The sequence below is a fragment of the Rousettus aegyptiacus genome, unplaced genomic scaffold, assembly GCF_014176215.1.
Source record: "Rousettus aegyptiacus isolate mRouAeg1 unplaced genomic scaffold, mRouAeg1.p scaffold_m13_p_13, whole genome shotgun sequence".
Classification (NCBI taxonomy): Eukaryota; Metazoa; Chordata; class Mammalia; order Chiroptera; family Pteropodidae; genus Rousettus; species Rousettus aegyptiacus.
In genome coordinates this window covers 55,451,662-55,740,019 of record NW_023416288.1, presented here as the reverse complement: position 1 = coordinate 55,740,019, position 288,358 = coordinate 55,451,662, and the positions used below count along the sequence as shown (strand labels likewise).

The 288,358-nt window shown below is 46.1% G+C and overlaps 5 protein-coding genes and 4 pseudogenes across 20 annotated transcripts in view; 5 read left to right on the top strand and 4 right to left on the bottom strand.

Moving 5' to 3' along the window:
- FMC1 (formation of mitochondrial complex V assembly factor 1 homolog) overlaps positions 1–3,598 on the top strand; it is a 3,716-nt gene extending 118 nt beyond the window's left edge. The window contains exons 1-2 of the mRNA XM_016161893.2: positions 1–80; positions 3,303–3,598. The exon at positions 1–80 is cut by the window's left edge and continues 118 nt beyond it. Coding sequence (XP_016017379.1) covers positions 1–80; positions 3,303–3,506 — 284 coding nt within the window. The 3' untranslated portion in view covers positions 3,507–3,598. The remainder of the gene's footprint in view (positions 81–3,302) is intronic.
- Positions 3,599–10,450: 6,852 nt separating this feature from the next.
- Positions 10,451–67,335, top strand: LOC107519339 (putative RNA-binding protein Luc7-like 2). Of its 10 annotated transcripts, none has more exons than XM_016161890.2 (11): positions 10,451–10,891; positions 23,437–23,507; positions 25,070–25,164; positions 38,509–38,607; positions 40,708–40,818; positions 44,401–44,544; positions 49,040–49,216; positions 50,338–50,429; positions 52,470–52,499; positions 62,932–63,123; positions 66,035–67,335. In XM_016161890.2, the coding sequence occupies exons 2-11, from the start codon at positions 23,450–23,452 to the stop codon at positions 66,210–66,212; spliced, it is 1,176 nt and encodes a 391-aa protein (XP_016017376.1). In that variant the 5' UTR covers positions 10,451–10,891; positions 23,437–23,449; the 3' UTR covers positions 66,213–67,335. The 10 variants fall into 10 exon arrangements, with proteins under 10 accessions (XP_016017376.1, XP_016017374.1, XP_036086726.1 ...); XM_036230833.1 differs by lacking the exon at positions 23,437–23,507 and adding an exon at positions 28,543–28,703 and having other exon boundaries at positions 10,772–10,891; XM_036230832.1 differs by lacking the exons at positions 10,451–10,891; positions 23,437–23,507 and adding exons at positions 13,837–13,854; positions 28,543–28,703.
- LOC118611194 lies at positions 19,693–19,810 on the top strand (annotated as a pseudogene).
- LOC118610961 lies at positions 42,178–42,296 on the bottom strand (annotated as a pseudogene).
- Positions 60,659–61,038, bottom strand: LOC107519340 (annotated as a pseudogene).
- A 4,456-nt stretch (positions 67,336–71,791) lies between the features above and the next one.
- Positions 71,792–81,331, bottom strand: KLRG2 (killer cell lectin like receptor G2). The gene is made up of 5 exons (XM_016161857.2): positions 80,501–81,331; positions 75,326–75,427; positions 74,782–74,927; positions 73,358–73,461; positions 71,792–72,828 (listed from the first exon to the last, which is right to left on the bottom strand). Exons 1-5 carry the CDS (start codon positions 81,300–81,302, stop codon positions 72,711–72,713), a joined length of 1,272 nt encoding a protein of 423 aa, XP_016017343.2. The 5' UTR covers positions 81,303–81,331; the 3' UTR covers positions 71,792–72,710.
- A 14,400-nt stretch (positions 81,332–95,731) lies between these two features.
- CLEC2L (C-type lectin domain family 2 member L) lies at positions 95,732–113,361 on the top strand. Of its 2 annotated transcripts, XR_004954034.1 has the most exons (7): positions 95,732–96,062; positions 103,257–103,331; positions 104,504–104,670; positions 105,509–105,609; positions 107,406–107,518; positions 112,053–112,297; positions 112,765–113,361. XR_004954034.1 is itself a non-coding variant. In XM_016161911.2 (6 exons), the coding sequence occupies exons 1-5, from the start codon at positions 95,861–95,863 to the stop codon at positions 107,515–107,517; spliced, it is 657 nt and encodes a 218-aa protein (XP_016017397.2). In that variant the 5' UTR covers positions 95,732–95,860; the 3' UTR covers position 107,518; positions 112,053–113,361. The 2 variants fall into 2 exon arrangements, 1 of the variants encoding a protein (XP_016017397.2); XM_016161911.2 differs by having other exon boundaries at positions 112,053–113,361.
- Positions 113,362–113,864: 503 nt separating this feature from the next.
- Positions 113,865–113,983, top strand: LOC118611085 (annotated as a pseudogene).
- A 14,310-nt stretch (positions 113,984–128,293) lies between these two features.
- Positions 128,294–288,031, bottom strand: HIPK2 (homeodomain interacting protein kinase 2). 6 transcript variants are annotated; one of them, XM_016161859.2, is made up of 16 exons: positions 287,782–288,030; positions 285,183–286,380; positions 235,074–236,157; positions 172,703–172,826; positions 172,293–172,412; positions 170,454–170,540; positions 168,460–168,644; positions 163,232–163,394; positions 159,734–159,941; positions 158,698–158,819; positions 150,877–151,019; positions 147,960–148,139; positions 144,970–145,251; positions 133,178–133,422; positions 130,019–130,179; positions 128,294–128,854 (listed from the first exon to the last, which is right to left on the bottom strand). In XM_016161859.2, the coding sequence occupies exons 2-16, from the start codon at positions 285,187–285,189 to the stop codon at positions 128,384–128,386; spliced, it is 3,582 nt and encodes a 1,193-aa protein (XP_016017345.2). In that variant the 5' UTR covers positions 285,190–286,380; positions 287,782–288,030; the 3' UTR covers positions 128,294–128,383. The 6 variants fall into 6 exon arrangements, with proteins under 6 accessions (XP_016017345.2, XP_016017346.2, XP_016017350.2 ...); XM_016161860.2 differs by having other exon boundaries at positions 285,183–285,301; XM_016161864.2 differs by lacking the exon at positions 285,183–286,380 and having other exon boundaries at positions 159,734–159,860; positions 287,782–288,031.
- Positions 288,032–288,358: the final 327 nt, after the last annotated feature.

Sequence of the window (288,358 nt, the reverse complement as noted above, 5' to 3'; positions counted from 1 at the left end):
ACATGAACGCAGCCACTGGCCGACCGTATCGCGACACCGCGGCCTATCGATACCTCGTGAAGGCCTTCCGTGCACATCGGGTACGGAAGCCCGTGTCCGGGCGCTCCAGCGTCCCTTTCCCGGGATGGGAGGGAGACAGGGTACGGGTAGGGGTAGGGAGCGCCGGGCCTCAGCGCCTGCGTTTCTGAGGCCGACTCTCCCTCCCAGCCCGGATTCCGGCCATGGAAACCCAAGCCCTCCGCCCTGCTCCGTGGCCTAAGCGGGGGGACTATCCAAGGGCGGCAGGGGCCCAAACTCGTTCGGGGTGGAGCCGTCCTCGAGGATTTCATTGGCTGTCTTTCGCATGTGCCAAGAGAAAAGTCAGAGGAAAGTGAAATGGAGGAGGTAGAAGTGGGTAAAAGTAAAAAGATGTACGTGGTAGAGGGTGTAGAGTCACTGGCCACAGCGTCTATCCAACAGTCTCCCCGCCCTGCCCCCCAGTAGAGCTATTCTGAGAAGCAGTTTTTGAGGCAGAAAACTGTAATGAGATACGGAATATTGGGAGCTTCCCGAAGAGCAGGAACTGTGTTCCACTTACGTTGTAGTCCCCACACTACTTTAAAAAATGGTAGGGCGGAACTAGAAATTTGTAATGAGGTTGTACTGTCAGTTACATTAATGTGATATATGTCCAGATAGGTTTTTCTCTTCTGTAGCAGATAAATGTGAGCATATGGGAAGCCATCCTTGAGAAATTTCTTTGTGATAACCACACTCCATATGCCCTTTAGGCAAGAGCGGATGGTAGTTTCATTTTTCAAATGGAACAACTGAGGTTCAGGGACAGTGCCCCATACAAAACACTAGAAAGACAACTAGAATCTAGGTTATTTGGGTCCTAACTAGGAGTCTTAATTGCTGCCTTTGGAGTTACGGACCTGGCTTGGAGGGAAGTTGCAACCTCTCTCAGAAATAATAAATTGGAGAGTCAGCTCGGACTTTAGGGAAGGAAACTTAACGTCCTTTAATCAGTGTAGGAACAAGGAAATGTTGAATTTCTGAGCCGTGGCAGTTAGAATGCAAGATGTTAGAACCGAAATTCAGCTAGTTAATTGTTAAAAGGCTATAATGTTAGGGACTTTTAAGAGCTTAGCTAAAACGACGCAAGGTGCACGTAGGTCCTGCCTTATAAGAAGCTTTGCAGTCCACCTGAGGATCCATATGACCAAGCACTTAGAATAAATAAGTGCTCAGGGAGTGGAAAAGGGAGGTCCTGATATAAAGGGTAGGCTTTCAGGAGGAAAATAATTTGGCAAGGACTTGAAGGATAAATTTGACTTAGGACTGGGGAAGATGAGGTCCAGGGAAAGAAGCTTCCCAAGCTCAGAGGTGAGAGGAACTAACAGTTGAGAAAGTTTAAAGCTTAGGGTGTGCTGGATGAAGTGGAGGAAGATGAGGTGAGGTAGGTGGTAGACAGGAATTTGTAATGAGGTTGTACTGTCAGTTACATTAATGTGATATATTGTAAATGGGGTCATTCTAAGATTTTTTAAGAAGGTGACATCTTTATAGTTCTCTTTATGGAGGCAACATTATTGTCCTTAAGAGAGGCCTGGTAATGGCTATACAATTCCTTGGAAATAAATCTGAAATTCATCCTAAAAAAAATTCCAGAAACACCACTGTGTGGTATGCATATAAGGGTGGTATGCATATAAGGGTATGGGGAATTATTTTTGTTCCCTGTTTTCTACTCCCTGGCTCAGAGCTAACTCAGTAGTCATCTGTGCCCATTTTCTCCTTTCCCTAGGCCAAAGGGGCTCAATTGGGGCGGAACCTCCTCTTTCTCCTTAAGGAAATTACAATGTTCTATTTCATTTGATCTCTTTTGGTCTCTTGTGATTCATTTACTGTGTTATATATATTCTTGACTCTTCTCTGTACTCAGGCCTAGCTGAATCAGGATCAGTATTCTCTTGTCCTACACTAACAGAATTCCTGTTTCAAATGTTATCAATTTAGGCGTATATAATAGAAATGGATATTACCCTTTGTTGATGTTTGACATTGGTGTTGAGCTCTCATAAATTTTTAATTATACAGATGAATTCTATTTTTGAGCAGCTTATGGGTGGCATTTTCACATATGTGATCTGCAGATCTTGAAGCACATTCTAGTTTCCAGATTCCAACCCTAGATATTTAAATAAAGAAAGGTCAAAGAAGGGGATTCTGTAGGCATTGGTGCCAGTGATTAATCCACACTTGGACAGGGCTCCTTATGTCATTTGAGGCTATGCACACATTGCCATCTCACTTTTCCTGCCCCTTTCTCACCTCAACACAAAACTAGTCAAATAAGGGACAGTGGACTAACTTCTTTCATTTGGAAATTAATTATAATGAAGAAAAAACAGGGTTTGGCGTCACTGAGAACTTCAGAATGGCTATGAAGTTTCCAGCTTCTTAAGGTCATCAGAATCCAAGTTTTTCAGATGGATAAGTGAATTGTGAGAGCGAGTATAATTAATATGAATATTTGAATATACTACTATAGGTAAAACCTACAAATTGTTACTACTGAGTACACAGCTATTATTTTTCAGGCAAAGTAAGTTTTAAATTTTCATCGACAGAAAAGCATATGGCACATTAACCAAAGTCCACAGTGATATAAGAAGCAGCCCTTCATTTGTTTGAAGGGGAGAAACTTCTACATTATATTCTTTAGGTCAGGGATCCCAGCCCTGGGCTGTGGACTGGTACCAGTCTGTGGCCTGTTAGGAACTGGGCTGCACAGCAGGAGGTGAGTGGCCGGCCATCAAGCAGTTTCATCTGTATGTGCAGCTGCTCCTCAGTGCTAACATCACTATCTCAGCTCCAACTCAGATCATTAGGCATTAGATTCTCATAGGTGCCAAAAAGGTTGGGGACCGCTGCCTTAGGTGACATTAATGATCAGCAATCTGATTATAGTTCTCTACCTCTGCCATTAACCAACATTCAAGCCTCTCTCAGCTTTAGTTTTCTCATTTGTAAAATGAGGTGAAACTAGGTGACTTTCTTCCAGTATTAATGTGAGGTCACTCAATGAAATACCTCAGTGAAACTTTTTAAAACTCCTTTTCAATTAACTGGAGGTCAGCTTTTCCAATCAATAAGTACAGAGTTCCTCTATATATGTATTAAGTATACACAAATATGTGTTTGTATTTCCTCTGTGGAATTTACTCTCATTCTAGAGCATACTTATTTATTAAATCTTTCTGTGGGGCCCTATAGCTGGGTTGTTAATAGAATATCTGACCTTGCTACTTCTCTAGGTCACCAGTGAGAAGCTGTGCAGAGCCCAGCATGAGCTTCATTTCCAAGCTGCCACCTATCTCTGCCTCCTCCGCAGTGTCCGTGAACATGTGGCTCTTCATCAGGAATTTCACAGCAAGGGTGAGCGCTCAGTAGAGGAGTCAGCTGGCTTGGTGGGTCTCAAGTTGCCACATCAGCCCGGAGGGAAGGGCTGGGAACCATGAAAATGGAGAGGTTTCTTGGATGCTGCCTTCATTCATGAATTGAATTATTTCTATCAATATGTATTTATCATTAAACATTTTTTTTTTATGTTTAGGGTTTTTCTCTCATTTTTTTGGCTGAGTGTTTCTTAGGGGGGAGGTTCATCTTTACTCTCAATGAATTTACTGCACTTTTTACACTAAGCTAATTAATGTTCTTGATTTACTTTTAAAACTTTTTTAAAAATTATTTTATAAGAAATATTAAGGCTATCATTAAGGAATTCAAATGGTATAGACATATAATAGTCATCTTTTTCTTTTCCTTTCTCCCTCCCTTGCCCATTCTCATTACCAGGTGATAACTATTACTAAAAGTTTGGTGTGCATCTTTCCAGACGTTTCCTGTGCATATACAAACATACCTTATTATACATATATACTTTAAAAATACACAAATATGTGTTGAATTTCTGGTAAGAAAGAGATGGCACACTCAAATAGGGTTACTGAGGAGAGTTAATGAAGCGATATATAAAGATGTGGCCTGAATTAGGGTCAACAAGATGGGCTAGTAACAGTGGGGTACTATTATTACCTCCTTAGTCCTGAGAGAGGTGACCCCTAGGTGTAAGAAGAACATGGCCACTCAACCACGAGCCTCAGGGAGGAAGCCCGGGAGAGGAGGAAGGAATGGGCACACTGACTTCTCTCTCCTTTGCCTTCTAATTTCCATGTCAAATTGCTCTTCTATCAGGGGAAAGGGTTCCATCATGCACTTGGCTGATCAGGTACAAACCTTGGGTGTCATTCTGTATTCCTCTTTCCACAGTGTCCACCTCCAATCAGTCAGCAATTTCTGCTTCTGTAGTGACTCTAACATCTTTTCCCCTCCTTGATCTTCACTACCTCTATCATAGTTCAAGAACTGATCATCTTTTAGCTGAACTATTAAACTAGTCCGTTATATCACCCCTTTGCTTCTAATGTCCTGAAGTCCTAAATAAAAATTATTTTCTTTCTGTAAACTACCAACAGTTCTTATCTGTGCCCCCTTTGTGATTTATGTTAGTTTCTTCTGGTTTTACAATTATAGACATGTCTTAGAACCTCTTCCCTTGGACTGTAAGCTCCTTCAGGGTAAGGACCATGTCTAATTCATCCAAAGCACCTTCCACAGTGACCAACACATGGCATTACTGAGTCAGTGTTTGGAATGTCTGGCTCAGCTTCTCGCCAGGAGGAGTACAGTCTGAACAGAAGTATTTGTAAAGCATTTCAAAACCCTATCTCTTCTAAGATACTAACATTAAAATAATAGAATTGAGGTCAAACAAGCATTCAGTTGAACAGATCGAAAGCTAGAAGAAATGTTTAACATACCCCCCCCTCCTCCCCGCCCGACACTGCTTTATTGCATGGACATTAGTATATTATTATCTGAAGATGTTTTGCTAAAAAGAAGGAAGTGAAAGGATTAGGATAGGTTGATGTTTTAATTTCTTTTGTAACAATACTATATATACAATAAATAACATTTTTAAAGAAAGGTATGTATTTGAGCCAGAATTGCCTAACAAGGTAAATATTTATTATGCATTTAAATTCACCTAGGCCTAGGTTTTAATTCCATCTTTATAATTTACCAGGTAGGTAATTTCTGGCAGGTTACTTGACTTGACTTGAGCTTGTTCCCTCTTGTGTAAAATGGAAATGCCAACAAGGTGGTTGTAATAAATGAGAATAACGTTTACATAAAACATTGGCACAGCGCATAAGGAGTGACTGACAAAAAGATCTTATTGTTACTACACTCTCATTCTTTTATCATGAGCCTTTCTCTTTAAGCCCTATTGCTACCAGTCTTCTGAAGTACAGATAAGTTATTTCTTATGGTTTAGGTGATTTGTTCAGGCCATTTCTGTTTGTATACAATCAACCTATTATCTCTTATTAATGCTACCATCAAGAATTAGCTGAACTCAAAGTTAGAAATAGAAGGAATTGCTTCTGGAACATGAATTGTATTAATGATAATCTTTCTATACTGAGAAGTTACCAAAAAGGGAATTCTGAGGTTTCGGCACTATGTTTAATTTACTACCCGAGTTTTTGATGTAATACCTGCTTTATCACATTCCTTCACTTTGCAGTCTCTTACCTGCTCTCCTTTATTTTCAACTGCTTTTTCTTATTGTGTTAGCATTTAGCATACATTAAGCATAACTCAAGGCTCTTCCTTCTAAAGAAACTACTTGGCCTCTAACTCAAATGCTTTTTCAGCTACTATGTTCTTTTGTTCCTCTTCTCAAACTAATTGAATGAATGTATTCAATGACTTGAATTATTTTCATTTTCTACATTCTTTTAAACATAAGTTACTTGAAATATTTATATATATAATGAATATACCCCTTTTTAAGTATACAGGTCAATGAATAATGACAAAGGAATGCACCTGTGTGATAACCACCTCAATAAATCCATAGAACATTTCCACTGCCCCAAAAAGTTCTCTTGTGCCCCTCTGCAGTCAATCCCCCTTCCCCACACCTGGTCCCAGACAAACACTGACCTGCTTGCTGTCACCACAGATTAGTTTGGTCTGATCAAATATTTCATCCAAATGCAGTCATATAGTACGTATTCTTTCAGTTGATTTCTTTTGATTTTGAGGTTCAGTCCATGTTGTTGCATATATCCATTTTCTGCTTCTTTCACTGCCCATTTATCCTCAATCCACTGAAATCTGGTTTTTGCCCCTCTGCTCTACCAGAACTGTCTTGCAAGGTTACAGATGATCTTCAGGCCATTAAACCCAGTGGATCATTCCTTATTTTACTTGATCTCTAAAGGTCATTTGACACTAGTGACCATCCCTTCCTTTCCCTTGGCTTTCATGACACCATATTCCAGTTTTCTTCTCTCAGTCTGACCATTTGTCCTGTTTCCTCTTCCATGTATCCCTTATATGTTGGTCTGAACCTAGGTCCTTACCTTACACTCTACATGCTTTCTCTGGGCAATCACCTTTATCATCAACAGGCTAACTCCAGTCCAGTCCCCCCTGCCAAGCTGTAGACCTGCATGTCTAGCTTCCTAGCAGACAACACCACTTAGATGCCTCAAAAGCATCTCAAATTCAGTGCATCCAAAATGGAACTTCATCATCGTCCCCTCTAAATCTCTCCGGTATTCTTTCAGTTACTCGAGTCAGAAATCTGAGTTCTTCTAGGCTGCTGCCTTTCCTTCTAACCTCCCATTAAGTAAGTGCTAAATTGGATTCTGCTTCCTAAGAGTCTCTTAAATCTATTCCTGCTACCCTAGTCCGGACCTCTTATTTCCTGCATCCCAGCTCAGTTCTAGGAGCCATGGTCTTTCGATGTTTTGCTGTTCTTTTTGCATGGAGAGCTCTTTCCCCTAATTGTACCCCACTTCCCTAGCTACTTTCTATTCCTTCCTCAGACCTCAGGCTAAATTTCACTTTCTCTTCAACAAACATTTTCAAATGCCTACTTTGTGTTCTACGCTGGCTTAGGTATCCTTATATTTTCACTCTTAAAGAAGTAAAATGTATGCTCATTGCTTTTAATTCCTCTGTCTTTAATATACCAGTCCACTAATTCTCAGTTCAGGTTTGGCTCTTGCTATTTTTCCTCTCTGTGTAGTTCAGATATTCACGCATTTTGATTAAAACTGTCTCAGGGTATCAGATATTGAATTATCAGTACTTTGCTTGTCCCTTGTTGGGTAAGTGTTAGGGATACAAATAAAAATATGTTAAGAGTACAGTGTTCACATACTAGGATTATGTGTGGGGTGGGAGAGAGATGTAATTCTGAACTAAAGGCAAGCTAATCCAAGGCACATTCCATTTGTAAGGTAAGGTTATATTTCACTCAATTAAAAGATACATCATTTACACAGAATTTGATTTTTCAAGTCTACATTTAACAGGAACCATATTTATAAAGTTGATAATAGGTATGTACTGATGCCCAAGAAGAACTACAGTATTAAATTTTACTATGTAGCTTTTAATTATTTACAATATTTAGTTAACAAATTACTATTAAATGAAGACTTGGCAAAATGTATGTTACTTGTATCTATTCTTATTTTAAATTACCTAGTTTCTAGCATGTGTAAATTTTTTAGATACATATGTATAATTCCTACATATTTTTTTTCAAATACGCGTTCAGCACACAAAGATAACCAGACACAACAAAACCCCATAAGTGAAAAGTGGTGGAAACAAGACAACAGAAACCACCAGGAAAAAAAAAAAAAAAATTAGATATTACTATTAACAACTTTGATTACAAAACACTTATGTTCACTAGGGCCAAAGAATAGCCAAATGTGGGACTTTCCTAAAGGAACCAGACACTATAAAAAATGACATAATAGATTTGAAAAAGAATCCAATAAAAATGCTAGAACTGAAAAAATAAAGGATTCAATTGACAGATTTAACAGCAGACTAAACAAAGCTGAAGAGAGGTTAGTGAACTATAAAATTTGTTAGAAAAAAATATCAAGAAGGCAGCTTGGCAAGACAAGGTAGAAAATGCAAAGAGTAAAGAGATATAGAGGATACAGTGAAAACTTGATCAGTGAGAGACAATATCTGAGAATAAACTTTTCTGAATTAAGAGACATTAGTTCACAGTTCTAATAGCTCAGTGAGTCCCCAGCCACAATAAAGAAAAGTAATCCACACCAAATACATCATGGTAAACTGAAGAAAATCAATGGTAAAAAGAACAAACTTTGAAAGCAGCCACCTATCCTCAAAGAAGTGACAGAACTGACTTCTCAGGAGCAATGGAAAGTTAAAGGAAGCAAGAAGGATAGAATCTATGTGCTGAAAGCAAAGAACTTCCAACCGCAATTTCTATACCCAATAAAAATATTCATCTAGAATTAAGAAAGGCAAAATAAAAATCATTTAAGATCAACAAAAATGGGAGAGTGCCACACTAATAGACAAGCACAAACGTAAACAGAAGCAGGGTAGGCAAACTGTACAGAGCCAGACAGTAAGTATTTGTGTTGCAGGCCATACGGTGTGGTATCTGATAGGACCACTCTGTTGTCGTAGCACAAAAGAAACCATAGACAATAGCAAATGTACGAACCAGGCAGCAGCCCAATGAAACTATTCGCAAAAATAGACAGTAGGCTGGATTTCGCCTGTGGACTGTAGATTGCTGACTCCCGTCCTAAAGTTTAAACTTCAGACAAAAGGGAAATGATCCCAGATGGAAAGGCAGAGGTTCCAGAAGGAATGAAGAGCAAAGAAAGTGGTAAATAAGCTAATTACAAAACTATAAATGATTAAATGCTTCGATTAAGACAGTGACTATGGGACTTTAGGGTTTTTTTACACCTACAGCACCTGGTCTTCCTAGGTGGTCTCCCATCCAAGTACTAGGCCCAACCCTGCTTAGCTTCCAAGATCAGATGGATAGGGCTTGCTCAGGGTGGCATGGCTATAGACCAGACTTTTTAAAAAACTAAATGCTATTTATGAGATGGAAGCAACCAGAAAAATAGAAAGGTAAGAACTAAAATCTCACTAATATAATTATTCAACATTTTAGTGTATTTCCCTCCTAAGGATATTATATAATAGCCCATCCTTCTATGACATAATTAATTTTTATTGTAAATAGGATCCTTTCCCTAGTATTTGGAGTTGTTTGAATTTTGAGTTATGTGAATAACTGGAGAGAAACTATTTTCAGTTACTAAAAATGTGATTCTAAAATTTTTATTGACCCAATATGCATTTAAAAGGACCCAGGAACAATGACTGCTGTTTCATGGTAATTTTTTATTGGTTTTGCTAATAGATTATAAGTTCCAAGACAATGCATATAAAATGTTAATAACAAAATTTTACCATTATTTCCTTTCAAAGTATCTAGGAAGTACATATGATCATCTTAAGGAATTAATATTTTATATATAAAAACGGTAAAACACCAGGGCAAGCTTGGGGCTAGGCATTTTCTGTTGGCTTATTTAGTCGTCACAATGCTATAAGGTCTATATTTCCATTAAACATGAGATTAAGAAGTAAATTGCTGAAGCTCCCAGTTAGTAGTCGACCAAGGTTTTGAATCCAGGGTGATGCAAGCTGTGACAACACAGGCTTTCTTTCTCATTGCTGCTGATACAGGCTGAAAAGGCTTTATCCTTCAAATTTATCTCACACTGAAAAAAGAAATTCTCTACAAGATCACCTGTCCTTACCTTTCTCAAAGACTGTTTAATCTTAATAGTCCTTAATTTAGACTAACAGCTTCCTGCTTTTGATTGCGAATAATGATGATTATTAATCCAAATGGGTTAGATCGCCTGTTTCCTAGTGTATTGATTTAAGGTATTATTTTCTGAATTTGACTTACCCCAATTCGAGGGGCTTAAAGCCTCTATGTAGATGAAGGAAAATAACCCAAATGTCAGATTTTCAGGGCTCCTTTTGTAGAGGATTGGGCAACAATGAGAAAAATGGTTGAGTCTGCACGATTCTGGGTGGGCCCCGAAAAGGGAGTTGATCGGTGAGTGTTCGTCAGGAACACGTCCATGTTAGCTACCAAGTCTGCTAGCTTTAGTCAGGCCGACCAGCAAGGTCTCTACTTACTTTTGATTCAGGGTAACCCTCAGGCACATTTGCTAATTTGGATCTGGTTCGCTAGCACTGTGCGTCGCCCTGCCCTATACCACCAGCAGCCGAGATCGCGAGGTTGAGAGCCTCGGGCAGATAGGGCTTGAGGGTCGGTTCAGGCCCCTGAGTCTCGCGAGATCTGGGGGGAAGGGGCGGAAGAACCCGCGTGCACGCGCCCAAGAGCCGTTAGGGTGGAAACCATCCCGAGCGGGGCGGGCGGAGCAAATACAGTTGGACGCCAGTTGGTGGAGCCCCCGCGGGAAACGACTAAGCGCGAGGAGCGTGCGCGCTCACGTCGCGGCGACGGCGGTGGCGAGCGGCGTCAGAGCTTAGAGGGGGGGGCCTGGCGGCTTCTGGCGGGTGGCGGTGTTGGAGGCGAGAGCTTGCTTAGCCCCTATCGCCTCTGTCCCAGGAGCTGGACAGAGTGAGGGGACCAGGGTCGTTTTCGGCGGCTGCTGCCGTCCACGTACGCGTCGTTGTCAGGAGCGCAGCCCGGACTCTCCTGCAACCCCTCCGGCTCCTTTTCCGCACGCTTCGAGGCGGCAGCGGCAACCGAGACAGCGTCTCACCTAACCCCCAGCCCTTCCCCTTGTCCCCCACCCCCGCCCGAAAGGGCCCGGTCTGCGCCCCACCCCCGCCTGTCCGCCCGCCCGCTACACCGCCGCCATGTCGGCGCAGGCCCAGATGCGCGCGATGCTGGACCAGTTGATGGGCACCTCCCGGGATGGTAAGTCTCTGCCAGCGCCCTGGGGGTGGGGGAGGGGATGGGGAAGGCGTGGAGAAGGGGCTTCGCGGGCGCACCTGGGCTTGTGTGTGTGTGGTTGAGTAAGGGGCTCCCAGATTGGTAACACGAGGTCCCGGCTCCCGGCCGGTCCAATTGGAGCCGGGCAGGCAGACTAGGGGAGGCGGTGACCAAGCGGATTGGCGGGAACTGCTGCCAATGGGGTCAGGCGGGGCCTGGAGGCTGAAAGGAGAGTTTGAGCCTTCAATGTTGACTTGGCTGGGACCGGAGAGCCCACGTCTCTTGCGTAGTCGGGCGGCGGGTTTTGTGGCCGAATAGGTATCAGCGGACCGCTAGAGCTTCCTCCCCCTCAGCTAATCCCTAACCCGGAGTTTTGGGATTATCCCTCGTCGCCGCCCTCCAGAGTATCTTCAGAGAACAGCCCACCCCCATCCCACCCCCTTATATGGGTCCGGAGGAAACCTTTGCTGTGAACCCAGTCCCAGAAATGCACTCGCGATCCTCACAGAAACAGCCATACTTAAGGAAAAATCTGACCCAAACCATGGTTTCTTGAAGTGGGTGTGTTTGGCCCCATTTTGTGAATAGAAAAATGTTAATGGCCTGTTCTGTTTTTTTTTTTTTCTTCCGAGAGACCTCCATTTTGTTAGACAATTTAATAGAGGCTTTGTTCTGTAAATATTGACAAATCTTGCATGTGCCCCAAATAGAACCATTTTGAATATGTGGTGCCCAGTGAGTTGAATATAGGGAAACGATTCCTTTAGGCACTTAAGGTTAGAATTTGTGTAGAAAAACACTAATTGCTCGATATCTTTTTGTCATAAAGAGAATTTCTAAAAAATGAACTGTTGCTTTTTTGTTGATAATTATACTGTACTCTTAAATTCAGCTTAAATCCATGCTAATATGGAGAAAATACTTTCTTTAAAACAAAACACTTGTCTACTTTTATATGTTGCTTCTTCAGGCAAGTAGTTTTTAGCCATTCTAGAAATGCTTTTTTCTCAATTAAAATTGCTTGACATAAGAGAAAAGGCACACTCTTAAATTTTTAAGTCCTTAGAATTTTGAGTGCCTCGCAGCAAAATACGTGAGTAGATTTTTTAAAATTGAATTCAGATATTTTGGCAGTGAATATTTGGGATGGCTTTTCAGTGTTCACAGTTATTTTAATAAAAACCCGTATTAGGAACTTCGTAGAACACATAGACAAAGGATGTAGATGGCAAACCGACTTGTGGTTGTGTAGAGAAGAGGGGAAGATAGGGAAAGAAATGAATTTTATTTGTGTAGTAAACCCTGGAAAGTAACATTAGTTAAAAATTCTAGTGGAGAAAACTACCCATCATCATTTTTCACTTTTAGATAAGGGTGGTCATTTTGTATCTGCAGCGTGTCTTAACATTGTTCCTTTTACTTTACAAAGAGTGTTGGGAAGGAGCTTAATGCAGGAGTTTAGCTGACAGAATAACTGACATTTGTAATAAAATGGTAGAAATCATTTAAGATTTACTTATATGATCCTTTTAATCCTACATGGATACCATATTTGGAACATTCTACATGGATTGAATTTCCTAATTTTACTGGGAGGATAGTAGAATCAAAGTACACTACTTTCACCTGATCAATTTCCGAACTAGGCAGCTAATCTGATATTGCAAAGCTACAACTAAAAAAAATATGTTCCTGTGTGTGTAGTCAGCAGAAACATGAATTTCTGAAAATCCATTCTGTTTTATATTCAAATTTTATATTTTTTTGTGTCTTACTGGATTTTTTTTTTGCCTCAAGACTAAGAGGATTTACCAATTAATTCATTTTTATGAGTCCACAATATTATTTAGCTAAAATGACTGGATTTTCACTGCCGTGTTGGGCCAGAAGTAAGAAACATGCTACTTTCAAGGAAAAGAATAGAATGGGTTTTTTTTAGATATTCAAGTTCTTTCATGTGTTGAAGATAATAATCAGAACATTCTTTTTTTTCTTACCATATAGTTAATGAGTTTACATATTTCATTTTATGATTCAGGACCTTTAAATAATTAGGATTGTTCTTTTTTAGCATACAGTCAACTTCAAGTTATCCAGGGATGGGGAACATGGATACGTTCCTCAATAACACCATGTAATTTGAAACCATATAATGGGAAGCTTTGTACTGGACACAGAAACAGCTTACAGGGAATGCTGTTGGGTGATTTTGGCTCTAAGAGGTGGATTTGGGGATCCAAGAGGTAGGAGAGAGATGGAAAAGGTAGGTAGGAGGTATTTAAAGCAGCTCTGTCCAAGTTTTTAAAAATTTTAATCTCAAGGACTAACTATAAAGCAACCACTGTCTTCCAGGATGGTGGGACTCAAGGTGGCAAGAAGCCCCACAGTCCTTAGTGTCCTGACTGTAAAGGAATCTGAAGTGGCACAGGAGGCCCAGGGCACTGGGAAAACCTTGCTTCTCTTTCACTTCCCCTTTTCCCCAGTAAAAGGTTTATTCCTTCTCCCCTGCCCCCAATTCAGAGTTTTTAATTTGTTCCTTTTTAAACTCCTTAGAGATTTGTCTGTTAAATGTACATTATTTCGAATTACTTAAATCAGTCATTTAGATTATCTAAACTTCACTGAAATCCTCAGAAATAGGAATTTTAGTGGCAGGGAAATGGAGAGGTAATTTTGGATCACTGGGCACTTCCAGAAAAGGCAGTCCTGGGTGAGTGGTGGAAGTGGGTGGTTTTGGACAACCAGAGGGCAGCATGATGGTGCTGGGAGGCTGGGCAGGGGGATGACCAAGAGGTGGGAGAGGAATGCACAAGGGAGATGGGAGGGCCAAAGACAAACTTTGCCTTCTTTGCAATTTTGCCTAGGGCCCTGGTGGTGGCAACCGCCTGTGTGCCACTGAAAATCGTGCCGATGCCTGGCATACTGCATAAATGGAAGCAGGGTACCGCGTGAGTTGAAACATTGGTCACACTATATAAAGTTTGTATATGTGAATCAGTGTAACTCATACCCATGTAACTGGGGGTCTGACTGTATTTGGATTTTTCTGATAAGGCATCATGGGCTAAGGAAAAGAGCACTGGGCTGAGACTCAGGAGACCTGGTTTCTAGCCCCAGCTGTACCTCTAATTGTAACCTTGGGTAAGTTGCTTAACCTTTTTTGCCTCAAGTTAAATCTATAATTTGTTAAATGGGAAAACAAATAATTTCCTATGTTATACTGATGTTGGAAAAATAAGTATATTTTAAGTTTTTTAGAAGGAGGAACCATAAGTAGATATAAATTAGTATCTGTTTTATTTGAAGTTTAAGATATGTTAAATTTTATAAATACTTTTCTGTTTTAGTTGTTAGCATTAAAAGAAAGGAGGGATAATTTGTTTCCGCTGAATATATTCCACTTGAAAGCAGGGATTAGTAGCACAGGAAAATTCAAGCAGTGGTTTGAGGTTTGTCTGTGACACTTGGAGGAACCCAGTGTCCTCTCACAGACTATAGTCATTTGTGCTGAGTTGGATTAATTGCAGAGATGTCCTTTAGCTAAAGCTTTACCTTTTGCCAGCAAATATACAGTTTGGTTATGATTAAGTCTCTGGTTCTTACCCTAGACAGGCCTGGCAGGGTGCAAAGGATAGGTATTAAAACAAAATCGAGAGTGTGAATTTAGATTACATCTTAAGGTTAGAAACTAGAGAAGTTACAGAAGGTAGTTTTGAGGATTCCATACCTCTTAATAGCTATAACCTTTAAATGGGATCAGAAACCATCTCTGAAAGGTTAAAACAGGCCAAAAATGGCAATCTAACCCCCAAAACAACTGGTAAACTAATAGAATATAAAATATAGAATAGGATTTTATAGCATCTTTAGTTGTCCATTATGGTTAAGGAATGATTAGGGCAAGTTAAAGCTTTCAGATAATTTTAGCTATTTTTGATGGTGATCTTCTTAAACATCTGATGATGTACTTCCTCGGGTAATAGAGTACATGAATCAGAATTTAATATTTTTGCTGATCATATATTGTACAGTGGTTGTAGTTCATGATACGTAAAAGGGGTACTCATCCTAGGAGATACCCAGAAAAATATAGTTCAGAAAAGCATTTACTTGTTCCTAATAAATTAGGGATACCTGACTGTTGAACCTATAAGATGGTATGCCATTGCTACCTTTCTGCAAATTAAGTTATTGAATCAAAGGTTGAAGTAGTGTTTTCTTTAGTGGATTTTCTTCATAAAATCATCTTTACTGTAATTCGTGTCCCTTGGCTTGTCATCAACATTGAGAGCATTTTCTTTTAACATAGTGAACCATACTTATTTCTTGGTCAGTTGTAAGCCATTCTTCTGTTCCACTTGGATTGTTCATTTTAAGTGAAGGAGGCATAGCCTTTAACACACAAGTGCACATTTGTAAATTCTTTAACAGTATAAGAAATTTTAGCAAACAGAAGGTTGCTAAAATTTAGTTAAACATAAGGTAAAACAGGTTTAGTAAATATTTGACTAATCAGAGGTCCAGGAATTTAAAAACACTGAAAGCTTTGTTAACACCCATATAATGAATCCATTTTAAAGAAAAAACTCTAACTTATTTTGGATTTTGAACTCCAATATTTCTATCTGCAGAATAGCCTAGAAAACAATAATAGTATCACCTCATATTTCTATCTGCAGAATAGCCTAGAAAACAATAATAGTATCACCTCAGATTTTTAGTTCTCAAGAAAGCCATATTCTGAGACATTATTTACTTTGGTTAAAAAAACTGAAACGAAAGAAAAATTATTTTGTCTATCACTGCATAAGCTCTATAAGCAGCATAAAAATGCTTTGGCGTGTGTAAAATGTCATATTAACATAATTAGTTGTGAGCTGCATGGGCAAGATGGGTAGCAGGAAGTCAAGAGCAAGTAGGTATCACGGATCAGGGTCAGGTTTAGTGAGTTAGATAGAATTCAGTACCAAGTAGTTCATACAGACATTAAAGCTCGAAGTTGTTTATGGTTCAGGCAAGCAGTGGGTTTGCAGATAGGCCAATGCTCCTTAAGAATGGAATTCCAGAAAGGTGTTTGAAATGAGCCGAATCCTAAAAGCTCACGGCTGTTAATAAAGTGCTTAAGAAAACAAGGGGTTCTGCTACCCAACATGATCAGTCTACTAAGAAATTGTAGGCTGAGAAGATGAAAAAAAGTTGGAACATTTTGCTAGAGAAAGAATGAGAGAGTGAGAGAGTAAGTTTCTGACAGGAATATTGTGGATATACTACTTGCAGAAAAGTCATTCTGTTCCTTTTTGGTTTAAATTCTCAGGCCCTAGTAGCCACTAGGGTAGAAATTGGAAGGCAGGGCCAAAATAAATGAGTTCATCAATTTTGTAAAATTATTGAGGCTATAGATAAAAGTAGTTTGTAAAAACTCCGTAACTGGCTGCAGCTTCGTGTTTTTGTTTTAACTGAATAACTTAAGACTTAGAAAAGTCAAAACCATTAGAAAGTAACACGTAGCTCTCAACTGAATAAATGTCATAGTTTGCTGTTTAACATGGGCTAGAGAAAAGGTCTGTAAAACTTTTTTTCTAAAAAAACAACAACACTAGATATTGATCCATGCATTCTAATTTAGTTGTGAACCATCTGCAGTGATGTTTGACCTGTGTGATTCAACATGAAAGGAATTTAACCAGCTGCCCTTGCCGAGTCTTTTGTCATGTTTCCTGAATGCATGGTAAATTGTTTTGTTTTTACCTTTTTGAGACATCAGTTTTCTCTTTTCAGAGTTATACTTTCCAAAGCTTTGTCTTTCAGTAAAATCGGTTGGATAGCTATTGGATAATATCTACCATGTACCTAGCTGTTCAGCTGCTTCTGTATTTTGTCCAAATATTAGGTTACACAATATACTTCACTTTCAGTTACTTAAGGGTATGTTTTAGTTTAAGTCTAGCACTGTGGCCCACTTGCTTTTTGTAAATAGTATTGGAATGCAGTCATGCCCATTTGCATACATATTGTCTATGGCTGCTTTGCCTTACAGTGTTGTGTAGTTGCAACAGACACATATGGCTGGCAAGCTTAAAATATTTGCTGTCTGGCTCTTTAAGAAAAAGCTTGTTGACCACTGTTCTTAAATTAGTGATTCTCAAAGTGAGTCCCCAACCTTAGCATCACCTGGGAACTTGTTAGAAATGTAAGTTCTTGGGCCCTCCCCAGGCCTACAGAAATGCTAGAGATAGGGTCAGCAATCTGTGTTTTAAGCAGCCTTCCACATGTCTTTGATAAACATTAAAAGTCACCCCATTCTTAATAAAATTAAAAAGGGAAAAAAGTTTGAGAAGCCTTGTTCTAGGTAACTGTTTCCCAGTGTTAGTCACACATATCACCTTTACTACTTTTTACCGTATTTTCTATTTTTTCAATATTTTCCTTTGTCAACTTTCTAAAAGTATAAGTTAATTTTAAAATAATTTATTGTTCCCCAGAAAAATTAATGCAATGAAAACAACATGGTGTTAAAAGATGTCTAGACTCTGTTGTCATTTATCCTATACTAAAAAATTAGAACTTGATAGATATATTAAATGCATACTAAGGGCCAAATGGAAACTTCCCTTGACTTATAAATAATCACTGCTAAGTGATTGAGTGATGTTTTAAATGTCTTGTTGGTAAAATCACCTAAAATCATTCTTCATACAAATCTCATACTTGAAAAATACTGTTCTCTTATTTATGTGAAAGGAAAGTTGCTTGAATTGTTATATACCAAAGCCCCCACTTAGGAATGACTGGCCAGAAATGCATACCTGTGAGATGAAGCGGTCTAGGAGTCCCTAGAGAGTTCCATCTAGAATTATAGGGTGAAATGACCTCTTAGCTTGATTTCTCACCTCTCCACTAGTGTTTTGGTCTGTAGCAGTCAGCAGTTGTGGAGGTTTTCACCAACCTGTTCTGTGGTAGGACTGTGAAAGATACTTGGTTGTGGGAAAAGCTGCTTATCAAAGATAACCCCTAGACTAGAAATGTGGAGGAAGTGGTTGTGGTTCTACATTAAGGATGGGGAACACCAGGGTATGCTTACTAGGAATAGTTGATCCCCCTCAGATTTTAGAAATCATGTATTTGTATTTCCAAAAGTTCCTGTGTTATGATATAATCTGCCTCATAATACTAGACAGAATACTTCTCAGGTAAGGTCTTCTATATATTTATTGGCTGGTGTGCTTTTAGGGTATTGTAATTGCTGATAGGAATAGAATCCTCTACACAGTCTCAGTCCTTTCCCCAGGAGCATTCCTTGTGAACTTAATGTATATTCCATGTGACACAGTGTTTCTGCTGTGCCTTTTCAGTAGTCGTAAGGCTCAGTCTCCTTCATGGTAATCTGTTTTTTCATTTTAACTTCTTTTATCATTGAGTTGTCTGTCGCCTCTGTCCTTTGATATTCTCATTTCTTTTCCCTTTTTATTTCTTCATTGGTTTTAGATTTGGGGAGGCTCTACTTAGCTTTTATAGCTATCACCAGTCAATGAGAACTTGTATTTTTAATAGTCAGCCAATCATTTTTTCTTTGATTTCAGCTGTGTCTTCATAGCCAGAGATAGCTTTCATCAATTCTAATTTTGTGTTTAGAAAGTTCTGGATGATAGAAGGCACCAGATATCCAGAAAACTAGTGTTACTGTATCAGAATTGGCAGCTCTGCAAGTAAGTATTAAAATATAAAATTTAGCAGGCTGCAGCTTTTTAATGACTGACTTTGCTTTATGACAGCTATAAAAGAAATTCTGTATAATCTCCTTTAGAACTTAATTTTTAGGTAACTATTCAGGCTTTTCTAATGTACCTTAAATATAAGAAGGGAGATATTCATAGATTTCCTAAAGCATGTATCCCCCCAGAAATATGATGGCATCGACCCAGGGGCCAGGTTTCTGTGCTTGTGCAGTGAGAGAAGATAGGGCTTGGCAAGGAGTGGAATAGATTCCTTGGAACGTATCCACTTTAATATCCGTCCTCACATTTCCATTACCATTCTGTTGCTCTTAAAGACTCTATGTAAACTTTTTCTCCTACCAAGGCTGTTTTCCAGTCTCGTTCCTTATAACATTACTTGGATTTTCATGGACAAGTTGATTGGTGGATTTAAAAAATTATTTTAGTAATATTTATCTTTGGTCATAGCAAAAATAATTTGGAATTTTCTTTTACATTGGGCATTGCATTTTTAAAATGTTGGGCTTGTCATGGAGATTGTGTTATTAATACTTATTTGTAATTATAAACCTGTAGAACCATACAAAAATATTAAGAGGGATAGCCTTTTTGAACTGTATAACATCCTTCTTTTTGCATTTTCTGGGAGAAGTAAAAGTTGCTACTACAACTCAGTATGATTGTACAAGTTCTGTTAAAAGAAGCGATTGCTATTACATTTGGAAGGGAGATTGCCATGACTGGTTTTTCCCACTGCTATGTTTGGATGAGTATACTTTCTCTTTTTCTCTTATGTAATAAATAAATTTCTGAAAAGTTTGACTTATATCAAGTTATATTAAGTATCTTCAGAGCATCTGAATCATATTAACACATGGTAGTGAGTTTTTTATAAACAAATCCTATACTTTGAACAATATAAATATGCAATGAATTAAACTGAGTGTATTAACAAGGGAACATGGAGTAATGAGGTTTTGTTTTTTTATTTTTATTTTTTAAAGTTAATTACAAAAGGGTTCCTATAGGTGAGTTTTAGGCTGATTTCTAAAGTAACAATAAAAGTAGGTGGAGTATGGCCATTTCACCCTGAACAAGCCCGACCTGTCTGATCTCGGAAGCTAATCAGGGTCGGGCCTGGTTAGTACTTGGATGGGAGACCACCTAGGAAGACCAGGTGCTGTAGGTGTTAAAAAAAAAAAAAAAAAAAGGTATTGTAAGCTAACAATGTCCTTGCAATCTGTGAAGTCAACCAAGGATTGCCCTCCCTAAAAAAAAATTAAAATAAAAAACATATAAAAGTAGGTGGGAGAAGTTAGTAGAGTTGGTCAGGAAATTCGAGGAGGGTGTAAAAGTGATTATCACATCGGTTCTTAAGAATAATAGTCACTGTACAGTGATAGTCACCTGCTTTTACCTTGGTTCCACATGGAGACATGAGGGTTTACTATTACAGGACAGGTCTCCTTCAGCCTTGTACTAGACTAGAAATTGGCCATGGGTCTTTATACAGTTCCCACCTTATTATATGGACTCAGTAGCTTGTATTGTAGAAATGGTAATAAGAGGATGGGACATTTTTCTGCATTTGAAGATTCAAGGGCACAGGCACATGAGAAGCTTTAAGCTTTCGGTTATGCACTTTTTCTAGCTCTGACTTTCCTTTCACTGAAATGGTATTGATTTTATTTTAGAGGGAATATGCCTACCCTGTCCCAAGCCAACAGTGACATGTGAACACCTAACAACTGTACCTGTGGGGAGAGCTTTAGTTGTCACATTGGAGATTATGGGAGGGCTTTCCCTTGCCTGTCCCCATTTATAAACTAGAAGGTGCTTCCATTGCTTTGTGTGCTGTTGAGTTTTTTCCTGTTTTCCCTAAACTAAGCTTTAAGTTAATTCTAGACAAAAGAAATACTAATTAGTTGTTTTCATAAATTGCTTGCCGTTGATTCCTGATAATATGCAGTAAGATAAGGATTCTACATACCATTATATATGTCAAATATTACAAACTTTAAGGTTCTTTGAAATTATAATACTAAACTCAGTTCACTTTTGCTTAGCCTTCACAGTTGTTGATCACATAGCATGGTCATCCATTCACAGCTTAAAAATATACAGGGAGCATCGGAGAGAATGGGTAAAGTAAAATTTTGATGTTTTTAAAATAGCACCTAAATCTGTGAAAGTTGATTTGAATTATTGTTTGTATGGGAGGGAGAGGGTGGGTGACACTGGAGGGATGGGGGTGGACATTGGGAAAATAGCATGCAGCATGTAAAATGATACTGGACACCATCCAGGCTTGGGTTTTAAGGGTTACTACAATTTAAGATTAAGGCAGTTTCAGAAAAGGCAGGACCATATAATGGCAGTGTTAGGATTTAAAGCGGGTTTGTTTTTGCCTCCCGACAGATTAAAGGGAATTTTGAGACTAGCAGTAGCTGAGGACAGTTTGGACAGGAACCTTCTTTTTAGAGTAGCCTGTTCATATTCCCTAAGTGAACCTGTCTTAGTACCACCTTAGGCTCTGTTACATTGCTTAAAGACCAGGAGAGGAATAATATAATATGTAATAATACTTCTGTATACTTGTGACTCAGGTGTTCATAATTCATGAAACTCATGAAAGGGTTGAACAAAAGACAGGTTAAGCGAGTTGTTACTCTGAAGTTAGTTGTCTGGTAGGAAGTATTAATAGAAAGTTCAATACTTCCATTCATATGAAGAGCACTGCTTGCCAAAGTTCTAAATCAAGTTTCTAATTCTAACAACTTGGCATTGTGATTATGTACAAAATCTAATGACATTATTGAGTTTATAGGGCAGAGAGACCTACATGTTTTTATGGGTAGGACATTTTGTTGTGGTTAACTCAAATTATCTCTGCCCCATTATATTAAACATTCTTTTTATACTTTGTCTTCACACTAAAAATCTGGGTTGAAGAAAAAAAATGAAAATGTTGTTTAAGAATCAGATTTGTACCCCAAAAATATTTTGTCCCAACTTTACTGTTCTCCTATATGAAGCCATTTGCCAAAGCCTTCCTTGTTTCTAAGTTTTGTCAAAGATATTCCAGTTGGGAATACTCTTTTTTCCTTTGGTCTAGGTTCTATATCTTTCCTTCATATTTTGGCTTCTACTTAGTTCATGAAGCCTTTTCTGACCTCTCCTGTCTTTGAATTCTGGTCTTAGAATTCCTGGAGCACTACTCTTTGAAACATCCATTTGGTACCTGGATCATGCTACCTTGCATTATTACTCATTACTTAATTTGAATATCCTATTTCTTCAGCAAAATCATGGGCTCCTTGAAGGTAGAGAACTTGTCTTCTATGTTTCTTTGTAACCCCATTCTCTAGCACAGAGGATGTGTTCACCAATAGTTTTGATTCTATGATTCGGAGCCAATGTTATTGTATATTGTAACAGGGCAATTGTTTTTTATTAATTTAGGTTATTTTTACATGATTATATGCCCAGAAAACTTCAAGATAGAGTACATTGAATTCATAAAGTAATTCCTTGTACTGTAAAGAGATTTGGTTCATATTTGTTCCCTATTATAGCCCCCACCCACCCACCTCTTTTTTAAAAATGGGTGCTATTTTACCTCGTTTCTTTTGAAAAACATGGTTTGGGCCAGATATCTTGACAGAAATCAAAATTACCAGTATTTTCATTTTAAAATTCTTTGTTGGTTTAGCCAAACTATACTTTCATGGCATACGCCCAGATTTATTAAATACTACATGGACATGGTAATGTAGCCAAATTATTTTAAAATGTTAAAGTCTCTTAAGTAAAACTTTTAAAATATTTATAAACACTCAGTTGCTAATCCCTCAGGGTATTTCTGTATCTCAAATTACCAGGGGTTTTATTATTTCATTGTTTTAAAAGTTTCTATAATGTATAGGTGATATTTGATAGCTGTGTGTATTGTGTTTACTGCAGTTATCAAATGTGTATAGAGCAACCACTTAAGTGCAGTGAAACGTTTTTTAAAAATGTTTTTTGGCATTTGTAGAAGCTGATTTTTTTTTCAAGCTCATCAGGGATAATATTTGCTAAATTTGTGTTTGGAACTGTTCATATTTTATCTGACAGCTGTGTCTTCAGGGCACGTGTATCTTAACTCTAGATTTAATGTTGTGATTTCTGAAGCAAAAACAGTTACCCTACTTGATGAAATGTTTGATTAGTAAACTATGAATCTTGATTTTATTCTAAGGCCTGGCTTATAATCTTGAGCCATTAGTTTGACAAAACACTGAAATGATACTGCTGTTGCGTTACTGAAAAGCTTAGATACTTGTAGCAGGGAGACTCCTAGATATTGAAGAAATTTTTTTTCTTAAAAAAAATTTGAATCTTTAAATTTCTTAGCATTATTTGGGTACAGATTTAAAACAAAACTTTTTTCCTTATGTGCTAGGAAGCAAAAAGCTTATAATAGAGCATTGCCATTCTGGTGTGAGATTATCATAGTACCATTCTAACATGAGTAAGGCCCTCACCAAAAGTCTCAATGATACACATTTTTAAAAAACATTTTTTAAAACTCCATTTGGCCCAAGGACAACTTTCTAGAGCTTCAGCCTCGGACTTGTACCTCTGGTCAGTCATAGTCTTAATACTCGTTAAGTTAGTATTTAAAACAATAAAACACCCTGATTTTGTTCACTTTTGTTTTCATATACAAGAATCTTTACAATCAACATGTACTTCTAGATGCTGTATTGAAATTGCTGGCAGAGTCTATTCTATACAAACTGAACAATCTGGCCCCTTGTTTTATTTGTAAAGGTTCAATGTATCTATGCCTGCCTACTTCAATCTGCAAGGGAGTGTCAGAAAGGCCCCGCATTCGCCGAGCCGTGAGTTATTGCTAACTTTTCAGATGTGTTAATGAATGTGGAACAAAAGCAGTTGTGTTTAAAAGGAAAAAAGGATCATCAAAATAACCTTTATAGTAGCAGGCATGAACACTAAATGAATTATTCCAAATTGTGGTGTCAAAAATAACCTACTTTTTAATTAGAAAACCTATTGTTGAACTGCTCTGAAGCTAGCATTTTAACTCTAAATCACTGTTTTTAAAATTTTATATACCCCTGTTGCAAAACAATTTCCTTTAAGCCTTTTTAACTAAGTTAAAACAATTTGAACAAAATCTTACCCCACCTAAAAATGGCAGTATTTAGTTAACTTTGAGTTAAGGTCTTCAAAATGAGACCAATGCAAAAGGGGTAAAGTTTTAACCTTTCTGTATTTCACATGTGAAAAACAAATTAATTCAAATAATTGAATCATTTTCTAGATGAAACTTTTTGAAGTGCTCCAGGCATCATGTGAAGTACAGCAGTATTTATAATCTGTTTTGGTACCAACCATTCTCGCTTCAGTAATTCACCAGTAGGTTTTCGTTCATCAATGATACCAATTTAAGGCTAAAATAAAACACCTACATTTCTTAGGGCTTACCACTCTACATCCTTAAGAGTTTTTTCTTTTTTTTCCAAAGAGATTCTAAGCAAAAAATTGTAACTAACATCAATATTTTGTTATTAGAGCTAGTTACCTTTCTTTTTCTTGAATTCTTTAAAGTTTAAGTAGATAGGCATATTTGTTTAGCAGGTTGGATGCTCCTATTGCTTAGGAGATGGTGTATTGTGTTATATGAAGACAGAATGAATTTAAATGTATCTAGTTTGGCCACATATAGCACAGGCCACATAAAACTTGGAGATGTGGGACCTTTGGAAGCATTACAGTTAACTTTCATTTAGGCTGTGTTTGGTGTGTAAGTCCTTCTTCCAGGTTTGTACGCTCTTAAACACATTATTCTACCCTCTCTTAACTCCTCCCAGCAGCAAAAGGGAGACACTTCAGCTGGAACAAAATAGTGGAAGAAATGGCGTCTGGGGTTCAGTGGGGATTCGCAGTGTGTATGCAATGTTTGCAAGATTATTTTTTATGTTTTTCAATTAATGTAAATAATTACAAAATAAATCAATGCTTAGTGTCAAGTAGGGAACATTATATACCAGTAGAAACTCTCCTAGTGGGTCTGCTGCAAGTTCCTAAACCTTTCAGGCCTCAGTTTCCTCATCTGCCATCTGAAGGAGTTGGACTCAATAATCTTTAAGGTCCATTCCTGCTCTAAATCCTATGCTTTTCTGAATTATTCTTTTTAACAGAATGCATTGCTTTCCCATTTTGACTATTCGAATTACATGTGCAGTACATATACTGCCACTGCATGTTGTCTAAAATAGTTTTTCTATAAGATACTATATAAAAAACTAATCCCTCTTGAGCTGATTTATAAATGTGTGTATAGCCACACATAAAAAGCTAGTGATGTAGTAGGGCTCTCAGAAAATAAACATTTCCCAGTTGTCTAACCTTGAATGTTATTAACTTTCCTATATTACAGGAGATACTACTCGTCAACGAATCAAATTCAGTGATGACAGAGTATGCAAGAGTCACCTTCTCAACTGTTGCCCTCATGATGTCCTCTCTGGGACTGTACGTATTTGTTAAATCTATTATTTGATTATTGGCATACTATAAAAATTAGCTGCTTGAATAAAGTCTTAGTTCCTTGTCAAGTTATACAATGAATTTTTTTAAACACTGCTGTTACAGGAGGGATTTGCAGCTCTTACATTGTTTGTCTATTTACGTTAATGATTTAAGTCTGCAGTAATGGGATTCCTCACAAAAGTAATTGCTATGCTTTGCTTTATAATTTTTTTCCATTCTTCAGAGCAATTCTTTAACATTTCTTATTTAGAATATGGACACATTATATAGCAGTTGCACTTTTAGTTCAGAAATAACGTAAAGGATTTTTAAAAGTTTACTGTTGAGCAGAGTCAACTTTTATCCAAAACACCATACATTTTTGTTAAGATCTGTGCATGAAGAAAAGATTTTTGACTTCCATTTTCAGAAGCGATAAATTCCCTTAGAGATATCTTAATGAGCGGTTTCTTCTTGGCAGGAAGAAAAATGCCCCAGACAGATAGGTATCAAGGCATGTACAATAGGAACCACCTGCCTTTTTCTATTTGGAAAGACGGTTGAAACTATATCATGTTAAAAAAAAAAAGGGGGGGGCTACTTAAAAATATAATACCGAATTCGTTTTAAGTATAATACTGCAAGGGAAGAAATCCTGTTTCTGAGCATTCGAATTAGGACTATGACACATAATTAACCTTCATATGTACTCTTTAAAGTATTTTCTTCTGTGCTATAATACAGTTGAAATCTACAAAATCTATCTGTAGTATACTTCGATTCTCCACATTTCCTCTTGTATTAACTCTTTAACAGTTCATTTTATCGAATGGCTAAATTGTCACTTCAAATAAATTTTGAGAACAAAATTAACAAGATGACAGAATTTAGTTTTTGATTTTTAATGCTTAAAATCCAGCCATCGCAAGACTGACATTATATTCTTCAAGTATGGCATTAATAGTGAAAATGTGACATCACACTTGTGCTTTACATTGTATGATACACATAATTCCACTTAGGCTCATGTATTTCTAAAATAGTTTTGTGAGTTGTATGAGTCATGGTCAGCTTTAATGATAGTAACTTATTTAAAAACATTAAATTCTATTGATGTAAAGTAAAACTGGGACCAAACCGAAATTTTCTGAGGTGTAGTCTTATTCAACATGTTTTCTGTTCTGCAAGGAATACTTCATCATGTTAAAAGGGTAAGTGATTGGTATTGTACTTCCTTGTAAATTATTGCTGGTGGTCTTAGAAGATGCACATTTTTTCAAATTTTAACATCTCTGAAATTTTCATCTCAAAAATTGTTAATTGAAAAGTACTATCTTAATTAGTAACATTTTTCTCATGTTACAGAATTGAATGATGAGGATTAAAGTTCACGATATCTTGGATTACACATACACACACACAAAAAAAAACAGTTAAGGAAAGCCCTTGCACAGGCACTTGTTAGGGAAACTCTGGACAAGAAATATCTCCCCTTTTTTGTCAGTCTAATGGAGAAGAGATTGCCATATGTAAGGATGGGGTTAAGTAGTTGTGACCCTCTTTCAGAATTTAAGCAGAGTTTTAAGGACTGACTGGCTGTAGGATTTTGTGTGACTCCAGAGTTGTCATTAAGTGGTGTTCTTGAGAATTTAAAGTCATCCATAGTGTGAATTGCTCATGACTCATATTACTAAAAATGCCTAAAACAGTCCATCCTGTGTACAAATGGTTTGTAATTACAGAGCAGTGACTTCTTTAACAACCAGTCTGTGTAGAACAAATGCTTTTCTGGCACAGTCTAACAGTTCATACCCCTTTATGTTGAAGATGCCCGTTTATATATATATTAGGTAAAGGATGAAAATAATTTAATAGTAACTGTTGATCTTGTAATGCTTTTTGTTTGTTGTATAACTAAAGGTTGCCCTTTAGTTTTCATGACCTTGTTCCTCTGATTTTTCACTTCTAGCAGAATGATTCACCAGTATCCTATATTATTTAGCAGAAGAATACACAGAAATATATTTTCTCATTTTATTCATTATAAAGTAGTTGAACTTTATACCAAGCACTTGAAGATGGAGAGTGTGATTTCTAAAAATGTACACATAACTGACATTTAGTATGGAATGCTTTTGGCATTCAGTTTGATGAAAATGTCCCTCTATATTTTACCTTTCATTAATTTGGTACTCTGGTATAACTAATTCTTTAGCAAATAAATTATTCAGAGGAGGAAAAATGTAGAGCAAAAATTAAAATAATTTTGCGTATATATATGTATCATTGGATAATGATTTTTATAAGGAGTGTGAATATTTCTTATAATTTAGGAAGTTTCTGTTTTTCAAAGGCTTGAGTTGTTTCCCTGTTCATCTAGAAAATTTTCTTGTTTTAGTCCCACTCTTTTCCTCCTCTTGGCACCCTTAGTTTCTCCCTGTTCTATTCATCATGCAGATAGACAGCATCCGCTTTCAGATTTAAGCAAAACAAAACTAAAGCAGAGTTGTCATTTTTTTCTTTCCCAACACATTATTTTTGGTACATATCTTCTCTGAGGAAAGATAAGTGTATCGAAGTGCTTAAAAAAGTCTTTCCGTGTAGTTCTAGTCATCTGGGGAAAAGATATATAATAGTAGTAATTTATAAAAGGTATTAAGTCTAACGCAGAGATGGTAACAGAAGCTTGAAATTAAGATATGCAGAGATGCAAATATATATTCTCATATATATTCTCATTTCTGTCCTGAGTTCAGAAATGGCCACTGTTAATTTTATTATAGCCTTCATCATAGTATCATTTTAGCATTGACAAGTGGTCATATCATTTTGTATATGGTCATCATTTTATAGATGGGAAAAATTAAAGCTCAGAAGTTGTGCCAGTTAGATGTCTCATAATTTACGATCACAATGTATTATGTCATATAGGAATCTCAGAGTAATTTAAATCTAAATACTTCATTAAATGTTTTTGTTGTTGTTGTTAGCTTTTTAGATAACACAATTACCTACGGTAGTGACTTTTCAGGTGTTTCTGAAATGTTCTTGGAGGCATGGGGATAGGCTGGTCTTCCTATTTTAGCTAGAATTTTGCACATTTTAAATATAGAAATTTCCCATGAAATTCTGTTAAAAAAAAAAATTCTACTGCTCAGAAATAGAATTTACATTTAAAGAACCGATACTGAGAAATATTTAGGAATAGGAATAAAGTAAAATTTTATCTATCTTTTTGAAGCGATTGGATGGAAGTTATTGGTTGTCAAAAATTCTGACTGAGTTGATTTTATGGTGCCCCAGTAGGTTCTGGGTTTTATACGAAGTGCAACTTTTACTAATTAAAACTCCTTTATTGCTTCTCTAACTCTTTCTTTTAAGGCCTGGTCTAAAATCAATTACTTGGGTGCATACAAACCTGAACTTTAAAACTGCTGAAGTCTTTGATAGTACATATGTAAAAGAGCCATGAAAGTATGGAGAAGCAGAATAAGTGATAAGAAGTAAACCTGCACAAAATTTTCTCAACCAGCCACTAGAATGTAAGTTTCACTATAAGGGCAGGGACATTGTTTTGTTCAGTGCTATATCCCCATCATCTAGAACAGTGTCCTTCCATTGTGTTGAATGAATAATTGATCCACCCAAAAGTAGAATGCTACACAAACAAACAAACAAATAAATCTGTTTCAGAAAATAACTTTGAGTTTCAAAAATTGATGATTGTTAGTATGAAATATGTTGCAATTTAATAGATAAGGAGCTGGAGAGTATTTTGGTGGTGTCACTTATTAAAATATGACAAGTGGTTTCCTATGCAGATGTGAAAATTTAGTCTAGGTGTTTTAAACTGAATAATCTCTTACAAATGGTTTGCTTTGGGTTACTTTGGTATTTTTTAACAAGTGTTTTTAGCATTAGCTCAGATTACCGCCAAGATTTTTTTAAAATTTCTCACAGGCAGTTTCTAGAGCTTCCCAGTTTGCAAAATGTCATTTAACCCAGGTTTTTCCCAAGATTTTACTTTTGAAGTGTTATAATCTTACGTTAAGCAGATGTGCTGTTTGTAGTTTACAAAAATAAGTAATCCTTTGATAAGCATTTCTAGAGACTGCCTAAATTAAAAATACATTTGGTATGTAGGAAATCAGAAGCACGTTAAAAGCTTCCCAGTGAATAATTAAAACTTCACTGTTAAACTTGAAGAACTAAGTCCTAAATATAGTTTGCAGCATTGTTGGCATATTGGCACATTAATATTCTGAACTTTTTAGGTCTGCAGGATCAAAAAGCATACACATATATACTGACGTACTCAGATAATGTAATTTGTAAAGTTTCCAAATTTAGTTAGATTTTTGTTTTTTTTTCTTCATGATATTTAGTAGAGTCGTACTTTGGAGTAATGAAATTTAAGTAACACTGGAATTAAGCAGAGGAAGAAATAGGAAAGGATGAGCAAGAGGTGTCAGTTTAATGCGTGCTGAATGGAGAAAGTCGAGAATTCACAGTAAAAGTTAACCAAATTTTGCCCTTTAAGAAGTGATTTGTTTATTCGCCTCTGGGAGCGGTGCTGATTGCCATGATCAGCACTCATTCATTCATTTATTCACTCACTTAACAGGTACTTCTTGAGGACCTACTATGTGTATAGGCTATGTCAGGGTATAGAAATGGACACAGGTTTCTGCTTCAGTGGTGGAAGCTTCCATTCTAATGTAAGAGACACATAACCAAGTATGAAAATAATAAAGTGATTTCAGGTAGTAATTGAAGTGCTATGCTAGAAAAAAAGCATGGCTAGGTAATTTAGATTGGGACAGTGAGCAAGCAGCTACTCAGAGTGGTTGGAGAAAACCTTTCTAACGAAATGATATTTGAAGAGATCTGAAGGTTAAGAAGCCAGTCATTCCTGAGTAGGAATGAACTTAACCCTTACCTTCCTTACACATAAAATTTTTGGTGATTTTTTTTAAATTGTATATTTGATCAAAAATCTAAAACCCTAGGCCCAGTCTACGTCTACCTTGAACAGATCAGCTTGGTCCTCTCTTTTGACTAGACTGATTTATTCATTGTTGTCTCACTGCTTTCCTTCCCTAGCATGCTTCTCATTTTTGCCTACCCTTTTTATTCTGCCTGGAATACCCTTTTTCCCCTACAGACCTAAACCTTGCCTGGTGTAATTACTGCACATGCTTGACTGAGCCTATTGCATTTCGTCTCTGGACCCCAGCATAGAACCTGTCCTTCATGCTGCTGATAGGCACTTGTTATTTTATCTTGTTTTTGTCTGTATTCTCTCTGCCTTCCCAGGTAGATAGTATAATCTTTGTGGGGCAAGGCCTTTTGTTTAAATTTTTATTTAGATTTTTTTTTATATCTAGGATTAGAAATAAAGTATTTTCTGCTATATTCTTCAAAAAAACATTAAAGTCAGAACCAGAGCTTTATTTTTCTTTATCCACTCAGGGAAAAATGGACTTGAGGTTGCAACATATGAGTGGGAACGGGCAGTTAAAAATTTGGGAAATAGTAAGAAAGCAGGAACTACATTCTGCATCCACAGCGTGCCCCATTTTTCTTCACCCCATACTCATGTGTGACTCATTTTGCGTGCCAGGAGTGGAATTAGGAAAGAAAAACCTTAATTTTTATTTTAAGACAGTAGTGGTATAACTGAAACTCATATGCAGGTTTTGTTGTTTCAAGGTTTTTCTTATGTTATACTAGGCTTTCTCTTGTTTTTGGGCTGGGTCTTAAAGCAAACATTGAACTAGAGTGGAAGAGAGATTTTACAAATGTGAGGAAGAAAGTGAAGGTGTTAGAGTGAAGATCGCAGTGTAGAGATGATTCGCGCTTCAGCAAATGGCATTGCTGCTGTATGTGGAAAGGGCTCAAATGCCAGGCCAGGGAGTTGAGTTTGCAGCGCTGCGTCATGCCGTCGCGGTTTTCTTCACTCTTTCTCCAGCTGGTAGGTACTTTACAAATAATACTGTGTATTTTTATGTTTCTTGCTGTCTTTCTACTTATCTAAACTATCATTTGTCACATTTTGATGCCTTTCCCTTTTCTGTGTAACTTGACTCTTAAAAAATGGTGTAAGAAAATGTAATACAACAAAAGGAAGCATTATATTAAAGGAGTACAAATTAATGGGAGAATTAAAACCAGGTTAGATGAAAAGAAAACAATTGGCTCTAATGAAGGTGGTCTTTTAAAATAAAAAAGGTTAGTCTGTGGGCCATGCTACCCTGAACAAGCCTGATCCTGGCTGATCTCGGAAGCTAAACAGGTTTGGGCCTGGTTAGTATTTGCATGGGAGACTACCTAGGAAGGCCAAGTGCTGTAGGCATAAAAAAATAAAAGAAATAAGGGATCGTAAGCTGACAACGTCCTTGTAATCAGTGAGGTCAACTAAGGGTTGCCTTGGCTTAAAAAAAAAAAAAAAAGTCAAAATTGTCAGGGAATTGGGTTTGTTTTAAAATCCTAAGTATGATAATTTATTTACATTTTTAAGACACATTTTATAGAAATTTATACTGTTATTTCCAAGCATTCTTCCTCACCTCCCCCATTAAATTTTCCTGTGGTGGTGTACTATGATCTTAGAAATACTTTTCAGTATCTCAGTTGTTGATAATTTGACCCAAAGAAGTCAGGCTTGGGGCTCTTATATAATTTGTTAATGAGGATCTTCTAGAATAATACTTGAGCTGTAACTCCAAGGAGGACTATATTACATCACATTCAACGTGTCCAAAACAAAACATTTTGCTTCACAGATCAACTCTCCCATTTGATTTTGTCAGTTCTCTTGGTGGCATCGTTGTTTGCTCATGTTTGAACTACTCGAAACTTTGACAAGACTCCTTTTTCTCCACACTTCATTTCCGTTTAGTTAAAACCTGTTGACTGAGAGTCATTGTATTATTTAAAGATTATGGAGCTATATTAAAGACTGGATTCAAATTTTTTACTGTGGTCCCACTAGCTTATGATCTTGTGACTTTTCTGAGCCTTGTTTTTGAAATTTGTGAGAAGGTGGTGATGAAATTGATTTCAGAGATCCTTCCCATCTTTAAAAAGCTTTTAGTTTTCTTAGCAATCTGTTTTATTTTACCTACATCACCTCCTTTCTCTTTCCTCTTCTAATTTGACCCTTATGGATTTATTTCTGGTTTGTTATAATAGCCTCATGTGCCCTTGGTCTCTTTCTTCTTGTTAGTCCAAGTGTAGTATTAATGCTTCTAAAACATAGATTTTATGTCCTTTTTGTCCAGGAAGGCAAAGATCCTTTTTTGCCTCCAGAGTAAATTCTGTACATGTTGACTCATGTCTACATGTGATCCATAACAGCAGCCCTGAAGTACTTGAGAAAATAGACATTGATAGAGGTTAAGTGAATTTCTCAGAGTTAAATGGATAATAAGAGGTAGAGATTCTTGTCTTTTTCTGTCTGACTTATTTCACTTAGTATAATAACCTGAAGATCCATCCATGATGTCACAAATGGCAGTAGTTCATCCTTTTTTATGGCTGAGTAGTATTTCATTGTATATATGAATCACATCTTTGTTAAGTCTTCCACTGAAGGACACTTGGGTTATTTCCATGTCTTGGCTATTGTGAATAATGCAGTAAGCATAGGGGCACATATTTGTTTATGAGTAAGTGTCTTCAGAATTTTCAGGTGGATTCTCAGAAGGAGGAATTGCTGGGTAATATGGTAGCTCTACTTTTAATTTTTGGGGGACTGTCCATACTGTTTTCCATAGTGGCTGCACTGATTCACCTTCCTACCAACATTGTGCGAAGGTTCCCTTTTCTTCACATCTTCTTCAACACTTGCTACTTCTTGTCTTACTGATAATAATAGCCAGCCATTCTAACAAGTGTGAGGTGGTGTCTCATTCTGGTTTTGGTTTGTATTTCCCTTAGTTATGTTGAGCATCTTTTCATATATCTGTTGGCTCTCTCTGTGTCCTCTTTGGAAAATTATCTATTTAGGTCCTCTGCCTACTTTTTAATTAGATTGTTTATTTTTTTTGTTGTTGAGTTGTATGAGTTCTTTACATATTTGGATCTTACCCCCCTCTCAGAGGTATCATTTGCAAGTGTCTTTTCTCATTCAGTTTTTTGCCTTTTTTGTTGATGTTTTCCTTTGTTGTGTAGAAACTCTTTAGTTCGATATAGTTCTATTGATTATTTTATTTTTTAAATGAAATAAGTCAGATGGAAAAAGAACTATATGATTTCATTCATGTGGGATATAAAGCAAAAACTAACAAATGAACAAATAAAAAAACTGATGGGTACAGACAACAGACAGAATAGTGGTTAGCAGAGGGGAAGGAAGTTGGTGGGAGGATGAAGAGGGCAAAGGGGGTTAAATACAAGGTGACTGGATGGAAGGATACTAGACCTCAGGTGGTGAGCGCACACAGAGTGTACAGATGTAAAGTCCGTACACCTGAAATTTATATGTTATTAACCAGTGTTACCCTAATAAATTTAATTTTTAAAAAGGTCAAAGGTGAAAGGTCGTCTGAGTTGGTCAGGGCTGTCTTATTTTGTTTATTAGGCAACATGAGTATTTCCCATTATATCATCCTCCTTCCCGGACCTAAATCCTGCCAACAATTTAATGTACCTCTTGCACTTTCTTTTGTGCACATTTACAATTGTACGTGTGTGTGTTTTAACAAATGGGATTCTGTTGTTTGAATTTTTATCCCTTGCCTTAGAGAAGTTGAATATAGTTGGGTCTACTTTTTTTTTTTAAATGTGCCTACATAATACTTCATAATATGGCTGTTTCCTAAATTATTTATCCAATGACTATATGTCAGTAGTGTTTGTTTCTGTTTTTGGTGTACACTGAGCAATGAAATCCTTGTGCGTACATTTTTGTGTACATTTGCAACTGCTAAGTAAGATTAGTGTTTTTTGTAATTGAGAATATAAATTGATAGCAGGATATTCTCATACTGCTATATAATTCCCCTTAGGATCTAGCTTATAGAACTGAGCAAATTTACTGATATATACAAAGCAAGAATATTAGAAAATAGTTGGAGCTGTTACTGTGCCTAGTTTCTATACCTGGTATATTCATTGACATATTACTGCCATTAATTTACACTTTTCAGTATACTCAAATATATAAGTCAGCCCTTTGATTTGCTCTACTGAAATATTTTTTTTATATATATATAATTTCCACATATCTCTGTTCCTGTTACTTAAATATTTTTCTCCAGAATTAAAATGGCTTTGTTTTTTTCTGATTTGTAAGAATACCATATGCTCATTGAATTTAATTCAACCAATATCAAAAAGTTCAAACAGAACACCCAACCCCACAGTGATGTCTGTATCTGAATTTATAAAAATGGCATTTTATGTCTGTCTTAGCCACCGTCACTCAGTTTTAAGAACATCATTTCTAATGGCCATATAATGTGTTGTAAGTCAGTTTTTCAAACCCATGTCGCTAAGCTCTTAGCACTTTTCTAATTTTTTAGATCAAAAGCACTGTTGTTAAATTTTATTGTCCATTTATCTGTGTGTACTTATGTCATTGTTTCCTCAAGTTCTTAGACATACAACTCCTGAGTTATATCGTCAATTTTATTTAGTAGTCATGGGTTGTACAAAACCTGTCTTTTATGTAGAATGGAAAAATAAGAGAAATAAACCATTTTCCTCATGAAGCTTAAAGGTGATACATTTACTTTTGGAATTTCGAAAGAATAATTAAAAAGCACATAATAGAATCAAATTTGTTAAACAGTAAGACAGTATAAAATGCTGTGAGGTTGTAAGAGAAGTTATTAAGGTCAGGACTTCATGTCGAAAATAGATTTAAGATGGAGAAGACAAAATGCAGAACTGAATTTATCCAATTAAAAAAAGCATTTTTTCCATATACAGTCTTAAGTATTTGAATTTGTAGTAAAATACCAAGAATAAATAATTTAATTATGAAATAAATTACTTGTTAAATTTAAAAATTCAAAACTATTCTGTGGCTTTCATCACAAATAGAGACATTATAAGTTAAAATAAATAACCACACATTCTATTCAGTTTGAAGCTAACTCATTTCAGAAGAGAAGCAGCAGCAATAGCAAATATCCTTGCGCTTTGTGTGTTTAGAGCACTATTGTGCCATCCGCGATGAAGTCAGGATTGATTCAGCTTTCGAGAACTGGTCCATAGTTAGTTGTGGTGTGTGATTCTATCATGGCTCCTTCTCTGGTGACTTTTTAATTAGATGACTAGGGTCGCAGAGAGCATTAATGTAGGCATACTTTCTCTTTATTTACTGTTACAGTGACTGGTAATTACTAGGTTTATTTTGGCTTGCTTGTTTTTTATTTTAAATATTCTTCATGTGCACTGCACAGAGCCAGAGTAGATTCTTAGTCATGATGGTATGGACAGAGGAAAATAGATGACCACTATCTAGAATTCTGAAAATCTGCCTTGCTGCACCTATTGCCCTGCTAGGTGTCTGAAGCACTGGGGCTTTTCCAGGCCAGAAAATGGGGCAGGGGGAACTTTAATATTGTTAGGCCCTTCCTTCTAGGGCTTTGGCCCTAATATCTCCTATGATGAGCCAGAGTAGACTGTAAAGCTTTCAGGCACTCATGGTCTGGGATAGTGACAAGCCCAAGAAGTCTACCTCCTGGAGGAGACAACCACGTAGGCAAAAATAAAGGAATAGCTTCAAGGAGAGGCTAAGAAGACCCTCCAGTGTTCAAACCAGTTTTTTCTTGAGGTGCACCTTGACCACCCGAGCTCGTTGAGCCCAGGTCCCCTGTGCCAAATGTTTTTATCTGCCCTCTTTCCCCAGTTTGGTTCATTCAGCAGATATTTATTAAGCATTACTGTGTATGAGGAACAGATATGTAGTGGATAAAACAGAAGAAAACCCTTTTCCTTGTGGAGCTCACATTCTAGTGACTGAATCTTTTCTCCTCTTATGAACTCCCCCCTGCCACAGGGCAGACATTGGCTTCAACTCTACTCCTCACCAAGACTCCACTCCTACAACAGTGTCCACATAGTTGCTTTTCTTCCTTTAGTTGGTTGTGCGATATAAATTTAAGAATAGAGTGACGGGAAAGCCTAGCATTCTTGCCAAAGCATAGTATTGGTGGGCAACAGAGATGTTTAGGTTAAACACACAATGAGACAAGATTTATATGCTACTTTTAATTTTTTGTTGAGAACAGATTGAAAGAACATTTAGAGGATAAAGGCGATAAATGGAGGAAAGACAGTAGACAGCTGCTGTGAATATCTGCTGTGTGCAGAGCTTTTTTAGATGTTATGGGGGATGATTGTTATCTAAAAATATTAAAAGATAATACCTGAATAATTGGAATTAACATGATAAAGAGGAAGGCATATCTGACTAGAAATCAATCTAAGCACATTTTCTAGTCGTACTCCGAATAAGTCAGTCACGTCTGGGCTTCAGTTTCTTTGTCTGTAGAATGGGCATAAAACTAGATCAGTGCGTGGTTCTCAACACTATGCATTAAAACTCCCAGGAGCTTTTGCAGTTCAGTCTTTGGAAGGTGGGGCTTGGTCCTCTTTTCAAAAGCTTCTGTCAGTGTTATTTAAAAGTTCCCCAGGTCCAGGTTGAGAACCAAAGGCTTTTCCAACTGTGACATCTTAACATTTTATGAAATCAGCATAGACTCCCATGAACAGCTATAGTTGTGGAAATACATACAAATGCAAAGAGAGTTGTTGGAGTGATTAATGTTAAGATATTATTAATTAAGAAACCAAATTGGCTGGTGTAACAAAGACATAACATTCTTTTGCCATTAACTTTTTTCATTTATGTTTTATTTTTCCTGCATGTTTTTTAGGAGTATTAGATTTTTTTCAACAGCATTATTTCTTTTTTATTTTTTCTTTTTCACTTTTGTCTTCAAGCGACACTCATATACAGCTTTTCTTAATAAATGTTGCTTAATAAGCAGCTTGGAATTTCCACACATCTGTATAAAGTTTCAGTTGTTTATTGTCACTGGAAAACTCCTTGTTTTGTTAACCCATAGACTAATGAATGAGAGTGAGCAGTAGCTCCTGGGAAATTGCATGCTCAGCAACACAATGGTACTTTCATCAGTGTAGTTAGGACTTTCATAATAGTGACGAATATTTCTTACTGTTTCCCAAAGGATAACTTTGAATACATTTGTTTCTTTACGTAATTAAGAACTGAGGTAATATAGGTTGAGACTTTTTTTTATTTTATTTATTTATTTTTTTAGTTATAAAATCTCAGAGTTGGAAGAATAGAAGCTACCTGATGGTTAGATTCTTTTTCCTCAATACTAGAGAAATGATTGTCCAAACTGTATTTGACTCTCTCTTACATTATTTTGTAATTCAACAATTCTCGAGGAAGCTTATTCCATCTTTGGAAAGCTCTGGCCATTGGAAAATGTTTTCTTTCATTGAAAGAGTTAAACTCTGACTCTCTCGAGTCCATCGGGGCCATAATAAAATCTATTTCTATTTCAGACTGAAAAATTCTGCAGTTGATAAATGACTGAGGTCACATCTTGATTCTTCTCTAGCTCATTACTTCTGTTCTCTGGCTTTTTTGTTTAGCTACGCTTTGAGACATTTTGTCTAGTTTATTTATATCCCATTTGAAATGTGTTAGTACAAAGAATCTATCTTTGGAGGAGAAGGGGTTTGCTTTTAAAACCAACCTTCAGGAATAAGATTTTTCAACTTTGCTCATAAAATTTTCTTTAAGTTACTGTTATCTCACATAAATTTCTCTGTCATGCCACGCTAACCTTTACTCTTGACCAGTAAGGTTTTCAATTTGTCTAATTTTCTTCTCATACCTTGTTCATAAACTCGTCTTCTTAGACATGATTTCATATTTCTTTTAAATTTTATCTGGTATGTCAAACTTTTTTAATCTTACTCCAGTAATTTTACCATTTTTAGTGTGGGATAGTATACAGAGTTGATAATCATATCTTTTGTTATACACATATCCAGGTTGTTAAGAGCTTTTTTCCATCTCTTTTCAGATTATGACAGGCTTTTCCTTGTCTGTTTGTTCTTAAGTACAAAAATGATCACTGTTCCCATCCGTTGGTAGAAAGAATTGATGCAGTTTTTTTCTGGTACCAGGTTTTGTACTTGTCTATGAAATTTTGTAATTTGAAAGTCCATAAATAAAGAAGTATCTATATGATTTAATGTGTATTCTGAAGAGTACTGTGGTTGTCACTGAATTTTTTTTTTTGATGTAGTTTCTGTTTTAATAACATGTGTCTCTCTTTTCCCCCCTCTTAGAGAATGGATCTTGGCGAATGTCTGAAAGTCCATGACCTGGCTTTAAGAGCAGATTATGAAATTGCATCTAAAGAACAAGATTTTTTCTTTGAACTTGATGTATGTGATTTTGCTTTAATTGGTTACAGTATCTTTTGTTGTAAAACATTTCGAATATGTATTAATTTATCTTAATAAGAAAAGGCTCTTAGCAAATTACCTTCTTTGTGGTTATATGAAGGGTAGCACTAAATTAAGAGCCTGTACTTTCCTAACATTTTTTTTTAAATATAAGGTGAAACTGAGTATTTAAGAAAATACGAAAAAAATACATAAAAGTCATGCAGTTCATATATTCTTTTGCAAATTAAACATTTCTTTCCAATAAAGCAGATATGATTAAAGAAATGCTAATTTAAGCAAATATAAACAATTGATTTCTAGTGTATTAGAAAGCCCTTTAATAATCTACTGAATTTTTATATTTTGTATTTGTAAATCATAGAGGGGAGATATTAAGGACAATTTTTTTAATATAAAAGTAACAAGAAATATTAGGAAATAGATACCACTTAGATAATATAAGTGTAGTTTTAATTTGCATCTCTTATGAGTGAATTTGAACATACTGCAGATATTTAAGATCTGTTTATATGTCCTTTTCAGTGAACTATCAGTGTGCAGTTATTTTTTTGATTATTGGTTAATTTGGGATGTTAGCATTTTTCTGGTTGATTGTACTCTTTACACATTTTGAAAATTAATCCCTTCCCTAGGGTAATACTCTGTATTTTTTTTCTACTTTTCTTTTGGTGGTTATGGGCCTTGCAGAATATTTTTATTGTCTGATTTATCAAGCTTTTAAAATCTCTTTTGGATTAATTTGAAAGGCCATTCCCATTCTGAGGTGATGAGTTCTCTCCCATGGTTTCTTGTGATATTTTTATGGCTTCATTTTATACACTTAAATCTTTGCTCTAACTTAAATTTATTCTGGCCTGAGGAATTGAGGTATAGATCCTGTTTGCTTTTTCCAGATGGCTGCTTAGTTAACCCAATACTATTTATTGATTAGTCCATCTTTTCTTTCTCTTAATGCTTTGAGATGCCACTTTTATCTTCACATAGGAGATTTTAATAGACTTCTGTTGTGATTTTAAAGATAAAGTTTAAATTAAAAGAGTTAAAAGCTATTTCTTCGTCATCACAGAAAAAAATCTTTAAGATCTTTACTGCTTTTCACTTTTAAAAATCTTTTGAGTTAATGAATCACTTTTAGAATTCTACATGTGCTGAATAAATTTATATTTTTAATTAAAACGTTTAAATTTGCCATGTATCTGTACAGTAAGATAAAAGTCCAAATTGCTTAATTTGGGAATAAATCTTAAAAGTTTACTTTCAAGTGAACAATTATTTAATTTTAGACATATTAATATATGCCTGACAAATGTCTTTTATATAAATATTGGACTGGATTTTTGCAGTGCAGACACTGGTAAAATTCTCAATGGTTTAGTCTTTGAAAAAAGGGCAAGTTTTCCTGGTTGTAACATTTCATTGCGGAGAATTTGAAAAACAAATTATTAAAAAATATCTTTTAAAATAATTATTGTTAACATTTTATGTGTGGCTTTTTTATTTATTTTACAAAATTGGGATCTTATTGTATGTAAAATTGTAACTTTTTATGTATAAATGAATCATGAACATTTTTTGTGTCCTAAAGTATTCTATTAAAACCTTTTTTTGAAGCCGAAGATCAAAATATTTACATGTTATCTGGATATGTACGGTGTTTACAGCTATCATTAAAAATAACACTGTGAAGGACACTTTTGAATATTAATCTTTTTCTATATCTCTGATTAATTTCTTCTAATAAATTACTGGAAGTAAAATTATTAAGTTAGGAGACATTTTTAAGTATTTGATAGCAGTTACTGCATTGTCTTTTTATAAAGGTTGCACTGATTTGGGCTTCCTTTGGTGAAGGGTGAGAATGGCAGTTTCCTTACTTTCCCTGGGAATTAGTTGTTTCCTCTTTACCAGTTTGATAGATGAATAGTATTTTTGATTAGTAATCGAGCCTGCTTTTGTTGTTGTTGTTTTTTTACCTCCATAGTAGCATTTTAAAAAACAAAGTGTAATTTTTGAGTAGAGACGTTTCTGAATAAAGTTGATTTTTCTGGCAGTAATTGTCTTAATTAAACTTTGCAGGCTATGGATCATCTGCAGTCATTCATCGCAGATTGTGATCGAAGAACAGAAGTGGCTAAGAAAAGATTAGCAGAAACTCAAGAGGAAATTAGTGCTGAAGTGGCAGCAAAGGTAAGAATTTTAATCATTTCAGTAATACAAAATACAGTTTCAATGTATTGCTTTTAATGTTTTATTTTGAAAAATTGTATTCACAGGCAATTGTAAAGACATACAGAGGGAATTCGTGTACTCTTCCTCTCGCCTTCCCTTATGTTAACATCTTGCACAACTATTTAATACAGTATCAAAGCCAAGAAATTAATGTCGATCCAGTCCTCACATTTTATTCAGTTATCCATACACTCATGTATATGTGTAGCTCTATGCAGTTTTATCACATACGTGACTTGGGTAACTACCACCATAATTAACTGTAGTATCACCAGAAGACTCCTTCATGTTACCCCTTTATAGTCACACCCACCCACCCCTTTTCCCACTAATCTATTCTCCATCTTTATGTGTATAGGCACCTAATAGTACATAAATAGAATCATGCAGTATATATCCTTTTGAGGGTGGCTTTTTTCACTCATCACAACTTCTTGAGATCCATAGAAGTTGTGTATATTAGTAGTTAATACCTTTTTCTGGATAGCATTTCACAGTAAGGATATACAATAGTTTAATCATTCATACACATAAGGGCACATTTAGGTTGTTTCCAGTTTATTGGCTAATACCAATAAAGCTTCAATAAGCATTTGTGTACAGATTTTTGTGTGGACATAAGTTTTCATTTCTCTGGGATAAATGCCCAAGAGTGCAATTGCTGGGTCATCCAGTAAGGCCATTTTTAGTTTTGAGTACAAGTGCCAAACTTTTTCTAGAATGGTTCTACTATTTTACTTTACCAACAATGTGTTAGTGATCCACTTTTTCCACATCTTTGCCAGCATTTGATGGTGTCACAGTTTCATTTTGTCCATCCTGAAGTGTTTAGTGATATATCATTAGTGATTTCAATTTGAATTCCCCAATGACTAAGGCCTTTGAACATTTTTTTCACTTCCTCATTTGCCATCTATAAATCCTCTTCAGTGAAATGTCTATGTAGGTCTTAATGCCCATTTTCCAAATGGATTGCTCATTTTTTAATGTTGAGTTTTGAGTGTTCTTCAGGTGTTCTACTTTACTACTTTTTAAAAATATTTTGTTGTGAACTTATATACAAAAAGTAGAGAAAAAGTACAGTGAATCCCAGTAGATTCAGAACTGTGAGCTTTCTGCTATTGTTTCTTTATTTTAAAAGGAAATTCTAGACTTCATAGCATTTCGCCTCTAGAACATAACCACAAATTCATATCCATAAAATTAACAATTTTTTAATATTACCTAATATCCACAGTGTGTTTATTTTCCTATATAGAGTTGGTTCTAATCAAAATCCAGAAGATGTCCATATATTACTGGTTTGTTTTTTTTAAACGCCTACAGCACCTGGTATTCCTAGGTGGTCTCCCATCAAAGTACTAACCAGGCCCAACTCTGCTTAGCTTCTGCGATCAGATGAGATTGGGCACATTCTGGGTGGCATGGCTGTAGACACATTTTGTTGATTTGATGATTTATTTACTACTTTTACTACTTTATAACATTCTAATACCATTCAGTGTAGTCTGATACATTCTGTGAAAATGCTGAATGGAGACAAAGGGTTACCCAGAGAGAGTTCAAATCACAGCATTCAATATAGTGTTCAGGTATATATGTACAGAAGGGAAACAGATTCCCTTATTTGAGGAAAGGGTTACTTTCAACCAACTTCTTCTGAAAAGTTCTCTGAAGATAATGACTATAAAGTACAAGGAATCTTAATATTTCATATTTAAAGAGATCCATGAGTGCTGGCTAGACTAGACCCCAAGCTGCATTCATTTTTCATCACTACAGAAGTGCTGTTTAACAAACTGCATCAAAACTTCGTGACTTTAAAACAGTATTTAGCCTATGAGTCTGTAATAAGTGATTTAGGCTGAACTTAATAGGCAGTTGTTCCTGTCTCAGTTGGGCTCAACTTAGATGTCTTCCATTTAGCTGGAGGCTACTGAACTACATTTTCATAATGAGAGTAGAGGTGCAGAAGCATCAAGCCCAGTCATATAAGTGCTTTTCAATCCCTGTATCATGTTTGCTATCTAGTTCACTAAAGCCAGTTGATAAGTCCAAGTTCATATTCAGAATATGGTGATACCTGGTTACATAGCAAAGGGCATGGATACAGTGAAATTATTCTATGACAGATACATAAATAAAAATACCACTTGGTTAAAGAGATGGAGTATAATAATAGAGCTGGGAATTTCTTTAAGAGGCAGATACCTTGGATTGAAGGAAATTTGAGAAGTAAAGATTATTGGCACATTGGTTTGTTTGGACTGGATGTCCATATTGAATTAGAACCTTAATATGATAAGATATGATAAAATTAACATAATATAAATAACATAATATAATGGTACATGTTTATTCTGTAGCCGAAATAAAGACACTGTGTGTATGTATCACATGCTATTAAAAGAATAGGAAAGAACTAGATTCCCAGGATGATGTGGATGGTGGTGCTGAGGAGGAGGAGGCATATCAAATCCCAGTGCAAGAACAAATCCCAGTCATGAACTAAGGGAGAAGGGGGGGTGCCATGTTTGTATACTAAAAATCGATAATGTGCCACGCAATATATGTACAAGGCACATATTCTTATTTCTCAGAGCTTTGTGAGATAGGTGTCAATCCCTACTTCTTAGACAAAGAAGTAGATTCATGTTAAGTAACATGACTAAAATTATACACCCAGTAACTAGTTGGGCCATAAGTCAGATTTGTTGGACTCTAAAAGCCATATTTTTGCTTGAAAGAGTGCCCACCAGTTCATCCCTTTAACTCATATTTGAACATATGCTATTAGTTGGGCATTGGAAATACAAAGATGGGAAATATAGATAGTTATGACATATGTAAATGTAATTGTCATAGAAATACAAAAGTCGCACAAAGTGATGAATCTCTACTTATATAAGTGGGAGTTATATGTGGTGATTGATTGTTCAAGAACACTTCACAGAATAAACTCCTGAGTTGGATCTTGTTGAATAAATAGACATTCACTAGGCAAGCAAGGGAGATAAGGGGCAACATCCCAGGAAGAGGGAACAATATGTACAAAGTCACAGAAGCAGAAAACAACAGGAAACAAAATATAACTAGATTTTTTTGTGAAATGAGGGCAAGCAAGAGATGGTTCGGAAAGATGCAGAGGGCCCAATCGTGGAAGAAAAGGTATTTTATACTTGAATACAAGCTGAAATTGGAAAGTGACAGTGAATATTGAGATCAGTTGTATCCTGAAGTGAAGGCAAGCAGGCTCAAAACATCCTGATGTCCCACAAATTCATTTATGATATGCTCAGAAAGCATGATTTATACTCATATTGCTTTGGATAACTTTTCTAAGCACTTCTGAAAATTTATTTTTTTTAAAGCCTACAGCACGCGATATTCCTATGTAGTCTTCAGGCCTGACCCTGCTTAGCTTCTGAGATCAGACAAGATTGGGCATGTTCAGGATGGCATAGTCATAGACCTGAAATATTTTGAACTTTGATACTTATCTGCTTTTTATTCATGATCTTTATTTCTGCTTTTTTCTAGGCTGAACGTGTTCATGAGTTAAATGAGGAAATTGGTAAATTGTTGGCTAAGGTGGAACAGCTAGGGGCCGAAGGGAATGTGGAAGAATCCCAAAAAGTAATGGATGAAGTAGAGAAAGCACGGGCAAAGAAAAGAGAAGCGGAGGTAACAAAATTCTTAATGGTGGTATATAGAGCTTTAGTATCTGTCCTTCTTAAAGAACATACATTTGACTGGAAATTACTACTAGTAAAGAGTATTTAAACCAGTGTAAAAATATTTAATCTGTCATACTAATGGGTTCTGTATTAAAACTAGTGGTTTTGAAATTTAGTGCCATCGATATGTTGAAATTTAAAACTGGTAAATTAACTAAACTAGCTAGTCATACACAACAGTCACACACATGATAGGTATGCACACACACTGCATATACCTGGTTACTACGATACTGTATCCCCCACTCCATTTTACCCCCATGCAACTTTAGTGGTCTCCCTTCTCTTTCTACCTCAGTATAATCTGCTAGCATTTTGGGAGCCTCCTCTCATTCTCCCTCCACAGCACAAGTTAAAATCTAATATCCTGCAAATAAAGTTCTATTTCGTTTGGCCTGCTTGGTATATTTTAGAAAATTGAATGCCTTCAGATGTGATCTTACTCTTCATCTTTGCAATAGTCTCCATTAGTCTCCTAACTGTCATACATCTGGGTTTAATTAGTCCTTACGGCCTCTTAAGGCGGAAGCTTCGATTACCGATTTTAGACCATTTAATTCTGTAAGTTTTCTTCTAAGCATGACTATAGGTATATCCCACAGATTTTCATATGTCGTGTTTTCATTTACATTCAGTTCAAAATACTTGCTAATATAAAGGTTATCCCCCTCTTCCTGGTACACCCTTGGAAATGTAAATAAATGTCTTTTACAGAGGCTAATTTTACTTGGTTTTCAGAGCTTCTCCCTTTTATGTTGTTTCTTAAAATTAACCAGCTTAAAATAATCCTTATGCCATATAGACTTTATCTAGGGTGACAAATTCTGTTCCCATATTAATTAGCTCCTGGGCTACAAACCTATACTGAATACTGTAGGAAATTGTAAGGTGGTATTTGTGTAATGCATTAGGATGGCTATAATATCACTAGGCAATAGGAATTTTTTAGCTCCATTATAAGCTTATCGTATATATAGTCCATCACTGACTAAAACAACATGCAATGCATGACTATTGCAGTTTTCGTGACATTTCATATATATGTACTTGAAGATTTACAGTTGACATTTGAATAGTACAGGGGTTATGGGTACCAACAACCTCCTGTGCAATCAAAAATCTGCATATAACTTCTGACTCCCCCAAAACTTAACTAGTAATACACTGTTGACTGGAATCCTTACTGATAACATAAACAGTTGATTAACACATATTTTATATATTGTATGTATTATATACTGTATTCTTACAATAAAGAAATCTAGAGAAATGAAAATACTTTTATAGTACTGTACTGTATCGATTTGATACCATAAATTTGTCCTCTGTTTGCAAGGTGACTTGTCTGTCAGTACTTACATCAATATTGCCTTACTATGATACAAAACTCTAGATATTGCATATATTACTAACGCTAGACATCAAAAATGAAAAGATAATGTGAACAAGAAGTTGATATTTATGTACAGGTGTAATGATTCACACATTCATAACAAGCAGCAACATGATTGCTTTATGGTAGTCTAGTATAATCAGTACAATTGCTTCATGGTACTACTCTAGCCAATACACTATTGAATTATAAAATTTTTGTGGTATACAGTATTCTAGTCATATTCATAAAACAGTATTGGAACCTTGTTACATTTTTCAAACAGCTACTTACCTGTGATTATATGCTAATACATAGTTTCTCCAATTATAAGAGAAGGAGGCGTGATGTACGTAATGTAGTTCCGTGAAAACAAAGTTATAAAAGAAAACACATTATTACTTTTATATTACATATCATTTACCTTATGCCTATGCCTATGTAAGGATGGGCTGTTCACTTCCATTCAAGTCTTGTACATGATGTTCTACACGATAACTACTTAGGCATTGATGATGATGATCATGACACAAAAATGTCTCATACCAGTTATTAGATTTTCACACAAAGGCACACATACACAAGATAAGTTTATTAACTCTATGGCATGAAGATTACTATTCATTGACAATGGAACCAGATGTCCATAAAGGTCTTCATCTTCACATTGAATAGGCTGAAGAGGAAGAGGAAGGACTGGTCTTCCTGTAATAGGGGTGGCAGAAGGAAGTGGAAGGGAAGGCAGAAAAAGCGAGCAAACTTGGTGTAACTTTGTAGAAATACATCACAATTTCTGTCTGCTTTTTTGCTCTTTCATTCCTTTAAAAGTTTCTGTACAGTACCAATCCTTCTGTCACTGTTTGCTTTGGTTTCAGTGCTCGTGTCATAGAAGGATTCATGTTATAAAAGAAGTCTTGAATAACCAGAACCCTTCTGCCAGATTGTCTAATGTCAGTTTTCTGGAACTGCTGCTACTCCTTCATCTGGCATTGGTTCAAAAGCCAGATGACTTATCTCCATCAAATTGTCTTCTTATTAATTTCCCTGATGTGATGTCTGTTAGCTCTTGAATTTCTCCAAGATCCCTCTCTCGAAACTCTTTATCCTTCCTATCCCTCCCTCCCATCTTTTTTTGCCATATCCACAATCTCTTTAATGATGTCCTATTTCAGCTCTGTGGTAAATCCTGTGAAGTCACGCACAACACCTGGACAGTTTGGTCCAGTAAGAATTTCTTGTTTCGGGCTTGATGGCTTTCACAGCTTTTTCTATAACAATGCATCTTTAGTGATGTCATCCTTCCATTCTTTTTATGATGTTCTCTCTGTCAGGGTTCTCTAGCATTGATAGTCTTTACCATAGACTACGGTGGTTGAAGAGCCTTAAAGGTCCTTGTGACCCCCTCATCTAAAGGCTGAATTGAAAGACATGTGGCAAGTCAACCACCTTGACCTCTTCAGTGTTGCACCTGTGGGTTCTGGGTAGCCCAGGTCACTGTCCAATATCAAAAGAACTTTAAAAGACAGTCCCTTACAGGCAAGGTATTTCCTGACTTCAAGGACAAAGCATCGATGGAACCAATCCAGAAAAAGGGTTCTCATCCTGGCCTTCTCCTTGTACAACCAAAAGACTAGCAGGTGGTGTTGATACTTTTCCTTTGAGCCTAAGGGATAGCAGCTTTATAAGTAAGGCAGTCTTGATCATAACCCCAACTACATTTGCACAAATCTCAAAAAATTTTTCCAATATATTTAAAATCCAGTAAGTAGACTGTTCAAGGGTTAGCTATACATAGCAGCTTAACATCTTTAGCCTGTTCTGTATTATGAGTCACTTTCCACTAAGAACTGTACATTTAAAAATTTACTTGCTCATTATAGATTGTGTTCAGCTGTACATAATAGAAAACAACTTATGATGGCTTAAGCGGAGAAAAGTTTTGTTTTTTTCATTTAATATTCACAATTAGGGAAGTTGAGTTGGTATAGCGCTCCATGATATCTAGCATACAACTTACTTCTAGTTTTATATTCAGCCATCCTTAACCATGTAGATTTATCTTTATGCTCATCAATTTGTGGTACCAACATGGCCACTAAGCCTAAAACCTTTTCGTCTATGTGTAAGTAGAAAGAGGAGGAATAACCAGGCACAAAAATTGAGTTGATTTGCCTTTGTGTGTCATGCATTTGTGTTTTTCTTTTTTTTAAATTTTTTATTTCAAAATATTTTTCGAAAAGTATAAAGATTCCCCTCTATCTTTCATCCAGACTTCCCGAACATTAACATTTTGCATTTATCATTCTCCTCCTGTGTGTATTTATGTGTATTTAAACTATTTGACAGTTACAGATAAGATGCTTATTTATTTCTAAATACTTCAGCATGTATTTCCTAAAAACAAATATTTTATTACATGAACACAGAACAATTATTTGAGTCAAGAGGGGTACGATGGGTATACAAACCCACTAATATTAATTACTCCATCAATTTATATAAATAGCGTGGATGAGTATAAGACATCTAAATCTCAGCAAGGCACCTTTCATCCCTTGTCTTACAGAAGTACTCCTTTTAGTGGGAAGTTTATTTTGTATGCCCCGTCCACATTTCCAAGTGGGGGAAGTGATCTGTGCAAAAGAAGGTGACGGAAGCTGTGACAGTATGCAAAATGCACACTCCTTCCCCGCGAGCACAGATGCCTTCTGCTTCCTTGATCCTTCTTTGATGTATAGTTTTGGGGTGCCGCATCTCATTTTTAAAAAAAATTAGGGAAAAGAGAACATCATAGAATATTGAGAAAACCTTTTCAGAAAGTCGTACTCTGTATCATGGTAGAATTGTGATAGTTCTTGGCAAAAGCTGTTTGAGGCTCTCATCTTTTATCTCCAGTGGAAAGGTAATGAGGACAGAGGATGGGGGTAAAGAGGAATCTAGAACTTATGACAAAATAGCCAGGCTTTTGTGTATTCATTAGAAAACAGTTTTTGGTACAAACATAGTATATTTTGTTTGATTGACTTTTGATGAGTTTTATATGAACCTTGTTTATCTCATTTTTGTTTAGGAAGTTTATCGGAATTCTATGCCTGCTTCCAGTTTCCAACAGCAGAAACTTCGAGTCTGCGAAGTCTGCTCTGCCTATTTAGGTCTTCATGATAACGACAGGCGACTTGCTGATCATTTTGGGGGTAAACTGCACCTGGGATTTATTGAAATAAGAGAGAAGCTTGAAGAATTAAAGGTACATTTGGTAAAATAATATCCTTCGCGTTATCCAGTTTAGCCTCTCATTATTTTGATCTGTATTAGTTGTCTTTTTGTGTAGTCTTCTTGACTGATTCTCTTAACAGTTCATACTGAATACTAGCCCCTTATTCTGGGAGGTAGTATTTTGTGTTGGATGTGATATTCAATTAGGAATCTTACAAACTGGGTTCTAAACTAATTCTTTGATACAGAGTCTCCTAAACTTTTCATGTTTTTTTTTAATTAATATGTTTAAAGGAAGATTGAGAAAATGAGTTCAATATTTATTTAAAATATTTTGCAATTCTTCACTAAATAGCAAGCTTGTAGGACCTCTAGTTTTATTTTACTCTCCTGCCCCCATTTCGGAAAGGATTTAGAATTAAATACATCACTTAAATATACAGGTTCTTGTCCCAAAGGCAACATAGTTCTTATTCTTCTGCTGAGTTCTTTTGAGAAGATGAGCAAAAAAAGATATTTCTGAGGAGGTTAAAACAAGCAGTCAGTGGATATTATAGTTAACAGTGAGTTCTCAGTATTCTGAGCAGGTAGGATGATCTAGGTAAGTTTTTTTAAATGACAGAATGTTTGACTATAGTAAATAGTTATTGGACTCTTAAGTTAAAACTCAGAAATTTGCAGATATAGACCTTGCAACAGAACTGTTTAGCGTTTTACTGGTGTTTTTAAAAGTAGCATTAGGATGGTAATTCAAAGTGACAGAAGACATCTCTATATTGGAAATCATACAGCCCAGAAACTTGTAGTGATTTATAATGGTCGATTTCATTTAAAAAATACAAAATAATACTAGAAAACATTCAGAGGAGAAAAATCTTGCAGAAGTGATTTTGAAATACCATTAATATGTCATGGAGAACCCCGAAATTTTATAGATGTTCCCAAAAAGGGGAAAGATTTTGAAAATCAGACTGTAAGCCTTATGATCATACCTGTCAAAACTACAAAGTGAATTGTTATTAAACAGATTTTTGATGTTACTTGTACCATATTGGAAACCAGATGTGGTAAATTTAGGATAATGCTCATTAAGAGTAAACCTAGTAAATAATGCTTCTTATTTGTAATTATTTAAACTCTTTGTTTTTTAAGAGAGTGGTAGCTGAGAAGCAAGAGAAAAGAAACCAAGAACGCCTGAAGCGAAGAGAGGAAAGGGAGAGAGAAGAAAGGGAGAAGCTGAGGAGGTATGGACTAATGAATTGACTAGTCTTAATTCTAAAAAGAGATGTAATTCGCATAAGACTTTAGATGTTAAAAAGTCTGGACATGGGATATTTTTTAGTCTTTAAAATGTTATCATGCAAAACAATGTTTATGCAGGTGTTAACTTATGGCCATTTAAGTCAAGGTGATTTCCTTCCAAATAGATGGAAGAGGTAATAAAGAGTGCTTCTCACATCTTTATGTTTTGTAAGATATATAACAAAGCTCTTTTCTAGCCCTCTGATTTTTTTAATAGGCTACATTTGTACCAGGTTGGCAAAGAACTATTTTAATATTATAGTTCATACTTGTTGATAAAAGTTTTGGGTTTTTTTTATTCGTTTTATTATTTCACATTGTACTTTTTTCTATATTCAATTCCAGGTGCTTCAAACTATTAAAATTTTTATTAATTTGATAATAGATAAAAGTACATCATTTTTATGTTAGTATTCATTAGTTGACAAAATTATATAAATCTTCATATTTGGAATATTTAAATGTTCTCAGTCACTCTTACTTATTGGCAACAAGGTGGATGGCGTCAGGGTGACAATGTTCTTTATATCTTACGTTCATAATTTTTAGGATGGACAGATATGCCACAGAAGATTTATCTATAGTCCTACTTTATACAGTTCCCTTAATTGGACGACACATCTCTGAAATTTAAATACCTTTTCTTCAGCACATGTTGTGCCTAAGTTAATTAAAACCGTTTATAACATGTGATAGACGTCATGCCGACTTCCTCCAAGCTTTGAGCATTATATACTAAGTCTGTTTCAAGACATTAAAGTGACTTTTTGTGTTTTATAACTTATAGCAGGTAATCTTTTTGTATTGAAATGACAAAACGAAACAACGCTATATGTAGACATCTTCCTTTTTAGGGGAAGTGCTGTTATTCCTTTATCGATATGTGTTTCTCATTACCATAAATTGTACCTCAGAGCTTTACCTCCATTTCTTTTGGGTTTACACTGAGATTCTGTGGTAACATTGCCCAGTATTATAATAATTAAGACAATATAAATGGAATTGTTAATCTCAGTTTAAGTTAAAATTCAACTGAAGTGAGTCGAATGAGGAAAAAAAATTTTTGCAGGACTACATTTTCAAACTAATTATGAAACTTGAGGAAATTACAAGTGAGTTCAAAATTATACAAGATGGGATTCCAGCTATGGTAGTGAAAAGGGTCATGATAAAAACGACTGTCACCAAGTGCATATTATGTGCCACTTTGCTAAGAATTTAGTTCATCTAATCCTTACCATCCTCTTGTGAAATTTATATTACTGTCCCTCTTCTGCAAATGAAAAACTAAGCTGAGGGAAGATGTATGATCTCCCCAGGTCAAACAGATGGTGAGTGTTTGGAACCAGAGTTAAAATTTAACCAGAGTTAAAACTTATATCAGGCTGAGTTCAAAGCCATGCTATATATTCTACACACACACACACACCATTCCCGCATTCACCCACTCGTGGCCTCCTAATAACCATAATATTATTACTGTTTATTGAGTGTTAATTGTGTGTTAGGAAATGTGAAGAATATTTTATATGAGTATCATGTTAAGAAACAGATACAAGATTGAATTAAGTGTTCTAGGGATTATAGTATGAAGTATAGATCCAACATGCATGCATCTCAGATTATAGAAATTTTACTGTTTTCAGGGAAAGAAGAAATGACAGAGATATAAATAACACAGAAGTTTTTCCAAGTTGGAAAGTGGTTTCTGGAGAATTAATGAGTTATGCTGTACTGAGTTTTAGTCTCCTAGGAGAATATTTTTTTTTTAAGAGCCAGGTATCCTAGTTAAGGGAGTTCATTTGCCAAGGTGGGGAGGTCTGTTTGGTGCATTTTGGAAAAATTTGTGTGCATAAATACATGCTTTATATCTATAAGATTAATAAAAATATTAGAAATCAAAAGAATGTAATTTTTAAAGCACATTGGACTTACTCTCACTTATTTATAGTTCCTTTTCTAAAAATAGATTTTTTTTTTAGGTCTCGATCACATAGCAAGAATCCCAAAAGGTATGTATTACACAAGATAAGTAGTGAAGCTGTGTTTTTCAAAGGTAGTTTTTATAGATTAAATATCTTTTCAAAATGAATGAGAATAGATTAATGCTCCTAATTCTTTGGTAGTTCAAGAGTTTGAGCAGTGTCATTTGAAATGTGAAGTCAAAAGATACTCATGAACTACAGTTTAGTTTTGTCAAAGTTAAATTTTATATAGTGCCCTGGAGTGAGAAGGAAAGCTAAAAGAATTTCAGACTATTTCTTTAAAATCCTTGGAAGCTCAGAGTAAATATACAATAGGATTTATTTTTTAAAAATCAGTGTGGGTGGTACATAATATTTGGGGGATTTTGAAACCTTTCTTTTTATAGTTTTTACTAGTTACTGGTAATTTTTTCCTATCTGACAAAGGTCGGAAGACATGGTGTACATCATTCTTAATTCTTGACTTGCCATTCTGCTTCTTACCCTTCAGCCTTTCTCATGAATTCATTCCCACCAAAAATGCCCTTTCTCATTCTTTTTCAAACCTACCCTTTCCTTTTGGTTAGATCACATCTTTTTGAAACCTTCTAAGTACTTTTAACTCTAAAGAGTAACTATTTCTCAAGAACTTTTCCTTATAAACCGAAGTATTTTTCACTATGAAAAAGAAACTTTACATTTCTATTAGATGTTTCTTAGTGCTTTTTAGAATCTATCAATGCCTTTTCTGCTTAAAACATTAAAAAACTAACACATTAATAAATGGGACCAATTATGTTAATTTATACTGTTGTGAATTTCTCAAATTCAGAATGAGAAGTAGAAATATTAAATAATTTTACTGTTCTTGTTTACTAATGCAAGCTTGTTGATTAATGCAAGCTGGTCCTCTTGGCGTGAGGTGGGGGGACTACCTTGTACATAGAACATCTTTAGATATTCAGACCAGAAATTCAATTTCTACCACTCTAGTCCAAGCCACTTCTTACCTTGGAGTTATGATAGCTTCTTAAGTGGTCTCTTAATTTCTGTACTTGTCCATTGCCCTTCTCCACCTCAGTCCGATTTTCATGTGTCAACCAGAATGAGATTTTTAAAAACAATTAAATTATGTCAACCCTCTTTTTAAACCCTACAAAGGTATTCATTCCATTTAGTCATAGAAGTTGAAATCCTTACCATAACTTTATAAAAAATTATTTTATTTTATTTTTCAATTTCAGTTGACATACAATATTATATTAGTTTCAGGTGTACAACATAGTGATTAGACATTTATATACCTTACGAAGTGATCACCCCGGTAAGTCTAGTACCCATCTGGCACCGTATAGTTATTACAATATTATTGACTATGTTCCCTATGCTGTGCTTTACATCCCTGTGACTGTTCTTATAACTGGCAATTTGTACTTTAATCCCTTCACCTTTTTCACCATCCCCCAACCCCTCTCCCATCTCTAGTGACCATCAATTTGTTTACTGTATCTGTGAGTGAGTTTTGTTTGTTCGTTTATTTTTTTAGATTCCACATATAAGTGAAATCGTATGGTATTTGTCTTTCTCTAACTTCACTTAGCATAATACCCTCTAGGTCCATCCATGTTGTCACAAATGGTAAGATTTATTCTTTTCTATGGCCAAGTAATATTTCATTACATGTATACCACGTCTCCTTTATTAGTCTGTTGATGGACACTTAGGTTGCTGCCATATCTTAGCTATTGTAAATAATGCCGCAGTGAATATAAGGATGCATATACCTTTTCAAAATAGTGTTTTGCATTTCTTCAGAGAAATATCCAGAGGTAGGATTGCTGGATCATAGGATAATTCCATTTTTAATTTTTTGAGGAACCTGCACCAGTTTACAGTCCCACCAACAGTGCACGAGAGTTCACTTTTCTCCTCATCTTCACCAACACTTGTTGTTTGTTGATTTATTGACGATAGCCATTTTCATAGGTGTGAGATGATAATCTCACTGTGGTTTTAATTTGCATTTTTCTCATGATAAGTGATGTCAATCATCTTTACTTTATGTCCTCTTTGGAGAAATGTTAATTCAGGTCCTCTGCCCAGTTTTTATATGGATTGTTTTGATGTTAAATTGTATGAATTTGTTATAGTTTTTGAATATTAACCCCTTATCAGATGTATCATTGGCAAATATTTTCTCACATTCGATAGGTTGTCTTTTCATTTGTTGATTTCCTTTGTTGTACAAAAACTTTTTAGTCTTTTATGTTTTGAGTTTCTTTTTGTATATGATGTAAAGAAGTAGTCCAATTTTATTTTTTGCACGTATTTGTCCAGTTTTCCCATCACCATTTATTAAAGAGACTGTCTTTACTCCATTATATATTTTTGTTTCCTTTGTCATAAGTTAACTTCATAAGTATGAGTTTATTTCTGAGTTCTCTCTTCTGTTCCATTGATCTATGTGTGTTGTTTTTATACTTTTACTGTCTTTTAAATACTATGGCCTTGCAGTATAGTTTAATATCAGGTAGAGTGATACCTCCAACTTTGTTCTTATTTTTCAGTATTGCTTTGGCTATTCAGGGTCTTCTTTGGTTCTATATAAATTCTAGGAATATTTGTACTAGTTCTGTGAAAAATGCTATTGGGATTTTGATAGGGACTTATTTGAATCTATAGATTGCTATGGTAGTGTGGACATTTTAATGGTACGAATTCTTCCTATCCAAGAGCATGGTATATGCTTCCATTTATTTGTATCTTCAGTGCCTCACAGTTTTCCGAGTATAGGCCTTTTACCTCCTTGGTTAAATTTATTCTTAGATATTTTAATCTTTTTGATGCAATTGTAAATGAGATTGTTTTCTTAATTTCTGTTTCCGATCATTTGTTTTGGTGTATAAAAATGCAGCTGATTTCTGAATATTTTGTATCCTGCTACTTTACCGAATTCATTTATTCTAAATGTTTTTGGTGGGATCTTTAGGGTGTTCTATATGTAGTATCATGTCATCTGTCAACAATGACAGTTTTACTTCCTTCCAATTCAGATGCCTTTTATTCTTGTCTGATTGTTCTGGCTAGGGCTTCCAATACTGTGTTGAATAAAAGTGGTGAAAGTGAACATCCTTGTCTTGTCCCTGATTTTTTTTTTTTTTTTAAGAAAAAGGTTTTAGGTTTTTTACTATTGAGTATGAAGTTTTCTATGAGTTTGTCATAGATAGTGTTTATTATGTCGAGGTATTATGTTCCCATTAACCATATTTTGTTGTGAGTTTTTATTATAAATGGGCGTTGGGTCTTGTCAGATGCTTTTTCTGCATTTATTAATAGATAAAGTCATATGATTTTTACCCTTCATTTTGTTCATGAGGTGGATCACATTAATTGATTTGTGGATATTGAACCAGCCTTGCATCCCAGGAATAAATCCTAGTCATTTATGGTTTACCATCTTTTTAATATATTGCTGAATTCAGTTTGCAAATATTTTGTTGAGGATATTTGTACCTGTGTCCATTGGGGATATTGGTGTATAATTTTCTTTTTTTGCAGTGTCTTTATCTGGATTCATATCAGGGTAATACTGGCCTCATAAAATGAGTTTGAGAGACTTCTTCCCTCTTCAACTGTTTGTAATTGTTTGAGGATAGGTGTTAATTCTTCTCTGAATGTTGCTAAAATTCACCTGTGAAACCATCTAGTCCAGGGCTTTTGTTTGTTGGGAGCTTTTTGATTACTGGTTTGATTTCATTAGTAGTTATTGGTCTGTTCAGATTTTTTTTTTTTTCCTGATTTAGTCTTGGAAGATTTGTATGTTTCTAGGAATTCATTTTGTCCAGGTTGTCCAATTTGTTGGCATATGACTGTTCATAGTATTTTTTCATAGTCTTTTGTATTTCTGTGGTGTCAGGTGCACTTTCATTTGTGATTTTATTTCTTTGCTCCCCCTTTATTTTTTTGATGAGTCTCGCTAATCAAGTTTTCTGGTTTATCAATTTTGTTTATTTTTTCAGAGAACCAGTTTTTTGTTTCATTGATTTTTTCTATTGTTTCTTTAGACTATTTTGTTTAATTCATCTATACTCTTTATTATTTCCTTCCTTATACTTGGGCTTCATTCTTTTTTTCCTAGTTCCTTTAAGTATAAGTTTAAATTGTTTATGTGACATACTAAAATGCTAGAGGTAGGTAGTCCTGTACTGTAAATTACCCTTGTAACACTACTTTGGCTGTGTCCCATAGATTTTGGATTGTTAAATTTTCATTTTTATTGTTTCAAGGTATCTTTTGATTTTTTTCCTTGAGCTCATTGTTAACCCATTTATTGTTTAGTAGCATGTCATTTAACCTCTGTGTGTTTTTCAGTGTCTTGTAATTGATTCCTACTTGTATGTATTGTGATGATTAAAAATGCTTGATATCGTTTCAGCGTTTAATTTATTGAGACTTGTTTCGCAGCCTAACATCGTCTATTCTGGAAAATATTTTACGTGCACTTGAAAAGAATGTATATTTTGCCCTGGGGTGAAATATTATGAAGATACATGTATTACGAAGTCCATCTGGTCTGGTGTGTCATTTAAGGCCACTGTTTCTTTGTTGATTTTCTGTCTGGAGGATCTATCCATTGATGTCAGTGTGGTATCAAAATCCTCTATTAATGTTTTGCTATTAATCTCTTTATATCCAACAATATTTGCTTTATATACTCAGGTCCTCCTACATTTAATACATAGATATTTATAAGAGGTCTATCCTCTTGGCATTTGATCCTCTTACTGTGAAATATTCTTTGTTTCATTACAACCTTTGTTTTAAAGTCTGTTTTGCCTAAGTATTGCTACACCAGTTTTTATTTTTTGCCTCCATTTGCATGTGGGTCCCTTTTAGGCAACATATGTACAGTTCTTGATATATATATATTTTTAATGTTTTAGCCACCCTATGTGTTTTGATTGGAGCCTTTAGACCTTTAAAGAATTATTGATAGGTATATAGTTATTACCATTTTATTCATTGTTTTCTGATTTTTTTTTTTTAGTTCTTCTTTTCCATAATCTCTTGTTCTGTTCTCTTACATGTTGATGATGTTTTATAGTGATGTTTTTGGATTACTCTCTTTTAATTTGTGTATCTCATAGATTTTTGATTTGTGGTGACCATGTGTTTATATCTACCAAACTCATTCACACTCTCTGTCTCTGTCTCTGTCTCTCTCTGTCTCTCTCTCTCTCTCTCTCTCTCTCTCTCTCTACATATATATATATATATATGTAGAGAGAGAGAGAGCAGTCAATTTTAAGGTGGTGGTCATTTAAGTTTTTACACATTCTAAGATCACTATAATTTTTACTCACCCCCCCCATGTTTATGTTTTTGTCATTTTTTTTTTCATGTGTGTCCCTTAATTTAGTGTCGTAATTGCCCATGATCTTCCTACTCATATTTTCTATCTTTTTTCCTGCTTAAAGTCTCTTTAATATGTCTAGTAACATGAGTTTAGTGGTGACGAACTCCTTTAGCTTTCTTGTCTGGGAAATTTTATGCTTCGATTCTAAATGATAGCCTTGCTGGGTAGGGTAGTCTTCGTTATAGGTTTTTTCTTTTCATCACTTTGAATGTTTTGTGCTGTTCTCTTCTAGCCTTTGAAGTTTCTGTTAAAAAATCAGCTGAGAGTCTTGTTGGAGCTCCCTTGTATGTAACTGCTTTTCTCTTGGTAGTTTAAAGATTTTTTCTTTTTTCATCTGAAACAAATAATGATGTATGTCAACTATAATTGGAAAATTAAGAAAAAAAATTTAAGGATTATGTCTTTGTCTTTAACCTTTGCGTTGTAAACATGGTATGTCTTGACATGGGCCTCTTTGAGGTCATCTTGTTGAGGACTCTCTCTGTGCTTCTTGGACTTTGCCTGGTTAGGGGAGTTTTCAGTCATTATTTCTCTAAATATAAGTCCTTAATTCCTTTCTCTCTCTTTCTCTTCTTCTGGTACCACTGTGATATGAATGTTGGTACTCTCAATATTATCCCAGAAATTCCTTAAACTATCCTCATTTAAAAAAAATTTTTTTTTCTTTCTTTTTTTTTTTTTTTATTGCTTGTTTTCCGCTACCTTGTCTTCCAGATTGCAGATTCAGTTCTCTGCTTCATCTAATCTGCTCTCGATTCCATCCATTGTATTTTTTATTTCATTTATAGTAGTCTTTATTTCTGACTATATTTTTTGTTTTCTCTTGCTTGTTTTATGTGTTCTGTCTCTTGAAGTTCTAATTAACTGCGTTCATCTATTCTTCCCCCAAGTTCTTGGAGCATCCTTATAAACCAGTGTTTTGAATTCTGTATCTGGTAGGTTACTTGTCTCCATTTCATTTAGTTCTTCTTGTGGAGCTTTGTTTTGTTCTTTCATTTGGGACATTTGTTTCCTCATTTTGACTGACTCCCCATGTTTGTTTCTATGTATTAGGTAGATATGCTAGAGCGGGCTTATTTCTGGTCACCTGATTTAGGTGCTCCCAGCATGTCCCCTTTGTGGATTATTGTGTGCCCTCTTGTAGCCGGGCCTCGATTATTGCTGGCACATCAGTGGGTGGGGTTGACTGGCTGGCTGACTGGCTGTGACTACAGTGGACAAGCCGATGTGCAGGGGCTGACCCCACAGTGCAGGAGTTGCCTTAGCGAGGCTTTGGTGCCTGCCAAAGCTGCCCTTCGGGAGTGTCTTTTTTGGTGCTGGTTGGGTGGAGCTCTGGTGTGGTCCGAAGCTGGTCACTGAGTGTGTTGGATCTAGAGCCTCTTGGGAGGGACTCTGGTTCAGGCCAGGGTCAGATGCTGCTTCTGCCAGGTTTGGGGCTACTTGCTAGGTGCCACAAGGTGAACTGTTGTTGGTTGTTGCTTGTTGTGGGCTCAGAGGTGCTTGGGAGAGGTCGCACAGTGAACTGAGGCCATTGGCCACCTATGTCAATTTTGGACTTTTTGTTGGGCACTACAGTGCTAGCTGAGACCAGCCACCACTTGTACCAGACTTGAGGTAATTTAGTTGGAACTACATTACAGGCCAAGCCTGGCTGATACTTACGTCAGGTTTGGGGCCACCTGATGGGAGTTATAGTACAAGTTGTGCTGGGCTTGGGGCCACTTGTGTGGGATTTGTGGACCTTTGAGAAAGTCTGCAGTGCAAGCTTAGGGCACCTACCACTCTTGTGGAGTCTGTGGTCATTTGAAAGAGTCTGCAGCATGAGCTTAGGCAGGTCACTCCTGCTGAGGAACCACTGGAAGAGGCCTGGGCTGGCGAGTGAGTTAGGTGGGTCAGGGTCTACAGGAACCACCAAGATGGGACTGAACAGTGCTCTCCGGGTTAATGGAGAGCACAGATTTGGTGCCAGACTACACTCAGCCAGCCAGTTGGGTAGAGAGTTTCCCCAGCCCCTGCCCCACCAGCCCTCACCCTGGAGTTAGTTTAGTTCCCCCTGTATGTCCCTGGCGCTGTCCCAGCTGCTGCACCGGTGCTGCAGCTCGGTGAGTTTGTGAGCAAGTGTCTGTGCGTAGGCCCTTTAAGAGCAGCACCTCTGTCTCTGGTAGCCCTGTGTCTGTCTTGGATATAATGCCTGCTGGTTTTCACAACTGGATGCTATAGGGCAGGGGTCCCCAACCCCTGGGTCATGGATAGGTGCTGGTCTGTGACCTGTTAGGGACCAGGCCACACAGTGGGTGAGCAGCAGGGCAAGCACGCGAAGTTTCACCTGTGTTTGTAGCCACTCCCCCGTGCTTGCATCACTGCTTCAGCTCTACTTCGGATCATCAGGCATTAGATTCTCATAGGAATACCAGTCTCTGGTGCCAAAAAAGTTGGGAACTGCTGTTGTAGGGACACCTCGCTGCTTGGGGTGGGGGGAACCTCTGCTACCGAGACATCTCCTGTTTCTTAATTGCCACACCATGGGTCTGGGACCTGCCTGCTCCGTATCTCCACTCCTCCTGCCAATCTTGATGAGGCGTCTTTATACCCTTGGTTATAGGACTGTTAAGCTTGTCTGTAGGTGGTCCTCAATGGTATGTGTTCTATAATTTAGTTGTAATTTTGATGTGATCATATGAGAGCAGACTAGCCCAGAGTTTACCTACTCCACTATCTAGACCAGAAGACTTCTCACCATAGCTTTTCTTTTCTTTTTGGTGGTTTTATAATTTTATTTGACAATTAGTGGTTAGTTCTCACCCACATTAACTGTTTGTACATTTTTTAAAGTGATGACAGGTACATAAGTAACCAATGTATAGAGCTTATTTAGTGATTCTTCATTCTCATTACATTTTCTGGACACCTGCTTCACCCCTGCCAGGTACAATAGGAGACAGACAGTCTATTCCTTTGGCCCAGACAGCTTTGTTGAGCCTGGTGTTAAAATGCGCATCTGGAGTTCACATCTCCTTGGCAAATTTCTGCATATCTCTTGAGTTCCCAAGGGACTTGCTTCTCCAAACCTACTTCATGGATGCACTTGTGCGTGTTGGTGGTGTATTCTCTGGTCACTACCTTGTCAATGGCAGAGCGACTCTTCTCACTACCCTTATTTGAGGGAGCCATTCTGCTGGCCTGAGCTCCATCGCTTTTAAGCCCACCACAGCTTTCATTCGTTAAGGAAATCAATTATCCTTGAGGTAGTTACAGTTTATGTCTTGTCTCAGAATATTTATCAGTAGCTCCCCCTTTCCTTCCATGTAATTTATTATTGAGTGCATCCTCGTTTGAATGATAAAATACTTGGTCATCCTGCCTATAAGACCCCTGGCATTACTTCCCCTCTCTCATTTCATTCTTGCCACACAGGTCTCTCCCTTCAGTATGCCGAGCTTTCTCCCACTTGCAGGAGCCTGTGCGCCCTCCACCAGAAGCACTCCTCTGAGATGGCGGAGTAGCTGATTTTCTTCATTCCTTACTATTCTGCTTAAGTGCTGTCCCATCAGAAAAGCCTACCATGCTTATTCTGTATAAAAGATTACCACCTTATTTCTCTAATTTTATCCTTAATATATCATTTCTTTACTCCCTGACCTGTCTTTATTTACTGCCTACATATCTGTATAGACATCCTTCCGTAGTTTATTTGCTGCCCAATCTCTCTAGTGCCTAGAAAAGTGTAATAGGCACCCAGTAAACATTTTTGAACAAATTAATAACAAGCCTAGAAACTTTTTAATGATGGATGAAATTATACATTGCAAGAAATAGATTTATTATAATAGGTCAAAATGAGAGATTAAGCAAAATATCATTTGGTAAAACTTGTATTGAATGAATTTTTTGTTCTTTCCCCCCTGCTGCTTTTCAGAATATTGTATTCAGTTGTAGAAATATTCTGTTCAGCTCTGATTGATGTTAGGTTTACAGCACGTGCCTTTCTTCATACTCTGAATGCTTTCAAACTTCACTTAACAAAATAATCATTTGAAAATAAACTCAGTTGTAAATTGTATCTCCTGAATCGTGTGCGTTTGAACTTTATTGGATTAAGTAGCTCTTTTAAGGAAGGTCCACACCTTTCTTCCCCATCGTTTTCCCTCAGATGTTCTCTGTCCTCTGAATATACCATCCCTGCCCTCACCACACATGCAGTATACAAGGTAGTTTTGCGACCCAGTGGAGGCTGCCAAAGTGTTTTTTCTCCTCCTTCAAAATATTTTTCCTTCTCTAATACTCATACTCATTGCGGATACATTTTTTGCAATTTGTCTAAAATGATTTATGCATGTTTTTGTGTTTTGATTACACTATGACTAGGCATATTGTGGACATTCAGACTTATTTCAGTGGTTATAACCTCTAATTCAGAGGTAGTAACTTATTCTCAACAGTGTTCTTTCTCATGCTCTCCTCCCTTCTATCCATGTCCCTCAGGTACATACTTTGTCTTAAGTATACTAAAAATCTTAGAGGTTTAAAAGTTAAATTTATAAAGCATCTCAGCCAGTCCCCAATCTTCTTAGCACCAGGGACCAGTGCTCCTTTGAGAATCAAATGCCTAATGATCTGGAGTGGAGCTGAGGCGGTGATGCTGGTGCTGGAGAGTGGCTGCATATACAGATTATGCTTCACTCGATCACTTCCTGCCGTGGAGCCTGGACTGGTATTGGTCCACGACCCCGGTTTGGGGACCCCTGATCTAGATAATATAATCCCTGGCATGTAGTAGTGGTATAGCTTATTTCCTTCTTTTCATATATATATATATTCATGATGTAAATTCATATTATACTGATTAAGAGCTAACGTTTAATTTTTATTTTGCCATTCTAGTACATAGTTATTTAGTATACCAGCAGTTTATTTTAGTGTAGATTTACCTGACTTGAAATAGAACCAGTGTTAAGTAAAGCTACTGAGAGATAGTTTCTTTTTAAATAAGAGGCTGTAGTAAATGAGAAGTGGAGTGCTAATGAAGCTAAGAACTCAATTTTTTTTTTTTTTTTTTTTTTGTAGATCCAGGTCCAGAGAGCATCGCAGACATCGGTCTCGCTCCATGTCACGGGAACGGAAGAGGAGAACTCGATCCAAATCTCGGGAGAAACGCCATCGTCACAGATCTCGCTCTAGTAGTCGAAGCCGAAGCCGCAGCCACCAGAGAAGTGGGCACAGTTCTAGAGACAGGAGCAGAGAGCGATCCAGGAGGAGGTACTGAGGTGTCCGTAAGAGGATATGGAACTACCTTTATTGTTTAGAATTGGAATACTGTTGGTTTGAAACTTGCATTGGGTAGTATGTACACATTCGTGTGGGTATATAACATTTTCACCCTGATTATATGGGTAGTTCACAAAGAATATACTTAAGAGCCAGAGTAAGAAATTGGAACAAATATGTGCAGGGGTTATTGCTTTTCTCTGCTTAGTGCGTCTTGGGCAAAAAAAGTACTTTATGAGCAAATATTTTTAAGTACCAGTAGGCTTAGAGTTTTTTCCATATGTACTGATGAATTACAGGATCTGAGAAGTTCTTTCATTAAAAGAATTATTCAGCTTTGTTTGACTCACTGTTTTCCAAACTTCTTTGAGCTGGTGCACTTTTTCAGAGCAGACACATTCTAGTATATTCTTGTTTAATATGCACTGTCGGTATGCATCATATACAATAAGCTTGACAGGGCAGATGCAGAATCTTAAGCAGGAAGTGTTAGGCTTCCTTGGCATGAAAATTCAGAACGTACAAGGAGGGTAGACCCAGGGTGAATTCATTATGTTTAAGGATATTTAATCAGGCAGAGGATTCAAATGTGGTGGCACCTTAGCACTCAGTCTACATAGGTCAGACTCCCAAAACTTCTCAGGTCACATGATGGTCCTTAAGCCAGTTCATTTCTATGGAACACAAATCATGCTTAAAATTGCTTTTCTTTTTCTTTTTTCTTTTTCTTTTCTTTTTTTTTTTGTCAACTATTTTAAAGCACATATATGATAAATATTTTTGAGTGCCTAGTACCTACTAGTCTTAAATTTTTCTGTGGATTACTCTGTATAAAACCCATGATAGAATCCACAGAAAGGCGTTTAAACTTTCTATTTGTTTTTGACCCTCAACTAGCCATTCCCTGAAACCACTTACAAGCTAAGTTGGTTAATAGGCTTTTAATCAATATTTTGTTTATTTCTTATATTCTTACCTTGTTCCAAGTAGGTCTCCCCCTCCCTAGCTTTTTGAGGTAAATTGACAAATATAATTCTGTGATATTTAAAGTATACATTGTGGTGATTTGATATAAGACCTAGCATTTTATAAAAGAGCTAAACTGTATCATTGGGTAAATAACACAGGCATTTAGATGAGGGAGATGCTAGGGTAATAAAAAATGACTTTGGGTAGTAGATAAAACTTGATAAAGTATCATTTGAATAGGTAAAAACTGTCGGTCTCTGATATTAGTAAATTTTGTTTGTGACTTTTCCCTGGGAACAGTTACCCTTGGTAAATGAGGGCCATTTGCATTTTTCTGCTTCCTGCTCTGTTCAAACATACATAGTACAGACTCCGGAGTCAGACTATTTGGGTTCAGTGGCCTTGGCTAAGTAATCTGATTTACCTATCTTTCCCCATCTACTAAGCAGAGTTGGTAAGAGTACCTGCTCTTCTATTAGGATTATTGGTAGTTTGAGTATAATAGTGAATGGAAACTGCTTATGTATAGGGCATTGTAATCTCTCACAAAACATTAGTTGATGCTTATCTGATAGTTGTTTTTTAGTTATTACCAACCTCTGGAACTTACCAGCAAATCATGTCCTTATTCTTCATCATCATCTCTATTCTCTCTCTTCATATCCCATTCTTACAAAGACTATGGATAGTATTAGAGTATCCAGATGTGCGCTGTGTGATTTTTCTTTTTCGCATATAATTTTTAAATTTGGCTTACTAAAGCCTTAGAATGCTCAAAGTTAACATTAATCTTTCAATTTTTTTGGTTTAATCCTCCTAAACTGTATTTCTACAACAGTAGTTTTTTTCTGCCTTAGAAGTTGAAAGTATTAGTTAATCAAGCTTCAAATCCAAATTCTGAACATTAGTTAATGAAATAATTATGTAAAAGTACCATGTCACCTGTAAAGAATGAAATAAATGTAATATGTTACTGATTTATTCTAGATATTGAAAGTATAGAAGGTTCCATATTAATTCTGATCCCATAATGTCCTTTGGATTTTCTTCTGATTGAATTTCTGATATGAGCTTTTGATTGTTTTGTTGTTATTTACCTTACTGAAGTTGGGTGTGGTAATGGAGAGATGGTATTAAGAACCAGTGATGGTTAAATAAGATTTATTATAGTGTGATCATCTTCTGTCTTCCATTCTGATTTTTTTCTGTTGGTTGAATGAGTTAACTCAGGAAGAGTAAAGCAGAGTTTTAAAATAATAAATGGTTATTTAAAACCATGTCATTAATCGAGTAGTTCTCTTATCAAAGCTAAGTGTTGGCAGACTCTTCCCTGCAGGCCAGATATGGCCCTCTGGCCTGTTTTGTATGAGCAGCAAGCTGTGGATGGTTTTTACATTGTTGAAGCATTGATAAAAAGAAAAAAGAAGAATATACCACAGAGATTGTATGTAACCTCAACACCTAAAATATTTACTCTCTGGCCAGACAGCAAAGGAAAAGGTTTGCTGACCTCTGTTTAAGGCATTGGTTTCCATCCAATTTGAGAGCTATATATATTCTTTTATGTTTTTTTAATTGGATAATACTTTTGTTTTTTTAAGGTATTATCTATATATTATTTTTATATTAAATACATTTGCTATGAATTGGAGAAGCTTTATGATTGCCTCTGAGATGATGAAAATATCCTATATACGTCATTATTTCAGCATATGGTTTTTGACCCTTATTAGCTGTTTGTTTTCACCCGTCTCCTGGTGTTAGTATGCTTATCAAATACGATAGTGCTCTTTTCTGCCGGAAAACTGACTCCTGTTTTTCTTGGATGTATTCAGTGTATCTTCTGCTATCAGTACCTTAATATTTATCCGATTCTTTCATTTGGATTTTGGGTTTCCCAACACATTTTGCTCCTCAAATTAATATTTTTCAGATCCTCAAAAGAGAGATTCAGAGACCAAGACTTAGCGTCACGGGACAGAGACAGGAATTCAAGAGACAGATCACCTCGTGACAGAGATCGAAAAGATAAGAAGCGGTCCTATGAGAGCGCTAATGGCAGATCAGAAGACAGGCGGAGCTCTGAAGAGCGCGAAGCAGGGGAGATATAATTAGCTGTGTACATGTCCTCAACCCTTAAGCTTCCAATGGAGTTACATACTATTGTTTAGTTTACAGCTGTTCAGGGTGGCACAGTAAGCAGTTCCAGACACCGATCCAGTTAGGCTAGGTGTACAGTATCTTACTTGATCTGAACTGAACTTGTTCTCCTTAATGAAGCCTAAAACTACATCCATAGTTTCTGGTGAACCTGTAATGCAATTCTGAACGTACCGTTTTATGTAAAATGCCGATGTCTTTATTCTTTCTAGTAGGAGTGATAGTGAACGAATTGTGTTAACTTGCCTTGGGATTTTTTGAACATTTGTAAAATGCTGTCTTTCTTTCTAGTCCAAATAGCAGCAGCTTTGGGAATTTTTCTTTTTAATTCTTCTTCCTCTGACTTTTATATCCGTCATACCTCTCCCTTCTAATGGTAAGAAGGAGGGGGTAGGGAAGCAATATAACTTCTGTTCTAAAGTCCTATTCCAATTATTAATTACTAGCTGATTACAGTTCAGAACATTTATACTGGAGTGTGTGCTGGAGAAGTTTAAATACTGGGAGTTTTTTGTTTGTTTAACGGTGCCTCTTTAGAGTTGGAAGTTGAACAGCTGTTGCATTACATACTTTGCTTTTTTATTGAAAATTTGAAATCAAACAAGTCTTGATTTTTCTGTTCTATTGAATTGCTACGTTCAGGGTGTTTTGAAAAGGGGGGTGGGGGCCGGGACTTTTTCATAAGCACTTCTTGTTTTATTTTGTGTGTGTGGAGTATAAAGGCTACACCCTTATTGTAAAAAGAATAATAAAATGAAAAACAATCACCACCACCATTATTAAACTGTAACGTCTAGTAAATTGTCACTAGAACTATTTGCTGTGGGCATTTCTTCTATTCTGTTATATCAGTAATAGTGCCTTACTGTGCAAGGCACCAAAGGAAATAAATATATACTTGCAAAGATTCAAGATGAACTGTTGTTCCCCCCGAGTCCCTCGCTGACTGTACTCTGGCTACTTCAGGGCTAGAGAGGAGGACTGGACCTGCAGAAGAAACTGGGTTTTTCCTTTGTTTTTGTTTTGTATTTCTTCTCATTCAGCAAACTGAAATAAAAACATGGTATAACCAGTGCAATAATAACAATTTCTGCATTGAAGAACTCTGTGGCCACTTGGATTTAAATAGTAGTTGGCAGGTATCACTTGTGATTCTAGAAAATCCGAGGAACAAAAATACATTAAGTAATGAAATTAATGTGTGAGTATAGTGAACTGATAACACCTTTCAGTAACTGTTTTTGTCTTTGTTTCCCCTAAGTGTGACATTTTGGTGTTGCAGAGGAATGTGGGCTTCAGAGAGAAAAGGAAACTAATACTCTAAATGACATCAGGTCTGTATTTAAAAGAGACACTTGTCAAGTTACCAGTTTACCAAGCCGCCTCATTATTTGGAGGTTTTTTGCCATTTTTGGATCCACACATTGAGTTGATAGAGTTTAATCTGAGACTCTTCTGCATCAGCGGCCCATTCCCTTTTATTTGTGGTTGCTGAGAAATTGTTTTGTGTCTGCTTTGTCCCTAGTGGTCTGTGCTGTTTCCTTAACCCATTTCCTGTTTGCCCCAAGAATACTCGCTGGCAGTTGCCCCAAGATCACTCCCGGTTTACAGTTTTAACCTCACTCACAAAGTTTGCCACAAAATAGCCTCCTTTTTAAATTATTTTAACATCGCTCTGGTGTACAATAGTCTTTGGAAACAAGTGACGTGATTCTATTTATAGCATTCTGTTTTTAGTGCGGTTTCCATTTACAAAATATAATAATTCTCGATCACTGAAAATGTCAGATCCTAGAAAACGTAACATTCCGACACCTGATGTTCATCACATTGTTCTCGAATAGTTGTTAGCCGAAGATCCATTTGATGAATCTGATTTATGTATACATTTCTGTTACATTAGGATTAGAGACAAGTTCTGTTTAGAAATAACTCCAAGAATAGTTTTTATATTTCATTTTCACAGTGAGAACCAGTCAGATTTGCTTCAGCCTCAAAGAGCGTGTTTATGTAAATTTAACGGTGGCAGCGAGCTGTAATCTTTCATCTGATCGGGAAATGGGAGAGATCTTCACAGCACTTTGGATTTAGTACCTTGGCAGGTAGAGTAAGATCAAAAAGGATAAGCTGCTGCGGACAAGGAAGGCTCTCTGGGACCTGACTTGTTACAGTTAGTGATAATTGGAGTTAGAGGCCAAACTTGAACGCGATTGAAAAATTAAGTTTTAGCATTATGTTTGTAACATTGCAGTTTAATGCTTATTCTCTGCCTAATCCTATAAATAGCCGGTACAGGCCAGTATCAGACATCGTCTTCCTGGGCCGGGCACTTAGCTGCATGTTCTTTAAGTGAATAATTCCATTAAAAAAAAAAAAAAAAACCCTTTTAAAACAAATTCTTTTGCTTAGATACCTCTAGTTTAGACTTTGGGGTAAACATTCTAAATTTTTAATAATCCTCAAGCCAGGGGAGCCACTCAGAATAGCCCTAAAATTTCAATCTTAATCATGTTTCTCATACACAATTTTTGGTACGTTCGTGTTATCTGGTGACTGCAGTAAAAGTGTAAGATTAGTCACGTGTTTGTAAAACCTGATCCTCTGGGGTGTCCTACTTGGAGTTGGCCTTCACTTTGCTTTGCTGCCACCAGGCATCTCCCCCAAAGCCGCCTTGCTTAGTTGCTTCAAGAGCATCAGCCGAAACTGAAGAAAAAACCCTCCATTTCTAAGGATGCTTGTTTTTTCAAGACTGACTGACCGCTCTGATAACCTTAAAATTGTTTGACTTTTCCAAGTTCTTGGTTTTTTTCCTCCAAGTTTCATTTTAAGTCTGTTTTCATAAACCATTTGATAATAGCTTTCAACATTAGCCCTTTGAACCAGAACCAAGCGTGCATTAACAATTTAAACACTTTTGTCATTCAGTGTGGTAATTTCTCATTTGATGTGGTACCTTTCAAAATGATAGTTTATATTAAAGTTTTTATAAGTGTTAACAGTTTAAAAATCAGTAATGCTTATAGGTTTTTCAACATTAAGAATCCAAGTAACTATTGCATAATTTTTAAAATATGAACATATCCAAGGTGGATATTCATCTGGTATGTACAGGTATGGCTCTCTCTAAATTGTTAAACCACTGAAACATGCTCCTTTGATCAGTAATTAGCTTCTTCCCTGAGCTATGTTAGTGCCTTCCCCTTACCCAAGACCATCCTCACTTGGCTAGGTTGGTGTCTGACACAGCCAAGAATCTTCAGAACCTTGGGCCACTGCAATATACTGACTTAAATATTTTGAAAAACATTCTTGTCTGATTTTCCTATGGAAAAAAGTAAAGCTGTTTACATCATGAGTTTAATATACCCTATTGCTATTCAGATTTTCCCAGGGTGTGAGTAAGGTAATAAAATATTGACCTCTATTTTTCTTTCTATCATCTCTTGCAATTTAAAAAAGTAATTCCAGTTTCAGGAGAATTAGGAAAGGCTGGGCAGGGCTGAGAGAACAGGGTTTTGATGGCAGAGGCTGGCTGCTAAGAACCAGGCAGGGGTGTACCGGCGGAGTGGTGCTGGGGCCAACCACAGGTGAGCAGGGCCTTGTGGGGTATTGGGGCCAGCAAGTGTGTCTGCATGTTTTCCAGGCACCAGCAGAAACCAGGATGTCATCGGTTCTGGGTCTACAAGCACATATGGCAATCAAACCAAACTAATGGCCAGCGTGGTAGAGTTTAGGCTGAAAGCAAGGCATTCAGACTCAGAACTGGGGTCTCAGTGAAGGATCCAGCAAGGAGATGAGGCCATAGGCTGATGCCAGCACCAGAATCTGCTCCAATACTGCTTTGAAAGAGTGGCTCTCAAGGTCCCCGCTGCAGTATACCACTATGTCTGAATACTGTTGGCTGCCTGAAACAGGCTCCGACTCAAATGGGCTTAAACATGGTTGAGTTCCATGTGACAGCTCCCTCCTGGGTCTTATGGACATGTAGAAAAACGATTCCATTTCCTGTTAGATCCAAGTAGAGAGCATGTGTGTGTTCATGTCCCTTTTTTTTTTTTTAACTCTTGAAAAGTGTCATAAGGTTGGGGATATCATAGATTTTCCATTTAAGTCAGCACTTTAAAAGTACTTTGTCCTGTAGGCATACAGGTGTTTTAGGTAGGGATTTTCTAAATACGGTCTCTGGATCATCTGCATCAGAATCACCCAGAAGGCTGATAGAAACCGAACTTGGGGGCCTGACTTGGGGACCTACTGCATTAGAATCTCAGGACTTGGAGTATGATGAGTTGCATGTGCTTAACAGGTGACTGTTGAACAGACTGGATGTTGAGAGCTGCCCCTCAGAGGCTGCTGTGAGCTGCTTGCTGGGCCCGCCTGTGTCAGAGGCAGGGCTCCAGAGCGCCAGGGAACAAGCCAGTGCTGGTGGCAGCATTACTAGATGTTGGTTCCAAAGAGTGGCAGTTGGCAGTGCCTGGTGGGAAAAGAGACTAGAGAAATTACTCAGAGGGATTCCATGCAGACCAACCTGCTGTGTAACTTTTCCAGCTTCTGTTTTGTAGAAAGAGAAAGACATGCTCTGAAGGCGAGGCCGAAACTTAACGTGAATGTACCTCAGTGAAACAAACAATTACACTCTGGAAGAAAATGCAGGCGAAGGAATAATTTGTGAAGCTGCTAGTTCTCAAGCCAGGCTGCACATCAGAATCCTGTGGACCCTTTAAAAAAAGTGTTTTGTTTTTTTTTTAATTAAAGCAGTACATGAATATGGGTTTATATATATATATGAATGTGGTTTTAAGTCAGTAGTAAAGGATGTAATGTTTTAAAAATTCAGTCTCCTGCCCCCCCTTGCTCCCTTTAACCTCATTCCTGTTCTTTGGGGACAGGCATTTTAGTTTTTAATCTTAAGTGTAACAGCTTGGTGAATTTTTGCATATCTATGCCTAGCTCTACCCAAATCAAATTCTAGGCCATTTCCAGCACCTAGAATGTTCCCTGGTGTGTCCGTTTCCAGTCATTACTCTTTCACTAAGATAGCCACTATTCTGACTTCTGTCACCACCAATTAGCTTTAAGGCAAACGTTTTATATTTGCTGTTTCCTCTAGTATTTGTCTCCATATTTCTAAACAATAACCTTACCCAGCTACTACTTGGTTTGCCAACTCTGGGTAGTAACTAGCTGTAGTGTCCTAGTGTGGTAGATAGAAGTTCACTTTCTTATTCCCCTACCTCACCAAGTGAAGCTAAATAACTTTCAGATTTCCAGGCCACGGCACCACACCCTGGGCACCGCCACAGGTGATTTTCAGTGTCATCTGGGTCCAGGGAGCCCCAGGCCTGTGGTACTTGGCCTCGAAGCCGGGAGGAGCTAAAGGGCTTCTGCTCTGAAACCAGCCTGATGGCACTGAGCACAGGACGTCTGCTGAGGAGGGCTTTGAAGTGGGTTAAAGCACCATGTTATCAAGCTCAGGGGTTAATTTGGAGCTGCAGTAAGAAGGAAGCCACAAGAAAGACCAAAGTGTTTCCACGATTTTTATTGCTTGTCAAGCGCATCCTTCTCCCAGGCGCCCGTACATTCTGTACGAGGTAACTGGTTTTAAATGGACTGATAGAGATTTCTCTAAGATTGGGATACGTGGTCTGACTTCGAAGAGGAAAGTGTCCTGTTGAATGCTTGGCACCAAGACACAGGTACAGTCCCCTGTTGTAGGTCTGTACAGGCTGGGGAGACTAAACAAACCCTTCCAGGGCCTCTAGCCCCTCACTGTGGGTGGACGAGCTGTCTCGGGCACCCCCACATTTCTTCAGGTTCCTCTCTCTCCTGGACCCCATGCTTTGCAGCAGCTCGTACCTACCAAGTGCAGGGAGGGCGGGTATGCTTCCTTGGCTCCTCCTTCCTAGGCGGCCCTACCCTCTGCATTGTCCCAGCCTTGGCCATCAATGCAGAACCTCCCTCCTCCTCTTCCTCACTCGCTGTGACACTGGTAGTCAGCCATGTTGGCCATGTGTCCAGCTGCCCAGAAATGGCATGCACAGCGGTGGTGTCCCTGCTACCAGACTCCACTGGCACACAACAATGGGAGACTCATTTCATGGGCTCAGTGAGAACCAGGCTGGGCTCAGTGGAGATCGCTAATCCTTTCTGTTCTTCTAGGACCAGAAGTGTGTGCGTGTGAGGGACCAGGAAATGCCCATTTTAATGGGGGAGAGACCAAGGCTCAGAAATGCTAAAAAAAAAAAAAAAAAAAAAAAAACCTCCCAAGGTCACAAAACAAATCTGCTTTAGCAGCTGGAGACTAGAGACTGTAATGGGCACTTGGCCCCAGGCCACAGAAAGCCTCCCAGCTGCCAGGCTGGCTCAGGCAGGGGGACATGAAGCGTCCAGGGTTGGACCTCCCTAGGGGCTGCAGGCCTCCAACAGGCTCGAGGTGGGTGCAACCCAAGTCAGTCTTTCCCCTTGGCGCAGACCCAGGGTCTTGAGGAGGCGCAGTCCAAAGCCACAAGCTTGCCTCCCTCCAGACCCCCGCACTGGAGAGCCGGCTGGTCCTTTTCCTCTGGGAGTCTGGCGAAGGGTGAGAGGAAAGGGGGTGTGGGGTGAAGGGGCTTCCTGGTGTCATGGCCCTCCAGCCCGCTGGCCTGGGTACCGTTTGAATCACCGCACGGGGTGCTGGTCTAGTAAGCACCCCGGGGCGGGGGTGGGGGTGTCGTGAGACTGCTCCCGGCTCATCGGCTGTGAGGTGCTGAGTGAGCCACCAAGCCTGAGTGGCGCAGCCCTTATCTGTAGAACAAGGTGACAGCCCTGCTTGGGCGAATGTGCTGGAGGTCCCAAACAAGGGGTGGGGTGATGGGGACTAAACAAAACCAGGCCCTGAGCGTGGGTTTGGGGTCAGCCTCCCAAGGGGCACCTCAGGCCAGGGGTGGAGCATGGGGACTGAATTTGGGGAGGGTCTAGAATAGCCACGGGGAGCGGAGGGGAAGGACTTTAGCCCCTCTTTGGTGCCTGCTGTGATGTCGCTTTGGTCACCCTGGGGAGCCCATGCTAGTGCGTTGGGGACAGAGGGCGCCCTCCACCCAGGCCCACAGTCACTCACAGTTGGGGCTGCAGGGGGGTCCCATCAATCCATTGCCAGCCATGGGGGCCTCGCCGGGCCCCCACCCAGGAGGACTTGGTGACTGGGTATCTTCTGAGGAAGTTCTGAGAGAGAAAAGCAGCTGGTTACTCCTCTGGACGTTGGCATGGCTCACCTCGGGCTTCTGCCAAGTTCCCAGCCTGCCAGGCTGAAGAAGCAACCCAGCTCGACTCGACTCCCCCAAAACGCCAGGAATCAGAGTCGTATTGGATGTTTGCCGGTTACCAGGCATTGCACTCAGGACTGGGGACCTGAAATGGGGGTGATCCCACCTCGGCCCTCCAGAGGAGAGGACATGAATGCCAGTCCCCACCAAGCAATGCATATTCATACTGAGTGGACAGAGAAACAGGTGCTGAGAGGTGCTGGGAAAGGCATGAGCAGAGCTGGGAAGCTACAGAAGGACATTGAGGTCACAGCAAACAGCCTAACTGGGCAGGAGGCGAGTGGATTAGGCTGCACTGGCATCTAATCCACAGTCAAAGGCAAGAACATAAATTACGTTGTATCAGCTTAGCAGAGTACTATTAAGGTCATTAAAAGAATAAAAGTATGAAGATCATGGAGCAACAAGAAAGGCTGTATGTAGTACGTGAGGGGTGACAGTTAAGTGAAAAAGCTGAATCAGAGTTGTGGCTTGATTATAATAATGAAAAAATGTGGACGCAGACACAAGGAACAGGAACCAAAACAAGTATGTTAGAGAGCTGTTAGGATCATTCCTTTTAACTACTGGTCTTTGAGGCTGTGTTATTCTGAATAATGAAGTAAAGCAAAATGCTGTATTTAAAGATTTTCAACTTGTTTTTGAATTGCATTTCAATTGTATTTAAAAGATCTCTCAACAGTGTCACTCCTGGTGCAGAACTTGGCGGGTGGGGACAGGGAGGCTGACCTTGACCCACCCACACCCGTCCAGACTCATGGGGCACATACTCGATGCTGCATACAGAACGGGAGTGGTACCTCTGTTCCTCTCGCTCCAATGCGTGATTCCACTTTGGGGAGTAAAATCCAAGAACATAAAGGGTTTGAGAAGACGATTTTACCCAGAGGTAATACAGTGCCGTGTGTAAAGAGAGACTGGAGACCACCCAAGTAAACGGTCAGCAATTGGGAAATAACTAGGCAAATGATGGGATATAGACGGAAAATTCCAGTGCTGTTAAAGGGGGCAGCCTTGCTCCAGCTGCCCCAGCTCCACATCGGCTCCCTAGAATGAGTAAACTGAAGACCTGGGCAACCTGCAGTCCGGTCCCCCTGCATGTCACTTTATTTCTCCAGGCCTTGGTGACTTTTTCTGTAATGTAGAGTTGGACTAGATCTTTGCCAATTCCTTCCAGGGCTAGCCGTCCGCACCCCTCCCTAGCCCAACCCCTCCTCACCTGGGTGTGGCTCAGCAGGGGGAGGGTAGCGTGGTGGGCCAAGCAGAAAGCCTGGCTGGCCTCCCAGGCCTGGGCCTCAGCGGAGAGGTAATAGCAGTGCTCCCCGGACCACAGCCAGCCCTGCGGGCATGGCCGGCACGTGGCTCCTGCAAGGGGACACAGACCACAGTAAGTCGGGGGTGGACCGTCAACAGTACATACGTTAAAAAGTCAGAACTTGGCCATTGCCTTGACTGAGGGGCAAATCTGGAGGTATGGAACTGGTGAGCCTTTGGGTGGCAAGCAGGGTGGGCAGGGCCCCTGGAAGGCTGTCCAATCCGTGCTGCAGACAAAGCCCCCAGGGGGCTGACACCCAATTGCTCATCAGGGCGCAGGCTGTATCCAACAGGAGGAAGAAGCCTTTTCCTTATCTTTGCTCAGCAGGCCGCATGTCTTCATGCCCAGTGGGGATGTCTCCTAATTCTCACACATGTCCTGTGAGGTCTAGACACCCTGGTGGTGGGGTCTGGCAGGGAGGGGATGGGATGGGGAGGAGGCACCATACCTGTTCTAGAGGCCAAGGCAACAATGGCGACCGTAGACACCGCCAGGAGCGCGGCCATGACTACCAGCGCCCAGCGCAGGGACTTCATGTACATAGGCAGCCCTGGGGGGGAGGAGGAACCAGAAGACATGTTAGAAGGAGACCGTGCCAACCACACTCACCGACTTACACAACTGCATCATGCTGAGAAGCTACCCACTCGGCCCAGACACCAGGAAAAATATGGGTGAGAACCTCCTATTTGGGAGAAAAAATGCCAGAAGATGTTCCGTTTCTTGAATAACTGAAAGACTTAAGGTTCTATTCAAGAAAGAATAAATAATTGGCTAACAAGCATTTATTGAGCACCTAGCGGGCCCTCGACTTAGGGTGCAAATACACAGAGAACAGGGCAAGGCCTCTGCCCTCAAGGAGCTAACAGACTAGGCAAAGGTCCCAGGAGATAAGACGACACACGAGGGAGAACTGAGGGGCAGAGCTGCAGTTCAACAGACCTGGATTCAAGTCCTGACTGAGGCATTCTCGTGTTTTCCCATTTCGACACTGAAATCACCCGCCTCCTCTCCCTCTCCAGGTGCAGGGGGCCACTGAGGGAGCACAGTGCCAAGAGCACTTTGCAGGCTGTGGAACACTAGAAGGGTGTGAGCTGTCGGCAGCTCGCAGCCCCCAGAGGACCAGGCGGCTGGAATGAGGTGGCAGGGGGCAAAGGAACTCTGGAGACAGGATGGCATCCAGGCGGCAGGAACAGCGCATGCAAAGGCTCAGACGGCAGACACACTCGAGGGCCACAGCCTGCCCTGCTGATGGTGTAACACCAGGGAGGCCAGAGGAAAAACTTGGAGACTCAAACACAGTGAACGCTTAATGGCAGCCACCAACAGTTATAAGCAGCTTCCAACCCGGAAACACACCTGTCGAAGTAACTGAGCACTCCTGAATTGTGAAATCAATCAGAAGACAAAGAGACCCTTTCCCTCCCAGACGCCTTGCTGCATGCAAGGTGCCCAGAACCCACCCAGGTCTCAGGGATGAGGGTCAGGAGTGCCACATCGTCGGTGTGAGGGTCCTAAAAACTCAGTCATCGTATGTGTCAAAGCCTGAAACAGCAGAGGTCATTCTCCAGCAAATAGTTTATTATTTTGAAAAACTAATTCCATTGAAAAAAATCACATGGATGTATTAGTATATACCCGCATTAGCAATATCGGTATTAGTAATATAAATACATACACATGTATGGTATGCACATAAAGAAAGACAGAACACATTTCCAAGCTTTAATTCATTTTCGATCATAATTCAACTTTAAAAGCATAAGCACTATGAAATACCCTTTTTCCTTTTGCATTAGAGAAAACGCTTCAAAGACCATGAAGGGAAGTATGTTACATTGATACATGAAAAGTCAATATACCATCTGTGACCTTTCGAAGCTTTTTAAAAAAGTACATAATCTGCTTCTTTGGGATTTAACCCAAATTTTCATCAACCGATAAGTGGATAAACAAAATGTGGTATATCCATACAATGGAATATTATTCGGCCATAAAAAGGAATGGTGTGCTGGTACACACATACGACATGGATGAGCCTTGAAAACACTGTGCTAAGTCAAAGAAGCCAGACACAAAAGGACTTGTATTATGTGAGTCCATTTTTATGAAATATCCATCCGGACTAGGCAAATCCATTGAACCAGAAAGTGGCTGCCTGGTATTTGGAGCTTGAAGTTGGGGGGTGATAGCTAAAAAGTACAGCACTTCTTTCTGGAGTGATAAAAATATTCTAAAACTGTGGTGATTTAAATGGGTAAATTGTGTGGCACGTGAATTATATAGCTCAATGAAGCTGTTAGCCAAAAAAGGGGATTTGAAAATGCTAAGAATAAAAGACACATAAATTAAGAGTCTTAAAAAAACAAAAGCAGAACTAATAAAAAGCGTGGGGAATAAAAGGAAAATAAATCCACCAATCACTTTGGTAAATATAACTATTGTAATTGAATACTAAATTCAGCTTTGACCTTTAAAAAAACAAAGCAGTTAAGAAACACAGTAAGTTACAATAGTCTTCACACACCTTATTCCACACTCAAGGGGATGCAATGCTGACCTTGGAAACACCTCCCCCCAGAGCCATCTGATCAGTACTTTGAGAGGGTTAGGGCCATTATTTAGTAATTACCTTCAAAGCACTCATGTGCCAGGTGGAGTTTCAGTGAAACTCCCTTTCCATGCCCCCAGGGGTTCAGAGCCCAGGATCTTTACAAAGAAGGAACAATAACTTCTGTGAGGCATGCCACCATAGGCTGCACAAAGGCCAGTGCCATTGGGAACATTGAATAGGGACACGTAATCCAGCCTGGCGGACCAGAGATGACTCTAACCCACACCTAAAGGAGAAATATTCTCTCTGGGGATCTGGCTTTCCCCCCAGTTCTGGCTCTCTGCAAACAGACTTCTCCCCTGGGCTAAGTGCTGCCACTGAGAAGGTTCTCAGTCTTTGATGCCTCTACTGACACCTGGACAGTGCCTCTAGGACCCTTGCCCAACTAAGTAGGGGAAGAGACCAAGCAGTGATGTCCTCATCCTCTCCAGGTGGCTTCTCTGCCAGGTTCATGAGGAAGGGACCGTGAAGCAGCTGGGTTGGGGCATTACCACGTGGGGGTGGGCAAAGCGCGGAGCCTGTGCCTTGGTTTGCCCTGTTGAGGTAACCAGCTTGATCCCAAGTGGTAAGGGCCAACTCAGGCAGACACGACTCTGCAGAGCTCCTCGCCCAAGCAGCAGCCCAAGCAGGCCGGCACCGGGAGCCCCACGGTTCTTGAATCCCACATGTCACAGAGAGCAGGCCCAAAGCGCCCAGCGTCAGCACGCACCCTGCAGTAGGTTCTGCCTGGCATCTCTGCCTCCCACCTGCTCTTCACACCCCTGGTTTCCTGCCCCACCCGCCAGTCCCGTTTCAATGTGGCAGCACTCCCTACCCGTCCGTCCTGAACCCGCCTCTCCCCTGACACCTCCACAAACGTTTGACTCGGCTGACCACACTCTTCTAGAAACTCCTTTGTCTGCTTCCATGCATCCTGAGCGTCTTCCTACCCTGTGTTTTATGTCCCAGTCTGTGGCTGGCTCCTCTTCCTTTAAGTGACTTTTCTACCTGGAACTCCCTAAAGTGCCTTCTTATTTATGTCTCCCACGCCTCTTCCCCCATTCCCCATTTTGGATGGAGAACTCAGTTCATCATCATACAGCTACCCTCCCGGCACGGTAGGCACCCATCCCCGCCCCTCCCTTAGCACGCCTTTATCGGCTGAGGCCCGGCTTCCTAAACTCGACCTCCTGAACCCTCCCTCTCACCTCTGCCATAGATCAAGCCTTCATCACCTCCTGTTGAACTACCGCTGTCACCTCCTAACTGGTCCCTTTCCATCTCATGCCTGCCCCATTCTTCCTCCTCAGCGCCCTCAGAGCTCACTTTCTAGAACACAAAGCCAACCATGTCACATCCCCACTAGCTCCTCACTTCCTTATCACAGACTCTTTTATTATTGACCTGATGAAAACCTACAGACTCATTGCGATGGGCAGAACGACGTCCCCTTAAAGGTGTCTGTGTCGTGCGATGTCCACCTTAGGTTACACAGCACAGGGAAACTAAGGTGGCAGATAGAATTCCAGTTGCTTATCCGTTGACCTCGAGGTGAGGAGATTATCCAGGTTTCTCTGGGTGGGTCCAGTGTAATCACTAGGGTCCTTAGAAAAGGAAGAGGGCGGCAGAAGAACGAGAGCTTCAGAGAGACAGCAGTAGGAGAAGGATTCCACCTGACGTTGCCGCTTTGATTATAGACGGGGGCTGTGAGCTAAGGAAGGAACGTGGTGGCCTCTAGGAGATAGAAAAGGCGAGGAAACGGAACTTCCTGGCACCCCCAAGAAAAAAACACCGGGCTGCTGACAACTGGACTTTGGGCCACTGAGCCCACATCGCATTCCTGACCTACATTAGTGTGAGAGAATACATCTGTGTCGTTTTAGGCCATTGAGTTTGTGGCGATTTGTTACAGCAGCAATAGAACACTCACACACCGTCATGAAGAAAATGTGCTCACATCAAACTCTGCAAAAGTTCCTGAGTGATCTGATTCCCTCAGCTCTATCCACGTCTAAGAACCACTGGCACAGAGGCCTCTGGATTTGGGGCCCGTCTAGCTCGCCTGTCCTTCCTCTCCTAGCAGGCAGCTAACCTGCACTGGCCTCTGTTCCTAGGGCTCCCCAGCTAGAAGGGGCCCCTATGAACACCCCTAGCTTCTCCTTACCTTTCAAGGCTTAGCTCCAGGAAGCTTTCCCATGCTCCCAAGTTCACCAACCACTCCCTCCTGGTTCTTTGTTCAGGATTGTTTAGTTGTTTATACCTTTTTCAGGCTCTTTCTGCTTCCTTGCCTACCCTTCCCCCACCAAGAAAAATCCACAATCCTCGCAGTCTGGCCGCGAGGTCCCCGCGCTGAAGCTCCTGAACGGATGAGTGTTTGGGGCCAAATAGTCCGCAGTACACGCGGTGGAGAGAAAGAGGCAGCCTGAACCTGTGAGAGGTTGGGCTACCTAGAGTGGCGGGTCCCTGCTGGCCCGAAGCCAAGAGTCCGGAGACCTGTGTTCCCTCACCGGCTGCCATCCCCGTCAGGTAACCCTAAAAAGACTTTCTTCCCCTCGCCTGGAATTCCTTCCACCTCTCCTTATCAAAAATGCCGCCCACACGAAGAAGGAATGTGAAAAAGTCCCGGGAAGAGGGCAGAATAGTGGTTTTATTCCTTTAACGTAAAAAATAAAATAAAATAAATAAAATAAATAAATAAATAAATAAATAAAATAAAAATAAAACAAAAATAAATAAATAAATAAAAATGAAATAAAAATAAATAAATAATAAATAAATAAAATAAAAATAAATAAAAACAAACAAATAAATAATAAATAAAATAAAAAATAAATAAAAGAAAAGAAATTGAATTATAATGACATAAACCGCAATGTTATATTGGTTCCAAGCCAGAGAGAGCTCTCGTTGGGTCGAGCATTGGGATGATCCCCTAGGCCCCCCGCTGCAGTGGCCCAGCGCTGGGTGGCTGCTGGGTGGGGTGGGGGGACCTCAGGCTGCGGGGACCCCGCCCCGGCAGCGCGTGCTCACCTATGAGCGCCACCACCCGGTGCAGCTTCTTGTCGCCGTCCTCCTGCGCGCGGCGCAGCAGCGCGTCGTCCTCCTCCAGCTCCCGCTCCTGGCAGCCGCAGCGGCACGTGGGGGCGCCCCGGGACGCCGCGCCCCCCTGGGCGGGGCTGGCCCGGCCCTCGGCGTCCACACCGCCGCGCTCCTCCCGGACTGCGGCCGCCTGCGCGCCGCTGCCCCACGTGCTGCCCGAGGACGAGTTGCGCGGCGGAAGCGGGGACGCGGGGGCGGCGTGGCGGGAGAAGGCGGGGGACTCGGGCACCGGCACGGTGATGAAGCGCGCGGAGGGCGCGGGCGAGGGCGCTCGGCTGCTGCCGGCCGCACCCACGGGCTTCACACGCACGTCCACCTGCAGTTCCACGGGCGCCCAGGCGCTGGGGGCGGGCTCGCCCGGCGCGGCCCATGGCACCAGCTCCGACCCCGGCGTCCCGCCGTCCCGCGGCTGCTCGGCTGCGGCGGCGCCGGGCGACGGCGGCTCCGGGCCGGTAGACGCCTGGCGGCGGAAGGCGCCATAGCCCAGGCTGAGTGGCGCCACCCGCAGGCGCGCGGGGCGAGGCGAGGGCAGCTGCCTCTCGCCAGAGAGGTCCTGGCCCGAGGCCATCGCCCCCTGTACAGCCGGAGCCGGGCTGCTCTTGGGACTCTCAGGTCGTCGCGGCTCCGCGGGCACCTGCGGCTGCTCCGGCTCCGGGACCTGCTTTTCCACAGGCTCCATTGGGAACTCGGGTGCGGCTTCGTCTCCTCCGGGTGCCACCCGGGCGCTTTCCATCCCGGGAGCTGAGCAAGCGGGAGGCGCAGAGTGGAGCTCACCTGGGTCCAGTTAGCGAGTCAGTTTCGCCTCCAGCGTCAGGATTGGCAATTGTCAAGCCACGCCCCTCTCCGTCATGCCCCACCCATCCAACCTGTCGGTCACGCCCCTTCGGGCCACCAGCCCCGCTTTCTCAGGGCACCGGAGAAAAAGAGGGACAGAAGGGCCTGGAAGAGTGGGTTACCCGAAAAGGCTGAGCTGGGAGCAGACGCGTAAAGGAGAACCCAGAGCATGGCCAGACTTTTTCCTCTTCTTTGTCCCCGGTCCCACCCGTTTCCCCCCTCCCCCTCCCACCTCCCAGCTCTCTGCCATTGTGCTGATTTGGAAAGTTACTGCTCGGGTAGAGAGCGCTTGGCCAAGTCTTGTAGAGATCCTGGTATGTCAGAAAAATCCGCAGGTCCTAACGAAATGGGGAGGCCTGCGTAAAAGTAGGATAGCTGGTTGTTCCTTCAATGTAGAGAGGCACCACACCTGAGATGACTCGCCCGCGGCAGATGTCCCAGGGACAGCTACTCCGGAGGTGTGACTCCTACTAACCTAACTCATTAGACTGAGGAATGAATAAGCCTAAAAATATGTCTCTTCGTGGGGACAGGGGCCTGGTCCGCCCCACCAGCCCGTTGAGGAGTAAAGTGTTCCCAACGCTGGCTGATGATCTGAATGCCATTAAAACAAATACGGATTCCTGGCTGGGCTCCATCCAGACCTACTGAATCTCATAAGAGGATGAGGCCAATGGTCTTTTTATCAAGTGCCCCAAGGTAGGATTAGCAGGTAAAATACAGGCCAATCAGTAAAATCTGACTTTCAGATAAACAAGAGATAGCTTTTTTTTTGTATAAGTATGTTCTGAGTGTTGTATGAGATATAGTTATATTTCAAAATTGTTTAATATCTAAAATGTAACCGGCCTCCTATATTTTTATTTGCTAAAACTGGCAACCCTCCTCCAGGGACCTCTGCTGGAGAGGAGTGGAAAGGCAAGGAACGGTTCTCCACAGGCCTCAGAAAGAACCAACCCTGCCAACACCTCGATCTTGGACTTCCAGCTTCCAGAACGGTGAGAAAATATATTTCTGTCCCGTAAGCCATTCGGTTTGTGATACTTTGTTACAGGAGTCCTAATAAACCCATACAAGTCTCCTGTTCAGCTGGCTGCCTGCTTTGGGGATGGCTCTCCAGGCTCAGGTGGTCTCTACGCCCCCAACCATTCACCATCTCTGACTCAGCTGGGTCAATCAGATTCTCCCGGCAGGAATTTGGCACTCGATCTGAGAGATGCAGGGCTAGAAGTTGTCACACCTCACAATAGGGCAGCTCTTTAGAGAGAAGACCCACAAACTCTTCCTCGGACCCCTGGAGTCTCTCTGGTTATGGCTCTTCCTAAATCTTGTTTGTTCGATTCTGTGGATTTCAGGGAACCCAGGAGTAGGCTGCGCCTACCTCCCTGTCTTTGCCTTAAATTAGCATAGCGTTTACCACTCTGATTGCAAGTGGCAAAAACCCGAAGTCCAACCACAGGCTGCCTCAGGCTCCCTGGGGCTCTCTCAGGATGCACACCAGTCTCTGGAGCAGTCTCCGCTGTTTCTTCCATGGCGGAGACACAGTGGCTCTAGCATCAGAAGGCCATATAACTGCTCTGGTGGGAGACCCCAAGACAGGCGAATTACTGAAATTCCTGGCTAGCCGAAAAGAACAAGTATCTACTGTGGTCCTTCCTTCCATCCTTCTCTCAGGTTAGAATCCCTTTTTTCTCCTAATACCCGCTTGCAATACAAAATTTAGACATCACAGAAATACATACTGTAGGAAATGAAAGTCCCCAGTATTACACAGCCCAGAGAGATTTCTGTTATTAACTAAACAAAATTGGTATGATATGTACATATTTTTTAGTTCCAAAACTTCCCTCCTTATTAAATGTATCCTATACCTAATTTATTTAAGCAGTCTCCTGCCGGGAGGACATTTAAATTATTTCCATTTGGGTGACGGTGTTACTGCAATGCCGTAAATGCCACAGTTATAATTCAATGACCGTCGTTGCTCACTGTTTTTTTTTAAAAAAATCACATCTCTGATGCTATCTTCAGAATAGATTCATTAAAATGGAACTGCTGAGCCAAGGATGCTCACAGTTTCGCCACTGATGGACAATGCCACAGAACTATCCAGTGCTTCGGCATGTCTCTCCTGCAAATACAGGTATTCTACCTACATACAATACCTTTCAGAGATGGTATTTAAATTTCTCCTTTTTTTTTTTTTCAAGGCAGGATCCAATCAAGTCTCGTACATTGCCTTCAGCTGTTGTATCTATTTATTCTTCATAATAACTCTGTGAGGGAGGCACTAAAACGCCTACTTTACAGGTGAGGAAAGCGAGAGGGACATGAAGGGACCTGTCCTCCGAGGGGAGAGGCCAAGGTGCCGTCATGTGTCTCTGACTCCCAAACACGTCTTTTCTCCCCTTCCCTGCATCTGGCTCCCCTTGGCCTCTTGGTTCCCCGGAGGTTTTACTCCCAGTCTCTGGCTGCTCTGGCCCATGTTAGTCACGGGCCAAGGCGGAGGCTTCGACCCAGATACTCCGCAGATGAGGCTTCACTTTCAAGTTCCTCTAGCCGCAGCCCCGCCCCTCACCCTTATCTCTGCTGCTCTCTGAGTCCTTAGCCATCCCCTGGGAGTGACGGGGACATCCCGTTTCTGCCTCACTTATTTAGTGGGGGATCCATTTGCAGGTAGGGGACAGACAAACATGGCTCCTGTAGAGGAACAAACGGTGGCTTTCGGTCAGGGGTGTAGTCCCTGCAACAGGGACTGAGAAAACATTCCGTCTGGAAATGTGCAAGCTCTCACTCAAGGAGACTTGTAGAAGAGCGTAACGGGGCAGGAGAACAGCCCCCTGAGTCATCCGCTGCTGACTGTTTGCATGTCAGAACAGCCCTCCCGTGCTGATAGCTCCACCCCTGGAACACCCCTGGAATTCATTTCTGCAGAATGGGGGGGGGGGGCTGTTTTGTGAGTAAGTAACGTGAGTGTCCAGACAGCCCTGCTCAGTAATGTATGAGGCAGACCTAGCTCTCCTGGGGATTAATCCACCCCCCACCCCAATCCCCAGCTGACCTCTCGGGGTCTGAGGCTCAAAACCTGGAAAGATCTGGGTGGGAGCACATGCAGGGACCAGGAGACCAGGGGGCAGAAACTGACGAGCAGGACGTGAGGCCAGAAGCAGCAGCACCGGCCGCCTCACAGCACGGCCTGTAAAGGCCTCTCTCCAGCAGGCTGGGTGGGCCCTCCATCGCTGCAAAAGGAGAAGACACAGGGACCCAGGAGCACCTCAGTGAGGGGTAAAGTTCCCTTCTGCCACTGCGAATGATTAGGTTTGCTGGCGAGTCCTTCGGCCTGGGATATCTCTCAAATCAGATCAGGCCTTGCGAGAATCTAATTCAAGGGCTTAGAGCACATCGCCGGGACGCCGGGACTAAATGGGAAAAACTGCGGCGTAATCAAAGATAGTGACGGCTAGAGAATACGTTTGAAGACGAAGGTGGTGAGTATTTATATAACCCAGGGGGAAAAAGCCACAAAGCGATCATTTTCAGAGAAAAAGGGGGTGGGGAGGTGAAGAAAAAAGTAGAATATAAGAAAAGGTCTCCCGAATACCAAAATTTGGCGAATTTTTCCAGTACTGCTTGCTCTAGAGAGACGCTGGACATCCCGGTCCCCCTAGGTGTGTGGCTCGCTGCTGGTGGTGAGAACCCATCACTACCAAGGCCTTGAGCCAATGGGGAGGGAGCACCTGGGAAGGGTCACAGGTCACTCGCCACTACCCGTGAATCTGAGGCACCTGTCTCATTTCTCATCAGCCTCCTAGTCCAACCCATGGGCCATTCTGCCTCCGTGGCCTTCTGCCCTGCACCTGTTTGCCACCTAGACCCTTCTGAGATCCCCATTCTGAAGCTTGGCCCAGTTGTTTTTCCCCGGTGGTTCCTGGCCAGCCCCCCTCTCCTTCCTGTCTCATGGACAGCTGAGCCCCTTGCTCTGTGGGAAGGCCATCCACTCCCTTTAAGGCTGGTTTCTGTCTGATTGGCCTGGAGCTTAATATTCTCTTGCAGTCTTAGTGGAGTGCCCTGTCTTGGATCTCGACGAGTCCAGTTCCTGTTCTTACCAACCTTGGCTCCTTCTTCCCCTCAAGGAGCTCCCTGCGGGTGGAAGTGGGGAGGCCATGTCCATGTGTAAACAGTCTTGTCTGGTCTATGTGTGATTTGGTGACTATCTGCCTGATTTTTAGATCTCCAGCCTCCAGCACTGCGTCTGGGAAACACCATCTGTGATACTGTAATTTCTAATAAGAACCATATATTTGATCTTTGTCCCTGTTTCTGGCACAGCTCCTAAAACCCTAGGAATTTCCTACAAGATGAGAGAGAGAAAAAAAGGTGTCTTTTGTTACGTTAATAACAAAACTTTTAGTCTGTACCAAAGGATGGGGCTGGTTGCCAGGAGAACCAATCACGTGATTAGATGGTTGACATTTTTCAGTCCCATCCCCTGATCTGCAGGGACGGCAAAGGGGTTGAATCCATCACCAGCGGCCAGTGGTTTGATTGATCTTGCCTAGGTAATGAAGCCTCCATGACAACCGGAGTCTGGAAAGCTCCTTAGCTGGTGAACACATGAAACCCGGGGGGAGTGAAGCGGGGAGAGAGCATGGGAGCCCCACGCCCGTTCCCCGTACCTCGCCATATGCATCTCTTCCACTTGGATGTTCCTGATTTAATCCTGTTATAATAAACCGGTGATCTCGTAAGTTAACTGGTTTCCTGAGTCCTGTGAGCCACTCTGGCAAATTAATGGAACCCCAAGAGGGCCTCATGGGGACCTCTGATTTATAGCCAGTAGGTCAGAAGTACAGGTGATGGATAACCTAGACTCGCAGTCGATATCTGAAGCGGGGGCAGCCTTGTAGGACGGAGCCCTCAACCTGTGGGGTCTGATGCTATCTCCAGGTAGGTAGTGTCAGAATTGAGTTGAATTGTAGGACACCTGGCTAGTGTCTGCGAATTGCTTGGTGGTGTGGGAAAAACTTTTCCATATGGGAACCGGTGATCCAGATCAGTGCTAAGCTTAACCTCTGTCTCTCTTTAAAATTCAACCCCTCACCTAAGGTGAGAGCTATGGAGATGAGCTGTTCGTGAGTTGAATCCTATCAACTTCCTTTCGTATTTCTGCATGACCCCATCCCTGAGGTGGACAGGACTCTTCAAGGTCCATAAAGGGTAGCAATGTGCTTCTCAGCATTCGGGTACAGGAAACGTCAACTTTATTAAGTTAAGCAATGTTCAGTTCAAGCTGTCACTTATGGAGGAGCATGAGAATTTCACTGTGAGCCAATTTCTAGACACGAATGTCTATTTATGAAGAATAAATAGACTTACTCCCAAGTAGATTAAACAAGGACCCCAAGATTTATGAGTGTCCTGGAAGAGGATGCCTATTGTTGAGTCTTGGGTCCCGATTTTGATGCTTCTTCTGGCCTGGTACAGATGCATCCTCCATGTGCCCCCCTCCCGACCCTTCACACGTGGATGCAGACGGGAAGACCATCGGCTCCATCGGGTCTCCAGCCTGCTGGCTACAGATCTTGGGATTTCTCGGGTGAGCCAATTCCTGGTGACATCGTATCTTTATACACATCTCCTATTGGTTCGGTTTCTCTAAAATCCCTGACTATTACAGCCTTTGTATTTCAGACTCCCTCCTCCCGGCTGTCTCCAGAGTTGTATCTCTCGGAGGCAGCCTCCACGGCCCTCCACTGATCCCCTCCCCAGTCTGAGCACCTGTCACCTCCCTGGCCCCTTTGAGAGCAGGTCTTTGGCACTGTGGAAATGCCTGTCCCCACCCAGACTCCTCTGTCCTCAGGCTATTCTTTGTCCTCGGTCCATGGAGTCCTCCTCTCTCCGCAGCCTCCTGTGTATGATTATTTTATGAGTCTAGGCTTTTAAAAATGAAACGCTCAACTCTTCCCTGGGGCTAGAAACACTTTAATTTTCAGAACAAAGTGTCCAACAGACTTCTGAAGAGGAAGAAGCAGAAAATACCACTTTTTTTTTTTGGTATTGAATTTATAGGAAAGTTGGATGGCAGACTCTAAAATAAACTAATCCTGCACATCAGGCTTGTTTCTTTACTGCTGTTGGGGGCAGGGATGATGAGGTGCTCAGCTTGGGGGGTGCTCAACCCTCACTCACATCAGGCTCTAGGTGAGTGGCATCCTCTGGGCTCAGCGGTTCAGAGCCTGAATTGTAGAATACATACCCTGGCCAGGAGCCCCTCTGCTGGACCCTGTGCCTGGGCCCCAGGCTGTGACTGGGCTACAGAGTAAGATGTGGGGGTCTCCTTGCAAGACCCCGACTACCCACTCTAAGCCAGACTGTGCAGAGCTCAGTGAGATCAAAGAGCCTGAGTTAATTTCAAACCCATCAGATTCTGGTCCCACCTGGATCTAAAAGACTGGTCCTCCCAGGGAAGTTGGGTTCCTGTAGTACTACTGGATGCTAGGTTAGAGAACCGTGCGGGGCCAGCAGGCAGCTCTGGACTGCTCAGGTCAAAGGTCAGGTGTAAGGCCTCAGCAACCCCAGAACCAGCTAGGGAGTCCGTCTTCTCTGACCATCTCTCAGGTCCTGGACGTGGCTCTCCTGGGACTGAGCTGTCCCGGCTGTCTCTGCCTGTTCAAGGCATGGCATTACCTGCCCTCCCGGACCCTGATCCATCTTCATCCCGTCCTGTGCTGTGATGTCTTCCTCTCACCTGCTTCCACCTGCGCCCTCAGTCCCCTCTGCTGCATGAAGACAGGTGGGCCTGCTTCCTGAGAGACCTGTCTCAGATACTGGAGGGGTCTTGCATGAACACCGTGACTCCCTAGGGACACCCACTCCGTTGCAAGGGAGCAGCCCTTGAATCCAGGGAATGTCCACATGCTGCCACCAAGTCACAGCCCTGCCAATCTGATGCCAGCACACCCCATGGCCTTAATCAAAACCCCATGTCTCTTTCCTCTAGGAGCTCAGGGGCCTGTGGCCCACCTCCCACCCACAGATCCAGCCATATCTCAGTGGTCCCAAAGACCCAAGACTGGCAGCATCAGGGGGAGCCCACAGCCTGGACTGGCTCACCCATGGACGTTTCGTGCCCACCTCTCCTGCACCTGTTAGGACCACCCTCCAGGTGCAGACTCCATATCTAGACCAAGCATGGTCCAGAAAGAACCAGAAAGCCCCCTACCGCCCTGAAACTGGGGGTCGCAAGGACCTTCCTCGGCCAGGTTGTCAACAGCGGTAATGACCACGGCCTTTAGGGAGACCAGGAGCTCATGACAGTATGACCCACCGACCCTCCAACATCTCCTGTTATCACCATGGCAATAGGTAGAAAATGAGGGTTTTAGTGCAACCTCGTTTGGGGATCTTCCTGTATAGAAATGTTGAAGTTCTAACCCCCAATTCCCCAGAACGGGACTTTATTTGGAGACGAGGTCACTGTAGATGTCGTTAGTTAAGGCAAGGTCATTAGAGTGGGCCCTAATCCGACATAACTGGGTCCTTATAAAAAGGGGAGATGGGGACGCACACATACACACACACACATGAGAATGAAGGCAGACTGGGGCCATGTGTCTACAAGCTGAGGAACACCAGAGATGGCCAGCGAGCCACCCGAATCTCGAGGAGGGGCCTGGGACAGATTCCCCATGACTGCCCTCAGAAGGAACCAGTTCTGCAGAGGCCTTGACCTTGGACTTCAGACTCCGGAACTGAGGCAACATTGTTTCTGCTGTTTGAGCCGCCTAGTTTGTGCTCCTTTGTCACAGCGGCCCTAGCAAACGGATACAGAACTGAGTCAGGGCCAACGGAAGCCATGGAGTCCTGGCCAGGGCTCCATCGTGCTCCAAGGAGAGTCTGCTGACTCCCCACAAGCTGCAACTGCCCCTCCTCTGTGCCTTCTGAGAATCAGGAAAAGGGGAGCTGCAAGAAAACCCCTAGCAAAGATTAGAGGTGTCTACAAGCAGGAGAGTGGGGTCTCACTGGCCTGAATGTTTGTTGAGCCGAAGAATATACCTGGATCCTTGGGTCTGTGCTCAGAGCGGGTGGAGTGGGAGTTGGGGTGGTAGCTCTTGGAGAGACCGTCCCCCTCCCTGGCATTCAGAGGCTACAGCTGGAAGTGGACTCAGGGCGGGCAGGCCTGTTCTGGGCTCTTGCTGGTGGAGAGCCCTCTGGCACCCTTGTCTCCCTGAATACCTTCCTCACTCCCAGCAAAGAGTGGGGTTTCCTAAGCCAGAACTACTCCCGGACAGGTCTTAGGGCCTGTCAATGCGAGGCCTGACTCAGTGTTCCTCTGCAGAGGCGGCCAAGGGCCACCAGTCACCCTCCCCAAACAGGGGCTGGAAGTGGGTCCGCTTCCCACCGTAGAGCTTTCTTTCCCTGCACAAACCAGAACGTTCCCGAGTTGTATGTAGCATTAGATGTCTTCGCGTTAGGACGTAGCAGTATATCTTTGCTGTCACTAGATGGCAACCCAGTGTAAAGGTAAAGCCACACACCGCTGGACGCCTCTCACCACCAGCCTATGTAATTGAATGTATTAAGTAACTTCACTTTTGTAAAAAAAAAAAAAAAAAAATCAGGTATTTATTTTACGTATATTAAAAAGTTCTTAGAAGCACGCAGAAAAATTATTTTAAAAAGTTATCTATTGTACTAATTTTGTAATAAGAAAATCTGTGTTTATTTTTTGTCGATTGAGGGGGGCGGAAATACAAAATCAGATTTGGGATTTTTCCTCAGATGGTGTGAGTTGAATTCTCCACCCCTCGCAGGTTTCTTCAGGGAGAGGGCTAATTCAGGAGACGGTGGTTTGGGGCAGGATTGTTATTGGAGATGGAATTTGCCTCCAAATGTCAGTCTTTTGGCCTGAACCAGCTCTTCTTGACGGTAGATTTTGGTTCCATCAGGAAATTCTAAACACGGTTCCCCTTTCACTGCCAGGGCGGGTCCCCAGGCACTCACCTGTGTGGTGAGTGGGGCCTGGTGGTCTCTCGCTCAGGAATTTCTCAAGAGAAAGACCACCAGGAGGCTCAGCTGCCATCCACGCCTCCTGGTAGACACGGGTGGGCGATTCTCTGCACAAGCTTCTGCACCTTGCTTTCTTCTAACTCGTTCCAAAATAGCAGATACAGATTCACGCTATTCTTTCTAAACGGCTGCTTGCTGTTTATCTATGGCAAACGTGTGCTGTTTCTCCTTTATCGGCAGCAGCCTGTCTGTCCCCTGTCCTCCTGTAACAGTAACTGTGTTTCCTTTGTCTCTTCCTCACTCTGGGTCCTGTGATTTGAGAGGGGCTGGCCCGGACCCCAGGCTTGGGCATACCTCCCAGACTTTACCACAGTAATTGGTTCAGGGGCGGGCACGTGACCCAGGTGGGGCAATGCCATTTGGAGCCAGGACTTTACCTTTACCCTTAAAGCTCTCTTTTTTTTTCTGCTGGCCTCGTACATGGGAAGATGTAGTCCTGACACTTTCCATTTGCGGAGTCTGAGAATGAGGCCATTGTGGAGATGAGCAGAGAAAAGATATGACGAGAGGTGTTGCTTGTCTTGATGACACAGTTTGAGAGTCTGGTTCAGGTTGTGCCTGGAGCTCTCTCCCTCTCTCCCTGAACTTACAGTCACATGAGCCAATGGGCTTCTTTTTTTTTGCCTCAGTCAGGGTGGGCAGGGCTTTCCGCAGCTCCTCAGGGAAGAGTCCTGAATGAGAAACTGGCATCGAGAACAGGGGATGGCAAGTGACCCTGGAATATAGAATCGACTGAGTCAAGTCCAGGTGGAGACCCTTCTCTTTTTGGCTACACCTGGCCATTCTTGTCACGCATAATGAAGCAACTAACTAAATTGTTCCTCAGAGTAGGTGTTTACCAATGCTGCAGAATTAGGGAGCTAAATAAAGTTTGTGAGCTCATTTTCTGCCACTTTTAGTAAGATTGTGAATGGAAGAATCCTACAGGAAATTCTGAGACATACTATGATGTGGATGGAACTTGAAGACATTATCCTAAGTGAAAGAAACCAGTCATGAGAAGAATACTGAATTATTCTACCGATAAGAGGTGCCTGGACTGGTCAAATTCACAGGGAGAGGAAGTAGAGTGGTGGGTGCCTGGGGCTGGGGGGTGGGTGCGACAGGGGTTCAGGTTGTTTAGTGGATGCAGTTTCTGTCTTACCTGATGAAAATTCAGGAGGTGGATGCTGGTGATGGTTGTACAACAATGTGAGTGTACTGAATACCACTGACGTGTACACTTAACAGTGGTTAAGGTGGTAAATTTTATGTTATGTGTATTTCCCCACAGCTTAAAAAGCACACGCAGAGAAGGAAGAAAATATAGCTTTATTAAGAAAGGCCCTTTTTTCTGCCTGTGGCCTGCAATCCAATATGCCTGTGAGTCTGGTCAAGCTACATTCGAAAAGCTAGATTATCTGCCCTAAGCTAAAGAGGTACTGTGAGCAAAGGCCAAAAGGCAGAAAGCAGCAAGAATGAAGGCAGAAACTTAGGAGAATAATGATATTCTCCATATTTGAACTTATGCACTCGTAACAACCTTCTGAAGTAGGTCCTGATGTTCGGTGAGGAAAATAGAGGCATGGGAAGGTTAAATAAACTCCGATGAAGTAAGGGACAGAGCCAGGACTGTGACCTGGGCAGTCAGGGGCTTTGTTACCATGCCACTGCATTGGGGAGCAAATAGCCAGAAAGTCCCCCGAAATCCTAAGGGAACGTACTGTTAGAGTCACAAGAGCTGGTGCTGACTAACACACAGGGTCATCTCCAGATCCCACTGATCGTAGTGGCTATGTCTCTGACCCTGGGTGCAGAAAAGTGAACATGGGAATTTCAGAGCTGCTACCTTGCCCACTCTTATCTTCACCCTGGCATCCTTTAACTCCCATGGACTCCTATCCTTCCCAAGGACAATCTTAGGAGCAGTTTGGGGAAACTGCTGGCTATGCAAAAATTATTTGCTGCTTCGAAAGTTTACTCTCTACAATCCTCTTTTGATGAGCACACGTCTGGGAACTGACGATTCCTAGGCCACGGTATCATCGGCAATGTGTCTCACAGTTGACTCTGGGGTCAGACCATCTCTCGGACAAAGTCTTTTGACAATACTTTCCATTTTTGCTTTGAACAATCTATTTGTGTGTGTTATTTGGGGGGTCACGTATATGGATTGTGTATTAGGATTAGATTGAAGATGAGAAAGATTCTGAATCCTCACCTGGCCTAAGAAGGGGCTGATAGGAACCAGCAGGGATGAATCACACCACCAGCAACCAGGGGAAAAGTGAAGTGGACAGAGGAGTGGTCCTTACTTGCTGGGGAGACTTATTCCAGCAAAATGAACTGCAGTCCAGAGAGAAACACAGGTAAACTTGACAGAGGGGTGGTTTTGCCCCAGTGGAGATGTATTTCTTTAATAGGAGGATGCTCCCCTGTTCCCTGCAGCTCCACAAAAAGGTCCATTTCTTCTTGAAACCAGGGAAGAAGGACCTTGAAAACCCTGTGGCTCCAAGTGGAGTAGTTCAGTGATACGATGATACTCATGATACTCGCATGGACTTGGCAATGAGAATTTGATTGACAGCCAAGAATAGGCTCTGTGAAGGAGACTATGCCAGAATACAACCATGTAAAAAAATATATTCTACTCCCAGTACTTAGGTTTTCTTCTTGTTGTCTTCATTTCATAATTTTTCTACTTTATTAACTTAGAGAGAGTAAAGGGAATTATTTATCATTGTTATTATAAACGATCTGTCCTCTTTCTGCTAAGAGCTAGGACTTCCTGGCACCCCACGGTCATGGGCAGGCTTTTTGGAAATCTCAGGTGATTTCTTTGACTTCGAGCATGTGCCGGTATGGGAGGGAAGGCAGTGTGACCTCTCGTGCCAGTCCAAAGGAATAAGGCAAGAAACCTATAACCCATATGAAGATTAAGCTGTCATCCATATGGACATACCTTTTGTGACATCCTCCTGGCTCAGCACCTGCTCATCACCATAACAACTTACACCTTACCCTCACCTAATAAGCAGTGAGGAAGTTTCCAGAGAAGAGAGACAGGCCAGCAAATGGGGGCCTTGCCTAATTAGGAGGTTTTATCTTCAGGGGTTTCTTCCAGTGACCATTTTTCCTAAGGGCTTGTGACATCTTGTGCCATACAGGGTCCCTGACACCCTGACCCCAAATGAATTGTTTAAATCGGAGACTATCAGCTAGTAGCTCAGAGGCTGAATCGATCCTGCTGATGTTTGTGTGTGTGTTGCTGTTGTCATTTCTTTCTTTTTTTTTTTTTGATGTTATATGGTGTTTTCTATTAAAAATACGAATTATTCGTCAGCATTAAAAATTATGAAGTTTCACATAACTCAGATTTTCTATTCCTTTGGAAAACTAGAAAGCACTGATAACAGTGGAGCGGCATTCCTTCTCGGCAATGACTGTTGACCCGAGGAGGGGGTCCTCTATGGTCCCGGCAGGACTTACTCCTTCCTGTGACCTGTCCAGCCCTGGAGATTTCCATTTGCAACTCTGTTCCCTCCCAGTCTCCAGTGAACACCCACGTTCCAGAATTCTCAGGGCCCATAGGGAAAAGAGAAAAGACTCTCGTCTACCCATTCATCTCTGGCGGGTGGCAGGATAATGCACTACAGTAAATTTTTTATTTGTCTCTCTACATATTTCCTAATTGTAAGCAACTCACCAGGCTTTGTAGCTCCTTGCCTGAGGGATTTTGGTGGGGCAGAGAGCAAAGCAGCCTAAAAATGAAGCTTATCTGTACTAAAAGCCTAAGGCCACTGAAGAGACTACAGGGTGTCCTGGAGAGGGCCTTGGAGAAGCAGCAAGGTGAGAGGGTGGGCCCGTGCCTGGAAGAGCAGACAGGTCTGGGGGCCCCTCAAGGGGCTTCCTATTGGGTCCCACCACCACTCCATGAGAGCCTCCTGGGGGTGGCCACGTGTCTGGGTGTCCAGGAGAGGACAGACTCTAGACCCAGAGCCTCACCAGCAAAGACCCCATATCCCATGAAGAGCAGGAAGGCAGAGGGAGCCTCGAATGACAGGTGAGGTTTTTGCTTCGGGAAGATCTCTCTGGTGCGGAGACAGAGGCGCTGAATTTGAGGGATGAAGAGTTGACTAGACCATTATGAGGCTGCCTTGTGGTCAGACAAGAGATGAAATTGTCTTGTACTTGGCAGATGGCTGTAGGACAGGGAGAAACAGGCACACCAAAACTTTTATTTTTATTATTTTTTATTTTATTTATTTTTTTTAGGCAAGGCAACCCTTGGTTCTCCTCACAGGTTGCCAGGACTTTATCAGTTTACAATCCCTTATTTTTTAAGCCTGCAGCACCTGGTCTTCCTAGGTGGTCTCCCATCCAAGTACTAACCAGGCCCGACCCTGCTTAGCTTCCGAGATCAGACAGGATCCGGCTTGCTGTAGACAGACTAAGACTTTGAAAGGGAGAATTCCTACTAGTTGGTGGGTGGTTGGATGTGCGGGGACAGAGTCGGAAGAGCTGAGGAAGAAGAACCACAGATGAGAAGGAAATAGAGGCGAGATTGAGAATGGACCCAAAAGAAGGTCAAGGCTGAAGGCCTACAGCCTGAGGCGACCCCGGCTCAGCCAAGGCGGCGCGAGCAAAGGCCATCGAAGGAGTCCGGGCCTGGGAGTCAGGAAATGGGCCAACCACACGCGACGGGGCCGCCTTCGGGAACGCCCTTGGCCTCTTTAATTCCACTTCTCACCCTAAAGTGGGGATGTTTTCACCTATATGTAAAAGTCCCTGGCGCGTAGAAGTTGCTCGGTCAATGTTAACTGAATCTGAAACGTTGCCCTGCGTGTCCCCTCGGACGCCCGCTCTCTGGGCACTTAGCGATTCTGTCCTTGCCTCTGTCAAGAGTCTGGGCCAGGTCACGGACCCCACCCCTCTCCTCGGGCTCCAGGGCTGCCCAGAGGAAACCCCCCAACTTTCCGAGCCTCACTGCGCCCGCCGCATTTTAGGAGGAGGAGGAGGGGCGCGAGGCTGGGAGGCGGAGCCGGCTTAGGAGCCAGGTGTCCCGGCTGCGGGCGCCGCGCTCCCCGCTGGCGGCCGGCGGGGCCGGGGCCCTGTGGGGGCGTCGCTGCCGCGCGGCGCCGCCTCCCTCCCTGCGCCGCCCTCCCCGCTCCCGGCTCCTCCCCGCTCCTCCCGCTGCTCCCCGCGCGCCGCTCTGCGCGGAGGCTGCGGGGCGGCGGGGCGCGCGCGGGGAGCCGGGCGCGGGGAGCCCCGGACCGTGCGAGCCGTGGCCCTCGCGCGCCCGAGCCCGGCCCGGGGGGCCCGCAGCGCACGCGGAGCGCCGAGGGCGCGTCGGGCTGCGCCCCGCACCCCGCGGCAGGAGCGCGCGCGCGGCGCGGCGGAGCGCCGGGCATGGAGCCGGCGCACGAGCCGGCGCGGGGGCCCCCCGCGCGGACCAGACCGCCGCCGCCCGCCGCCGCCCGCCCCGCGCCCGCCCCCGCCGCGCCCAGGCCGCGCTCGCCCGCCGAGGTGGAGGCCCGCGGCCCCGAGGGGCTGCTGCGGCGATCCGGCTCGGGCTACGAGGGCAGCACCAGCTGGAAGGCCGCCTTGGAGGGTAAGCGCGCAGCGGCCACCTCCCCGGCCCGGGGCCGGGACCGCGGTCAGAGTCACCTTGGCATATCTCCTGGAGGAGAGGGCAGGGCGGGGGGCGCGACTCCGGGACCCTGAGGAATGATTTCAGGGCAAGTAGGTGCCGCGTTGGGGGGAGAGGGATGCGACTGGGGACCACCTACAGCGACAGCCTTGACCCTGCATCTGCAGCTAACTCACTCCTTGACCTTGGGAGCAGGTTTTCTGCCCTGAGTCTCAGTTTCCTCATGAGCGAAGGGGGGCAGTTACTGTCTGGCACTCACTTACTTGGCATGTTGAGGGGGTGGCTCGAGGCTGTAGAGGTGGAGATGCTTTCAGCAAAGTGACAAAAACTGTAGACCCCAGAGATGATGCTCGTGCTCTGCGAGAAGGGGGGCGGGCGAGGCGCCTGGTGGCGGTGGGGCCACGTAGGGAGGGGAGATAGATGGACGATATGCCGGAGGCTCCTCCTTGCAAGGTCATGGGTCCTCTCCTACCTGGTACAGTCAGAGGACCAAGGGGGCGGTAAGCAAAGTGGAGAGTAGATTTCAAGTTTAAGAGTTCTTTTAGGAAACTTGTATTGGCCACTGGTGGTGTGTGACGTGGGACGTCCTGGAGTTGGCAAGAGAGGGCCTGTCCTCTGGAGGCTTCTGGGTACTCCTGACACCCCCAGTCCAAAGGCTGAGGACCTGGGCAGTGTTCTCTAGGGCGACCCAGAGTCTGGATCACCCAACCCTTAGGGAGGGAGCATCAGAAAAGGAAGGCTTCCTGGAGTAGGTGACTTCTTAGGAGGTATAGAGAGAAGGAAGGATGAACCAGGCTCAAGGAGTGACATGTTCTGGGGCCAAGTGGCCATAGCCAGCCTGTCCCTTGTGGGGAACTGAACTCCAGAATACCAGGATGGGGGGGAGGGGGGAGAAGTGATGAGTCTGGAGGGCCCAGAGGGTGCGTGGCCACCCAGGCCTTCCCGGAGTGTTTGGACATTGAAGGATCCGTGGAGAGATCTGAAGCACAGAATGAGCCACTGGGCTTGCCCTCGGAAAAGTGGTGGTGGCCCAGAGGGCTCAGACCAAGGCCAGGCCAGTGAGGAAAAGGGGCAGGAGTCAGGGAGGGAGAGCTGTTCTGGCGGGCCAGGTGATGTGGGCTGCCTGAGTGGGCGCTGTGCAGACTCTGGAGGGGAAGTCGGACGCCTGGGTGGTGATTTGGGACAAAGGAGGCAAAGACGTTGGATCTTGGAGCAGAAGAGATGGTGCATGAGCTTCAGGCTGAGAAGCGTTGAGTTGAATAAAGGTGGACAAACCCTCCTTCTGCCAGTCCCCTGAGGGGTCTCTCCTGGGTGTTTGCTGGGTGCCCCCATCTCCTGACACAGGAGCGGAGCTTGTGGTCGGGGATGGGTGCTCTCTAGGGTGCTGCCGTGTGCGCCCAGTGCCAGCCTTTGTGCTGCCCTCTGACGTCCGTCCACTCTTCCTTTCCTTCCATGAGCATTTATGAGGGCCTACGCTGTCCAGGCACAGCCCCAGGCACTGGGAACATCTCTGCCTTCAAGTGAATCACAGGGCGGGGCCAAACAGCCTCCCGAGATGTAAAGAACAGAGTCTGGAGTTAGGTAAACCCAAGCCGGACCTTTCCACGGCCACAGCCAGGTTTTTGAACTTGTTTCAGCCTCAGTTTCCTCTTCTGCCAAGCTAGATGATAATTTCTGCCTTTCAGGGCTACACAAAGGTGCTGTGTGGTGTGGGCTCTGGCAGGTAACTCCTCTCCCCAGTGACTTAGACGTGGCCTCCTGCAGCCCAGATGGGGGTCCTCAGTTGAAATCCTTTGACTGCTGGTCTGTTTACTTTGCGTCCACTGCCCACCCCAAAAAGGAGCCCATATAATGAGCCCAGTACACAGACATCGAGAACACCTGTGATGGGCAAGAGACCGGCCACGTCTGGGGGCACTGCTTAGCCGAGCTCCTGTCTTGAGAGAAGCATGACACTTCTTGATTTGATCAAGCTAAACACTCAGGGGACTCATGCTCCTTTATTACCAGGAGCTGAACATGTATCAAGCACCTGCGTTGTGCCAGACCCCGTGCTGGAGGCATTCATAACACCTGTCTGACTTAATCCTCACACCTACCCTTCCAGGGCGTTCAGAGGGTCGGCGACTGTTACATCTAGTTTGTAGAGGAGGACACTGAGACTCAGAGAAGCAAGGTGTCTTGTCCAAGGATACATGTTGGTCGCTAACTAATGAAAGCCCCTGTCGGGTTTTCTGACTGTCCTGCGCTTACCAAGGACATCGGGCTTGGTGACGCTGACTGGAGAGGTTCAAACTGTGCTTCGGGTGCAGGTGTTTCTCATGCTGCTCAGACAAGCCGCCACCTCCGGTGTAGACAATTTTTCCTCCTCACAGATTAAGTGAAATGGAGAGCTTCCTAAATCATAAGATTGGGAATAAAGCCCAGATCTTTAAGACTTTCCTTAGATGAACAATTAGCTTTACAAATAGAAAGCCAGCCAGAAGTTCTCCTTGATCAAGTCTTCTCTGTTAACATCTGTGAATATTAACCTTCCCTTCCACCCTAAGCCTTGGACTTGGAGGGGAAGCTGAAAAAGGTGACCCAGAGCTCCTGCCTGGGTTCGGGAAAGACTGGTGGTGATTTGAGATGGGGATATTTCTGGCATGGGGGGGTGGGAGTGGGGAAAAGTAGCCTGGGAGCGTGGAGTGGGGAGCGGAGTGATTCTGCATATCTCGGGCTATAGATTTTTCTCATTGCTCACCATTTCTGAATTTTTAATGTTGAAAGTTTCTTGATTAGACATAAGCCCACAACTTCCTGGTTAAAACCACACACACGCATTTAGCAAAGCCTCTTAAAAATTTAAAAATGACCAAACTCTCCATTGGATAGTTTTAAACAGTCAAGATTATGGTCGCCAGGCTGTGGCCCTGATGGCTTGCAGGCGCCAGCTGTGGGTATGGGGGTGCTGGCAGATTCATCTGGGCTTGGGGACCAGCGTATTTCAGTTGTTCCTTTTCACATTAGGCTAAATCATATACAGTTATAAGCATAAGTAAGCTGCATGCTAATAAAGGTCATTGCTTAGAAGGAAGGATTTCTGAGGTAAGACATCTATCATGGCTTGAATTGCGTCCCCCAAAGAGAGATGTTGAAGCCCTACCCCCCAGCCCCTCAGAATGTGGCCTGATTTGGAAATATGGTTGTTGCAGATGTCATTAGTTAAAATGGGGGCACACTGGAGTAGGGTAGGCTCCTAACCCCATGCAGCTAATGTCCTTATGAGAAGATGGTCACGTGAAGACAGAGACACAGGGAGAAGACAATGCGATGAGGAAGGCAGAGGCCAGAGTGATGCAACTGTAAGCCAAGTGCTAAAGATTGCCAGCCGACTGCCAGCTGGTCGGAAGAAGCAGGGAAGGACCCCTATAGGTTTCAGAGAGAGAACGGCCCCTCTGACACTGTGGTCATGAGCTTCCGGCCTCCAGAGCTGAGGGACAAGAAATTCCTGGTGTTTTCGGCATCACCTACTCTGGAGTACTTTGCTACATCCACCCCGGGAAACCAACACAATATCGTTTTGGATTGTCCAGCCCCCAGGCACCCTCTGTGATGGAAGACAGTGAGCAATGAGCTGGGCCCCCTAGAGTGTCCTCTCTTTGTCCATGATGCAGCGTCCAGAGCGGTCATCGCCGTGAGACAATGAAGAGCGCTGGGGCTGCATGCACAGGCCCCCTTTCCCTGCCGAGCAGGTGTCTCCCCCTCTCCTGCAGACTCAGTTGAGTTTAAGGCTGATTAAGGACTTTGTCATTCAGTGTAGCTAAGTTCCCCCCCCCGCCCCCCCCCGCCGTGGTTTTAGTGCCAGTGGGTACTCTGTAGCATTCAAAGTGGGGCTTATGTCTGTTATAGGAAATGCAGAGGTGAGTAGAGCACAGCCTTGACCCTAAGGGAGCCTGTGGGCCCATCATTAACACCATTATCACCATCGTCATCACCATCTTCATCATCATCATCATCACCACCATCATCATCATCATCATCATCACCGTCATCACCATTACCATCATCATCATCATCACCACCATCATTGGGACTGCTAATTTTGAAGTAGAATTTACCATGCCAGACACTGTTCTAAGTACTATACAACGATTTTTCATAAAATTTGAAGAGGCAGATGCTAGTACTTCATTTTAAAGGTGAGGAAAATGCAATAAAATAGAAACTCAGTAACTTTTTCAAGTTCCTAAGTCATCGAGAAAGCGGCAGAGCTGGGATTCGAACCCAGGTAAGGTGGCTTAAGACGCCATGCTCTCGTCTTCTGTGCACGAGGGGTTACAGAGCCAGTACTATAGAAGAGGACCGAGGTGCATGTACAGAAAAGAAAGGCGGGATCCATACAGTGCCCCTGCCACAGGCAGCGTCATGCAGCTCCAGGGGGATCGATCCACCTTAAGACAAACCGCCACCTTAGGACAGTGGAGCAGATCCAGAAAGAGCCCAGGCCTCGGGGCACAGGCATGAGCCTCTGCTCTCACCGCCCTAGGGCCACCCACCCACCTCTGGACTCCTGGTCACTTGCCTGCATCAACCTTGCTCATAGAAAGGACTCCAACATGTTTGTTGGACTTTGTGGGTAAAGATGGCAGATCGAATGCGTGCATTTATCTTCTTTCCCTTCTGAAACCTACTAATGAAACACTTACGGGTTTAAAAAAAAAAAAAAGCCACAAAGACCACAAGAACAGGAGAGAGGACAATAGCAATAAAATTGGGAGCTGGGGAGTAAATTATGAGCGGTAACTGATCCCACTGGCTGAGGAGCCACCTGAGTCACACGCAGGATCCCTGAAGCCCAGGGATGGGGACACCGGTCATCCTGGCAGTGAGTAATGACAGACCTTTAAACAGGAGGGCTGGGCGAACACCGCGTTAGGAAGGATTTAGATCCCCAGATCCTCTTTCCATTCTGTACAGCTTCTTCCCAGCCCTGGCAGGAGCCTGCGAGGGAGTCTCCTGTGAGGGGGTCTCTAGACACCCACGCATTTGAGAACGAGCAATTCGGGCAACATCCGCACATTGAATGCCAGGGATGGCTTCCCGGCCGCTTCTCCTGGCCGCAGCGACTGCAGTCTGTACCATCTCAGAGACTCCACTGAAGTCCATTGTCCCCCTGTCTCAATCATGAACAAATAACCAAGGATCTCCTGACATCCAAGGAAAGTCTCTAACATGGAAGTTAGAGACCAAAGTTAAGGAACCAAAGAAAGGCCGATTGGGGGAAAGAGAGACTACGTGGAGAGGAATGAACTTTCTGCCCCCAACTCCTCAAACCCCTATTGGTAATATCCTCAGACAAGAGAAAGGACGGCATCACTAAAATAACAGGATGCTTTGAGGGGGACTATGCCGAGAACAACAGCGACAAAGCCAAGAAACTTTGGAGATTAAAAATAATTGTAGAATAGACGTGGTTCCTTCCTTATTGTAGTGGTTAGCACGTCTGCTTTACACACAGAAGGTCCTGGGTTCATGCCCTAGTGGAGCCACAGTCCACGGTCTACGGCCATGCCACCCTGAACAGACCTGATATCTGATCTTGGAAGCTAAGCAGGGTCGGGCCTGGTTAGTATTTGGATGGGAGACCTAGACCGGGTGCTGTAGGCATAAATAATAATAAAATAAAATAATAATTGTAGCGATGAAAAATTCAGCAGAAGCTTAGGAAGATAAAGCTGGAAAAAAAAATCTTCCAGGAAATAGAGCAAATAAATGGCAAAAAGATAGCGGATAAGGGGGTGGAGGTGGGGAAGAAACCAGAGGACCAGTCTAAGAGACCCAACATTTCCCCATCTTTTGCGAAGTACAAACCAATCACTGGAAATATGATCATGCAGGTCAGGCACAGCATGTTAAATTGCTGTGGAAAGTTCTAGATACTAGATGAATAACAGTGTACAGACCAGCTCTGGTCTGTGGACGTCCTGCTTTCTCCTGTGCTCATGCATAACCCTGGTTTTTATAAAGAGGACATAAAAATAAAGAGAGTTCTCACTACTAGGGCAGCTCTAATAAAAAAAAATAAATGCAAACTAAAAAGTGTTGGTGACGTGGTGAAATTAGAACACTTGTGCATGGGCACTGTCGGTGGCATGTAAAATGGTGCAGCCGCTGTGGAAAACAGCGTGGTGGTTCCTCAGAAAACTAAACATGCAATTACCACATGAACCAGCAATTCCACTCCTCGGTACATGCGCCAAAGAACTGAAAACAGGGATTCAGATACTGGTATGCCGACGTTCATAGCAGCATTATTTACAAATGGCTAAAAGGTGGAAACAACCCAAATGCCAATCGTCAGATAAATGGATAAATAAAATGTATATATTTGTACAATAGACTATTATTCGGCCATAAAAAGGGCTGAAATTCTGGTATTAGGGGTTGCCAGTGACTAGGGAAGGTGAAGATGGGAGTTAATGATTAATTGGTACAGAATTTCTGTTTGAGGTGATGGAAAAGTTTGGCAAAGGGACAGTGGGGATGGTTACACAATATCGTGAATGTAATTAATGCCACTAATTGTACCTTTAAAAATGGTTGAAACTGCAACTTTTATGTTACGTATGTCTTACCACAATAAAAAGGACTTTAAACGAACCTTATGTATAAAGTTTCTTTCATTAGATGTGAAATAAAAACTTTAAATGGTAACAATAACGAAATACAAATAAAGGAGGGAGAAGCCAGAGGATCAGGGAAGGTTTTGGATCAGGGAAGGTTTTGTCAAGAGGGTGGAAGGTGTAGGGGTGGGCAGTGGAGGAGAAGTTTGGGACAAAGACCCAGCTGGGTTATTTCAAGGAGCCTGTGTGGCTGAAACCAGGGACCAGGTAGAGAAACAGCAGGAGATGAAAGATTGTCAAGCTCTGATGGCCACAGAGGGAGTTCAAGTGCATGGCCCTGGAGGGCGATTTCTCAAGCAGGGGCGTCACAGAGTCAGGACTGTTCTCTGCAGCAGCGGAGCTTAGACTTCTGCCTGCGTCAGAATCACCTGGAGGGCTCGCCCCGCCCCCCCTCTCAGAGTTCCTCCTGTAAGGACGGGAGTCGGGGCACCGGCTGTGGAGACCGATGATGGGTGGGGGCCAGGAACTGAACCCTTTTTCTTCTCCCCAGACACCACCACCCGTCTCCTGCTTGGGGCCATCGCCGTCCTGCTGTTCGCCATCCTGGTGGTGATGAGCGTCTTAGGTGAGCATGGCTGTTCTGCTCTACATTTAATCAATCACTTGTATGAAAAAAAAATGCTTATAGAATTTGTATGCAATACGATCCAAAGAGGGATGTTTAATATCACAGATGAAAAAAAAATCAAGATTAAAATGTATCTTTAAAATCTCAGATGAGCCCATGTGAATGAGATAAATGTGGAAGAAATTGATATAAGATCCTTCATTTGGATTTAAACGGTGATTTACACGTGTTCGGGCCACTGGGGGGACCTCGGTTTGGAAACGGATCATGTGAAAACAACTGGAGAGTGTGGCTTAATTCCTTCTGGCCAGGAGGCCCTTCAAGAGTCTCTGGGCTTCCTTCCCAGGGATATGCACTTTTGCACACACCCGCAGGCCCGGTCTGCAGGCTGGACAGCCCGCAGCCCCCCGGAGGGGGGGTCAGTGGCGTGATCGCCACACCTGCGGTGGGGCCACCTCGGACATTTCCGGTCTGTCCTGGGGGCAGCGTCTTCGTGGTAGTGCGGCTAGGATGGAGCCAGGCAGGATGGAGAAGGGTCTGGAGAACAGGCGACCCCTGCCGGGAACCGTGGGGGTGACGGCGTGTGTTTCAGCCTGGAAGCCGGTGTAGAAGGCAGACAAGGTTCGCTCTGGGTCACCCCGGAGGCAGATCCAGGTCCACGGCACAGGAAGGCAGATTGGAACTCAGAACTGAAAAAGAACTTTCCAGCAGCTCCGTCGTGGTGGGACTGGTTGCCCCGTTGGCGGATGAGGGTGCGGCCAACGCAGCAGGCCCCTGGGGCCTGCAGATGGGTCCCGCCCTGGCTGGGAGGGGCCTCCAGGTCCCTTCCAAGTCCGAGTTTCTGGGGTTTCTTCGAGAGAGAGGAGAGAGAGGAGATCTTAGCCACGGGGCTGACCTGCTGTCACGTCCCCTAGTGGGGGCGCCTCTGCCAGCCTCCCAGATCCCTCTTGCTTGTGCATTTGGTCACCAACCTTCTACCTGCCAGGCACTCTGAGGTGCTCACCTGAGAAGACGTCTACATGCACCATGAGAACCAGGGGCTGAGGCAGGGGGAGGGAGCTGCGGGGAGCCGAGCGGGGCTCCCCGGGGGGCCAGGCGGGGCCAGTGCTGGGGGGCGGGGCAGTGGCCAGGGCTGCGGTCGAAGCTGAGCGCCCCCTCCCTCCCCGCAGCTTCCAAGGGCTGCATCAAGTGCGAAGCCCCCTGCCCGGAGGACTGGCTGCTCTACGGAAGGAAGTGCTACTTCTTCTCTGAGGAGCCGAGAGACTGGAACACGGGCAGGCAGCACTGCCACACCCACGAGGCGGCGCTGGCCGTCATTCAGAGCCAGAAGGAGCTGGTGAGTGCCAGGTGGCACGCGACCCTTCGGGACAGCACACGAGGCCGTGGTGCGCGCCCGGCCCGTGGCACACCTCCCGGGCACACTCAGCCACCACACAGCCCGGCGTGCATGGGAGCCCCCCCCCCCCCCGGTCTGAGCCGCCCACGGTGGCTCTTGTTTCCACTGCTGTGGTCACGGGCAGCTATTTCATTCCTGTGCGGCGGGGCGCGGGGTACGGGGGGGGGGGCGGGGGCGGGGGTCTTGCTAAGCTGAACTGCGTAGTGTAGCGGGTAAGGATTTCAAACGCACCAGCGTCTTCTACAGGTCCAAAAGGCTTATCGGTAGACATGCAAAAGAAACAGTCAGTGAGTCTACCGGCCCTTTTGGATTTTGGAGGTGACAGTGGCGTGGCGATCCAAGATAGCAGAGAGTCTAAAAATCACTTCTGTCCGCCTCTGATACGCGGTCTCATAGCCTCCGTCTGCAGAGGAGGCCCGGAGAGAGCAGGACGGCCAGGCTGAGCGCCGGGGTCTGTCTCCGCCAGCCCGGCAAGTGGGCAACCCCGGGCTTCCTGCAAATCGGGAATGGGGCTCAGAGCCCGGGGCGCCGACCCTGTTCCGGGCTTCCCGGCCCAGTGCGCATGCTCCTTGCGCCAGGTGCCTCAGGGGCCACTGCAGGCGACTGCCCTGTGGACCGTCAGTGTGGGCGCAGGCGCTCTGTAACCCCACGCTTTCGGGGTGCTGTGAGGCACCCTCCTCTCAGCACCCATGTATCTTGGGAGCCAGTTAGTCTGGGGGAGCGTGAGAAGTCAGTAGGTTGCACCTGACTCTGAACTTTTCCTCTTTCCTTGGTACAGGAATTTATGTTCAAGTTCACGCGGAGGGAGCCCTGGATTGGCTTGCGCAGAGTGGGGGACGAATTCCACTGGGTCAACGGGGACCCGTTCGACCCGGACACGTGAGTGGATGCTTCATCTTTGGCCACAGAACTAAGACCGGGCACGGGCTCCCAGAGGGGACCCCTCGGTGGTGTGCTAGCTAGAGGTGCAAGCCCAGGGCTCAGCGGCGTGTGTCAGGTACGCGCCACGTCCTTCCCTGTCGCCTGCGAAATTCCGCCCAGTCTGGTGGCTCTGGTCCACGCCGTCATCAGAGCTCCCAGCTGCCGGGGCCCAGGCTCTTTCCGTCCTGTGACTCCTGTCCGTCCGTCCGCGCGGCAGCCTGTCTGCCTGGCTCCGCGCGGCTCAGCCTCTGCAGGAGAGAGGGAAGCAGGTCCCTGCCTTGGACCGCGCTCTGCGTTGGCCAGAACTGAGCCGCGCGGCTACACCTGGCTGCGAGGGAGGGAGGGAGACAGGCAGCCATCGTTACCCGTGGAAGGAAGGGGGCCTGGGCCTGGGGCACCGGGAGTGTCCTCGCAGTGAGCTCACCTCGTGAGGAGTCGGTGGTACCCGAAGCGAGTGTGCGATGGGGGTGGCAAGTGCGCGATGCCAAGGACTGCTTCGTGGTGTGGGGCGAGGGTGGCGGTTGCCACAGGTGCTGGGGTGCATGGCTGTGGCAGTGGGGGTGTGATCGTGCGTGGGGCTGGGGGGCGGGCAGTCCAGGTGGGGAAATGCAGGGGAAAGGGAGCCGGAGCCTCAGCTTCCAGTCCAGACCCTCCGGCTGGAGGACTAGGCCGTGAGGAGCCAGCTGGGGATGTAGCTGCTGACCTGATGATGACGTGTGAATGTCCCCAGGGCGCTCGAGACCCCCAGCCCCCACTGCGGCCTGAAGCCGGCCATCAGCGGCCTCCCGTGGAGGCTGACTCAGGGCGGTGGCCCCGCTGCCCGCTCCCCCTCTCCTCCTGTCTCCTGTGCCCGCCACGTTCCCGCCTCTCCTGTCCTCTCCTCCTTCTCCTTGCCTTTCCTGCCCCCCTCCCCACCCCGCACGGCTGTTCTCAGCGCTGCTGAGCAAGTCTCACGCCTGCTCCCTTCTCTCCCCTTCCAGAAGCTTCCCGCTCCCAGAGCCAGGGAGAGCCCTGAAGGCGGGGGCGGCCGCCTGGCGACCAAGGGCGTTGGGGCCACAGTCCCCTGACACCGAAGGGTCCTGCCCCCCACGCTCCCTCTTGGGGTCATTCTGACACCGTCTCTTGTGAGACCCCAGCTCCAGCCATGGCAGTGGGCTCAGGTCAGAGTGAACATCTGAGGTGAAGAAGAAACCCTGAGATGCGAAAGGGAAGATTTTAGGCAGGAAGAAGCCCCCCCCATCCCCCGCCCCACCCCCGAATGCTCTCCGCGGTTTCCTGAGCTTGCGTGTGGCGTTATTTGCGTCCACCCCTAACCTGTTCGTCATTTATTTCCGCTCATCTCTGCTGAGCTCCTCCCGTGCTAGGCGGACGCTGTGAGAGCCCACTGTCTGGCGGCGTGGGGGACTGGTGGGGACAGACAGACAGACACAGGCCCGCGGGAGGCTGTGGTGCAGGCAGGGTGCTGTGGAGCGGGGGCTGGGCAGAGGGTGGTCCGGGTGGGTGCTCGGCTCATGAACCAGTGAGTGGCCTGGAAGGGTGTGGAGGCAGGTGGGGGGTGCAGGGCGTGCCCAGGAGTGTCTGCGGGGCGTCTGCAGGTGGCTGGGCTGTGGGGCAGAGAGTGGGGGACAACAGGAGGCCCCGCTAGGAAGGTCTCGGGCCTGAACGTCCTGGAGGGTGATTCCAGGGAGGGGGTGGACCTCGTGGGGGGCCATGTGTGCCCGGGCGTGAGCGCCGGTCTCTTCTCTCCTGGCCAGATTCCCCATCGCAGGCCTGGGGGAGTGCGTCTTCGTGGAGCCCACCAGGCTGGTTTCTACGGAGTGTCTGATGACTCGGCCCTGGGTGTGCAGCAAGATGGCCTACACGTGAGGTGGGTCTGGCCCGCGGCAGCCTTCCGGCCAGGCCAGACCTGTCCGCCCAGGCTGCGCTCCAAGGTGACGTGGTGAAGAGGGGGCCTCCACCCTGGGCCCCTCTGCAAGGCCCAGGGGCCCGGGTTCCTGGCCTCCTTGGCCCCAGGCGGGTCCTGTGGCTTAGCACTTGAATCCCACACGCTCAGTAGTATAGACACCTGTTCCCGCAAAGCAGTGTGCACGCACAAACATGCACACACTTGCACACACATACATGTACACACATGCAAACACATGCTCATGCGCACACACGCGTGCACGCGCACATATACGCACGCACATGCACACACAGACATACACGCAGAGACAAGCAGTCTCCTCTTAAGCTTGGAGTCCACCCTCAGCCACCTGACAAGTCCCTCCCCTGGCCCCGCTCTGGACCATTCCTTCCTCCTGGGGCCCCGGAACCGACACAGACTGCAGTACTGCCCCCCACACAGCCCCCCTCACGCCCCTCAGATCTCTTCTGGTTGCTGGAGGGGGGGAGGGGCGGCCTCCTGTCACCTGGCTCCCCACGTCCACCCTCCTCGCCCTTCCCGGGGTCCTCAGGGAGGCCTCGCTGCATCTGGTGCTGTCGCCTTGGTCACTGATGGAATAAAGAGATGACTGGCATCCAGGGATGTCGCTGCTATTTGTTCCCGGTCATGGCTCGGGGCAGAGGGGCGCGGCTCTGGGTGGGGGAGGGGCATCACCAAGATTCACGTGGTCTAGCTTGGCAGGTGGCGATGTGTAGGAACCAAGGACAAAAACACATTCTGTGGCCTCGGGGCACAGTTTCACTTTGGTAGGGCCCCCGAGTTATTCTTAGATGTCTGGAGGGTGCGCTCCATCTGGCTCCTTCATTACTATTCAGCTCGACATGACAGACGTTTATTCACACCTACCACGTGCCAGACACCACGCCAAGCGTGGGGATCAACAGCTTTCTCCCCCAAGGAGCTCACAGGGACCGAGGAAACAGTTTGGAAAGCAGCAGAACATTCTGGAATACAGTCCAGGGAGGAGGTAGTCAGCTGTGGCTCTCTGTCACACACAGGCCACTGGTCTCAAGGTATCCCGCCCTCCCCGCCCCGCCCCCAGCCCAGAGACAGCCTGGCTCAAGAGCCTTAGCACCTTGCTTTACACGGGGCACCTCATCTAATTCTAGCAGAAGTGCTGGGAGGCAGGTGATACTCCACAGGGGACAAAACTCTGCCCTGGCAGAGTCCCAAGGCGGGGGGAGCAACTGAGCTGTGCTCTCAGTCTTGCTCTGGGGGCTCAGGAGGACCCAGCAAGGAGGTGGGAGGGGAAGGAAACAGGACAATTCTAACCAGTGAAGTACGGCTGGAGGAACCCCGGCTCTCGCCGATGTTTCAAGAGCTTCCTAATCTGGTTCTTACCGAGGAAGGAGACACAAGACAGAAACAAAACAAAACGCTGGCACACGGGGCTTAAAAAATATAGAAAACCCTTCAAAAGGTTGGTTATAAGCTCACCAAGAGCCCCCACCAGACCACGCGGGGCCGAGCTGGGTTTGCCGGTCTGCGGGACTGGATGCTGTGCCCTCGGCGGCCACAGGAGGGCAGCACTGGGTAAGTTTCGCTCAGAACCTATGCTGCTGGCGCGATGCAGCTCCGAGCGCCAGCCACTGGAGCCCGCGGGTGCCTGTGCAAGGCTGGCCCTCGGCGGCCACACGAGGGCAGCACTGGGCAATTTTCGCTCAGAACCCATGCTGCTGGCGCGATGCAGCTCGAGCGCCAGCGCGGCCCTCGAAGCAGCCGCTGGAACCCGCGGGTGCCAGTGCAGGCTGGCACTCGGTGGCGACAGGAGGGCAGCACTGGGTAAGTTTCACTCAGAACCTATGCTGCTGGCGCGATGCAGCTCCGAATGCCAGTCCAGCCCTCGGAACAGCCGCTGGAGCCCGCGGGTGCCTGTGCAAGGCTGGCCCTCGGTGGCCACACGAGGGCAGCACTGGGCAAGTATCGCTCAGAGCTTATGCTGCTGGCGCGATGCAGCTCCGAGCGCCAGCCGCTGGAGCCCGCGGGTGCCTGTGCAAGGCTGGCCCTCGGCGGCCACACGAGGGCAGCACTGGGTAACTTTCGCTCAGAGCCCATGCTGCTGGTGTGATGCAGCTCGAGCGCCAGCGCGGCCCTCGACGGCCACACGAGGGCAGCACTGGGTAACTTTCGCTCAGAGCCTATGCTGCTAGCGCGATGCAGCTCCGAGCGCCACCCGCTGGAGCCCGCGGGTGCCTGTGCAAGGCTGGCTCTCGGCGGCCACACGAGGGCAGCACTGGGTAACTTTCGCTCAGAGCCTATGCTGCTGGCGCGATGCAGCTCGGAGCGCCAGCCGCTGAAGCCCGCGGGTGTCTGTGGAAGGCTGACCCTCGACGGCCACACGAGGGCAGCACTGGGCAAGTATCGCTTAGAGCTTATGCTGCTGGCGCGATGCAGCTCTGAGCGCCAGCCGCTGGAGCCCGCGGGTGCCTGTGCAAGGCTGGCCCTCGGCGGCCACACGAGGGCAGCACTGGGTAACTTTCGCTCAGAGCCCATGCTGCTGGTGCGATGCAGCTCGAGCGCCAGCGCGGCCCTCCACGGCCACACGAGGGCAGCACTGGGCAAGTATCGCTCAGAGCCTATGCTGCTAGCGCGATGCAGCTCCGAGCGCCAGCCGCTGGAGCCCGCGGGTGCCTGTGCAAGGCTGGCCCTCGGCGGCCACACGAGGGCAGCACTGGGTAAGTTTCGCTCAGAGCCTATGCTGCTGGCGCAATGCAGCTCGAGCGCCAGCGCGGCCCTTGAAGCAGCCGCTGGAGCCCGCGGGTGCCTGTGCAAGGCTGGCCCTCGGCGGCCACACGAGGGCAGCACTGGATAACTTTCGCTCAGAGCCCATGCTGCTGGTGCAATGCAGCTCGAGCGCCAGCGCGGCCCTCCACGGCCACACGAGGGCAGCACTGGGTAAGTTTCGCTCAGAGCCTATGCTGCTGGCGCGATGCAGCTCCGAACGCCAGTCCAGCCCTCGGAGCAGCCGCTGGAGCCCGCGGGTGCCTGTGCAAGGCTGGCCCTCGGTGGCCACACGAGGGCAGCACTGGGTAACTTTCGCTCAGAGCCCATGCTGCTGGTGCGATGCAGCTCGAGCGCCAGCGCTGCCCTCGACGGCCACACGAGGGCAGCACTGGGTAACTTTCGCTCAGAGCCTATGCTGCTGGCGCGATGCAGCTCGAGCGCCAGCGCGGCCCTTGAAGCAGCCGCTGGAGCCCGCGGGTGTCTGTGCAAGGCTGGCCCTCGGTGGCCACACGAGGGCAGCACTGGGTAACTTTCGCTCAGAGCCCATGCTGTTGGTGTGATGCAGCGCGAGCGCCAGCGCGGCCCTCGACGGCCACACGAGGGCAGCACTGGGCAAGTATCGCTCAGAGCCTATGCTGCTGGCGCGATGCAGCTCCGAGCGCCAGCCGCTGGAGCCTGCGGGTGCCTGTGCAAGGCTGGCTCTCGGCGGCCACACGAGGGCAGCACTGGGTAATTTTCGCTCAGAGCCTATGCTGCTGGCGCGATGCAGCTCCGAACGCCAGTCCAGCCCTCGGAGCAGCCGCTGGAGCCCGCGGGTGCCTGTGCAAGGCTGGCCCTCGGCGGCCACACGAGGGCAGCACTGGGCAAGTATCGCTCAGAGCCTATGCTGCTAGCGCGATGCAGCTCCGAGCGCCACCCGCTGGAGCCCGCGGGTGCCTGTGCAAGGCTGGCTCTCGGCGGCCACACGAGGGCAGCACTGGGTAACTTTCGCTCAGAGCCTATGCTGCTGGCGCGATGCAGCTCGAGCGCCAGCGCGGCCCTTGAAGCAGCCGCTGGAGCCCGCGGGTGTCTGTGCAAGGCTGGCCCTCGGTGGCCACACGAGGGCAGCACTGGGTAACTTTCGCTCAGAACCTATGCTGCTGGCGCGATGCAGCTCGAGTGCCAGTCCGGCCCTCGGAGCAGTAGCTGGGGCCCGCGGGTGCCTATGGAAGGCTGCAGCACGCACACCGAGCCGCCCTATGTCGTTCTTTGTGAAGATGGAGGGTGATGGGAGCGCTTTTTCTGGACCCACTGGCGTGGTAGCGTTTGGTGCCATGCTAGTGGGTTAACTAGCGGTTGCTTAATCTCCCACAAACCTGCAAGGCTGGCATCATCCGCCCGTTTCTACAGAAGAGAACACTGGCTCAGAGAGGTTAAGGGACTTACTCCACAGTACACAGCTAGGAGGTGGCCGAGGCGAATTCGAACCCAGACCCATCCCCACAGCGCCCTTGGGAACCGTTTGTGTGGCTTGCTTGTCCCTAGCCCAGGAAGCCCGCTCTGAGGCCAGCTCCCCGGGGGGAGGGTGTCTGTGTGTGTCGTGATGCAGAAGGGGCCTCTCCGGGCAGGATGTCCGCCTGCCCACGGGCGATGCTTTATCTGAACACTTTTATCTTCTTCATTGGTTTTCCTACGAATCACCCTTAGAGAGTAGGTGATACAAAGAATGACTTTTGTCCTTCTCTCCCTTTAGGGCCCAGCTCCAGCCTCCCTGGGATGCCTTCTAGGACAGCGGCAGCCCTCGGTGGCCTCTCCCTTCCCCCGGCACCCTGGCACTTACGACTGAGCCTCTCACGTGGCTGTCACCTCGCCATCCACCACTCTCTCTTCATGTCACTTGACGACGGCTCCTGTTATCTGTTTATAAACCCCTGGAGAGCAAGGATTGTGTGTTGCTGGCCTCTCTGTGGCACACATAGCACGTGCTCGAAAGCTGCGGTGCGTGACAGTAAGATTGCCCACAGGGCCCCTGGCCGTTTGTTTGCCGTGGTGGGAGAAAGCAGTGGCCACCGTAGTCAGAGCTTTGTCCTTCTGGCTTCGGTGGGCATGGCATGGGTTTCGAGGCGCAGCAGAGAGGGACTCTGTACTTCGTGTTGCTTCAATTAAATGAGCTTTGCAACATCGCCTGAGCGTGCACGTACACGCCGGGTGGGCTCAGTGCGGGTGGTCAGGAAGTACAGGGGTGAGGAGGGAGAGCGGTCTTGGCCTCCGAAATGCGCTCTGCATCATGCACAGAGCCCCGCGGGTGAGGAGATGGCTGTGAGTGGGACCTGGGCTCAGTGACTGGGGCCGGCCGCCGAAGCCTCCGTGATCTCCAGGCGTGATGCTAGTATCGCTGCGCGGCTCCGTGAGAGATGACTCCTGGTTTCCAGAAAGGCCCACTGTCTGCTGCGTGTTTCCAGCAGGAGGGGGCGACGTAGAGGCGGTGACTCCCTCTTTCCTCTTCTCGGTCTGAAGCCAGCTCCAAATTGCAAGTGTGGGAGTCCAGCTGGGGACATCTCGGAAGCCTGGCTGTGCCCGTCCGTCCGATCCCAGCTCTGGAGTGTACACGCACTAGGCCTGGCCCTGAGACCGGCGCGAGTATGGTCAGGGGCTCGCTCTCCCAGGCTGCTGTGCAAAACCTCTCCGGCCCCAGGCTTTGCCGCTATGAAGGAGAAATCGCGCCTGCCTCGCCTGCCTCACAGGATTTTGAGAACTGTAGATGTTAGAAATTCTGGGGTTAGAGATGATCAACCCCATTCTCACTATCCATGGAGCCCAGAGGGGTTAAGTGACATGTCCAAGGTCACACAGCTAGTGGCAGAGCTAGAACTCAAGTCTTGTAACTCTATTTCCTGTTTATATTCTTATTGCACGTGTCATGCTTTGTCTGTTTACTTGTTCGCCATCCACACAGAAGTGCAAGCTCCTAAGGGCAGGGATTCACGCTCACATTTTTTTTGTTTCTCTAGCGCCTGGTACGTACAGAAGGTGCTCAATAAATGTGTGTTGCGCTAAACCAACCTTGACTCCTAGTTCAAGTGCTCTGTCTATACCATGCTGTCTCTGATCCGGGAAATCCACACTTTCAGTTCGGTTGCCCACAAAAAGATAAGCAAGATGCTCAACCGCCTTCTGACATCTATTAGGGTCCTGTAGCGGAGGTCCCCAACTCCTGGGCTGCAGACTGCTCCCAGTCCCTGGCCTGTTAGGAATCGGGCCGCACAGCAGGAGGTGAGCGGCAGGAACGTGAAGCTCCCCAGCGCCAGCATCACCGCCTCAGCTCCACCTCAGATCACCAGGCATTAGGTTCTCATAGGAACACCGGTCCCTGGTGCCAAAAAAGTTGGGGACTCTAGAGCACAGGATCCATTTGAACAAATACATACACGTCTAAGACAAAATTAGAGTAACGATAACAATTAACACTAATTAAGAGTGTATTAGGGTGCTGTGCTAAACATTTCACACTTGACATACTTAGCCTGGCCCATAGTAAGTGCTTAATCAAAATGTATCTTCTCTTGTCTACGGCCATGCCACCCTGAACGAGCCTGATCCTGTCTGATCTCAGAAGCTAAGCAGGGTCGGGCCTGGTTAGTACTTGGATGGGAGACCACCTAGGAAGACCAGGTGATATAGGCATTAAAAAAAAAAAAGTATCTTCCCAGAGGCTTCGCACCTACACAGCGCACTGCCAACTCAGACAACATTCCAGGAAACCTGCCTGGCACGTATCGACTCAGTATTCAGGATGCTTCAGTCCTATGAAACCTCCAAACTGACCAATCATGATGAGGGGGGAGGGAGACGATGGAGAAGTGTGCACTGGTTCTCGAACACTTCCACCTGGAAACGTCTCATGTCACTTCTCCTTATTAAAGGAAGTCACTGGACACCCAACTTCAGAGAGACCAGGAAATCCTCCCAGGTGCCGGAAGGAAAGGAAAGGGAAGAATCTTGGTGCCTGGCAGTCTTATCTACCACATCCCGAGACACATCTGTGTGAACCTCCACATTCGAAGCCCGTGCCGGAGCAAAGCTGTTCCCCGTCACTGAGCTGCATTAGTCTGCGCTGTGAGCCAGGAAGAGGTCTTTACTTCATTAAACCTCTGAAATGTGGGCATTGTTCCAGAAGCTAGCATACTCTTATGCCCTCTGTAACCGGCATTATAAAGTTAAAGACAATGACAGTAAGACAGGTTAATTGGTATAATAAACAATCCTCAAATTGTAGTGGCTTAAATATAACGGAAAGATTTATTCTGTCCAGTGTGGTTTTATCCGACCACGACGTTGTTCAGCGGCCTGGACTTACTCCATCTGGTGGCCCCGCTATCTCCAGGCCCACCTGGTGGTTGGGTCCTTGGCCGGGAAATAGCACTTGTTATGGCAGGTCTAGAATTCTACTTCCTGTTCACCATTGGTTCCAGTGAGCAACTAAGGCAACTTAAGATTTGCTATCACCCTGGTACTGACTATGCTTGAGAGGCATACTGTCAGGAGTTAAGTTTGTCTTCTCACTTTAGACTTAAATAACTTTCCAGAGACCCTGGTGGTGCGTCCTCACACACAGCTGCACTGCGTCCCCCTGGCCACCCGCTTTCCTCCCACCAGTGTACAGCGTCTGCTTCTCTCTCCACTTCCATGGGCTGTGACCCCTGGCGGAGCACTTCTAATTAAATTAAAAAAAAAAAAAGATAGTCCCAATCATTTGCATAGATTTTTTAGTAACCTGGATTTCAGTGGAGTTGAACTGAACCCAAATTCAAGAATTGCCTGCGTTTAGAGGTTTATTGGTATTACCTGGATTCAGGGAGGCAGGGTTTGGACGGTGGAAAGGTGGGTTGATTTGGTGATGAAAACGGGCTGAGTGGTTTGCTTAATTATCCGAACATTTGTCGACCCCCCACTCTGTGCCTGGCATTGTAATAAAGGCCTTAGAAACGGCGACGAGAGAGAAATCCTTACCTGCGAGGATTCTGTGGCTTTGTGGGGAAGGAAAATCAGGAGAGAAATGTGAACAGTGTGGCATAATGAGAATCACATGCCGGGGTGAGAACCTTAGACGAAGGTCACCTACCTCATCGGGAGCGTGAGGGCGAGCCTTCCGGAGACGTGACTTGGGCTGGTTCTTGAAGGGCATGGACCTAAGAAAGCATGAAGGTCCAAAAAAAAGGCTGGAAGCCTCGATGAGACAGTTCTAGAGAGTGAGGAAGGGACGAGGCAGGCGCAGGGCCCTGCTTCCTCTGAGGCGGAAGCGAGAAAGTGAGGCAGACGGGTTTGTGGGAGGGGGAGGGGTTGAGGGAGCTCTGGAATGGCCTGGATGCCCGGATTTCTGTGGGGAGTGGAGTTTCCGGTGAGAGTGAGGGGTGGGGGCTAGGAGAGTGTAGTGAGGTTTCCGGTTAGCCACAGAGGGAGCCGACGCCAGGGGTCGCTTGTCCAAGGTCTTCCCCAGCAGTCCTGGGAGCTTGGACGTAGCAGAACCAGAGACCACTGAACCCACCCAGCAAGTGGGTGTGGCTGAGAAGGTGGCTGGGGTGTAGGCTGGGGAGGAAGCCTGTGAGACCAGCGGGCACAGAAAACGGAGGGCCAGGAGGCTGGCGGTCCCGAGACCCCAGGAAACTGGCCAGGGGGAAGAAATTGGAACCCTTGTGTCTTGCTGATGGGAACATTAAATGGTGCAGCCACTGTGGAGAAGTTTGGCAGTTCCTCAACAAGTTAAGAATTACTACATGATCGATCCAGCAATTCCGCTCCTAGGTATAGACCCAAAAGAATGGAACGCAGGGACTCGGATCCTTGCACACAGCTGTTCACCACGTGGTATAGACACATATTCAGTCTTAAAAAGGGAGGGAATTCTGATGCATGCTGTAACATCGATGAATGTTGAGAACATTAAGTGAAATAAGGCAAAAAAGGGCACATATTGTGTGAGTCCACGTCCGTGGGAACAGGCGAATTCAGAGACAGCAGAAGGGTGTTCGCCAAGGGCTGAGAACAGGGAGTTGCTGTTTAATGAGTGCAGTTTCTGCTTGGAAGAACGAAGTTCTAGAAATAGCTAGTGGGGATGGTCGCACAACACTATGTGCTAATGCCACTAGGTCCGCGCTTTAAAATGGTCGAAATGGTACGTTTTAATGGTTTACAGAAAAGGCCGGAATGATGGGAAGCCACGGTGAGAGGAGGATGTGGTGTTCACGTGTCTTGAGGCGGCGCAGCTGAGGCTTGGGGGCCATGATGGGGTTTGGCGCTCACGGCTCGGGTGGGGAGTCCCGGGAGGGCCCCCGTGATGAGGTAGACGAGGGAGGGGCCCCAAGGCCCCGCCCGACACTGAGGTCCCGCGAGGGTAGGGCCTGTGTGCGGAGGAAGGCCGCACGCCGCGCCCAGGTCTGGGCCCAACGCTGGAAAGGTCTTAGGACAGAGGACGACAGCGAGGCCTCGGGCCTCAGGAGAGGAGTTTGGAACAGACGGGATTTAAACGATTTAAAGGGCTCAGAAGAGGCAGGGGGAGCGAGGAGACCCTCCCCTGCCCAGCCGTGCAGGAGCTGGTACTTAAAGGCCCTTGAGGCCCCCAGGCCCCCTCTCCAAGGCCACACTCGGTGACCCAGGCACGTTCTCAACGCAGTCGTGGTTCTGAATGTGTCCGGATGCATTAAGTGATTCCCGAAGCTTCATGTGCAACACTCTTTAGTCCTGTGACTGGTCTGGTTCTAGAATAAATAAATGTGCCAGGTCGGGTGTACAGTGATTCCAAACAGTTTAATGTAATTCCAAGACAAAGTGTGATTACATTTCTACACATATACAATATGCATATGTGAGTTTACAAATTTTAATTAATAACTCGTTTCACCTCAGAGACCGAAAAAATGATCAAAAAGAAACTGTGAGTAACAAGCTATAACATAGTTCACCACGACAGGACCCCCTCTCACCCTACAGTTAGTAATATTACAATTAAAATAACTATATTCTTCTATAATTTTTTTTCTGTTAAAATCATCTCATAAATTTACAATGCTATTATTAGTTTCCAAGACTAATATAAATTCACTCCATTTTTCTACAACGAAAATGATTATTAATTTAGAAGCACACGACGTCATGATGAAAAACACAAGCATTTTAGTAGCAAGGACTTGATCAGTTTAAGAATTATTTTTCTTGTAAAACATTCTAAAGCCAAGTAAAATATCCATTCTTATAACATACCTATAATATGAGACTAAGGAGTAGGTTACATAGAGGTCTACAACACATTGGTTTGTCTTTAAAAAAAAAAAAGTAGACATTTATAAATAAAGAAGAAAAGAGGGACGATTCACATAGGAAAAAGAGGTACACGAGAAAATACTGTTGCACGCAATAATTTTCACAAAGGTTAACGTGGATGAACACTTTTTATTACAGAAACCGTACAGTGAAAGAACACAACAGACCGGGGCTTTCACAGGGTTATCGAGCTGAGATGACCTGGTGGAGAAAGATCGAGACGAGATGACCTTGGGGAGGGGGCCACGTCCCTTGGACTGGTGACCAAGCCTCACCAGGCCTCCTCTTCCCTGTTCTCATTCTGGGGAGTGAGTCTTTCTATCCAGAGTGTCCTAAATTCAGGGGCAGTTGAAAGGTAAACATTTCTACAGATCGGTTCTCTTTCCATCCTGATGGATGCCATTTTTGGAAACGTGATATATCATCAGAGGTGGTGGCTCAATACATGTGGTCAAAGCAAAACGGGATGGAAAATTCCAGTCATTCTGACTTACGGCCTCCCCCACTCATCTATGCCCTTGACACTGGGGACACAGAGGGAGCAGCGGCCGCCGCCTCGGGGCTACCCGCCTAGGGCCTGGCGCCACACCTCAGGCCTGGGTCCGGAATGTGCAGCCTGGGGCCACTGCCGGCCTGTCTAGTATGCCAGACGCTGACTCTGACTTCCAAAAGCTCCTCTTCCTTCTCATCCGTAAAGCTATACTTCTCCTATCCGCAATTTGGTTTGATATATATATACACAAACATATATATCAACATCTATATCTATACAGTGACTCTACTAAACTAGAAATTCTGCTGCCCCAAACTGTGACTTCCTGGTCTACTTCATTTGGTTAAACAGATGCACACACAGAGGGTGAGGAGATGCTTTGGGGGCCGAAGTGATTGTGCCCTGGAAAAGCCACGGAAGAAAGTTTAAGTGAGCAGTAACATAAGTGGGGGGAGGGAAAGGGTGGGGGGAAGCCACATGACGTGGAGGCAGCGCCAACCGGGATGTCTGCTTGGAAGGGAGCAGGGGTGAGTGGGGCGGGGGATGCTTTAGGTTCCATTCAGAAGTCACAGGAAGCTACAAAGGTTGGGCGTGGTCAAGTCACTTCTCACTTCCCAAGTTCTGCCTTATAACCTGAGCCAAACTATTAAAATTAACAATAATAATAACAATAATAATAATGTCAATTGCCCCTTTAACCAAGCAGGCGGATATATCTAACAGGGAGGCAAGACCACCACTCACAAGGCCGAGTGGGTCCTTCTTCCTGGCTCTCGAGAGCTTCCTGGGAATCCTGGGCGCCTGGGTGTTGGGCTGCGGTGACAGCAGGGCTGAGGCCAGGCGGCCTTGGGGACAGTGGCCCAACACAAAGAGGGGGCGGCAGCTATGGGGGGGATTTGCGTGGAGACTGGTCGAAAGGAAACTAGAGCAATGGCCAAGCCCTTTTTCAGATACAATATATTTACTTTTTTTAAAGCCAATTTTTATACCTTATTTTTAAAAATATTGTTAAGCCCCAAAGACAATGACATAAAATTCATTTGGTTAGTTGAAAGCAAAGGAGAAAACCAATGAGAGGAAAGTGGGAGTATAATTAAGAGGGGGACAAGATGAAAAATATTTTACAGTAATATTTCTAACAAAAAACTGTAATAAAAACACACTATCAACAGAGTTCAGAGGAAAAAAGCAAATGCATTAAAAAAAAAAAACAATAAACCCATCACACAAACAGGTCCCTGGGCCCAGGTGTTTTGCAGTTTTCAAGGTCTCATCTGCTAAAGGGATGTCCTTTAGATCACAGCAGACCCTCCTCACAACAGAAACCAAAAAAGGAGCCAAAACTCTAGGGGACCCCGCATCTTCCAGTCCGTTCCTGCAGGACACCGGGGCCCTCGCTCCGAAGTGTCTCTCTTGCCTTTGTAAGTACGAGCTTGGCTCTGATGGGTCTCAGTGCTCCCCACCACCCCCCGCTGCCTCGGTTCCCCAGCCCCCCTCTTCCTGCTCAGTCAGCCACATTTATGACCTCTAGGCATCAAGGTCTCCCCAAATCCCCGCCCCCGTCCCACTGACCAAGGCTTCAAATGCAGGTTTGACACAGAGTAGAAAGTAAACATCCTTTTGCATTTATTTTGTTTTAAAGGAGAAAAAGAATAAATGACAGCAGATATATTGAAAAACTCAGCCAGTGACTGTGGGTATAGGGATGTGTGACTCTCCCCTGCAAAACACCGACCTAAAAATCGCCAGGGGGCCCAGAAACAGCAGCTGTACCCTCGGGGCCACCTGAATCCCAGTGTCTCCTACTGCCTAGTGATCGGAAGTCAGTGGATCAGTCAATAAGTTAAACATTCAAAACAAGACAAAATCAATGAACCAGGTATCTGTTCTCTCTTCCTCTTACAAGCTATCAAAGAGACGGCCTCAAAGACGAGTGTTGATGCAACGTGGCCCGAGGGCTTCGCGTCCGGCCCGGGCTGCAGACGTAACCCGGAAACCCTCTCACGTTCTCTCACGTTCACGTGGGGACCATGACATGGAGGGAAATGCTTGTGTCGGGCTACACAGCACAACACAGTGGGTGGAACACACCTGCCTTGGGGGGAAGTGGCCTCCAACTAAAGAAGCCATCGCTGGGGTTTGAAGATGTCAGTTATAAACAGAAATTTTTGTTAAAAAGTACCAGTTTGAATGTAAACTATAAAACACTTTAACTATAAAATGTAGCCAGAAATATGCTTAAGTATCCAGTCAATTATTTAGTCAATGCACTGAAAGTGTGATTCTTTTGATATCTGAGAAGGCTAACAGCATTTTACAGTAGCTAAAAACATATATACTTGACATGGGCATCGGGATATCACATTGGATTACAACACACAAGAATACTCTCTTCCTTGGTTTAATTTCTGTTGTAAGGATCAGCGATTTCAAAATTCACTTAAGCAACAAAGACCGGGGTGTGTGCATTAATCATTTTCAGCCCACACAGAGAGTTCATAGTCTTTTCGACCCCAAGATCAAACTGGCTACATGATTTCAAAAAAGGCTAAAACCAGGATGAATGCCCACATTTGAGGTAATTATTGCCATTAGGTCACAGTTTGTGTAAGATAATGTATCTAAAACCTTCTTTAAAAAAATCTTTAGGAGCTCTGTCAGAATTCCAGAACACCTATTGAAACCAACCAGGATCTCAAATTCTGATTAGTTGGGTTTGCTTCCAATGGAGTTAAAGTTCTAGAAGATCCTAAAACTTGTGTAAACTACCTAAGAATTTAGGCAAACAAGCCTAGAGCCAGTCAATAAAGAGATTTTTAAAATAAAAAAGGAACCAAAAAACCCACCCAAAACAACTGAGGAGATGTTTCATAGCAAATAAAGAGTTTTTCTAAAAAATTAAAAAAGTTCTAAAGCATTTCTAAATTCTGTCACCTTTCAACTGAGATAAAAATGCTTCTGTATCACAATTAATCTCCTACTTGGGCAAGAGACTCACCTTCCTATGTCCTCGGGGTCAGCTGGTTTTCTTCAGTTTATACAACCTTGCTTCCCATTTCTTTGAGAAGGCTATCTCAAAGAAAAATCACTTTTGTTTCCCTTTCTAAAAGTCATCTTGTCTTTCTCCTTCTTCTTCTTTCTTTTTCTTCTTCTTCTTCTTCTTTTTTTTTTACACAAAGGAAAAAGTTCCTGGACACCAGACCCACACACGGTATTTACAAATTTGGTGTGAATCATCCCGCATCTGGTTCTACCCAGAGCTGAACAGTGGATCGATTACAGAGACCAGAGTTGTCATATTTAATCAGTGCAGTAAAAAATAGCATTTTGAAAAAAATATATACCTTTAGTATTGCCTTTCTAGAAGTAACTATAAGCAAGAAAAAAATTATTATTATTTTTTTTAAAGAAGCAAAGAACAGTTTTTTTCTTCACTCTCCGAGGAGTCTGTTGTAGCAGCACGACTAAAGCTAGCTGGTACACTGGAATCTAAAATGAATTCTACCACGAATCAAAAGAAACTCTCCTACGATTTTTTCTCAAAGTCAAACTAATGCTGCCCCTCCTGCGTGCATCTACCTCAGGACGCGCTCTCCAAGCAGACCTACTGCGTTCCACGAGTGGGCAGGGATGGTGCCGGGCGACATCCCTTTGTCCCTCTGGGGCCCTTCTCTGCACTTACACACGGGAGAGGCCGAGGCTACAGCTGTGAGCTCAGTTCCGGGCAGGCCTGGGTTGAAAGCCTGGCCCCCTGACTAGCTGTCTGAACTTGGCTGGGTTCCCAGCCCTCCGTGCCAGCCTCCTCGTCTGTAGAGACTGATATTGCTGATTTCATAGGGTTATGATGAAGAGTAAATTAAACAAAATCGCCAGTGAGCAATTTTTAGCACAGTGTTTGGCACACAGTCGATGGGAATACCGTTACACGGTTCTTCAGAACTATGAGGCCGTGTGTTGCTGTTAATTAAAAAAGAGAAACAAAATCATATCTCAGTAAAGGCTTCATTAACAAAAATGTCACTAGAAACGTGGAGATTTTGGACTGCCGTTGTACTCTTTCCTTATACACATGCTACTTTTAAGTGTCAGCTTCCTTGTCAGGAAGTGGGGGTGTTGCAAATGGGGAGACTGTGAGGCCGCCCTCACATCGGGCTTGGCGTGGGGCCTGGCGGAGTGAAAACATTCAGCGAATGCTGGCTATCACTTACTAGGGACATTGCGAGTCTTGACACATGACACATAAGAGACCGTCAACGTAACGTCCTAACGCAGGGTCTGAGATTGGATGCTCTCAAAGGCCCGAGGGCGTCGGGCTGGGGGCCTTGGCAAGATCCCTCTGCTACCGGTATTCTGAGAAAGTGTGCCCTGCTGGAGGTCACCTCTCTGCAAACACCCACGGAGTCTGAGGAGCAGGGCTCGCCTGGGTCTGGCTCTCCTGAGCTTCTGGAAGCTGCAAGAGTGCGAGAAGCCTCTGCCGCGTTGGGTTACTCTGCTGAGCAGTGGGACCAGAGCCGCCGAAAGGGTTCCATTGCATTTAAATGTCATTTCACCATGTTTGATTCTCTAAGTAGCCCAGCCGAGATTTCACAGAGTCTGGTCTGTGCAGATTCAAAGTGGAAAAGTACTGACACCCCGAGCCCAGCCAGCCCCAGCGTGCATCTCACCCCAGCGCAGCTGAACTTCCCAGCAGGAGGTCAGCTCTGGTCCCACACGGGGAACACGGGGTTGGCTAAGCTCACGGATTCGTGCGGTGCCTCCGAGTCTGAAAGCAGCAGTGTTAGCGTGACTTGTCTCCACTTCTCTCGAAAGATAAGTACAGTTTCGAAATAAATGCAAAAAACAAAACAAAACAAAGAATCCCAAAAAACCAGAAGTTAGGATAAAGACGAAAGAGAAAGACAAATGGAATTGATCACTAACGATGTCATTATTGCCCAGAAAGGAAAGAGAGGAATGCCGTTTTGTCCATATTTGGAGGTGTCTTTGAGAAGGGTTCTTTGGCTAAAGAAAGGAACAGTTTCACCTTCCTTTCTGATTTGGTACAGACATCTCTGGCCTGCTCACTTTTGAGGGTTCCCCGTCTGAAATCTGTACGACCCGCCAGAAAGAAACCACACAGACAGGGCGAGAAGCATGCAAAGTCAGCAGGGCTGGGATGTTCTGTGGCGAGCGTGCTGACGCTGGCGTCGGGAGGTCCCAGGCGAGGCTTGCGGAAGGAATCCTTGCCTCTCTGTTGAATTCTCTCTGCTACTTGCGGGCACCTGGTGATTTCCTTCTGTTTCCTGTCCTAGCAGTAACCAGGCAGGCCAGCAAGAGCCCCACAGCCCACCTGAGCCCCAGGATCAGGCAGTGAATCCGGATGACAGCTGGGGCCAGCCCGCGGATGCGGCTCATGTCATCAACCACAGCCCTTCACCGACGGCTCCGTGAGCCGCCTCATCTCCTTCCTCCAGTTTCCAAGAAAGTCTGCTCCACTCACTCACACTCACACCCCGAATCCTCCACTGCAAGCTTGTTCAGAAATGAGTGTTTGCAATTCCCAAGGTCTGGTCGAGGGAAATTAGCCCGTCAGTACCGGCGCTAACGTCACCTTCCCTTCCTTACATCCAGCACTCTGGTGTCTGGGCGGGTTGAGTGTTCCAGGGTGGAGGGGACGAGGCCCGCCGGCTCCCACAGCCTGCGAGCCACTCAGCCGCCAGGAAGCCAGAATGCGAGTCCAGTCCAGAGACAACCGTCGCTTTGCCCCAACCCTTCGCTTCCTTCTGAATTCCATCGGCCACATGCTCCACCTCACAGCAGTACCTGGCGTCAAGCCTCAGCCTCCCACCTCCGGCCGCCTGCTCGCCCCTCCCCTCGGAAACAGCTAGAACATCATGAAAGAGGCCCCGAGCGCAGAGACACGGGCGCAAACACCCAGATGGGGCAGCAAGGACCCGCTGAGCAGACGCACAGGGACCTGTGCTTCCCAGGCCCCAACGGCACGGTTCTCCTGGGCCTGCTCCTTTTTTTTTCTTTTACTTCTTCCCCTCTTCCTCTAATGGTGTTTCTTCAGTAAAGAGCTAATTAAAGAACAACTGCTGCTCTGGGTCACCTGAGATCTATAGAAGGACTAGGTTCGCATCCCTCTACTGGAGAACTTGGTCCTAGGGACGGGCAGCCTTTTATTCATCCTACATGCCAGGGTGACTCAGAGTTGGGGGATGGGATGGGAGCTTCCAGCAAGCGCAGGCGAGCACACGCAGAGGCTGGCCTCTCCCGCTGGGGGCTGATGCCACAGCCCTGTGCTTGGGGCTGTAAGAGGAAGGCAGGTGGGGACCGGGCGTGGGGCATGTGCACTAATGTTTGCTGAGTGTCTGTGGGACTGGACACTGCTGGACACATCGCTCTGTGAGCAAAGCCGGTCACTTCGATCCTTTCCTCACTGGGCCTGTAGCCTCTGGGTTTGGTGGGTGGTGTGCAGACACCTCAAACTGATTTAAAAAGCCTACCACGGACTGAGGGGTGCAGCTGGGGACCAGGGGAATGGCCACGAGGTCCTGCTGTGCCCACGCTGGCCAACGATTTCAGGGGGGGCACAGTGTCTGGGGTTCCTCTAGGCTTTGTCAATGTCCTCCGGCCTCCTACCATCCTCCATCTTTCTCGGACTCCCGGGACACGTCCCTAGAGCTGCGTGCTGAGATGCTGGGGGTATGCGGGGGCGGGGGGGGGGGGACTGAAGGAGCAGGCAGTGCGGTTAGCAGTGCAGAAGCGAGGCTGAGGTTTCCCAGGGGAAGGCGGCACCTGCCTGGCACCCTCACATCGGCTCATTACACCAGGTGGCTTCAAGGAGGGGCCAAACCGCCTCTGTGTTTGGGAAAGGGGCTGGGTCAGCTCTGGGCGGAGGGGCTTTTTGTTTGTTTGTTTGTTGCTTTACAGGTAAATAGCAGATGTGAGGCAGGCCAAGGGTCTAGCTAGCAGACTTCAGAAGCAAGGAGAGCACAGGAAATGAGGGAGAAAGCCACGGCCGGGGGTTCAGCCCATGAGATGCTTCCTCAGACCTCCTCCTAGGACACGAGTCTAGAAACATATAATACTGATGGGGACCGTGTTGTCAAGGGCCCGATCTGGCCTGTACAGGAAAAGGCCTCGATTCTCCAAACTTCTGTTCTGTGGTGAATCTTTTTGACAGCTCTTTGTGGAACAGAGATGACAGAATTTTCCTAATTCCTGGTCTTTCCTTCTTTTTTTTTTCTGTCTGACAAAACTGGACATCTGTATGTCCCTCCTGTCTACTCACATACTCACAGATATAATAAGTTTAAATATTAAAGAGAAAACACAAAGATACATGGAATAAGTGTGCATTTCAAACCCCAACTAAAATATCAACATGATGATAACAATGATAATAATTACAATGGCAATAACCAAAATAATTAGTACAATAATATTAACTTTATGAGCAGCACGGAACTTTCATTCCTGATCTGGAAGAAAAGGAAAAAATGTCTGGTGAAAGAGTCAGACTTTCAACTTAGTAGACGAAATCATTTTCTTTAAAATGGAAGGTTGTGTTGTCTCTTCCTGTAAAAAGATCAGATGTAGAAAGGGCTGGAAGTGAACTGTGCAGGGGGATCCGGGATGCTACCCAGTAAGGCAAATGGAGGCTGGGCCTCAGCCGAGACCTGCGGAACTGGGCGGGACACCTGCTGGGCTCTGCTGCCACCTGCTGCGCAACGGCGGGGAACAGGGGGCTGTCCAGGCTGGCGTGGCCTGGCGGGGAGGGGCTCTGGCTCCCCCGCCCTCTCTGACCTGGCCATGTTCCCACAGTCAGAACGACGGCCCTTGCCCACTCCTGGAGAGAGACCATGGATCGTGGCCACAGGAGGAGCGTCTCGTCCTGCGGGTGCCCAGGTGTGTCCCGCCTTTAGTGGGTCACGGTGTCCTTCCTTCCAGCCTAAGGCCTAGACTGAGCTGGTTCCAGTTTGGGGACCGATTTTTTTGTAAGGTAAGTAGAACTTACGGTCGGGGAAGGGACATTTCCAGAGTTATTTCACATTTCACAGCTAAGAACTAAGGAAACGGTTTGGCTTCCTCATTCAATTAGGTCAGATACCACTATAAAAACACCTTTCACAGTAGATCGTTAAGGGGGGCTGCAGAGTGAGGAAGGGGGGCGGAAGATGGGGACAGACTGCCGAAACTGGGGACCCCTCGTTGCACCTTGGACACTTGGCTTTAACCCATCATCGAGAGTCAGACAAGCAGGACCACCTTTTGAAGGCCTATGGTCAGAGTCTCCCACCCTTCACGTGTGTAAGTGTAACTTGCTGTGAACCCCACCCCCAGCAGGTTCAAAGCCTGAGGAAACTTCCAGAACGTATCAAAGGTGCAAGAGGGCGAAGGGCTCATTTCTTTGGGAACATAACTGGCAGCGGGAGTGTTTTCCAAGGTGCAGTGTGAGAGCCCCGGTCACCCTCGCAAAGGTCCCGCCCACCTTCTGCCCGCCAGAGCCCTCAAAAAGCAAGACCGTCTGTCGTGGGGTGACCTGGGTCACGGGAGGGAAGACTCAGCAGCGAACGGAGTGACGGCTGTTTACAGACGGGTGTGTCCGGCGAGACAGAGCAAAACGCAGCCGGGCAGCCAGAGGAGCCGGCGGGGCATCTGAGAACTCGGGCGGCGGGGCATCTGAGAACTCGGGCTGGGGCCCGCGCCTTCGCTCCAGCCCGCGGACGGCCACAGGCAGGGCGCGCCGGGCCTGGAGGCTGAAGGGGGCCGCCTCTCCTCTGTCCCTGCCACCTCAAGAAGGAGGCAGCAGCCTGGCAACAACGGAGGGGACCTCCGGTCCCACCAAGGGCGGAGTGGGGTGAGGGCACGGGGTGGCAAGTCTTTCTTGCTCTGCCTCCGTATCAAAGTCAACTAACACCGTCACTGCTCAACATCGGCGGGCCCTCCCAGCCCTGCCAGTGCCCTGGCACCCCTCTGCGAGTAAACAGCCCGAGAAAGACAACTGATATTGAAATAAAATTAAAAATTAAAAAAAAAAAAGAAAAGAAAAAAGGAAAGACCAGAGTGAAACGCTGCGACAGCGGCAAAGACGCGCTGCGACGCTCCGACTCGCCTCCGCCAGCTCCTCGGACGCGCCCTCACGCGTCTGTCGTCGGTAAGGCACTAGGACGGAATGACGTCACGTCGAGACGGCGCGGGCCGCGACGGCCGCGGGCCCGGGGACGCGCGGGAAGGGCGGCGGCCGCGCTCGCACCCACACGTGCTCGCTCACGCTCGCTCTCGCTCACACGCCTGGACCACCACATTGGTTACATGCCTATGCTATATCGCTTTTTTTTTTTTTTTGTGCAATTACACTGAGGAATAGTCTATTGGTATCATTGGAGTTGAACACAAAGCAGAAAACAAGGGTGTAGAGTGCTACATTCCACTAGGGTGTCGGCGACTGCTGCCCTACGCTATGTGACTAGGGACTGATTCGAAGAGAAAATAAATCTTCAGAAAAGAAAAAAAAAAAACCCTAAAGTTTGCAACACACATTATTAATGACATCTGAGGAGTAACATTGCTTAGGGATTTATCCAGAGTGCTCAGAAAGGGAAAATGTGCCCTCTCCTGGGGGCAGGGGTCTTCCTTCAGCCTGGCCACCCCCCATCGGTCCTGACGAGTGAGCCAGAACTGGGCTTTGCCAACCCCAGACCACTCCCAAAATATCAGCCTCCCCAGGTCACAGCCTGAACTTCCAGAGGGCTGCTGACCCTTTAGAGTTCTGGAAAAATCCCTAATTTTCATGTTCAATAATTAAAAATCTATTGGATTTCCACAGCAGGTGTCCCCTGACAGCAAATTCTTAAATGTCACTTGCTGCCATATGAAAATAATCTTTTGAAAAGTTCATAAAGTTCTTCAAAAACTGGGGCCCCCCACTTCCAGAATCTTCCATCACGTTCTTCTTCTCCTTCCCCATTTGGTGCAGAATGGGTTCATGAACTGTTTTTTTTTTTTTTTTTTTTGTTACTGCCGTTTTCTTTTTTTTTCTTTTTCTTTTTTAAAATAAAAAGCATAGATTCCCCCCTCCTGAATCCCTTCATTTTTAAAATGTCCTCTTCTCCCCTCTAAGTCCTCCCACTTCCTAGTTCAAGTTTCGTTTGTGGCTCGGCCCCTCCCCTGCCCCGTTTGCATTGTTTCTGTGCGGCATCTTCAGTATAAAAAGCCCAGCTCCCACCGAGGTCCCTCCTCCTCTCCCTGTCCCGCAGCCCGTCCCTCCCGCCCCTCCCCTCCAGTGTTTATATGTAAGGGTACTGGTTGACCTTGGCGGGGCTCAGTGGATATCCAGTGTAGACGGTGGAGGCCGGAGAGGCGCTGATGTAGGTCTGGTGGGCAAACTGGGCCGGATACTGACTCGGGTGGATGGTGGGCGAGGGCAGCACCCTGGGGCCCATGCTCACGGGCACCTGGTGGACGATGCTGGCCGGGTAGGCAGTGTGCTGCACGGTGTGACGTGCCGAGCCCTGGGAGGCCACCAGGTGGGCCACGGTGCCGGTGGAGCCCAGGGCTGCGGGCGCTGTGTAGGTGTAGAGGTGGGGCTGGGTGGGGAGGTGGGCGGCGGCGGCAGCGGCGGCCAGGTGGGGGTGCACAGTGCCGTGGCTGGGGCTGTTGTGCGGGAAGGAGTACGGAGCCTGGGCCATGGTGGGCGTGATGTAGGCCTGCTGCCGTCGGTGGCTCCCGGCGCGGTCCGCGGTGATGTGCTGCTGAGCCTGGAGAAGGAGAAGCACCAGGAGAGGGCTGCACTGGGGGCTGGATGCCCGGGGGAGGAGGGGGAGGAGGGGGAGGAGGGGGAGGAGGGGGAGGAGGGGGAGGCGAGGTGTGGGGAGGAGGGGAGGAGAGCTGTGGGGTGGGGGGAAGGGAGGAGGGGAGGAGGGTAAGGAGGGGGAGAGTGAGGAGGGTAAGGAGGGGTGTGCAGAAGAGGAGGAGGGCAGGAGGGGGAGGGGAGGTGTGAGGAGGGGAGGAGGGTGAGGTGATGTAGAGGGAGAAGAGGGAGGAGGGGGAGGAGGGGGAGGCGAGGTGTGGGGACGGGGAGGAGAAGGGGAGGAGGCCAGAAGCATGCGAGTGACAGAAGATGCCTCCCTAGTAGTGCTTTGGCTGAGAAAGGAGCACCGTGCACAGGCCCAGCACCCCTCAGGCTGGACAACACACCCACAGAGCCAGCCGCAGAGCCAGCAGGAGACCGTGTGTCTCCCGGGGACGCACTACAGCTGTCGAGTGGCACAGGACCCCTCTTTCAGTAATGACTGGCTTCTCTCTCAGCGTGAAATCTTGTTCTCTAAAATCAAGGCCCTCAGAAACTTTGCTGTTTGAAGTTAGACAGGTACGGACGCACCAGCCCGCGTCCCTGAGGACTTTAAGTCACTGACACAGAGATGCAGCCTCGGTTTATGAGCCAGGTGCAACACGTCGCAGGAGGGGTTTCTGAGCACGAACTCCCCATTTACTGCACCTCTGGGAGGCTTCTGAGGAAACAGGCCCGAGTCTACCTTGCCATTCGGACCTGAGTTGATCCAGCCCTGCCCGCAGAGACCCTGCTTCGTCCCCTCGCACCCACCCCCCCAAACGCCACTGCCTTCTCTGAACCCTCTGACTCCGTCCTCTGTGTGGGCCTCCTTCGCTCAGAGGACTCGGCAGGCCTGCCTGTGGGGCCACGGGTCTGTCCCTAGTGTCCCTGGCCATTCTATTTTTTTTAAATCTCTGGCACCGTGTCACTTAGCACTTTGTGATGCCAGACAGTCACTCTGCTTTGGGCCGGCTCTCCGCGATCCCGTGATAGAAAACGCCAGAGGTCGCTAAGGGTACTTCCTGTTACCACCGGGGGTTCTGCCACGGTGACCCTCTCTGAAGCTGAGCCTGCCGTCGGCAGGGCTTACCTGGCTGAGGTTGAGGGGCTGCTGCTGCTGGAAATGAGGCCCCGGCCGCTGCTGCCGGTAGCCGGCGGCTCCGGACGAGCTCCCTGAAGAGTGGCCGCTGGTGGAGGTCACGTTGCTGGAGGACTTGGACTTGTAGGAGGACGAGTGATGACTGGTGTTGACTGTGTGGGAGGAGAAACAGGTCACAGATGGGTCACAGGTCCTCAGCTACCCGGAAGGCGCTGACCCCCTCGGGGGCAACGCTGGCCTTGTCCTTCCTGTGGTGGCCAACCGCAAACCAGCCCCGGCTCCCCCAGACCCAGTCAGGATGCTGCCTTGACTCTGGACTGGCCGCTGGGCTCTGGAATGTTCCACTGGTTGGCAGCAAACCTGCTGGACTTTAGAATTACGATGTGGTGATACCGAAAGGCCTGGGGAGGGCCCAGCGGGGAAAGGGGAAGAGCTCTCTGCAGCTCCACAGCGCCCCACCCAGGGCTGCAGCTGGGGCTACCCACCGAGAGAGAGAGACAGAGATATAGACAACTGCATCTTGGAGGAAAAAAAAAAAGACCACACACGTCTTGGAGGAACAAACAACCGGAATAAAACGAATAGGGTAATGAGCTTATATTAAATAAAGCAGTTTAGTCAATTTCGGTGTCAGTGAATGATGAATACTGGCTCCCGGCAGAGTGGGACCCGTGTCTTGAGGGGGGTAAGTCAGGGGACTGTCATATGCGGGTGTAGGCTGAGGCAGAATCGAGTGCTATGATCTCTCAGGGTCTCTCTAGAAATCAAACATTTCTCTCCTGAGGCTTTGTCTGGTACAGATGAATGAAAACCAAGATGAAACCACACATAGTCAATACGAAGAAGGCCTCTGGCACAGGGAATCCGGTCGCCTGCCGAAACGTGCGTTGTCCTCTGCAGACTTCCTGGGGGACTCTAAGACTGTCCACGTTTGAGGGAGCTGCCCAGAGGAGGGGTGTTCAAGAGAAGAGCCACACAACACTCAGGGAGAGCTGGCAAGGACGGGCAGAGGCGTCAGGATAGTTTGCTCCTCGTGCTGCCCAGCAGCAAAATGCTGATTAGGGGTTGATGGAGAGAACTAGGCTTTAGAGGCCTCAGCCTCATACGAAGGGTGAGGGGAAACTGGAAACCTGGGGACAGATCGGGTGGCCTGCTTAAGTCAGAGGAGCTTCCCTGACCCCCAGATAACAGCCCCCCACAAGGGAGAGGTGCCTCACTGGGGAGGGGGACAGTGGGTCCTAACAGAGGCCCCCAAATCTGACCGTGCGTGGGCACCAGGTGGCCCTCCCTCCCCATCCACTGAATCAAGAGTCCTGAGGGGTACCTGGGAATCTGCATTCTTAACAAGCTTCCCAGGAGAGGCAGGGCCACCAGGCACCTCTGTGGTTTCCGAGGACAGAAAGTGGCTGCATTGCGCTGGGCGAAGCTGGCGCTCTCCTGGGGTCGGACTAGGCGGCCTTACGGTTTCCGCAACTCTTGCCACCATTTTGTCACCTTCCAGAGAGGCACCTGCACCGCATCCTGGATCTCACTGTCCTGGATGTTAATGCAGGGCAGGGACCCCAGGGTGAGACTAAGGGGGCCCCAATGGAATACTTCTGGAATGAACAGCTCCTGAGGGACAGAGCCTCGGGAGCAAAGCCAAGCCGCCTTTTAGGTAAGAAACAGGGAAGGCCATCCGGGCTCATTTTACCCAGGCTGCGAACTCTTTGCGGATGCCCTGTCCTACCCGTCCACTCATGAGATAAAACTCAGCAGGAGGTGGGAGCAGGTGGCTGTTGCAGGGAAGACATTTTCTGTCAGAGGTGAAGCCGGCTTTGGCCACCTGGGTTGACAGCCAGGGTGACTGCTCGTTAGGCATGAGGCAGCTTTTCCAAGTATTAAATGGGCTGAATCTGTAGTTTCAAGGTTTTGACAAACGTATTTCAAGCACTTAAATAATGAAACAATATATGACATGACAGGAATTAGGTCCTTTGCAAATACTTCAGCGTAAAGCTGTGTGGCGGATATAGTTTTAAACAATTTGAGGGATATCTGAGCAGCAGTACCGAGGGCCCCTTCTCTGAGGAGCCCTCTCCTGGGTGAACTCCTGGGTTTGCTAAAGGGTCCTTTGGTCACTGCTGGACAGGGCGGCTTCCTGCCAAGGTGTCCACTATCGTCCTTGCCTGGGTAGACACAGAGGGTTCTGGGAGAGAGAAGTCCTCAAGGCCATACCATGTGGAATGGTCTATGGCACTGGGCTGGGCAAGTCCCCAAAGACCCTATCCTGAACTGCATCCCCCACCCTCAGGTCGCCCTTGGGGCAGTGCTTAACTTGCCTAGGGCGAGTGGGCCTTACCCATGGCACCCACCCCAGGAAGGTTCCGAGGTCCCCTGGAGCACCCTCAGGGGACAGATGGGGTGAGTGCATAACAGCTAATGAATGATAGCTTGTCACATCTAAACAAAATCGTCCGGCGCTCTGTATCCCCTTTCCCCTAAATGGTGCTATCGCGAGGGCACTGACTGGCCTGGATGGTGACGGTCTGTGGCAGAAAAGCAGGACGTGCAGATTTCTTCTGGGTTGGTCCCCGGATTCCCCCACCGGTGAGCCTGAGCAAGGGAGCTGCTGCAGAGATGCTACTAGATCTGGGGTGAGGCGCTAGCTGTCTGGAGGAGGTTAAACCCCTTTCTTCCAGGACAAGCTTCACGGGATGGAAGGGGTCCTTTCAATCGAGCAGCGTGTGGGGGAGAAGCGCCCCTGCCATAGCCCATCCTCCCACCTGACGTCCATGGAGAAGCGAGAAGAGCCTGTTTCACCCTCAGGGACCAAGCCTCAGAGAGGTTTTTCCCACACCGCGGTCCCCAGCACCGGGCCTCTCGGAGGGAGTGACGCCGGAAGTCGGTCAGCGACTCCCCACAGTGGGTGTCATTCCAGATTGCTGGATAAGGACCGAGGCAGCTTTTATGGTATATTCATCAACCAAGTCGGAGGGAGAGCCACTGCAAAGCCAGCGAGGCAGCAATTACAGAATCAAACACCGAAAATGCTGCTCATAAGTGATGCTGAGCAGAATCCTACCGCGGCTCCGCATCGGCCGGCGCTCACGTCACAAAACTGCTCGTGGCAGAAAACAGAGACCCAGCCTCCAGCAGGCCCCAGATTACCTGGCACCAGGCTGTCACACTCCACCAACACTTCGCTGGCCTGGGTTTTCAGGGGTGGCACGATGATGGTTCGGGGGTTCCCGGTGCAGTGATTCTCCAGGCTCCCCTTGGTGTCAAAGGTGCTGGCGTTGTGCCCGGCGCGGTGCTGCACGGAGTAGGGGCTGGTGTTGCTGGAGGAGTCGGAGTAGGGAGAGTCATGGACCGTGACGCAGCTGATGACGTTTTTCCTCTGCTTGGAGACAGTGCTGCAAACAGAGGGAGACACTGGAACCGAAAAGCCGCTTTCGGTCCCCTGGGGGAGGGAAGGAGGTGGAGCACGAGGGGCAGCAGTGTGACTGCGGCGCTCACTCCATAACCCTAACGCGACTGTCACCTGTCTAACAGGTGCAGGGGGACACACGAAGACTTGAGAAAGGGCTGGCGCTGGGCCCACAGGTGCTTCTGGAAACCGGGGAGTGGGAAGCTTCCGGGTGGGCCTGGGCTCTCCCTGATCCGTGGAACTGAGTGGGAGAGGCCCCAGCCACCCAGCATGGCATGGCGATGCCCTCTGCGCCACCAGAAGGGGTCATGCGAGTGAACAGAGAGAGCCAGGCAAGACCCGGGCCAGCCGAGGGCCCGGTCTGAGAATGCCACCTCTGGGACGGGGTCAGCACGCACTTAGGCTGGGGCTGGGGGATCCAGTGAACTGAGGCGCAGGGATGGAGCCCCTGAGAGACACCGGGGTGCAGGGACGGGTGGGAGAGGCGAGGCTCCGAGGATGCGGAGCCCACAACACAGTTCAGACGCGCTGAGGAAGGGAAATCGGAGCTGGACTTGACACCCGGCCATCTCTCTGCTGTGAGGGTGCTACGTGGGATGTGAGGTGCTGCAGGCCCCCCAGCACCTCTGAGTCCCCTTCTCAGGGGTGGCTTGGCACTTGGAACAGGGAGGAGACAGCGCTGAATGGCAGTGAGGTCAGGGGGCGTCTGCCGGGAGGATGCCTACGAGGGAGTGGCTCTCGACCCCTGCCCTTCATCCTATGCCTGCCACTTAACACGCCGATGGGGAGGAACCAGCTTCGATGGCTCTTGACCAGGCTGTTTTTTCCCTGGAGATATTTGTGTTTATGTGGTTACTTTGGGAACCAATTCTGAGTGCCTCCGAGCTCAGCGAGAGGCAGGCGAGATGATAAATACGAAATTTGTTATTTACTGTGAAGGCTTTAAAAATGGACTTTCACCTATTTTTGTATATTGACCATCTATTTTTAAGCAATATTGATTGCCTAAGTAAGATGGGTCAGTTTCCAACTAAGTTGCTAAGAAAAGTTGGTATTTATAGAGGGCTAACGGGATGCCAAAAGCTCCGAGGTGTCTCGGCTAAGGTCACAAGGCCAGTCACAGGCCGGGTTCTTTCCAAGGTTGTTCTCTGCCCCCTAAGGGCAGCAGAAAAGTGGGCAAACTCAGGTGCCCCAGGCGGCCAGGCAGATGGTGAGTGGAAGGACAGCAGGCCTGCTAACCCACAGAAAGGTTGGAGGCGCTGGGCGGGGAGCCCACAGGTCTGGCCCCCGCTCCCGACAGTACTGGCACCTGGACTGGATAACCATCTGGTGGCTGCACATTCTGTCGTCTCTGGTTCAGGGGAGAAGGGTTCCTCCCTAACTGTGTCTGTGGATAAGAACACGGTCCCTGCAGCCAGATGGCCATGTCAGCACTAGTGGGTGGTGTGGCCTTGGACATGGCCTTGGGCAACTACTCAACCTGAGTGATTCAGTCTCCTTATCAGTAAAATGTGAATAGTGGCTATTTCACATCTGTTTTGAGAATTAAAGGAGAAAATACATGAAAAGTGCATACCATATACTAAGCATTCTATAAAAATTAGCTGCTATCATTATTATTACTATTAGTTGTGTGGTACCTTCTTTAACATGTGAAAACATGTTAAACTGCAAAATATGTACCCAGGCAAAGTAAATTATAATAAGGCACAGACTTGCTGGAAAAGTTCCCAGTCTATGGATAAAGTAGAAGATTGATATGAAAGAAACTGAGACTCATCAGTTAGGTACCCTGGAGGTCTATGCCAGGTGCGACAGGGAATTCCCGAACAAAGCAATACATGCTTCTGCTCGGGAGGAGATTAAAATCTCAGTGGGGAACTGTATAAAAACATGACAAGTTAAACAGTAAAAGCTTTAAAATAATGAGTTAAAGAGAATAATGGATGTCACGAAGCCTTCCACGATGAACTGTCAAATGATTTGAACTGATGATAATTGCTAAGAACGCAAAAGAAAGCGAGGAATGAGCATATATTTATATCTCTTCACATTAACTTTGATAAAATTTTAATAATAAAGACCTACACTTTCCACTTATAACGGCTTAAATGTATACGCTTGTTCCTCAAAAAGCTGAACAGAGAGTTACCATGTGACCCAGCAATTCCGCTCCCAGGACGTACGCAAAGGAACGGAACGCAGTGACGCAGACAGACGCCTCACGCCAGTGTGCGCAGCAGCAGTATTCACAGTAGCCAAGAGGTGGAAATAACCCAAGTGTCCGTCAACGCATGCATGGATCAACAAAATGTGGTATAGCCACACAACGCAATGTCATTCAGCCATTAAAGCGAAAAAAGTTCTGATGAAAGCTACAGCATGGATATACCCTCACAATATTATGCTAAGTGAAATAAGCCAGACACGAAAAGACAGATACTGTACGATTCCACCAACCTGAGGAACCCAGAATAAGCAAATTCGCACGGAGAGCAGGCTCGAGGTGACCAGGGGCTGGGGGAGGGAGGAGCAGGGAGTAACTGCTTATGGGCACAGACTTTGCTTGGGGTGATGGAGAAGTGCTGGAAATAGTGGTGAACACACGCAACGTCAATGAATTATATGCTTAAAAATAAACAGTGAATTATGTGTTATATATATTTTACCACAATTTAAAAAAATTAATGTAATATACCAAAACCCACAGGATTATATACTTTAAATGAGCGAACTGTATGGCACGTGAATTGAGTCTCAAGTTTTTAAAAGTCCAGATGCTTATTTAGAAACGAAAAAGCAAACGGCATTAGTGGGGGGAGGGGGGCATAGAGATTTGGGACAGGAAAGCTGGGCACCAAGGAAAGACCCCTGAGGCTCTAACATCTGGAGAAAGAACCTAAGAGCAGCAGGACACGCGGAGAGCTCTGGAATCAGGAGGAGGGAGCGCTGGAAGGGAGGAGAGCTGCTTCGGAAACACACAGACCAGCGAAGCTGAAGCCGCATCTGCTTGCTGTGGCGGGTGGGGCTGGGCAGGGGGTGGACCTCTGTCTGTGCCTGGTCTGCTGTGAAGATGCCACAGAAGGGAAGCCGCCTCTCCTCCTCCCGCACCCACACCAAGGGGTCCCAGGGTGGAGTGCCAGGCCTGGGAGGCACGACCACGCAGCTCCCAGTTCTCGAGGGGATGCGGCGAGATGGCGCTGCCCTGCCCTTCACGCTCGGCTTCGGTCACAGCCGGTTTGGCGTGATTGACATGAACACACAGTGGCTTGTCCGGTCATCTCGCAGACCGCAGACGTGTTCTGTTGCAAGTGCATGGTCTGGGGGGCGGAGGGGGTCACATCAAGAACTGAGGCTGGCTTCCGAACGTGCCCTGGACCTGCTGTCTATACCAGTGTGCCCCCGGACCGGCTGGGAAGTCGCTGTGCTTCCCCGGACATCCCTCCAGCTCCAGTGCTATGAAATCCCTCAGGGAGAGTGGCATTGAAAGAGCCACTGTGAGGGCCCTTCTTCTGACTTAAAGATTTATTAGTAAAGACACTTAACAGGATTTGGTTTACTCCTAATCTGGAGAGGAAATAAGTCCCTGACGTGTGGCCCTAGATGCAACCAATTCCTGCTGACCACATCTTCCTCAGGTTCTGAGTAGTTTAGAAAATAAGCGAATTAAAAACAGCACACGCACAACACTAATTTTGGCCAAGCCATAATAAAATGCAGACTGGACACACTCTGAATCCTTCACTCAAATTTAGAAATTGTGGAGAAGCTTCAGCTCAATATGAGCAAGGATTTTCTGACAAGTGGAACTAACTGAACAGACGATGGCCACTTCATGAATCAGTGAGCTCCCCGTCACGGAGGCATGGCTTCCTGGCAGGTCTCAGAACAGCTGAAAGCTCGGTCTAGACCACCTGTCAGATCTCAGCGATCACCTGGCGGAAGCCCACCAGGTGGAGGGCCTCTGCGCTGAAGAGGCTGAGGAATCCCGCGTGTCCCTGTCGTGGCATCTACCCAAGAGGGTGGGATGAAGCCTCCACGAGCTGCGTGGGTCCCACCCCTTTTGCTGGAGCTGGGACAGCCCTACGCCCGATGAGCACCCAGGTACGACGCAGGCCAGCGCCGCTTTCCCTGCCTTTCTGGGTCTACATGTGTTAGCTCTGGAAATGGTGAGTTAATCTGACAGCTGTTTTTAATCTCTTCTATTGTTAGAAACCTCTGTGCTGTACCTCGACACTCTATGCGGATTAGAGAACAAACAGGAAGCTGCTAAATGAGTCACTTTAAAAACGAGCACACATTCGACATTATTACTTGACACTATTGAGTCTTTAGGCTCAAATGTTATCGATTTGACTGGGATTCATTCCACCACAGTGTCTAATTATTGTTGATCGCTTATCAATCCCGTTATGAATTGGTTAACGGAAGGGACAGACAGTGAGAGGAGTAGAATGAGAAATATTTGCCTAAATGGTCTTGACAGAACATCACTTCTGAATAAAGAACAAAGCTGCCAGAGTTCACGATTGCATCGTGTTGTCATGGCAATAGATGATTTTCATCATTTTAAAATGACGAAAAGAAACAAGGAGCTAAGAAATGATCAGCCCTAACAGACACAACACTGCTGGAGGATCAGTGACAAACCGTGACCCTTCCCTGTGGCCGCTGTGTTTCTGCACTGTGTTTCTGATTTCTCTGCCAATCTGGGTCAATTCGATCCTTCAGGACCAGGGTCAAAACTCATCTCCACCAGTAAAGCGTCCATAACTACTTCCACTCTGATTACAGAGAGTCAATGCCATGTGTGAAAACTACTACTCTTTGATTATTATGACACTGATTACTAAGTATAGGTAACATTTATTGGATGTATAACTACTGTAGTTCAGGTTTGAACCAAGAGCTAGGATTTGTGCGTGTGTGCATGTGTGTGTGTGTGTGTGGGGGGGCGGGGAATGTGTGTGTGAGAGAGAGAGACTACGCTTGATCTTCGCTGTACTTATTTTTAAAAATTTTATTTTATTGTGATCAGAATATTTAATGTGAGATCTACTTAAAATTTTAAGTGTACAACACAATATTGTCAACTACAGGCACAATGTCATATAGCAGGTCTCTAGAATTTCCTCGTCTTGCTTGACTGAAAGTTATACACACTGATTAGTGACTCCCCATCCCCCACTCCCCAGCCCCTGGCCTCTGAGATTTAACTCCTTGATTCTCTGAATTTGACTCTTTCAGATACCTCACAGAAGAGGTTTTTTGCATACTGCAGAATTTCTTTTTAAGGCTGAATAGCATTCCATCGGATATACATGCCGCATTTTCTTTATCCATTCGTCTGTCTGTTCATCTGATGGACACGTAGGTTGTTTCCACATCTTGGCTATTGTGCATAATGCTGCAATAAACACGGGCGTGCGGATATCTCTTTGAGGCCCTGATTTCAATCTTTTGGATAAATACCTGGAAGTGGGATTCTGGATCATACGGTAGTTCCATTTTTAATTTTTTTGAGGAACCTATATACTGTTTTCTGTAGTAGTGGCCCCAATTTACATTCCCATCAACACTGTAAGGGTTCCAGTTTCTTCACATCCCTGGTCAACACTTGTTATATCTTTTTTTTTTTTTTTTTTTAAATAGCCATCCCGACAGGTGTTAGGTGATATCTCATTGTGGTTTTGAATTGCGTTTCCCTGGTCACTACTGATGTTGAGCATTTTTCCTATAGTTGTTGGCTACTTATAAGTCTTCATTTGAGAAATGTCGATTCAGGTCCTTAGCTCATTTTTGAATTAAGTTATCGGTTTTCTTGTGATTGCATTGTCCAGACCTGCGCTCGCTCTTAATCACTATGCTCAGCTATTTCTTTTAGCCCCACCCCTTCTAGCCACGAACACTGAGAATGTAAACTAACTGAAGCTCCTCTTGGACCACTTGGTGGCAGGGGTCTTCTCTAAGCACGGGATTGTCTCTGAGCACTGACGGCTGTCCCAGCTCATGACGAGGGGAGCCGCTGGCCTGGCCACCTTCACCGAGGTGAGTACTGTGCACCGTGCTATTCCCATTCCCCCTTCACCCACCTAGAAATACACAGTCGATTGCTTTTCCCCAGCCCTACATGCGAAGAGAGGGACAATGTGCTCCCAGCTTAAAGTCATTAGTGAGAACCAAAATATCTACGTTTTAAATTTGGTGCACACTTTCCATCCGGGGTATATTATCTACACATTTATATCCATGTGTACGTGTGTATACACACACACACACACACACACACACACACACACACACACATAATAACACCATTGAAGTCATTTTTTACTCTATCACCTTCTAGAGAAATCAGAAACAGGGCCCAGAAAGAACCACGAATAGCCATCCAGTCGGTCCTCACCCCTCATGCACAGCGGAAGCATGTGCTTGTTTTCCACATTCTTCTGCAAATCACACTAGGTCCGCCCGCCACGCCTGGCTCTGCCTGTGCTCTCTAACCCTCTCCCACGCCTTCCTCCCTCTGCCCCGTGGACGGCAGTAAGGAAACCAGGAGAAAGTCAGCGATGGCTCTGTAACGCGCTGAAGTGTTAGGACATGCTGCCGGGGGCAGCACAGTACAATGTCTCTTCAAAATGCAGCCCCTTAACCAAGCTACTTGACCACTGGTGTGTCTGTAAGGAAGCCCTGCAAAGAGGATGCGGTGGCGCTGGCTTGACAGAACACCCTCCCCTCTCCCGAGATGAAGAATATGACTGAAATCTCGTTCAACTGTGGGGAGTGCAGTAACTTAAGACTGAAACAATGAAGCCCCTTCAAATGATATCTTCACTCGAGCTTGAATCTGATGCCTCCACAGCACCCTGCGTTGGCTCTCGGTAGCTTATTGATCAACAGCAGGAATGAGGTGAGCCTCCTGGTTGTAGATGGCAATCGAAACGAATTCCATTTTGGGTTCGTTTTGCCCATGTAATAATAAATTTGTGCATTTCTTTCCCTTCTGCTAAGTGGATGCAATTTTTTCAGGCCAAAGTCTTTTGAGCAACAGTTAATCAGTTTCTAAATTGTGTCTTTTCTAAAATAATTTCTCCAGATTTTCAATTTAGAACATGTTGGATCAAATTTTTAAAATATAAACATTAGTAGAGTGATCCAAGTAACTATTTCCACATCTAAAAGACTGAGTGACATTTTTGGATCAATTTTCTTGCAGTTTACATTTTGGTACCATTAGCTGTAATATTCTGAGCAGCTGCTGACACATGTGAAGTGAAGGAGAATGTGGCACTGTCCTGGTGACCTAAGGAAAACAAAACCCGTCCACCAGAAACACCCAGGTAACCGGATGAATGAATGAATGAATAAATAAATCATGGAGACTGGACGAAACGATGTCTAGCTGATCAGCTGCAATGGGTCCCTTTGGTCATGTACTTTAAAAACTACCCTTAGGACCAAAAGTTCTGTGATGTGGTCTCAAAAGACAGTTGCAGCGCAAGGCAAGGTTAGCAGAGGGTCTGAATATGATGTGTACTTGTAAACTTTGTCCGAGGTGATTTTAAGGGAGAAAAGATGGCTTATTCAGCACGAGTAGGCATTAAAAACAAGACTGGTTTTACTACTTAACGCCAGAAAAATATGTTTAGTTTGTTTTCTGTCTTTATGAACTCATTCTTGAGTCATGACTACAGAGTCCCCTAGTCCAACAGCAACTCACTGAGAAGGAGGCTGCTGGGTCTTTCTCGGCCTCCTCACTTTTTAAAAAAGTTCTTAGAGAATTAGAAGACCTCATATCTGCCCTTCTCGCTGCTCGAACCCCAGTGCTGACAGATGCCTGGCACCCAGTGGGGGCTCAGTGGACGATGCTCCGGTCCCCAAAGCCCTGGCCTGTTGCCCTGCACACAGTGGTTACAGACGTGTGGGCATGGCGGTGGACAGAGGAAGGGGCGGGGCAGAATTTATATTAGTTGAATTAACAACTGAAGAGAAATCAATTATTTTTGCCATTAACTAAGACTGTCAATTCTGCTGTTTAGAACTTTTATTCATTTGGGGGAGCCACTTAACTTTCCTGGGACTCAGTTTCCTCATCTATCAAATAGGGATAGAGCTATAGGTCTTGTGCACTCCACCAAAGGATGCATGAGACCGTGCAGGTGAAAACACCTGGCGAATGTTTGTTGATCCTTCCTCTGCGATTTGCTTGCTCCCAGCCTGCCCCCCAGGCTCAAGTCATCCTTAGAAGTGGGGGCCACTGACTATCCTTCTGCTCTGGCCACCAACAGTGCCACGTACTGGGGGTCAGGAATAGTAACTGTGCCTTGGCATTCCTCTAAAAATTCTAGGCAATGTCATTTGGTCCTGGAGATTTAGTGACACCTGTAGTTAGGTCTAAAAATGTGCGTTTATCATAATTGGTCTCACGTTGGCGCTAAAAGACATGTTAGTGGAGGAGGCGCCGCCACCTGATCCTGCACTCACACCCCTGTGAGCATCACCGGCCCCCGCACTCTGTGGCTGGTGTTGAGGCTGAGACCCACAGCGGGGTACTCGGTATTCCAGGCAGAGTTACAGGGCCAGCCCTGGAAACTAAACATGCCAGACTTGGGTGAGCAGCAAACAGGCAAGGGGTTGTGAACTCGGCAGATCGGAATGTCGATGCTCAGGGCACAGGAGAGATCGGGTTTGGGCACAAGAGAGACCAGAGGCAAGGAGGGAAGTCTCCACCATTTAAACCGAGTGTTGACGGCCTATAGAAGCTTCTAGTGGAGAGTAGCCGAGCGGCTCCCCATTGGGTTGCGTTTGGGAGTACAGACCGATGCTTTCTCATGAGCTCCACAGTACCTCTGACGAAGCTGACCACCTCCATCCAAGGGACGCCCCCAAACTCTCCTTTCTGTTCTGAACTCCCTTCCTTCCTTGCCTCCTGTCTCTGACCAGCTGCCCCCCACGCTCCTGTTCCTACCCCCCTGAGGCTCTGCACACCTCCCACCCTGACTTCTCCTTTTGTCCACCCCTGTCCGTACCTTCTGCCTTAAAAAGCCCCGTCCTTGCTGCTGTTTCCACGAGCTGTTTTCCCTTTGCATCCCCATAGTCTTCTGCTAGTTTTTATGGGACTGGTACTCTGTTTTGTGTTATAATGATTTGTACATGTCCTAGCTTGCAAACCTCCTGAGGACAGAGACTGTCCACATTATTTATGTAACACCTGCAGTTCCTAGCATAATATCTTACACTAGTGGGGCCAATAAATATTTACCGTGTTAAATTTTATGATAATTCTTATTTCTAAGAATAAATAATGACATACTCCCTCCATTTTTCTCTTATTCCAAAGTATAGTCACAATAACACGATCACATTACACAGTTATTTCTCTGTAAATAAAACAGCTACTGGTTTTGGTTTTATCAGACTCAAGTACATTTTTCTGTCTTCCTGGGTCTTACAACACTTTTTGAAGTCAACAGTCATTTGATCTTTCCAGAAAACACTATCGTTTCATCCCGTAAGCCTCCTGTCACAGCTGTGGACAGCTGCGACCCTGCACGAGGACTCTCTGGTCTCAGTCTGCACCTGCCCCTACGCGCTGTACCATCCCTGGTACATTTCATTATCCTGCGCAGGCAGGAAGTCCCCTGCCTTTGTCACTTTATGAAGCTCCGGGGCTCAGTGGCCCATTGTTGCTACTGGTGGCTGTTCCTCACCTGTGTGCCTGACCCTCGGCTTCTCCCCTGCCCTCCCCTAAGTCTCGAGTCGTTTACATCTTGGTCCTCAAGTGCCGCCCAGCACTTCAGCACTGTCTCTCTGTGGGCCCGTGGGGACGGCCGCAGGCGCAGGCTGCGCTTCGGCTTTGCCGAGCGCTCGCAGCCCCGGCAGCTGATGGGGGGAGAGACGCCACCCTCACCCTCCTTGTCCTCAGACGTGCCCGGCAATTCTGTCCCGAGCACACGTGTGGAGAGCCTATGTCAATTCAGATCTCACACTTCAAAAATGATATTCCAATCTAGTCAACTGTCATGTTTTTAGATTGCTTCTGCTTTTTTCCAGTTCTGGCAAAGGGCTGGGTGAGGCTGTTGGGCCCGTCTTATGCCCAATGGTACAAACGAATGTGGGGGCTGGCTGCTCCCGGCCAGGGTCCCTCTCTCTTTGTGAAGGACCACCTGAGCCCATAACATTCCTGGGCTGGGGGACACGAGGAACTGGGGAGGTCAGAGTATTGACTCAACTTGGGGTTGTGATCAAAAAGGAAACAGGCTAGTCCTGGAATAGGCCGGTGGGGAGTGAAGCACTGTGCCTGGTCTCTGACCCTGTGGCCCCTCCAGCCCCCGGAACGAGGCTGGGACCGGAAGTGCTCCTTTATATTCTTCACTGAAGAGCACGCTGAGCCATTCAATGAAGAGAGAGGACACCTCAATGAGACATACACTAGCCTTACCATGAAAAAACGAAGTACGAGTTCATCATGGAGATGGGAAGGGGGTACTCACGCGGGAGTAGCTACAGTGGGAATGTTTTACTCTATCTGTATATTTCGTAATGACAAGTGTGGGAACTTATTGTCTAATCAAAAGGGTTTGTGATGGCTAATTAATGATTTTGCATCCAACCAGGAATAATTCACATCTTATCGTGAACGTTAAGTTTTGCATTTGGTCATGGGGTATGTGCTGACTGGCAGCGCCGGGTCGGGGGTGGCTGGCCTCCCTTTCCTGGCCTTTGGTCCCAGTGCAAGGAGCCAAAAGGCTGGGGCATGCACCTTTGGAACTACAAGGTCTCGAGGCCCCAGGGGTGCCAAAGGCCAGGGGACAGATCGCTTCGGAGGGGCAAGTTCTGGGGGCTATCAGTCAGCCCAAGTGCAAACCGTACTCTGCTCAAGTCTGGCTGGAAAGCATAGGAAAAGAGACTCTGGCGCCAGGGTTAACAGTCTTGGAAATATAATAAATGTTTCTTCCCTCTTCCCAGCAAGCACACAGAGAGTAAAATGAGTTCTTACTACTTTGGAATAAACAGTAATGCTCTCTGGGTGAAGAGCCAACTGGCAGTTTGAAAGATTGAGTTAATCAGGCACAGAGAAATTTCTGATTAATTGGACAATTATTTCGAATTCTGAGCGAGCCAAAGCAATATTAGAGAAATATTCTGACCAACTGGGAATAAATTCAATAGCCCGAGGCAGAGCTTTTTAAGCTTAGGAGGGCTAAAACACACTGGCACTGTGTGCTTGATTTTTATGGTCTCGAGTCCCCCAAATGTATAGCACCTATAACTATTTTTTAAGACCAAAGTGATTCTGAATTATGTTGGCTTTGAACAATTATGGAAAATCTGTCTGACATTCCCCTGAAATCAGTTTAAGACTCTAGGATGTGGCATAACCACAATTTAGGGGCCACGAGAGGAGGACCGTCATGTTCGATGCTGAAAAGTGGCCCAGATCCACCAGGAATTGTCTCTCTGTGGGAGCCCGCAGCCACAGCGCAGCCCCGACCCGGTCCTTTCTGAAAGTGTGAAGATGGCGAGGCCTCACCTGGTGGGGGCGTGCTTCTGTTCCTCCTCCTCGTCCGTGTCACTGCTGATGGTGATGACGCTGACCGTGGGGCTGGGGGTGTCGGGAATGACAATCGTCTGCCGCTGCCGCTCCCTGGTGGTGCTGGAGGCCCCGTCGCCCCAGCCGCACGTGACGGAGGAGCTGCAGGCCGGACTGCTGTGCACCAGGGCGCAGCGGGGCGGTGTGTTCTCCTTGACACGCTTGGACCGCTGAGGGGAGCTGATAGCCTGAGAGGAGGACACCTCGCAGGTGGAGACATTTCTGTAACGACAAAGCCACACAGTCTCAGAGAGGAAGTGGCCGCCTCTAGAGAGCTTTCTTTTAGGTAGTCGCTACACAGAAGGGATGACAGCCTGATCTTCTCGGGGATCTGGTTTGGCTCCATGTGCCAGTTCCAGGCAGGACCAAGGGAGCAGCCAGGGCTCTGAGGAGGTGAGGGACTGTGCCCAAGGACTGGACGGGCCTTGTGGGGTGGATGCAAAGCCCAGGATCTGAGAGCGTCTGCCCCAACGCAGCCCCACCTACAGGGTCAAGGCCTGACTTCCTAGGCTGCACCTTGTCATCCTCCCAAACATACTTAGGTCTTGTTTGAGAGAGAGGTGGAAGAAACGGTATTTACCACATAAAGCCTGAGTTCCTTGCTCATGGCTGGTTTACCATTTGATGAACTAAAGCACTCATCTGTTAAAGAGTTTCTGGATCAAAGGATCTAACTTTGGTGAAAGTTTACTTTTCTGTCCTTCTTCTTCTGGGAAATGGACATGACCGTAAATAACCTGTGTATGCATAATTAAAAACCAACCTTTGCCCCCTGGATTTTGACACCTGAGCGCCACAGGAAGCTTACCAGTCTGTTTCAATTGCAGTGAAAAATTGGGACACGGGCAAGAGGAAAAAGTATACTTAAAAAGGGACCCTTTAATCTTGATTTTGATAAACTCAAAATTCCTTAACAAAATAGTCAATGTAGTTTCCAATAACTTTAGGGGAAAAAATACTTTCCTTTTCCCCTCTCCATCAACCCTTGCTGAGCTTGGTCATATGTATACAGTGAGATCAAAGCCAACCTATCATGAAACCAAAGACTCTAATATGTCCTTAGAGATTCTACAACCTAGCTTAGAGGATGGCAGTAAGATAAACAAAATTCCATAAAGGTAGATTTCAAAAATTTCCTATTTAGTTGGTATCAGATATGTTGCTCATTCCTTTTTGAAGGCTGGTAATAAGTTTTACTGATAAGACTGTACACTGTTTGCCATGAGCCTGAATATTTGTTATGGCTAATATGTTACAGTTTTGAGATTATGTTTTCACTACTCCAGCAGTTAAAATATCTCTATTGGCATTATTAAAGAAAGGTATGCCTGGCTGCACCACCTAACAAGGGAGAGAATTCTGGCCTTTCAGGCTGTTTTGCCTAAGGCATTGGTTTTAAAAACAGGCAAATACATAACTTCACGATAATTACATTGATCTTGAAATGCCCTGGCAATGAGCCTCAAAAAGCCAGTTGGGTAGTGAGCAGGCAACAAAGGAACTTTTCAAAATTTGGGAGGCTGCGGGTTCTTGCTGCCCCTACCTGGCCAAGGTGAGCCATGAGGATGCCAAGGTCAGCCCTCAGTCAGCCCAGTGTCTGTGTGACCACCTATCAAGCTGCACATGACAGCGCATGAGGACTGAGATGGTGGCCTGCGTTGCTGCCCAATCCAACAATGACATGAGTGTGTTGTCACAGAGCTGCCAAACAAAAGCATTTCGGAGGCCTGCCACTGATTTGAGAGGAATTTCCCTGAGTTGTCAGCAACGCCCAAATAGGGAATCTTGAAGATTGACAACTTGAAGGAGTCAGCTGCTGGATTCATCTCCGCATGGGAATGAAAAAGGACAGGCCTAATTGCTGGTGCCTGGCTATATGATGAGCAGGAAATCAGACTTTACTGGACATTTTATATACTGGACTTCTCTAAAGTAACCTGTTCCAAAGAAGCAGTTGGGTCCTTCCACGTCAGTGCCACTGAACATAAATGTAGTGTTAATTCTGCAGCAGCACAATCTTGATTGTGTGTGTGTGTGTGTGTGTGTGTGTGTGTGTGTGTGTGTTTGGGGGGGTGGGGGAGGGTTTGGAAATCTTTTTAAAAAAGTCAGGTTTATTGCAGTATATATACAGTAAAAGTTGCCCTTTTGAATGTTTGATGGGTTTTGACTATATGATGATGTGACCTCTACCACAATCCAGACAGAACTTCTTCATCCCCCCTCAAAAGTTCCCTCGCGCTCCTTCCCTGTCAATCCCCTCATCTCCTACCCTAGTCCCCGACTACTCCTGAGCTGGTCTCTGTCTCCACAGCTTTGCCTTTTCCAAAATGCCATAAATATGGAATCATATGGCATGTGCCTTCTTGTTGATCTTGATTTGTAATAATAATTCACTGAGATGAACTGGATTTAGAGAGAATGGCCAAGATTATGGTTCTGCTGGTTGGTGTCTAGAACTAACAAAAGCCGGTGCTTGGATTTAAGCAGCTACATGGGTTACATATCCGACCTTAGATTTCAAAAAAAAAAAAAAAAAGCACATGTTTCTAATATAAAGAAAAGTTATTATAGTTTCCGAAGTACAACTTCAGAGGTGAGTCTGGGAATTTTCTAGACAAGTGGAAGGTGCAGAATCGCTCAAAGCCCTGGCACAGGGCACTGTGATCAGGATGCAGTCAAGGCCGGTAGAATGGTGAGGCAAGAGGCAGGTGGGCACCTGCACAGCCCTGAGAACAAGCATCTCCTTCAAATCCTAGCTCTATCCACATGGTACAGCGGTATCCGCGTGGTACCCTGCGTTCCGCCGGCCATTCCCTGTCCCACGCCAGGGACTGAGCACGTGCTGGTACGCCCCAACACCAAGAGGTTTCTTTAACGTTGTCGGAGACGCCCAGAGGTGTCACACTGCGGGGTAGAGGCTCACCACCTACCTCGCAGAGGATTGGTGCTGCTTACTCTTCCGGGAGGAGGTGGTGCTGGTTGGCTGCTGCCTCATCACGTGGGCCACACCCACATTTAAGGGCTGGGCGGCTGGAAGGGTCACATGACCAGTCAAGAGTGCAGGCTGCTGCATGATGGGATTGTAATGGCTGCCGTGAGCATGCGTGTTCCTGAAATGGAGGTGGGAAAACGAGGCTCTTTATTTTGTAAATACACAGCTTCTTTGTAAGATAAAAGTGTCTCCTCAGTTAAAAGCCAAATTCAGCTCAGCAGTTGGTTTTCTCATTAGCCCGTGGGATTGTTGAAGAGATGAGCCTAGCCAGGTGAGCTCATCAGGTAAGCTTCCCAGGTGCAGTTAAGAGCTGTTCTGAAGGAGAGGCAGGAGCACAGTTTGCTGGGGAGTGAGAAAGAGGGCTTTTCAAGTGGGGAGAATGCCAAGTATGGAGGCTCGGCTTAAGTTCTGGGCAGAGCTGATACATATTCCCTCCAGCTTCTGAAGGCCCTGACTGCTGTGTATTTTATTACAGAATTTACAAAAGGCCTTCAATGGATTCTTCTGCTTTGTGAGGGAGGCTGGATATCTTAGCAATACTATTTTATAAATGAGGAAATTGCAGTTTATGTGAAAAACACACTGAAGACTGGGAGCCATATGTTTTTGGTGTTAGGAAATGTTAACATTCTTTCAAATTCTCTCAGGTGGTTAACACAATGCTCAGGCATGTTAGCAGCTGATCAATTAATTACATGCTTGCTGAATGAACAATTAGATTAATTGAAGGTTGACTAGACATGCATAGTTTGGTAGTACATCAAAATTAATAATAGTCACACATGTTGATAGAAATACTGGCAACCATTATACTGAATATGGGTTATGTTTCAAAAGTTTTTATGATCTGGGTTGTATAGAGGTAAAAGGTTTGTTTTCCCACTGAAATATTAAAAGTGGTGATTAATTCAGACACTTGCCCTTAAAGGCCCATTTAATACATTAAAAAAAACGATAGAAGAATTTATTTGAATTTTGAAAATATTATAAAATTTATCTTTGCAAGCTGGTGAAAAGGATGAATAGGACGAAAAGAAAGGGGGACACTTGTGTAGAAATTTTGAGTCTTTTGGACATTTACACAGACTTTAGAAACATGTTACGGATTCTTTATTTTGTCATTGCTATTTCAAAAAGACCTGGCTCTCTTTTTCCTCTGATACAAGTCTAGCATTGGTACTTCTCTTGTGTTTATTAGCCATGATTATGGATGGATGTTCTTTGGTCCGCACATGAAATGGAGAAAGAAATAGTGTAGGCTCCAAGTGTTTTCTGTGGCAACCAAGGAAGAGATAAGGAGATGTAAGGAATAAGAAAATATGCATGAAGTGAGCATTGATGAAATGAAATGAGCCATAAATGTTGAAAGACAAAGGAAAAAAGGAGTACAGCATCTGTGTGATCTTTTAGGAGAAGAAGGGGTGAGAAAAAAACCAACTGGTCCAATAGCTTTTTGTTTGGTGGTGGTTCCTGCTGAGCCGCAGAGGGAAAGTGGTCTTGCTGAGCATGAACTGGTGCCCATGGGGGAAGGGAAGATAACATTTATTTATAGCCGGTCATGTACCAGGTATGGTACATGTTAAATACAGGGTAAGTGCTTTGTATTTTATCTTAATTTAAGCCTCCCAACAATCCTGTGAGGCAGGCCTTATTATTCCCACCCTACTGAAGAAGAAGCTGAAGCTCATAAAGGTTAAAATAACTTGCTCAGGTCACGCAGAGCCAGAATTGAACCCAGCTTTACCTGGTTTGAAAGTGTTTCCAACGAGAAGGGGTGGACATGGGGGTGGGGGTGGTCTTGACCGTGAAGAGTGACTGCGGCATGGGAAAGAGCCTATGTACTCTCTTCACTAGTCAGAAAATTGGAAGGAGGAATGGAGGAAGCTGCAGTTGAGGCTTAACTGGGGCTTCTTGCTCTACCCCTCTGTGTTTTACTGAGAACTCTGCATTCACGATAGTCTTTTAGGTCGGAAAAGGCACTGCGCGGAGGCCCCATGGTTGATATGGAGTCTTTGAGAAGGTGAAGGGTATGACCTGCCTTGATGTTTGGGACGAATGAGAGAAGCCCAAAGTGTCTCTCAGGAAGCTGGGGACAACTTGGGTGTGCCATCTGGCTCTGCACCGGTGAAGGGAGGCATTGTGGTGGTGTTGGATGGGGTGGATGGGAGGTACAAGGGAAAGTGGAAAGTGGCCACAAAAACAACAGAGCAATGTGTGGGTAAGGAAGTGGGTTGGGGTCGGTTCTGGAAACAGATGCAGAGGGTGTGGCATGCTGGTAGTTGTCAGGCAGATGCCTCGGGGGTCTGTGGAAAGTGGACTTTGATCTATAAGATGATTATTAACTGAAGAGCCACACTCAGCAAACATGTCAGAGTCTGCCATTTGAAAGAAACCCTGTCTGTGAAGCCTGCTCCTGGGAGAGCTGAGATGACTCCAGTGTGCCCGTGTCTCAAAACACCTTGAGAACACTTTTGAGAATTGCTCAGGAGCCTCAGGGACTCTCTTCTGCATTCTTTCATTGGTAACAAATCTTTTTTTTTTAGGAGTGGAATTTAATTCTGAGAAACAATAAAAAATCATCCAGAGCCATGTCCAGTGAATTACACTGGTGATTAAATGATGTAACTGAATTCTGAGTTGAAAGCAACAATTGACCATAAAATAATGAAGCTGATTTTCTTGTATATCTACTTAAAAATTACTTCTCTTTACATCATAGTCATATTCCACACAATATCCCTTTTAATTTAAAGCACTCTCTACGAATCAGAGAATTCAGGTACAGGCCAGCGCAGCAGCTCTGCAGGTGGCCGGTGGCCCTGCCTCCCACCAGACACGCTTGCCCTCCTGCTTACCTCCAGTCGGCCAGTTGCTGGGTGCCTGCCATGGTCTCAGGAATCACAGCTGCATGCTGCACTGACGTGTGGGTGGCCACTCCAGTCAGCTGCTGCCACGCTGGGGGAAGCAGGATCTGCTGGGTTCCACTCGGCCAGGCCTGCTGTAGAGTGGAAGATGTTTGTCATCACCATGTTTGTTAATCACGTGATCAATCTGAATGAGGCTAGCACTTATCTGTGCTATACCCTGTGATGGATGTGAAAGTGGAGACCTGGTCCCTGGCCTCAAAAACTAAGTTAAGGGGAGATCAAATTAACATACATGAGCTATACAGAAGGTAATATGTGCATGGGCAGAGCTGTATGGAATTCATGAGTGTTGAAAAATGACTTATTTATACATTTGCTATAATGAACAATGCTCAAAGTTTCCAAACGTTCGTTTATTGATTCATTCTGTCACACAACTATGTGCAAGAGTTGAAGTAGCTAAATGGGGCCATACAAGGGTAACTCTTCACCTTTAAGATGTTTTCCATCTAGAAGCCTTTATTTAATATCTTACCTTTTGTTTATCAATTAGAATCTAGAGTTCCAAACTGTGTTATCCTTAGAATTCTAAGTTAACATAATTTTGACATCACCAAATACCTGGTACTTGCCTGCATCTGAGAACAAGCAAGTGTGAAATAAATTCTTAGCTAGGACTTTAAGCTTAACTGAGAATTATCTTGACCCCTCAAAGTAAAAATGAAAGAAAGAAAGCCACAGCTTGATTCTTCATAAATATTAAGATTTTTCTAAAAACCTAAAATGAACTTTCCTGATTCCTCCTTGAATAGACTTGTTGAGTTGTGTTGTGTTGAGTTGTGTTTTAAACTCTCTCTATCCTCAAATCATGATTCTGTTTGCTTTGGTCATTAAATGATTTAGACTGAACACAACTGTCCAAAGTTGGACTTACAAAGGAATGCAGGTCAGGAGTTTACAGTTGTCTCTCTCTCTTTCCATCAGGCTAGGCATGGCCAGCATTGGGTAATTTATCTAATGGAGTGTTCCGCAAACTGTGCATGTGTTTCATGTGCATATTTTGGCTCATATGCACAAACAAGCACTTCTGGAAATTTGAGTCAAGGCTTAATAAACAATGATGGGTATAAAAATGGTATGACCATGTTTTAGATCTGAATGGACAGTTCACCACCTGGTCCATCCTTCTCATGTTGCAAGATGAGGCTCAGTGAGATCTCTTTTACTTTTTGATAGTGCCTATTTGCTTATTGATCTGTTTTGATTATAGGCAGAATGCTCAGGGACCACATATTATACAGTAAGTGCTTAATAAATGTTTGTTGATAAAGGAGCAATTCTACCAAGGTACTTAATTATATAGTTAACTGTATTTCAGGTTTACCGAATTCAAACACAGTGAGCAGAAAATAATTGATTAACATAGTTACAAGCTCAAAATGTTAAACGAATAACAATTTCATTGGCAATAAGATTGCTAGTGACTTTGAAACTTACTTCAGATCTCATGAAAAGCATGTGTTTTGACTAATATCATTTTTAAATAATTAATCTTGATATCAAACTAAGGACATCATTTTCTCTGATCTCCCTAAAATGGATATTAACTTTTTACATCAAAGAGATGGGGTAAAAGGCTCTTTTTTTACTTCTTTCACTGATTGATATGTTCAACTCATTTGAGATGACACTTTCTTCAGACATTTTATAATTTATTAATACTTTATAAGATTAGAGCTAATATTTCTTGATGCATATTTTATGCCAAACAGAGCTAGGACTATAAATGGATTTTCTTCAAATGAATCTTGTGAGGTAGGGACTACTGTTTCCTCTCATTTCTCAGATGAATAAACTGAAACACGTGAAGGTTAAATAACATGTCCAGAAATATGGTAAATTAAACATATATATTTATTGCTGTCTCTTTCTAAACCCAACTAAAATGATAAGGAAGAAAAAATTTATATAGGCCCATAAGGACAAAAACAAAAAACAAAAAACAAAAAAAAAAGGGAGAGACAGTAACAAAATTTTAGAGACTGGAAAACAGAAAGGTAATTATTGAGTTAGCAGACTGAAGGAATCTAAGGTCAAGTGTGCATCTTAAACCATGAGATTCCCTCACCCGTCAGCTCCCAGACATCTGGTATAGAGGCTCCACCCCAAAGCAGGAGGCTGGAGGTATTCTCTCTAGGGAAATTGACTAGTTCAATAGAAAAAATTATGGATAACATTTGCTGATCAGGGGATTTTCCAGTGAAAATGCTGGGCTCAGTCCTTATTGACCTGTGGAGAAGCCCACATTCAACAATCCCTTTCCCCCAAATCTTTCCAATTAGTTTTTTAGTGCTTCAGTCTTAAATATGAATGACTAGCCAAGGATCACCACTATTAAAGGAAACCTCTAACATGAAAGAGACGAAAGCAAAAAAAGGAACTCAGAGGAAATAAAAACTGAAGGAAATTTCTAAATATCAAGAATTGATATCCTGACAGACTTAGAATTATATATATACACACATCTTCATGAAATAAGATCATATATAGGAATTTATCTACATAGCCATATCTATATTCAGAGAACAAGAAAGAACTCTTGAAAATGAGAACTATGACAACAGAAATGAACAATTCTATAGAAGGTTTAGGAAAAAACTGACGATCTCTCAATAGCACAGATAAAATATATATGAGAAAATGGGAAAAAGAATGAAAATCAGAAGATCGGTTCAGAAGTACAAACGCCTAATTGATAAGAATTCCACAAAGAAGGAACAGAAAAAATGGAGGGGAAGAAATTAACAAAGAAAACAATAAAAGAAAAATTTCCACATTAAAAAGGTAAATAGGGTGTGTGGGACAATGTATGAAAAAAAGACCCCCAAGAAAACATTATCATGCTATTTCAGACTACCATGGAAAAAGAGAGTCTTAAAAGCTTTTAGAAAGATATCAAACACAACATGATCAGAAAGGGAGAAAAAAAATCACAGCCTCTGAACTTCTTAATATGCTCAAACACATCAGCACATCAAACACCTTTTATAGCTCTCAAAGAGTTTGGGGCTGAATAATAATAGATATGAGGAAACTAACCTAAGGAAAAAAATGAGACAACCAATAACTCCAGGAAAAGCAAGTTGTTCAGGAAAGGAAATATCATCAGTATATTATGAGGCTCATCTGAGAATAATATTATACAATATTGATGAAAATAATTATGTAAATAATGCAAAGTGGTTGAGTAAAAAAATTACATGGGAGGAAAGAAGAGTGAGTGAAAGGGAGAGGGAGTGAGCGAGGACATGACCACCTTGTGTGTTGGGGGGGGGTGTGGGGTGGGTTAGGGAGCTGAGTCTTCATCTTCCACAGTAGGAAGTCAATTGGTACCTAAAATGGAAAAATCAGTAAAAAGCATTTCAAGCATGTTATTTAGAAACATGGAGCTAAATAACAAATGAAACAGTTAAAAATTATTGTTTTGGGGGGTATATGTTGGGGATGGGATAGAGCAGGAGACTACTATTTTAAGCTTATGGTGGCAGAGAACTTTAAAAATTATGGATTACTTTGAGAAAGAAAATTTAAAAACTGCCCCCAAATCATACAGCCAGTAAGTGGGGGGGGGGGTGCTGGCGTATGAACCCGAGAATCCCAGCGCCCACGCTCTCGGCCAGTACATGGAGCTGCCACACAAAACTGACGGCTGTATTTGGGATCAGGCACCAGTGGTAACTGCATAAAATGGTTTGAGAAAGTCTTATTCATTAACAATACCAATCAGGTACTGAGCAAGAGAATGGATGTTAAGACTTGTTGCTGAAAATGTAACCAAAGGAGATTTGAGTGAGAAGCCCTGAAGTCTTGTATTTTTTGGTCAGTTCAAAAAGTTCAAGCCAACAGTTTGTCCTGAGGGAAACCACTGAGTGCGGTTCATGTGAATGAGCTGATTTAGGCTAGAAGAATGTAAACAACCTCTTCATGAGAGGGCAAAGCCTACAAGGATCTGGCAAACAGACATCGTCACATCTTGGGGGACCCTGAGTTTCTGTTCCAGCCTTGCTGGTCAGAGCGGGTTGTGGATCCTGCCATTTGAAGGGTGAGATAAATTCAGTACTGTCTCAGTCAAGAACTCTACTTCCCATCTCTCCACTTCCACCAACTCATTTATGATTTCTGACGGTGGTTAAGAGGCCAGCTCTGGCTTGGGGCTTGTGAGGACAGAGGTGACAGCAGCTTTTCGGCAGCATTGAAAGAGCATTGCTGTTAAGGAGATCCATAAAGATCATTCTGGTGTCTATCACTGAAATAAGAGGGTGTGATTACACCTTCTCCTACCACGCACACATCCTCGGGATGCCCCAGAGAGACGGGAGGGCCATGTGACCCTGCTGGAAGGTGGGGGGTGGGGGGTGGGAAGGAAATAAAACTAGCAAATAAAACTAGCATGAGGAATGGATTCAATCGACTCCACCTCTAACCTTTCATATATAAAATACTTAAAAAAGTTTGAACATTCAGATAAAAAGAACGATGCCAACTTTTTGGCTATAATTAAAGTAGATATTAGTATTTGGAGTCCTTCTGCCTGAAACCTATAAATTTATCCAGAGAAGAATGAAGGCATCAGTTTAAATGTTTAATTATTGCATTTTTTAAATAGCTACCATACTAGTGTCTATAAGTTAGCTTACTCTTGTCCTTTGAAAGGAACCATTAAGAAATTTCTAGGAGAGCGCTCCATCATAATGGGAACATATTGGCATGGATTAAGTGACAAGCAGAACGAAAAAGAAAAAGCAAGCAACAAACAAAAGACACGACATGATACTAGACAGGGCAGGAAGTTTTTTACTAAGTAGATCTTAGAAACCCTTACACGTGAAAACACACTGGTCTACCATCTCCTGTTTAATGGCTACGTGGTGTTCCATTCTCTGCACCCATTAATTTAACAAATCTACCGATGAATACCCAGCTCTTCCCCGGTGTAAACGCCGTAGCAACTAAAACCCTGTAATACACTTTTTGTTCACTTTTCCAGTTACAGCTTTAGGTTAGATCCACTTGGAGATTTACAGCACCCAAGGACTCCTTTTCAAGTGAGCACAGGTAAAGGTCTTCCCTGCTGTGGATGATTAAAGGACTGATACTAATTCAGAAACGCTTAGCCTATTGGTTTCTATCGAACTGAACAAGGGCTGTCTAATTTGTCTAATTCAGCTAATAGGAAATGCTAATTATCATTTCTTTCAGAGATGGTTCTGGATTTACTAGGGTTAAATGTGCAAACATAAAAAAGGATCTAAAAATACTCGTTAAAGTGTATGTGAATTCTAGAGGTTTTGCCTCAGAGGAGGAGGAGCACTGGGAGACTGGCCTGGACTTCTGCCACTCAGATAAAGTCTGAGCAAGCTTCTTTGCCCCGGAGTGAGCTGTAGTTCTTTATCTCAATCTGTCTTGGCCTTTTCTGAACTCCCTACTACCAAACTGTGCAGACGAAAGGAAGCTGCGAAGAGCCGTGTGAGAGGCAGGAGTTAGAAGGCCTGCTTTAAATACAGATGGTTCTCTGTTTAAACTTTTAGCAAGACAGATCTTTGTGTGCTGGTGTTAGTGGTCACTTGCAGTGTCAATTTGGACGATGGAACAAAGAGATGAAGAATGGTTAATATCAATCTTAAACAAGCTGTTTCAGAAAACAGAAGAGGTAATAACATCCAACATATTTTAGGAGGCTGGTGTAACCCTCATGCTCAAATCAGATAAGGATTCTGCAAGAGAAATTATATGCCACTGCTCACGAACACAGATGCGAAGTTACTAACTACAGTATTTACAAACAATCCAGTGTTGAAAAGCATACAAACATATCAAACACCACATGATCCAATAAAGGTTATCTTGGAAATAGTAGGATGGTTTAACACTACGAAATCTAGTAAGTAATTTGCCACTTAATTTGTAATTAACAGATGAACAAAAAACACTTCAATAGATGCAGAAAAAACATGATATAATTTAATATTAATTCATCAAAAAATTGATAAACTTAATAGAGTGTCTCTGTCAAATATTTCAGTAAATAAGATACCCAATGGCTACAAGAATTTCCTTTAAAGTTAGGTACAAGTTAAGGATGCCCAATGTTGACACTGTTATTGAACACGGTTTTGGAGGTGCTGTCAGCACAGTGACATCAGAACAATAAACAAAAAGTGTAGGAATTGGGAAGGAAGAAACAAAACTGTATCACTGGCAGACAGTCCACATTGAAAAGCCAAGTGATTTCACAGAAACAATCAGAACTAAACAGAATTTAGAAGGACTGCTAGATAACAAACTCAATAGACCAAAATCAGCATATTCTTATAAACCAAAGAAAATAATTAGAATTGATAATAAAATTATTAATAACAACAAAAACAAATATTTAAGAATTATTCCAACAAAATAAAACTTTAATGAAAAGAATAACAGGTTACGTATATAGTTAAGGGATGAAATGACTTAATACTATAAAGATATCAAATCTTCCTTTTTTTTTTTTTTAAGATGTCAGTTGTTCTAAAGTAAATATAAATTTAAGGCAAGTCCAATAAATATGAACCAGATTTTTTTGGGGGGAACAAAAATTCTTATGTAAGAATGGTATTTAAATTCACAGGGAAAAGTGAAGGGACAAGAATAGACAAGGAAAACTTGAAGAATGATATGGGAGCAGGGCTTTCCCTACCAGAGACCAAGACATACGTTAAAGTTACAACAGCGAAGACGAGAGAGGAATTAGAGAGGCCAGTGGGCTAGGATGGAAAGCCCCAAACAGACCTGTGCTATGTGACTACGTTAAAATTAAAACCGAAACGTCTACTCAACAAAAGGCACCATGAATAAAATGTCTTTGGAAACACGTTGAGAAAAGCCTTTGGGGACTTATCTTCTCTAGAAATAAAGGCGCTTCTAAACTAACAAGTTAGGTCGAGGTGCTGACCCTGGCACCGGCAGCAGGAATGCCTGCGTGGAAGCAGGACGGCATGGCGTTCAAACGACAGGTGCCGGCAGCAGACTTCTTGGGTTCGTGTCCTGGTTCTGTCACCTAATTGCCGTGTGACTTAGAGCCAGTGATTGTGCCTCGCTTTCCCTCTTTGTCAAAAGGACACCGAGGCCTTACTGTGTTTCTGGGGATTTACATCAACAATAACTTACAAAGTGCCTGGTGTCAGGACAGTGTACGTGTTGTTAAGGTTCAAGTGTCATTGCTACTATTGTTGCATTGATATGTTACCTTAAATTTCTACAACACTACAGATTTTCAACTATTTTCGCCTCCGTGATCTCATTCTACCCTCAGAGCACCTATGTGAACAGATCGGGAAGGTTCTACCTCACAGCTCCTGTGATCCTGGTTTTTCAACTATAAAATAAGGAGAGCATCTCCCGGGAGTCTGTGGCTCTGAAACAGTAATTTCTATTTTACGAAGAAGAAGTATAAGGCAAAGGAATGTTAACACACTTGCCTTAGGTCACAGAGAATTATTAGCAGAATTAGGATCAAAACCTAGGTCTCCCACATTAATTTGCATCACAAAGATACGATAATAGTAATAATTTCCCCAGTGTCTAAATTTCTTCTTGGGATGGTAGGCTAGACACTTAGGAAGGTGATTCACATGGGGGCATCCAGGATGTTACTGAGATATTCCAGTGACTCGAAGCATCTGACTCATCGCCCGGGAGGAAATCAGTGGAGACACATCTCTTTGTGAACAATAATGTGATAATGGCCACACAGGAATAATAAAGAATTACCTGGGCAAGCAGACCTGGTTGGATCTGAAGAGGCTGAGCTCCTGGGGCTTGAGTGACGATGGGAACAGCATTTTCCATTCGCACAGAATAGCCAGCGTGCTTAGAGGGAGAGGCCTGCAATCCTGCTCCAGGCAGGGGCAAGGGGGAGAGGGGTTAGCTGAGTGGTCGGAACCAGCGGGAGGGAGGGGGCCTCCCCTAGCCAGCTGTGTCAGCTCTCATGTCCCCTTCGCACCCGTCCCCGCCAGGTAATGTCTGGTCCTTTGGAAGTCTCCCCTTTAGTTTCTAACATTAAAGAAAAAAAACCCCACAGAAAACCACCTTGAATGTGTTCAAAGACTAGAAGGTCAAGTTAAGGAATCTGTAAAACCGCAAGTGGATCAGTTACGCTGACAAATGACAACAGGAAAACTGCTGCTCCTGACATGAAGATACATCGACGTGGGGCAAAGCCAGGGGCGCTGGGCGAGAACCTAGGAGCCTGTTCGAAATCGCTCTGACTCTGAAACTGGGCAATCACACACATGCTAATCCCATGGGGGTTTGCAAAAACAAATTCGTGAGCTTTCTGTGTAAACTGTAAGCAAGGACACAGCCAACTCTACTTCGCAGCATTTTCAGAAGAGTATTGGGGTACATGGCTGAAGAATCATTTGGGGGTGGCCTGGGAGGGCCTTTTCAGACAGATTTATGTCATTCATGAGAACCGGGACCACGCTGGCTGCCAGGGATTGGCAGTGTGCTGTAAGTAAGCGGCGCAGGGGTATTTCTCACGAGAAGCCCCAAGAGCTGATGCCGGCATAACAAAGGGAGCACAAACAACCTGCTTGTTTACAGGTGGTGAGAAAAACCATTTCCCAGTGTTTCGAGGCTGCCCGCAGTAGGATAGGGGCCTCAGGTTCATTGCTGCCTGGTGCTCTCACTGAAAGAAACGGAGAGGGCCCCACCCCAGGGAAGTTGCCATGACAACACCGGGTGCCTGTGCCTTGCAGCCAGTCCAGTCGGAAGCAGGTGAGAGGCTAGGTCTGCTCATTCTTACCTTGGAAGCCGGGTGGACACACGATGAGAGCTTGCTGGAAGGGGTCAGGCCGGGCGCAGATCTGGGCCGTTCCCGTCTGCAGGGGCATGCTCCGCTGGGCCACTGCAGCCATGGACGCCGCCGAGGGCTGGCAGAGTGCAGATGGGTAGTTTAGTATGGAGACTTCGGGATTGGCTAAGGAAATAGTGGCACTGGTGGAGGTGGGAGCCTAAAGGAATGATGGGGATTAAACAAAAATAAACAAAAATAAAAAATGAGGGCGGTGGCATGTTGGGAGACACGAATCTAAATCAAATAAATGAACGCAAAAGAAACCAAACAAACGAAAACCAAGAGCAAAGAAGCCAAAACAGAGGGGAGTGGAAACACGGTTGAAAAGTCTCAAGGAAAAGGAGGGACCTGCAGCCACGTGAGACACCGAACCCCCTCCGGTGCTGATGTGCAGGCCTGCTGCAGCACTTGTGGGGCCCGGATGAGCGTGCAAATGGATGCCCGATACTGTGTGTCTAAATACTGCAAAGTTAAAAATCGGGCCAGAAACGATTCACGTTCTGCTTGTTGACTCTGACAAATACACCTTCATCTGGAAGGCCAAGTTCGAGTGTAGGGTTCCTGGATTCCTTGGGATCTGCCACTGGATCATGGTGACGGGGGAGAGCTGACCCCTGCCTTCCTTCTCTCACGCCCCAGCTCTGTGCTACAAGTTAAGGGGCTCTGGGTGCACACGCGTGGACCTGGTGGTGTGGTCCATACTTGGGAGGCTGAATCCGATGGAGGCCCCTGCCGGCCCGGGGTCCCAGGTACCCAGAGTGTGGCAGGGAAGCACACGTGCCTGGAGGAGGGCCGGGGTGTGAGGGCAGCACTGTTCATAGATACCCTTAGCCAGCCTCACATCAGTTACTGGAAAGAAATATGCTACAGAAGCAGGCAGAGGGACAGGCTGAGACTGGGGTTTCTTCTTTGAGTTTGGGGTTCAGCTACTAAGGTTGAAAGGCAGAGAGAAAGATGCTAGTGGGCTGAGAAGGGAAATGGAGTTGGGTTAGGCACATCGTGAAACGTCCCTCCTCCTTCCTCTTTCAGAAACAGACACCGTTTGAGACTGAACTTCCTCATGAAGCAAGGCAGCATAGGAAAATCACTTCGAAACTGGGAATTGTTGTTAGGGAATAATTAAGGGAATGTGAAGCGCAGCATAGGAAATATAGTCAAGAATACTTTAACAACTGTAGAGTGCCCAGTGGGTATTAGACTACTCAGGGAGATCACTTTGGAAATTATATAAATGTCTAACTACTATGCTATACACCTGAAACTAATAAAAATAATGTTGAATGTCAACTCTAATTTAAAAATAGTAAGGAAATAAATAAAACAAATAAATCGGGATCTGTCCAGTTTCACCCCATCTTAGCCTCCTTCACACTGACCCTTCAGCACTGGGAGTGCAGGTCACCTATGGCTTCAAATTCAACACTGTACAAGCGATTTGGCCACTAGAGATTACAAGGACTAAAGAAAAAGGAAGAAAGAGCATCATGGACATCACAGAAAAATAGAATTACAAGAAGGACATTTATGCAAATCAAGTTCAATAAAAAGGATAAAGTCTCACTTTCCATTTTTTATACTTTGATTTTATGCTGAGTTTCAGTGCCAAGCAAATGCATTTGTTCGCAGGTAGTCACTAAATGACGGGAGTGCATGTTTGCGTTAACATACACGCTGTAACGCTGTGTGTGTGTGGCAGCAACGCAGGCTGCCCCAGGTAGTGTGACAGGGAACGCGTGTGCAGCACGTGTGGCCCGGCACCTGGGTTTCGTTCCCGACGAGGCGCCTTGCTCTCCTTCTCCGTTCATGCTGCAGCCCCTGCTCCCCTGGGGGCCACATCCACACTTCCCGCTCTCTGCTCTCCTCGGGTCTTGGTGCCTCTGCGCTTCCCTCTCAGGGCCACCGACATCCTCTGCTACCCCACCTTCTGGTCAGTCACTGGCCCTGCTGCTTCTCCCTGGAATCCAACAGCTCTTTAATCGCTTCTTCCTCAGGGAGGCCCTGGTCCCCTGTGCCTGGGACCTGTGAGGCTCTGACTGGTGATGTTCTGCACTCCACTTTTTCTCTTCCAATTCATCTTGGGCACGGAGACTAGAACATTCTTTCCAGAAGACTACTCTGTGCATGTCACCACCTCTGCTCAAAAATCCCCAACTGCTGCCTGAGGGACACTGTACATTGGTCTGGGTCCCTCCTCACGGTCCGGCCGACCCCCCTTCTACACGGATCTCCCTCTGCTCTCCACGCTCTTGACACCGTCTTCTCATTGCGACGGGCTCTGGTGAGGAAGAGCCATGGTGAGGTTTTGTCAAGGAGCTCACCCGTCTGGTGGTGGATGCCTTCTCCGGTGGGGCTGGGCTAGGTGCTGGGGGCACGACTGTTTCTCTGGACTCTGGGCTTACAGGTCATGAGCCCCCTCTATTCTCCCCCACCCCATCCCCACTGAGCTTTAAGGCTACCAGTGGCCCCCGGGGGTGGCAGATTCCAGGTGGCTTCTCCTCGAATGCAGGTAGAAGGAGAGGACAGGCTGGGGAGTAAAGCCTTTCGCAACCCAGGGTGCTTCGGCAGTGGCCCAGGAAAACAGGGTCAGTGACTCTTTGGTGACAGGGGACTCGTCGAGAAGAGCGCGCGGCCAGGTGGAAGTATTCATTCCTACTTCAGGTGCACGCGTGTGTGTGCGTGTGCACACACACAGGAGTGTTGTCACTGCAAACTGATAGTAAGACTGAGCAGATCTAGGGACATGTCTTTGGGGGAACCAGTACGACGGGGAGATGGGAGTGAAAGTCTCTGTGATGCCACAGACCACCTGAGCCAGGACCTAGAGGTTATGCACTCAGTACCTCCTGGGTGCTGTCTGTGTTTCAAGCAGCATGCTGGGCTGGATTCTGCTAATTTCCTGCAAAAAGTTGGAGATTCACAGGGAGAAAACCTGAGTTTCTGGGTCCCTTTCAGTTCTAGATGCTGGGATTCTGGTGCCAGACTGATGAATGGATCTTCCTCATGACTTGGAGAAAGGACAGGTTTTATCTGTCTTGAAAGGAAGTCGTGTGGACCCGGCAGTGTGGGGACAAGGGGAGGGGTCGGAACCGGATGACTGCTGCTGTCCTGGTCCCAGAATTCCTTACCAGGCAGATACCGGACATCCGAGGATCACAGCATCTCCTCCACCTTACCACACACCGGGACAGAGGGAAGAGGAAGAGGTGTCACCTCAGATACCTTAGTGAGTCCTTTTTGGGACCTTTTGATGGGGCCAGCAGGTGACACGAAGGGCGCCTGGGGCTCCCGAAGGAACCGACCTTGGAAGCAAACACCTTGCTACAGAGTCGAATATGACAGCAGAGGATGTGATGTTGGAGGGATTTTGTCTCCGGACTGGCTTCAGTGGGAAAATACAATTCCCGGTGCTGTCAGCCCCGCTCGCCTCCTCCCCTGCTGCCCACATACCTGGTTGTGGACAGTGTTCAGCTGGTTGTTGAAGGTCATGGTCAGGTTGGTGGACGTGCTGGGGGCCACGTGCGTGATGAAGGGGGTCTTGCTCTGGTTCACGGTGTCATACATGTTCACCCGACGCTTGCAAATCTCCATGTTCTGGAAACACGATTTGACACTGTTCGTGCAGAAGGCAGAGACAGTGGTATAAGGGAAAGAGAAGAAGGTAATGTGGGAAAAAGGGGAGAAAACGGAGAGAGAAAAGGAGAGAACAGTTAATCTAAGAAGTAGGAAAATGGGGAAAACAGCGGTAGGTCTAAATTTCCCGGATTTCCCATGTAAGGTCTGCGTTTGCGACAGTTATTTAGACGCGTTCCCCACTGTCTCGTGAGCCTCCTCGGGTCGCAACAGCACAACAGGCCTGATGCCTCTCACTGCACCTTCCTCACGTCGCTCACCTGCCTCCCACCGAACAGCTCATTCTTTCAGTGAAGGTTGCGGCCAGGCCCCGTAAACAAACGTGTAAGTTCTCTGATCAGGGACATCAAACAGCTTGTGTCCTGCCTCCGCCCACCCCACAGACAGCTCCCTGCGCTGACTCGCCTCAGCTACTCTGGGGCACGGGCGCCATCTAGGGGACAGCCTAGGAACCAGCCAGTTCAGTACCATGTCCCTGCTGCTGGCCGGTCTTCCCACAGGAACTGTGCAGGTGAAGAGAGCAATGATAACATTAAGACTTAACGACAGTGGCTAACCTCGAGAGCTGTGGTAATTGTGTGCAAGACTCTCTCTCAGTCTTACAACTACGAAAGGGAGAGACGATTGCTGCCCCTACTTCATGGGCGAGGATGAAACTTCGAGAGGATAGGCACTTGGCCAAGGTCGCGAGCTAATCACTGGCGGTCTTCACCTATACAGCCTCTCGACCTTTCTTCATCCTTCCTTTATTATTTTCTAATTCATGCCCAGTTACACGAAATAAAAATTCTCTTCCTCTTCCTTCCTCCATCGCATTTGTGAATCAAAACAAAACCCAAATCGTGGCAGTGAAGTGTAAAAGTGTTGCGGACACCAGGGGTCAAAGGAAAGGAAGCCACAAGGCGCCTCAGCCACTCGGGCTCTTCGAAACCCATTATAAAGTGTCCTTTGGAATTTATGCATGGTTTCCCATTCATTTCTGTGGCTTCTTCCAATTAAATATATTTTTCCTCAAATGCTAACATGCAAGATAATAAAACAGCATTTAAAGTGCAACTTTAAATACTTATTTTAATTATAAGTAACGTAATAACTGAATATAAATAATTTTTCTAATACTTTAAGATTAGAAATGTATCCTAGTTCTGCAGACCACAGGTAAGCTACATTTGGGGCCAAGCTTGTGGGCTGTCCCCAAACACCCTTTCGATGAAAGATGTTCCAAACTGACACCTGCCCTGAGAATCCTTTCTTTCTGAGCTGATGACTGCTTACACTGCCCACACAATCCAATGGAATAAACATCTACTGACTGTTGACCCTGGAGAGAAAGGAAAACGTACTCTACGGTAACCACTGGCTAAAAAAACTGGTAACACTGGTAAAGCTGACGTGTTTTGCGCACCTGCTTAGTACCCAGCACACTAAGTGCTTTCGCGAGTAGGAGGAAGGAATAAAACAATGGATTTTGTATTCTTTTTTTGGGGATGTATTTAAAGCATTCAATGATTTTGTGACAATTCAACCCCAAACTTTTAGACTCAGAATTTTCCAAAATGCCCTGGGTTTTGAGTTTTAGGAAGAGGCAAATACTTTCACTTTTGGTTAGTTCTATGAGAGTATTTTTTAAGGAATCTGTGCACTAGAATCCTGGCACTGAGGAATGGGTGGGGTGTCTCTCATCTATCAACCCTGAAGCTGGGGCAGCTGGGGCCTGGCCCCAGTGGAGGGGGCCTGGAGCTTTGTTCTCATGGCCCCAGGGAGTCCTAGTGACTCTTAGGGATGAGGCCCGCCCTCAGATAGGCCTAGGTGTGCGCAAAGACCCATCTTTCCTTCTGAGGCCCATTTTATGAGTTATAAACGGTCAGTGGTCCTATTGGGACCCACACCAGGTTCTGAATTTGGAGCTGATGCTCACGGTTTCCATGCTCGGTCTTCACCAAGTACGTGAAGCATTTCATGGCTGCCTCCTCGGAGAACCCAGGGGTAGACGGAACCCTGAGCTCATTCGACCACGGCTCTGACTTTCTCTGGGTGACTGTCTCACTGACTCAGTGCAGACAGTTGACGGGGGCCCTCTGGGGAGCACCCCCTCCATCTCCTACCCACAGCTGTTTCTCAATCATCCCACTTCACCTCTGAATATAAAAGACCGATTTTTTGGGAGCCCTATCCGGAAGCCCCTTTCCGGAAGCCCAGACTGACATCCCCTTGACTCGTCCCCAGAAATAGGACAAATCCCTTAATGACAGTCTGAAAGGGACGGGTTCAAGTTCCTTCTTTGTACTGGAGTTTGGTTGTTTCAAACACGGTTCTAAATTACTCACTGGCCGGTTGTTATAATGTGATCTGACTTGCTTAACAACAACTGATAAAGAACAGAACTGAAATTAGAGGATGCGCCATCTCTCCTGGGCGCCGCCCACTCACTTCTTGTAGGCTGGTCAAGGCCAAGTCCAGCCTTGAGACTCGGCCCAGTCGGAGGCTGGCCACCGCAGGGCCAACCGTGCTCTGCAAATGCCTCTCGTCTCCAGCCTCTCCTTACGTATTCCCTCTCCCTTCTGACCCTGACTAAAGTCTGGTGCTATCTTGGGGACGCTGTTTCTCCCTGCAGACAACCAGGGATGTGACTTTCAAACCCCAAGTACCTCGGGGTTGAGAGGCTGAAGTGATAGCCCTCATTACCCTCTGAATTGGGGGGGGCACTGAATGGTTCCCCCCAAATTCATGCATTAAAGTTCTAACCCCCAGTACTTCAGAATGTGATTGAATCTGGAGCTGGGATCTATAAGAGGTGACATGGGGTCATTCGGATGGGCCCTAAGCCAGCTCCTCATGAGGGGGAGGAAAACAGGGCACAGACCTGTGTAGGAGGACCACGTGAGGACGGGGAGGGGCGGCCGCCTGTAAGCCAAGGAGAGGGGCCTTTGAAGAAACCCGCTCTGCTCAACACCTTGATCCTAGACTTCCAGAATTATGTAAAAAGTAATTTCTGCTGTTTAAGCCACTCAGCCGCTCAGTGGTCCTTTGCTACTGCAGCCCCTGCAAAGTAATTCTCCCTCTCATGCTCTTGCCTCGCTTGGCTTTTCTCTCCCCCTCATTCTCTGGGGGCCTGGGTCACGGGCTCAGTCCTCCACTCGAACCCATTCCCTGCCCACCTAGGGAGGCCTCAGAGGGCCCGCTGAGCACCTGCCAGACAGCCTGGCTTCTCAGTCACTTCTCGTCTCCGGCGACCTGTTATCAATCCTAGCCACCATGCTCTGGACTGGCGAGCCTGAAACCGCTCCACTTCCCCAAACCACAAATTCAAGCGTCCCATCCCAGCCACACGTTCACCCATGTGGCCCGTTCAACTGTTACGAAAGGACCAATCTCTGAGTTGATCAGACCATCTTTATTCCTCCCCCTTTCAGCTAAGCCCCCATGAGCCATCGGTGTGGATGACGACTGTGCTATTGCCGACGCCCTACGTCTGTCAACTTGTCTTTTTCTCTTAGCAGCCTGGCAAAACTCCAGCCTGGACGGTCCCAACTGGCTGTCACTCCAGGCCTTCTCCTGGGGGGTCAGCTACACCCGCCCTGCTCATGTCCAACCTCCATGCTCAACCATTCCGTTGTCTTTCTCTGTTCAGTTTGCTCTGCCACCATCTGCTCTAACTACCTGAACTTTTCTGCCCTCCCCACACCACCAACCACCTCACTCTCAACGGTCTGAGGAACACCCCCGATGCCGCTCCACTCAACCAGCACGCTGGCTGGCCGACCTCCGCACGCCCCACCTCATCCACTCTCTCCGTGACCCTGGCAAGTTCCTCTACCTGCAGACGGAATCCCAGTCTCTACCTGTGCTCCGAATATCAGCCCTTCCCCGTCTCAGGAGATGGTCTCTTCTGAGCATCCTTTATCTTTTATCTCTCACATGATACCAGACACTCCCATCAGCATTTTAAATGGTTCGAATCTCTTCCATATTAAAAGAAAGCCCCCCTCGGGCTCTCCCAGTCACCCCTCTATCTCTTCCCCCCCCCTTTCACAGCCTCCATCTTGAAAGGGCCCTATCGCTTTCTCCGCCTCTCCCTCCATCTTTCAACCCGCCAAGCTGGTTTCCGCTTCTTCCACACACTGCAGCAGCTCTGACAAGTCACCAACAGCTCCCAAGTTGCCGGACATGTGTTTACTGACCTGAGCCGTAAAACACAGCTCTACCCGGCCAGTCCCCTGCTTACAAGTCCTTCAGTGGCTCCCCATCGCTCATAGGATCAAGACCAAAATCCTGAACGCGGAAGACTGGGCCCTGGCGCGCCCTGCTGTCCCCGGCTCTCTCGTGAGGAGCCTCCGCCCGGGTAGTGCCCTTTCTGCTCTCGCTGGCATTCCCGCCAATCACCCCTCACTGATCCTCAGCGGTCACGCCCTCAGGGTCTTCCCTGGCCCGCTCCAAGCAAGGCTCCCTGGTGACACGCTCTCGTTGCACCCTATACTTGCCCTGAGAACGGCCTGGCAATTTGGGTATCACTAGTGTTGTACCTTTGTCTCTCCTTAGACTGTCAGCTCCAGTGGGCAGGGGCTCCATTTGCTTTGCCCCCCTCCTCCCCCCACCATACCCCAGTACGCGGCACAGCACACAGCATGCCGAATAGATGAATGAACAAACAAATCCAAATCCAGTCTAGGCCGAGTCCTCTCTGGAACGGTTCTGGAAGTGACCTTTGGCACGGAGCGGCCGTGCTTCACGGGCCCTGCCATTCTGAGCGTCCCCTTTAAGCACAGACACCCAGAGTCCAGTCCGCTCAGCCTCGAACTTTCCTAGGCTCCGTTACTGGTGAAAAGCAAACTGTGGCCCAGGGCCCCAACCTCGCCACCACCTGTTTGTATAAATCATGTTTTGTTGAAAGACAACATCGCTCATCTGGTTAAGTATTGTCTGCGTCTGCTTGCACCTAACGACAGAGCTGAGTGATCGCAACAGAGACCATATGGCCACGAAGCTGGGGCTTTAAAGGGAAAGTCTGCTGAGCCACGGTACGAAGCGTCGCGCAGGACACCTACTGTGTGCTGTGGGGAAAGTCGAGTAAGTGTGTCATGGTGACAAAGGGGTGGTTCAGGGTTTCAATCGGAGTGATTCTCTTATCGGCATCTATGGTCAGCATCTTCTTCAGCAGGTCGATGAACTCCCGCCGGTCTGCCTTTTCCACCAGCATGTCGCTCCCTTCCAAGTCTGTGGTCATGTTCACCTGGGAGCAAGCAGGGACAGGTTGCCACGGCCCCGCCGTGCCTCCCTTCTCCCTGACTTCCCTCATCCTCCACCCTGCAGCTCCGGGGCAACGGGGCAACACCTCGACCGCCCCTCCCCAGGCCCCAGGGGGCTGCGTCTGCTCCCAGTGCCACAGGTCATCATTGCCCACAGGAAGTGGCTGTTCTCCCTGCAGGGAAGGCTGAGGGAGGTCGTGCATGGGGAAGGGAGCGGTCACTGCTGGTACCTGCGAATCCAGGTAAGCGATAGGACGTACACTCTCCTGCTTTAATTGGCTATACTGAAATGCTCCTCACATCGCATCCCATTGAAAACAGGTAGAGGAAAGGGTTCTGGAGGCTGGCGCCATAACGATGTGAAGATTCTTAACGTGACTGACTTGTACAGTTAACGGTGGTGAAATGGGAAATTTTATGTTATGTGGATTCCACCACAACTAAAAAACTACCACGGAACAGTACCGGATAAGATGCAGAGAGGTTTATCTTTATTTAACCTTCGGAGAGCAACGTAGGGGCCTCAGTGCGCGCCTCCTACACCTGCAGCATCTCAGTCTCCGTGGAGCTTCCTGAGTTAGGGCCAGGGTCATCCGGGTCCCTGTGTCCGCTGGGCTTTCCTCTGGCCGAAAGCAGGACACAGGAAAGCGGGACACAGGATTCCTCGTCCCAGAGCAAGTCCACACCAGATAGCTTTTAAAAGACTGGTTTTGTGGTGCTTCCTCTGTTTTCTGAGACATGCTCTGGAAAGCAATTTCGGTTTTCACAGACAATCTAAGCTTCTAATCAACCAACAAGCATGCTTTACTCAGCAACATGATTTTTGGTTGCACTCATCTTCAGTAAGAGGTGTGCTAAGTGTTTACTGGTCTCTAGCTTTATTTTTCATTGCTTTTAAGAAAAATTCACTTTGGGCTGTCCTGATTTTAGACGAGCCTTTACACGAAAAATAACTGAAGTTCTAGAATTTTCTCTGGGCACAAAGGTGAGAGCCTTTGGTCCCTCCAAGTCAGCTGAGTGAGACTGAGTGCAGTGTGTTGAACTGTGTCCCCCAAAAAGATATGTCTAAGTCCTAATCCCCAGTGCCTGTGAATATGATCTTACTCGGAAATAGGGTTTTTACAGATGTAATCAAGTCACAATGAGGTCAGACTGCAAGAGGGTGAGCCCTGAGTCTAATGACTGGTATTTTCATAAGAGAAAAAAGAGGGAGATTTGGACGTCGAGACAGGAGGAAACACAAGATGAAGGCCACACGGAGGAAGCAGGAGGGGGAGGGGGAAATACAGGGACACTGAGGGCTGCCAGGGGCCCCCAGAAGCTAGGAGAGGCCCGGGGCAGGTCCTTTCTGGAGGCTTCGGAGGGAACATGGCCCCGCTGGTACTCTGAGTCTGAAGTTCTGCCTCCAGAACTACGTTGTCTTTAGCCCCCCACTTTGTGGCACTTTCCTACAGCTGCCCTAGAGAACTAACATCATCATGGCGTTAAACTTAGATGTTCTAGTGGGCTTGGATTTCTCTCTTGAAAACATCGGTAAAATTGGCTGGTACTATTTCACAAAAGGGAACCAATAAACTGAAGCTATTTTTAAAGAGCTGCTGTGATGTTTTAGAATGTTCCACAAACCCAGTGGCATTTTTGCTAAGGCTGGCATATCATTGTTTGAGGTCAAGGTCAACCATGGCAGTTGAGTAAGGTGGATTTCTACCCACCATCCTAGACGACTCCTGCAGAAGTCTTGCTGTGCTTGGTTTTTAAAGGGCTGACACTGCATACTCACCCACAAAGCTTACCTGAGCCATGTCATCTAGACAGTTGAAAATGTACTTCCTCGCTTCTTTTGACTTAATCCCTGTCTCTGCTTCATGGTCATCTGGTGTCTGGTCAGGAGAGGGAAAAGCCGAAGGTTAATGTGAATTAGTTTCTGGTCGTTAAACCCTCAAGCTTCTGCTTCTCACGGAGGGTCTTCTCCCCACCGTTCAGAAAAGGAGGCTTTGGTACTTCTTAAAGTGACCTGCACACGAATTACTGTCTCTCTTCATCGCCCACACTAACTCACCTTGCTTCCTTCCTCCCCGCGAGCACCTGTCAGGGGCCTGCTCTAAGTCAGGTCTGGAGGATTCCAAGATGAGCAAGATACGCCATCTCCGTTATTACCTGACATTCTTCCCGAATTTAAGGGATAAGTAAGGTAAGATTCCATATGTGGAAAGGCAGAAGCCCCTTCTGCCTTTCCTACACGTTTTAAAATTCTAAGTTACTATTACGTACCAAACTCTTACACATACAGTTCTCACTATGCCAGGTACTACTCTAAAGTACATGAACTCATTTCAGACTCTTCACAATGCTCTTAGGTAGGATGATTACCAACCCATTTCCAGCGGGAGAGGCAGGAATGGAAAGCTTAAGGAGCTTGCCAGGGTCCCGGGGCCAGCAAGTGGCAGCTGGCTGTGGCGTCTGTGTTCCGTGCCGCCCCTCCGCCTGGGGCTGGGGCGCACACACCCCTTCCCCCACTGGCCTTGGTCTAGGAAGCTGCTGTTTCCAATTACTGTGGGATTTTGGACTCGTCCATGGATCACAGGTAATTAATCCTTAAAATCTCGTTCAAGGACAGCCCTAAGATCTAGGCTTCGATTCCAGGAACAGCTGGACAAGTAGAACTGAAGCTCTTAACTAAGATAGAGAAGAGAACCTCGCCTCTGCCTGATCTCACCCTCGTCCACCCCAGGGCTCTTTCTTATTGGACTTGACCTTGAGCCACTCAGCCTCACAGTTACCAAACACCAGCCCTCCCACCAATAGCCCGAGTGCCTGCTTTGCTCCCCAATCTCTTTACTAAATCTTTTATAACTGTAGGCCGCACATTATCTTTAAATCGTGTTAGAATTTGGCTGTGGTTTCTGTCCAAAAAACACCCACCCACTCTCTTGCAAAAAAAGCAGCACCCAAAATAAACATAAAACATACTTAAGGCTGGCATTATTTTCTCCTTCCCAGGAAAATACATTAATTTTAATTACTAGGTGTAGATCAAAATGAAAGCAAAATATGTTTCTGTTAAAGTGAATCCCCCAGAGTTTACTAGTGTGTGACGGAGCACAGCACCACCTGCTGGCTGGCAGGTGGACAGGGCCCCCCCCCCCCCACCTCAGGGCTGTTTCCTTTGCCTGAAGTCCCTCTTCATCCTTTAGAGCCAGGCTCAAATGGTCCTCCTGGCCCTTGGCCACACCTTGTTCCCACCAGGGCACGTGTTATTTCTGGATGGGACTTGACCCCTGGGTCTCCCTCTGGGCCAGGGTCTCCTTGAGGGCTGGAGGTGGGTGGTTTCTCTCGCCACACAAATTGGATGGGTCACCAGGTTTACCTGATTGAATCCTGGGAGTTTAGCGATCAGACATGGGCCCTCACACTTTGCAGGGGCAGCGGGCCAAGCACAGCTGTGTTTCTGAACATTCAAATTCCTCCACACCAGGCGCCAGCGACAGCTGCCCCTCCCCCGTGATGCTGGCAGAGTGAGACCCAGGATCCACGTGTCTCTGCCAACAGCTGCCCACCAATCGGACCATCCCAGTGTCCTCCTTCCCCGAGTGTTGGGTGCTGGTGACGGATGGAGGGGACACTCTTCCTACCTTCAGCCTCCACAGAGGATACGGCGAATCTGTGTCACGGTTGAAAAACCTAGTTGTCTTTGTCCCTGCACTTAATAAATATTCCGCTGGCAAACCCTGTGTTTGTGAGATATACCGAATCTGCAAGAAAAGATGAGAATGAAGTCAGGGCTTTTCCTGTCACTGCACACACGGTATACTAATGGTTCCAGTGCCTTTGAGAAAAATGACAACATTATAAGGAAAGAAAGAAGTACAAAATGAAAAAGGGAAAAGTGGAATAAAGGGAAAAAAAAAAAAGCGAGGTTAAGGGAAGCGAGGCTTGGGAAACGACATAACACTCCATAAACCCACCCGCACGTCACGTTATGAAGTGCGAATCCGATGGAGAATGAGTGCTTGTCGTGAACACCTGTGCCACCTGGACCCACCTGGTCATACTCTGAAGCGCCCGGATACAGCGGCCAGCCCAGAAACAGCTCCGCGATGACGCAGCCCAAGGACCACATATCGATTGCCTCGCAAAATGGTAAACCAAGGATGATCTCAGGGGCTCTGAAAAAGAAGAGCGGAAGAAAGCATTAGCAATTTGGAAACGCAGACGGCTACTTCTATGTGAATTCTGCTTAAAATCCCATCTTTCAGACTCAGGGTGCCATTACTGACCCCCTCTGGAGGACCTGTGGCTCTCACTCTGTGCTGCAATGATCCACTCTTTGGCCTGGTCCCATTGGTGGGGAGCCCAGTCAGACGGCTGGTCTGTGGCTCTAGAACATACCTACAGGAAACCGCATCTATTGACTTTATTACCATTACGCTCCAACCAGAGCAGCTAAGAGCCACTGCAGAGGTTCTCACGAGTCCTTCTTTGTTGACACCTCGGGAAACCAATCTTTAGAGAACACCTAGGTTTTACAGCGGAATTCTGAAATACAGGTATCCTATTTTCAGTAATACATACAAAACAGGTTGCTTCTGCCCAGAATAATGGGATTAAATTCAATCTCCGTTGATGCGAACGATCCTTTTCTTAGGAGTTTGTGTCACACTCTCCCAAGGAAACATTATTTTTTTCATTAGCTTCTAAAAAGCTCATCTTTTAACAAGTTCTCTAGTATCACGATTATAGAACCATGTTTACGAATACATAATCTGAGTGTCCATCAGTATTCTGTTCCTGGCGGTAGGAGTTATGTCACTTCACATGACAGTCAAGGTCACACACTGGGGCTTCCGAAGGAAATAACCTAAACTCAGAGAACATTTCATATGTGCTTAGTAATCAAAACCAGAGACCACAGAGTGCATCGTCTTTCCTAAGAACCTATCCTGATTGGGTAGGGGTACATTTTGGAGAAAACCAAGTTCAAAGTATGAGACATGAACACAGCTTATATTTTTAAAACATGCAGCTCAAGGCACTGTGCTGATCATGAAATGCATTAGCCCAACTTCTAAAATTTTCCCACTCGATTAAGTAACGCAAGAAGATGCTACTCTGCTACCCTTCCAGCAGCCTGCGGCGGGAGTGGCGGAGCTGGGGACCTTTCCTCTGTGGGTTACCTCCATCCATCTAGCCTGAGAGGAGAAAGGAAGGGTGCGAGCAAAAACACCTCCACTTGCCTCGGAGCTTCAAGCTGAATTTTCCCCCCACTTTAAAAAAGCACTTACTTCCCTGCCTGGCCCCTATAAATTTCTTATCATCTTTTTTCTCTATACAATAGCACCGAGGAAACAAAACAAAAACTCAAATGCCCTGTTACAAAGTCTTGATCTTTCAGACGTAAAAAGGAGTTTCTTCGCCTCCTTCGAGCTGGGGATTCGGCACTGCTGCTGGGTCATCGGTCTGGGCAGCAAGACACGCTTTTCCTAGGGTCCAGGGCCGGTCTTGCTGGGAGGGACTTACTGCAGAGGGCAGGTGTGAGTGGCATCGGTGCTGCTGACTGGGCCTGTCGTGCCCTGTCCGCTTACTGCTGTGCATTCCAGCTGCCAGGGTTCTGCCAGTCACGTGGTCCTCTCTGGCCCGTGAATGCGGGAGGCCGTTTCTGCCCTCCGGCACTGAAGCACTGGGATGCCTGTGGTGGTCGCGTGGCCCATCACTGCTGGGCCGTCCTGTATCACGGGGCCTCTGATCCCACAACCAGCCTAGGTGACTGTGTCCAGCGAGGGAGAATTCCGGTGCCCCCTCCCCCTCCCCTGACAGGCCGCTGACTCCAGATCACTTGTCTCTGCACCTCTGTGACCTGTGCCTTTGCGCTTGGCAGGCAGCCTGGACACTCCGTTCAACAGGCCGGGTCTTAGGAACAGGCCGGACTGGTTCCGTGGGAACATCTCCGGACCTGACCACGGGGCGGCCTTTCTTATCAGGTTAATGGATTGGTTCTCTAAGCAGGCCGCTTGGAACCCCCAGAAACCCACCTCCCAGTTTCTTTCCCCTGATGATATGCCAGGCAGAATCTAATAAATGAAACTCGTGACAAGGGCACTTCAGTGCTGTTATTTGGCAGGAAACACTGGGCGTGGATTTCGTCGGCTGACGTTATATGAACGGGGCCTGTGAAAATCACTTTTAGTCATTTGTCATTAGAAAATGAAACGGCAGCCGTTCATGATGCCATAGTATGTACGGCAGCATATTTCCTTGCTGTGACTATAATGAACAAACGCTCAAGTGAAATGCTGGGGAGACAAAAGAAATTGAAGGCACAGTCCTGTCCCCCCAAGGGGCCCCGATGCCGGGAAGGCAACACTAAAACACATGTGACTGCTAACGTTGAATAAAAAGCACACACAATATAAACATAAAGGTAGGAAAACCCAGCTAATTCAAGCACGCGAACATGATCCAGCATCTCCCATTAAAAAGAGAGAGAGAGAGAGAGAAAAAAAAAAAGCAAAACACAAGAACAAAACACACCAGAACCAAACCAAGCCTTTCCTGATCCCTTCTGCTCCCCGCAGCTGCTTCTCCCCCTAAAGCCAGCTCTCCCTGCGAGCAGCCTGCCCTCTCCGTCGTCTCTCACCTCCTCTCACTGGGCTTCTGCCCTCCACTCCCCTCAAGGGCTGTGGTCATCAGGATCGGCGGTGACCACACTGTCGCAGCCATTGGTCAGCTTCTCAGCTCTGAGGCCTGAGAGCCCCATTTCTGCCACACGACTGACCATTCCCCTCTGTTCTGAAATAGTCTTGGTCTTCGAGACACCACAGGTGCCCGTATCTGTCCTGCCTCTCTGCGTGTGGCTTGTCTGTTTCCTTCGCTGGCTTGTCCTCTACCCAACTGCTCCGCGATGGCAACATCCTTGAACCCCTTCTCTTCTCTCTCTCTCTCTTTTTTATCCTTGTTCTTGGTCGTTGTTGTTAGGGATTAAATTAAATTGTGTCCTCCACCCCCCCACCCCCAAAGACACATCAAAGTCCTAATTACCGGTATCTTAGAATGTGACCTTATTTGGGAGTGGGGTCACTGCGGATGTCATTAGTTAAGATGACGTCATATTGGAGTAGGGTGGGCCCTTCATCCAACATGACTGGTGTCCTTATAAGAGGAGAAAAATTTAGACACACACGCAGAGGGAAGGTGGCTAGGTGAAGATGGAGACAGAGAGAGATTGCAGTGATGCCGCCACAAGTCGAGGATCATCCTGGGCCACTAGAAGCTAGCAAAGGCAAGGAACACTTCTCTCCCAGAGGCTTCAGAGGGAGCAGGTCCCTGCTGACACTTTGCCTTTGGATTTCTAGCTTCCAGAACTGTGAGAAAATAAGTATCTGTTGTCCTAAGTCGAGTATTTTGTGGTACGTGTTTCCACAGCCCTAAGAAACTGATTCGGTAATCACACCCATTCCCACAGGTTCAAATTCCATTTGCATTTTTAAATGTCTCTCTCCATCAGGGACCTTTCTCAGTTCCAGATTTACGTCCTGACGGCCCGACAGCTCCACTGGAATGTCTCGCAATGAGCCCAAACTTTGTAGGTTTAAAAGGGAACTCTTCCCCTGTGTCCCCCAGCCCCCAACATACTTCTCCCTCTGTCCTCCCTGTTCCACGAAATGAAATTACCCGCCTCCCTCCTGCCCCATCACTCATACTAGAAACCTGAGAAGGATCTCTGATTCCTCTCTCTCCCCCTTCATCTTCACCACCCGATCCATCAATACGGCCAGCTCCAAAGTAGATCTCAAACCGGTCCCTGGTCTTCTACCTCTGCTGCCTCCTCTCTGGGCCTGGCCATCCCGTCTCACCTGGAGCCTCCTTTCCGGTCTTTCCTTCCTCCAATCTACCCTCTGCATAGCTGCCAAAGTGAACAGGTTACACCTGCCTTGGCTCTTACTCCTTCAGAGGCTCCCCGCTGCACTTAAAATGAAACCTAAACCCCTCCCACGGCCAGACGGACCCCCACGATCGGGACCCTCCCAGCTCTCCACTGTCACTGCAATCCACTCTCCTGGTTCAGTCAGCTCCAGTCCAATCCATTTCCTTTCAATTTCCAGAATACCTAAGCTATTTCCGGACCCGGAGCCTTCATGCAATGGGGTTGCTTCTGCCTCAGACGCTCTCCCCACTAGCTCTCAGACGGCTCCCTCCTTCTCATCCTTCAAACCTCAGCTTAATTGTCACCACCACAGACAGGCCTCCCTTGACACCAGTTAGTTTCCATCTATGGTGCCATAAATGTCACTTTATAGCACTTTCCCAATAACCTGCTTACGGTCTCTCCCCCTGCTAAGTCCACGAGGGCAGCACAGCGCCTGGCACTTAGTAGCCATTCAATCAATAAGGATTTGTTGATTGAATAAGCCTTTATTAAATATGAGGGAGTGCTAAAATACGTGATTCAGGTGAACGGTTCTAAGGCAGCGCAAACAAAGGAGAGTGGAAGGGGTGGACCTCGGTGAAGGAAGGAAAGCCTGGGCACGCGGGGTGCCGGGTGTAGCCCGAGAGGAGCAGGCCTCCACGCAGGTGCGAACCACAGGTGCAGCCCGTGCCCAGCTGCGCGAGGCACCTGCAGCAGGGCTAGCGCGCAGGCTCGGAGGGCACCAGTGTGTAAGCGGCTCACAGAAGGATCACAGTAAACATCTCAGGGAGAGCAGCGGGGGGGTGGGGGGGTGGGGGGGGGTGGGACAGGTAACGCAGGGTCAGGACTTTAGGGCCGAAAGGGCCCCTGAGGTTTAGTCCTCTAGAGCCATCTCTTCTTAACTCTTGCGAAGCCGGTATACCCCGCTCGGCTCCCACTGCTGCTGGCCTGACTGAGCCCTCTTCGATCCCCCTACTGCTCTTGAAGCCTCCTGCTGGCCTCTCGCCTTTGGGCCCAACCTTTCCCAATCTGCCCCTAAACCTGCCTCATCCCTAGCGGTGTGTCCTTTCCCCTGCACGTGTGATACCTGGGCCACCTTCTGATGCAGCCGGTTCCTCTCCCCTCTTTCCTTCCTCACTCAGACACACACTGCCCATCTTCTCTGTGCCGGTGTACCAGGCGATGAAGATATAAACACGAAGAACCAGACTGGGCCGATAAATATTCACTGAGCACCTACTGTTCTAACACATGTCGGCATATCTGCCTCCCAGGAAACCTTCTGAAGGGCAGAGTCTGGGCCTCACTATTCTTCCATCCTCCGTCGACACACAGCAGATGCTCCACAAATATCTGCTCGACACCCAGGCCATGAACCCTCGGGTGAGGAAGGCACAGCTCTATCTGCCTCCCTTCCCCCCAGTAATCCTTGGAGCCTGAAGGCCATTCTGCTGTCCCCTGGCAGATGCCGTGTCCCCTGCTCTGCCAATCCACAAGGCTCTGAGCTTCTGGAAGTTCAAATTCAAGTCTAAAATCTGTTTCCTTTGGTTGAGCACACCTGAAGCACGTTTTGACGGGTGCTGAGGCTTATTTATTCTTCAGTGAAGAAGAAACCAGTCTTGCTAATGGTTATTCTAAGCCAGAATTTGGTTCAAGCTTCATCGTTTACTCACATGTTTGAATATTCAACCTCCATTTCCTGAGCGTCTCCTGTGTGCCAGGCACTGTGCTGGGCGCTGAAGACAGAAGAATGCACCGGACAGAGCCCACGGCTCCTCCAGGAGTCCGGCATCTAGCTGGAGGCAACATTATGCCAACGGCTAATATACAACGTGCCGAGTGTGGGCAGAACACGAAAGAGGGACTGACCGGGGGAGGAGAGGCAAGCAGGGAGGGCTTCCTGGGAGAAGTTCTGGCTGAGTCTCGGTAAGCAGACAGGTGGAGGTGGCCTCCAGGCACAGGTCAGGGTGAGTGCACGTCCCTTCCCCGCTCCCCACGTCGCTGCTGTCCTAGCACAGTGCGGGAGCAGGGTAGGTGCTCACTACACATTAGTCTCTCTGTGGCAACCCCACGCCCTCGGCTGGCACGGTTTTCCCTGAAGCCGGCACTGTCTCCTGGGGCAACACTTCCTGTGACAAGAGCGGGACTTCCTGTGACAAGAGCGGGTCTTTCTGTTTCAAAGTTTGCCTGCTGTAAAAAAATCACATTCCAGTGTCTTCCACGGGGGCTGTTTCTGTTCTCAGCTCAGGGCCACAGCAGGTAGGGCTGCTGGCTGGGGAGAAGGCCTCGCCCACTGGGCTCACATCGCCCAGCTTCCGTTAACGACTCATCCTTCATTCGCCACCCCGTGGAATCAATCTCCTCGTTGCTATTTTGGGACATCAAAAATACTTTAAACATACATGAAGTGTCAGACAAAATTTGCACCTAGGAAAGAGAGGGATTGTTCCTTTCCAACTTTCCCATAGCGAGACACTGAACATTTTATTTTTCTATAGAAAGGGAATAAACAACTGTCGTTTTCGACACATCAATTATTAAAGCGTTGATATTTCGTTCCACGAGCTCTCCTGATGGCACACACAGCTGATAGGATATTCCCAGATCACGTCCAGGTCATGTGACCCAGTGGGGCAGTGACCTCCAACAGAGGTGGGAACGACACATGCTTGGGAGCCCTGTGCTCACAGGGAGATGCCGTGGCTGTCAGGGCCGTACACCTACTTCCTGAGGCTTAGATGAGGATCACGTGAAACACAACATCACCAGAAGCACCTAGCAGAGGGCCTAGCACAGAGGATGCAATCAGCAAATATTAAGTCATTTATCTACAATCCGTCTATGTTCATGTGGCAGCAATGAAGGAAAGGGCATCCCTTCTCCTCATTTTTAAAGGCCATTTTTAAAGCCCGTTTTCCTCCTTATAAGTTGAAACATGAGGATGACTCTGTTTAAATATATTAAAGCATACCCATTAAACATTTTGTTTCATTTATTTATATAAAAAAAAAGTACGACGATTAATACAGCCGACAGCAAGTACCGACTACCTAGCTTCAGAAGCGAAGTCACCTGCCCACAGTCCTCACTCTCTTCACACAGGAAAGCAGGGCCCTAACTCTGAATTCCCTTTCATGGTTCAATCTCTTGCTCGCCCAGCCTCCCTGGCCAAGTGTAAGACCAGAGTCATTGTCTCGATCATCCGCACAGTACACTCATAAAACAAGTACAAGGTTCACGGCCACTCCCAACTTGAGCAATAAATCCACAACACTAATCAGAGGGCACAGGAAGAACTGTGCATTTCTGGAAAAATGTTACTCAATTTCCCCGCGTTTTTATTTCACCATCTATAAAATGAGATTATTCATCTTGCTTTTTCCCTTGTCTCTGCAGCAGCTTATGAAGATGAATTATGGTTGGTAGAATTATAAAGCAGTTTGAACTCCTTGGAAGCAAGACACTCTATTAGCCCACGGTATTTTGTAATCACTGATATTATAAGGTGAATCCAAATTGAACAGCAGTGGAAAAGCCCATTCTCGCAAATGTATGTAGATTGAAAGTAACCTCGGTACGGCTGGGGCAGAAGCAATCAAAATGTAAAATTGCGAAACTGTATTTCAGATGGGTTGTTAAATCTTATGTTTCCACTGCAAAACTAAGGAGATTTGGAAATGCTGACATGAGCTCTGAGCCACTATTTGAGCCGGTGACCTGCAGTGGGAGGCAAGGGGTTACATCGAAGCGACTAGGGACCGGAGAAATGGCAGAAACCTGAGGATGAGGAGGAAGCTATTTTAGAGAAGCTGGACCCAAAGCCTGAGGGATCTGGGCAGGCAGGCAGCCAGGAAAATGCGGAGCAGCATCCCTAAAAGGTGGACTTAGACCCTGTCTGGGGTACCCCGGTGGAGATCTGCACACCGATCAAGGCCTGGCTAATCCAAGGCCAGCCTAGGGTTTGATTTTGAAAAAGACACAACCGCCTCCGCGAACAGGAGCGAGGAGACCAACAACTTTGTACTGGACTGGGGTGCCAGGTTGATGAGAAGGACGGAGTGATGTGGGGGTGGGACCTCTAGGAACGAAACGCAGGGTGAGGCTGAGCGGGAGCCCGCTCGTTGCGTTAGCTTGCACTGAACCCAAAGACAAGGAGACTGTTTTATAACGGCCCAACACACACTGTGGCCCTGAGATCTCTACATGCGTTCCCCAGAGAAGTATGTCTGCCCTGTGAGAAGCTGGAGGTGGCCTGTGGCGGAGAGACAGCCAGGCTCTCGCAGGACAGCAAGGCTCCGACCGCGAGCGGCTCCGGCTTACTGCGACACGCACAGCAACAGCGCTGCAGAGAAGTCCTGGAAGTTCTACCTCGGGGGCTGATGCCGATGCCCACAGACTGCGCGTGGACCAGGGTCATTTCCAGGCCCTCGCTGGTGCCTCCGTTGTAGCTGAATCTTTCCAGCTATCACCACAGAAGTGCTCAAGACTTCAAAACAAATCATCACCCACACGGAAGGCTGATTACACGTAATCACAGTTGGGTCTAGATGTTGACATCATTCTCATGGCACATTTGGACAGTCTCCCCGAGGAAGCTGGCTTTCTTGATTTAACTGACCATTTCCAGCATAATGTTAAAATTGGAGTGGTCGTTTTTTTTTTTTTTTTTTTTTTTTTTAATTTGTGTTGGCAACGGCCATCTTGGCTCTGAATGAGATTTCCTGGTGTGCACTAAATACGTATAATATTCCCTCCCACCCATCCCATGCTGACCACTGGTTCCCAGCACTACCTCAGCTCTGCAAAGTGCAGTGCCAAAACCTAACCTTCTTGTTTATTTACCAGGAAAAAAGCTTGGATCTGGAGCTTAACCAACTAGATTCTTCAAAAGCCTCTGATTACGATGTAAACTGAAAACTGGTTCTCAGATGTCTGGAGCATATTCTGATGTTAGCCTCTAAATTCCTTGTAAATTTCAATGAAAAATGTTCCCAGGAAGAACCAGCTTGGACCCCCACAATGGGGCATTTCAGAGATACCCACTGCCCTGTAATTCCTTACCCTTTTGATACGCATGGTGCCTCCTTAGCCCGTCCCCATCCCGGTGGCCCTGTATCTGTATCTGCTAGTCTAGTCTCTGGTGCCTTCACCATAAAGCCAAAGGTTGCTGGGCCAAGCCTGGTCTTCCTTCCCAACACCCAGCGGGACATACGGATTTTCCGCTGGTACTTTTGGTCACAGTATGTGCTCCATAATGTCTGTAGAAGGATCTGCCAGCCAGGGAAATGGAATCACGGGTTTCTGCATGTATCTACGTACGGCGATTCTTTGCACGCATATACTGCTCTAAGTTCTTTTTAAAAGTTTTTTAAACATCTTTTTTTCTTAATTGTGAAAGAAAACACACATACAAAGAAGTGCACAAAGCGAAAACATCCGACTTCATTGGCAAACGACGACCAGTGTCACTACCAGCCAGGTGAAGAAACAGAACGCGGCACGCATCACAAAGCGCCTCTCGCGTTGGCCCCCACGTCATCTCCTCTGCCGCCCGCATGCGCTGGCGACACGCAGCCTGAACGGGCGTGTGTGCACACCGGGGATATGGGTGCCAAGCCTCAGCTGGGCCCTGCGCTCTGCCCCGACGCAGGCACCTGACCAGGCGGGCCACACGGGAGCTCCAGCTGGAACAGAGAGGGGCTCGGCACAGGGGCCTCGGGCTGGGGAAATGGCACAGGGGGCCGAGCGAGCAGGGAGACAAAACCTCGGACGTTCTTTTCAGTTCCCCTCATTGTTTCCCTTCTGCTTTGTTGTTAGTGTGTTGACCGGAACCGGAACCGAGGGTTGGGACTTTGCATTTAGAGCTTCCCCGGGGAAGCCTGCCGAGAGTGGAAGGCCCACCCCAAGCCCCACTGCCACCTGCTGTCGCCTTCCAGCTTCCCAAGCTCATTCGTCTTTGCCGTGCACCGGGAGGGAGTTTAGCCTTTCAGTCCCCGCGGATCGATTGCCGGGCAGCACCTTCGCTTCATTCAGAGCGATGATATGTTACCCGCCCCTAAAGTGAAAATGAGATGTCGGGCCGGGGGAAAAAGGCTGGCCTTCTTCACATCGGTCAATCAATCCAAAGCTCATCCTCTGCCCCAGATAAAGTCCTACTAAGAAGGTAATATCGCTTACTTACACGCACCTTTACAGATTCGAATGTGAAATTTCTCATTGGTTAATATTTAGCTTTGACTAGTTCACAGCGAGCACTCAAAACTGTTGGCGGGATGAAAGCGCAAACCAGCGCGAGGCTGAGGAATCACGGCGCTCCCAGCCCGGGGTCCGCGCGGCCGCGCTGCGGGCCCGGGAGTTCCCCGCTCCTAGCGAGGGGGCCATCCGGGAACCACGGCCCATCCTCGGTGCGTCCTCCCTGAACAGCGCCATCTGATCGCGCCATCTGATCACGGGCGGTGGGGCTAGATCGCGAGGCGCTCTTCGTGGCACGTGGCCTGGGACCGAAGGTGGGAACGGGCCCCTTCTCTGAAAGGGAGACGCGTTCAGTGTCACCGACTGGAGACACACGACTGAGAGCGCAGATGTGAAAAGGACCCCCCCGAGTAAAGATAACAGACGCGCATGGAGGCTGCAATGCCACTGCTGCCACGGGTCGTCCCAGGACCCCGCCCCCCTACCCCGCCCCCCGTACTGCACTGTCCATTGCAGAGGGGACGTCGCCAGAGCCCGTTAGGACCTGCCACGCCCAGGACGAGGGCGCTCCCTTGGTGGGTGGCCGTTTGTTCCAGCGGGAGTGAGGAACGTTGAGCGTTCTGCTGAACAAAATGGGCATAAGTTCCAGGTCTTCAGCCAAGGGCAGCTTATTTAGAGAAAACCTTCCAACGTTCAACTTTTCCTAAAGGAGCAGAAAAAACCCCCAACAAAAAACCAAGTTTGCTTTCTTGTGTTTGGGTCATGGTGGAAAAACTGAGCTGGCTTTTTACAGTTCGCGCTAGGGGGCGCTGTTGCGCAGCAGACACCCACGATCTGAAAGGCATCCGGACCCTCACCTCCCAGGGGACAGAGGGATGGAGTCCACTGGGGACCACCGCTGAATTCCACTGTGGGAAATCCATAGTATACTGTCAAGCGGAGCCCAGGAGATGTTTGTCAGTGGACAGGAAGCCGGCTGTTCCCCTGACGAGGGAAGTGCTGCCTAATCTTCCCATAAGCTGTTTTCTCTTCCTGGTAATAGGGCCTCTTCATCAGCCAGGAGCTGGGACTCTTGCACGTGCCTTTGGAATGGAGCACCCTTCAGCAAAAAAGATGAAGCGTTCATTTTGTCCTGAGCACGGAGCACTACTCCAGCCGTGTGAGCTAACCAGACTGTGGGGCCAGGGAGCTGCCCCATGTCAGCTGGAACTCAAGGGGCAGGGTCAAAAGAAAGGAAGAAAGCGGGGAGGGAGAAGGATTAATTTGGTGGGAGGAGGAAGGAAGCAGAACGAGGGACCCAGTGGTCAGGTTGAGGCCCCTGGACACCCCCAGGCGTCCCCTCCATCCCCCACCAGTTTGCCTCTGTGGAAAGCACTTCTGGTCACCATCTGAAGCCTTCAGGGCTTTCACCTTGAACCTTGCCCCGCCCCCCGGATGCCTCCCTGACCGAGGCTCTCTCCCCTTGTGTTCATGATGTACCTACTGCCATTTCAGCTCTCTCACGCATATTTGCACGAACAGTTACTATTTTTTAAAGTGAGAATAAACTATCATCAGCTTCTTGCAGAGACTGGAAGCATCTCTAGGTGGCGGCCGGTGCATTATTTGTCTCTGCACACTTCACAGCACCCAGCGCAGAATGCTGTGTGTGTGTGTGTGTGTGTGTGTGTGTGTGTGTGTGTGTTGGGGGGGGTTCCTCCACAGATACTGGTGGTCACGTTTCACACTCATAAGCTAGAAAAGGCTGCAGAGTCATTATCTTTTTCCCTACCACCCAGCACTGTGCAAGAACATAGCTCATTGCTCATTACCTAGATGTTTGCTGAACTGAAGTGATTATCTGAGGAAGAAGTAGAAACAAGAATTTCTTACTATTTGCTTATTTATGTATGTATATACTAATTTTTAAGGAAAGAGAAGGGGTAGGAGTTGGCAAGCTCTTTCTGGTTCTTCTCTGATAATGGGGATTTCCATGGAGAATCTGAAAAGAAACCAATAAAGCTCTATTTATTTTTAATGGGAGAAGCTTGATATAGGAAGTTTGTATCTTTAAAATATATATGAGCTGAGGCGTGGTCGGTGAAAAAGGAGAAACTGTCTGGAGATGAAGAAAGAAATAACAAGTGGAGTGTGGAAAAGAGGAGGGAGATTAAAAAAAAATTCAACTGAAACACCCCACAATTAATTCAATGGATATCTGAAAGAATGGCAGTGATCGGTGTAAAGGGCTCAGTTTCTTTTCTGCCAAAGAATAAAAGTTTTGAAATATTATTTAACCTAACTGAGCGGCTGGCTGCTTGTTAGGCTTGTCTCTATAGAATGTCGGCTACTAATTCAGTCTTTGTATGTATGTATTCAGGCTGGCCCCGGATTCCCCCATGAGATCAAAAGTCCCTGGGGGAGAAAGAAGTTGCATTTGCTTCCTTAGGAAGCGCTCAGCTGCCTGAGTGCAGCCTGTGGTTGCTCTGCACTCAGCAGGTGCTCAATCAGTATTAACCGACCTAATGGAGCTCACCAGATTCTGCCCCCCGCTTTGAAAGGCTCTGACACAGAACTGTCTAGTTCCTTTTCATTCGGCCTCAAAAAGAGTTTGTTTTTCAAGAAACAAAACAACCCTACACAGCCCAAAGATTCAACTGTAGGTTCAGTTTTGAGGCCAACTAAAACGATTTTGCCTGACTCTTTAGTGATGCCTGTGTGATAATCACACAGAGGTCTTCCCTCTTCCCTCTTCTCGGGTTCCCTGACTTTCCAGAGGCTGACGGACCTCAGATGATCACAGAGCCCAGAGTTTCTGGCCATCACTGGGGACTTGCAGTTCAGACCAGGAAACCAATGCCAGCAGAGAGACGTGCGGAGGGTGGAACAGAGTCATTTCAGGTTGCAGAGAGGAGAGACTGATGGACACACAGCACACATTCCCCAGCCTTGCTATTCCCCCCACCCCCCAGGACTGCATCAACAGCTTAAATGGGAGTGAGCATTATCCCATGTGCACCTTGGCTTCTGGCTGCAATGACTCTGGTCTGCGAGCCGGAGCTCAGGGTCCATCATCAGTCCTGCCACCGCTGCCACCGAGCAGCCATGTCCAGCATGTCCCCCATCTTTACCGAGGACCGGTCTCGGGGATGTCTCGCTTGGGCAGGGAAGGGTGGGGCATGGGGGGGAAAGGATGCCGCAGGGGTATTTTCTTTCCTATGCGTACGATGTTCCATACGGACAAATATTTGTGTAGTCTCTGCATTTACCATTAGTACTGGGATAAAGTAATTAGTGACTAGGTTTTTTTCTATGGGAAGCAGCAGAACTCAGGGGGGAAGCAAAACCCCAAATGGAAGAACAGAAACGCCAAAAGCTGGCATCTGAAGGTATTATTCAAAAACAATATGGGGAAAAGCAGAACTGTATTTCCTCTGTTCTTCTAAGGGGAAGTTCAGAAAAAGGTCAGAAAGAGAACAATGCAGGCATCTATCACGGCAGCCTCTAACCTAGAAAGGTTACTTACGCACTGCGGCCTCATTTCTCAATTCTGTAATCACCACCCCCCTTCCACCGGCCACACGCCACCTCGGCCTTATGAATTATACATTTCATTTCCATTTACCAATACCCGACTCGGTGACCACTGCCAAGGTGGAGTGGGGGGTGGGGTGGGGGTGGCGCCGTCTCCCCCGGGGGCACCCGAGAATGTTCTTGTTCTATGTGGATTCTGCTTGTTTGACCTTCATTTCCCAGTCTAAGGTTTTGTTTATCGAACAAATAAGAACTAGCTACTGGCAGGAATTTCCCTAAGGGAATTTGCACTGGAGCACCTTTTCTTCCCCTTAACAGTTTTATTCAGGTGGAATCTGATAAAAATGGAGTGTTAAGGGTGGTCTTGGAGGTAAAAGCAATGTGAGGCTGAGGGTGTGTATGTGTGTTTAGAGATACCGGCAGCACCCACTCGGTCCTGCCGTTTGAGTTGGGGTGGGGAGGCTGGAAACAGGGTACCAGACGAGAATACCTCGGCAGGAACTGGAATAATCCTTCTCCCCCATGCCTGTGACTAACTGGCCCCCCTCTCCTGCCAATCCAGAGGTCCCAGGGAATTGCGGGGGGCTGTCTGTCTTTGCAAGCGCTATTAATATATCAAAGGGGTACTACTCTTTGTTTAAGAAGATGCTGCTGCTTCTTCGTGGTTTCTTTCAAATATTTAAAACACACTGGGTTCAGTAGACTGGTGTCATCTCAGGCACAACGGAGTGTGAGAGCAAGGAATATACCTGTGACAGAGGTAAGCAATAACAGAAAGTCCTTGAAAAGCAGACAGTATACCTGAATCTAGCACTCAAAGAGGTGATACAGGTAGACTTCTAAAATTTATTTTTAAAAGATGATTTAGACCCACTTAGGGAACATAGTTTTAAGATGGGTTATAAAAATGGGATATTTAATTTCTGAAGTGGAGCTCGAGAACCCAACAGTAAATGGCATGAATACTAGGTACCGATCACTATGATATATAAGTGATATTCCCTCAGGTTTTCTGAAAAACTCTAATGTTGGGATCATCTGTTTAAACAGGATTGACTGAGGGTCTGTTGTGAACTCAGCTGTCATAGCCAGCCTCCAAGATGGTCCCCTCCCACAGCGAATGGGACAAACCTATAAAACCAACAGGATATTGCAGAAATAATGACACGGGACTTCTGAGATTAGGTCATAAAAGATGCTGCAGCTGTGTCTTGCTCTCTGGGGTCACTTGCTCTGGGAGAAGCCAGGGTCCGTGCTGTGAGGACACAAAAGCAGTCCTACGGAGTGGCCCACATGCCAAAGAACCGAGGCCTCCTGCCGCCACCCGCACCAGCTTGCCAGCTGCGAGAGCCGCCGCGGAAGGGCCTCCAGCCCAGTCGAGCCCTCCAACACCTGCGGCCCAGGCCAAGAGCTGGACTGCAACCTCACGAAAGATCTCGAGTGGAATTGTACAGCCAAGTCGCTCCCAAATTCCCAGCCTGTGGAAAATGTGAGGTAATGCATGCGCAGGGACGCCTTAGGCCACCGAGTTTTGAGGTCACTTGTTATGCAGAGACAGATAACTAATACCCACGTGTGGGCACATCTCTAAGGGCAGGGACCCATGCAATGGAAGTTGAAGGCTCATTCCTTGGACAAGCCTTAGTTGCGCCTCTGCCTGGTACCCAACATCGCACTAGATGCTCCATCTGGTCCCTTCCCCGCAGGAATCATTTAAACACCCCCTTGCAAAGGTCAATGGCACAATGAAAATGATGCCCGCGGGGGACTTACAAGCACCCAAAGGCAGAAAGGCCTGAAGGGATGGAACGAAGGCTGCCAACTGCCATCCCGCTGGAAGCACCCAACACAGATATAAACTATTTGGCCTGCAGAGGATTTAAAAAAAATTTTTGAATTATTAACATTTAGAAATCAGGTGACATTTCCTAAAAGTTTGAATTTCCAGCTTCTCTTGAAAACCTAAAGCTATGGCAACTACACATTTGCACTTGGCAAAAATTCACTCAGACTGGGTCATGCTGCCTGCCCCCTTAAATGGCACACCTGTGTGCCTGCCACCTGCGACGTTCTCGCCGGCTCACCTTCTCTACCTGCCTGGCCCTATAGTATTGGAGTTTGCGACCTAGGAGAGAAGCCAGAGGCAGAAGACAAATGGATCGGCTAAGCAAAACTCCTGTTTTCAGCTATGTATTGGGGACTTTTGAAGGGTGTAAGACTAGTTTTCTTTTATTAAAAAAGGGTTAGTCAACAGCTACCCCACAAGCAGGGACGCCTTAGAACTAATAAGGAATATAAAACGCTTATTCCCCTTTACATTAAACAGCATGAACTTTAATCGGAGAGATGCCATGTTAAGTTTATGCAATGTTTGTTTATGAAGGTCTTCATTATATAAGACCTCAGCTGAGAGGAAGTGCGATGCTGGAGTCCCACTTTGCTGATTTGGCTTTCTACTATAACAATAATTTACAATAACAGAAGAAAGGAAGGCTCTGGCGCCATAACTCAGCGAATATCTGCTGGATTCTTCCCTCCTACAAGATACAATAATATACTCTTTTTTGGCCTTCTCCCAACTCTCCGTTTGAAACAGGCTTATAATCAGTTTTCAGAGTGGCTTACTCAGGAATTAACTAGCCAACCGCTGGAAAACTAATTCTTGGACAATTTTACACAGTCCTTTGCAAATTATTAGAGGAGGAATGTAATGTTAACAGCATCATGCTCTTAAGAATATTCTCTTTAAACAGTCAAGCGCTGGGCGGGAGGAGGGTGGCCCTTGGTTTGCTTAAAATGCTGCCCAGGGTGGTTTTATGTAAGACCGCAGGGGACAGACACTGGCCTGCTTCTCCACTCCCACCCCATGCTCAGGGACCATCACCGAGTGATGACGCAGTAAACCAGTCACCAGCATTTACTCGAGACTCTGCTGGAGGGTGATCCACAGTCCTGGCTTCTGCTCTCAAAAAGCTTCGCATCCAGTGTAACGTGGATGGAAAGATGTGGACAGACAGGAATAATGTGTATCAGAGGCCAGCTGAGTTTACAGAAGAATCACTGTCTTTTAGCCATTGATTGTTTATTGAGCATCTACTACTTGCTGGACACTGAGTATCTGGCAATGAACAAAAAAGGTGGTCTCTGTCCTCATGGAGCTGGAACATCAGTGGCCTTCGGAGAACTCACTCCAGGCTGGGAAGAACTGGGGAGAATTCAGAAGGGTAGGATTTAATAACCATTAGGGACGGGTGCAGTCCGGGGAGTCCAGAGGAGGAAGAGGGCCTGCGGGTCGGACGGCGGCATGAGCACGGGCGCAGAGGCGGACCACGAGGAATGCTCGAGAACAAGGAAGGCGCGCGATGGGCCAGGCGCTGTGAGGAAGGGGCAGCAAACGCGAACTCTGTGCTTCCTGTGCCGTGGCCCTGGGGTGAGACAATAAGCTACACTTTGATGCCTTCACTCAGACAGTACGGACACAAGGGTGTTTGTCTCTAGACAGGAGTAACTGGAGAAGATGGCACAGGGCACTGCTAAATGCTGTGAAATGCACAGTGGGTTTTAGAGATTTTATGGGACAAGTCACGCCTCTCATGCTGCCGCCACATAGTGTAAGGGTCTGACATAGAACTCCGGAGGGAGGCCTCTGCCTCCCGTGCAGATAGCAATTGCGGGGCGGGGCGGGGGGGGGGTGCGTTGCATAATAGGGAGCGAAGGAAATAAGCTGCCCCGGCTCCAAGCAGCACGTTCCGGGATTCCCTGGCCGAGTCCCTGGAGACCTCCAAGTTCATGTCACACTAGCAAAGCTTTTCCACATGTACAATGTTTTTTCCTTCTCGAAGGTGGGGGGAAGCAAACCATGCCCCCAAGACTGTGTCCTTGAAAATGCAGAAATGGTTTTACAAATGTGCAGCCTGGCGTGCTGAATGACAAAGAAACAAACGGGGTTTCAATGGCACGGAGACCCGATGGGCCCGTGTGGGCTCATGCGGCTTGATGCATGGGACCTGCACCAAAGCCACTGCTCCATGCTGAGGCTCTTCAGGTTCAGCTTCATTAAAAACACATCTGCGGAGCTGGTGAACGCACGTAGGAAGGAGTGGGGTCCTTGCAGTGGCTCGGCCACAGACTGAGGCTTCGCAGGGCCTGTCACCTGGTTCCGCTGGGCCTCCCCGAGCTCGCTCCACGAGGTGAGCAGCAAGAAGGCGGAAACTCGAAGCAAGGCAGGGAGGACAAGTGCGGTGCAGGTTCTTTTAAGTCCAAGAAGGTTCTCGAGTTTTACAAAGCTTGCTCATCTTGATATTCCTGCTAATATTAACTTTCAAACCGCTCCCTGGATCACCCACCCGGTATTTATTTTGGGAATAGTTTAAATCAAGAAAAAATGCTGACAAAATAAGTTTAAAAAGAGCTGCTGAAGGGATATTCCCTGTGAGTGGGAGGTGGGCAGGGTGACCCGCTCACGGGGATTCAAGGATTCCATCGGTGCTTTCTTTCTGATCTCAAGCAATTACAGACCAAGGGGCAACACAGAGAATGGAAGAGGATTCATTTGCATGACGGCTGTTATGACCCCCGAGGAATTCACCTAGATAAGAAGGTGGAAGAACCAGTCACCAAGTGCGAAGTGGCCAGAAGGTGCAGACTTAATGGCGATGCCACAGTCACAGTCAATGCAAAGCGGGCGGAGCGGAGGAAGTACTGAGAAGGCGAACAAAGCCAGGGCAAATGAAGCCATTTAAGATAAGTAAGCAAACACGCACATTCTTTAGCATCTTCTTAGCGAAAGAAGGAAAGACTGGTCTCACATTGAACTGTAAGTTGCAGCGCAAAGAGGGTCAGTGGAGAGCTCATGGGGGGGTCTTTCTGGGGGAGGCGGCGCCAGCCTTTAGTCCCCAAATCGCTGGAGACGAGGGAGGGGGGGGCTTGGGAGCACATCTGTCTTCCTCGGCAGCGGCAGCGGCAGCACCAGCACCTTATCCCACCCACACTGCTAGGTCTTCTTTGCTTTTGCTCCAAACGCGCTCACCTCCTTTTTTTCTTTTTCTCCTGCTCTCCTTTTTCCCTTTTAAAGGGCACCGCCTGTCCCAGCCCTCACTCCATTAATGTCCTCTGACAGCTCGCTCACGTGTGGAGTCTACACAACCTTCCTTCGTTTCCAAAGTTAATTCAGAAATCCAATTTAAAACCCATGATTAGGTTTGTACTTTAGAAACATAACTATTCATTGATGACGCTTTTGAAGAAAGAGCACTCTCCTGGCAGGCCCCCGGAGAACGCCGGAGCACAGGGAAGGCTGGGGGCAGGGAGACAGTCAGGGGGCCAGATGACAATGTGATGCTGGAGGAGGCGCCCACCCCAAGCTCAGAGACGCTGCTCTCCCGTACCACCCCCCGCCTCCTTCCTTCTGGAGAGCCGCTGTTCACATCCTTAGCTTTCTCTCTCTCAACAAGCCCTCTGTTGATGTCCCACTCACTTTCAAAAAGCTCCTTAGGCCTGCGACGTGTTTTGCTGGCTGGTTACTGATTTCCGCCATCATTCTCTTCCCTTTGCTGGCTCCTCTTCTGTCTCTCACTTCCTCACCCTGGACCCCTCTCCCTCTCCCGTGGGACTTGTTCCCTGTCGGCCAGCCGCATCTCTGGCCCTAGCCTCTTCCTGAATCCTAGGTCCATATTCTCGAAGGCGGAAGTATCTCTATTTGGATGCCTCAAAATGACTACGACCTTCCCCCTCCAACACTGGATTCTTTTCTAGATCACCCAGGTACCCAGTAGAACCATTATTTCTTCATCTCCAAAATGAGGACCCTCAGGGGTCATCTTTGCCCGTCACATCTTCCTTTACCTCTCTCGGTCCTTTCTCTTTGGAATGTACCCGACAGTCACCTTCCCTCTTCATTCTCCATGTCACTGCTCCCATGGCCTCGCCCGGATTACGGACAGTCTCCTGGCTGGTTTTCCTGCCTCTCATCTTTCCCCCTTTCCAGTCCCTTCCACAGACCACTGCTAGACTTAGTTTCCTAGAACGGCCTTCATCACACCACTTCCTTTCTCCACAACCAATCTGCTTCTGTTACATGAAAGTCAAATTCTAATTGCTTCCTGGGCCCCAGAGGAGCCATTGCCGTCGCTTTGCCCCACCGCGGTTCCCTCTGTTCATTCGGTAACTCCCTCCTCTTCCAGGCCCAGATCTTCACTTCTCACTGCACCTTTCGCGCCTGTTGCTGTCCCCATCTGGAATGCCGTCTCTCCCTTCTATTCGAATCCCGCACATCCTCGGAGCTCGGCTCTTCGCCTGTATCAGCGGTCCCCACGCTTCCCCCTGGGCTTCCGCCCTAACCACGAGCCCCAGTCCGCGCTCTGCGCGCCTCGACTGCTGCATCCCCAGGAGGTGCTATGCCGGCGGGGCCTTCTGTTAGACATTTGCCTCAGCGCTGCAGGCCATGGTCATGTGTGGCTGGACCCAAATGTCCCTGTAGACCTTGTCTATGTCATTATTCACGTTACGGGTCCTGAACCCCAGGCCTGAGCTATGCTGAGCTTTCCAGACCTCACCTTTAGCTTCCTCATCTCTAGATACAGACAGGATCTGCCCATCTTGCCTTTAACCAAATGACCCCTGGCCACAACCCCCTGCTTGCTAGACCCTCTGCTCTTGTTGGCCTCTAGCGATACAGTCCTGTCTCTGCCCAAGATTCAGTTTCGATTCTTCCCCTAGGAACGTCTTCAGTATATTCAAGAGAGTTCTTCCTTTCCTTCACTCACCTTCCATTAAACTTAATTGTTTCTAGGCTGTAGCAATTTGATCTCTTCACAATTAAGTCGTAAGCGTCTCGATGAAAAACTGCAGCATCTTCTTTTCGTGGACACCCACATCACTTAACATGGTATTATACGATAGGTGCTCACCAAAACACAGCTGGCTAACTTATTTTGTCTCGCACAAAGTGCCTGGACACCATTCTCTAGATGCTCTGTGAGAGTCTGCGATTCAGGAGACCCGTGTTCTACATCTGACTTTGCCACTTATGTATTTGTGCTTCTGGTGGAGTCACTTAAATGTCATGTGCCTAAGTTTACTCAACTCTAAGATGGTAAGAACAACTCCTACCTGATCACTTTATATACCAGGGTAAAGATTAACTGAGTGTCATCTATGTGAAAGACTTAATTACAAGCTTAGTTCGATCACTCAATGTATGCTCTACAAATGACCAGGCTATTAAGTGATGAGGAGCCAAGAGTTTTTAGTTCCACTGAATTATTTTCATGGAATAATTTCCACAAGAAATGGAAAAGTAAAAACAAAGTTTTCTTCATAGAAACTAACTTAATGCCAACGCTTCTGGAACATGTCGATTTTAGAAACCCAAAACTAGAGGTTCTGACAGGGGAAGGCTTTGGAAGCATGGATTAGGCTTATTCACAAAGGGTTCCATCCCGGGTGGGGATGGGAGACAGGCAGAGTTCCGATGGGTGGAGCACAGCCAGCGAGCTTCGGGAGTAGGGGGAGAGCTCATCTGTACATTCCTAATCCCCAGCGGGCAGGACCGCAGCTGCTCCCAGGGTTCTGCTCCAGGCAGAACCCCAGCGGGCTCTGAAGTGCTTGCGGACTTCATACTGGAAGACCGGTCTCAGGTCACGGCACTGCCGGTCTTTCTCAAGGAGAAGGCTTCTTTACATGAGCCACAGAACGCAGAAAATCATCTGACTATAACCTTCTCGAGCAGCAGCCCAGGCAGCTAGGAGAGAAGCTGACCGGTCACATACATAACGGATGTCCCAGTGGAGGGCGGCTGGTTCACCCCCAGAACCCTGGTAGTAGGCTGGATGCCGACGGGTGGACATTATTTCTCACTAAGACAACTGAACGTGGCTGACCAAAACAACGCGTTCCCTGTTTCTTCGCTGCCTCCAAGGGCAAGGGGACTGGGAGGGACTTCTTTTACTGAAGAGCACCACCTGAGCAACTCGGTCACTCCCTCATTGCCCTACTTCTTTTTGGGGAGTGTCCCTTTTCCGAACAGTTTTCCTGCTGTGCATCACAATCAGGCCATTCAAGCCAAACCCTATTCACTAAGCACACTCAGGTATGCATTTCATGCTGCTGAAGATTTAACAGGCACAACCCAACAGCAACCAATTCTTCCAGTACTTGGTTTGAGTCACAGGCATCAAGTCCATCCAGGGGGCAGGGCTCTGGGTCAGTGAACCCAGCTCGGCCCCCAGGCTGCAGCTGCAGCTTTTTCTAAGTCTAGAGTGAGATTCCTCCCTGGGCTCCCAGTGTCCCGGGTCAGACCTCTGGTCAAAATGATCATCGTGTCACCTCATGTCATCTTATGGGTTTGGCAGTAGGAATTCTATTTTCCTTTTTAATCCCTGTCCTTGGCCTACACCACAGGCTTCCTTCAAAGGGCGTGTCATTAGCCTATGAACTCTGGGTTGGCTAGGGCTGCATTCTCTTTCCTGCTCTTTCTTCCTGTTTTGCCTTTATTCCTTTATTAAGGTCTTTCTGACCCTCTTCATACTCCATCATCATACAACCATATAGCTCGTCTTTACTTTAGACTCTCCTAAAATAGGCTTATTTACAGCTTCACAAGACATCACTAAATGTTAAAACCAACACCTATACCTCAGCTCCCTTAATTTATAATTTGAATACTGAGATCCAGAGTTGCTTCCTCCACAATTCAAAAATCTCCTTTGGACGCATTATTTTGATAAGAAAACTTTTTTTATCACATACAAACAGCTCACTGGCCGGCAATACAAACGTCGCTGGCAGGGCCTCCCGCAGTGAGAGCCCGGCCGTAGCACAACCGCTCACGGGTTGCCACTGTCTGTCTTCTGAGAAACCAAATGCAGGAGGAAGTGGGGACAAGGCAGCACTGGGGAAAACAGAAGAGGCTTTGGGGTTTCACATGGGACATAGCAGACATATCAGAAGAGTAAAAACAATCGATTTTTGCCTCAGAACAAACTCAAATAGGATTTGCATGACCACAGCTGAATCTACCACAGGACACTGGCTTTTCCATTACACATGATGATTCAGACTTTATTCAAATCCTCTCTTTACAAAGAAATGAGAGATAAACCATGGAATTAAAGTCACTGTTTGCTCTTTGCCCATCAGGCATCGGGACAGAGGCTGATCTGAGGTCAATGCACACAGCTCCATCATTCGGGCTGTCACTGCCGTATGGCCTGCATTCGGGGCTTTGTTATATTCATGAGTTGGACCTTGCACCTGTAATCACGTGTTCTCAACGGCCCAGGTGTTTCTGAATTCTATTTCAGCGGCTTAATTCGTTTGTGATTCACGGCTCCATCGGCTAGTGCTGAGAATGGAGTGGGAGCATCTCTTACAGAGGGCCAGCCAGTCTAGATATACAACAAGGAAAGAATTATTCCAAGAAACAGAAGCTATCCGAGTTTCCCTGGCAGATCTGGTGACAGAGAAACTCACAGGCCCCAGATCTTGGCAGGAGATAGGAAGTGGTCTGAGCACCAACAAGGGGCGCTGCGTATGATGGAGGGAAACGGAATCTGAAAACAAGAACGTAAACGTGGACGTTCCCTTCCCCGATCTGCTCTCACAGTCCAGAGGATCGCGGCTTCTAACAGACTCTCTTTATCCCGGACAATAATTGGTGGTGCGCTGTGCACGGACGCCGGGTGGGGGTGGGGCTGGTCCAGGACACTTGTGGACTTCTATGCTATGAATACTGCCCCCATGGCCAACTTTAAACCACCAGCGGTTTAACTACCAGCTTGCAAAATTACTGATTATTTTACAACCGGCGCCTACACGCTGGTACAAGCCAGCCCCAGCACACTGCTGGAAGACACACAGTAGGAACCACGAAGTACAACCGCAGACCTGCCGTCTAACGAACGGTCCCTTCTACAGAATCCCTGACAACAGTCCATCCAACCTCTGCTTAATCCTCCACTGATGAGCTGCTCGCGAGTCAAAATCCGCCCGCCCTAGGACTCCCCGGGCGTGTCTTCTGGAGGGGGGCAGGATAAATCTATCTGTCTGTGGGGCCATCGACATGGAACCCTCTACGTATTTGAAGACGGTCATCATGAACCTTGAGGTGTTTCTTCTCCATCCCCAGATTCTTCGATCTCTACCCTTTAACATCAAAAGTACAACTGTGCCCCCCAATAAAATGAACATAAAATGCTCCATCTGTAACATAACCAAAATGTGATACAATGAGCCTGTCACCTCCTGTTCTAAATACCGTGTTTTTCTGACCGTGCTAAGATTGCACTGATCCCTTTGACGGCCATCTGCACTGACCACTCGTCCTCACATAACTCTCTTCCCCAAAGCCTTTCTCCCATTTCCAGAGTCTTTTAATAGGCTCTACAAGTAATTCCGCTTTCTCCTATTAACTGATTTTTTTAAAAAACCTGTGATAAGACTATATTATTCTCAGCAAATGTTATGGTTAGCTTGGCCCACGCTTCTGGCCCATTGAGAGCCTTTTCAATGTTGATTCTGTCATCCAGAAGTTTAGTTACTCTTCCAAAGTTTGTGTTATCTACAAACTTGGTAAACAAGCCTTTGATGTCTTCACCGAACACGGTCACACAGACAGAATCCTACGACACGCTGTAGACATCCCCCAAGGCAGAACACTTCTTTAATCCATGCTCTTGGCGGTGTGGTCTTCCCACCCAACTCCAGCAACGTCCAGTCTGTATTTCTCCATCTTGCTCCTAGAATTTCAAACATCTGCCGAATTCTGAAATCTAGAATGTACTTTTAGCAGAAAAGCACTATATAAAGGTACCTGTTATCCACCCCTCCTCTGTAGATCTAGCCCTCCAAGAATGTTATAGAACAGAAAATAAATGGGATTCATTTGGTGTGCTTTTTTTCTCAGTCAAGTCACACGGGCACCTTGTGATCGTTGTGTAGTTTCTTATAAACCACTTGCCAAATTGTCCCTATTAGAATCTTCCTGGAAATCGGCGAGTTTACCACTCAGGTCCTCATCAGGGTTCCTGCAAGTCTCTCTCCAGCTTGCTCTGCTGTGCACTATCCTGTCTGCTCCCTGACCCCTGACCAGCAGGGCCCTCTGTCATCCGGCCCCGCCTCCGCCTGGCTGCCACGTCCCTTCCGCTCTATTTCGGCGGCCTCCTTTGTGTCCACTCTCTGCTACAGTAATTCCCGCTAACGCCTCCCTCAGCCCACCAACTCTCCCTGCCTTCTGCCTGGCAAATTCCCGCCTAGTCTTCAAGGTCAAGGTGCACCCCAACCCCTTTCCTCCGTGAAGCACTTCCTCTCAATTCTGGTCCCTACTGATCTCTGCCTTCTTTACAGTCTCCAGTGGCGGAGTCACAGAACAATGGCTTTTACAACCTAGAAGACTGGACTGGGCACCACCAAGCTGAGCTCTCTTTATAGCTCTGAAGGGAGTTTCCTCCACAGAGGTGGCAGCTGTGTGGCCACAGGGCCACAGGACCTGAGTCTGAATGACGGTTCTGACACAGGAGCTGGAAGACCTCACAGGCTCCTCAACTGCCGGAGGGTCAGCTCTGAGACTATATTGAAAGTTCTTTACAAACTGAAAAGATCCACAGGGTTGTGGTTACTAGTGTTATTACTAGTATCCCTCGGCTAAAGGGTGTAAAGCCCAAACTGACTGATGGGTGAAGAAGCGCTTCAGGCAGAGCCGATTTAATGATATTTATATGCATTAGGGACCAAATAAACAAACCTTAACAGCTTCAGGTAAAACTGTGTTCTGGAGACATTAAAGACAGACACACACACACACACACACACACACACACACACACACACACCCTGTAAAAGTCAAATTCAATTAGACTCTGGGGTAAAATCTAACTTTTTACAGAGAGAGAACACTTTCCATATTCCTACCCTTTGAAGCGTAGAGACCAAGTGATTGATAAGAAGCCACCAGGTAGGAAACCTCCGTCCTCTGGTTTTGCTCAAGCCCACTCAAGCCCCATGACCTGTTTCCCGGTTGCTGAGAATTTTTCCTTTTCGTGGTCCTCTGTCAAGCAAATGTCAAAGGCAGGCTGAAGTGGCCTTGTTTGCACGAGGACCCGCCCTCCTCACCTCTGGGCTCCAGTGCGGGCCCCTCCTTCACGCCTGACCACCCACATGTCTCCCGAACCAAAAAACAAAACCTTCACCTTCACCCCCTGGTTTTCACCTTTCATTCTTCCCGTCGTCTGCTTTTTCCTGTCGTCCTTTCTCAGCTACTCTAAACCCCAAACTCCTGTGAACTCTCGCCTTCCTTTCTAAACGGTGGCTTCTGTCCTCGTTGCTGTGTTACAACATCCATTTTGGAAGACGCAGAGTCACCTATGTGGGTCGTAAAGCGGGTCTCAGACCACACTACGGCCCTAGATTGCTCTGCTGTCTCTCTTCCCCTCTCCATCATTAATTTGACCTTCCCCCTGACTTCTGACTACTTCCTTTCTGCATAGTAACTCATCCAAAGCACAAAAAGGTCCTCACTGCTGCCAGTTTCTATTCCTTAACTGTTTCAGGAACATCCTACAGATACTAGACATTTACAATACGAGCGGCTCCGAATTCCTCCTCTGATCTTATTCTAGGTACCCTGTCCCCAGCTTATCACCAACACCACCATGACGACAGTTTCCAAAGGCTTAAAATTCCTTTCTGCTCTTTCTCTTGGTTACCCGTCCTCCTTCTTATCTCACATTCGTTAAAAATCCCAGCAGATTCCTCTTCTGTCGAAGGTCTGACTTCATTGTGCCGTGCTATTTTCTCAGCAGACCCCCTAACCCTGCAGGCACTGACCCAGTTCTCCAGGCTGGGTGCCGGTCTTCAGCCTCCTGCCACATGAATCAATCGACCCATCACTTAAGTCACAATTTTTATTCCATTACCCACTTACCAAAAATCTATAACTGTTCTTTATTCTCCTTGCATTGCCAAACTCGTCGCCTTTAAATTAGTACCTGGTACTTAACTTTCTCTTATTATATGCATAGTCACTCCACCCAGGACACCCTGTGCCACCTGCTGAGTAATCTGACCCTGTCATTCATTTGTTCAAGATCACCCAGCACTTGGTTCAGTGCAAACGCTTATGATGTGACATGTTCTTGAGCTTTGAGAACGTTCTTCATTTGTTCTGTTTCCAATTAGACTCTAAGCTCTTTAAAATCACTAAGCAGATTTTTTTCTTTTTCTTTTTTTTTTAAACACTGAGATGTCCAGATGGTTCTTTCAATATTACAATTACTTGATAGGCCATGCTGCTGGGCAGTGACTGTTAGTGGCTGAAGCCAGTTTCTGTAAGGGCTAGTAGTAATGCCCGATCAAAAAACACATCAAGAAAACAATAGAGATGACATGGTAAGCATGTTTCTGGACACTGCAATTTTTTTTGAAATAATTTACCGGTATACATTAAGAGAAAATATTTTACCTGTTTAGGCCCTCCCTACTTTAATAAAAAAAATAAAAAAGTCAAGAACAGTACTAGTTAAATCAGATTTTTAAACGGGGTGGGGATGCCAACCTATTCTCAACCTCGACCCAGTGACCATGGGTTCAGGCCTCTGAGACTAGAGGAGACAGACAGTCTCAGAAGGCCCCAGCATGCTCGCCATGAGAGGGGCTGTCACTGTGATAATATAGAAGGCCCAAGACTTGCTGGAACCATTAAGGGCCCTCTGGTACTTCTTAAAGGTCAAAGGTCAGATGGCCAAACGTCATTTATGTCCTGCCAAATGTCATCTTCTTCCTAGAGGTTTTAATTAGACAGATAAGACACTACTGGACGAACTGTCCCACAGTGTAAATGAGTTTCTGGGAGTTGGTAAGGTACTCAGAAAACGGTCATTCTTTCGGGATGCCGCAAATGGTTAAATGGCACCATAATACCACCAGACACCTTATTTTTGGCAATACAACATGCAATTATTGACTGATCCCTTTTATGCCCCCTTACAGTGCTACATAAAAAAAACAAGTCTGAAAATGTATTAAGCAACTTGGTAACAATAAAAATAAAAAATAAAAATTCATATCCCTACTCTAACATAATAGTTTTTTATTTAAATTTTTATATATAGTTGTAATCTTCATGCACATACAGTTTTGTGTCCTTCCGTCACTTGGATAGTTTGTAATTACTCTTGGATATTTTTGGTCTTTATAATCTAGAGTCTATCATCTATTAATATTCTGTCTTCCAAACTTCTATTTTTTTATTGCTCATTTGCTGATTTTGGTTGTCTCTAATATTCAGTTTGTAAAAGTACTATTTGAATAATCATATATACACATACAGCTTTGAAAAGTTACTTATAGTTTTAAGGAATGAGATTATCAGGTAAAAGGATATAAGAATATTTATAGCTGCTGGCATGATTTGCTGAACTGAACTTCAGAAGGACTGCAAAATATATAGTTGTAAATTCAATTTTATAATTTTTGATCTACCTTTGTGCTGAGTCGCCGCTGCAGGATCCTAAAATAGTGACTGCCATTTCAGAAATGGCACTGATTGTTGGCTTTCATGATAAGAAAACAACGATAAAGAATGCGCTCTTTAAAAAAAATTTTCTATAGTCCCAGAAAAAAATGGGTACGTTTGTATAACACACAAAACATATTGGTTAAGTCTGTATAACATATAATACATATTGGTTAATGTCCTTTGCACATTAGAACAACTGGTTTCATATGTAATGAGTCGTGAATACCTTCTATTTTACTTTGGGTTACCTTTTAGGCAAGAGGAAAGAGAGTATCTATTTGCATATAATACACATCAATTAAAATCAACGATATCTTATGCAAACAACAGTCAGGTAACCTCAGTATTAACCAAATAGGTCTGATTAATGTTAAATGTTATGGGAAACAGACATGTTTTACTTTTTCTTCAACTGGATGTCTAGTGAGACATCTGTCACTGGAAGTAATGATAAATGTGCTGTATCACATTTATTTCTTCTTGACCGACTAGAAGAAATGAACAAATGAAATCAATGCTCTTAGGGTTTAATGCCATTAATTTTGTGATTAAAAGTTACAAGTATTACTCAGATTTTCTGGAATTGCCTGGTTAAGGTTAAAATTGCACATGAGATTGGATATCAGCTGTTCAATTTAGATGAGACAAAATCCAGCTTTGAATCCAAACGGTTAAAGATGGTAAAGTAAAAGAGGGCTGATGAGTCTTTTATTCCTCTATATGTAACTATTTACATTGACTGGCTTTTATCTACATGCCTTTCAAATGTCAAGATATTTTAAAAATAACCATGGAAGAATTCAAGTGGCAGGATCATTTTAATCTGTGTCTGCTTCTGTTAAGGTAGCAAATTTACAGAAGGGCCAATTCAATTTTCTAATCAAAAACAAAACCAAGGACTCAGCCTTAAAATCCTTTCCTTTGAGTTCATCCTTTTAGCTAACAACTATACTCAGAAAATGAGGGCTTATCATCCTGGAAAGTGACCTTTCCAGAAACCTCACAGAGCCCTCCTCTGACCTGGGAGGCCATAGTTTATCCTCCATGCCGGTGGGTCACCGTGTACTCAGCCTGCTTTTAAGGCATTTAAAAGGATGAACCATAAACAGAAGCCATGATCTCTCACTTTGAGAAGGTGGTGATCTGGTGGGGGGTGGGGGAGGGGTGGGGGGAGAACAGGTAAAACCCAAGAAGGGAGATAGCCGTCTATACTGAGATTCCACCTAATGACGGAGGTAACAGTAACAGCCCATTTGTCTTTTGTAGACTGAGAAAGACCTTAAAAAATAGTCTTCTTAAATTCAGCCTTTTAAGACTCATTTGTGAATGAGAAAACAAGACTGTAACAGGTTCTCCAAAAATTATCTATTGAGTATGGTTCTTGCAAGGATGAAATCTAGCAGATGGAGAGATGACCATGAGACCACATAAACGAAATGGGGAATTCCTAGGTCTCGCGGAATTGCTTCACGTGCAACAAAACCATCACGGTCACAAAAAATAAACGATGGAGTAAAATGTATTAAAGCCTAGAATAATCAAATAGACTATATCTCACAAAAAAACTTCAATAGGGCTAAAGCACATCCATTATAACAGTAGGAAAAAAGACTACAAACATAAATATGTTCGTATGTCTTTTAGAGGAAACAGACCAAGTATAAAGAGCTATTGATGGCCGTCATATGGCAATGAGGTCAACACCACAGCCAGGCACAGGCCGACCCAGGGCTGAATTTGAAAATGAGATAATTAAACTTTATTTACTTCTGTGACACCCATCATTCTAACCATTTATGTATAGAGGTGCCAAGACAGAACAAAATGTAGCACAATCAACAGGTTAAATTTGTTTTTCACTGTGTCTTATGAAAGATTTGGTTTAAATTCTCTCAAGCTGCTTTCAGACATTTGGCAAGTGAGAAGTGATATAACAGAAGCTAAACATTTCCGACTCCCATTATTGGTTGGAGAGGCCGGCCCGAGAAGGATCATACGTCATCACACAAGAAGGCTGTTCTTCCACAAGCAGACACCTTTCACCACACGGCTGGGCCCCCCTGCCCTGGGTCTGCACCCCGAATTGACGTTTTGGACTCCCCCTGCCTGGCTCTTTCTATGGCAGAGGAATAGCATGTAATTATTGATCATTCCTGTTATTGTAGCAAAGGAGGAGGAACGAGCTATACACCTCTGGATCTCAAAATACAAACAGGTTTTTTTTTTTTTTTTTTTAGCCAAGTTTAAATATTGTCTAGTTTTGATTACAGCTTGAAAAATAACACTCTTAAAACCCACAATTTGAAACAGTGAACTCGAAGAGTAATTTGCGATTGAAAGAACATTAAGATAATTTTATAATGCTTGAAAATAAAGCATTACGACTGGAATTCAGTGAAGTGAAAATTGGCACGTCAAACAATAGATTATAAAAGTAAAAGGTAGAATAATTAAAAGAAACAGCAATTATACCAAAGACAGGTTTATAGAAAACAACACTGATGAACTTTGTATTTATAGACTCACGTGAAAAGAACTGCTAACGTGACATTTTCTCTAATATTGTGATTGTTCGGTACCTATCTTTATGTCAGTCTCTATAAACACTGCTGAATGCAGATCAGAAAATCAAAGCCGATTTAGAACTATTTATATGATGTGTGCCAAAACGGATTAGACTCTTACAGTTCTTTTAGTTGAAAGTAAAGTTTTCATGAAGTGACTTCAATGCATTTATTAGAAATAGGCATTACCAAACTTCTAGGCGTAAATGCTATAGTTCAGATGGGCAATACGAAAAAATTTTAATAACTCCCACTTGTCCACTATTAATAGTTCTGGCTTAAAATAACACATTTGAATTTTAACATTATATTCTGGGTTTTTATAAAAAGATTTTTATTGATTTCTTATAGTTTATATCTATAGCTCATTCATTTATTCAATATTTAGCTAGTAATCACAATGTATGCTGGGCATTGTTTTAGAGTCTAGAGATAATATAGTGAATAACATAGATGTATCCCCTCCAAATATTTCTGCTCTTGTGGAATTCGTATCCTATCTCGCAACTGTTGAATGTTAATAGAACTGATTAGCTTTTGACTTAGTAATCTGAAAACGAAATGTTACGTTTATTTAAGTTGGCATAAAATTATATCTTTTGATATGGAAGACCAGTCAGGTTTATAAGAATGACTGGGAAAGTTCTAAATATGTCACATCAACTAACCATTAAACTACCGTAAAAAGGTCAGTTCAACTCCTGACTTCGGAACATGAGGACTTCAAAATAAAAACTAAAAGTAACATTTTTATTAATCCTGGGGATTAATTAGGCTTGTTAAACCAGAAACACAATTTATATAATCGCTGTGGGCTGCCTTCTTCGTGCTGACCTCATCTTTAACTCCTATTATATTTATAAAGATTTTACACTTTCTCTAGTCTCAGTCACGGCATAATTTAATATCTTATAACTTACTCAGTGTCTTCCTTACAAAAAACAATGCAAGTTGGAACAAAGCCTATAAGGCAGAATCTACCACCTGCAACAATGAAGACGAAGATTTTAATAACAATAAATCTGTCTAGAACAGAAAGTCCCAGTGGTTAGAACAGTGGTGATTAGAAAAGCAGCGGTTAGAACTTTTTTAAAAAAAAAAATTCAAAAAAAAAAAAAAAAAAACGGGTGGGTGGGTGGGGGGAGGGAAAGAAAATGGCCACTAAATTATATTAAAAACCTCAAAAGCTGCTGGACCTGCTCTGGGGCCCATGAGGGGAGAAGAGTGGGCAGGAGATGAACTGAGAATGCAAAAGGCTGAAAGACTGTGAGTCGCAAGCAAAGAGGAGAAGTCCGCTTGCTGCAGTCAATGGAGACGGCATGGCAGCCTTCTGACCTCGGCACTGACGCACTCTCGTTCTCGTTCGTGTCTGCCGGTCCCTCTCTCAGCCAGCCGCCAGGGCTTCTGAACACACTGCCAAATTCCCCGGCTCGGAGCGAAGCCCTGACACCTTCTGCTTCTTTTCGTAAGACAGGGTGGGGAAGTCCCTGAGGACTGAGGTCTGGCGGGCCGTGTGTGTGAGGGCTCCGGGGGCCAGGGAGGCCCCTTTCCAGTCTCAGTGGGAGCGAGACACATGGCGCCCCATGTTCACCGTTTGAGATCTCACACAGCTTCAAGTGGGTCTTTCCTATCCTTCTACCTACAATGCACGTAGGTAACCTGAAGGAGTCTGTTTAAAAAAAAATTATCTCCAGCAAATTGTCTGGCACAGGGTAAAGCCCATTCACACAGGATGTTCAAAAACTTGCTGACTTTTGGCTTGGAGCTTTTAACTGTTAATGCAGCAGAGAAGCTAAGCCGTAGAGAGCGAACCATGACAATGATGCCAGCGAAGTCATGTGGCACGTCACAGTTATGAGTCCTCCCAGCTGTGCCGTGTAAGTCTGCTCACCAGCTCGGTGAGGTCAGATTCCACACGATGCGAGGTGAAGAGGGATATTTTTTTGGTTTTGATCTTTTAATTCTCTTCTATTATCCCACACAGAAAGCAATAAGAAAAATTAAATGCTAAACTATATGGATATTGATTAGATAAAATGGTGACTTAATCTCCTAAGAAAGGAGAGATCTACGAGGGTGAGACAGCCCGGGTCCATCTAGAGAGTGAGATGTGAGCTGAGCCTGAACAAACAAGGTTTTAGAGAGAAAGTGCTAAAGAGAGGGCCTTTGTTTGTGGATAGGGCAGGGGAAAAAAGCACAGAGATGGGAATCAGACAGCTGCCCGGAGAAGAGCAGAAGCTGACTCCAGGCAGAAGTGTCTAGTCCTGCCCCGAGTATCAAACCTGCAAGGGTCACATCGTGGCTCCTCTCCATGAGAGGAAGATGATGAACGCGGCCATCATATTAATCAATTAGTCTTTTGTTTTCAATGTCGATTCCTAGAGCAAATTAATCACTTCATTAAGTAGAAGATTCTCCCTTGATTTAGGTCATTAATGAATACTAATAAGAGAAACTCGATTGGTAATCCCAAAATATTTGCATTTCATATCCTTGACAGGGCTTAGGGTAAAGATGAGAAAGAGGTGCTAGATCTGAACTTGAGGCCCCAGCCCTAGGCATGACCTTCCCTCCCTCCGCCCAGGCTCTTCTCTGTCAGAGCCATGTAACTTAAAGTCCAGATGCCTTAGCATCTGCCTCTACTGGTCTTAACGCTAACACTGGGATAAATGCTTTCGTCTTGACTGTATTTGTGCCGTGACTAACTTTAGTTTTGTTGTACCAAAATGACTGATGTGGGTTTAACTGCTTTATCTGATGGATGCTGGTGCATCGGACAGATGTTTGCTCTCATAACTATTAGTCTGATGTATTCTGACTAATTTATAGAATAAGAAAGGGTAGGTTTTCTCCAACAACACATCTTGCTCAGTGACTGTATCGTCATCAAAGATTTCGAAAGGACTAGTTAGGTTCAAAATATTACTCGAACCACTGAGAGAGGTGTGGCCAAGTTCCTGGTCTCAGGGCACTGACAGGTTGTGAGACAGGACACTCACTACACACAAGTAACACTAGAAGCGAGGCTGTGACCGGTGGGTGGGGTTGCTGAGTTTTCTGGAAGGAACTCTGAGGTGGACCCCACGCCAGGGTTAGAAACTAGAAGAAGAATGGGGATTTCTACTCCAGGTGACAAAGTGCACCAAGCCAACTCTCAGACAAGATTCGAAGTGACATACTTTCTTCAGTGATGCCTGAACAGATGGCTGTAATAAGCTCCTAACTGGTTTTCCTACACCCGACTTCTTCTCCAATATGAATCACCCCCACATTAACTTTCCTAAACCACGCCTTCGACAGGTCAGTTCCTGGGTCAAGAGAGCCAAGTACGCACCTTCACTTTACAACATGGTCCTAAAGTAACTGGATTCATTTTGTTTATTCCTCTAGGGCAGAGGTCAGCAAAGTCTTTCTGTAAGGGGACAGGTAATAAATGTTTTCAGTTTAGCAGGCCATGTGAGCTACTCCTCTGTTGACAAAGCACAAAAGGAGCCACAGACTCCCGGTGAATGAGCGGGTGGCTGGTCCCTGAGCCGTGGTTTGCTGTCCCCCCACCGGCCTTCCAGCCAAAGACCAGTCTCTGTACCCATGCACGGCCACTCATTACTGACTGTCAAAGTCCCACGTTTTCTCCTGCCCGCCTCGCGGGCCCCTTCACCATTACACCTGTCCTGCTCTCCCAACCAGCTCCCGCAGCAGACCTCCATCCCCAGCGTGCCAAGCGCCTGCCAAGAGCTGGGTGTACAAAGCGGGAAGCAGGCTCGTCCTGCGTGTGAGCATTCTCCTCCAGGGTGGGCAAAAGATGACCACGGCTGCAGGATGAAGGAGCCGGACGAAGTTCCGGTGCCCCAAGCTCGCCACACGCAGCTCCTGTCTCCTCGATGACGACCACACGCATCTGTGTTTACACCATACCTCGCGCCGTTCCCTGTACTCCAAAACACTTGCTAAACCGAATCAGTGTAAATTTAAATTAATAGTGCCTTATGTCCACCTGACACATGAATGCAAATTTTGGAACCTTCATATTTTTCAGTGTGTTAAATACTACGTTAAGGTGAGAAGACAGACTTCGAAAGAACCGGACCGTGAAAGAAACGGGAAATAAGTGGGAGGCAAAGGCCAGCACACACGCGCGCGCGCGCACACACACACACACACACACACACGCACGCGCACTTTTTACATAAATATTAACCAACAAGCACCAAACAACAGCTCTACGACCATCCTAGCCCGGTGAGGTGACTTTTATTTAGTGGACAAGCCGTTGTGAAGATTACACTAAGGAGATGTGAGGAGATTAGAGAAGTATAAATGGGGCCACGGAATCGGCTTAGGACAGCATCTGCTTGGAGGCACCCATCTTTAAAGCAACCCACCTCCCCAACCGCCGTCACGGGGCACTGCTGGTTGTAAACGTGCCACACCTGCGGGGCGAAAAATCCGCGAGAGCTCACCAAACCTTGTTAGGCGTGTTAAGAATCCTTAGCCATTTCATTATTTGCCATTCGGCGAATGTTAAGATTTCTTTTTGTATTCTTACTGAAGCTTGAAATTAACATGGCTTTTTGTTTATTTCTTCATTTCTGCATCCCTGTCAGCTCATCTCAGGAAGGCAGTGTGTTAGCTGGCTGCTGCAGAGCCGAATCGGAAAGCCCAGAGCCCCTCACACGCTGATGAGTAGAGGCTGTGTATGAAAATTAATTCGTTTTCTAACCTTCCCGGAAGTAGAACACTCAGCTTAAAAGAAATATTTAACGCCTAGGATGCCTTTATCAGGAACCATTGTGACATGGACATTAGCCTTTCGCCATTCCCTACACCAGAACCCCGGAGAGCAGAGCCTTCTGTAGATTATGCCAAGGGAGAGTCATATGGGGTATGAGGAGGCAGGAAAGCAAGGGTGAACTTGAACTAGGAATTTTCTAAGGGTAAAATGATCTCTGAAGAATGCTCCTGATTCCCCCAAAGACTCTTCAGGCCAAATTCAGCGTAAGTTTAGCATTCTCCGGACAGAGACAGTCCCCTTGGCCCCAGGACTGTTTGGGTTGGATTCCGGCCAGCTCCCCAAACCCCTTCCGAGGTCCCACTGCCTCCAGAAGGCCTCAGCCCCATGGGGAACCCCGATTTACACTCTGGCTTAGCTGGCGCCCAAGCAGCTTGCAGCCTGGGGCCTTGGATGACAGCCCTCGCCGGGGCTGGAGTCGACTCAGGCTCAGGACCTAATATTAAATAAACTGATATTGGGACTTAAGGTCCTGCCCACAAGGTGCCTTGGATGTTGAGGGGACTCTGTGTTACGAGGGCTTTTGTGGGAGGCAAGGGATGTTTTGGAAAGTACAGACCATGACAGACTGAATGTCCCCAGAAATAGAATCATCAGGGACTGTATCCAAACCTGGCTGGAAGGAACACCTCGAATGTGGCAAATCGTCTTTAACCTCCTGTCACGATTGGCCAAGAGTCCTCAGACGACAGCGTCGTCTTCACGTTCGTGGGCGTGTACATGTCCAGACGTGGTTCCTGAATGTCTCCACCAGGACGAGACGGGCCTGGCCCTCTCGTTCTGTAGCAGGGCTGCCTGACAAAGCATGTCCTCTTAAGGCTGCCTCCACAGGCCTGTCACGGGGCCAGGGACCCAGGTCAGACTGCAGACCTGCAGCATTACACAGGACCCCCACCCTGGGGTGCCTGCCCATGACTTTCCCATGGAGAACACCTTCCTCCTGGCTGTCATTGACTCACTACATGATAAAGCCATTCTTCAATCTCTGTTCCAGGCAGACTTTGCACTTCAGGTGAGCTGGTAGCGCTGCTTTCTTGATATAAATGCACAAGAAAGGCTGTTAAAGGCAGCTTTCCGATGGGGCCACCAAGTTCAAATTGGGCCAATGTCTTAAATGCCTCATCACATCCACAACCAGCTTGAAAACTAAACTCACAAAGTTTTTCCCGGCTGAGGTTTTAATCTTCTCCTCCTTGGCTTGTTTCGATACGGGAAGCACGCTGCCACCCTCGAGGAGGGCCGGGACAGGACGGAGGTGAGTGGGGGAGGGGAGGAAGCCAGCCCACCTTCAGGTCTCCCTGGGTTGTCTTTATCAAAAGCTGATTTCGAAATTCTGGTGAATTTTCAGAACTCCAGGGACCGCTCCATACAAACAGAAGCACATGTCCATGTCCAGACACAAGATTTCTGGATGACCTGCCGTCTTATGTACTGAGCCCCAGTGCTCCAGCCCCTGGCCCCTCTCCTCCTCCCGTTAGCGTGGATGGTCAAGAAGAGACTATGAAAAACGATTTTAGTCCTTGCTGAACAGCATGTAAAAAAAGTCTCATTTCTCGTGAATCCAAATGAAGCTCGTTTGCTTTACATGAAAATTAAGGATGCTACGGCAGCCATGAGTGAACACATTTAAAGACCCTCGTGTGACAAGTGCTGGTTCTCTAGGCAGGAAAGGGTCTCTCCAACGCAAGTCTCAGAATGCAGCTTGGACTCTCCACTGGCCAAGCCCAGGGCACTGCAGCCACCACCGCTCCTGGGAATGGGAAGCTTTGTCGTTCTCTGAGCCGGAATCTCTTGCCTTTCTCTGTCCAGGGACCCAGGGTCCTGCTTCCAGGACAGCCTCTCTGTGGACTTGGAGCTTTCCCAGACCACAGCGGTCTGGCCTGAGTGGGCTCTGCTCCTCCTAGCTCAGGAGTCACAACTGCATCCAGGAGTCACACCTGGTTCCTTCCCTCAATTTGCCGCCTCTGTTACCAGTGCACAGCTCATGGCACTTTGGGCACAGGCCCTGGCGATGCTGGGGCTCGTGGTGAGGCGCCAACAGATGTGGCTTCTGCCCTGGCTTCCGCCCTTTACTTGATGTGGAGTGCAGGCCACTGGCTCCCACCCTAGAAGTAAACCACCCTCTACTGCCAACCGGCTCAATATTCCTGGCCCTCCAGGCCCTGTGATCAAGTCCAAGTTACCGCTCCAGTCTCAGCAGCCACTACGTGCGTCTGTTGGTCCGTTCATTCATTCATTCATTCATTCATTCATTCATTCACTCATTCATTCACTCACATGGCATCAACGAAGGACCCACAGTGAGTCAAGCACTGTTCTTGGTACCAGAGACACTAAATAACACCCATCTCTGGATGAGTTTCCTCAAGAGACTCACAGTTGAGGAGGGTGTAGCCAGACCTGTACACACACACACAACCAAGTGCCAGGATGGAGGGCTCTGTTGGGCACCAAGGAGGGACAGGCCGATTCGACTTTCCTCAGGACCCCGTTCGGATGCCGCCTCGGATGGGAAGCTGTCCCTATTCGCCCGCAGCGGCACCCCTGCCCCACCTGCGGTCCTCCTGGCGGGCAGGGGCACGGCTGGGCACCCACTGAACAGCAGCTCCTCGTTCTCCCCTGCCCCCTGCCCCTGGCAGCCACCACTCTTTCTTTACGAACGTGACTACTCCTCACGGAAGAGGAATCTCACTGTCACTACACTCAGTGGAACGTACTCGAGGTTCGTCCATGCTGTAGCGCATGTCGATTCCTTTTCTAAGGCTGAAGAACATTCCGTGGTATGTATACACCACATTTTGTTTATCCATTCATCTGTCAATGGACACCTGGGTTGCTTCTACCTTTTGACTATTGTGAATAATGCTGCTACGAACACGGGTATACAAATATTATTTTTAAACATGTTAAATATGTAACTATTTTAAACAATTTTCAACAGTTCATGTGACTGATACGGCACCATTTCAAGACCTCAGCAAGCAATATTCTTGCTTTTGAATTTATGCCGGGGTTGGGGAAGTTTAAGAAATGAGGCGACATCTTCTCCAGACCCTCCTGGCTGGACTGTCCTCCACCTGGTTCAGGTAACGCTACTCCAATATGTTACATTTTGGTTAACTCTTTAAAAAATCATGTTCTACAGTAAAATACATACGTTCTTTCAAAATCCAAACGAACAGCCCTATTGAGAGACGAGTGTACAACAGATCCTGAGTTGGAGCCGCTGCAAAGGAAATTATTATAACCAAACTTTGGCTTTTCTAAAACTCAGGTAATAATTCTAAACAGCTGGCAGTGGGAAATTTAAAATAAACAAAAAACTGGTACGTATATAAAGATAAAAGTTACTCCCTTTTCTCCATCAGGAGGCAAAATAAGGCCATCTGGCCCGTGAAACTCCTTGGTTGCGGGGAAGTGAGGCAAGGGACAAAGAGACGGGAAGGACCCACCGCCCGAAAGCGCATTCGCAGCCAACCCGCCCATAACTCTGGGGCCAGTCCACGCAGACGGAGGAAGTGTGCAAAGTATTCTACTCATCCTGGTTTAACCAAGCTGTCGATGATAAGGACTAAAGGTAAGATATCAGTGCTGAAATTTTACATATTTTTCAAAACCCTAAATGCCTACCACTTTTAAAAATTAATCGGCAACATTCGACAACGTGTTTTATCACTTATAATACTCCAGGCATTGTTAGGGACTTGGGGTACGAGACACACTGGTAAAGGAAAAGGACAAGTGTGCTAAATTAAACACAGAACACTTAATGTTGCTTAAGAATTTCGTAAGCCACCCCCAGTGGTTTCTCACTCCATCCCATCCATGTGGCAAGGCCATCACCAGGCGCCCCTCATCAGGACCAGTACTCCTGCACCTGGGGGGAAATACCAGTCCCATGGATTCCCAAGCTTGCAAACCTCACGCAGTACAGGGCGGGCCCAGGAATTTAGACCCTCCTGCACTAAACAAAATTCTGGCCCGAACAGCTCAGCTTTGTGATCAATAATGTTTTGAGGCAGTTCGGGGGCTGGTGGGTGGAGGACAGGTGGGTGGGATAAGAATCCAGATGAAATGAAATTTCCCACAGTGAGGGCCAAGGTCTCCGGGAAGAACCAGATCTGAGGTCCTTTCTAGCCAAACTCTGAAGGCTGAGTGTGAGCACACCCAGGCCTAAGTCTGCCTTCGCTCTTGAGCAACACGGGTCCGAGTCATTCCAACCCACTGTGAGGTGCTGTCATGGTCCGCAAACACAGACAGTCCACTGGGCCTGGAGGGACAAGTCCAACGGGCCACCACACAGACATGCACACACACGTGTTCACACACGCCCACACAAGCACACATGCTCTGTCCCTCTCACTGCCCCAGAATCCTGGCTGCGCCCACCTGGCCGAGGTCCTGCTCCTCGTGTGAGTCTGGCACCGATGACCCGTTCATCCTGGGGATGTCCCCATAGACCCTCTCCCCACCCGCCCTCTCATTCTCTGGGCTCTGCATGCTCCTCGCTTCTCTGCACTTACTCTTCCCTACACCTCTCCTTACGGCTCCCTCCTTGGTGGTGACCACAGTGACAACTTGACCACAGAAAGTCAGATGCAGTTGAGGGCGGCCAGAGACCAGAAGACACAGAAAGATTTGTAAGAACTGGCTTCTTACTCTCTCACCTCTGGAGTCTAGGTCAGATGTCAAGGACCAGAAGGTGGGGTCTGACGGCTGCTGTCTGGTTCTCTTCCAAGGGCTGTGCTGGAGATAGGTGTGTGCGTGTGTGTGCGCACATGTCCTGACCCCGGCTATAAGTAAGTATCTTACAGGGCTGGTCTCCTATTTATTTTCGATTATAGCCTACAATTTTAGCATCGAATGCTTCCCTGAGTAACATGGTATGGAATAATATTTGTGTATCAATCATGTATTTCCGTTGACTATTATTTTTAACACTGGAGATGAATTCCCATGCAAAATCACTTTTTCTACCTCCCATCCAACCCACATCCAGACAGCAAACTTAAAAACACGGATGTTCATTATGAGGAGCATTCTGCCTATGTGTATATTTAATGTTACCAGTACAGAATCTGAAAAAAAGTTAGTGAGAAGGACCATTAACTCATTAAGACTGTGGGGGTACTTTCAGGAGTATCATGTATTAAAATATACTATAATTTTATTTCCTATTTTATTGTGAGTTCATGTCTTATGGTATCATTGCAAGTCAAACCCCAAAATTCCCAAGGCAAATTAAGAGAAATTCTCAGAATGAAAATATTCCTAATTGCCAGCTGGCGATCAACGATTCATCTTGCTCCATCTTAGAGACGCCCGCTGAGTGTCGCATTTGCCTGGGGTGTGAGGGCTCATAAACCCCACGGTCTCCTCCCCAAGAGCCGGGGAGACAGTGGACTTCTGTCACAGAGGCCGGCTCTGCCATGGGGAGAACTTACCAAGTTGGCACGTGCAATCAGAGGCGAGCGGTCACGTTTTGTTGGTGGTGTTGGGGCTCCCTCACTCAATCACCAGCACGAAGTTCACGTACCAAACAGAACCCCCAAGTTCTCAGGATCAAGGGTTAGCCGGTGCCAGTGCATCACCTTAAAGTTATTTACCTCATCTATTCTCATGAGAATCAGCTTGCCATCCCATTTCGAATGAAAATATTTCCTGTGAAGTAGCCCAAAGTTATTTTCACACAACACCATGTACACGGTAGTAGCTGAGCTGATGAAGGCGCGAAGTACTCCGCCTGCACGGGGGGCTGTTCGGAAACGTTTCTCACCTAACGAGCCCCGTATGAACCTGCCCGTCCCTGCCTGTCCTGCCAGCAGCTCCCCGCTGGTCCAGGGGTAACGTCTGGCCTCACATGTACCACGGGGCTCAGAACTCCAAAGTTATGGCTCACGCGTTGCTAGAGAAGAGTTGGGACTAATTGGGGTCTGGAGATTTCTAACTCTGAAATTAGAAAGCGAGGAGGAGGAAAGAGTCGAGAGAAATGGCTAAGTAACCCAGAGAGACGCAGAGCTTCCCTGAGGGGGACAGGGACAGAGGCGGCACAGGGGCCCGATGCCAGGTATCTGAAGAGCAGGGAGCAGCGGAGACGACAGATTTCAAAGGGGTGGCAGGGCAGGTGCTTGGGAAGGAGCTGCGTCCAGAGACCGCAGAACGCTTGTCGGCCGGTTTGAAGAACTAGGTACCATATCAGCCCAAGGTCCACTTGCTAGAGCACGCGTGCCTGTGGTTAGTTACCGTCACGAGCACTGGACACAGAGTCCGGGTCGCGGTCCTGCATCTGGTCCCACTCACTAGATAGGGGGATGAGAGCAGGCACACATGGCAGGCCCTTGGTGGGTGTCAGGACCCTACCAACCTGGTGCCTGAACCCGGCCAATCCCGGCCAGGAGGGCCTGCGAACCACCCCTACGGCACGTGGCCGAGGGCCTGGACCTCGTGTGCTGGCCATAAGTGTGTTGAACAGACTCCACGGTGAAGGAGGCGGGGATGAGACCGTCACCAAGATCGCTGGCATTCTGTGGGAAAGGTCCCCTTCGCACAGCAGGAAGACCGCCTACCTTGCTATCAGTGGCCGGATTCGGTGGCACACTGGTCAGCTGCGGAGCCAGGTTTACATGACCTTCTAGCTCTACAGTGTCTATTGTGCAAACATCTGGCCCGGCTGCTGATAAAAGCGAGCCTCCAACGAGATGGCAGGTGCGGGTAGGGTTAATCCAGCACTCGGACGAGCCCTTTACCGAGCCCTTTACCGTTATAATGAATGAAGTTGAGCACCCGCATCTGTGGTGGTGGTGGTGGCGGGGGGGGGGGGGGTGCCACGGAACTGAGGCTCTCTGCTTATATGACAAGACGACAGTGTGAGATAGAGCCGACGCTCCTAGATCGAGGCCCGCTCCTCGAGACTTTGAGGTTTTTCTTCTCCCTGGTAGTAACATGTTGCTTGGAATTATTTAAACTCTGACCTGGCACCACTGTACGGAACACAATTTACATATGAGAAATGGCAAGTAAATGAAAGCCTGGGCACCGGGGGAGCTGGCCGGGGCTGGGGACCGGCTGGCCCGACGCCTTCCTGGCTCTGAGTCCTGGGTCAAGCAGGTCCTCGGTTTGCACGCATGTGAGTGAGGATGAAACGGAGCTGCTCTGACGACTGAACGGAACAGTCCACGTGGTCGTGCTCTGTAACGTATAACGTTACGTTTATATATTAAAAACAAATAACGAATTAAGAGCTGTGTCCTATGAGACAAATCCAGATGGTCTTTGAAACAGAAATATGCTCTGTAGTTAGTGCACTTATTTCTCCTTCCAGGAAAGGTACTGATTCTACCAGGTTGCCTGAAAAGAGATGTTTAAAAAAATTCTTATATTCGAAAATCAAATTTAAGAAAGGTGAAAGGTTTTTAGTGTGCCAACATGCATACCTACATACAGACAATCTCTCTCTTTTTATATTAATTTTAAATGAGCTGTTCTCAGAAAAATGACCAATCTGGCCAATTTCTAATTACAAAGTATCTAAAACAGTATTTTCTTTTTGGAAGAGATGTATAAACTTAATAACATTTGGAGCTCATTTCTTTGGCATCGACAACTGCCCAGGATGTAACTCAGGGTCTGGAAGGAAACTCCAGAAGCCTCGAGCACCACAGTGAGATGCACTGGGGCCCGCCTATGAAGTTCACGAACGTCGGCTGCAGACCGTGTGCCAGGCCCTCCGAGAGCCCGCTCTGCAACCCCACACAGTGCCCCGCATCCCGGACGCACACGGCAATCCCACCCGGGGATACAGGGCATGGCGGCCCCGGCATGAAGTGGAGCCCTGTCCTCACCTGTAGAACAGTAGGGCGGGGGATGGGTGGGATGGGAATGGTCTGAGCCACATGGTAGTAATTGTACTTTTAGAATCATCTTCCAACTTAGAAAAAATGCTAACAAGCTACAGCAGCCAAGTAATATTTTTCAAGATACTAATCACATCTATTATACATCAGAAAAAACACAAGTTGTGTCCACATGTACTGAACATAATTCGGTCTACACATACTGTGTGGATGGAGCATATAGATTTCTCCTACGTCTGCGATGGATGCCCAGCCCAGGCAGGGGAGCAGGGCCTCAGGGCTAACGGTTCTAAAATTCCTGGAGTTAAAGACTTGTGAGGTCACATGTCCAGCCTGCGGCTAGAATCCAGGTCTTTTGGCTCCTGCACTAATATTTCTTCATTATTTTTAACAAGTTTGGTTACTTGACTCTGCAAGTCGTGAACAGATGAGGACATTACACTGGGGGCGGGGAGGGGCTGGCACCCAGACACGGCAGTGAGCAGAGGTGGTCGAACCCCGAGAGGACCAGAGACCAACCGACACGAGAAAACGTGAGAGCTCTGGAGGCAGAAAGACCTGGATCTGTCGCTTAGTGGTTATATGACCACGGCAGTTACAAAACCTCTTCAAGCCCGTTTCCGCAGCTATGAAACGGGGGTGATATCTGTGTAGAACAGAGATGACGTGTGGAAAGTTCCTGGCACATAATAGGCACTTAATGGCAGCTCTAGTTATTATTTTAAGAACCCAATGAATATAGATAACAGGAGCCTTTTGATGTTGGAGCGAAGAGAATCAAACATCTAAATAGAACACACAAGGCAACTCTGTGTTTGAGCGCATTTCATCACAGTCATGACAACCCTGAGGGATGAAGCAAAGCTTCAGCTGCGGAGGGTGTGTGGGGGAGTCAGACACACCAGGTACAAAGTCCAGCAGCACCACCTTCTAGCCTTGTGTCACGTGGCCATCAGTTTTCTAATCTGCTAAGTGGGGAGGATAATGGTTGCCACAAGGTTGAATGTGGGCCCGCAGCGTTTAGCAGATGCTTATCAGATGTCACAGCCACCTCCCACTGTCCTCCACTCTGTGTCAGAAGGAAGTAACTGCGATGGTACATTCCTGTTAGATTTTTGTCCAGGAAAATGAAAACATTTAAAGGACGGTGTTGAAATGGGCACGTTTCATCACTCGGAAAACTTGTACACATAGGATATTTGTTATTCTACAATATGGTGTGACTCATGTAAACATTTCTAAACATTTCTAAAAATACCTGCATCCATCAGACTACTAAGGTCCAGTACCCAGCATGCAGCAGGCACTCAATAAATGCTTCCTGCAAACTGAACACATGAAAGGAGTGATAATCTAAGTCTAAAAACAAGAGACTTCTATGTGTATAACGAATGCAGACTTTCCTTTCAGTATTTAATTCTAAACTGAGAAAAAAATCTGAAATTAGAAAAGCAGGAACATACTTTTTTTTCCTGTTTAATAAATAATCAAGAATGGTTAAGTCTAAGTGTTCTGCATTACACAGGACTTTGGGTTTCTCGGGTTTCTCTTTCGACCGGGCTAAAATAGACTATTTAATTTCGAGTTAGCAGAAATTCACTTGATCTTCCTGACTCATGAAACAAATACATCCAGTTCAATTCATCCCCCTCCAACTCGCACAGTCAGTCATGTCCCTGTCTCCCAGGGATGCGTGCCCTCACATGCTCCATGAGACACCAGCTACGTGGCCAGAGTGAGGTTCCGCGCCCCAGCCCAGACAGGAACACCCCCTTACCACACGGATAACATGGAGTGACTGCGACACCCCCCACCAGCCAGCTCAGGGCTCCATGGGGCGTCGCCCCCAGGGCAGGACCAAAGGCACAGGCTGAGGGCCCGTACTGGCCCCAGCGCAGGACCACCTCCGTCTCTGGAGTCACACAGGACTGCGTTCTGGTCCACCTGGGTTTAAGGACCACCTGCCAGGGTTACGTGGTCTGGACAAGTCTACCGGTACCTGCTGGCCCAGTCACTCTCGCACGCTCTGGAGCTGTCCATGGTCGCATGAGCACAGACACAGACGGTTAACCATGGCAACGGCAGAGGTTGCGTCTGCTTTCACTTGGTGGAAAGATGTCGCATGAGCAGGATGAAGGATGAGGGCTTGGGGGCGCCGTGAGCCGGGAGGAGGGCGATGCACCCACGTCAACCCCAGGACTAGGCGTCACGGGGTGAGCCACAGCCATGCGAGGAACACCCTGCAGAACTGCTGAACGATAGTGTGCACCTGCCTCAGATGACAGTTACAATATAAAAATTCATGGTTCATGGCATTTCATACGGCCGGCCACACAGACAGGCGTTTCCCCTGGCCGGCCGCTCCCAGCGTGCCCTGGTGTTCGCTGTGAGGTTCGCCATTTTGTCCAGAAAACAAGATGCTTATAGCTCAGTGCACGGACTTCACTCACAAACACCATCTCCATGAAAACCCAATAAAAAAGTAATAAAAGTGAAGTATAATGTATTAATATCCATACTGTCCCCCACTAGCAGTGGCCACATGTGTTCTATCATCAGAGAAAGAGGCTGCTCATGGCTGGGTTCTCAGGGAACAGTGATGCTCGTCACCCAAGTGACCGTCACAGCGGGCGGCTCCAGGGCACAGGGTGAGGCCCAAATATAATGCACGGCCATTTCGAGGTCCAGAGCCACCTCCCACCCCCGGCTAGCGGGCTGGCCTTGGGGGCCTGGCCGCATCACCTCGCGGGGCCACCCCAACCAGAAATGGGGCAGATAAGGCCAGCCCAATGGCCTGGTGTCAGCGCCGCCAGGAGGGACACTTCTGTGCTCAGTGGCCCTCATAGCCGAGGGACGACTATGGCCAAGCTTGAGGCCATTAAAATGTTTTCCAAGAGGCCAGAGGAAAGCGAAGGACTGGAACGAAGTAGGGCTGTTCTACCGAACGACTCATAGGACGCACAGCTTGTCATGAACTGCCAGGAGACCGGAGAACCAGGGAAAAATGTGGGGAAGGGAATGTCACAAAGTCATGAAATACACACCCTGCAAAAACCGTTTCGGACAAATTACCCCAAATCATGACCGGGGAATAGAGTGGCTACAAAAACAGAGTTTAATGAAATCTTACCCCTTTCCCACGGCGTAACTCTGACCACAGTGACTCCTACCTTTCCCTACTTCAGACTCCCTGTGTCACACTGCCTTGCTCGTGACAGGTGTCCAATAACTGTTTCTCGAATGAAGGGGGAAAGAAAAGTAACAACAAACCAAGAGTTGAAGAGCAGCAGACACATTACGAAAGCTTAAGACTTGGGAGAACTGGCCAGAAGGCGACAGTGTACTGCAGACGGAGAGACGCCGAGGCAAGGAGAAGGCACCTGGAAAGTCACGGCTCATGTGCCGTTCATTGAACTTTGGCTGGTTTTGTTGATAGTGGGGGAAAAAAGCCAGGATGTAAATATACATGCAGTAATATGGAAATCTGTTTCTCCTCTAAAGGCCTGTGAGAGCAAAGTGTAACTATCTATGTGGCAATCCAGGAGTGGGGAGGGAGAAAGGCAGAGTCCTTACTGACTCGGGAAGATAGTCAATGAAAAAACCAAACAAGACCCAGGTACTTTGCACTTCCTCTAGACAGTAGTGCAAAGAAGGGTGTGACACGGAGGGGCACAGATGCAAGGAAGGGTGAAAAGGGTCCGGGGGAGTCAAGCAAGAGGCTGGAGGGAACACCTGGTGTGTCCCTGAAGGTAATAATGCACTACAGGCGACACACTTCCGTGGCGTTTTCCTTTGCAGAGAGGCTCATGTTTCTGTGGGTTTCCACGGCCAGGTTTCCACTGCTCGCGTGGGTTTCACTCAAGCCTCACACTTTCATAAGATGGTGTGATTATCCCCGACGTAGGGACCAGGAAGCTGAAGCACAGGACAGTTTAGTAACCTGCCCGAGGACACAGGAAGGTGTAGAACTGGGTTTTATTTCAGGTTTGCCAGCTCTAAAATCAACTATTCCATACACTTTAGAAATACTAAAATATCATATACAAAATCTTTTTTTTCCCCAGAAAAAGATTAGCCTTGAGAGACGAGGGAGGGAGGGAAGGAGGGAGGCAGAGCAGGCAGGCAGGCTCGCAGGCACCAGAGGTGGCTGGCACAGCTCTGAACTCCGGGCTCATGACACGAAGTGCACCTGTTCTCCAGGTAATAGGTTCACCAGAGCAACAACAACCTTCACTTTTACATACTGGGGTACCCAGGGGCCTCAAAGAAAGCTAGGATAAAGCTGGTCCTCTTCCCGAGTCCAGGAAAACAAACAAAGTTTACTTTAGTGCTTTAACCTAGCATCGGAAAAGCATAAATCAACTTAAAATATTTGCTTTTGTGATGACTTTTTAATCAGCTCCTATAGTCTCTACACACACGACAGCTCTCATAGCATCTCATGCTCTAGCTGACAATTTTAACAATGTACAAGGTCCCATGTACAAACAAAGAAAAAAGGACCTAAGGCTTGGTGCCCAGTAAAATCTCATCCCATGACAACTTGAAAAAGTTCTTTTTTAAAAATTTAATTTATTGGGACGTTCACATAATATAAAGTAACCACTTTAAGTGAACTGTTCTGTGGCATGTAGTTCATTCACCATGTCACGCAACTACTGTCTCTACGCACTTCCAAAACACCTCCGTCTCTCAGACGCGAAAGCCCTTCCACGGTCACCGGCTCCCCATTCCTTCCTCTCTGCCCGTCAAACACCAGTCCGCGCTGTCTCTGTGGAGTCACCTATTTCCGGAAGGTCCGCGTGAAGAGACCCACACGCTGCGTGCCTTCCACGTCTGGCTCCTGTCACTCGGCGCGATGCTGTGGGCGCACACTCCTGGTGTCCCGGCCATGGGTGCTTTGTTCCTCTTCGTTGGTGGACTGACGTCCCACTGCACGAAGGACCACAGTTAGCTAAACGGTCATCCTCTGATGGACACGGGGGCTCTTTCCGGCATTTCACTGCCGTGGATACCGTTGCTATGAGTGCACGAGTATCTGTTCGAGATCCTGTTTTCCGTTCATTTGGGTAAATACCTAGGAGTGGAACTGTGGGGATCAGATGGTAATTTCACATTTAACTTTTTGAGGAACCACTAAACTGTTTTCCACAGAGACTGCACCATTTTACATTCTCACCATCAACATATGAAAGTTCCTGAAAAAGTTCTTTTAAACATATCTTATTTATGAAAAAAAAAATTCCCTGAAATGATTTTCATTAATGCTGACCTTTGTGGCTCATGCAAAACTTAGGGGATTTATACAACAGCTTTCCTTTCACAGGCCTTGTGAAATCGCAAATCCTCAAACCCCGCCATCAAGTATGGAGCATATTTTAATCACCAGAAGACACTGAGGACGTTTACAAGCTAGCTGGCTGCCCAGGACTAAAACCCAGGACACAATTACAAAGCAAATGCAAGTCCCAAAGTTTCATCAATTGCAAGGTGGCATAAAAATGCAGATTTTAAATGCAACAGGAATTTACAGCGCACAGGGAGAGATGCAAAGAATGAAAGATAGAGATATGAAACCTGAGTACGATCCTGAAGGATGGGTGTAATAAATAAGAACAATGGCATCACAGCCCGCCTTATCGATGGGGGCACCCCGGCTGTCAGTGCAGGGGTGTGGCCTGGGCAGCAAGCACCCTGATAGGGAGCCATGAGGAGCTGGAATCCTCCACCTCCGTCGCCAGCCCAGGGCACCATCTCATTTGCTGAGGGCCGCAGGGGGCCCAGATCCTTCGCCGCTGAGCTCACTCCCTCCCTTCCTTCCTGCTACGAAAGGCAATGTTGTCATGTTTCTTTAGAAACATGTTCAGTTTCTGTGGCAAAACACACTGAGCCATTCTCATGCTGCGCCGGCAAAACGGAGAGCATTTAAGTGTGGTGAGTCTTGCTCGATGGAAACGGGGATAACGTGAATATGAACGAGGTCCCGCCCCACTTTCTCCTTAGGGCCTGGAGAGCAAAACCACGCTTAGGCTCGGAGGCAGGAAGAAGTCAAGACTGGGCAGAGGAAGTTTCAGCAAGGAGCAAGCGGGCTGGGGCACACTCCTGCCAGAGGGCGGCGGGGCAGGGGCTGGAGGGGCGCAGGATGCGGGGTGGGTCCCTCCGCACCGCACCAAGCACCAGCCGGTCCTTCCCAACGCAAAGGCCCGCAGCACTCGGATTTCAGCCAGTTTATGAACTGATCGCTCTTTGCCTGGCATCGCAGTTACCTGCATCCATCCTGTTTGTTTTTAGGGGTAAAGCTCTGTGGGTCAAGGCTGACCCGGGCCTGAATCCACCGTGGCCCCGGTCGGCGGGGCGACGCGTGGACGGGCAGCGCGCCCGCCAGCACGCGTGCGCACTGAGTTCGGCACCCACGCCGCCCGGCCTCTGCCGCAGCCTCATTCATTTCAGAGCCGGCGCAGAGGCAGCGCTGTCCAGCGTGTCAAGGACACCATGATTCACTTCCTCCACCAGGTCCGGGAGGGAGCGACATGCAAAACTGCAGTATGCAAATGCAGCGTCCGTGCAGCAGCATGCACGGGACTCCCAACGTGAGGGGAAAGTGACTCATCACTGGGCACACCCATCTGCAGCTGGGTGGGAGGCAGGACAGACCCGTGACTGCTTAGATCAAATGCATTCTTGGGCAGGAGCCAGAGGGGGTCCCTCTGCATCAGTGGGATTTCCAGGGGGTCGCAGCCTGGGGTCTTCTGCCTCCCCCAGCTTCCTGAAGGGGGGCAGAAGTCGCTTGGACAGAGTGGGACATACTGGCTGCACTCCTGGCTGGGTCACTGGCACGTGGGCGACCTCAGGCAAGGTAGTGACTGTACAGTGAGATGCCGCAGGACCTGCCCTCACTGTTAAGATGACAGTCACATAAAGCCACGCTCCTGGAACACTCAGAAAATGGGTCACCATCATAACCAAAGGCCTGGACAAATACAAACTTATGTTCAGTTTGTACAGAGAACTAGGCACTCAGCTTTCTAAACAGTTATTTTCTGTGGGTAAGTATGCATTTTATTCTCTGAAATCTGCATTTTTTAGAGTTATACCACCCACCTCTGTCAGCCTATAAATGATCTTTCTTTTCGATTCGCTTCTCGCATGAGACTTTCTCGACAGAATTCCCCCTCATGGAGAGGCGTCTGGCCCACTTGGCACCTCTGCTAATTTCTCTGGTGCCTTTGAGTTCCCGAGGCTTTCACCCAAACGAGAGTGTCCAGAAGAGCTGTTTCTCCCGAAGAAGCTGCAGCATATTCCCCAAAGCCAGGGGTACTGTCGCCTTGGCATTAGTAGGGCCACACACACAGTAGGTATGTGATCATTTTTGCTGAATAGAGAATATAAAGCAAAGCGACGGGGTGAAGATATGATCTTTCTGTACAAACCGTGGCAGAATATAAACATAAAAAGTTGGACAAAATTTTACGGCACATTTCTCAGAAAAAATCTATCTTCGACCTTATTGTTTCTGTCAGCGCTGGCAGAAACCTCATTTGGATCTTCATGGCCCCAAATTGAGAGTCACACACGAAGACATTTCTTGCAGGGGCAGCCCTGACATATGACAGTAAAGCAATTAAATGGCAATATTGTGAGAGCTGAGATTTCGCTTCGCTGTGTCCCCTAAGCGTGGCACTGTCTGGAGATGTCTCATCTACTGCTGACGCGTCCACCTGGAGCAGCTTGGGAGAACCTCGGGGATACAAACAGGTAGAGGAAGAAGAGAAAAAAGGAAAGGCCATGAATAGAAAAGGGGGAGCCGGCAGGTCACGGTTAGAAATTTACACCCTCCAGTACGTGCAAGACGTGGAGGGGCTATGTGAAGCTCAACACATGCTCCAACCTTGCGGAGACCCTCGCAGTTGCCAAGGCCCTGGTGTGGGAGGTCATTTGACCCAATGAGCTGAGGACATGGCATCTCGGGGAGGTTTGGAGAATTGGCCCAAGTCACACAGCTGGTGAGATGCTGAGACCCAGGTCTTTGTCTCCATGTCCCTTCTGTAGACTACGCTGGTGGTGGCTACTCATTTCAGCTCACTGCAAGTTGGCTGATGACATCAGCCCTGGTTCTTTCACAAGGTCTAAGAGCCAGACTCTGGTACCAGGAGGTGTGGGATTTTCTTAGGGGTCAAATGGATGAATAAATGAGCAACGAGACAGATTATCCTAAATCCAAATGTTCCGAGGAGGAAATCGCTTCTGGTTGTGGCAAATGTGGCACTTGAGTTTCATGAAGGGCGTGGGGCAGAGCTGTATTTGGGGCCCCGGGTGGGTGGGGCACCCTAAACCTTGGGAGCAGTGTGGGCTCATGGCAGGCTGGGTGCTGAGGCCACGCGGGGGGAAGGGAAGGCTGGGGCCAAGGAACAGGGCTTTGAATTCCAGGTTAGGCGCCAAAATGGGGAAGCTGGAGCAGGGAACAGACGGTGGGACACAGGATCGTGAAACGCGCTTCAGGAAGTGGCTTCTGAGAAAAAAGAAACGTTTAAGAGCAGGGAAGGCCAGCCTCTGCCGCTCTGGAACTAATGCAGAGTATAGCTTGAGTGGCATGACAGGTGACAGGTGGGTTCGGTGGCAAGGCAAATGGGTGGGGTGGCCATGAGCTCAGATCTGCGAATAAGGCCTCTCTCTGCTGGGAGGGCCACAGAAAACTCATGTCTTAAACTGGCTGCTCTGAGCTGCAGAGGACATCGTGAAATGACATTCACACGCTGCTGACCCTCTCACTTCTTCCAAGGAAGCAAGTGACAAGCTCCTGTATGTGGGGAGGGGAAGGAGGGAACATGGCTGTGTGCCCAGCATGTGGCCTTGGGCCACGGCCCAGTTATTGGGGTGCGTGGCCCAGGTCGGGCTGCTGGGAACCAGCCTCACCAAGCCTGGGGTCACTGCTGAGGACAGGGGCCCCTCTCCAAGGCCTGTCACTTAGAACATAGACAAGATAACCCATTCCTGCAAAACCAGCTACTTCTCTGTAATAACCATGAAAATCCTTTCAGTGGGAGGTCTGCTACAGGGTAAAGCTGGTGTCAAGAAAACTATTTTAGGGAAAACTCTGTTGTTTTACACTTAGCTGTGCTGGCCAAGGCCATAATAATGTAAGAGCCAAGGGCAGGACCCTGTGGGCATGAGAAGGCCGACGACTAAATTCCACAAAGGCTTGACCTTCTTTCTCGACTGCCAAAGTCTTCGCATTTCAGGGGCGATGGTTAGGCACTTCTCTTGCTACTGGTCACTATCCTTAACTTTTAGAGGACGAGTCCGTGACCTACACATGAAACCACACAGAGAGACGGGGCTTCTGTCACCAGCAGCTGTTTATCCCCCAGACCTGTTTTCATAGGTTCCCCTGTCTGGCTGTTTCCAGAAATGACTGTGACTCTGCTGGCCACCCTGTCACAGGAGGGACAAAGATATCTCTCACCCAAACACCACATGACAAAACAAAACAGGAAGAAAAACTAGGCGAGATAAGGATTAAGGGTTTAATAATATCAACGATTTCCTCAGAGGTCTTTAGTGGTTAATAGATTTTAAATTACAAATTTTTAAAAAATTTCGTTTTCTGATGTGAGCTCTATGCATTCGAGGTGATGTATAAATCTGTGGTAAAACCGTCGCAATCAGGACACAGAGCTGGCCCCCTCTCCCCAGGATCTCTTGGCTGCGACTCAGGGTGAATATTCGACTTTCACAAGTGAGAACATCGCGCTCATGGTGCCAGATGTATTTATATTCTGGGGGTTCACACTTTGTACATTTTTATTTGCCAAAGGACTAGAATTCCTTCCCTGGAGGTCACTGGATGACAAAGAAGTGGCACCGGCAGTTTGTCCCTTATGTTCCGGCCAAAAACCTTTTATGGTCAACATTTACATAAAAAGATTGTGACCGGAGAGCACACTTCCTGAGTCACATGAATCAGGACCAGGAGGGGATCCAAACGCCCCTGGAGTCTATGGGCCACTCTGCCTACTGTCACTAAACATGCACACCCGCCACACTCACGTCTACCACACCCACTCCCCCCCCCGCCCCCCCCCCCCACACACACACACGTGCGCACACGCTGCCTCCAAGGGAGTCCAAGCAGGGAGTCTGATGCCTGTGGAGAAGGGGAGGGGATGCAGAAGTCACAGCAGGTGTCAAGTGCACTATAACGTCAGGAGGCTTCCGGGGCGCCGGTCCCCACCCTCCCGAGGCCTCTGTGCCCCGGCCGAACAGGGCAGGACTTCGGAGCTGAACTTCGCACGAGCCAGCTGCAGCAGGATGGCGACCAGCCACGTCCGCAAGTCGAGGACGGTGCATGTGCTTTCTCCCCGCGTGCCCCTCCCAACTCAGGGGAGAGATGTCACCCCTCGCCTCCGACGCCAACCCTTTCACTGCTGCGCTCGGCAGTGTCCCTTCCTGCACTTGAAGAAACCCCCCAGACACACTCCCAACACAAAGGCCCTCGTTATTTATGCGCCTACTGAATGTGGAGTACAGTGCTGGGCCCCCTTTTGTCTACAGTGATGACAAAGAAAAGAAGCACGAGCCCAAGAAGTTTGGGAATGCCAGGGATGTCAGCGGCTAGCATGGGTGTGAGGTAAGAAAAACGCTAAACCGAGGCACAGGCACGGTGAAAGGACCCGGGGCTGGGTGTGACGGCTGTGACCGACACGCAGGCCGTGTGGCAGGCGAGCCGCACACGGGGGGGTCACGCGCGTACGGCTGTCTCCCGGAGTCCCCGTGACAACCCCCGGTGCCGCTGTTGCGTTTCTCTTATAAGAGAAAAGAACGACGAGCCTCAGAAGGGTTTGGGAACTCGCCTGAAGTCACGCAGCTATAAACTAGCAGATCTGCAATCCAAACCCAGGTCTGCCTACCACATACAGCAGGGACGATAAAAATGGATGATAACGATAATGACCATGACAGCGGGAGCAGTAAAACCTAAGGACAGCAGCCAAGGGTTACTGGGCGCCTGCCATGGGGTGTACAGTGTATTTTCTGCAGGATCCTTTGTTCATTCAGCTCCTCAGTATGAAGACAAAGTCACAGGGCTCGTGTCCAGCACGTCCACGAAGCCTCGAACACAGACAAGCAGATGGGAGGTTAGAGGCCCGGAGGATGGCGCTGTCACCACACCTCGAGGTTCCCTGGCCAGGGCTCGCTACATGCGGCCCCTGAGCACGCTGGGGAAGCCACCTCTAATTTCCTGTGAGGGAAGGCTGGGACATGGCAGGTGTCGGCTGCTTCTAGGGAACTAATCTGTTAAACGCCGCGTCAGCTGTCTTCAGGTTTTAAGCTGAAGTCTCACAGGTGGAAGGCAGGACGGGAATGAACATTTTTGGTAAGATGTGTGTGCTCCCCAAGAGGCTGATGTTGGGGGCCAGGAGGATCCAGGGTTTGGAGATGTGCTGGGGGCCACATGCCCCAGGCTTAGGTAAACAGTGAAAGGACTTGAATGAAAGACAAGAAACCAAGCACGTGGGGGTTTCTGGTGTGACAGCGTGTGTTGAGATATAAACATATAAGTCACCAGTACCATTCATTCATTCATTCATTCAGCCAGCCACTTAGTCATTTACTCAGGCTACAAAGGAGCCTTGGGGAATGATACCTACAACATCCATTGAGCATGAACAGAGAAAACACAGAGGACGAGCAATCCACCTCCACCTCCCTCCGCTGTGCCTAACAAACTCAGATTTCGGCCCCCGGGTACCTCCTCTGCGCGAGCATTCTCTCTCTCCAGCCTCCACCGGCAGGCCAGAGAGATAAAAACGGAGGGTGGGGTGGAGGCAAGATTCGTCACTTTGAGATTTTATGTTAGATCCCCAATTCCCAAAAACACCAGTTTAGACTTTGACTCTGAATTCTGTTCTGAGCCGATGGTCCTTAAATTTACCTACGATGGCATTTCCTCTTTATTCTCTTTTCATTTAAAGATGCCACACATGTATTTGGTGGGGAGGACAAGGATGGATGTCCCGGGCACAGTGCTGCAGCTCACACTTTGGGGCCTCCTGGGACGCGTTCCCTCTGATTTCAGTTTGCTCTGTGCACCGTATCACCTTGCTTTCTGCGTCACAGGCTCCCAAGGCTGCTCAGGTCCACCCCGTCCAGAAGCTCGGCCCACACAAAGGCCTAGGTGAGCTAACACGCTCGAGAGCACTCAGCCTCAGGGGAGCCAGAGCCCACCTCCTGCCCTTCTGGGGCACGATCCCCGGGAGGTAGAATGGAGTGGCCCCCTAATTCCTTCATGCCTCGCCCCTGGCCCGCCTCCCTGTTTACTCCCGCTTCCTGAGATCTCCCAGTTAGACTCTCTGCACCCAGTGTGTCTCCTCTCCAGTGTCAGGCTCTGCTTTTGGGGCCCCAACCTAAGGCAATTGTACCCACAATGTCACCATCTCCACCTGTGCCCAGGAACCGGGCCACAGCCTGACACTAACACCGAGAGCCCTGGTCATTGGCTTTCAGACCCTGTCCCCAGTGGGGACAGGGGACCCAGGAAACATCATCGGCTCAGCAAAGCTGTGGCTGGGAGCTCGCCCCTTCTTCTGTGGAGAGGCTGTCCAGAGGAAGGGGAACGGGCGGCCCAAACTGTGACGTGGAGACCCGCTGCCATGGGAGGCCGAGGGTGGAGGGACAGGGCCCATCTACTGGAGAGAGAGCACCCCAGACTTAGAACACACGACTGGCCCAAGGAGCCAGGAGAAGGAGCAACACGATTCAAGGGTGACCGGCTCTGCCTTCCCGATCTCACGAGAGACGTCGATGGGCGGGAAGAGGACAAAGGTGGCTGGCATGCCCGACCGCCGGCTCACCAGGGGCAGCTCACTCCATTACAGACTGGGGCAGCACTGCACAGCTGAGGGCACGCCTACTCGTTCCTGAAACCTCGGCACAAAAAGCACAGGGTCTGGCACATCTTCGGAATTCACGACTCGTCCGAGGCACCAGTGAGGATGACGGCTCCAAACGCAGCCGTGGCTGCAGGGAGTCCGCACCTGCTGGGCAGCGAGCGCTACACCTGTCGTGAATTATGCAGAGCGTCATGCACACTGATCCTCCCGTCGCTCGCCTGCTCTCCCGCTGTCACCCAACTCCGGTCGCTCTCCTCCGAACCACCCACTCGCCAGTCCGCCAACCCTCACGACCTCTCCTACCACACTCACTATTTTTGGATCTTCACTGTCACCGCCATGGGGCATAAGGGGTCTGACCACAGTTAATGAAACAACTGGGCCCCATGAGGGGCTGCCAGCCACTCAGACGAAACACCGACCACTTGATGCCCGACTGTGCCCAGCGGCCCCGCCTCTCCCGCCTTGCCAGGGGACTCCCCGCAAGACACCCACTGTGGGCGACGGACTCCGGAACCCAAGCCGTTGCAGCGGCGGTGATGATAAAAGAGGGTGGGAGCGAGGCGTAGGTGGGCTTGCGTGTGTCACGCGTGGACTTATCTGAGTGCATGCGTGGGGACCGGAGCAGCCAGGCAGAGAGACACTCAACTACATGCAGCTTCCAACTTCATTTCATAGGAAAGGAAAGTTTTAAATTATCTCACTATACAGCTCAAGGTCCAAGAGATGAGTCAGGGAAAACTGAAGATAACCTACCGACCCAGGTAACTTCCTGATTCCGTCTCCTCGGAAAACAGGTGCAGCCCTAAAGGCCTTCGCGTACCCATCACCACCTCCCCGGGCGAATGAGACCCTCGGTGGGCTGGATGTTTCACTTATCCTCAAATGTAAAGGAGCAGCTTTTCCTGTTGTTTGCATTTTTAATAAAAGACAAATTACTTTAAAAAGGTAATGCCTGCAACGCATTCTCTCACTTTTGGCTCCTCTTTTCAATCAAACCTCTCTTCCAGTCGGTCACCTTTTGTACGTTATAATCTGCACAAGCTATGCAATTTTTGAAACTGCTTGTGTTCATGGCTTTACAAAGCGATGGCCCTTTTTAGAAGCGACTTAGAATACGGCACGCCTCGGAGATATTGTGGCTTCAGTTCCAAGACCACTGCTGTAAAGTGAGTATGGTAATAATGAGTCGTAATCTTTCTGCTGGTGGAAGGTCTTGCCTTCAATTAGTAAAAACCAAAACATCTGTGAAGCGCGGTAAAGCAAAGTGAAATAAAACGAGGTATGCCCGTAAGGCATTTTGGAAGATGCCCCGTTCCCTGTTGATGGGGAGGAGGTCATGGAGGGGTCCCAGTTTGGACTAATGAGGCCAAGGTAAACCCACAGGAGATAAAACTGTCCACTCACCACAGACTAAACTCTGGCCAACGGTCTCATAAACACAGGCTCTGGTCGTAATGGGATCCAGATGCAGGAGTGTGGATGGCTCACAGTTGACATTCTAACGATAATGACTCAGTGGAACACGGTTAGCTGGGGACAGACAGGGCCAGGACGGGAGCTGAGGTCTCTCAACTCTCCTTCCAGAGCCTCTTATTCGAAAGCAGTGGTGGGAACCGAAAGCAGATCCCAGAGGCCAGAGCTTCAGAACACTGCCCCGAGGAAAGCAAAGCCAGTGAGTGAAAGACAGCAAGACAGACAGACAACTATTCCCTCTAAGCCAATTCTGCAATTGCCGTACCGGAAAAGTCAAAAGTACCAAAAGCATTCACATTTATACTGGGGTGGCGGATCCCCCATTATATATATGCCAGGGCCTCTTCCCTTTACTCCTAAGAACTACTATTGTCTCCTAGCCTCTGGATTCTCCCCGAAGGTTTAAATCCTTTTTTTTTTTTTTTTTTTTTTTTGCCATTCCAACGAATCGACCTCATTAATATCCTTAACTTTATTAAATTACTCCTTGTTCAATCCAAGCCCCCAGGCCTACATCAAAATCACCATCGTCGCACCTCACTCACCTGCCCCTTGTTGTCCCGCCCAGGCCTTCAACTCCTTCCAGGTGTCATGGTCATTCCCCCACCCTCTCTTATTTGCCCCGGTCTCCGTGGCTCCCGGGTTCCCCCGACCTGCATCTCTTATTTCCCTTAAGACGGGAGTCAAGGTTTCTTCAATATGGCTCTTGATCTACAAACCTTCCCTACTAACCCATCTTGCAAAATCTTTCCCCGACTTTGAATTTCTGCGACTGGTTTTGCTCATCATTCGTTCCCTGCAGTCTCCATAAATATCTGCCCAGTGATCAAACATCCGCAATATCAAAGCGTGTGAATTAAACTCTAGCAGTTTGCATTTTCTAACCTCAGAGAGACCGTGAACTAGTGATTAGAGCTCCCGCCTCACCTCACACCCCTCGGCAGATCGACCGCAGGTCTCAGAGGCACCCTATGAATGTCTGAATTGAACTGAATTAAAATATAGCTCCTCCCCCACCTAAAACAACCATGGAATCAACTTGAAAAGTCTCTGCAACCAAAAGAATCAGACAGAAAGGTCAGATTATTCTGAAAAAGTAGATTACCAGCTACTTTTTATGTCCTAAATTTATATGCCCATTTTTGGGTCCCAGGAATGGTCTTACCTATTTCAAATTAAGTCTAATAGACACGAGAGCAGAAACAAAGAAATCTACACATTTTAATCTCTGGCTGTCTTTTGCCTGAATGGAATGTCTTTTTGTTTGTTTTTCCTGAGAGTAGACCTTAATATTTGGTTTTGTTTTTAGTCTGCTGGTCACACTGATAGTGGAAATACCCCTGGACGATGTACTGCTTACTCCAAAAATAAAAATAAAAACTAACTGGCATCAACGTAGAACCAAGCAGAGAAATGGCAGGGACGTGTAAGGTGAGGTGAGAGGCAAACCGATTACCTGCAGCTCCTCCCCTTAGGGCTTGAGCACCTGAAGTCGACATCGCGAGGAATCCCCTCTCTCAGCAGCGCTTCTCCTGTGGTGGGCCCAAGGCCCCTCGCCTCCGATTCCGGGTGTGTGTGTGTGTGTCTGAGTGTACCATGCGTGTGTGATGGGGACTGTGTGTGTGTCGTGTGTGTGTGGCGTGTGTGTGTCTCCGTGCATGCCTTTGTGTGTTGTGCGTGTGTGTGCACATGTGGTCGGGACATTCTCCAGCGCACTCCAGATTCCGAAAGTGCTGTGGGTCTGGGCGGGACTCCAGCGGAGTCCATTTTCAATAAGCTCTCCAGGTGATTCTCATGCATAATAAAACTTGAGAACAAGGGCAGTTTGACATTTAACTATGTACCTGACCTTCGAGTTGGAAGGGGAGACCCACACATCAGACTTATAAAACTTTGTTTCCTGGGAAGCACACAGCCGGGCTCGCCTCACGGAATCGCCAGCTACAGCAAGATGCTGCAGCCTCGGCTGAGCAAATGCCTAACGCCGGGGAAAGGCCCCACCAGCCATGACACCACCTACTTTTCCGGGTACCCCAGGCAAAGGACAGGGACATCTCTTTATATCTGACATTGCATGTCAGTAGGCGGGGATCAGAGTGGGATGAGACATTTGATACTGTCCCATTTAAAACAGAAAGGGACATGTAAGTGTTCTCCCTTTGAAAGCGAGAGATCCCAAGGGTGGGGTGGGGGGTGGGAATGCACCCGGCTCAGATAAAGGGGGAGCCAGGCTCCGCCTACAGTTGGATCCACAGTGTGAGGACGCCTCTACCCCAGGCAGCTCAGACGCAGACATGCTCTCTCAAGATGTAGCTGAAAACACCTTCCTTCTCAGATTAACAATGGACAATTAAAGAACCTCCTCCTCCCACCCACTCTTACCCATATGAGGCAAAGAAATCGTGAAAATCAACTTGTATCAATATGGCCTGGAGTTGGCCATGCCACGCATGAAAGCCAAGTAAAAGTGGAGCGTCCACTGTCGGGACGGGGGCGGGATGTGCCGCGGGGGCACCGAGGGAGAAGACGAGAGTGCTTTCCAATCCCACAGCCACCTTGAGTCACCAAGTTGTGCTCTCAGTAGGCACTGCCTTTTAAGAGTTTTTAAGTCTTTTTACACGTCGTCATGCTCAATTTTTAGTAACTCGAATAAAGCCGGTATCTGGTCACCAAACAATTCAGGATAAATCATAAAAGTCCGAGCAGCCCTACTTGGAGGCTGTTCACCCCAATTCAGGCCGACGCTGAGGAAGCGGCAGCCTGGGACACGCTGAACTGGAGCACCTAAATATAACGTGACAGCAGCAGCGGGGAGCTGGCCGCTGGCTGCCCCTCGCACGGGCTGGTGGCCCGCGACGGTGCCACGCAGGGCCCGCCTCCGGAGAAGGGCACTTCCTAAGGAGAGCCCGTGCCACGGGGGCTCCGACGGCAGCTGCTCCACGCTTGAGCTTAGAGGGAGGAAACGGCCGGGGAAGGGTGGGTGGCCCGGCTCAGGAAAGAGCTGCCGTCGCCCAGGAAAGTCGTCCTAAACGGGAGGGCGGCCGAGGCGGGAAGAGGGGCTAGAAACCTGTGGGCGGGAATTAGGATGGCGCACGGTGGGAGGGGCCCTCAGCGGCCCGGTCTTGTATGTTGTCTCCTGAGGCCACAGGTCAAGCGAATCAGTAAATAAAGGGGATCGGTTGGTGGACGTCCAGGTGATAAGCTGGCTGTGACCACCTGGCTCCAGCATGTTTTCCATCCTTTCCTCCGTGGCCCGGAAGGAGGTGGGGAGAAAGCACATTGCCAGTCGGGGTGTCAGGCACAGGTAAGTCCTGGGACTCTGGGTTTCCAGCCCATACGGGAGCCTCTTCACGAGTCATCAGCCCTATCTTCTCACAGGAGTTCGGTTTCATTTCCTGCCAGCTTCCATTTTCCCTGGGCCGCTCAACGTTGCCTCCGACACGGCCCATCGGCATCTGCATAGGGGGTGGCCTCGCTTCTCCCCACTTCTCCCCACTCCTCCTGGTGCAGCGACCACACGCAGGACAGAGTGAAGCCCGTGCGCTGTGCCACAGCGTGCCGCCACCCCGACGACCCCACGGGCTGGTGGCCGGGTTTTCCCAGACTGCGGGTGAGGAAACAGACGAGCAGAGGAATGAGGCGACAGGCCCAAGTCGCACGGCTTAGCGAGCGCGGGGACCAGGGTCACGCCCACTTTTCCTGACTCCCAGGGCAGGATTCTCAACCCCGGCTACACACTGGGATCTCCAGAAAAGCTGCTCAAAACATGCAGGATGCCCGCCTACCCTACCACTGAGAGAGGGCCACTCAATACATGGGGACTGGGACCCAAGGCAGGTTACTTTTTTAAAGCCCCCAGGTGATTTCGACGTGCAGCCAGGGTGGGAACCAGCACGCGAGAGACTCTGGGATGGCGAGGGCCTTGCGTCCAACGTCGTGGGTGTGTTCGGGTGCCCGCGCCGCGCCCGGCTCGTGTCAGAAGTGAAACATGTCCTTGCTGAGTGAGGGGAGGAATGAAAACTGCACCCCCCTCCAACGCGCCCAGCATCTCCCCACCATCGGCCCCCGAACCCGGCGTGCTTGTGCCGCAGGGACGAGCTGACCAGCCCCCCGCTGGGCGCTCCCTCCTCTGACACCTCTTCCACGGGGATGTAAACGCCGTCTTCTCAGAGCATCACTTTCTCCTGTTACCCTCTGCTGTTCAGAGGCCTCGGTGTTTGCTCCACGGTTAAGGATACAGTTGCAGCCCTTAATCTGGGATTTAAGACCCCAACCAGCAGGTCCCGACCTGTGCTTTCAACCACAGCTCCCTCCACACACGGGTTCTCTGTTCCGGCCAGGTGCGTGTCCTCCGGTCCCCTAAGCGAGCCTTGCACGTTCCTGCTGGAGCGACTTCGATAACGCACGCCCCCCTCGCCCTTCCACCCGCGTCTGGATCCTACCAGCCATGAGGACCCAGCTCCCCTGTGCTCCCCTGGCCCCCAGGAATCCCTTCCGACTCTGAACACCTGTGTGGCGCACCTCACCCGGCCCCATTCGCCCACGGCTTCTAACCACCGTTCCCACGTGCGCACATCCTGCCTTCCCGACTAAGTTAAGATCGGTCGCGGGCGCATCCGCGGGCATGTAGTTTTCTCTCCCTCACAGAGGCTAACACAGCACCTCCTCCGTGAAGGTCACCAGGCATTCAGCACCTCTTGTCTCGGCGCCAACGGTCTTACCTGTAATATCTGGACTGCAAGTAGGTGGAACACACGGCCTTGGACACGTGACTGGCTGAACCGAAGTCGATGACCTTGACCCTGTACGGCTGTCTAGAGGGGTCCACCAGCATGATGTTTTCTGGTTTGAGGTCAGCGTGGATAAGACCCAGGCTCTTTAGTTTCATCAGGGCTGTGGCCACCTGCTGCAGGACCGGGCGGATGTACTTGAGGGGCAAGGGGCTGAACTTGTTCTGCTTCAGAAAGTCATAGAGGTTCTGCTCCAGCATCTCGAAGACCAAGCACGTGTGATTCTTGTGCTGGAAGCACTCGTAGGCCCGGACGAAGTTGTAGTCATCAGCACTCTCTGTGCTCAGGCGGGCCAGGATGCTCACCTCGATCTGACCTTGTCGGGCATAGGACGGGTGGTTCTTCAGGATCTTGATGGCCACGATTTCATTGGTGCCCCGTTTCCAGCACTTGACCACTTGCCCAAACGTCCCTCGGCCCAAGAACTCTAAAACCTCGTAAGTGTTGGTCATGGAGCACAGCACCTCATGCTGGACTAGCTGGTAATCGCCTTCGCTGTTGGAGCCACTGTTTTTGGAGGTGGCAGTCGACGTGGTGGCAGTGGCTACAGTGGCCCCACTGGCATTATTCTGAATCATGGGGGGGTGCTCTTCGATGATCTGCACGCTGCTCGTGTTCTCAATCTCCTCACTCTTCCGCTTGAGTCCGCATTTTTGGTAGGTATCGAGAAGGCTCACAGTGCTTCGACGCATCAGGTTGTGTGGTCCGCCGAGGACTTGCCCAGTGACAGAAGTGCTGCTTGCTGATGTTACGACGATGTGCCCGGTGCTTCCTGGGAAGATGATGGTCTGCTCGTAAGGTAGGCTTGGGTTCGGGATGGGCAAGGAGGTGCTGACGGTGGTGGTGGCTGGCTGAGAAGGTGGTGCGTTCTTGCTCTGACTACACACTTTGCTATGGGAGCCGTACCCAGTCATGTCCCAGCTGGAAGTCGGCTCTACTTTCAGTTTCTTCACACTACAGAAGGCACTTGATTGAAGGGTGTGAGGGGAGAAAACTTGCACATGTGAGGCCATACCTACAAGAAGGAGAAAAGGAAAAATAAATATTTTAGTCACCGTTGCATGAATACACTCGGCAGATTCATTTCAGTGCTGACCGGTGGCTTGGGTCCTATCGAATATTTAACTTCCACTTCAAAATGAGGTTGGAAAAGCGAGTCTATTCCACTCAGAAGCACCTTCTGGTCACGCAGTTTGTGGGGCCAAGTGGTTCCAGTGTCCCACCTGCCACTGGAGGGTGGGAGACTTATAACACAGAGCCAGGAATACAATCAAGATTGAGATACAGAATCAGAGCATCAGGACTTTGTTCATCATTTATTTTTCCAATATTGTTTGTGAGAGAAATGGATTCTTCCTCAATTCTCACTGAGTTGCAATCTTGCTAAAACTGAAGACTGTATCTCGTGGCCCAGTGAGCTGTCATGTGACGTAGTGCACGTAGTCCCACACGGTCAGCTACTCCTTGTCACAGACCCTAGCTGTCCAGGTCACTCGTCTGAAGAAACATTTTCCCAAAAGGGTCCAACCACGGAGCCACTCATGATCTGCCAGCTTCCGGATGAACCATAATCACCTCCCCGATCTTAGCCATCTTAAATGAACTCTGTCAGGGTGAGCAGATCAGCAGTTACTCTGATGTTTTCACTTAGACAGTCTAAAACATTATATCAGCCTTTCTGCAGGGGCAGAGGGTAGGACAATTCACGGGCTCTGTTCACTCACTTTTTCTGCTAAAGTCATTTGTTGATAGATTTTCTATGAAGTGCTATGATTTCATACCAATGTCTCACCCACAACTTAGATGACCTCGGAAACCTTTAAGAGCATAACTCTGCAATAGCTGTACAATTTATGATTATGGTGATACGAGAAACAAGTGGAAATTTATTAAGGAAAAATAATAAGACAATGAGGAAGAATATGCTCTTAAAGGTGAAAGCAGAAGCAAACACTGGTCTCTTCTAAGCTATAGGTCATAAACATTTCTTACAGAAGTAAAAGGAAAACGGGGCTTCTGTCAAGCCTTGTTGGTGTCTGGCCACCCTAGTGTCTCTCCCTGACCCCCAGTACTATCTAGAGTGGTTATTTAACATTTTCCTTTCTACCCGGTCACCCGTCGCCCTCGTCCACCCTCTCTCTCAGCAGGCCACTCACCTTCTATTCTGTCCAGAAGCCTGAGGTCAGTAGCCTTGCTTTCCATCTTTATTCTCTTTATTTTGAAACATTCCTGAATCTACATCCATCCTCTGTCTTCTCTTCCTTCTCTCTGGTCTCAGAGGAAGAGGTATCTCTTTTCTAACACTAAAAGTTCCCCCTGTTCTCATGATTTGGCCCCTCCATTTTCTCTTGAACTGTTCCCTCTACTGTCCTCGCTCTCTTACAGCTTTCAATTTCTCCGTTAATTGGATCTAAGTCCTTAGCAGGTACTTAATAAAGTTTTGCCAGACAAATCCATGACTTAATCTTTGTCGCCTGCTTCACGTGTACACACACACAAACTCCCAACTAGGAAGGCAAGAGGAGTAACAGCCATATTCTCCCCTTCTAACTCTTTCCTTCTCATCACTTGTATTCAGTGGTTTATGCCCCTTTTCTTAAAGGCTTGCCCCTTGACCTACCTCCCTGCTCCCATATGCACACACACCATAAAACTGTTCTTAAAGGTAAATAACTTCCTAACTGGCTGATCCAATGGTCTTTTTTCAGTCCTTGTTCTCCTGAACCTCTGCAACATCTGATACAGCTGACCACGGCTTCCTTCTCCATGCTCTTGCTTGTGCTTGTGTGGGTCCCCAGCCTCCTGCTCCAGTCAGCGCCCGACTGCACACTGTGTGCCCAGGTGGTTCCTTTTCCTCTTCCTCCTTTAAAATGTTGGCATTTCCAACCTTTTGACTATTCTCTCTGATCCATGCGAACAGTTTAAGCTGTCACCTCTATGCAGGTGACTCCCACATGTGTATCACAGGCCAGGTGTTCCTTCTACCTTCCGGTAATATATTTCTGCCTCTAGGGACATTAAAGACTCTTCCAAAGCTTAACTCCTTTTTTTTTTTTTTCCTAAAAATTTAGCCATCTCCCCCTCCATCCTAATATTCCATATTTCTGTCCATAAAAGTCTTTCTAGTCCCTTGGTTCCAAAACTGTGGATTTACTTTTGATGATTCCTCTTTACCTCCACTGACAAGAAGGTGTTAAATCTTATGAATGTTTCTTTCCTTCAGAATGTCTCTTGCATCTATCTCTTTATCTCTGTTCTTGCTGCCACTTCCAAGTTTAAAGCATTTATCAATTTCTAGTAAGACCAAAGCAAACAAAGACATCTGGTCTACCCTAGCACTCTTTCTTCCTCAAATTTCCCATGTTTGGTCACCTGAGTAATCTTCCCAGAATATTTCTCAGCAGGTCACTTCTCTGTCCAAAAACTTTCAAGGACTTTTTAGTGTCCTTGATAAAGTTCAGGACTCTAACTTAACAACATCACATTTTATTTCAGCTACCTTGCTGGCTTCATTTTCAACTATTAACCTTCCTCAACCCTCAATTTTTTTTTTTTTTTTAAGGTGAGGCAACCCTTAGTTGACCTCACAGATTTCAAGGACCTTGTCAGTTTATAATCCCTTATTTTTTATTTTTATGCCTACAGCATCTGGTCTTCCTAGGTAGTCTCCTATCCAGGCCCAACCCTGCTTAGCTTCCAAAATCAGACGGGACTGGGCTAGTTCAGGGTGGCATGGCTGTAGACTCAACCCTCAATTCTAATTAGGCTGTTCTAACTCACTGTTTCTAGAACCTCTCTTATACACCTTCCTCCACATTCTTACACCATTCCTCCATCTGGCATGCCTTCTCTAGTTCTCTCAACTGATCCAAGGCAAGACGATTCCGACCCCGCCCCTTCCCATACCTCCTCGACCTAGAGATTGCTCCCAGCTCTCTGTTCCTACAGCACTTACCATATGTGCCATCCATGTGGCCACAGACTGCATTTCTGCCTTGCAAAATCGCTCATCTTGTTGGACTGAACTACTCAGCTTTTACACTGTTTAACTTTTGGCTTGCTTATTCAAAAATCTGTACTTTGTTTCTTCCTACTGCTCTTTTTTGTTCACGTCAACCTCCCCTACATTCTATAATGGTTTTTCTATATTTATCACTATTAACTATCCACATTATTCTGGATGTTGTATACAACATAGAAATGACCAATCTTGACTTTTAGTAACTTATCCACCGACAAGGCAAAGAAATGAGCATTTCCTTTATCCCCCGGTGTCTGTCTTGCCCCTTTCTCCTCAGTCCTCAAGTCCTTGGGACAGGGGAGGCGTCGGTCAGGGCGGTGGAAGAAATATGCTGATGTTACATAAAAGAGATGTGGCTCTATTTCCACTGTTTCAAAAACATTTTGGTGGAAAGGCCAGGGTATAGAAGTGGAATTTTACAGAGGGGAAGAGGATGGCTTATGACTTATTGGGATGACAGCCAAGGGTCATAAAACTGTGGAAATCATCATCAGCTACCTCAAGTGACAGATGCCTGGGATCGGAGGGGAGATCTGCATGACTAGAAGCTCCCTGTGCCACACGGCCTGCCTATGACTCTGGCGTGGCCTGGGGTAGTCACTGCCGCTCCTTTAGAAGGCCAACAGCTACCATTCCGAAAACTAGACACCAGTCCCGATACGGCCTTATTTCTTTCCAGCTTCACTGAGATATAACTGACATATAACATTGTGTAAGTTTAAGGACTACGAGGTGATGAATTGATTCGCATATATATTGTGAAATGATTACCGCAATAAGGTTAGTTATTCATCACATCACATAGCTACTTTTTCGTGTGCGCGCAGTGAGAACATTTAAGATCTACTCTCTTAGCAACTTTCAAGTACACGGTACAATATTATTAACTACGGTCTCCATGATGTATATTAAAACTGAGAACTTACTTATCTTATAACTGGAAGTTTGCTCACACAGCCTTATTATTTTTACTCTGTAGCAGAGACCATTTTGCTCTGCAAAGCGAAACACTCAAAGAAAATATAGCTAAAGAAAGTCTTTAATAAGAAGAATTGTTATTATTATAAATTAATAATATTATCATTTAAAAATCTCTAAAATACCTTATAAGGAATCAAACACTGCTGGTGGTTGTGTAGCTTAATCTTAAAATAACTTTACGGCAACAACGACACTCATTTCCAAACATTTCTCCTCGAGAGTATTTTTCTGGAAGAAAGCTTCCTGATCAGTTTAGATCTCGGTGCATCAGCCCACGCCTTTTACATTTTGTTTATTCAGATCCCTAAGGCTGGGGACTCTATGTTGTCCACTCTCATTTCTTTCGGTACTGACCTCTATTCTTCACGGCCTACTTCCCTCCTTATTTGTCCATTTTCTTTTCAGAAAAGGCACAGGCTTAACGGCCATTTTCATGTTGACCTTGGGGCAAAATCTCAGTTGTTTTATACAAGTTATCTCTGCCCTTCCTATTTGGCTCTTGGAGATCATGCGAAGTTTGTTCTCCCTCTGTGGGGAGACTGGGAGGCTGGTACTACCCAACTGTGAGGGTGGGAGGTGAGCCTGCGGGGAGCAAACTGTGTGAGGGCCCCAGGAAACCACTGCAGGATAAGCCTGTGACAGCCAGACCTGCTCCCTGGATGGGTCACTGGGCCCGGACTGTGTTCCACGAAAGCTTTCGTGGCCCCACAAGGTAACACCTGACAAGGTATCCACGTTTTTACTCATGAAAGCACAGCATGTCACCGCAATCTAGAGCCGAAGCTTCTAAAAGGCAGCATCCTTATTACCAGGCCACTCTGGCTCAGAAGCAGGTCAAAATCATAAATGCCGAATATCAGATAAACATTGGGGCTTTACATGCTTTTTAATGATACCGATTATGAGTTTATGCAGATGTTATAAAAGTGATCAGTAAAAAGCATTTAAAAACAGACTAAGACAACTTATACAACTGTATATGTAATGTAATCCTCTCATGTGGTAATTGAAAAATAGCTCCTATAAAATTGACATTAAAATATGTCCTTTAGTTATAGTAGAATTAAAGTCCATTATTTACAAAAAGTCATTTCTTACTACCACAAAGACAAAAGACTCTTTCATGCCCCAAACAAACACAGGTTCCACAGTTACTTAGGGTGCATTTAGACAGCCTGTATGCTAATGGAAAAAGGCACTGGACTCTCTTTTGGTTACTTTATTCAAATGCTTATTTTGCATTTTAAAAAAAGGGCATGTAAGTTTGCATTTCAAAATATTATTTCTAAAACATTTGCCTTGTAGCCTTTATCACAGATACCATTTATGCCCATAAAAAGGTATCACACTTGATTTCAAACCCGATTCCTTAACGGTCTCATGATTCTCCAGATTTTAAAATCTTGAGCATCTAGAATATACCGGGCTCTGGAGCGGGTGTTTTATGGACGAAGTAAGCACACATCCGACTTTGGGACAGTCTGGAATGATGCTGCTTATGCCAATTCAATTAGCAAGGGCGCCCCTTCCACTTTCATTCTTATAGGGGTCCTCGTTTGAAAGCTAGGACGTCGAGTCACGGGTTTATGTAGGCTCCTACGATACATGAAAAAAACGGATTCTGACCCAGAGGTTCGAATCTCGGTAATTCTATGTGTCCCTTTGTCTTAATGGTTTAATGAGAAATTCATTCTTCTAGGGTTGAGGATAATTTTTTTTCCATCTAAAACAAAAACACACAAACAAAGAATAGCTAAAATTCTCCATGATTTTCCTGAGGTCTTACCTCAGAAGATTTCTTTTTAAATGTCATTTGTTAAAAGATTGGCTCATGTAGCTCCCCGCCACCTACACACACTTATTTGCTTAGTTTTTTCATAATTTTGTATTTCACAACTAGATGAACTGAAAAGTTGCTTCACATCTGAGTACATTTCCTTTCCATTTCACCACCCCAAAATTATCTACTGGAAGATCAGACTCTGGTAAAACTACAGGGATGAGTGAGGGTTCAACTATAATTTAAAAAAAAAAAATGAAATTCAATTTCACTGAATTCTACAAAAGCTTTGAGAGAAGAAATTACAAGTAAGATAGTGGCACCATTTTTATCAGTATGTAAGATTTAATTTGGGGCTGGCAGACACAAAATAGATTTACCACTCAGAATCCAGTTCTGTTATTAAAGGGGACATAATTGTGAACACCTGAGTTAAAAAGGCACCAACTTTCCCACTTCCTAAAATCCTTTGGACACACACTTCTGAATAATGAGTATTTGATAGAAGCTACAGATTTTTTTTTAATAATCAAGAATGCAAAGGCAGGATTAATTTCCATACCTAATGCAATGCCATATTTGTCTTATATATCACATAATACATATACGATATAATAAAATTATAGAATGTGAAAAATATGTTAGAAATACTCATCTGAATGGACGTTTTAAAACATCTAGAAAAGGGTTAATATGTATTGGCATTGATTATCCTATATAACATGATAATATGATGCCCCAGGGGATTGAAAGGTACTAGAAAAAATTTTCTTCATTGACATATGAAACAATATTCAAAAAATTTTAGTGATATTCATCCTGCTTATTAAGTAGTGCAAAGACAATTTCGGATTAGCCCATTTCTAAATGATACATTTCCAAAATAGTATATATTAAACATCTATGGGGCTTTGATATCATTTTCATTCAAAGTTTGTTAATCCACTAGCTATGCCATGTTAAATATATAGCATATTCCATGAGAGCACAACACAGGATCAGCCGCAAGCTCTATAGAAGTCTTCTGTGAATAATGACGACAATAGTACTGACTGTTATCGAGTCCTCCCTATAAAAAGGACTGGGGTTGGGCACAAAAGGAAACACAAGGCGATCTCAGACACTGGCACGGCCCTAAAGGAGCTTAAAATCGCATGGGGTTGTCAAGGTCACTGCAGATTAAAAGGGACAACCAGCAATTCTAGGCAACATAAGCAAGTTGCCAAAGTAAAGACGAGAAGTTTGGAGGCAGGAATCACTATGGGTTGTGGTTGGGTAAGAGTTTACAGAGAAGCTAAAATCTGAGCTGCAATTAGAAAGATGGGGTATCTTTTGAAAGGCAGAAGGATGGTGTTCCAGATCCTGCTAACAGGGGACAAACAGTGGCCTCTGCCTTCAGGAACCTTAGGTGTTGCTAGGAGACAACACTTAGGAGCATCTGCATCGCAGTAATGGAATCACAAATGCCAGACCAACAAACAACCACAGTCTACATTGTGCATCAACAGCCAATTCATCCGGAACTGTCACTTCTGCTAACTCAGTCTCCCAGAAGTAATTATTAAATTTTCAAAAAAGCTGGTGTGAAACTCTGCCACTCAAGCCACTCACTCACTTTACTCCTTTAGCCTTCACTTGCCGACTGTCACCTAACATAATTATCGAGTTGTAGAGGGACTGTCATTATTGAGTTTGCTCTCTATGTGAGACTCCAGGTGCTCACAACCCGCAACTGTAGGGTGGGGTGCATTTTCCCTCTTTTACAGATGAGTAAATGCAGTTTTGGGAGATGACACAGTTTGTCCAAGGCCATTTTGCTACTCCTAGCAGGACTGGGGTTTGAACTGAGGTTTGCTTGACTCCCAAATCCATGCTGTTCCCTATTCTCCTTAATGATTTAGGTTCTCGGACTAGAAGCACCGAACAGGGAGACAGGCACAATTACGGCCAGGGAAAAATGGAAACCGATAGGTGAGAAGGAGCAGATCTAACGTAGGGGGCGCCCCTGGCTGTACACCGCCTGCTTAAGTAATGGACACCCAGAACGACGATCCCGTCATCTATCGTTTCGGTGTCTGCTGCTTATGGTGACATCAGAGAAATATAACCATTCAAAATTGTTCAAAGAAAATAAATTTACCTCCTTAAAGAGGTAAACTTCACTTATCCGATGCATAGTGGCACAGCGGACAGAGAGACTGGTCTTGAGTGAGATGCTCTGGGCTGTCACAGCAGTCCAGGGGTGAGGTAATGAGGGTCTGGACTAAGGAGCTGCCTGAGGAAACAGAAAGGAAGTAGCAGAAACATAAGACTTTGCGGAGAAGAAAAGGCAAGACGCACTGGCAGATGAGACATAAGGAGAAGGAGAGAGAGGGATCCAACGTGCCTGGACGACGAGCAGGGCGGGCTTCCACAGATGCCGACAGGGAAGACAGGAAGGGGTATCGAAATGCTGTTTATCTGAGGGGAGAGGGGACGGGATCATGGAATAGATTTTTAACAAGTTGAATTACAAACACTGATAGGATATCCAGGTTGAAATACTCTGTGTTCATCCATTTTCATACTGCAACTGAGGCAAGGAATTGATTAATCTACCAAAGTTAAAGTGTCAGGAGCTGCTGGTCATGGACAATCAGCATCTAGTTCCCACTTGCTAAGTTGAATCTTGAATAAAGATAAACCATTTTGAAAAGAGAATGAAAATCAATAGGATGGCCTAAGCTTGCACAGGATTAATCAGAGGGGGAAGAGGGCAAGGTGACTCTGAACCAGTTCGCGTCTAAGGCCAAAGACAAAGGCTGGAGCCAAAATATTGCTAAACGAATATGAGCAGGTCTGACTGACAAAAGAAAAAGAAAAAAATAAAAGGTGGGTTGGGGGCACTGAAATAAAACATTCACACCCAAAGAGACAGAGAAAATGGCGCTGCTGATTGCGGAAGTGGAGTCCAGCCGTCCAGCTGGAAGAGCTCTACTTCTGATAGATTTTATTTTCAGCATTAGTAATGACATAGAGGAAGTGTTCAATATGTACCAAGACAAAAACCAGGGCAGGAGAATGGGTGAGAAGTCACGGCTGGAGACGCTGACCCGAGGGCTGTCATCCACACCTAGCTGAAAATGGAATCCGTGTGGGTTAGCTGTTTCCCAGGAGAAATGATGTAGAAAGTGGAGCAGATGGCAAAGAAAGTAATCCTTGGGGACACAGATGTTGTCAAATAGTATGAGGAGGACAGTATGAGTCACAGGGAAAGGTCAAGGATAAAACAATGATAAATACAATTACGGGATTGATCTGGGAGAAGGAAAACAGAGAGAGCTATTGGGCCTGGCTGAGAATAAGCTGACAGCCCCCTTTTCCCACAGGGTCAGGAAGAGAGAAAGAAGGTGTGCGTTCCTGGGAAGAGAAGCGAATGCACCTTGTCATGCCCCTTGCTTTTCCAAGAAATGTGATTTTTCCTAAGAACTTTCAAAATCTTTTACATCGTCTTCCTTGAATCTGTAAATGCTACCATAAGTTGTATTTCTTCAGTTGAGAAAACATCCTTTTCCTACCGTTTGCGAATTCTCCACATATTCTCTACCTAACGGCTCGTTATTTGTCAAAATCAGCCCCTCTCCATGTTCAGACTTACTTCTCTTTCTGAAAGTTGCTAACTCACCCATAACAACTACAAGACTCTCTCAAATTCACCTTTCTATGACTCTGCTGTATTGTCTTAGACTAAGCCATAAATCTCTATGATAACGGATGAGCCAGCCTTCCATTGCATCGAGGCAAGAAGAGGTAGCCCAAGAACTGATTATCTAGAGGCCACGTTACCAATTGCTCACAAACCGTCGGAAAATTACCGGTCCAACGTAACTGGTGAAGTAGGCAGTGATGCTACACCACACACAAGCCTCTTTTCAGCTTCTCCAGGAAAGTGGTGGAATCAATGCAGACAAAAGGACTCAAAAACTCCTTTTAATAACAATCAGGGCATTAATTAAGAATCTTAATTATGATTATTTTTAAAAAACTTTCTAAACATAGGTGTATTAGTTTGCTGCAGGGGCACAGCACCATTGACTGGGTGGCTTCGCCTACAAAAGGTTAAGGTTAAGGTTTTGGAGGCCGCAAGTCCAAAATCAAGGTGCAGGCTGGGCTGGTTCCCCCTGAGGACTCTGAAGAAAGGATAGGTTCCAGGCCTTTCCAAGGGATGCAGGTAGGTGACTGTGTCTCTTGGCACTGTCTTCCCTCTAAGTATGTCTCTGTGTCCACATTTCGCCTTTATGTAAGGACACCAGTCACATGAATGTGGGCCCGCCCTAACAACCTCACTGTAACTTGATCACCTCTGTAAAGACCCTGTCACCAAATAAGGCCACATTCGGAGGTACCAGGGATTAGGAATTCAATGTATGAGTTTTTTTTTTTGGGGGGGGGTGGGGGTGGGGGTGGGGAACATAATTCAACCCATAACAACAGGCTTAAGGAAACCCGAAAGCAATTTACTAATGTATAATTTTCTCAGGATATAAAGTCATGATATTCTAAAAGAACTCTGATTTTTCCTCCTTGGAGATAAGACATTTCATTTTGTGATTTCCCTACATCTTGCCTCAAAGGACCTAGGAGGGCATTTCAATTAGTCAAATATGAAAACAAACAAAAGCAAAACGATTATTTTAAATTAAACTCTGCCTAAGCTTTTGTTACAGTGCTTCTGAAAAGGCCATGCAAGAATGTATCTAATATATATCAAGAAGTAATTGTAGTTACTTTGGTATAAAAGAGGGTTGAGAGTAACACATTAATGGCACCCAAATAGGAAAGGGTGAACTGTGCATCAAATATTTCTCAAGTAGAACATGAGTCAGCTCAAAAGACAAATCAGCTGTGGGCTGGCAGGGGCGGGAAAGGGCTAGGAAGTTTCCTTCCTCACGTCCACTTTGGGGTTAATAAAGAGGCTCGGGTCCCTCTTCTCATGTGTACCCTCATTTTCTTATGTTACCCACATTGCCCTTTTAGTCCAAAGTCTGTAGAAGCCGTTACATTTTTAAACCTGGCATTTTCCTTCTAACTGAGGATCTCAAGAAGATAACCTTTCAAATGAACTTTCTGGACAAAAAAGGCAAATACCCACAAACTGTAAAAACAAAAGCAGCTATACTTTTGGTTTCAACCCAGAGGGATTCCACTTAAAATATACATTTTTTTTTTCAAAGATCTAGAGGGCCATTCACTTTGTCACTCAAATGTTTTAAAAAAGGCAGTTAAAGCTTCAACAGTATTAATTTTCAGGTGTTCGAGTCACAAATCTTTACAAAAGCATTGTCCCTGAATCTTTGGGCCACTCCCTATTATTGACATATCAATCCCTCCCTATTCATTGTTGTTTCAAAATCATTACAGACCACCCCAGGGAGGTGGTAAGCTGGAGCTGGGACAGGTACTTGGGAGGTAGGTATGTGTCTGGCGATGCTTACACTGAGTAATCAAAGCCTCTGATTGAAGTTTTCTATCCTTTATAAACGGTTTATAAAATCCAAAATCAATAGGAAAAATCCGGTAGGCCTTTTGTCTCTTTCATGCAGAAAAGAATGAGCTATTCTTAACTGCCCGGTACTATATTTGTAAAGTGAAATTACGTGTTTTACTTAACCTTCCTCCATGCCATGACCAGTCCACAACTGATGTGTCTTTCTGAGCTGACTCAGGGTCCTGCTTCAGAACTGTGTGCACATTCGGAACCGGAACTGGAAACTGTTTTACTCTTCTCCATTTGGGGTTCTGATTACTATGCCACCACCAGCTCTCTTTTACACACACACACACACACACACACACACACACACACTTCTATTACTCTATGATATCCTGGTACTCTTAGCAAATTTCATTACTGCATGTCCCCTTAAGAGACGTTGGAGTCCTAACCCCCAGTATCTCTCGGTACCTGTGAATGTGACTTTATTTGGAAATAGTGTCTTTGCAGATGTTATCAAGTTAAGATGAGACCATTAAGGTGAGTCTTAATCCAATGTGACTGGTGTCCTTATTGGAAGAAGAAAAAAGACAGACACGGCCAGGGAGAACTCCACCGAAGGACAGAGACTGGAGGGCCCGGGAAACTAAGAGGAGCAGGGAAGGGTCCTCCTCGGCGTCTCAGTGGGAGCATGGCCACCTTGAGTTCCAGCCCCTGAACCGTGAGAGAACACATTTCTGTTGCTGTAAGCCGCCCAGTTTGTGGTACTTTGCTACAGTAGTCCTAGGAAACTAATACACTCTTTAATATAATTCAGGGTGTATTCTGCTGAAAAAACACGTTTGTACTCAAATAAGTATTTATAACCATTGTGGAGTCAGGCTGGCCAAATGGCAGACTGCCCTTACAGCCTGTCTCTGCTGCCTCTGGGTCGAGAAGCCACAGAAGCGGCCTCAGCCTTGGTCCCAGGTCTCAGTTCCCCTTCCTGCTGAGTGCTAACCGCCTCCTCTCCATGCAAATCTACTTGCTCATTGTGATCCATGGGTGACTTCAAAACAACGAGATCTCTGAGGCATACGAGCGAGCGAGTGTTTCGCCAGGGCTCACGAGCTGTGCCAAGGGCGTGGAGTCTGGGGCTGGCATTTCCTCAGACCTGCCCTTCTGGACCGCAACTTCTTGCTGTGAGATACAAAGAAAGCAGGACAAAGGCCCACCGCCTGCCTGCTGCTCTCGGTTCAACACCTGTTCGCTGCCTCTTGTCCTCACGTCTGAGTATTTCTTAAACATTTCTCTCGTAGACTGTTTTCCACCTGCAAAGAAAACTCTGAAAGATGTCGTGCAGACTCAGCGATGCCCATGACCCCAAGTGCGCATAACTCTCTCTCCCGGGTTCCCTTCAAACACGGGACTCATTCCATCCTCCCCTGAGAGCACAATCTCAGAGCCGTTCTTGATTTAAATGGCAACTGCTGTTTACAACAGTAACTCTACATTACAGTTCTTTTGTTCCCTGGAGAATCTTTTCCTTACTCTCAGTTGCCTTTAACTGACATCTGACGAAACTCAATTAGAGATCACCTTGGGAGAGGCACAGGAAGCGCCGCGCCCACACAGTGAAGGGAAGAGGGCAGGGTGGGGAGGCACCAGAGAAGAAGAGCCGGAGCAATGGGGGGAGCGCGGGAGAGGGGGGAGAAGAGGAAAGAGAAATTAAAAAGATGGGAGAAGCGGGAGCCACCGCCGGCTGGTGAACTGGTTCCGGGAGCGCACGCTGAACAGCACAGCGCCGTCGGCGGGCTTCGGAAACTAGAAAGCACGATCGAAAGGCAGTGAGCGCTTACTTCCGATATTTAAGGAGGTATCTGTGCGTGGTGGGTGCCGTGGGTGTGAAAATCAGCTGGCAGTGCACCCAGTGGCCCATGCAGAGCGGGGCGCACTGAAGCGGGGTTTTGGGTCCATTGTAAGGTCATTTTATGCTGTGAGTCACTGTCATCAAACCAGTTCTGGGGTTGTTAGCCAACAACTCCTGGGTGCTGGCCGCTCGCGCGTGGCTGAGGGGAGGTGGCCTCTGATCACGCTGGTGTTGGCAGGGGGGTGCCTTCCTGTTGGCGCACAGCGAGGACGTCAGGTAGCTCACCTGTGTCCTGCTTTCTAACACACAGGAAGGCAGTTGGTGACATAGACAGTCTCCAACTTCGTATTGGTTTGTGTTCCAAGAGTTCCTTTCAGACAGTTTCTGAGTTTCCAGCCACTATGTTACAGATGCGCGCTCTGCCCCTTGCCGGCTACATGGCCTCAGCGAGCTACATGGCCTCTCTGTGCCTCAGTTTCCTCATCTATAAAATGGAGATGGTAACTGTATCTCATAGGGTCCTGGCGAGGATTAAATGAGTTAGCATATACGAAGCACTTAAAACAGTGCCTGGCGCAGAAGAAGCCCTAAATAAGTGTTCAGTGAAAGATGAGGGGAGGGATGCCCGCTAGCTCAGCACAGCCCGTCTGACACATAGCATGGCCAACACGCTGGTTCTCTGGGACGGAAAATCGTGCTCACGGTGCCCAGCACGAGGCCAAGTATGCCCGGCACACGCACGGGACCCCGCGCACTACTTCTGAACAACTGTACGAAGGGAGCAGAAAAACGACGACGTGGTACAAGGGCCATTTGTTATCTCAATGCCAGTCCTTCAAAGAAAGGCCGGCTTGGTCCGAAAGACACAGCCACTTCCCACGATTCTGAATGGGATGCTGGGGAACTTGAAGAGATGCAGAAGACTCAGGCACGGACTCTGTATTTTACCTGGTTAACTGCAAAAACACATGCGTTTCTTTCCCACATACCATTTTAACCCAAAGCACTACCTCTTGGTGGTAACCAGGAGCCAGTTTCTACGCACAACATGCTCACTGCAGGTCTGTGTCAGAAGAGTCTAAACTTTTTTGGTTGAATACTGAATCAGCTGAAAAAAACTGAATGCTCCTAACACAGACTGTATTTATTTTTAACAAATTATAACGTTCTACTTCAGAACCATAGTAAGTTTGCTAAACACACAAAAATAGAAAATTTTAAAGGATGAGATAATATATATATATATTTTTTTCTATATCCCAATAACCAGCTCTGAGCCCTGAACTTTGAAAACCCTTGCTGTGACTCCAGTATCCCAAACCATGGACTAGGGATGTGTCTTGACCATCTGAAAACTTTGGCCAATAAAAAGTGGCTGGGAAGAGTCATTTCTGGGGAGCAGCTTTTCAGAGCCCATGTGCGACTTGCGTGTTTGACCCTCTTTCCCTTGCTGTGGAAGACGGTGATGACCCAGGGGGCACGGGCTCCTTAGCCTGGGACCTGAATGAGGACGCCAAGGAGCAGGGACCCCAGCTGTCCCAGGGTGGACGGGCAGCACGAATGTGACACAAACCTAGGTTATTTGGAGTCCCTGAGGGGTGGGCTTGTTTGTCGCCACAGTGCACCTTAGCCCATCCTAACTAGCACTGTCAGGTCCTTTAGTGCTGCTACCCCTACTGAGTCTGAATTAATGAGGTTGAATGTAATTGCATTCTGATGCTCAGCAGACTCACCCATCAGAACCAGAACACACAATTTCAGAGACAACTATCCTCTATTTAGGCATCACTTCTGTGTCCTGTGAAAATGCTTCATCATACCAATGTGTCAAATGATGGAACAGCTCTGATCCTCACAGCTGTTACTGAATTCAGGGGTGCCCGCACTAACCACCACCCAGTTAACTTTCCTGAAAGAGTAGAAGGTATAGTATCATCCATCACAAGTGCCTCTTATTTGGTTTGGAACCTCTGACACAAATGACTTTCTGGTGACTAAAGCAGCAAGCTGCTCTTTAAACTGACTATAGGGGTTTGGCACTGCTGAATTCAGGTTTAACGGGAGGACCAGCTTATGCTCTGTAATGCTGTGTTCTCGGGGAAAAATGGACTTTTCACACCCTGCCCCCCAGTTGCACAGTAAAATGGCTATGTTCTTGGTAAAGAATATTCAAGTTCTGACATCATAATAACCATGGGTATTACTCATGGTAAGCTCATAAGCCTGGCAAGACACATTCTGTACCCTCTTTATCACTGAAGTCAGCAATGGGTTTAAAAATAGCACGGCTCACACACCCAGTGTACCACTAATATTAATGGCCAAATAAACACTATTCTGGACTCCTTACTTATACGGGGTTTTAGAATGAGCCTCCCAGCACTGAGGCACAACACTTGTCATTTTCTCGGTAGGGCTGTCGTGTTGTGCTAATTTATAAAGAGAGACCAGCAGCTCCTAAAAGAAGGAATCATCAAAAATTACAAAACCAGGAGTTAAGATGCTCAAGATGATCAATCTAAAATGTAATTAATGAGAATATAAACTTGGGCACTATCGAATGCTGAACATACCAAAATAAACAGAGATGATATTGCAATAAGTGACAGTTGTCTTAGTAAAGTCTATAAATAGAGTCTGAGAATTTTTCATTAAGAGAGTATTTCACTCTAGATGCCTGATTTAGGATTTTTAGAGGGAACTACCCCTACAGCAGAAAATGGTTTCATAATTTACAGGTAACCTTAAAAGCATGCAGTACTTTTGGCTCCAATTCTGTGCTCGATAAGCAATCTCTGATCTCCTACTGGGAGTCCGGACGGGGCCTTCTGACCGAGGAGGGACCGCGCTGGCCTGGGACGGCCTGGCCTCTCTGGAGCATGGGGATGAACTCGCTTTCAACCACCAGATGGATCCATCCACAAGATTAGTTAGTAGGAATCCGTCCTTTGGAACCGCATAATCCTTGACGAACTTATTACGTTAAATTTCCAGATCTGCCAGGCGCAGGATTCTAGAGGCCGCACGGTGAGCACTCACTGCATTCAAGCAATACCGCACGCGCTGAGAGAACATCCCCGATACCGCCACTGATCGGCAACTCCATCGGCCCTCAGGCTGGTTCCGTGGGGTTACTGACCTGTGGCGATGCCCTCCAGCCGTAGCTGGGACATAAAACCTTCATCCTGTGGGGAGTGGGGGGATCCGGGAGGGACAGGGACCAACAGCTCTCAGGTGAAAACACAGGGCAATCCTTATAATTGCGCAAGTCAATCAAAACAATTTAGCTAACGAGGGCACCTCTTGTTACACATAAGATGTTCAGGAGAACATCTGAACTTATGTTGTCCTTCCAATGGCTGGATACAGTGAGCGCACCTGGTTCTATCGCCAGCATCAAATACCACGCTTCACTCCTCCAAGTGAGCAGAGTGAGGCCAGTGCTGAGACGTTCTCGAGGTGGCGAAGGGTGGAAACTGGACTGTCCGTCCTGCACACACGGCTTCGGCTGCTTGCCTCTAGACTTGACCCTGCCAGGAAAGCCCTTTTCGTCCTTTTTTAGTTAAGCAGAAAATGAAGCTATCAGCTCCATTTCCACTCTCTCACATGAATCTACTTCCCCTCTCTCTCGTGGTTCAAACTCTTTGGCTCATATAGGATTCCCATTGAGGTCTTCAGCGACTCTGACCTTGCCAAATATTTTTCTATTCCGAGAAATGCCAAATCAAAATAAAAAAGGTGGGAGAAAGTATGAGGATACATTCTAAGGGGCAAATGGAAATAGAAGGAGGGTAAAAGAACAAGCCTGTTGATTCCTTGTTTCCAAGCTTTCACTCCCACAAACTGCAATGAATTATTGGGGCGGGGTGGGGGGCGGGGGGCAGGGAAGGGCTCCATGAAAGTGAAGTCAGCAATCCAGGAGTCTGTTTTCCATACTTACTCATGACACAAAATCCCACTAAGTCATCAGCAACCCCTGGAGGATAAGCTTGAACATCAGTTGGTGCCAAAGCAAAAACCACTCTGCAATTTCCTCATCCCCCTCACCCCCACCCCTCTTTCATTCTAAACATGGTTGAAAATCACCAAGAGTCTGCACTCCACCTGGAGTGGAGCAAAGTGAGCTGAGGATGGGTCGGTAGCGCTAGCAGCCCAGGGACCTGGAGATCTGGTCTCCGTCACACAAGAAGTTCAGGGCAGGGAGCTCCCCTGGGCCCCGCTGGTCCTGGGCCACATGAAGTGATTCGGAACTCAGCCATAAAACAGAAACCAATGAGGGAACAAGATAAGCCTTTTCTTTTTTTAGTTGCAGGCTAAAATTTGGGGAAAGTTATCTCAACAAAGAAAAACAGTGCCATTGCTGGGAGGCTGATTTTTTTTTCTTTTCTCATGAGAAGTCTCTCTTGCTCTTTAAGAGCCCAGCCACGCCTGCCCAAGGACCAGATCTCATCAGTGCAGGCAGGGGAGGCCGCACCTGGAGCTACTCCACCACTGACAGAAGCACACGGACGCCGCCGAGCTCGGGAAACGCAAGCCACCTCAGGCACGCGAGGCAGAGGAAGGCATCGGGGCTGCGGCACGGGGGCCACCGCAGCAGCTCGACGGTCTTCAGTGCAGACTCTTCTCCTGGACGCAAGCCCAGCTGACCCGGGCCACGAACGAGACTGAAGATCTCATCCCAGGAGGACGGAAAACACAGTCAATTGAGAAAACCGGTGTACAAACGTGGGTCAGACCCAAGCACCGTATCCGTGCGAAACTCTTCAGAGTTGGTGGCTGTGTTGTGGCGTGCGGGCGAGTGCCCCGTTCTCCGGGAACACATGGCGAGGTAGTTAGAGGTAAACAGGGCTGTCCCCCAGAACTCCGTGTGTACCGGAAACGCTCTGCAACCTCCTCCACAGCGGCCGCCAGCCACAGGTGGCTCCTGAGCACTTGAAACTGTGGCTAGTGTGACTGAGGAGCTGACTTTCACATTTTACTTAATTTTAATTTAAAAAGCCACTTGTGGCAGTGGCTACTGTATTGGATAATGACGTAAAGGGCCATGACATTTACAACTCACCCTCAAAGCACTCAGGAAAAGTAGCATGTATATGTACACGTGTATATGTACGTACACATGTGGCAACCAGTGAAAGTGAGAGAAAGCGCACGCCTGCGCACACGGACAGGAAGGCAAATGGGGTCATGTCACACCTGTGGATCTGAGTCAAAGGCACGGAGCTAGTCTTTGCATTATTTTTATTTTTGCAAATTTTCGGTAGGTTTAAAATTATTTCCAAATAAAAAAAAAAATTGTTTTTTTTAAGTCTGTGTGGGTGAACATTTACTTGCTAATCAATGAAATCTACCAGGGTCCTCCCTGGAGCTTATATGCAGGTAGGAGGTTGGAACTGGGAAGTTTAAGGCATTCCCAAAATTCGAACAAACATCCTGGGTCTCACAGGACATTTGCTGTGTCCCCAGTGTTATTCCCCCAAACCCGCCACTTGGCGCCTCCTTCCAGGGCCAGGATCAACGCTCCTCCCCCAGCACGGGCCTTCCTACCTCTTTTCTCTTGACCGCTAGAGACCATACATGTCCAAAAGGACCTGAATGCACTGGCAAGTTCAGGGCAGCTTTATAAATAACAGCTTTATCGATGTATAATTCACATACCATGAAAGTCACCCTTTAAAAATACTCAGTTCTGTGGTTGTGAGTATAATCAGAGCTGTGTGATCATTGCTAGCTATTTCCAAAACGTATCCCTCACCCTGAGCAGAAACCCCGCACCCATCAGCAGCCGCTCCCCAGACTCCCCCTCCTCCAGGCCCTGGCGACTGCTCACCTGCCTGTCTCGATGGGCCGGCCTAGTCTGGACATTTCACATACGTCGCATCATGCACAATGTGGACTTCTGTGCCCGCTTTCTTCCAGCTAACATAATTTTTTCAAGGTCTATCCATGCTGAGGTGTATGTCAGCATTTCATTCCTTTTCATCGCCAGATGACGTCCCACTGAACGTATACAGCACGTTAGTTTACTTTCATCGGCTGATGGACATCTGGGTGACTTCTACTTTTTGGCTGTTATGAACATGCTGCTACGAACTCGGGTACACATGTTCGCATTTCTGTCGGGTGCAGACCTAGGACTGGAGCTGCTGGGTCGCATGGGAACTCTGGGTTTAACCTTCTGAGGAACTGCCACACTGTTTTCTAAAGTGGCCTCTTTCTGAAGTCCCTAAGAGACATGCCACTGTAGGGTCCCAGTTACAGCTCACAGAAGGCAATTCTATAGCAACGGCTGCCCTTCTGTCATCCTGTGAAATACCACAGTCTACGTTCAAAGCAGGAGTCAGGGTTTGTTTGGTTCGAGGTAAATAAATTAGAGAAGCTGTGAGTCGCTCGATGCCAGCAGCGTGCTTAGCCTCGTCTCGTCCTGGAGAACAAGCCAGCACCTGGCACGGCAGATGAGGTCGGGCACAGCCCACACTGGTGCCAGATGAAGAGGCCCTGTGTGCGGTGCAGCTGTGGCAGGGTGCAAGCTGGCACCCTCCCCAGCTGTCCCCTCACTGGGGCAAAGCTGCCTGCGCTACCGGTCAAAGCCCCGGGTGGCGCTGTTTACTACTGCCCACGGACTGGGCTCCCAGGCACCTGCAACACTAATGGAGAGAAAACCTGGACAGGGCCACAAGAAATTTGAGAGCAGCTAGCAGAGGGACAGGTCCTGCAGGGCCTGCTGCCTGCCTGCTAGCTCCGACACCTTCCCGAGCGAGGGCTAAGGCTGGAACACTCGTGGACTGAGGCCCAGGAAGGCAGCCAGGCCCACCACCGATGCGGCTGGTGACTCAGGATCGGGCAGGTGGCCCCTCTAAGCTGGCAGTGGACAAATGCCTCAGCATCATGTTAGGGCACCAGACTAGATTCCTAGGCAGGAGTATAAATTCCAAAGCCACACGAGTGTGTTTTGAGGATGGGGTGATATGCTGGTGAGGCAAGGAAGAGGTCCGCAGAGAAGAGGGAAGGCCTGTAACGGCTGGCTCTGCGTCCTGCAGCCTTCAGAGCACTGGCAAACCTCTGCTCCATCTCAGCCCGAGGGGACACTTTGCTTTTCTATGAAATCAAGAAGATGGCAGCCAGGTAGGGGCAGGTCTGGATGTTCAAAGCAAACGGAGTTGGAGATGGCTCCATTGTGCAGTCATTCCTATAAAGTATTTAAAAATTTAGAGGTACCTCTTACTCCTTTTAAAATAAATAAGCACCATCCAAATGCAACTGGGCTGGTTATATCCTCCAAAGCAAATTTCCTTGCACATTAAAGGGATTTAAATTGCTTTGACTGACTGCAGAGGAGGAATCAATAACATCTGTCCACGACCTTCAAGTCCGCATCTAAGGAAAAGGCCACGTCCTGAGGGCGAATCTGTGGCTCAGCTGTTTCTCAAATGCGTGGAGATGGGGAGATGGCTTCCCGGTGGGACGGTCCAGGTGGGCTTGCCCAGGCCTTCACTTCTCTGTGGGCAGCTTGTCCCTTAGTGTGCTGAGAGGCTCTAACTTTGGAGGTCCTGAGGAGCTTCTAGAAGGGCAGGAGGCCCTGCTAAATAAACCCTGAGAGAGAGTTCTACATACCAGGTGGGAGGGATCAAGAAAGAGGACAACAGCCACAAAGGGGTGGCAATTTGTGGAACGTCTTGGGGACACTGAGTACAGTTCTCAGGACACAGAATAATTTCCAGGTCTTCTAAGTAGCTTCGAGGGTTTCCCATAAAACTTCCTTCTCTTTAAAAAAGACCCATGATTTTCCCTGGGACATTTTTACATATGACTTACAATTGCCAGATCACTCTTGGAAAATATGTTACTCATCTTGGCAGTGGCACTGTGGAAAGAGGCCAGTGCCTCCAGCCTCAACATCCAGATGCCCACAGCACAGGACGGAGGACATCCTGGTGCAGCAGCAGCAGAAACAAACAAACAAACAAAACAGGCTGTACAATCACCCCCAAAGTCCTCTATCTAGAAAAACACAAGACTATAAGACTTGGAAACGGCCACCACTCCCACGGACTCCACCAGGGCTCACTCCCAGACTTGAGCTATCCCCTGCTGACCGAGGTTCCCGATTAGGGCTCCAGGATCAGAATGGCTCAGGGCTCTGTGCTAAGAAGAGCTCTGGGCGAGGTATAAGGGTATGAGACTCAGGATGCTCGGGATTCAGCATCTGGACAGTTAGTTCTAGAGGCGACAGACTCCTGGGAAGAGGGAGTAACACACTGGTGGCACGCCTCTTTAAAAGCCAGGCACGGTATCCAGAATATGTTAAAAACGCTTACAAATTAACAATGAAAAGACAAATAACCTAATTTTAAAAAACGAATAAAGAATTTGAGCAGACATTTCTGCAAAGGAGATATATGAGTGGCCAGTAAACACATAAAAAATACTCATTATCATTAAAGAAATGCAAATCAAAAGCCCAATGAGATACCAAGCAAACTGAAAACATAGGTCCACACAAAAACTTGCCCACGAAAGTTTACTGCATTATTATAATAGCCAGAAAGTGGAAACAACCCAAATGTCCATCAAGTGATTAACGGATAAACAAAATGTGGTACATCCATACAATGGAATATTCTTTGGCAATAAAAAGGGACGAAGTGCTGATATATGCTACCACATGAATGAATTATGAAAACATCATGCTAAGAAAACATTACATTATGCTAAGACACAAAAGACCACATACTATATATGAAATGTCCAGGAGAGGCAAATCCAGAGACGGAAAGGAGATTAGTGGTCTCCAGGGACTGAGGGGAGGGGAGGTTGGAGACTAACGGCTACTGGGTATGAGACTTCGTTGTGGGGTGAGAAAAATATTCTGGAAGTACAGAGTAGCAGTCAGTGCACAACTCTGCGAATATACTACAATCCAATGAGTTATACACTTCGAAAAGGTAAACCTAATGGTATGTGAATTATATCTCAATAAAGCTGTCTTAAAGAAGGCGCAATGGCAGGTGCTTGATACCCACTATTGGCCAGTGAACCCGAAATGCAGATATCATCACCCCTTTTTCACAGGAGAAAAAACCTGAGGCTTGGCAAGGGACAGCTAATTGCCAAGAGTCGCACGGCCAGCCGCGCCGTGGAGCGAGGGCTTACACTCAGGCCGCTGACGCCAAGGGCTGTGCGCTGCCCACCTCACCACACTGCTGCTCACCAAGATGATGAGCTAACTCGCAACTGCGGAATTGTTCCTGTGGAAAAAATAGCACTCCCTGGACAAAGAATCACTGACTGACATAAAATGCTCGTGTTGGAAGTCGTGTCAAAGGGCATCTCGCCAAATCCCTTCAATTTACAGATGAATAAGTAGAACTTCAAGGCAGCCTACTGACCTGTCCAACCAAGGTGGCAAGGCTGGTGGGAACGTTCACCCCTCTCGTCTTACAGAAGACAAGCTGGTGTGTTGTTCACTGCAATTAGCAAGGACTCAAACGGAGGATGGAGTTCACCCAGGTGGGGCATTCGGGTCAACAGGCATTCACCAGCCTTCAAACATGTCGGCCTCACATCCAGATCCAGCTGGAAGATCACTCACGCCGCTTACGGCTCACGTTATTTATTCTGCAGTTACCCTGAAATCTCTCTCCAGCCCCAGGAGTGCTCTGAAAAGTCCCACCAGGGTGCGACTGTTCCAAGGATCCCTCGGAGCTTTTGAACTACTTAGCAGAAGCGGGGAGTTCTGGGTTTAGCATTCGAGTGTGAGGATAAAGGTGCGGGAGACCGAAGAAACCGTCCTCCCCACTTATCAGGAGCGAGTCTCTGGGGAGCCACCGGAGCAGGAAAGGGAAGGAGGGCAGAAGCCCAGCGAACGCCTGCGGGAGCTAGGGGTCCTGCGCGCTCTACGCCGGGGGTCTTTTTAATGGCTGCTTAATGTCTCTGCAGGGATGTCCTGTCTCAAACTTAAAATGTCCCAAGTCAAGGTCCCTACCTTGTCCGTCCTGCGGACCTACCCTGCCTGCCCCCCTTCTGTGACTGTGCTATCATCACCATACCCCCCGTGGCCCGAGCCACATACCCTGCTTCCCTTCCACATCCCTTCCCTCTCCCCGCAGCCCCACCGCCGGGCAGCAGCTGGACCCACTGGCTCTAACTCCTCGCCCGCTCGAGGGCTGGAGTCCACCTCTTCCTTTGCATGCGCACCGCAGGCACTGCCCTAGACTCGGCGACTGTTTACTGAACCGAGAGGTCAATCCCACTCGCTCCTAGTTAAGTCCTCCACAGCTGGTAGCAGCCAAGGCCACTTAAACATGGAAAAGGGGAAAAAGAGGAGAGGGATGAATAGGTCATACGAACAGATTCACGGAGAGGTCATTACATAAAAGACGGAGCCAAGAAGAGCAGAGCGGATGGGGCTGCGAGCCGCTCTCTGCGCGTGTTCTGCTGGAACGGAAAGGCAGGCCGACACCGGGCCACGGACCGCGCCTGCTAATTATTCATTATTTCAGCGTGGTCCCTCTGAACTCTCCATCTGCTGATGGCTACTACGGCCAAATAATTATGTTCAAATGGAAAAGCCTGTGACCTGTAACTTGTTCCAGTCATACCAACATAGACACCCACTGTCCCCCAGCTGTGCCTCACGCACTGGTGCCTGGAGCTACTGCGGGATCCCCGGCTGCCCATCCAGGTCAAGGCCGCCCTTCAGAGACCAGATTGAACGAGGCACCCTGGCCGCGTGGGACCGCGGAGTTTTCTCTTTGCGCCTCTCCGGTGCTGCTCATCACACATCACATTGCATCGCTTGGCATCTTCGCTGCTTGTTAAATCTTGTCTACGATGGGTTTCCAAGTTCTTGGAGAAGAGGAAGCTTGTGCTTCAGTGGATTCATACAGTCTAACACTATCTATACGAGCATTAGCTGCTCTTAGCGATTGCTACTTATCGATGTCCCCGAGCAGGAGGCTGCGCGCGTGGCGCAAGCCACCAGGCGTGCAGAAGGCCGCCCGGCAGGCTTCCCTCGCCAGCCTCTCCTCGCCCCCACCTCTCCTCAGACTAAAACCCCTGCCCTCCGAGACCCGGACGTTCCCGCGGAACATCGCCTGCCCGCTGCTGCTGGGCGACTCTGCCCCTTCCTTCCATGACACCCCGGCAGCGGTCAGAGTCCGGCCTGGCGAGTGAGGGGAGCATGGCAGAGGCGGGCGCCGTCCTGACATCAGGCGTCTCCCTCGTTTGTCTGAGGGTTCGGAGAAATCCTAAGAGCTGATGAACCATTTACTTCTCTGTGAAACCAAAACGATGACTAAGTGGAGCTGGAAAGAGAAGTAAATTCCACATCCCACTGGGCACTGAGTCAAAGCCAGCGGTGACACAATGACAACAGCCATTCGCCCTGGGCTGGTGAAAACAGCCGCAGGGACCTGCTCCTTTGCAGCGTGAACCTGCAGCTAGTCACGCCCGCCTGGGGTTCCACGTAGGCTCTGGAACATCCCAGGGCGCTCTCTGCCGAGCAGCGTCCTCTGGCCGCACTGCCAGTCCGCAGGGTGGGACGGGGGCTGAGCGACAGCAGCGTTTGCCAGGCATTTGCACACGACGAATCTGGTGCGGAACACTCCGGTGACCCTCTCGCCTTCAGGGGAGGCGGTCTCGTCTGGACGTCCCCGGGTTCCTGACCCTGGGACTCCAGGCCCCTCAGGGTACATCGGGGCCAGCACACGTGACCCGTGTGTCAGCTTCTTAGCCCATTTGGACCCACAGACCCAGCTCCCTCTCTTCCTTGTCACGTTCGCTAACTCGCTCCCTCTCTCTACTGGGTACTAAGTGGTCTGAGACGATTCGGGCTCTGACAAGTAACAGCCAACAAAGCCCTATATTAAGCATCTTTTTAGTAAGGCATCTAGAAAATTCTGCTTGTGTCCCCTTTAGCTGAGGACAAGACCGCACACAAATGCACGAGCAAACCCAGGGTGACCAGTTAGCACAATCCTCCTGTGTGTTCACTGAACATTCAGGCATCTGTTTTCTCCTTTGGACCCCATCCCACTGCTATCCATATGTTCTAGATCCATACTGTCCAACAGAATGGCCACTAGCCCCAAGTGGCAATTTAAATTAAAATTAAACAATTAAAAAGTTAGTTCCCCAGCCACATTTCAAGTGCTTCATAGCCACCTGCAGCAAGTGGCTACCATTCTGGAGAATGTGGATCTAGAACGTTATAATCAGTACAGAATGTTCTATTAGACAAAGCTGTTCTAGACAGTGAAGTTTAAACGCGGAGGTAACTAATTTAAGAGGAAAAAGTCACCTTCTGGTCTAGAAGAGTAGATTTCCAACCTTAATGCACAAACCGCCTTCCCTAAGAAGCCCGGTGAGGTAGGAGGTCGCCTCAGAGCATCGTCCCCCACAGAGCAAACTCATTCTTCAGAAGCGGGTCTGCTCGTCCATGCTGCTCCTCGCTTCTACTTCCTGAAATCTCAGCCTTACGAGCAACTCTCACGCTCCAGCGGGAACTCTGAGCAAGGCTTGTGATGGGTCTCACTTCTCCTCTGGAGTTTGTAAGTCACTATTTCTGCACGAGCCCCACGTGAGTTTGCTAGGGCTGCTGGAACACGGTGTCAGCAGCTGGGCGGCTTCACAGAAATCCCTCGTCTGACAGTTCTGGAGGCTAGAAGCTCAAGACCAAGGTGTGGGCAGGGTTGGTTCCTTCTGAGGCCGTGAGAGACAATCTGTTCCCCGCCTCTACCTGAGCTTCTGGTGGTTTCTGGCCATCTCTGCTGTCCCCTGGATTGTGAACGCACTGCCACAATCTCTACCTTCACGTTCACATGACGTTCTCCCTGTGTGCACGTCTGTGTCCTAACTGCCCCCTCCCCTATGAGGACCCCAGTCATACAGGATCAGGGTCGCCCCATTACAGTGTGACCTCATTTTAGCTATATAATTACATCTGCAATGACCCTATATCCAAATAAGGTCACATTCTGGGGTACGGGGGTAAGGACATAAACATACAAATTTGGGGAGAGGGCACACAATTCAACCCATTAGAGGCCCTCAAAGCCTCCGGGAAAAAGCACTCCTCTGGGCACACCATCTGTCCCCCATTAGTCTATCAATATGAAAAGATCTGCGAGAAGCCACTGGCTACTCGGCTTTGCAGGAGCAGGTGGTGACCCTCGGCAGAAGCTTATACCGCATATGGCGATTTCCGTTACACATCAAGTCAACTCGAGCCCACTGTACTAGATGTAACGAGCTCCCAACACAAAAGGAAAAACCTGGACGTTGAAGGAAGTGCAAAAGGAAAATTGTTGCAGTTGACACAGTCACAAAATTCTGTGCTGGTTCCTCCACGTTCACCAAGTCAGACCACCTCATCGTCCAGGTACGTCCTCCAGGCAGACACGAATGGAAAAAGAGCCCTCTCCTGACCTGGACTCATCAACACGGTGGCTGGGTGTCACAGTCACTCAAACCACTGCCGGAGCTTATCGAACAGAACGTCGTCACCGGCACAGTGCCACGGCCCACACACCTGAGCTATGAGACACTAGACTTACCTATCGTTTCAAGCAGAGAAAAACCAACGGGCTCCAGTGCTAGAAAAACCAACTGGAATCCAGGCTTTGACACTGACCAGATGACAGATCTTGGACAAGATAACTAAGCTCCTTAAGCCTCAGTTTCCCTATCTGTAAAATGGAGAACATGGGGTCCACTTCACATTATGTTAAGAAAGACCTGTTGATGGCCATCATATTAATGACTAACACCTTCTGAGTGCCGACACTGTGTTCATGACAGCTCCCAGCAAGTAAGGGGGGTAAGGTACCCTCGTGATCCCCATTTTTTGAGTGAGGAAACTTGCTCTTAGAGCCAAGCGCCAGGCCTCTCTGACTGCGAAGCCGCAGCCCTAACCATTTCGCGATATGCCTGGCACACAGCTCTCTACATGCTGTTCCCTCTGCTTCGCACTTCTACAGCCTCGACTCTGGCGTCGTACACGCTGTATGACAATCCACGCCGTGCCGCCGCAGACCACTCCTCAAGTCTGCACAAGGATGGAAGACCGGAAGTCGTTTAGAATAAATGCCACTGGTCAGGGCACAACCATGTCAGCTGACACCTCCACAGACCCTCTTCTTCCTACATAACAGTCCTGGTGGCTGGAGTTCCCGTCGCTGACCACTGTCCCGTCTCCCCTACTGCCATGCCTCGACCTGCTCCTTCCCACCTCCCCTCGCACACTGGGGACAGTAATATGGACCCGAATGGCCTGCGTTGACTCCCTCACTCTTTCTAACTGCTTAGCCTGCATATACACGACACTACCTCTGGGTAAATGGCGGTTCCTTGGTTATGGCCTTGTGGTTTTAACAGTGAGCCTTCGTCCCTGGGAGTGGTTAAATAAAGACAGATATTAGCACAGTTTTCCACCCAATTATCCTATTTACGAAAATAGAACTCTCCTCTGTGAGTGTTTCAAATAGAGCCCTTAATTTCTACGGATGATGTCAACCTTGCTAGGTCGATTCCTGTGTCTTAGTCACTGATCTAGAATACGAGAGTGCAGCATGGTGGGCGGTGGGGCGGAACCTCCAACCACCTCTTCCTAGATCGATAGTATTACATGAGTGTGTGTGTACACGCGCGCATCTGTTCATGCACACACGCACCGGTTAAAAGGAAGAGTGGTTATAAAGCCTGATGGACACGTAAACCAGCAGTCCTGGTGTTTTGAATTCCAGCACTGCATCAAACCACACTAGTAGTAGGTTAAGTACTTAGACCTGTTAATTCGGCCTTCTGGAGAATTCTATTTGCTGAACTGCATTCTGATGCTATTCCTTGAGGGTCCGATGAGGACCCCTGTGAAAAAGGGCTGTAAGAAGTCAGTTTCCATTTGCTCTAGGGATGTGGAGCGCCCTGTTAAAAATACCATTCAGTTCTTCCTCAGATAAAAGTACACATGCAAAATTCAGTCTAAAAGAACTAAAAACCTGCTTCTCTTGAGGACGTGGTATGCCTTTCTTCTCCACCAGCAAGAATTACTAACGTGACCACATTTCCCTCTTCTCTTTGATCCCGTGATGCTCAGAGACAATGTGAGGCTCAGATAAAGTGATGCAGGGGCCTCACGGTCTGCATATCTGTAATTCTTTCCCTCCTGGCTTTGAACTTCTGTATTTATTTGTATTTTCCTGGCCCTATTTTTAAATTCTTTTTGTATTGTGTTGGTTATGACAGTATGTATGTTAATACTGTAAAATAAATAATAATTTGTAGAACAAGATAAGGTATAAATAAGTGAATACAACAGAATTTAAATAATTACCATAGTAAATGTAGCCAAATTTAGAGAACACTATAGTCAAAAAAAAATGACACGATCAGAATAAAATGTAAAAATATTAACATGTTGAAGCAGACAATACAAGCTGTCTTCCTAACAGCCATTCCTGCTTCCTCTTCTCCTAGAACTCTGATTTGGTTCAGATGTCACCCCCAACACCGCCTCGACCACCTCCTACCTTCCCCCTCGTGAGTCAGGAGCCAATCCTGATTAGTCAAAGCAAATCGCTTCCTGTGCCTGGGAGTAAGTGATCTGAGCTGGCCATGTTACCAGTTCTCACTATAAGGGGGAGGAGAACAGCTGAGGGTCTTCAGGGAAGGTTTGATGAATAGTTTATTCTGATGGTTGAAAGGATGGACGGATGGATGGATGGACGGACAGACGGACAAATGAACGTGGATTTCTGCTGGGCCAACCACATGTACTAATTTTAACCACTACTTAGTGCTAGACACTGAACTGCACACTTTGAGAAATATAAGGATAAATGAGAAATGATAAAGGGCTGGAAGAGGTAGATGCCATAAGACTAAAACACTTCTGACAACGCTCCTCAAAAATGCAGCTTTCCAGATAGATCCTCCACTGAACCACAGGAGGGCTAAAAGGTTAATCTCTGATAAAGACAATTAGAAACCCTATATAAGTACCAAAACTTCCACCACTATATACAATTTCTCCTGCTCTCCCACAGAAGAATACAGAAGAAAACAGAAGACAGGAAAGGAGGCAGGAAAGTTACTAGTCCCGTCCAAAGTGTACTTTGTACATTCTTTGAAGCAGGTAAATAAACTGTTTCCACATCGAATTGCAACTGTTCTTGTGTCGCCAACAATGTTGCCTTTTCTAACTGCCTTTTCTCTTAGAGACACCACACACACATGGACACAAAGCACAAGCTCAGAAACTATTTTAAATGTTCTCCAACCCACCCGCTCACCCACCCCCTCCCACGCAGACACATCTTCCTTTGGCGGAACAGGGACTGAAGTCCAAGCTGCGGCTGTGGCCGTGTCTCCTCTCTCGCTGTCTCCCGGCTCCCGCTGCCCCCAATGTCAGTCATATCCCACTCCGAGTATGCTCCCCTGCACCTCCAGGACACCTGCACAGACGTCCTGGAGATGCCTGGAATGTAATGCATCAGACAGCTCTTTACTCTCCAATCCATCTTGCACACGGCAAAATGAAATGATGTTCTTCTATAGTCTGCTAGTCCCCAACTGCCCGATTCTGCATGTCCCCACCCCCTGTATGGGAAGTCTGTCTCATGCCTCCTCATGCCTCAAGGTGTCTGCATGTGATTTGCTTACTTCCACTCTCACGTCTCTCCTTTCTGCATCTGATCACGTCCACCTCACTTCTGAACTGCTGAAAAACCAGAATCTTCCCGAAAGCACCCGGAGCTAACTTACTGGGTTTAGGACCGCTACACCCAATATTCCCTCAGTACTCATATCTTGAAGATTCTTTGGATTTTGAGGACATAATTCTCCAGAGACATCTTCTGTAAAGCAAATCCTATTTTTCACTGAGCAGAAAAAAAGAACAACGAACCCTGCCAAACATGCGGGCAACCAGCTGCACCTGCTCTGCTGAACTCTGAGGGGCTTTCCTTGGTTGGCCACTTCGGGCTGAAAATCCCTGCACTTGCAACATTAGCCCAATGCCACTGCTACAGGCTCAACTTCTGCAGGTCAGATTTAATCACAAAGGGAACCTGAGTGACAAACCAGGCAGACATGAACACGGGTTTGTCCCTAACACCAGGAAATCAACTCTAAGTGCATGGCCCACAAGAGGGCGTCTCTATCTACGCTTCGGAGAACACAGATGGGCACCTGTCCCGAGGTTCTTCGGCCCCTCTTTAAAGTGCTCTAGAAACCACGGCTGTTTTCTATTCTGTCCTGAGCTCAACCACCCAGCCCAGGGCTTTACACGCAGTGGGCCGCAAACGGCGCCGAAGGGCCGATCTCTGAGAGAGGAAGCGCTCAGTGGCTGCCTTTGTGGAACAGAGGGCAGCCACGGTCACAGGCACATTCTCAGAGAAGCCTGTGGTTTCAGCCGAGTGGCAGGTAGTATAAAAATCCAGGTTCCAAAAAAGCTCGATCTAAGGGGCTGGTTTGTCAGCTGACCTGGAAATCAGAGAGAATAAGCCACCATGGGAGACCCCCTATCTGTGACACTGTTCACTGACCAGTCCCAACTCTGCTGACGAAGAACACCGTGGCACTCGCCTGACATTGAGACTGCAGGAGGAGAAAGAGGGAGATTAGTGGAGAAAGCCACCAAATGTCATCCGCGATAAAGCAAAGTCCGTCTGGGCACCATGCAGAGAGAAGAATATCCTCTAGGCTCAGCATGCAATTTTTTTCCAGCAAGATCCAAAAAGCCCTGCGCATCATAGTAACCAGCCTGCTTTAAAGAAAAATCTGTTCAGGTCGAGCACAATGGAGAAAATGCAAAGTAAAGCTTACACATACCTATGACTCTCAACATTGCTAAAAATCACCACTGAGGGCTGAGCATGGGATATTTGTGCATGTGTGCAATAAATACACACCCCGACACAGTCCCCAACCACCCACCCTGATCGAGCACAGTACAGGCAGTTAAAAAGGTGAACCTGTTCCTTTAATTATGCCGATCGTGAGATGGGGAAGGCGCCAGTTGAGGAGGCATTTAAAGCAGATTGCCCCATTTAGGCAGATACGATTCTTGGAAGTGAAGACTGGCACTTTTCCTAGACTAAAGGTTGCACTGAATAACCAAGGAGCAGGAGGGCAGCGGCCCTGCCTGTTGGGCTGCAACCCGACTTCAAAGACAGGCGCCACCCTGGAGCCAGATGCAGAAATGCAGGGGGGCGAGGATGAACCACTCCGGGCCCCAGGCTGCTGCCTGCTCCAGCTCAGGACCGAGGCCTGGTTATTTCAGAGTCCTCCTCTCCTTGAGAGTCACCCACGGAAAGTGGGGGAAAGCTGCTACCAGAGGCCTGAACAGAAGGGCCAGAAGGAGGAGATATGGTGTATCAGGCCCTTGCCCTTTAATCTCAGGACCAGTGTAAGAAAAACAGTGATTTTATCCAAGGCTCCTATAATAGGAGCACAGATGGTACATGCTCAATGAACAGTGTCATCCAGCTTTGGGTCAAGGAAAGACCCAACTGAAGCTTCACTTGACATCGAAGGAGAATAGAATTGGGTCTATCAGGACCTTTTTGTGGAGGGGTAAGGAACGAGCTGGAACCATGCCCTGCAAACACAGTCTGTTGTATCAGGACTATTCCATTTTCTCTCAGAAGAAATTGTAAAGCTCTTCTTGTCCAATCGTCCATTTTATGGTGGACCCTCCTCACCAGCGTTCCCACCAAAAGGTGCTCACCTCGAACACCTCCAGTTCTAGCGGGAGGAATCGTTCCCGGGACCACCTGTTTCCAGAGAGATTCCAGCATTATCACGTTTTTCCTATATGATTTGATTAAATCTGCTCCCTGTGGCTTTCAAATCATTGGTTCAAGTTGGATCCACAGCTACCTTTTTTTTTTTTTAATCCATCTGCCCTTCAGATATTGCTTCTATTTTATACAGTTCAATTCTTAATTAATTCCTTCAGACAAATGTTTCCTTAGAGCAAATGCATATCCTTTGAACCACGCTACCTTCCGCATCTCTCAGGCCCATTCACTTGAGGGAAATCAATCTGTCTCCATCAACCAATGAAGGAATGAATTAGTGAATGAATCAATCTCTCTCATTCTTCCTCCTATCCCAAACTCAAACACACCTCACAATATAAAGGTAAGAATCATATTAAAAGTCACATATTTTGAGTAAAATTGTGGCAATATAAAAATTCGGTATTGTCAGCCTGTAAATCCCTGGACGGAGCCCAAAAGTCTCCTGCAAACACACACGCACACATACAGGACCTCACTTATCTCTATAATTAAAACATCTTTCCCCATACACTGACTTTAAGGAGAAATAATCATTTCTTATTCATATTATTTTTTTGCCATGTAATAATTTCCATTTTCCTATAAAACATATGTATTTCAGCTATGCTCTCTTTAAAATGTTTTTTATTAGACTTTATTTTTTAGAGCAGTATTAGGTTCATGGCAAAATTGAGTAGAAGATACAGAGTTCCCATCTACTCCTTGTCCTCACATGTGCATCGGCTCTGCTCTCTTAACTTTAAGGTCAGTCTGAGACACTAATCTTAACTGATTTCACTTTTTTTCTATGGTTAAATGTAATCTGTGTCTACACCAACCCCATACAAAAGAAATTTTGGAACGCAGCTCTTGGTAAATATGTATGAGCTAGTCGATCTCACTCAAAGCTTCCTATTCCCAGGCCCAGAACGCCTTTACCTAATTTCTCATCTCTACCTTATATATGTGACCAAGCAGTCTCTATAATAATAGTACCTAAGGTTTAAAATTATCTTCCTGAAGAAATAATTAATGTCTGCTAGACACATGTACCAGCAACTCTCAGTCATTCATTCTAATGTAAGAAAAAGTAATGGTGATCATCACATACGATGTATCACAGGAAACTGTTTTTACTGCACTACTGCATTAACACGTGACTTTCCCAGGGGAAGAAAATACCCTCTAATTATGTTTTGCCTAAGGTAAAAGAAAAATTAATTTATATGTGCTAAACCACATTTTAACTTTAAAAAATAAGGTGGCCTAGAAATATAACATCCAGTTACTCGTTCAATAAGCATTTACTGAACACCAACTCTTTGCCAGGCATTATGGTAGGCGCCGGGGGTTTCGAATCAAAAGTCCACTCCCTGCGCTCCTGAACTCTCACTGCAGTGCGTGAAAAGGAAACTAAATGCACACAGAAATCAGCGAATCGGAGCCTCGGTGACATACCACTTCACAACCACGAGGATGGCACTGATGAAAGGACAGAGGCGTGCTCATGGATGCACCTCGAACACACTGTGCTAAGCGAAAGAAGCCAGGCGCGAACGAACGCGTTTTCTATGATTCCATTTATGTGAAATTCCAAAATAGAAAGAAATTAGTGGTTTCCAGGGACTGAGGGAGGGTGGGAACTGGGTGATGCTACCAGTGGGTACTGGGTTTCTTTTTAGGGTGATGAAAATGTTGTAAAATTAGAGTGGTGATGACTGAATAATTCTGTGAATATCCTACAAAACACTGAATTACATACTATAAATGGTGACTTATGTGAACTACATTTAATAAAGCTGTTAAAAATACATATCGAAACAGTCTTCATGCAAACAATAACCAATACGAGACAGTGACTTTACAAGCATAAACTTAAGAGATATAAACAACATACAGAAAATTTTAAACATTAACTAAAGTACACACACGAAAAGAACATGTGGAAAGGAAACATGATCTTAGATAAGATGACTCAATATCATAAAGATTTAATTCCCCCAATTTATAAATTTAATGTAATCCCAATGGAAACAGTAATAGTTTTTTTTACCTGTAATCAAGATATGTTGATTCTAAAGTTCACATAGAAAAACAAAAGAGAATATCCGGAAAAACTCTGAAATGGTAGAGCAATGAAGAAGAACTAGTCCTTTCAGATTGTAAAAGGTAATATAAGCCTCAGTAATTAACAATAGATTGACCCATGGAAACATATACAGAGTTCAAAAATAGACCCTCAAGGATATAGGAATTTAATATATGATAAAATAGACATTATGACACTGTGGGGAAAAATACAAACTTTTTCATAGATTGTATTGGAACAACTGAGTATTAGAAATATATAAGATTGGCTTCAACCCTCAGAATATATGTTAGTATAAACACAAAATGAACCAAAAGATAAATAGAAAAAAAAATTACAAAAGCACCAGAAAGAACTTCAAAACTTGAAACAGGAAATGTCTCTCTAACTCCGACTCAAAATTTAAAAGCCATAAACAAAAACACAAATTTGATTACATAAAATTAAGAAGACTTTAAAAGGGCAAAGAAAGACACCACCATAAGTTAACCAAAACATATGCAAATGACTGAGAAAAAATATTTGCAACTCTTATTGAAGATAATATATAAAAAGCTCTTAGAAATAAAGAAGAAAAAGACCAACACAGTAGGGAAATATATAAAGTTCAAAACACAGTTCACATAAAAATAAATATAAAACATTTAAATAAATGAAAAGATGCTCAACCTCACTTATAATAAAAAAAATACATATATAAAAATTAAAACTACATCAAAATACCATTTCTCACGTACCAACAAAAATCCAAAAGTTTGACAATAGTTATGTGGGCAATGCTCTAGGGAAACTGGCACTTTTATATAGTGCTTGTGTGAGTGAAATATGCTATAAGTCCTAACAAGAGAAATTTGTCAATATCTTTTAAAAATTACAGACGTACTTACCCTTTGACCATATAATCCCACGTATAGGGTTCTACCCCATAGATGCACCTGCATGAGTATGAAATGACATGCATATAAGGATACCCATTAAAAATGAATCGTAAATAGCAGAGGATTGGATACAATCCCAGATTATTTATGTTTTATAAACCATGGTATGTCAACAAAATGGAGTACTTTGTAGCCATTAAAAAGATAATCTCTATGAACTAATATGGAGAGAGCTCCAGAACATATTGTTAAGAGAAAAGTTAAGATGCAGAACCATATATATGGTATGTTACATTTTGTATAAATAAATGAAAATAAGGTTACATATGTGCTCATGTGCAAACACACACAATTTGGATCTGCAAAATTAAATACTCAAAGAGTTAAGCAAGACAATAATAAAAATGACTATGAGGTAACAAAGTAAAAAGGGCACGACTTCATTGGGTCTATCTTTCTATATATTTTAAATTTAATTATTTCAACTTTCAAACATAAAAAATAAATATTGAGAATAACTTAATAAATTCCCATATACCTATCATCTAGATTTCATATTAATATAGTTTTGACCTTTCAGTCATGTAAATGCATTACCTATCTCCAAAAAGCTAAATTAAAGAATTTCTTAAACTAAAAAAAAAACTGAAAGATATGAACCTAACCATAAGTCAAATGTGTGAGTGAAATATGCTATAAGTGGGTGACACAGTTACTCCAAGGACATATTTTTAGGGACTTTAGAACACAGTTTTTAATAACACATCCTTCACTGGATGCATTCTAAGGACAAGACAAAAAAAACAAAGATGTGTTACATTTTCTCTGTAGTTTAAATATTTGTTATACTACAAATATTGATATTTTGAAACTTTATATTCTTACATTTATAGGTTACAGACGAAATAAAGATTTTCTGTAGAAGAGAAAAAAGTTACAATGAAAAAACCAAGGAAACTAAAAGCGCAGGGAAGTTAAAACTGAACTGAACATGCCCATCTGAACTTTTAATTTTTACCGATATGTTTCCTAGCTTTGTCTACTGAAACAAGTCACCTCTGTCACAGTAACCCTCCTAATGTCCAGACTGTGGTCTGTAATACCATTTGTCCAATACCACTGGGGAGTCCAAGCTGAGCTGCCATTTAGCAAGAAAGCTCTTAACAAGAATAGGGAGGTCCTGTCAAAAGGTTACAGGAGCTAGCTGAAGGGGTCTCACTGCCTCAAGTTGCAACAAAAACATTAATGATTAGAAAAACATCATTTCACAAAGCCTGATGAACATCTGAGTTCAGGCAAGAACTAACATTTGGTGATAGAACCACTCAGTAAATGGCCTATGTGCCAAAGTTACACCACACGGATCACTTTTTGGTCTCAAGGGGGAAAAGAGAACTGGACAGTGCCACGACCTTAATCCAGGGGGAGAATTTTAGCTTCACTAATAATGTAAGTGAAGCACACAAAATCAGCTCAGCACCGCCATGAGAAGAGACCCACATATCCAGAAAGTGACAGTTTCTACAGGCAACTGGCCCATTACCTCAGTGAGAGACTGTGCCAGGTTGAGAGACTAAAAGGAAGTTATGACCAGATATAGTATATGGTCCTCGGTGAGATATTAACATCAACAAACTACCTTCAAAGGACATTTGGGGGCCAATTATGGAAATCTGAATATGGACAAAGATAAAATGAACTTTACTGAAATACAAGGTTAAAAACTGTTCACTGAAAAAAGCAGACTGTAAAACAGAAATATATCATTTTGGTAAAAAAAAAAAAGTACATATGCACACATATATGCATAGAAAAAGACCCATGAGGGGTAATAGTGGTAATTTCTAGAAAGGAAAAAGTGTGTTTGTGTATGCATGTGTGTGTTTTGCCAGCTTTTATTTTCTAACTTTTTATAACACAAAAGTGGTGTTTCTATAATAACGCATTTTAAAAAAAGAAGTTAAATAAGGCTTTAAATTTCACCACTGCTCATCTATAAAAGGCCACCTAAGAAACGATATATTATTGTTCAAAAATATGCTAAGTGGTCTATCCATCTTGAACATGCAGGATTCTTGGAATAACTGGAGAACAATCTCTAACCTGGAACTTAATTGCTAAAATAATTCTGACAAATCAAAGATTTCTCCCCTAGACTATGGAAACCCTACAGAAAAACAGCTAATAAAGTACTAGTTAAGGTCTCAGAGGGATGGGTAATGGTTTGAGAGAAGAAATGAAAGCCAGTTTTTAAAAGGGGTGCCAAAATGTCTCCTCAAGCACACTTTGCCCCACTTTCCTGCGTGAAAACCAGCAAAGCTCAAAATATCTGTAGGGGAAAAGGGAAACTAACAGGACTTAAGACAGCACTCAAGTCCAGGGGGAAAACACTGGACTAGATGTAGCTCTTTGGCAGAATCACCCTTTGACAACAAAAGCCCGTTCACACCCATTTATGAACCCACTTATCAGAATGACTTTTCTCTTTAATTATCACTCTCAATTTTAGAAGATACCCTAAATGTTCTAAAAAGGTGACTTTTTCAAGTTTCTCTATTGCAGCTTCATACAAAAATCGGTATAAATGAAACTATCTTGTACAATCATTCGCCAACTTAGAAGGTTTTAGGAAGTGTCTGCAACGCATCCGAAGGCAGCACGAGTCGAGAACACAGACGCGGTCCCATCCTCACAGAGCCTGCAGACTAACGGGGGTGGGGGGGGCAGGTGGAAAACAACCACGCCCGAATAAATGGTACCTCAAAGCTCTAAGGGCCACGAAGGCAAAGAAAGGAGTGATCAGAAGTGGGGCAACTAATTTATGCTGGAGGAAGTGGTATTTCGGTAATGACTGCAGAACGGGTGACAGCCAGGCAGAGAGATCGTAGAGGCGCTGAAGCAGGAAACAGCTGGGAACAGTCATAGACGTGGAAGAGGCCAGGACAGGACAAAGGGGGGAAGGCCGGCCCGAAATGACAGTGGAGAAGCAAGCAGCACTCGTGCTGCAGCCATGCTACTCAGGGTTTTGGATTTTATTCAAAGTGTGATGGGAAGCAGTTGGGCATCTGAAGTGAGAGTGATCAGATCTAATCTATAGTTAGTATTGCCAAGGAAATGAGCCGGAGGCTCAAGAATAGATGTGGGGGACAGGTCAGGAAGGCAGTCCAGATGAGACCTCGCGGTGGGTTAGACGAGGCTATGGGTCCAAACTACAACCCGAGGGCCAATGCAGCTCAAAGCCTGTTTTCATAAATAAAGTTATACTGGAACACAGCCCCGCCTACTCATTTACATATATTATCTGCAGCTGCTTTCACCACAAATGCAGAGCTGAGCAGTTGCAACAGAGTTCATTTGGCCCAAAAAGCTTAACACGACTACTATCTGGCTCTTTCCAAAACGAGTTTGCCCACCACTGGACCAGGAGATGGCAGCCGAGAGAGAAATGATAGGTTCACCATGTACAGTTGATCTTCATTATTCACGGATTCCGTATTTGTGATTCAGATTCGCTGAGATTTATTTGTCACTTCAAAATCAATAACTCAGAGGGCGTTCTGTCATTCCCTGGCATGTGCAAGCCGCTGTGAAAAATTTGGGCTGCCTGATGCACGTGTTCCCAGCTAAGGTCGAACAAGGTTACGTGCTCTGCCTTCTTGCTTCAGCTTACACTACAAGCCAAGTATACTTTCTACGGTCTGTTTGGTATATTTTCCACATTTTTGTGTTTTTTCTTAAGGATTTAAAAACGACCCCCAAGTATAGTGTCTACTGTTTAAGTGCAAAAAAGCTGTTGATGTGCCTTAAAGAAAAAAAAAAACGTGTACTAGGTAAGCTTCATTAAGGCCTGAGCTATAGTGGTATAGGCTGCGAGTTCAAAGTTAACGAATCAGCGATGTGTATATAACCTTTAAACAGAAACACACATCAAACAATGACCAGAGGCTCGCAGGAAGCGAACGTAGAAGCAATGGTTCTGTAATCGCTAATTCAGTGTCTGCAGCAATTTTACAGAACAGAATGACAGTGAAAAATAAGAATGTCTGTATTTAGGAAGCAAAAACCAAAGAAATTTGGTGGTGGATTAAATGTAGAATTCAAGCAAAGTTGAGGATGCCTCTCGGGTTCCTGATGTGAACTGGCAGGTCGAAGAATATGGCATTTGTGGAAATAAAGAACCTGGGAAGAGGTGCGTCGTTCAGAGGGCTGACCGAGACTTTTTCTTTGTACATTAAGTTTGAGGTGCCTGTGAGACATGCAAACAGAGATGCCAAGGAGACTATTGGCTTTATGACTGTAGCTCAAAAAAGAAGTCTAGGTAAAGATATAATTGGGAGTCACGGATACACAAAAGCCCTTGGAAAATGGCACATCCTCCAAGGAGAGAGGGCCCAGGCCCGAGAGGGGTGCGGACTCTGCGCCCTGCTGAATAAATGGGGGTGGGGGGGGGGGCGGGAATGTAAATCTTTAGCTAGGTGGTTTGATTTAATATAAAAGTACTTTGGGGAGGAATGTAATCTGGTAGTATCTATTTAGAAGCCAATAAATGTTCACACCCCTTGACCTAGTAATTCTACTTTGGAGAATTTATCCTAAAATCCAGACACCCCTTAATGTTACACTGAAGAACACTGAGAAATAATTCATGAGAGTAAAACTAGAAATAACCTTAACATTTGGGAAATGCTACACTAAAAAACTATTGATATTTTCCTTTGTGATTTCTTCTCCAGATTCTACGCTTGGAAACTTCAGCCCCTCCAGACGTTTAATAAATATCCACCTCCATTTATTTCAAGCTTAAAAAAAAAAAATGGATTATTTACCTTTATCTACTAAAATGCACACTGCTTCGGGGTAGGAGTTTTCATCTGTTTTGTTCATTGTGGTACACCTAGCATCTAGAACAGGCTTGGCGTACTGAATGTGCTCAACAGACTTCTGTTGAATTTAACATTTTAATCACGTAGAATTTATGTTGGGACAAAGATGTGAGGTGATAATATCCATTGAGATTTTTCTAATTGCTGTCACATGGTCCCACTCCCATCTGTTAAATCGGGTTTCCTCTCCCCACTGCTCTGTGGCACCTCCTCCATCATCCACTAAGTGATCGCAGACCACAGGGCCTGGGTCTGGCTCACCTATTCTGCCCCACTGCTGGGTCTGTCCAATTTCATGCCGAATTAGAAGCTCGGTGGTTTGACACGTGGTAGAGCTAGCCCCTTCACTACTCTTTGTTGTCCAGACTTGACTCTTCCATGCCTACCTCATCTTTCAAGAAGACCAGCAAAAATAAGTTTCTCAAATTTTAAAACATTCAGATTCTGACTGAAACAAACAAAGACTGTACTTACAAATTTCACTCATCTAGGAGAGGAAAGGAAGGCTGATAAGCTGATGGTCGGGGGTACAAGCTCTGGACCCACGCTGCCTGGGATCAATCTCAATTCTGCCACTTTCAAGCTGCAGAATTTTCCTGTGCTTCTACAAAACACAGGTCCCCAACTTTGTTGGCACCAGAGACCAGTGCTCCTATGAGAATCTAATGCCCGATGATCTGAGGCGGAGCTGAGGCGGTGATGCTGGCACTGGGGAGCAGCTGCAAAAACAGATGAAGCTTTGCTCACTGGCCCACCGCTCACCTCCTGCTGTGTGGCCTGGTTCCTAAGAGGCCACAGACTAGTAGCGGTCTGCAGCCTGGGGTTTGGGGACCCCTGCTATAAAACGTAACTGTAGCAGAACCTACCCTGAAGCACTAGTATAAAGATTCAATAAATACATGTGAAACCACAGACTAGAACTGCCAGTAGCTAGGGCCTGGTAAGTATTAGCTGTTATTAACATCAGTTCACATTTTCTTCGTACAGGTCTCAGTCAGATTATTCTCAGATATTTTATTTGTTTTGCTCCTCAAAAGGGGTTCATGGCTTCTCTGCACTTGACTATACCCCTCCTGCGTTCTTGCCATTGGACTAAGTGCTTTCCACTCCCCCTCATGCGGTCCTGTTTGATGAAGAGGAGGCAAATGGGACAGCAGAGCCTCGGGGAAGTGTGTTTGTGACGTGAACGCTCTGGCACCATCAGCCCCCACCATGGTTGCCCCTTCTCAAGGAAGGATCCCAGTCGTGTTATCTCCTTGCTGTATGTGGCACGGAGCACGTTAACTTCCCTCTGAGCAGCTGTGATGCCTGCCAGTCAAGGGTATGCGCTGGTATCAGGAGGGGTTCAGGCCTTGGCGCTACCAGTTAGTTCAAGACCGTGGACATATTAATATCTGAAGCCTCAATGTCCTCTTCTGTAAATGGAGAAAGTCACAGAGCTCTTTATGTTAGTTAATAATATGTTATTATTGTGAGGATGATATCTGCCTGTTCTATTCTGGGAGCCCAGGGCCAAACTGCATGAACTACGGACTGGCTCTGGAAGAACTAGAGAAAGTAGCTCCTGTATTTACAAGGCAGGCCCTGGAGAAGATGGGGCCTCGACTCTCCTGGAGCCAGAGGCAGGAAGGCTGGAAGCTGGATCTACATGGCTTCAAGCAGTCATGGCCACAAAAGGCAATTGAGTTGCAAATAATGCTAATAACAGGTCTCTGACGCTCACACATCCAGGGAACGTTTTAATGAAAACAATCTGATCTTAAATATTCACTGAGTTTTCAGTCTGAGTGCATTCCCCTCAAACAGGGGTTCTCAATTAGAAATGCAAATTCTCAAGCCCCACCCCAACCTACTGAAACAGAAACTCTGAAGGCGGGGCCCAGGATCTGTTTTAACAAGCCCTCCAGGTGACTGATGATCGCTAAAGTTGGAGAACCACTTCTCCCAAACAGTTCCCTACACAAACGTCCCGAAAAGACAGTTCCATGTGTGCCTCCACTCACACCCTCATACCTACAGGTATAACAAGCCAAAGATACGGCCAAGATACACAAGGCCAAAGAATAAAGAGGCAGGTAAAGGAGTCTGGCTGTGGGTGGATGAGTGGGAAACAAGAGTAAGTAGGCAGAAGCAGACGTGAGATGACATCAAGAAAGGGCAGCAGCAGAAGAGGTTGCGTATGTCAGTGGCTGAAACAGACAAAACAGGAAAGCTGTCCCATTTACTGGGCTCTCTGCTAAGTTTCATTGAGGGAGGAACACACTGGTTCTTGAGCTGTCCTGAGCAGGCAACAGGAAATGGGTTGGTTTCATTGACTATGCTTTATGGAGCAACCACAAGAATAAGATCAAGGTTGAGGAGGGAGAAAGGAGCAGAGTATCCAGTGAAGCAATCACCAGCCATGAGTTGGATAAACAGGAAACATTTCGAGTCACATTTGTTGCCTGTTTTTATAGCAAGCAGCCCCCTTATCAGTAATGCCCTTAGAACAGGGCGCCAGGGGCCCTAGCCTTGGATCCTGAGGGGAGAGAGGTCCCCAGGGTCATGAGGTGTGCTCACTCCCAGGCCATACTCTGGGTCCCCAGGGAATCCCCTGTCCAAAAGAGCTCATGCCTACTTCCAGTCCTTCTCCAGGGCCTGTGGGGTGCACACACAGGCCTGAGCAGGTGGCCAAGAGGCACCCCTAGGTCCAAGGGGTGGTGAAGGTAGTCTAGCATAGACACACAAACCGGGGGCAGAGAGAACTGGTGCGTCGCGGGCTAGGAGCTTTGTCTTGCACTGTTGTCCAGGACTCGGCAAAGTCAAGGCGAGCCCATCCCTTAGTGCGTGAGTCTATGTGTTCAAATACTTGATGGGTCACTGGTCTGGACGGGAGCAGCACAAGGCAGACAGCACGCCAACAGGAGCCAACGTGGCTCAGAATGTCAGGCCTGAAAGTGGGGAAGGGTTTCAAGCTTTGGTCATGTCAATGGGGAAAAAAAAATGACTCTAAAATGTACCTCGGGAAGTCCACATATTTTTTTAAAGCCACTTAATAACTGAAAAGTGCTCTGAGGTTCTGTGGAACTCATCACGATTGTATTGGTTTCTGTGATTTTTTTGTTTTTGTTAGTAAGTAGCTCATGGTGACAAGCTGCGAACTTTCTCCAGGCAACATAGGACCCAACTTCCTGGCACAAGACTCTAAACACTGGCACCGAGGGCACGTGGCCAGTGTTCCTTGGGAGATGGGGGACATCTTCCCTCTGGATGGGCTCAGTGAGGCACTGTGGGCGGCAAGGGGACCCAGGAGAATCAGCAGCCCCCTCATGGGTCGGGGGAGGGGGGAAAGCCTCCTGGCGCTGACAAGAAGCCCTGCAGCTCCATGTGGCAGCTCAGCCCAGGGAGCCCCACTCAGCGTCCACGCTTTACGTGCACACTGCCCGAGGGGGAAAGAGGCCCAGCACTGCCTTCCCCCGGCTCTCCTGATGGCGCTGGGGCAGCCTCCTCACTGTTCTGCGTTGCCAAAGGTCAATACTACTGTGTGAAGATCCCACTCGGGTTAGACTGTGACCCAAGGAGACCCTGAGATACTGTGATCCCAGTGCGGAATGTGAGACGGCCTATGAAAAGAAGAGATCCTTGAGAAAAGCAGGATAAATCGCATGGTATTGCTGACACGAGCAGCCTTTCCTGATCTTAAATCCATAAGGTGTGGGGAGGAGGGTAAAAAGGAACAAATATTTATCGAACCCCTGGGTCAGGCACGCTGATGAGTGCTCTGCGTGCGCCCTCCTATTGACCCCAGCGAGGGCCCAGTTCCGTCACCGCGGTGCTCGCGGTTTCCAACGCACCGCATGGCCTCCCAGCACGGCTCGCCCGCTGGCTGCCTCGTTCTATTATATCCAGGCCAGAAAAAAGTACCTTGTTCAAGGATCATTTTGATTATATCAGTTCCCTTCTCCCTCCACACCATAAAATGTCTCTGGAATTAGAACCCCTTTTAAACCTTTCAACAACTGATCCCAAACACTCACTGTTCTCGTCTGTTGGTCTATTTTGTGCTTACCACTCCAGCCGAGCAAAAATTACTTCGCAAATGAATTCCATTATGCACTCTGCTTATTCACCGTGCTAAGCCAGAACGAGCGCTTGGGCTGTTTCTGCTGTCTCTTCACATAGGAAGACCTCATTTATCCGACATCCTTGGGAATCAGCGGCTCCACAAAACTGATCGACATGAATGGATTCCCCCTCTTCCAGAAACGTAACCCTTTAAGCAGCCTTAAATCCTTTCTGGAGTAAAGTCATGGTATAATCAAATGAAAGAGTTTCTTTATTTTAACCATCTTCTAATGGAAACATTTCTCTAATACATTAGAGACCCTTCTAGCCTCAGTTAACAGAACATAATGAATATCGATTAATCTCTTCCTGATGGTGCAGGTCATGCTTAATGAATAACAGTAACTGCTGTGCTGCAGCTGGAAATGGAAGTGGTTCGAGGTGCAGCCAAATGCGCGTGTGCTCGCTCTCTCCTGCACACGCCCGCGGGCTCTCTCTGCCCCTCTCTACCCCTCTCTCTCTCTCTCTCTCCCTCTCCCTCTCTCTCTCTCTTTCCCTCCCCCTCTTTCTCTCTTCTCTACTTGCCTGTTAGGAGTTCCCCTAAAATACACTTTCTTGCAGAAGCTCCTGTTATCAGCCTAGATCCCGGTGAGTAGGTGCAGTTACACAGAACTCAGGAGGGCGTAACTTACTGCTTTTCTGCACAATATCTAGAGTTTACATGCTGGCTTTTGTCAGAGTCTATAAATTCCTCATTAGAGAAAAAAATAAAAAAAGAACACTCTTCCACAACCACCTACGAGCCAGAGCTTTCCAAATTTCCTTACCATGTGACTTTCAACAGGATTCCAGGAACACATACCATTCAAAAGTGCTTCTTTAATGCTATGACATGAGAAGTTCTATGCAGAACTGGAATGATGGATCACTTTTCTCATAAGCCCTTGGAAAAATCATTTTACATTGCGAAGAACAATGCCATAGGTTGAATCAACTAGGTAATATCGACTCATATGGAGGAAAATGGTAAAAATATAGAAACAGACCTTCTTTCATCCGGATGCAATGTGTAACTGTGCGAACCAAAAATGCTTTTTGTACCCAATGTTACGGCAGGTTCTACAGCAATCCTTCACCAAGAGGGATAACACAGCCTGGGGGGAAATGCCCTTGTCCACCCCTATATCAGACTTCACTCTTACTGTGACAACATAGGTTTTATAAAGTCTACGGCATCAACACGTGCAAGAGCGAGTCAAGTCAATCTTAACGCTGCTGAAACGTGATGGCATTTAATTAATCGGGACCCACTACAGCAAAAGTTAGGCAAGAACTGCTAAGGCGGACACCTTTCAAAAACACTACAAATCTGTTCAAAGCCATGTTTAGAAATAAGTGGTTGTAAAACCACAAAATTATTTTGCAGTTTTAAAGGCTTGCTCCTTTTTTTTTTAAATTGGCAACTACTTTACTAGCTTATTTTCTAATGGCAGAGCCATCTATTAGAGAGTCACAAGGTGAATGGCTTTGCCCACCATGTCTTTTGCCTTTTCCACTGGCTTTAGACCTAAGAAGGGGAAGAATCCTGCGAGTCTGACTTGTACTCGCTCTCACGACACATGCCGTACTCGCCACAGAGAACCCGGTAAAACAGGTATGGCTTTAGCTGACTCAGAACCCTGCAGAGACTCCGACAGGCTGTCCTTTCTAAACCTGGATGCGGCGACACTGAATCATCAAGATTCGTCTGTGTGCTCTCCCTTCTTTTCAGAGTAGTTCAACTTTTTTATACTTATCTCCTCTGCATGCCATTTGTCAGATCTGTAGGGGAAAATTAAGTAAGGTGCTTAAAGAGCTGGAAGCAGAGGAACGAAACTCAAAGTGAAGAAGCCTCGCCTGAGAGCCAAGAGGAAGCTGGCTCCACCAGCCTGAGGGACAGACAGGAGCGCAAGAAAAGTACTTGGGATGGAGGCAAAAGCGAGGTACCCACAAGTCACCAACCCAGAGCTGGGGGCATGTCACTCATTACTTAGATATATGGAAAGGAAGAGTCAATTTGGCAAATATTTATGGAGCGCCTACTAGGTTTAAGTACACGGCTGCTGTGGGAGATACAAAGATGAATCAGATCGGGATCCTGCCCTCCAGGGGTTCACAATGATGCAAGGACCCTGGCGTCTTTGTGTTCGTCTTTGTGTTCGTCTTTGTGTTCGCTGTCCTAACAAGACCATTGTTAAAGGGCCGCATTCAGTTTTGATAGCCGCCATTTGTTTTTAATGTGGGGAAACCAGAGAGAGTTCAGAGGAGAGGCCACAAAACAGGCTCTGTGACGAAAAAACTATAGAGACCCAGTTATTATCTTCAAGTTTATGAAAGGTTTTAAAGAAAGGAACTGAGTAATAGAAAAGAGGTTTGAATGACGGCAGGTGAGATTTCAGGCTGGCCCAGGCATTTCTTGACAATCTGGTTAATAGAATACTGGAATTGATCATGGAGGGAGTTCCTAGTGTGGCCTTTCTCTGGGAAAAATTTTTTTTTGATGAACCAACAATTTCAAGTCACGGACATTCACATTCCTGAAGGCAGAAGGGCGAACTACATTTCTCTGGGCTCCAGGGTCCCAAGAGGCAAGAGCTTGGTTTTCTTTCCCAATTCCCTTCCCTGAGGGATCTGTTGAGTGACCACCTGATCTACAGCTCCACCAATAAGTACCACAAAAGCACCTGGAGTACAAGAGCTCATCAGGCAGCGAAGCCAAGAATTAATCTTCCAACAGCCACGTCATGTATGCTGCAAGGGTTCATTTGCAATAGAACCTGTAATGCTAAACACCCCAAAACAAAAAGTCTCTAAGTAGCATGTGCAAGTTAGAATTTATTTCCATTTACAAAGACATAAAATGTAAGTAATAAAAGAGGAAGATGGACTTTTCTGCAAATTAGAGGCGGTAGTTTCTAAGAAAATTTGTAGTAGGTATTTTCTAGATTCAGAAATATCTTTTGATTCCACATAAAGAAAATGTTTCAAAAGAAAAAAGGGAAATGGGGTCTTCCCTTTGTACCTTAAGAAACACTAGCATGTAAGAATTTAGAACTGGCACACACACAGGCGCACGAGAAAAGCATTCCCCCTTGAGTCAGACTGTGGGCTGGTGAGTGAGGCCCTGTTTAGTTGTGACTTTCACTTCCTGTATCCTCGGAACTCCTTGAGGACAGGGACCCTACATAAATGTTTGTTAAATGAATGCACTAAAGATGTGCCCTGCCTGTAAGGTAGGGGTGACAGTGCCTACCTCGTGGTTTTGTTAGGACAAGTGAGTTAATGTCAGTAGTGAGTGTAGCACAAACTAAGTTAGGTCTAAGTCACGATTTATCGCTATGGACTCCAGGTATCTCTATTCTTTTACATGAACAATAAAGAACTTTCTACATTCCAGGTTTTTAATTTCCCCTCCCCACCACAAGGTATTGCCAAATGAAATGGACTATAATGAGCGTGGGCCTTTCAAGCTCACACTCTGCAGTGGTTATGTAAGGTCTGCTGGATTATTCCGCACCCTGTCTTTGACAGGAGCCTGAAGTGCCTGGACTGTCATCGTAAGACTACCAGAAAGTACTGGCAAATGATGTGTTCAGAGAATGATAAAAAATGTTCACATATCGTACCCTCGTGATCATCACTACTTTGTTCCATGTAAACCTCAAAGGTGGTTCCCCGAGATTGGTCTCTATGGGAGAGAGAGAAATGAAGAAAAAAAAAAAAATACAAAATACAACATGAAGAACATGAGTAGCCATAACTTGCATAAAGCACCAAATTTCTTTAGTAGGAAAATTTTGTTTAGTGCACGATAAGCCAGACGCTAGTTCATGGGTGGGTGGGGACGTCCCCTCTGCGGAGGCCCTTGGGGAGCCCCCTCTGGGTGCTCCCTTTCCTGGCCTGCCTCCGGGGTTAGGAATGGATCCTGGTTAAAGGCAAAGGTTGTATCTTTCATACTTTGGGATATTTCCCCAGAGGCACTGCTGCAGCCCCTGAAACTCTTCTAACAGTTTCTCTCCTCATTATTAAAGTGGCACAGAATGTGCCACCAAAGAAGAGCAATTCTCTACCTGAAACCAGCAGCAGCTCAGTGGGAATCAAGACTCTGGAAAGGTCACAGAAGGGGTCAAAAAAAATCTCTTTCTTCTGTGGCCAGAGGGGGTTTATTGTTGCTGGTGCCCAAACTGGAAAAAGAATAGCATGAGATTAATAATTGAAACGTTGCTATTATTGGTTTTCTAAACTATTTGTGGGTTATTCTTTCCCTGGAGTCATCATGCCTTTAAGCAGCTCAAAAGATGGACGGATTTAACACGCACTGAGAAAATACCTACTACAGGCAGGTACTTTACATATACTCGTTTCTAGCTGAGTCCTCGCACAATCCAATAAGGCTTTGGGGGGGGGGGGGCTCAAAGAAGTTAAGTAACATGCCCAAAGATTCAAACCCATGTTTCTCTGATTCAAGTATTATATCATACTATCTGGAATTGAGGATACCATAAATGAGCTTTGATTCACTACTCAAATGTGGTGAGAATGAAAACAATATTTATACTTACTCATTTTAAAAATATAAAACAAACACAGGAAAAGATATTTTAGAACATGTGTCATCAGACTCTTTTAATGGAAGATGATTCAGAATCCATTTCTTGGTAGGCATCTTGGTAGGTGTGTTCGGGTACTTCTAATGACAGATTTCGGCGTTGCAGTTTTGGGAAGTCTGACTGTGTAAGCCAATACTTATCAACATGGCTCATCTCAGGTGCAGTAGAACACGACTTGGAATTTAGAATCCTCTCACTCAGAACTGATGGCAATACAGACCTCTGTGGTTGGCCTTTGTACTACATATTGAAAAAAAGCCTCGCTAAGCAAGTTGATGGAGTAAACAACAATTGGAAGGAGAATGTTTAACCTTTTAAATAAACCTCTTTAAAGAAGTTTAACTTAATCTGTACCAAGCAACTGAAAATGTGCTATTTATAAACCTACCCTTAGAAGCAAATTGTGGAAGACTGATTACACTTTGCAACCGATTAATTTGTATTATCAAACATACCCTGTTCCAAAGACAGCATTTCTCTCTCTAAATACCTGGCAGTTCAGAATGCTCCACTAATGTACTCAGGCCTTCACCTCATATTCCAACCTGGGGCAACTGTACCCCATTTAAAAAAAATGAATGCACTCCTGAATTCCAGCTGAAATGCCTCACCTGTCATACGTCTCCTGAGAAGAATCCCATGTTTGAAAACTATAAGAAATCACTCTTCTTAGAGAATTCCACAGGAAAAGCCTTGCTTCTTCAGGATACACACAGGGAGTCCATGTGTTCTGATTAGGATATGGTAAAAATCAGGTTCAGTGAATCCCGAGGATGTCGCCGAGGAGGGGAAAAGGAGGTCACTGGAGTCTCAGAAGCACTCATTACAGTAAGTGAATGGAGGTTCCAGCAATACAGTCCTTGATTATAGAGGTCACCTGTCTGTTTTAGAGCATGACCAATAGTGTCTTTCAATAAGATCCAGGCCTAGGCTAGTGCAAAGTGATGCTGAACTGGTTGAGAAAGGGAGGAGGAAGACTAGGAGAAGAATTATAGAGATACACAGAGAAACTCTGCAGAATCAAAGCGTACAAAGCATGAGAATAATTACGAGAGCACACAGACAAGACAGATGGAGAGAAACCCAGCGCTGAGAGAAACCCAGGGTTGAAAGAGGTGACCAGGGAGGTCACCTGGGACAGGGAAGGAAGGTTTGCAAATAAAAACAACGTGCTCCTGAGACCTTTGAGATCCCTGATTATTATTAAACCATAACACCTTACACACCCACAGTCCTTTATCTGGCGTAAAACAGTGAAAGAACACTGTAGTAAGAACAAGAGTCCGCTGTCTTAGCCTTAGAGGTATGGCTTACCATCCACATGAATTTAGAATGAAATGAACAGGAGAACAGCCCCATTCCCAAGATGGCTTTCTATAAAGTTGACAAAATACATCCCAACCCACATATCCAGCCCCCTGTGAAAGGGAAAGCGGCCGGTTACTACGTTCTCAATTCAATGCCAAGTTCCTTCTCTAATGCTCACCCAGAGTGTCCAGCAGAGGGAGTCTCAAGGAGGCACTTAATAAAGAGAAAATTGTTTCATTTTAACACTCCACAGACAGTCGGAGCATTGACTGTAGCCCCCTCCCATAGACACAGACGAACAATGAATGCCCAACACGGTCCGCCTAGCATGGTCACAGAGCCACCGGCTCGTTCTATTCTGCGTGGTGGAGTGATCAGAAATTTCGTTTTGTTTTGTCGAATGGTTAAATGGACCTTGTGTTCTTCAGAATCAAAGAGGAAAGCCCCTGGAATAACATCTCTCTGTTGCCTTCTAAACAGCCCCTTTGTTTCCAAGAGAGTCTGAAAAAAAAATATTTACAGTCCATAGGTTATTTACAGCCTCGTTATCCAGGCCTGACTAGTAACTTTATTCCACCCAGAAACCTAATTCATTTGGAGCCCTGGAACTAATAACAGATTTTCTTTTCAGATAAGTTTTTTTTTTTTTTTAAATCTGCCTCTTACAACAGAGATAAAACTATTAATGCGTTCCCTGTTTTCACTGGCCACCACTGTTCTCCAGATTGATAGAAGGATTAAAATCTCCTCTCCTCGCCCCTCCTCTCGATTCCACACAGACCCTTTCCCCTCTCATTTGCTATTTCATCCACAGAATATCTGAACAAAACCGAAAGAAAGCCAGATGGACTGACGCTAAAAGTATGTAAAAGCTGCTATTCCAGTGATTTCATGAGAAAAACATTTTCACGATGAAATGACTGGAAAAATCAGGCACACTTGGGTTTAAATTTTCTCCTACGACGAGCACACAAAAACACACCGAAGTGTAAAAAACTTAGTTGATTCTGGTTTGATTTCTGGCTGGAAGCTGACAGAACTGACTGAAGAGAAACGAAAGAGAGAGGGAGAGTGCAAGGGAAATCTAATGCTTTTGCTCTACGTTCTTCTCTTTCTTCCTAAAGACAGTCAAATCAGAAAACACGGCCGGCCCAACGCCAGGTGAAGGTGCACCACGCAGGTTTACCCAGATCGATCGAGAAAAAAAAAAACGTCTTGGCCGCCTCCCCGACTTGAAAACCTAAACTACATTTTCCCTTTACACACGCTAATGCGGGGAGATTTTCGCCTATTTCATTGTTCTGCCCGGGTCTGAAATGGACTTTTCCTCTGTGCCCCCCTCATCACCTAGCCCCGCACATTCCGATTCCACGGCACCCCCCAGTCAGAGGCTCGCGAGGAATAAAGGAGTGTGGGGTGGGAGCGGAGAGAAATGGAAAGGGAGTCAGTCGTGAGGACAGAGTGGAAAGGAGATAATCCTGAAGGTAAATCTTCGGGGCGGGGAGGGGGGGGGGACAGGACGAAAGATAAACCGCATCACCTTTATTTATTACGAATAAATAAAAAGCACAGTCATGGGTCGGTCTTTGCCCAGACGCCCCCTCCCAATGTCTTTTCTTCGGGCAGTAGCCCCCCCTCGCACCCGCCCCCCCTCGACCCCCCTTCTTTTCCACCCTGGAAATAAGATCCTGTTAAATTCCGGATCCTGGTCGTTTTCTGGGCAAAGAAGGGGGCGGCGGGGAGGGGCGGGGAGCCGGCGAAAGCCCGGGGGTGGGGCGCGGAGGCCGGGCGCTGGGGGGCTGCGGGCCGGGGGCTGCCCGGCGAGGGGCCGCGGGCAGAACAAAGCTGCGGGGGCCGCGGCGGCGCCGGCCGCGCGGGGTCCGCGGGCCGGACGCCCCTTACCTTCGTACACGGGGGCCATCGGGGCCGGGGTGTCCGCGATTCATGGCAACGGAGAAGGGAACGCGGCGCGCGAGCTCGGCCCCCCCAGCCTCAGTCGGAATCTGCCATCTTGAGCCTGTGTCTCCGCTCTCGGCGCGGCCGGGGCCGCCAGCGCCCGCATCACCGCCTCACTTGGCCGGCGCCGGGGGAGGGGGCCGGGCGCCGCCGCCGCCGCGGCCCGGACCCTGCGCGGGGGCTCCGGGGCGGCCGGGCGGGCGCAGCGGCCGAGGCCGAGGGGCCGGGCGGCCGCGGCCCCCGAGCGGGTCCGCTGAGGGGCGGGAGCCGGGGCGGGCAGCGCGCGGCCAGTCCCCGGCCGGAGCTCAGCTCAGCATGGCTGTGTGTGTGGGGGCTTCGGCAAAAAGTTGCACGGGAGGCGGAGGAGGGGCGGGAGGAGCCGGGAGGAGGGGCGGGAGGGGGCGGGGGCCGGGGGGCGGGGAGCGGCGGCCGCGAGCGAGCGAGCGAGCGAGCCGCGGAGAGCGGAGTCCGCGCGCAATCGAGCGCCGATGGCACGGATGCGAGGCGGGGAAGGCCGAGCCGA

What these genes read in the sequence shown, in the direction of transcription:
- CLEC2L (XM_016161911.2), top strand. Translation starts at nt 95,861, where the DNA reads ATGGAGCCGGCGCACGAGCCGGCGCGGGGGCCCCCCGCGCGGACCAGA. An exon ending in GGTGGTGATGAGCGTCTTAG is followed by an intron (nt 103,332 to 104,503) that starts GTGAGCATGGCT and finishes CCCTCCCCGCAG; the next exon opens with CTTCCAAGGGCTGCATCAAG. An exon ending in TTCAGAGCCAGAAGGAGCTG is followed by an intron (nt 104,671 to 105,508) that starts GTGAGTGCCAGG and finishes TCCTTGGTACAG; the next exon opens with GAATTTATGTTCAAGTTCAC.
- LOC107519339 (XM_016161888.2), top strand. Translation starts at nt 10,831, where the DNA reads ATGTCGGCGCAGGCCCAGATGCGCGCGATGCTGGACCAGTTGATGGGC. An exon ending in GAAAGGGAGAAGCTGAGGAG is followed by an intron (nt 50,430 to 52,469) that starts GTATGGACTAAT and finishes TTTTTTTTTTAG; the next exon opens with GTCTCGATCACATAGCAAGA. An exon ending in AGAGAGCGATCCAGGAGGAG is followed by an intron (nt 63,124 to 66,034) that starts GTACTGAGGTGT and finishes AATATTTTTCAG; the next exon opens with ATCCTCAAAAGAGAGATTCA.
- HIPK2 (XM_016161858.2), bottom strand. An exon ending in GCGCTTCAGAGTATGACCAG is followed by an intron (nt 172,413 to 172,702) that starts GTGGGTCCAGGT and finishes CTTTTCTTGCAG; the next exon opens with ATTCGGTATATCTCACAAAC. An exon ending in CAGCAACTGGCCGACTGGAG is followed by an intron (nt 148,140 to 150,876) that starts GTAAGCAGGAGG and finishes CCTCCATTTCAG; the next exon opens with GAACACGCATGCTCACGGCA.
- KLRG2 (XM_016161857.2), bottom strand. Translation starts at nt 81,302, where the DNA reads ATGGAAAGCGCCCGGGTGGCACCCGGAGGAGACGAAGCCGCACCCGAG. An exon ending in TGCCTTGGCCTCTAGAACAG is followed by an intron (nt 74,928 to 75,325) that starts GTATGGTGCCTC and finishes GTCCCCTTGCAG; the next exon opens with GAGCCACGTGCCGGCCATGC. An exon ending in CCCTGCTGAGCCACACCCAG is followed by an intron (nt 73,462 to 74,781) that starts GTGAGGAGGGGT and finishes TTTCTCTCTCAG; the next exon opens with AACTTCCTCAGAAGATACCC.